Source organism: Vicugna pacos, chromosome 25, assembly GCF_048564905.1.
Source record: "Vicugna pacos chromosome 25, VicPac4, whole genome shotgun sequence".
Classification (NCBI taxonomy): domain Eukaryota; kingdom Metazoa; phylum Chordata; class Mammalia; order Artiodactyla; family Camelidae; genus Vicugna; species Vicugna pacos.
The window spans coordinates 35,005,937-35,294,294 of NC_133011.1; the positions used below are offsets into that span (position 1 = coordinate 35,005,937).

Consider the following 288,358-nt stretch of genomic DNA (forward strand, 5'->3'; position numbering starts at 1 on the left):
TACAGTGCTGTGAGGACTGCTGGGTTAATGCAGGCAAAGTGTCCAGAACAGCGCCTGGCACGGAGCAAGCCCTCTGTGAATGTCGGATACTATTTCCCAGAAAGCTGGTTTTTACTTCAAAAATTTATGTTAAGATTGTTTTAAAATGTAGGTTTTATTTTGTCAGGTATTTTGAAGCCAACTAATAAGAAGATAACTGCCTTTAAAAAGACAGCTTTGGGGGTGCGGATATAGCTCAGTGGGAGTGTATGTGCTTAGCAAGTGCAAGGTCCTGGGTTCAATCCCCAGTGCCTCCATTAAACAAAACAGACAAGCAAGCAAGCAAGCAAGCAAACAAGCAAACAAATAAATAAAAAGACAGTTTGTTACTCAGAGTCCCACCCAATAGGAGAGGTCACCCACAACACAGGACCACACGAGGCTGGGATGAGGGACCATGAGGCGGGGGGAGCACCGGGGTCAGTCAGGAGGCAGAGGGAGTGGAAAGAGAATGTGGGCAAGAGCTTTCATTGAGGGTTCTGTGGGACGGAAGAGGGAGGCAGCATGAGCAGGTCTGCCGCAGCCAGCCTGAATCGCTGCAGCAGTCCGCGGGTGCAGGGCTGAACCTGGTTATCTGGCATCCGGCCCTGGCTGATGAGGGCAGGGGAACCGTGGGAACAGCCCCACAGGGGAGGCGGCTGGGGTGTGGGTTCCGCACTGGTTAGTCTGCATATAAAAGGCACACTCACAGGCACTTCATTTATTATCTCTAGGAATTGATTAGCTTTGGGGCGGTGGGGGGGGATCTCTCCAGTGTCAGCAAGGCCCCAGATGTCCAAGTATGGGAAATACAGAAAATAAAAAAGCATGATTAATATACGCCTCAGATGTGTCCGGATAAAAGGGACAAATCCAGGCAAGCAGCCATGCTCATGTACCTACACCACAGTACCTAAGACTCTTAAGGCAGTTCCTTCCTCTCCTGCCTGAAGTTTTCATGCCCCCTTTCGAGATAACTCCTCTCAGAATCCTGGCTTTGCTTCTGACAACGGAGCTAGTGCTCACAACTGAGCGCGGGGCTGACTGCTGCTCTCAGGTGTTTTCTTCTGTTCCTGGTCTCCAGCCTTGTCTTCATGAGTTTATTTCTGCTCCTCTCTGTTTCTGCACAACAGTAAGAGTGTACTCTTAAAAACACAAACTTAATGGCGTTCCCCAGTTTAAAACGCTATCCCGTTGCTCTAAGGGAAGAGCCAACGTCTTGAATGTGGTCTCCAAAGCAGGCTGGGCGAGGGTCCTGTCTTCCTCAGCAGCAGCTGCCCCGACTCTTCCGCTCGCTGCCTGCTCTGCAGCTGCGCTGGTTTCCAGTTCCAGTTACTTTCCTCCACGCACCGCGCTCTCTCTACCTGGGTAACTGTCTATATTTTTGCCATCAACCCAAGAGATATTCTCACTACCTTGCTCTGCAGATTCACCTGGCAAGTCTTCATCTATCTTTCAAAACTCAGTCACTGTTTCAAGGAAATCTCTGTTGTTCATCCCAGACCAGATCAGACCATTAAAATTCATTGCCACAGCACTCTGTATTTTTGCTTTATCATAGTTTTAATTAGTTAAATTTAGAAAATTTTAATTTGGGTTTTTTAAATGTCTTTCTGTTGACTTATATATTACACGAGACCAGGATCAGTGTGTGTCTTATTTCATTTACCATCCCCAGTACACAATGCCTGGTGTATCTTTGGAAAATACCATAGACATTTATTTCAAATCCCATTTAAAAATATTGTAAGAATTATTGTTAAAATCAATTTCTTCTTCTCTTGTGACTCCGTAATAATCATCTTGAGTATGTCCTGGAGACTTGAAGGTTTTTTCATTTGTGAAATAATAATATTGAAAATTTGTACTTGATAGGATTATTATAAGAATTTAATAAAAGCATGCATATGAAAACATTATGTAAATGGCAATGCACTGTACAAATGTAATGGATATTATTACAAAGAGTTAATGAGATTTTTTTTAAAATTTGGTCTTAGCTCAAGTATTAAACTCTATGATTTACAGAAAATGTTCATTTCACTGTGATTTATTGAAGATAACTGACAGCTGATGTAAGTGCTGTATGACCGTTGGGCTTATGATACAAGAAGAATGTTTGTGCAGAGAGGATATGATATCCAAGTTCTCCCATCCCCTTCTGAGAGAGGAGACTGGGCTTGAAGAGTGTCTGATCAACAGCAGTCATCAGGAGGCGGATTCTCTAGGTGTGGATGTGGGATTTTAAGTATCTGTGTAAGGCAGCACAGGACACCAAAAGCCAGAAGAACAACCTGAATAAAAGTGTTTATTAAAAGACCTGGGTTTAACTATGTAAAGGACCACATACCTATGCTATGGCCAGAGAAGTGAGGAAAGAAGAATGTACGCTTCATCTTAGGCTAAGTTACTCTGCAGTAACAAAAGAATCTAAAATTTTTCTGGCATTCAAGGGCAAAATTGTATTTCTCATTCTTACTTATATCTATTGTGGATAGTCTTTGACTCTACTCCATGTCCTCTTCATTCTGGAACATACAAGGAAGGGCAACTTCTACTTGGGCTTTGCCATTCTTGTAGCAGATGGGACAAGAGCAATGGTGGAACCACATGATAACCATGTGCTTTGTTATGACTCAATGATACATGAGCAAAAGTGACAAGAACCACTCCTAGGCAGACATTTTAAGAGCCATCATTTGTAATTGGCTACAATCCTTCTTTAGAAACCACAAATAACTTGAACATACTCAACCACAAATAATAAATGAGAAAGTAGATTTAAGTTGACACATGATTACATTTGGAACAGGTAGTTAAGAGATGATATAGGACAAGTCGCTCGGATATCTCAGGATCTTTTTGTTTTCTTTTTTTTTGTTTTGTTTTGTTCTTCTTAACTATGTTTAAACCCAAGTGGCGCATGATGAGAGTATTATGTCTTTTTAATGGCTATATTTTATTTTTTAATTAAAAAAGACTTATTTTTATACAACTTTGAAAGGTAACTTTCCATTCACAGTTAGGACAAAATATTGGCTATATTCCCCATCCTTAAGCCTGTTTTGCACCCAACAGTTTGTACCTCCCACTCCCTTACACTTATATTGCTCCTCTCCCCTTCCCCACTGATAACAACTAGTTTGTTCTCTATATCTGTGAGTCTGCTTCTTTTTTGTTATATTCACTAGTTTTTTGTATTTTTAGATTCCACATGTAAGTGATATCATACAGTGTTTGTCTTTCTCTGCCTGACTTATTTTACTTAGTATAATGCCCTCCAAGTCCATCCATGTTGCTGCAAATGTCAAAATTTCATTCTTTTTAATGACTGAGTAGTATTCCATTGTATATATATAAACCACATCTTCTTTATCCATTCATCTGTTGATGGACACTTAGGTTGTTTCCATATCTTGGCAATTATAAATAATGCTGCTATGAATACTGGGGTACATGTATCTTTTTGAGTGAGTGTCTTTTTTTTTTTTATATATATATCCCCAGGAGTGGAACTACTGGGTCATATAGTAGTTCTATTTTTAGTTTTTTTGAGAACACTTCATATTGTTTTGCACAGTGGCTACACCAATTTACATTCCCACCAACAGTATACAAGAGTTCTCTTTTGTTCACATCCTCACCAACATTTGTTATTAGTGTTCAAAATGAAAGACAACCTACTGAATGGAAGAAAATACTTGCAAATGATATGACAGATAAGGGATTAATATTCAACATATATAAATAGCTCATACAACTCAACTTCAAAAAACAAATGACCTGATTAAAAAATGGGCAGAAGAACTGAACAGATATTTTTCCAAAGAGGAAATGCAGATGGCCAACAGGTACATAAAAAAATGTTCAACATCACTAATCACTGGGGAAATGCAAAAAAAAAACTGCAATGAGATACCACCTCACATCTGTCCGAATGGCTATCAACAGAAAGAACACAAATGTTGGAGAGAACTATGTTTTAAAAGCCAAGGACTTGATGCAGGAGGGAACAGACTGTCACAGGGTGCTCATCTTCAAGTATATGCTACACCTTCCACTGGTACTCCAGTCCAGGATACGAACTCCAATTCATCACTCCAGGGGCAGGCCCACACAGTCTAGCACACTTTCTTTCATGTTGCATATGCTAGGGGCACAATAAGTCTGAATAAGTGACTGAATTAATTAAGAAAACTGAGGCTGGAGATCTTTGGATAAAGCAAGACTGACTGAACAAGATCTGAAGGGAACTGGATCCTAGAAATGACCCAATGATCCCACCTAACTCAGATGCATGTTGGTTCTGCAGAACATATTAGATGAAGCCAGTAGGTTTGTCTGGGGGAATTTTTCTAACTAAATATAATTTTTATGTAATAGTGTGATAACTCTAAGAATGTCTCAGTGTATGAAATTTAATTTTCAGGATCAGGGAGAGCTTCCCCGAGTTTTCCTCAGCACATCAGCATTCCACAGCAGAGCCACACTTCCTGTTTACCTATCTCAGACCTTCCTTCTCAACAGATAACTTAAAAGTTGACAAGATGATGGATGTTAGAGCAAAGGAGCAATAACATTTTCTCTAAAACTTGTCTATATGTTTTCAAAATGGAGATGTTTTTGCTAAATAAAATCCTATAATATTCATTAAAACAGAAAACTTCTTTTCTTTCATATTTCGGAGGGCCAGTAAAGAACATTTCAGGGAAATGCTCTTGGTTCAGGTTGTGCTCATTAGACAGATAGCTGAGTGATTAAGAAGTCGTAATTTGGAAGAATATACTTGAGTTCAAATCTAAACTTTCCACTGTGGGAAATTGCGGAAGTTACTTAACCTATCATTTGCCTCGTCATATTTAAATCTAGGTGGTGTGTTGCTCACTGAGTATAGGAAATGAATGATTTATTGCAACTTAGCGTCAAGTCTGTCCCAACAATACTAAGTGCTCCTGAAATCGTAGCAAAAGGCAATAGTCTTTCAGGGACTTCTTATTAAGCGTGTGCATACACGCCCCTTCCTTCCACCCGAAGTCTCTCCCACTTCCCAAATTAGATGCCTTTTTTTCTTGTGTTGAGCTCCAGCCCTCACGACAGTACATCAGCAGATTCAGAAGTGAATGAAATTGTTCCCCATAAAATTCAGATGATATTGTCTAAACTATATGACAATTATGTTTAAAATATCCAAAGAGATAAAAGATGGACAACTGAATCTACTAGATGAGTGGGTACAGGATATTACTTTAAAAAAAGAAGAACAAAAGTTCAAATAAAAACAAAAACTTAAAAAAATGCAGTCATTGAAAGTAAACATAATAATAACACATGGGTTTAAAAAGCAGACTTGTAATACTGAATTAGAAGGTGGGTGTGAGCAAATCACCAACCAACAACTCACTAAGGTGTCAGAACGGAATATACAGGAAACGTGAGATGTTACCGTGGAAAGAAAAGACCAGAAATACGCCTAAGCTCTGACTCCTTTCCTCCTCTCCTTTCTCTTCTCCCTTCTCCTCATCTTCCTTCTTTGCCACCATCTATTATCCCTTAACTATTTTGGGTTGACCATTTATAGTTTGTGAAACATTTTAAAATGCACTGGATCTTCACAGCAAATCTTTGAGGTAATTGGATTTAGAATTATTTTTGTCGCCATTTGACAAATGAATTAACTGAGACGCTCGAGAAACAATGATTAAAAAGTCTTAGGACTGGAGCTGACTTTTTTTTTCTTCAATTAAGGTATAGTCAGTTACAATATGTCAATTTCTGGTGTACAGCATACTGTTTCAGTCATACATATGCATACACATATTCATTTTCATTATAGGTTACTACAAGACATTGAATATAGCTCCCTGCAGAGAACTCTGCAAATCTTAGTATGATTCTGATGCTAATGGGACTTGCTATGCTGTTCTATGAAGTACTCTGATGATGACCGTGATGATGCATGCTGGATATATCCTTTGGATTTTTACCCGTAGATGATCATAAATTCATGTCCCCGAGTCACCTCTGCAAGTTCTGTTGAGCCAACTATAGATTTATTATCTTTCTTGGTGCCTTTTAGAGGTCTGGTCTATCCCTCTCTACCCCCCAAAAATAGTCACGTCACATAATAATGGAGCCCTTGATGTCTTCACCTGATGGATTCTTTCTGCCCAGAGCGTCTTACCTTGACATCAGGAACTTCCTAGAACTTCTTGCTTTCTCGCTTTGTGATTCAAGTTTTGGATCACCACTTGACCTCACTTCTAAGACCCTCAGCACAACTTCTTTAACCTTGTCTGTTGCTTTTTTCTCCTCAGTCTGACTTCAGTTCATTCCTTAGCTTTGTGTCCAATATCATTTGGATTGAATTACATGCCAATACAGCTCTATCTAAAATCTCAGGATTTAAAATGATTATGGAGGCTTATATCCCAGCCCACTATCCTTTTCAGTATGTCTGTTAGATAGACAGATATGCTTTTGTTTAAACATCTCTGCACACAGGATGCCCATTACCTCATGAGGTGGCCTTTATTACGTTTTAATTATGCAGGACTAATTGATACAAGTTAGAAATATCTTTTCTCATGTTGCCTTCTGCCTGGAATGACCATCCTTGATTCTCTACCTTCTCCAAACTTGAGTCTTCAAGTTTTAGGTCCTGGCGCCTTCAAGCAGACTTAGGCATTTCTCCTTCTGTGATCTCCGTGCACTTGTGAAAGCCTTAATTAGAGCTCAGATCACATTGTGCTAGACTGTGAAATCATTTAGAGAAAAAGCCAAGTATTTTTCTCTTATTTGTCTAAATAACACCTAAAACAGTGCTGGAAATATAGTCCAGAGATCTTTGTTGAATGAATCAAGAATAAATGAATGACTAAATTGAATATATACACAAATGAAAAAAAATGTTTGTCTCTGAATGTGACTCTATATGAAAATTAGATTCCATATTTGGCAAATGTGATAGTCTCTCCTGAATAAATTTAACAGAAAAATATGCCAATGTACCATACTGAGTGTACCCTTTATGCATTAGGTTATAATGAGTAAGATGACCTCTAATTCTAAAATGATACCTTAAAAAGTACAAAGTGATGTACTTAAGGTTTGAAATATCAAAAAATGCCACCATAATCACCATCTGCACCATGAAACTACTGAGCTAGATTAAGTCTGACATTAACAAGAATTCGAACATGGCATTAACTAGTGAAATCATGGGTAAGACCCAGGAACTTCAGTTCCTAAAAGACCAACAGGGTAATATAAGTCCTAATAAGAGAAAGCCAGAAATATATTCTAATTCTGTTGAGTTAAACCATTTTAAGAGAAATTTGAAGACTTTTTTTTTCAACATTTTTTATTGATTTATAATCATTTAACAATGTTACATCAAATTCCAGTGTAGAGCACAATTTTTCAGTTATACATGAACATATATATATTCATTGTCACATTTTTTTCTCTGTAAGCTACCATAAGATCTTGTGTATATTTCCCTGTGCTATACAGTATAATCTTGTTTATCTATTCTACAATTTTGAAATCCCATCTATCCCTTCCCACCCTCCACCCCCTTGGCAACCACAAGTTTGTATTCTATGTCTATGAGTCTATTTCTGTTTTGTTTGTTTGTTTTTTTTGTTTGTTTTAGATTCCACATATGAGCAATCTCATATGGTATTTTTCTTTCTCTTTCTGGCTTACTTCACTTAGAATGACATTCTCCAGGAACATCCATTTTGCTGCAAATGGCGTTATGTTGTCAGTTTTTATGGCTGAGTAGTATTCCATTGTATAAATATACCACCTCTTCTTTATCCAGTCACCTGTTGATGGACATTTAGGCTGTTTCCATGTCTTGGCTATTGTAAATAGTGCTGCTATGAACATTGGGGTGCAGGTGTCACTTTGAAGTAGGGTTCCTTCTGGATATATGCCCAGGAGCGGGATTCCTGGGTCATATGGTAAGTCTATTCCTAGTCTTTTGAGGAATCTCCATACTGTTTTCCACAGTGGCTGTACCAAACTGCATTCCCACCAGCAGTGTAGGAGGGTTCCCTTTTCTCCACAGCCTTTCCAGCATTTGTCATTTGTGGACTTTTGAATGATGGCCATTCTGACTGGTGTGAGGTGATACCTCATTGTAGTTTTGATTTGCATTTCTCTGATAATCAGTGATATTGAGCATTTTTTCATGTGCTTATTGATCATTTGTATGTCTTCCTTAGAGAAATGCTTGTTTAGGTCTTTTGCCCATTTTTGGATTGGGTTGTTTGTTTCTTATTGAGTCGTATGAACTGCTTATATATTCTGGAGAACAAGCCTTTGTTGGTTTCATTTGCAAAAATTTTCTCCCATTCCGTAGGTTGTGTTTTTTTTTACTTATGGTTTCCTTTGCTGTGCAGAAGTTTGTAAGTTTCATTAGGTCCCATTTGTTTATTTTTGCTTTTAATTCTATTGCTTGAGTAGACTGTTTTAGGACAACATTTTTGAGATGTATGTCAGATGATGTTTTGCCTATATTTTCCTCTAGGAGGCTTATTGTATCTTGTCTTCTGTTTAAGTCTTTGATCCATTTTGAGTTTATTTTTGTGTATGGTGTAAGGGAGTGTTCTAGCTTCATTGCTTTACATGCTGCTGTCCAGTTTTCCCAACACCATTTGCTGAAGAGACTGTCTTTATTCCATTGTATATTCTTGCCTCCTTTGTCGAAGATGAGTTGACCAAAAGTTTGTGGGTTCACTTCTGGGCTCTCTATTCTGTTCTATTGGTCTATATGTCTGTTTTGGTACCAATACCATGCTGTCTTGATGACTGTAGCTCTATAGTATTGTCTGAAGTCTGGGAGAGTTATTATTCCTCCAGCCTCTTTCTTTCTCTTCAGTAATGCTTTGGCAATTCTAGGTCTTTGATGGTTCCATATAAATTTTATTATGATTTGTTCTAGTTCTGTGAAATATGTCCTGGGTAATTTGATAGGGATTGCATTAAATCTGTAGATTGCCTTGGGCAGTGTGACCATTTTAACCGTATTGATTCTTCCAATCCAAGAGCATGGGATATCCTTCCATTTTTTAAAGTCTTCTTTAATTTCCTTCATCAATGGTTCATAGCTTTCTGTGTATAATTCTTTCACCTCCTTGGTCAGATTTATTCCTAGGTATTTTATTACTTTAGGTGCTATTTTAAAGGGGATTTTTTCTTTACTTTCTTTTTCTGTTGATTCATCGTTAGTGTAAAGAAATGCAACTGATTTTTGAACATTAACCTTGTAACCTGCTACCTTGCTGAATTCTTCGATCAGCTCTAGTAGTTTTTGTGTGGACCTTTTAGGATTTTCTATATATAGTAACATGTTGTCAGCATAGAGTGACACTTTTACCTCTTCTTTTCCAATTTGGATCTCTTTTTACTTCTCTCTCTTGCCTGATTGCTGTGGCTAGGACTTCCAAGACTATGTTGAATAGGAGTGGTGATAGTGGGCATCCTTGTCTTGTCGCAGATTTTAGTGGGAAGCTTTTGAGTTTTTCACTGTTGAGTACTATGCTGGCTGTAGGTCTGTCATATGTAGCTTTTATTATGTTGAGATATGTTCCCTCTATACACACTTTGGTGAGGGTTTTTATCATAAATGGGTGTTGAATTTTATCAAATGCTTTTTCTGCATCTATTGAGATGATCATGTGGTTTTCGTCCTTTCTCTTGTTGATGTGATGTAAGACTTTTTTTTTTAAGTGAAAGCAAGGGTAAAGTTTGATTCTGTGAGACATGATGAGCAATGAGGTCCAGTGCTTAATAGACTACTGTTTGCAATTCACTGTAAAGAAAAATATCTTCATCATAAATGTTGTGATGATATTGTCATTGTTGTCATTATTATTACTAGTAGTTACTATAAAAACTACTTAGTATATGACACCAACTTCATGGATGAGGACTAAGAGGCTCAGAAAAGTTAACTTACATTCTTAAGATCTCACAGCTACTGAAAAGGATCAAAGCTAGCTCCAGAATAAATCATTTTTCTGAGTCACATTGCTTTCTTATATGTGTTACTATAAGAAGAATTGTACGAATTTTCTGTCTTATATTTCGGCTAGTATGGTCCAGGTTGGGTTTGGCTATGATTTTCTGGTGGCCAGGAAAGACAGGGTCTACTACACTCTTCCCTCCTCACTTGGTACAGTGTGGACATAAATCTCCTGTGTATCAATCAGACCATTCATTTATGCACAAAGAGTTGTAAAGTGTTTTACCACTAAGACAATACAGCTAAATTATCTCATATTTTCTCGCACAAGACCTCTGTTATATAGGGATTTTATTCACTTTTATGAGTCAAGAATATGAGTATATGGGAGTCTAAGTGATTCAGTCAGAAACAAATCTACTATGTCCTGGACTTTGACAACATCCTCCCCTTGTAAATTCACTAGCCATTCCATCCCCCCTTCTTTAAGGGCTTACAAAGTGTAAAGCATAATGCTAGGCATACTAGAAGAAAGAGAGAATAATTCAGAATGTCTGCCCTTATGGAGGGTTGTACTATCTTCTAGTGGCATTTTCACAAAGCATTTAAATTGGCTTGAACTTTACCAATTCAAGTGTGGGGACACTTCCTAATAAAATGACATAGTCCCAGAGTCAGTGCCATGGGATGGCTGCCTGTGTAGTCACACAGGACCCCAGACTTCAAGGAGTCTCTCATTGGTTTTAATGCTCTACTGTTCTGTCTTGAAATGGGTAATAATTTTTGAACAAGGGACTCTGCATTTTCATTTTGCACTGGCTCCACAGATTATGTAGCTTCTCTTGAATAGCCTTTAATCTGAACCTTGAATTCACAGGGAAGATGAAAGTCAGAAGGGCAAGAAGCCAGCAACACAGAGAACAAAACATCACAATGCGTCAGGTGGCTGACTGAGCGCCGTCTTTGCTCCCCAGCTCCAGAGAGATTAGTTCTGCAGACACTAAAGTTATTTTATGCCCCTTGTGTGTTATACATTTTAGTGTTCCTTGAAAAGGTAGCTTGATTATACAAAATCAATTTTCATAATTTTTCTACTATTGTGAAACTTCTCAAATGTAACAAAAATTTTTTAAAAAGTATACTGTGTCAACAATAAGGTGAATTATTATTTATGTGGAAACACACACACACACACATTTTGTAAAACCATTTCAAATTTAGTTTCAAACATCATGAAACTTTAGCCTTAAGTATTTAATCATGCCTTTTCTAGAAATAAGAGCAATTTTCTAGGTAGCCCCATTACTCTTGTAACCCCTGGAAACAGTAACAAAATTATTAGATTATTCCACTTATATTATTAGGTCACTTAATATTTAATCTGTATTCAAATATCCCACTTTTCCCAGAACAAGGCCCAGCTTTCTTTGATTACCTTTTTAATCATTTCCAAAACTTTTTGGTAGGACATTTTTTAATATTGTATTTTATGTTATGGATTCTATTTGCTTAGTAGTTCTGTATCCGTTGTTAATCTTTTAGTTATTCTTTTGAGTTTTAATATATACCTTTAACTCTTCAATTCTACCTTCAAGTAATAAAATTATATTTTATATATAGTGTGAAATCTTACAAAATTCTATTAACTTCTATATATGTAATAACTCTCCAAACTCATCATTATTTTTGCTTTAAACAGTTGATTAAAAACTTATAAATTAATAAAATTGTTTTATATTGATATACATATTTACTATTTATGATAGTTTAAAAGATTTTCTTGCATTATATTTCTTTTTATTTTATTTTACTTTAAAAATTTTTGAAGTATAATTGACCCACAGACTATGTTAGTTCCAGGTGCACAACATGGTAATTTGATATTTTTATATATTAAAAAATGATCACCATGATAAGTCTGGTTACCATCAATCACCATATTTATAATAGCCCACATTCACTGGTGTAAACTTGAGTTCCATTTGGTATCATTTCTGCCTAAACACTCTCCTTTAATATTTTTTGTAGTGCAAGTCGGCTGACAATAAATTCTCAAAGCTTTAGTTTAAAATTATACTTTCATCATGTCTGAAACCAAATAGGTTCACTATCATGTTTATTGCTATTATAATTATTTCTAGGTTCATTTATTATTTTATTCAGCACCTTTTTGCCTTCTGAATTGTACTGTTTCTGAAGAGAAGTCAGCAATGCTTTTGCTGTGCTCCTTTGTACATAATTTATTGTCTTCACTTTGAAATTCCAATCACTACTAAATATGTTCCCAAAGGTTAGTGATTCTTCCCATTTTTTCCCGGGGTTCTTTTTCTACCTTGTTTTCAGCTTGCATACTTCCTACTTCCATGTCTTCAGGTTTCCTGGTCCTCCACTATTATCTAAATACCCACTGAAGTGTATGTTACTATTATTTTCATTTTACAAGTTAGCCACAAGGCCTTGGAGAACTTGAGTAAATTTTCAAAGGTCCATATTGGTTAGAGGTACCAGTTAACTTCAAACCTAGATCTGCTGATAACTGTGTCACACTGCTTCTAATCTATCTGAAATGTTTTTGCCCATAACCTGGTAAATACTTTGAATGCAATAAATATAATTTTTTCAGTTTCTCTTTTTAATATGATGAAGAAGACTAAATGTATGCTTTTTAATATCCTTCATGAAAAAAAAAGACATTGCAATGGCCTTGTAGGAAGGTAAAAAGCAAGACAATTATACTCCAAAGTTTTTGTTCTTGTTTTTGTTTTCTTAAACAGGAGATTGCCATTCTGAGGGTTGAAAAATAAGAAATCATGAGATTCTGGGACAAATATGTCAAAATGAACTGTCTCCCTCACTCTCCCCTAGTACAGAACACAGAGGCCAAACAGCCAAGCATCAGCAATTGGAGCAGTTGTATATATCATAGTGAAGCTTTGGTCTGGATGCAGTATCTTAAGATGTACACCCTTTATGAGAATGTAGATCATTAAACTCAATCCTTAGTCTCCATTTTTCCTGAAGAGAAAAGAAGCGCCAGTAGTGAGAAATGATTTGAACATGGTTAAACAGATGACTTGTGGTCATAGATAAAAGTATAGACATGTATACCTACATATACAAATTACTGTACATATTTTATTCTCTGGTATGTCCTGTCTACCCTCATTTTTTAAAAGGTAGCCCATCATTTCCACATCCAATAAGACAATAAGCTCTTAAAAAGCAAGTATACAAATTTTAGCTGACTTTCTTCAATACTTAGTTTTTTGTACAATATTTGTATCCCTTGTTTTATTCTCCTTGTCTAGACAAATAAATATCAGCTATAAGGCTATATGTTAGTCAGCTGTTACTACAATAATGCTGCATAACAAGTCAGCCCAAAGCTCAATGGCTTAAAACAGCTATCCTATTATTACTCCTGCATGTGCAGGTTGGTGGGTGCAGTTGCTCTCATCAGGGCTCTGCTTCTCTCTGAAGGTCTGAAGGTTAGTTGGAGTAGCTCTGATCTATGCAACTTTCATCCCTCATCTGTGACTAGTGGGCTGTCCCAGAAATGTCTTTCTCATTGGAATGGCAGGAGGCAAGAGGGAAAGCAGAAACATGTAAGGTTTCTTAAGGCCCGGACTCACAGCTGGTGTAGTTATCTTCACCACGATATGGAAGCCAAAGCGAGCATGGCTAAACCATAGTCAAGTAGCAAGTACAAATGTCCTGCCCATTTGTGAGAGTGACTTAAAAATCTCATGCCCAGAGCATGGGCTTAGGGAGGAGGGGAGAATTCAGGCTAATAGTGCAATGTATCACCAGTCAAAATCCCCTTTAAATTCTAGGTTGGTACATACCCTTCCAGATCCTTAATTACATATGTTTTGTAAAAAATTATGAAGTATTTATTGTATGAATGTGTGTGTGTGTGTGTGTGTGTATGTATACACATACGTATAATATAGTTCACACTGTATGTATTTCTCCACTTGTGTTCATCACTCAAGAATACATCTTGGATGACTTTTTATATCAGCACACATAGCTATCTCATTACTTTTAACTGTTTCATAATATTATAAAGAATGAATACACATATTTACTCAGCCATTTCTCTATTGTTAGGCATTTAGATGAGTTTGCAATGCTCAGGATTATACATAGTGCTTTAATGAGGGTTCTTGTACATTCCTTCTTGTTTTTCTCTAGGGTAGCCAGCAGAAATGACTATTTTAGAGCATATTGTCTGTGAATTTCATATTGTAAGATAATTTTCAAAACTAATTCCAGTGTGGCTATATAAATCTACATTTCCTCCAGCAGTGAATACATACCTATTTGCATATGCCATCACTAACACTAATCAAACAGTTCGTATTGTTTTCTCTCAGATGAGCAAAAAGCCTGAATTTCTCAGTGAGTGATTTGAAATAATTTGTATTAAAACAATGGAATCACCACTGTCCACAAGGCACAATATGTAAAGCAAGGTAGTATAGTACTAGACACAGACACAGCACTTCCACGAGGCCCTCACACACTGGCCCCACTCTTGTCTTCTATCGTTGTCTAGAGCACACTGTAAATCGCCTTGCCTCATGTCAACATGTACCTTGTTTGATACAATTTCACTGGATCTATGCCCTGACTCCAACCCCTCCTTCTGTCTTATCCAGAAAGTTTGAGACAATTGCTTCATTTCTCCCATTGTTAGTGTCTCAAATAAGAACTTCTCCCCAATAGTAAAACCTCATCATGCCCCACTCCTAAAGTCAAAAGCAATATAAGATCATTCATCTTTCTCTTTTAAGGCAAAAAGAAAAGAAAAATCAGGCTCTAAAAATGATTTGATTCCTTATGTTTAATATCATGGGTACAGAAATTAATGACATCCTGGGTTCTAAGATCTATAATGAATTGTGGGAGGATAAGAGACATAAGCAGGAATGAAGAAGGTGGTCTGGTGGAGAGACACTTGAGTAGCTTCCAGGATAAACTGAACCCACACTCCCCTCTTCCCCACTTGCACACTGTGCACTAGTTAGTGCTGTAAAATCGGGAAAAACATGTGAACTTTCTTACCTTATTTCTTTACCTGAAGAACAAAAAATGCTCTGAAAAATTGTGAGCAGGTATTTAATGCGTGTGCATGAGCAGGTAAATGGCTTCTGAAAGGGACCGTATTACTGCACATACGCACACAGTGTGAAAACCATCAGAATTAATTATTTTCATCAACGCGGGATAACTCGGTCCTACCTCATTTCCAAAAGAGGAAACTTAGGGCTGGATTTAATATGTACGGGCTATCATTTTTACTAATATTGGAATCATTCAGAAAAATTAAAGATAAAAGTTTACTTGGTCCAAAAAAAGCTTTGGACACCCCTGAGGGAGTAAGAAATTGGATCACGCTGTCATCACAACAGCCCAGCAGTTTCAGAGAAATGTTAAGTCAATGTTAAGTCAGTGAAACTCTCAAGAGTTTCGCAGTCAGCCACACATGCGCCATTTGACGGGCTGAGGAGAACAATGGCCTGCATTAAAAGTGAGTAGAATTATACACAGAAAACTATAAACCATTGATGAAGGAAATTAAAGAAGACTTTAAAAAATGGAAAGATATTCCATGCTCTTGGATTGGAAGAATCAATATTGTTAAAATGGTCACACTGCCCAAGGCAATCTACAGATTTAATGCAATTCCTATCAAATTACCCAGGACATATTTCACAGAACTAGAACAAATCATAATAAAATTTATATGGAACCATCAAAGACCTAGAATTGCCAAAGCATTACTGAAGAGAAAGAAAGAGGCTGGAGGAATAATAACTCTCCCAGACTTCAGACAATACTATAGAGCTACAGTCATCAAGACAGCATGGTATTGGTACCAAAACAGACATATAGACCAATGGAACAGAATAGAGAGCCCAGAAGTGAACCCACAAACTTTTGGTCAACTCATCTTCGACAAAGGAGGCAAGAATATACAATGGAATAAAGACAGTCTCTTCAGCAAATGGTGTTGGGAAAACTGGACAGCAGCATGTAAAACAATGAAGCTAGAACACTCCCTTACACCATACACAAAAATCAACTCAAAATAGATTAAAGACTTAAACATAAGACAAGATACAATAAGCCTCCTAGAGGAAAACATAGGCAAAACATTATCTGACATACATTTCAAAAATTTTCTCCTAGAAGAAATAAAAGCAAGAATAAACAAATGGGACCTAATGAAACTTACAAGCTTCTGCACAGCAAAGGAAACCAGAAGTAAAACAAGAAGAAAACCTACAGAATGGGAGAAAATTTTTGCAAGTGAAACAGACAAAGGCTTGATCTCCAGAATATATAAGCAGCTCATACGATTCAATAAGAAAAAAATAAACAACCCAATCCAAAAATGGGCAGAAGACCTAAACAAGCAATTCTCTAAGGAAGACATACAAATGATCAAAAAGCACATGAAAAAATGCTCAATATCACTGATTATCAGAGAAATGCAAATCAAAACTACAATGAGGTATCACCTCACACCAGTCAGAATGGCCATCATTCAAAAATCCACAAATGACAAATGCTGGAGAGGCTGTGGAGAAAGGGGAACCCTCCTACACTGCTGGTGGGAATGCAGTTTGGTACAGCCACTGTGGAAAACAGTGTGGAGATTCCTCAAAAGACTAGGAATAGACTTACCATATGACCCAGGAATCCCACTCTTGGGCTTGTACCCAGAAGGAAATCTACTTCAGGATGACACCTGCACCCCAATGTTCATAGCAGCACTATTTACAATAGCCAAAACATGGAAACAGCCTAAATGTCCATCAACAGGTGACTGGATAAAGAAGAGGTGGTATATTTATACAATGGAATACTACTCAGCCATAAAAACCGACAACATAATGCCATTTGCAGCAACATGGATGCTCCTAGAGAATGTCATTCTAAGTGAAGTAAGCCAGAAAGAGAAAGAAAAATACCATATGAGATCACTCATATGTGGAATCTAAAAAACAAAAACAAACAAAAATAAAGCATAAATACAGGACAGAAATAGACTCATGGACAGAGAATACAGACTTGTGGTTACCAGGGGGGTAGAGGGTGGGAAGGGATAGACTGGGATTTCAAAACTGTAGAATAGATAAACGAGATTACACTGTATAGCACAGGGAAATATACACAAAATGTTATGATAAATCACAGAGAAAAAAATGTGACAATGAGTGTGTGTATGTCCATGAATGACTGAAAAATTGTGCTGAACACTGCAATTTGACACAACATTGTAAAATGATTATAAATCAATAAAAAAGATACATTAAAAAAATAAAAGAAAGTACAGAGAATAAGAAAAAAAAAGTGAGTAGAATTTTTGGAACTAAAACCCATAAAGAGGATTGTGGGCAGGAAGGCACAGGGTGCTTCCCCCTCACTCAGCACTTTCCAGAGCTCTACCAGCATGCCACCTCTCATCACAAAGGGTGGTCCGAGCGGAAGGATAAAGGAACATCCAGGGAGTTTTGATGTCGTGGCTCTTCACCCCATGAAGGGGATGGGTTGGGCGGAGGATGATTCTTCTTTGGTGGAACTAAGAGCCTGGGTTGGCAGGTCTGGTTGTAGACCATCCGAGACAGGTGGAATTGCAGACTTTGAAAGCATCACATTGCCCTGAGTAGAAACACGTGAGGGAGGAAGTTTGAGACGCCAAAAATCAAGAGTGTGGGGAAATGGAGAGAACTAGTTCTAAAAGTCAGGGGGGAAATGTGTTTGCTAGCTGGGAAAGATAGAAGAAGGGAAAAAAGCACAATATAATCGTGGTGGTGGGCGGGGAGGGTGGTGTGCTGACCAAGTGTGAATATGGAAATTGGAATTGCTTTTATAAGCCAGTGGCATAGGTATTCATAAGTGAATTGGTCTATTTTGAAAAAAAAGGAAACCAGATCAGAACTTTTATAATCACCCTGTTCCTAATCTCAGTCGTTTTCATCTTCCATCACTGCCTGCCTTCATCCTTCCCAGCCCCTCGACACACCTTCTTAAATCCCATGCACTCCAACTTCTCTAACCAGTCGCACCTTATCCTAATAAGGCACATGCTTCTGTACTTTTTCTCCTTTGTATTCTCTTCCCCTTCTTCATGGAGTACCTCATTATCTTTCTCTTGCTTGTAAAACTCTTACTCATCATCCAAGTGTTGGTTAAATACAACCGCCCCGTGAAGCCATCCACGCCTTTTTCAGGCAAAGCTGGTTCCAGTTGCTTCTGTGTTCCTGCTACAAGTCAGGCAGCCCTGTGCGGTGGGTTCAGAAAACCCAATCTTCCGTTAAAGACTCTCACCTAGAAAACTGAGACAGACTTCAAACCTCTCTACAGTCTCCTTCAGTCACCACCAGCACCTGTCCCTTCCCTGAGACAGACAACTGCCAGAAAAATCTTCCTAAAATGTACCTTCCTTCACACTGCACTTCCAATATGTATGATCACAACCTTTTGGGTGAGAATAACATTCAGAGAGTTTCACGAGGCTTTTTACAAATCTGGGGCTCAGAGAAGTTAAATGATTTGACCAAGGTCAGAGAGCTCATCAACGGCAGAGAGGATATTTTAACTCAGATATCCACTTCTAAAGGTGACTGCCCCTTTCTGCCACACGGTGAGGGGCAGGGCCTGCTTCCTGGGCTGCGTGCCTCTGAAGGGCGACGCACGGGGTAATTTTGGAAAGAAATGTTATATAAGCAACCTAACATATTTCTTATGCACAATATGTCTCTGCAGCCTGAGCTTATTTTAAATCAGCCGTGGGGATGTGTATTGGTGAACACATATTCGAGCTAACAGATGGGAGTGGGCACCTTTGTCACTCCTAAATATAGCACTTTGACCAACTGTGGAGGAAACGCAAGTGTTGAAAAGTACAGCTTATACTTCTTCCCCATTCCTGTATTTACAACTTGCTCTTTGCCTTTAACACACTATCTTTTCCTCTCAATCTCTCTCTCTTGGCCTGTCTCTCTGTCCCCTCACACACACACACACACACACACACACACTCACTCACTCACTCACAAACAAGTTTGCTTGTCTCTGGAAGAGGGATAAATACAGAAGAAGCATTTTATAATCCAGGCACAAGCACACTTCCTAGGGGTAACATGGTTCCAACTTGGTTCTTGTTTCCATCCTTTACTCTTGAACCTGAACCTGAAGGTTCCACCTTCAAGGCGGGGCCTCTTCCAGGGCATTTCTATGTGGACTTTTCACAAGGAATCCAGTGCCTGGAAACGAGCCACTCGTGCTATTTGCTCCTATGAACTTTGTGCCACCTCTTCAGCAGCGCAGACTATACACCTGGGTGCATACACAATGATGTACTGGTTCATGGGTTTCACTCGCCATCTAGAGTGTGAACTTCCCCAAATAAGACACTGTTTCAATTGTCACCTGGCTTCCTAGTCTACGTTACAGGGTCTGGCAATCAGGCACACTCAAAACACATGACGAAAGAAAATTCTCGGCATGGTGTGGCTGGTTGTTCTTTGCCTGAGGGTGGATGTGAAGGCTCCCTCCAAAGACCTGAAGGTAGTCACATGTAAGATGAGTTAGACCTCCTGGGTAGAGGTAGAGCTGAGATCAAAGCCAAGAGGTTCCAGGCAGCCTAAGTCCCTGCTAACATAAGGAAGAGCTTTCCAATAAAAGATACTTCAAAAAGAAGTTAAACATTGTCTAAGGAAAAGAACACATCACTGGGTATTTCAAGCAGAAGTAGAATGACACCTTGTCTGGGATGCTTTGAGCAGAATCAAGCATCAAACACAGTAAATTTAGATAATCTTTAAAGGTCCAGTCATCTTTCTGCCTCCGGAAACAGACACACACACACACACACACACACACACACACAAAACATATCCTAGAAAGAAAGTACTAAACATATCACCGCTGGCTTTACTTTTTCTGTTGCTCTAAGTGCCCAGTTTATCATGTCTTAGGACTTTGCATCTAGTCTTCATAGATAATCCACTCTTTGTTCTTAACCCCAAATCACATTTTAAATTCAAGATGTTTTTTAAAAGCAAAATATCCTGGTTTTATTTGTTATTTTATAGTTCTAATCACAAATTTAATTAAGCAGTTATTTCTTGATATTTTAAAAATATCTGTTCCTACTAAACATACATGAGAGTCAGGACTAGCATGTCTCCTTGTCCCAGTACACTGTCTTATATAGAACAGCTATGCAATAAGTATTTATCGAATGAATGGGTGAATAAATCAATGTTCAAAGACACTTCTCTTTCTGTAACTAGATTATGTTTTTTCTTTTTTTTTTCATTTGGATGTTTTGCTGTTTGTCTTCAAAGGAATTTCAAATGCCTTCCAGCAAAGCCATGTCCCAGAAGCTTCTTGAAATTGGCAAATGAGTCTTCTTTGATACTGTCCAGAGAGCTCGCCAGTAGTTTTGGGCAGATAGGGATTTCAGAACACAGTGGCTCCTGGTGGCTCACTCTCTAGGGAAGGGAAAACGAGGTTTGGAGGGAATCACAACATTAACGAAGAAGCAGGAACCGGACAGCCAGCAGCAGAATTTCCCTTATAAGCATGGACTAAAGCAGCTTTTTGGGGTTGTCTTATTGTCTCAGCAGATTTAAATTTGGCCTCCAGGCAGAGACAGCCCCATGAGGTCTGGAGGGAAGAAAGACAAACCCTTTGTTAAGTTTCCTCTTGTGTTTTTCTCTTTCTTTTCCTCCCTCTTTTGTGAAGAAGTCAGTTTTATTTTGGGCATGAGAAAAAAGTAGCTTTCCTGCTGCCCTACCTCCCCGACCCAGGACTTGACTGGAGTCAGAAGAATAAGCTGGTTCAAACAGAATCGCACAGCCAAGCTGATCTTCCTCCTGGGTGACAAGACAGTGCAAATGAAAACACCAGGTGTCCCCGAGGCCCAGCTGAGGAGGGCACAGCTGAGAAAGTGAAAGAGTTGAAGAGTGTTCTGTCGCCTCCCCCATCACAAGGATCTAATGTTGACCTCCCTGTGTACCCCGGGTGATGCAGAGCAGAGCAGGGTCAGCACGGTGTGGACCACGGTGCAGGAAGCTTGTTCCTAAATGGTCAGACAGTAAACCGTTTATACTTTGGGGGCCATGTGGTCTCTGGGACCCCACGACTCAGCTCTACCACCGTAGCATGAAACCAGCCTTAGACATCACATAAACAAGTTGGAGTGCTGGAGTTCCAACAGAACATCATTTCTGAAGGCAGGATGTGGCCCATGGGCTAGGTTTGCTGACCTCGGCTAATGTGTCCTATGAATTTGCAGAGCCCACGCTTTCTGTGCTTCAGGTATCTTACTTATAAAACAGGAATAATTCTTGATTCCTTAAAAAAAAGCATGTACAAAACATACACCGATACTATTTATATTTAAATGACTTAATCTTCATTGTAGCCTGGAAAGATTGATATGATCCTTACTGCATAGATATGGAAACTTATAAAAGACTTTCCACCCAGACATTGAGCAGGTGAGTGGCAGAACTGGAAAACAAATTTGATTTTAAACTAATGGGATGCCAAAACACATGAGTATCTGCTGTGATGATCAAATGAGAAACCTTATTTCAAACACTTTTGGTAAGTTTCTTTGGGATTCTTTACGTCTTTTTAAATTTATACTTTCCATGTATTTTCTTATTTTCTTTTCTTCTTGTGAAGCAGCATATATATATATATTATATATATAATATTATATAAAATGTATATATACACAATAAAACCACCTTGCACAGGGCTAAGCCTGACTGCATGCACACACACGGCACTACTAGGGAGTGGGCTCACAGAAGCAGGATGAGCACTAGGCTGGCTTGAGACAAGAGGCATGGGGCTGAATTGTGAAACACCAAGAGCTAAGTAATTCCCCAGGGAGGCGCAGGCACAGTGGGCTGAGAACATTCACACAATGAGCAAACCAACGCTGGGGTCTCCTGGGAGTGAAGAGGAGAGAGTACTGTGAGCCTGGGAGGCCGCACAGGTGAGGACACTAAGTCAAACACGCTTCAATCATTGCAGCTGATACGGTGTCAGTACAAAGTGGAGATGCGACATGAAGGAAGGAGTCCCCAGGGAGGAGAAGAAAATCAAAGCCAAGAAAACACAGCGACTCAAGTCAGGTATGATCTAGGTATCATGTTTAAGGATTAAAGTGAGAATAATTCACCTGTGGTTATATGGGCAAGGGTCTGGTTTTAGAAGAGACTGGGATTTTTTCCGGAGATTTTTAAAAATTGTAAACTACACAGCATGGATTGAAAACTCTGAAAGAGTATGCAGTGTAGTACAATCAGCTGAGTTCCAACCCAGACATTTACTACATACGTGACTGAAGCGCTCTAAGCCTCAGGTTTCTCTTTTACTGCAAAGAGATCATAATAATTCTCTAACAGGGCCTTGTTCATGATTCAATAAATGTTGGTTGTTACTAACTACTATTATCCAAGAGATGTGTGCATGTAGGTGACCAGTAGGTGCCATGGAATACTGACAATATGGCAGGCAGAAATCTGATCACAACTGGAGATTGTCCATCCCCTTGGGAAGAATGGAGCCAAAGAATTCCTATCCAAAGTTCTGCTAATCACGGGGCAGGAGTCTTCAAATCACAGTTGCCTTGTTTGGGTCCAGAGGAAGGATGAAACTCACTACTATGACCAATAATTGCAAAGGGGTAGGGAATGGAGCTAAACCTGACTCCCGGACGTCTGCCAACGTGTTAGACTGCTCTGCTACGGTAAAAGGCAAGAGGAAATGAAACTGCATTATTCCATCTACTGAGAGTCAGAAGTTGGGCTCCATGTTTTCACCGATACCACCTGATTTAACCTGGAAGACAACACTGCAGTCAGAGAAGCAAACTGACTTGCCCAGACTACACAAAAATCAGTGTTAAGATTTGAATGTATGCCTAATTCTAAACTCATGCCTCTTCTCCAAACCATATTATCTACTTTATTTTATATTTGGGATATACATGTAATTTTTTTTCTTGTTGTTGATTTCCCATCTAGGATATTAGTTCCACAGAGACTTGATTTCCACAAATATTTGCTAACTATGTAAATAAATAGGCAGGGCACTTCATCAAAATTACTTTGAAGAAAGAAAGAATGAACCACCTGCTTTGTATCATTTAGTTTTCATAGAACCTTGTGTTTGGTGTAAGATTCTCCTTTAAAGGTGAAGCAGCTGAGGCTGCAAAAAGCCATCTAACTTACTTAAGTACAAAGTGCCAACAGGCTGAGTGGCTGGGACTCAGCGTCTGCTCACCACCCTCCCTTTCTTCACATAGCGTGTCTCCTGCCGTGCAGGGTCTCAGCGCTACGGCCTTCCTGTTTCTGTACCAAGGGGGAGCATCCAGACCCCTGCAGATGAGGTTGAGGGGAGAGGAGTGCCCCTTCCGATGTCTGCAACGATACTTTATGATCTTAGATACCATCGACTGCTAGATCCGCTGGCTCATGTCCTCTTGGATGCATTTCTTCAAAGGGGGAACCCGGATTGCCAGAGATGTTCTTATTAATGGAAAAATTCTCACTCAAGCATCAAGTGCTAATGGCTTCAGGTCATCTGAAACCCAAAGGCAGTGTCTACTGACATCCTGAGAAAATAGTTCATTTATACTGCAGACTGGTGATGTCTCCTTCTCGCTAAGATGACAGTAGCCCCAGATACTAGCCCCAGGGAACAGATACTCACGGAGCTGTTCACTCATTCAAAAAGTATTCAGAGGTATCACTGTATTTTGTGTGTGTCAGGAGTAATGTGGTATGTGACTATGGGCACAATGTTGGGACCTCAGCGCAAGCACCAGGTTTTTATTTGGATTTCATTTGGAGAATTCAGGGGACTACTAACACAGCTGGTCTGCAGCAGAAACCCCCCACGTTCATCAGAACACGGTGGACTCTGGGTTCCTTTATCCATCCATTCAATGCTGATTAAGTACATGTGGCACCAAGAAGCAGGAGGATGCAGTGGTTGAGAATGTGGTCTCTGGAGCACACTGCCTAGATTAACGTCCCTTCTCTGTCACTGCATAGCAATATAACCTTGGGCAATTGTCTTAGCCACTCTGAGCCTTTTTTCGTCCTCTATAAAATGAGGGTTAAAAAAGAAGAGTTACGATAATTCTATGAGTTAAGGCATAAGAAGTACTTACAAGCTTTCAGTAAAGGTTATTAGCTATTACTGTTTACTGATTGTGGAGCTGGTCACTGAGAGGTGAAAAAAAATGTAAAAATTCAAGTACGTGCAGATTGGCAGTAAAACGTAAGGCAGCATAAAATAACAGTCTCATTCACCCAAAAGCCTTTTCATTTATCACCAGATCCCAGCAAATGTCTGCCAGCAAGTGAAGAAATGATCCCGAGCCCCGCATTTCCTCCCCCTCCCCCTACTGCTACATTACATGACTTTGGAGTCCTAGTGAATACATAATTTGATGCATTTTTTTTTCACTCACAATTAGGACTCTGTATAGTTTCAGGTCATTAACTGTTTCTGTCTTCTCATGGGTTCAAGGTCAACAAGTACACAAAAATGAATTAATTTTGATCCTTGACACATTACGACACTCTCTTCATTTGTCCATTCAAGAGCCCCCTTTCTCTACTCTCTGTTAATAATAAGAACAATTGAAAGTTTTATGCCCAACTTAAAACCCAACAAAAAATGTAAATCCCTTTATGTGGTCCCCTCCATCCTCTGCACCCTCTGTTCCCACCTGAGTCAACACTATTCCATATCTTGCATTCATCATTCCTTTGCTTTGCATTTTAAACATTTTTTCACATCTACATTTGGGTATTAGGATTTTTCTAACATTATTAAAAAGATCTCATGTATGTATTATTTCGGAACCTATCTTTCAGTTGAAAATTATGCAGTTAAGTTTCATTCACATTATTGAATGAGGGGGTGATTTGTCCATTTTAGGAGTTTTAACACTGGATTTAATGTACGTTAACTCATTTTTCCATTCTATCAATGAGAATTTGAGAAATTTCCATGGTTTTTGTATTTTTTAGACACTCCATGGATGCACAATCTTCCTAACCACTGGAAGTTTTACTTTCAACTTTTACTACTTGAATGGGAGAGGAATGATGTCTCACCATCTTTACTGTCTTTCCCTGAATACTAACCCAGAGGAAGATATCCTCATATGTTTATATGTATCTTCTGGCCAATAACCATACATTGAGTAATTTTCTCAGAATCACAGAGCCACAGGGCTGGTATTCAAACCTGAATCATTCAGATTTTAAAACCAGGCCGCTTCCTGCAGGATGCTGTAATGATGACAGCCCTGGAAACAGACACCATTAGTATTGATGTAGCTGTCGGCTCTGAGAGTTCTTTGAATTTCTTGTAAATTTTTTAATGTAGACATTTGGAGCTCATTTCATTGACAGGAGATCTTCGCTCTCATAATGAGATATTTATAAACCATCCTCCAAGCTAGATTCTTTGGAAAGAGAAAATGGATCTTTGAATAACTTCATGGGGAAAAAAGGAGGAAAAAAATCAAACTTCCTTCTGCATAATCATAGAATTTCAGAGTTGGAGGAAAACTAGAAATAAGTGCAGCCTCTCCTAGCTCTCTGCTCTGCTACTTTTATTTTACAGCCAAGAAAACTGGGAACTACACCTCAGCATGACTTCCTCAGGGTTCCAATTTGCTGGTGGAAGAGCCATGACCAAGACCCAGCAAGCAGAGGTATCCTTTATTGTGTGGCCAGCCACAGTGGCTTCAAACCACACTCAGCTCATTTACTCATAATTCTGTAGGCTATCAGCTTAGGCTGGGCCCCGCAGGGTGTTTTTCCTGCTGGACTCATTCAGAGGAACTTCTGCGGTCTTAGTCAGCTAATGGGTTGGCCGGTCTAGGGATCCTAAGCTGGGATGGCTTCTTTGTTCTGTGATGTCACCTCCTTATTTGGACCAGCCTGGGCTTCTCTTGGTGGTGACAGAGTCCCTGGTAGTAGAGAAGCAAACCCCCACTCCATAAGCACATTTCAAACCTCTGCTGTTTCACATTTGTTAATGTGCTGTTGGTCAGATCACATCACACGGTCAAGGCCAAGTTTAATAGGTGGAGAGATAGACTTTAACTCTTGATGAAAGACAGCATAATCACATTTTCCCCCCACAATGCAAACCAATCTTTTTAATGAACTGACTTTATTTCTTGGAGCAGATTTACCTGTATAGAAAAACTGAACAGAAGGTACAGAGTTCCCATGCACTCACTCTCCCCCACCCTCTGCCCGCAGCTTCCCCTATTATTTACATTGTGTGCTTGTCTGGCACACTTGTTACATTTGAGGAACTCATATTGCTGTTAATAAAGTGCATTGTTCACACAGGGGTTCTTTCACTGTGTTGTATAGTCCCTTGGGTTTTGTCAAGTGCATAATGTCCTGTATCTACCGTTACAGAACCACACTGACTAGTTCACTGCCCTAAAAGTCCCCCGTGCCACCTATCTATTCCTCTTTCCTGTCCCTCACCCGCAACCCAGCAACCACTGACCTTCTTCCTATCTCCGTAGCTCTGCCTTGTCCAGGTGTCATACATATAGTTGGAATTGCACTGTATGTGTAATTCAGATCGGCTTCTTTCACTTAACAATGAATGAGCTTTTAAGGTTTCTCCCTCATTCTTCATGGGTGAATAGCTCACTTCTTTCTATTGCTAAATAATAATTTCATGGACTAGATGTACCATAGATTGTTTATCCATTCACTCGCTGAAGGACATCTTGATTGTATCCAGTTTTTGGCAATTATGAATAATATTCATTATAAACATTCCTGTACAGGTTTGTGTGTGGACATAACTTTTCAACTACTTTGGGCAAATAGCCCAGGAGCCTGACTGCTGGATTGTACAGTATGAAAGAAACTGCCAAACTGTCCTACAGAGGCTGTACTGTTCTGCATTCCCCCAGCAACAAATGAGAGTTCGTTCCCATTGCTCCACATCCTCACCAGCACCAGGTGTTATCAGTGTTTTAGATTTTAGCCTTTTTTGTTGGTGTGTGGTGATATCTTGTTGTTTTAATGTATAATTTCTTAATAACATATGGTGTTGAGCATCTTTTCATGTTTATTCGGGACGAGTTTCAATCTATACATCAAGTTGGGAAGAAATGGTGTCAGTATTTTAAAAGTGTATTCATAAAGGAATGGGAGGAATTTGTAGTCTTTTTTTTGCAACTTACAACACAGATACACGTTTAATGTGCTTTCAATAACAATATAACTCTGCTTTCAGTAAAAACAGCTATAAGCGTTTTGTATGAAGAAAATTTACCTAGCATGTATTATTTGTCAGGTCTGAGCCAGGAAGTGGCACATCTTATTTTACATAATCTTCCCTCAAACGCATAATGTTAGGCATTAAGATCCTCACTTCAAAGCAAAATAAGTCAGGTTTCAATAGAGGTGCTGTTCCCAGCACTGTTGGCTTGCCTAGCCCCTCCTGCCCTTTCCCTGTTCTGATCCCTGTCTTCAGGCCACATTCCCCAAGCAGCTGCCTCAGCTATCTTCCAGGTTTGGCCAACAGGAGGCACCAGACATACCGAAAGGGAGGAGAAAGAAAAGCAAGGACATTTCTCTCTGCCCCTTTCTGCCTCGGGCTGTGTGTCTAAAGCTGCTGCCTCTGATATGAAGCTTCCTCTCTCAGAAGATCCACTGCTCTCTCCTTTGGTTATTGTGTAGATTCTGGTAACAGTACCTCCTTCCTCTGTCCCAACAAGAAGTAACAAAAGCTTCCTCTCCTGCTGGTACCTCAGTTGCCTCATCCTCTACTGCGTGGGCCCCTCCACCTCTTTCATCCCCTGTGAATCTGATTCCCTGTACAAAACTCGTCTATATTATTTATGGCTAATAGTTTATCTTCTTTGGTTGGACTCTGATTCATACAGCAGCTTTCCCAAATTTCCATAGGTTTTTAGAGGTAAAAATAAAATACAGGTCCAGATTGAATTCCCAAGCCTCCCATTCCATGCTGCCTCTCATGTGAAATATTTATGTGTAATACAGAATAAAACTTCTAAAAAATAATTGATGTCCCTGGAAATATTGGAGCAGCTACTGCTTCTATAAAATGAGAACAATATCATCTGAAATGGGAATAAATATCACTTCAACCATTTAAAGACAAATTCAAGGAAAGCCCTTGGGAAATAAAACAAAAAGTCAAAGAGATGGATACTTGGAGAGGAAATATTTACAGATTACTATCTGGAAAGAAGACTTTATAAATAATGTAATGTACATACAGCTTCTAGTAAAGATGAGGTGGTCTGGCCAATCTACTGTGCTCACAAGTAATTCTTATAAAATCTGGACAAAAGATTAAAACAACAGCAACAACAACCTTTTTTGAAAGTGACCAAAGAGGGAAGAAATTGGAGAAATTTCAACTATACCAAGAGAGATGTGACATTGTATATCTTTTTTTTTTTTTTGCATGAGGTTACTCCTCAGTCTACACGTATCTATTTGAGCAGTGGAAATTTATAATCTTACTGGCTTGTGGTGTCAAAGGAAGGAGTTAAAGTTTGGAAAAACAGAGAGGTGTTTAGAGGGGGAGCTGAAAGGGAAGGAGCTATAGAAGGCAGAAGTGCTAAAACCCCATGTATGAACTCTGGCTTGAAACTATGTATCAGAGGTCTTGGGAGGTGTCAAGGGAGCCAGTGAAGAACAGAAGCCAGAATTGGAAAGAACTGGAAGAGGTCTCAGCTGATGTTTAGAGAGAGAGAGAGACCACTGAACTAGCAACTGCGTGGGTGGAATTTACAGGAACTATCCTGTGTGAAATAAGCCTAACACAGAAGAGTACAGTCTTTATTCCATTCATGTGAAGTTCAAGAACAGGCATAACTAATCTACAGTGAACAAAAATCAGAAAAGGGGCTGCCTACTTGCAGGAGTGGGAATTGACTGGGAGGAGACATCATGGGAATTTTTTGTATCTTGAGACAGGGATGGGTTGTATGGGCATATGCAACTGTTAAGAATATACACTTAAGATGTATGCATGCCAAAGTGAGAAGGTTTCATCAAAAATTTTATAAGCTGATATTATGCACCATAATATAACATTACATTTTAATGCCTACTCAGTTTAGATACCATGCTAAGGAAATATTACCAAAGTTATCCAACTCAAATTAAATATTACCAAAAATTATCCAACTTGAATACTGGGGAAAAAAGATAACTTTTCAAAGTTAGTGAATTATGAACCCCTAAAATAATCTAGGCACTAACAGGTTTATAGGATCCAGTGTTATAAATATTTGAATCCCATATTGCATACTTTTTCTAGAATGAAAAAAAAAAAGATGAAAAGTTCCACTATACATTTTACAAGGCCTGCAAAACTCCAATGTCCACATGGGAATAAAATGGCAAAAAAAGAAATATAAGTCAAAGTAAGTTACAAATTCGAATTCATAAATTCCAATAAAAAATCAGAGGCCTTCATGACCGAGTCTATGTGAACTCAGAAATGCTACTAAATTGTAATAAATTAAAACAATGAGAAACATGTCAGAGAAATTATAAAGGGTTAGTTTACTTAGGTTTTATTTTGACAAAATGCAATTACATCTATAAATACAGTTTAATGTCATTAAATTTGATAAAATTTGTGTTGTCATTACTCTGATGCAATAACCAGAAATTTTAAGTATTAGAACTCGGAATGTGCTAGTTATTGATATTAGTATCATTTTCCTAAAGCCATAACATCCTAGGATTCTACTTTTTATTCACTCCATGTTTGTTTGCTGAAAGTTATCACCAAGGGAAGGACATTTCTTTTTGCAAAACACTTTGGAGCGTTTTGACTTTTTTTTCCAATGCCCTTTTAATCTTTTGATATTAAAACATGTATCTTTAATTTTTATCTGATTGAAATATGACAAACATTTTTCACTTGTTTTGTGGCTATATTTGACTATTATTTCTAAAATAACCCCTCTCCCACCTTCACACTCGGTCCCTTTACTCTGATTCTATTTGCTTTTGTAGATCTTTCTAACATTCATCACTAACTGGTACGTTGTTTTATTTTTATTTTATAATTTGTTTAGCATTTCTATCTCTCAGTGGAGTATAATTGCTATGAGGTGCTGGGAACTCACTTACTTAGTTTCACTATTATATCCTGATGGATAAAATAATTCCTGATATATAATAGTTGATTCATTAATATTTATTGAGTGAATTAATGATTTGGGCATTCTACCAATCTTTTATTAACTTCTAAATGTCTACATCTTCTTTGATACGTGCAATTTTATTTTGTAATCTGTTTATATTCATATCGTATTTATCAAATGACTAGAATATTTGACAATCACTAGAGACAGTGATAGGAATGACAGAAATGGGTGTTAAATGAAGAGGGATGTTTGGGTGGGGATTAATATAATTCATCAGATCACTAAAGTATTTGCTCTTCTTTTTGGTTCTTTCTAGGCAGTATCAAATGCTGACTCATATTATGAATACTTGGTAATGAGTGTCCCTGCATTAATAACACAACTCAGCAATATGTTAAAAGCAGTAAAAGACCAAGCTTAAATACAATTTAAATTCCAAAAATATAAGGAAGAGTCCATATTAGAAAATATATCAATGTATTTCATCTCCTTAAAATATTATGGAAGAAAACCAAAATATTCTCATCTAACTAGATAGTCAGGAAACATACTTGAGTTAAATAAAGAAATTAGTTAGTTCAAGGATGACAAGAATCAATATTATAAAGACCTTCTTCCTCCTTAAATTGATCTCTGCATCCAAAGCAATCCTAATCAAATCCCAACGGGATTTTTTCATGGAGTCTGAAAAGTGTATTAACATTCATATGGAAGAGAAATTGTTTAAGAATAGCAGAGACTATTAAGAGGTACAAAGTTCCAGTCATAAAATAAATAAGTCATGGGGATGTAATGTACAGCATGGTGACTACAGTCAATAATATTGAATTCCAAGTTTGAAAGTTACTAAGAAAGTAAATCTTAAAATTTTTCATCACAAGAAAACAATATTTGTAACTCTGTATGGGGACATGGTAAATAGACTTATTGTGGTGATCATTTTGTAAATTATACAAACATTGGATCATTTTGTTGTACACCTGAAACTAATATACTGTATGTCAATTATACTTCAATAAAAAAACAGAAGCCGCTAGCTAATATTTCAATAAAAATGAGAGTAGTTTGATCAGAAATAAAAAATATTTTAAAGTGTAAGTAATTAAAGGATAGTAATGTAAATGCAAACTGCATACAAACTGATCATTAGAACAGACAAGAGAGTCCATTAATAAATCTTCTTGCATTTGGAAATTCAGTTAAGGGTTCACGTCGAAGAGGGAACCATCTGCTATACAACCCTAAGAGGTGTAGCCCATTCTGATGGCTATGTGAATGGTGCCCCCTAGTGAGGTGGACCATGCATTACCTGCACGGTCATGCAAAAAAAGCTGTCTTTCACATCCGTAGGGAAGGAGTGAAGTAGTCCTCCAGTGGTTTAGGATCATTTAGTCATATGTTTTAAGAACAAATGAAGTTAATCAGTGCTTCACACATCAATACAAATAAATAAATGATTTAAAAACACAGCCTTAAAAAAGAACTTCAAAAAGTTTAAAAGAAATTATATGAGATATAATTATAATGTTAACATGAGGACACAAAAAGCAAAATCAATACAGGAAAAAATTGAAAAATTCAACAGAATCAAACTTAACTTCATTTCTGTGAAAAATGATCTCATAAACATATTAAAAGGCAAGTAAAATGCTGAGGAAAAATGTATGCTGCAATATATCAAATTGTCCAAAATATGTACAGAACCTCTTCAAATAAATCTGAAAAACATACGACTTTTAAAAGTTCTACAATTTAAATATTCTTTCAAAGAAAATACAAATTGTAAATAAAAATTTAAAAGATACTTAACCTAACTACTAGTTAGGATAATTTAAATCATAAGCTACTTTGTTTTACAAATATAAATATAAATACAAAATATAAATCATATAAAGTATGATCTCTGTTCTTACTTTAGTAGATGAAGGAGTGTCAGAGAAGAGGCGCATTCATTATCTCTAAATCATTTAAAGGTCTTTTTATGAGAAGTTATTCCCAAGCAACTTCTATAATTTGCAATATATAAACCTGTAAAACAATATGAATTAAATTATGTAATTACTATATGAAGTACTTTTAAATTAATTTAATTTTCTTTGCTACTTTAGATTTTGATATTTTTCTTGCTGTCTTCAGCGAATTATATTTTATATCAACTTAGTCCTTCATCAGTAGTTTCTCTACCTTTCACTAAGCTGAGTCTGCCTCAGTGCAGACAGGGGACCAACATTGCCCTGAGCTGGGATTTCTGGTTACTCCGGAAGTGCGGGGCACGTGCCCACGTCTCCTCCCCGGGTGTCCTAACGATGGCGCCTCCACCCCCTTGGCTTTGTGCAATGCACCATCCCATCCAGTGCTAAGAAGAAGACTTACGAATTAGGCAGCTGCGAAAAGAACTTTAAATTGCTCTTCATGTTTATTTTACAAATCTGTTTCAAGCTCTTCTGCGTTATGTATATCATGTTTAAAGGAAAATGTACGCTTGCTGTTTATACTGAGTATCTCACACACCGGCTTCAAGTACCTCCAACACTTGCAGTATCTGCCTTTTACATACCATGTGGTTCTTGACATGAAGTAAAATAGCAGCACTTTACTTTGTAAGTAACTGATGCTGTTGTCCTGTGCGGCCTGCGTGCTATGAACCTTCAGTTTATGGCTGTTCTTCAGATCAATCCATATCTGTTTTCCTCCTCAAATTTGCAAAGATTTCAAAGGGGAGGAAAACCAAAGAGAAAGTATGCTGAAAGGGCTGTGTTTACTTAAATATTAACATTCTGCTGCAGATGTGTGTGGAGCTGGCTGCTGGCTGCTTGAAACTTGATGGTACTTTGTGAATCCTGTCCAAACTGCTCTACAATTTAGTATCAGATTTTCTTTATGGTGCCTCTTGCCTCAGTCACCAAACTGCAGACAGGATGAACATGATTTCTAGGATGAGGATCCTAGCTGAACCACATCTTTTCCCTCAGATCAAATATACAATCTGTCAATAGTGTCTTATTCTGCTTGGTTTTGTCCATTTATTGTTTACCTTATAATATAGGACAATAAAAGAAGAAGAAAGAGGTTGAAGCCACAAAGGCCAGATAGGAGAGAGGGAGTGTGAATCATATTTTTACAAAAAAATCTAAGTAAACTTCAGAAACCAAGGAAACTGGGTTTGTGAAGTTTTTAGCCAGTTTTTTAATAATTTCAAAAGATCAAATGGAAAGATAATACTATCACACTGCTTGCTACACAGCCCCACATCTGCATGTCTCCACTCAGTGTCACATGCTCACACACAGACACCAACACCTACTGCCACCTTAAGTACCACAAATAATCCCACCCCAGACGCACAGCCACATATTCCCTCTTTGCTCACCACTGTGACATTGTGATTTATAATATATATTTGGGCTTTGTTCCCATCCCCGTTTCTGGCACAGAACTCTTAAAACGCTTGGGATTTCCTAAGTGACGAGAGCAAGAAAGGTATCTCTTATGGTGTCAATGGACGACTTTTGGACCCACCTAAGGATGCGGAGAACTAAGTGTGTGATTGGAAGGTTGCAACTTTCAGTCCCACACACCGACCTCTGAGGAGGGGAGAGGAGCGGGAGGCTCAGTCAGCCTCCAATGGCCAATGATTTAATGAGTCATGCCTATGTAATGAAGACTCCACAAAAACCCGAGAGGACTGAGTTCAGAGAGCGTCCAGCTTGGTGAACACGTCGGCGTGCTGGGAGACACACAGACATCTGGAGAGGACATGGAAGCTCTACACCCTTCCCCTGCACTGTGCCCGATGCATCTCTTCTATCTGGCTGTCCCTGGGTTATATTCTTCTGTAAGACACCAGTGATCTGGTACATAAAACGGTTCTCTGAGTTCTGTGAGACACTCTAGCAAATTAATTGAACCCAAGGAGGGGTTTACGGGAACCTCTGATTTACAGTCTGTCCGTCAGAAGCACAGGTGACAACCTGGGCTTGTGACCAGAGTCTAAAGTTGGGGACTGAGAAGGGAGCAGTCTTGAGTCCTTTCCTGTGGAATCTGATGCTGTCTCTGGGTAGTGTCAGATGGACTTGAACTGTAGGACACTCAGCTGTGTTGCACAAAATTGCCCCTTGTTGGGGAAACCCTCACGTTGGAATTAGATCCAGGAACCCTCAAGTAACCACCAACACGTACACGTGTCTTCACAAATCCGCCAAGCCACACATACACAAACTTTCACACACACACACACACAAATCACTTAATACACACACAGACCACTCACTGTTTTCAATCAAAGTGATTCTGTAATAAAAGCATTTCCAAAGTAAAAGCATCGTCCAGCAGAAGTTACTCTCATCAGGCAAAGGCCAAAAGGAAGACAGCAATGTTACCTTGGCAAAAGCGATAGTCAGAAGGAAAGAACTGAGTACAAGGGACACTTTTCTTGCTTTCAGCTTTTCCTAAATCCTAACCAGTCCCCAGCCCATGTCTTTTGGATTTAATGACAGGGCAGGGTGCTCCCATCAGGCTGTAATCACACTGCCCTGCATGTTTTCTCCACCCCTGCAAGAAACAGAGGTATTCTCACTCCTGAGCTACTGATGTTCAAACTTCTAAGTCTGTAATATCAGAGGCTAATCAAGAAACTGTGTGGTCTGAATACAGTTTGCACTCTTAACTGCAGCGCTGTACTACCCCCTCAAGCAAAACGCTTATACTCACACCCTTCTTCCTTAAATCTTAACTTGACTCAGAATTTAGGTTTCTGAGACTTGGTAAATGTCACTGTTTGTGACAGTCCTAAAAACTCACTCCTTTTCCCTCCTTGGAATCTGCAGCTCTGGATAGAGGTGCCAGATAATATATAAAATACACACCTAAATTTGAATTTTAGATAAGCAATTAATTAACTAAAAGTATGAACCCCAAAACAGATGGGACATCCTTATTTTTTAAAAAATTGTTTTTCATTTAAAATTCAAATTTAGCTGGGCAGACTGTACTTTTAAATGTTCTCACATCCTTTTTTTAAAAACTGAAGTTTAATTGATTTATAATATTCTGCTAGTTTCAGGTATACAACATAGTGATTCAGGAGTTTTATAGGTTATATTCCATTATAGGTATTATAAGATAATAAGCCCCGTGCCATACAGTATATCCTTGTTGCTTATCTATTTTATATACAGTAGTTTGTATCTGTTCATTCCATACCCCTAATTTGTCCCCCTTCCCTCTCCCCTTTGGTAATCACAAGTTTGTTTCCTATATCTGTGAGTCTTATTTCTGTTCTGCATACACATTCATTTGTATTATTTTTTAGATTCCACATATAAGTGATATCATGTAGTATTGCTCTTTCTCTGACTTATTCACTAAGCCTAATATTTTCCAGGTCAACCCACATTGCTGCAAATGGCGATATTTCATTCTTTTTTGATGGCTGGGTAGTCTTCCATTTCATATATATATATCTCACATCTTCTTAATCTAATCATCTGTTTGTTGATGGGCACTTGGGTTGCTTCCATGTCTTGGCTATTGTGAACAGTGCTGCTATGAACACGGGGGTGCATGTATCTTTTCAAATTAATGTTTTCATTTATTTTTCTGGATATATACTCAGGAGTGGAATTGCTGGAGCACATGGTAGTTATATTTTCAGTTTTTTAAGAAACCTCCATACTGTTTTCCATAATAGCTGCACCAATTTACATTCCTATCACCAGTGTGTGAGGATTTCCTTTTGTCTACATCCTCTTCAACATGTGTTATTTGTAGACTTTTTGATGATAGCCATTCTGACAGGTGTGAGGTGATGCCTCATTTTGATTCTGATTGCATTTCTCTAATATTTAACAATGTTGAGCATCTTTTCATGTGCCTGTTAGCCATCTGTATTCTTTGGAAAAGTGTCTGTTAAGTCTTGGCAGACTGTATTTTTAATTGCTAAATCTCACAACTCTAATTCTGAATGAGAAGCAGGGCAAAAGAGAAAATGGCAACAAAAGTTAAATTTAATTTTTTTAATTACAATTAAGTATAAAACATAAAAACAGTCAATGAGAAGAACATAATTAAAACAGGATGGAAATATAACTGGGAAGCACATTCAGCACCCAGATCCTGGTTTCTAAGATCTCTAAGACCCTTCCCTAAGGAAAGGAACAAGGGTGCCTTGAGGAAATGACTGACTGTGACTGGGGCAGGAAATATGCAAGATGAGCCTTCGACACCTTATACTGCAAAAAAGTAAGAGATGTTAAAACAAAACAAACTGAAACAAAAAGCCCCCAGTGGCCAAATCTCTAACAACCTGAGCACCAAAATGAAGCAGCTTTAGATTATAAGGCAAAGTGGAAAATAAATATCCATGAGTCCACACTGATACAACTATATGACTAAATAAATAAAGATGAAGAATCAAACCTTCCATGAGAATTGCAAATAATTTATACAGGCTCTACTCTCTCAAGGAGGCTGAGCCTAACCTCCCCCCAGCCCGCCTTAAGTGTGGGCGGCACGCTGTGACTCCCTTCCAGAGGACACAGTATGGAAGGAGGAAAAGTAAAGAGTAACTTTGCAGTGGAGAAGCCTGTGAAATGCTCCCTCAGCCAGGCGGGCAAGTTCACGTCAGCACTGATGAGCGGAGTTGGTAGCAGGTTCTCCTGATGTCATCCAACGAGAATGGCACTTTACCGCTGTAGTGAGCGTTCCTTCCCAAACTCATAATCCCAGTCTAATGGTGAAAACAGAACAAAACAAAACAAACAAAAACGCCCCCAAAACCCACAGCAGACATATCCCAACAGAGTAGCAGTCTACAGAATACCTAACCAGAACTCCTCAAAGCTGCCACAGGTGTCTAAAGCAAGGAAAATCCGAGAAACTGTCACAATAACCTGGAGATGCCTAAGGAGACATGACAAGTACATATAATGAGATCTCCTGGATGAGATCCTGAAACAGAAAAAGGACATCAGGTAAAAAGGAAGGAAATATGAGTAAAATGTAGACATATAATGAAAATGTGTCACTATCAGTAATGGTAACAATATCATCAGTATTATCCAAAGTGCCATAAATAGGGGAGCTGAGCGTGGGGTATATGGAAATTCTGTATTATTTTCACAATTTTCTATAACTAACCTAAAAATAAAGTTTATTTAAAAAATTAAACCAAAGCAGGTAGTCAAGGAAGAGCTAATAACAGAAATTCTTCACCTTCAAAAGTGATTTTTAGGATAACTAACTGCCACCCTAACAACACACTCTACCTGTCTGGGAGGGAGCTTTGTGTGAGACTTTGCCCAAAGAAATCCCGGGTCTGCACTTGCCAACACCAGAGCTGTGACCTGCCCACAGGGAACACCAGCTACTGACATTTCCCCTCGTGTCACGAACAAATACGGTATGGACTGTGGGTGGGTTTTATTGTTATTGTGATATAATTTTGTTCAGGGAACAAGGAATGTTGAAATATTAGCCTCCTCTTCGTGGAATTCCAGTAGATGCTAAACAAACAAAGCTTAACAAGGAGCAATCACAGCGCCTCTCTGTTGCGAGACACACAAATGCTTAAACCACGACAAGGAGCTCTCATAGAGTCTGATTCGAGGCTTATAGTATGGGCTTGTGATCCCACCTTCTATTTCTATGAATCTAAGATTGGTGGAGAGTGCCATCCTGTTGGCCAGCAGATGAAGGAAGGGAGCAGAAGAGAGAATGAAAGCAACGTGACTATGCTTTATGGAGATCGAGGCTTTAATTCGACCAGCTACCTGGCTGCCTCCAGGGAGGGAGGTCCTGAGAAATCCCGGAGACAGAGGAGGCAGAGGCAGAGGCTCTGCTCTTGCTCTTTGAGATCCAGTAGCCCTCCCCATTGCTAAATGCGATCTGGTGAGTTTCAGATTTTGATCAAACCAGTTAGAAATTTCTTCTCCCCTGGGGGTGACCTATGAGGAAGTGGGCAGAGGCAAGCCTAGGTAGGAAAAAGCCTAGAAATTCTTCTTTTCCTGTCGTAAATTAGGGGAAAACAAACTGTGTTTCCAAATAATTTAAAAGTTCCTCTGAATTGGGATTATTTATTTTTAGTTGAAAAGACTCTGTGCTATTTTCCTGGATAACTAAACGATCTCAGATACAGACAGGGTTCTAAGCATTTCTGCTGGGTGGGGGACGCTTAACATTTGGGCCTTAGATATTTGAGTGGGAAGTCACAAGACAGTATATGGGGACTGGTGGGACCACATGCAACAAAGCCAGACATCTTGGCAAAGAATCAGTCTAAAGGGAAGCACACACCAAATATCAATAACACCATGTTAGGACATTTCTCATCACCATATGGAACACTGGATGAACATACTGTAATCTTATTGGTCCCATACTTGGGCACACACTCATTTTATTACTTTAGTCCTTTTCTGTATAATGAGAGGATCACATTTGGTGATACCTTTCAGCTCTAAATAAAGCATTCCATAAGAAGCTTGTAATTTACAACTGTATGGATCAAGTGCCAAAGGTGTTTACAGTGAGGGGCGGATCTAATTTAGATGGGGTCGGTTACCAGCTCCACCTGTGTAACTCAAGTCCACAGTCAAGTCCACTGCCAAGCGGATCACCATGTAGCAGGTGAGGGATGAACACTGGAGCCCCAGCTGACCAGGGCACCACGGGAATGCAGCCAGTCTGCCTCTGAGACTGCATCACTCAGCAGGCCTCTGGCTAAAGGTAAGGTAGTAACTGACTCACATAAAATCGATGAACAACAAGTTTCTTCCGTAGAGCACAGGGAACTATATTCAATATCTTGTAGTAACTTATAATGAAGAAGAATACAAAAATGACTATATGTATGTATATGTATGACTGCAACGTTATACTGGACGCCAGAAATTGACACAACATTATAAACTGATTATACTACAATAAAAAAAGAGGCTGAATCAACGTGGCTTAAAACAACATGGGTTATTTTATGCGACAACAGTAAGTTCAGAGATTTGGCTCACAACTCAAATGCGTCATAAAATTTCCAGTCTTTTCTGATCTTTAAAAAATCTGCCTCCTTAGTCTGTTGGCAATGTCTCAACAGATTGTAAGACATGATCGTAAGATGGCTGTGACAGCTCCAAGGATTAGGACCTCGTGAAGCAATGCCTGTAATGGGAAGATATAAGCACACTCTCCTCTGGCACCTGCCTCTTTTAATTAGGAATGATGTCTTGCCTACACAGCCCGCTTCTGTCCCCAGGAGAAATCTCTTGTGTCTCACTGACGAGTAATGAATGCCCCAAAAATGAAGATGGAATTAAAAAATTAGAATATAATTATTTTGCAAGTCCTTATGAATAAACGGATCTAGCCAATAACCATCAGTGGCTGCAGACATCACCATATAAGAGGCCAATCAGACACAGTGTGCCTCCTGCTGGATGAAGGAGCCTCGCTTGAAAGGTTAAAACTGACCAAACCTCTGGACCCAATCACCAGTTTGCAGAAAACATAGAGAACAGTGGAACATGGTAAACAACACAAGAGAGATGCGATTAGTAAAATTCATACTCTGGAAAAGTCTATTAGAAAAATATCCAGATTTCTTCAACAAATAAAATTTCAAAAATTAAAAAAAAAATAAAGAGATGAGTAGAGGACTGTACAAGTTAAAATATCCCTGTCAGATGAAACAAGCAGTAGCAATGTGTGAACATCATTTGAATCCTGGTTCCAACAACCAACCTTTCTGATAAAAAAGATTATTGTCAATTTTAGACTCTATTTTAGGGGGTCATTTCTTTCAGGAAGAAAAAATGGGTGACCATCAGTGTTCGCCCAGGGTTGAAGGAGCCGTCTGACTGAAATAGTCAGAGAATGCCTATGTTGCCACACAGTAGGAAAAGTTACTTCCACACAGACATATTTTAAGGTTTATGATATGTTCACAGACACTTTGTTTATTTGCTTCCTGCCTTCCCCTTCCCACTGGGAGCAGTTTCAGAAGAGCCAACCATTACAGAAGCATTTTGGTCTAGAGCTATTCAAGGAAGCATTCAGCATCTCCTGCAAGAGTCTGTTCTCAGGAGACAGGCAGCGTGAACCCTATGGGACTCAGATACAAAGTGCAATAACACACCGTAACTTCTGGAATCCTTTCACAGTCCCCATCCCTCCATCGTGGCTGAGCTGAGCTATTTTCCTAATTAACAAACAGATGATCCAGATAACATTTTACATGTTATAAAGCCTTTTTATAAACATTTTTCATGTGGCTGAGGGGAGCAGGAAGTTGTACCTAACTGAATGTCTTCTAGGTGCAAGACACTTTATTAATACTTATTTCCTTAATCTATAAACAACCCTGGCCAGTAGATTTTCCTTCTTCATTTTGTAGATTGAACAAATTGAAGTTCTCAGAGATAATGAAAATAGACCAAAGTTTTATGCTAATTGAGTGGACTCTCTCAAACAGTAGCACGTGATGTTCAGATGATGAGCTGGGGGCATTACATACATTACTTTGTTATGAATCAAGTGGTGGCATCTACGTTGTTTGAAAGAAGAAGATACAATCAAAGAGGTTACACACAGTCCCATTACATAAACATTTTTGAGAAGTTGCCATGTCTGTGCCTGAGCGGAAGTCCCCATGGGAATATCGGTCTAGAATCCAGCTTCTCTTTTGTCTGGTCTATACATCCTCCCAGTGCGCCACAGCTACTTCTCAAGCATCTGCCCGTGACCTGCCACGCACTCCGCACTATGCTGGGTGCCAGAGGAGAAAGAGTAGCAGCATGAATCATGGTCTGTAACACCAAAACACACATGACACAAAGGTGCTTACACCCAGGACGGTGTAATCTAATTGAAATACAAAGATGCAGATAGAGCTCACCACCCCACCAAGAGCTAGCGATAACTAGAACCTAAGAGGAATGCATGAAGTGGATAGTAAGAGGAAGGAGCAAAATAGTGTGGTCTTTCCAACAGTCAGACGAAAATTCTGTTTTGTCTTCCATTGCCAGCTAGCTGCACACGGTGAGCAAGTCAACTAACCTTGTTGAACCTTGACTTCTTTGTTATGAAATGTGGATAATGACATCACCCAAGCAAGGCCGTATGTGTGCTCTACCTTTTGTCTCTACCCTTTGTGTTCCCTAAATCTACCTACACAATCTTATTTCTCTTAGCAGAATGGGAGCTACCTGGGGACAAGTGCTGCATCAGAGCCACTGATTGGAGTCTTGCTATTAATCAGCTCAGACACAGACATAGCAACTACTCAAAAATATTTATGGAATACAGGACAGAATTACTATCTGTATTTTTTTGTAAAATTTTACGCATCATTAGGTTTTTTTCCCCATATAAAATAGGCGAAACAGTAATGCAATAGACATGAAAATATTTTAACTGCAAATGGCATAACAATGTTAGGAGATGTTAGTTACTGAACAATTCTGCACTCAGAGGGTGACACACAAAGCACAAAGTATGAGGAACAATCTCACAAAAAAATACACAATCTTGCCAAATTATACTGAAAGACAACAGAGATCCTAGGCGGGAATGGGTTCTAAACGGGCTGGCTCTGGGGGAAGAAATCAAATACTTACCAGACATATTTAGTGCCAGGTTCAGTGGGTTCATTTTCATGGCTGGGAGTGGATCTTACGGTTTGCTTACTTTGTTGAAGCCAATGTTAGTCTGCACAAAATAAGTTCAACTGTCAGAACTTTACTGATCACTGTACAGGAAGGTATCCATAGGTTTAGGGAACTCAGAAAGCACGAATAGATCTATTAAAGAAAATCTGTCCCTGCATTGACCCTAGAGCTAAGTCAATCGAGTCCACCAATTTATCTACCAGAGATCTTCACCAAGACTTTGAGAGGTACTTTGATAAGTTCTTACATCTACATTTATTTCTTTGATTTTGTCAATAAACTGGCAGGTTCCTGGGTCAGAGTCAGATCCATTATTTAATTACAGGATATGTACCTCGTGTAGGTCCTCCATGCTCCAGTTCTTCTTCAGGGTGATGTGGTGAGGGCAGGTGCCATCCTCCATGTGCAGAGGGGTTGGTATCACAGGAGGAAAACCTCAAAATGGTGGAACATGAAGCTTATATAGGAGCTGCTGCATTTCTACCCTTCCTCAGACCCAGAGAAGAGGAGGAAAATCTTTGCTCTTTAATGTAAATAAGTCCTCTCTGGAGAAAGTAGAGAAGGGGCCCTACTTCAGAATGTGTTTAGCGCTGAGAGATATAAAAAAAGTTTTATTACCTTCGGAATGAGATTACATGTTTACATGTAAAGAGCAGGAATGTGATTCCAGATCCATCATCTTTACAATGAAAAGAGCAAATAGTTCTGAGGGAAAAAGGAAGCATTCTCTATCTTCATAGCATCCAATTTTTGTTGATCAGAAAGCCATAACCATACAAAAACATTAAAAATATCCACATTGTTTTGTTTGTTTATTTTTGACACACTGGTGAAGACAGCACAGATTTTTAAAAAGCGTTACAGTTGTTGCTCTCAACAAGCCAGGAAGTGCTGCCTCCAGCCCGGGCACTCTGAATTTAATGGAGAGGATATGATTCCTCAGGGGCCAAATGGTGGCCCCTAACAGCAAGCAAAGGATGGAAATAATTACTGTAATGAGCAGAAGAGACGACATAACATGGTGATTACCAATAGTTTGACCAGCAGAGGTCTTCTGTATTGACAAATTGATCTTTGTGTCCCTAGACAAAAATTAGTTAGCAGCCTACCAAAGTTTTAATATTTGGAATAAGCTAAACAGTTCTAGGTCTGGTGAACAGGCTTCTCATTTTGTCTCTTGGGATACACTGATTATATTTAGTGGCTAATAGTTTGGCCTAATGCCAATGACTTGGAAAGAATAAAAGTTAAAAATTGGTTACATAGAGATGGAGGGAAGATATATTTATATACACAAAATATACAAATATTTATTTGCCTGTGAATGTTCACCAAAGAAAAATCTTAGCCAAGAACAGTTTTAATCATCATAGGACAAATGAATCCATCTTGTGCACATCAGCCTCCTTCCTCAGCCACATCTGTCCTTATACGATGGGTTTATGGGCAAAATGGAAATGACAACAGCAGTGGAAGATATGCATGGGCTCAGCTACAAAGCTTCCTCTTGCCAAGGCTGATCTGGCTACAGGTTGAATGGCCAATATGCTAACATCAAAGACCAACATCATTCTCCAGAGGCGGCAGTCAGTCACCTTAGGGTGGTTGATTATACCTGACTGTGTCTATTATGCACAGGCCATAGTTTATTCTACTACTAACTCAGGGCACTGACTCTGCCCAAAATTCTGTGTCAGCCCACCTTCTTTGGACCTACAGTATTCTCTATTTATTATCATGTATTCCACATAGGATTCTTTATGGCCAGGGAACTCATTTTACAGAATATAAAGTGCAACAATGGCCTTTGCTCATGTAATTCACTTGTCTTTTGATGTTCCCCATCACCTGAAAGCAGAGGGCCTGAGAGAAAATTGAATGGCCTTTCTGGAGGCTCAATTACAGTGCCAGCTGAGAGGCAATAACTTACAGGCTGATGTAATGTCCTTAGGATGTACATATGCCCTAAATCAACCCACAATGTGCAGTGCTGTATCTCCCTCAGTCAGGACCTATGGGTCCAAAATCAAAAAGAGAAAACGGGAGTGGATCTTCTCACCACTAACTCTAAAGATTCGTTAGTGAACCTTTTTTCTTCTTCTTATCTCTACAACTTTGGAATCTGCTGGTTTGAAGATCTTTGTCCCTAAAAAAAGGAATGTTCTCATCAGGGAACAGAGCAATAGCCTATTGAACTGGAAAATGAGGGTGTCATTTGACCACTTTGTGCTCCTCAGGCCAGTGAACCAAGCAAAAGAATGGAATTATTGTCCTGGCTGGGGTGATTGGTCTTAACTATCTAAAATAAGAATAAGGAAGAGTTGGGTTGCTATACACAATAATGATAAAGAAGATTATACCTGGAGTGCAGAAAATCTCCTTGAATGCCTCTTAATATTTTCATCTCTTACGGTAAAAGTTAATGGAACTCTACACAGTCCAATACATGTAGGATTGCTGATAGCCCAGAGTCTTTAGAAACAAAGATTTGGCACCACTAATTAAGGAACCATGAACACTTAGGATGTTTGCTGAGGGCAAAGGAAATGTGGAGTAGTAGACACAGAAGGAAATTATAACCATAAGCTACAAATATGGGACTAGTTACAGGAATAAGCACTATAATAGTTGTGAGTATTTCTTCTTAATTTTAATGTAGATGCTTTTGTGAATATATTAACAAGTTTTTCCCTTTTCCCATCTGCTAATTGTAGATGTTAATGGTGGTTAACATTATATCTCAATAGTTCCATTAAATGCACTCTAACAGGTAATGTGACACAGTTAAAAAGGAATTAATATTACCCAAAGATGAATAAAATGATATACGAGACTTGATTTTTTTTAATGGAGAGGATTAGCATGTTTTTATTTATAGGAGGGATATCTGCATCTGTTAGATAAAAGTGTAATTTTACTAGTATCTTTATTTGGGTGTTAACTGGTCAACAGGTGTATATGCATAGCAAGTTAACAAGAATGGACTGTGGTGATTTTGTACTGTGTTAACTTGGCTAAGCTATAACTAACTTTCCCAGAATTCCCTTTCCTGAATTAATCAGAATTAGTATTGGCTACAAAAAAAGTGTGTGAGATTTGAGCGGTAGAACTGAAACACTAGCCTTTAAAATCTGAAGGTTGTACTCATAATTGCCAGAACTTGGAAATAACCAAGATGCTTTTCCTTAGAAGTATGGATAAACAAACTCTGATACATCCATATAGTGGAATATTATACAGCAATAAAAAGAAAGAAGTTCTCAAGCCATAGAAAGACATGGAAGAAACACTAATACATATCACTGAGTGAAAGAAGCCAACTTGAAAAGGTTGTATGTTTTTGGAAAAGGCAAAACTATAGAGACAATGAAAAAAAGATCAGTGGTTCACAGGGTGGAGGTATGGGAGGTATGGATAGGCAGAGTACAGAGAAGTTTTAAGGTGTTGAAACTATATTATATGATAATGTAATAGTGGATACATTACATTATGCATTTGTCAAAATCCATAGAACTATATAGTCGAGGAGTGAGCTCTGATGTAAACATGTACTTTAGTTATTAATGGTAATATTAGTTCATCAATTACTAAAATGTACCACACTAAGCGAGATATTAAAAATGGGGGAACTGTGGGGTGGGAAAGAGGGAATATATGAAAACTTTCTGTATTTTCTGTTCAATTTTTTTCTGTAAACCTAAAACTGCTTCAAAATTAAATTCTACTAATTTTTTTTAAAATACCTCCAAGTTGCAATTGCTTAGAAAAACTGAATGGCAAATATCCTTGCCTTCTCCTGCCCACACCCAGCAATCCTTCCTCACTTCTACCCGGCTGGCCAGCGGCAACCCCAGGCCCATCACCAGATGCTTAGCTGTGGACTCAGGGAGGAAGGAGCCATGCAAACGACCACCCATTGACTTCTGTTCTGCCCCTTGTGGTTATGCCCCATCTTCCCAGAAAGTATGGCTCATTCTCCCATGCCAGAGCTGGCTGATGTTCTGATTCTTTTCAGAATGCTACTTCACCAGCTTCTACAGTTGTGTAAGATCTAATTCCTGATATAAAGCCTTTATTCCACAATACGTACAATGCTTCTGCTTCCCTGTTTGAAGCTGACCTGAACAGGTTTAAAAATACCCATTACATTACATTCTAAAGACTGCTCAGTGAAAGAAGGGCCATCATGTTTATGATCACCAAGCAAAATTAAAAGACCATTGTGGAAAAGAGGGAGGAAGTTCCCAATGATCCATCCCCTGGTCACAGGCCTTCGATGTTTGTTTCCCATTTGTAGGCCTGTGCATAAAGACTTTATCTGGAATTGCAACGCACATTTAAAGTGAGTTGCTATTAAGCTTCTTGCAGCAGTGGTAACACACTCTTTTACAGGCCACTTAATTTGTATACCTTATCCAGGCACACATTTTGCATAATAAATAAATAGTAACTCACTTCTCTGCTTGATAAGTGAGGAGGCTTTGTATATTTTAAGCAAGTAGACCACATGTAATTCAGACTGCTTTTAATAGCTTATATTTTCCTCCCAACAGCTGCTCCAGGCAGTAGAGATAACTCTGAACTAGACCACAACTGTTTATGTAAAAATTCTGGCACCGGGTTTATTATCTGACATAATTACACCTTTGAAAGATGCAAATGTGAAACCTAAAACCCTGAACATCCTGTGAGACATGATCTAATTAACTGATTAGAATACTGTGTCTCTTGGCCATTGTTAGAGATATCATTTTAGGGTTAATCAGCCTGATGTGAGATGTGTGTGTCTGTGTGTGAACACGCGTGTGTACTTCTGTGTTCACACTGTGATGTTTCGGTGATGACATGATTTCTGTGAGCGGCCCCTGTACCAGTCTCCTAGGAGACAGGCAAAACTACAGCTCTGTTGTCTTTAACTCTTCCTGTCTATTTGAATAAGGAGCTTAGAGTCACTTTGAGAGAAAACTGACAATAGAATTCCCAACAGGCTGTTTTCATGGTTTGATCTAACAGGATCCTTAGCACACATAGGAGATCCTCATTATCTTACCCCGGTCTGCCTGTCTAGCCTTATTTCTGTCTGTTCTCTTTCTTTGTACCACATATTCCAGGAATTCCATGATATATTAGGTTCTCTGACTCTGCTGTGTTTTACTCACATTCTGGGGTGTGGTTTGTGCTGTAGTCTGAAATGATTTCTCCAACCCCTTCTTTGTTCTTTGTCTAGCTGTTCATTCCCCAAGATCATCACCTGACTCCTTCTGGACCTTTTTACATTTAAGTCGTACACGACAAATGCTGTTATTGATGCACATCTTGGGGATCACTTTAGAGCTATTTCTGTTTTTAATTTTTCTTCTAATGCCTCTCCCATTTCCATGCAGCTTCATTCCTTGACTTCCCATTCTCCCCCAACATGCATGTGACTCTGCAGAGCCACTGACGATGGACTGATCTTCTCAATCCACCATTACTCCCTGGACCCAGCTGTGTTGTTATTCACCCTGTTATTCTGAGTTAGGCACTCAGAGACTCTCCGCTATTGATGCACTCTCATTTGGGGAAAATGACTAACCAAGCCCTTTCTCCACTCCCTCCCTAACACGTGCTTTGACTCTTGGCATGAGATAGAGAAATCAGACAACACTAGCAGAAAAGAAATGGTCCAATTGAGCATCGTAAGTACAAGTTAATTTGTTGACTTTTTCTCACCCATCTGAAAAAGATTATGTCTTCATTCTCAGTGCAACCTCAATCAATGTAGAAAAGAAATAAGGCAGAAGATTTATATTCATTAATAAAAATGGCAACAGCAACAACTTCTAACATTTATTGAGCACTTAACCTTGAAATAGTTTTAAATGCTTGGTGTGTATTAACTCTTATAATCCTTGTTAAAAAATAACGATCAGTTACTCCCATTTCACAGGATGAGCGAATCAAGGCAGAGAGAACCAAAGTGAGCTTTACTTTAGGAATCAAGAAATTCACGGGAAGCTTATCTAAACTAAAGAGATATTTAAGGTTAGAAAGGCAGCATTAAATTCACAGTTTTCATAGTTTCCAAGTTAAGTGCTTTCTCTGACCCCATGATACAACTAAGTAATTAACTAGGTGATTCTTACTGATTTTTCAAGTCTGAGCTTGAATGAGATTTCCTGAGAGAGATTCCTCCCTAGTCGTTCCCCGCCCTCTGTACGCTACACTTTCCTACAGATGCCTGTTCTCTCTCTTCACAATGCTTAACATCTGTGCTAAGCAGCTGTTTCCTATGATTCATTTCATGCCTTCTAGTCCATCCCTGGGCTGGAAGGTCTTTAAGAGCAGACACCTGATGCTCACCATGAGACCGACCCCAGGGTCCAGTGCAGCATCTGTTACATGGATGCTATTATTAAATACTTGCTGAATACCAAAAATAATTATATGCACACATGTATTTCAACTCTGTTAGAAAAAAACTGACAGTTTTAAATGATCTATTACGTAAAAATTTGAGGATTTTTTTTGTTGATGCCAGATGTCAATGGTTGTGCTAAGAGTCTGAGATGAGAAGTTCTTTAATATGGGCATATGTTTGGAATTTCATGATGAAGCCTGAACTTTTCCTTCATTTAAGTTCAAAAGTTAGCAGTTAAGGTAGTTTCTATTCGGGTCCCCACTTACTCCATCTATATAAATAAGTAATTAATTATGTTCATTCATTCTTTTGTACATTTAACAGTATCTGTTAAGTGTTTTCTGTGTGTCAGGCACTGTTTCCAGCACTAAAGATTCAACAGTGAACAAAACAGACAACAAACAAAACAATACAAAACAAAACTACCTAGTTTCATGGAGCTTATATTCCAGTGGAATATAATAACACCACAATACATTATTACTATATCGTATATTCTATATACTGTAATAATATTTGCTTCCCGGAGTGATAGTGGGTTACCCATAATCTACAAAGAAGGTATCTGTCTCCAACATCTCACTGAATTTTGAAAGGACTGAACAAGAACAAGCAAACGAAAATCCCTGTATAAAAGAATATTTCTTATGCAACCCAGCTATTACCAGATTCATATAAAAATAATTCATTTCCTCTCACATTTAATGGGAATCTCCATTGCCCTCCCAGCACCTACAGGAATTTTTGTTTTGGTGGGAGTCGGGGAAAGCTTTATTGCTGGATTCACTGGGCACTAATTTTCAGCTTCTACTAAAGTTCTGTCATGAAGCTCACCTCAGGCAGCTCCTCCGACTTCTCAGCTGCTGTGCGTGAAATACAGTCCCTTACCTTCAATTCCAAGAAACCCTACTCATAACAGCTCATTATGTATTGTTGACTTTTACAAAACAGTAAGTAAGGTGGTTACAGTACACTAAAGCACAACAGAGCACGGGAATGGAAAAACTTCATTCTTAAATCCTTCAGTATTCTCACTCCACCACCAGACTGCCAATCCCACACTTCTACTGGAAGTGAGCACATGCACTGGGTCTCGTGCAAATACGCTCACTGCTGAGTCTACACGCTCATCATTCTTGGCTTGGGGTCTAGCTTCTTTCTACTTTGCTGAGCATTCTCTGTGTTTGACCTATTTCTTCCCCAGCACACTTACTCCCTGCAGAATGTAAGCTCCAAAAGGGCAAGGAGTATTTGTTCTGATTTATTCTGTAAAATTTTAAGACTTGGAGCAGAGATCTAAGCCAAATATGGCCCACCACATGTTTCTGTGTGACCTGTGAGCCAAGAGTTGTTTTTATATTGTAAGTGGTTAAAAAACTAATTCAAAAGAAGAACGCTCTGTGGCACATGAATATTATACAAAGATTAAAATTCCCAATACAGCTCGTGCGTGCGTGGTTGTTCTTGTCTGTCTTGCAGCCACGCTAGTCCATTCACAAACTGGCTGCTTTTACCCTGCAATGGCAGAGTGCCTGTGACAGAGACAGTGTTTACTATCTGTCCCTTTACAGAGAACATTTGCCATCCTCTGGAATAGAGTATTGCCTGTTATACGTAGGTATTCAAATAATATTTTCCGATCATTAAGTCTGAAAAGGTGCAAGCACTACTCAGTGGAATCTCTCTCCCTGTGTCCGTGAATAACCACTTGCTGTTCACTGAGTCTCAGCTCTGCAGCTAAAGTGCACAGGAAGAGTCTGGTCCATCCTGTCCACCTCAAGAAGCCCTGAGGGTCAAATGAAATCAAACTTCTAAATTTACATGGTAACTGGGAGTAGGGGAGGGGGGATAAGATATTAGAGAACATGTGAAGTGTTACATGTTTCCAAATATCTTTATAATTCAATGACAATGTCCAAAGAATTAAGTTCCACACCTAAACTTTTCTCTGGCCTTTTACTTTAAAATAATTATTTATTTAATACTTATCATATAATCATTACTAAACAGAAACAGAGAAGAAAGCTGGAGTTTTCATGAATAATGGGCCCCAGGCATCTAATGCATTGTCTGGAGAGTCAAGGGAGTAAAGAAAAAAAACAACAGAAACACGTTCGATGACTTGAACTGCTCTGTGAACCTTCCTGAGGCTCAGTCGTCTCACCTTTCAAAAGGTGAACTGAAATTTCCCTTCCTCTCACCATAGTGTTCTGAGGCTCAGGTGAGAAATCACACTGTCAAGGTCTACCTCTGTCCCCCATTACTTAGCAAAGAGTAGGTACACATTGATTAAATAAAGTTTCGTGATTCTGAAAGGCATTTTGATTGAGGTTCTAATTTGCCCAAAAACATATGCTGAAGACATGCATTGCTTGGATCCGGCCCCAAATGTCTCAGACTCATTTCTAGAAGGTAAAGTTCAAGAAGAGTATGATTAAATTTCACACACAAAAACAACTCGAAACCCCCAAACAGATGAAAGTGTCACCATGATTAACCAACAGAGCACATTTTCATCCTTTTATAATAAACCAGAATGAGTACATTGCATTCTCATCTGCAGAGTGAGCAGTCGGGATACTGCACATTAATGTGAGTTACAGTGTCTGAGGGCTGTTATTTCCAAAGGTGTATTAATAATCCTCACTCTGTCTCCAGGGAGACTGCCATGGAATGCCTCCAAGGTGCTTGTCTCAGAAATCTAGAGTCCAGAGCAGGTCTATATGAACAAAATAACAGACGAGCGAGGCAAGCTTTCAAATACTTAAGCCATCCACCTTGTAAACACACTTGCAAAGAAGACCTAGGTAAGTCAGGGCCTCTCAGACTTTGCTTTAGATTGGAAGGATTTGGGAGAACTTAGTAAGAGTGCAGGTGCCTTTTACAGATCACTGAAGGGAAGGTGCTATCTTCCTGAGAATCTTCCTACCTCTCTGATTGTTCCTTCTCTCTTTCACTGGCTTTTCTTTCACTCCATCTGTTAATTAATTCATTGTCTCACTCATCTACTGATTCAACAAATCATTTTCCATGACCAATACTAAATTCTGAGTATTTATTAAATAAAATAGACATGATCTTTGTCCTTGAGTTGTGTGTAGCATACAGGGCCTATCTGTTCAATTTTGAGTTTCTACTAATGGTTAATGGTTAACCTTTATTTCGACGTCCCTTCTTAGCTTTCTAAGGCCTGTTCCCACATGAAGACAGCTGAATTCAGAGAGGGGTTTGTTGTCTCCTTGGGATTCTTTCAACTTACTTTCAGTAATTTTTCTATGAATTAATTTATTATTTATTGCTTTAGTCCACAACTATTCATTGCACCCTCTTTGTGTGTACGTACTTACCTTATTCTAGGTAATAAAGATAACACATTGGATGTGTCCTTAAGGAACTGAAATTCTGGTAAGAAAGACTGAAAACAAATAATTCTGATACAGAGTGAAATGATCTATACAAAAATCAGCACAAAAGAAAACTTCTTTAGAAAGGAGAAATATTGGAGACAGTATGCCCTTTTCCACATAGAAGGAGAATGCTATTGGCTGAATTGTGATCCCCTGAAATTCATATGTTAAACCCTTAATCTCTAGTAGCTCATAATGTGATAATATTTGGAGATAAGTTCTTTGAAAGAATAATTAAGTTAAAATGCAGTCATTAGACTGGACCCTAATAATAGGTCCACTAATAAATACAGTGGGGGGGTTCTTATAAGAAATGATAAATGTGACTGGTGTCTTATACAAGGAAATTTGGACGCAGACATACATAGAAGGAAGACCATGTAAAGACACAGGGAGAAGACGGACATTTATAAACCAAGGCGAGAGGCCTTACAAGAAACCAACCCTACTGACACTGTGACCTTAGACGTCCAGCCTCCAGGGCTGCGGGAATATAAACTTCTGTTGTGAAGCCACCCATTTTGTAGTGCTTTTCGAGCAGACTTGTGGTGGGGGCGTGAAAAGACACTCACCTCCTCTCTTCTCCTAAACTATCCTGCCACTCTCGCTGTCATCGTTTTTGCTGTAAAACTCCTGCGCTTTTTTCCCCTTATTTTTATTCTGTTCAGGGTTACATTGTTCTTTTCTGCCTTATATAATCTTGACTTTCACTTGCTGCTACTTACCTGTATTTTGGAATCACCTGCAGAGTCGGGGAAGAAGTGGGGTCTCAGGATCCCATAAAGCTCTAATCGGGTCACACCCACTCAGGACAGTGAATGAATCCCTCCGCCGTTCGAGTGCCCCTGGCTGAGCTCGCACGTGGAGACAGTGCCTCAGTCGCCAGACGGTTGTGAGGAATGGATGCAAGACTTCAAACCTAAATGCCCAGTGGAGTATGCACGCAATATATTTGTATTCTAGTATGTATTGAATCTGAATGCCTTGAGGCAATTTATTCCAGTTTAATGAAACTGATTTATGGAGGAAAATGTTTATATTGAATCCAAATCTTATTTAGTTATCTTTTATTTGTTAATGCAAGTTTTGCTCTTGGAATTAGGGCACAATATCTCCCTGTAGAGCCAGAAAAGTAAATTAAATATATCTTTTTGCCCTCCTTGGCACTCAGTTTCTCTATTTTCCTTCTGGTTGTTTAGTTTGATGCTTCACTGGTTGGTAGAGAGACCAAGTCAATTTACTGGATCATAGGGGAGAAGGAAGGGAGAGCAGGAATGACCAACCAGGATTTGTCACAGGGTGACTGCTATATTAAAACTATATTTTTGAAGATCTGGAAGCATCTGTGGATAAAATCAAAGGCCTTGTACAGGGGAAAGTGGACACTAGAGAGTCAAGGAAGAGGAAGGTGAGAGATAGCAGGTGAGACACTGACGAGAGAACAGATAAAATTCCACAGATGTTTGTCAATATTACCATTGACTTTTTTTCTTTAAATACTCCAAAAAAATAGATAACTTTTCTTATCCCCAAAGTAACACCTATTTAAATACTGTAGTAAATTGAAATAAATAAATAGAATACATTTAAAATGTCCTATAATTCTACTATTCAGAGAGAATAACTATTAGCTTTTTGCAGCCTTTTTAGCATATATATCTAAATTTTGGGTTTAATTCACGAAATGCTATTGTAGTCTTTAGTCTCATTTGTAACCTACTTTTTTGTGCTTCAAAACTGATAAAAAATTGACTATCTTTACATGCACACACGTATTTAACTTCGTGTGGGGCACAGGAATTGGTGTATACTATCAGTGCCCCTGTAAATGGCACAGTCTTTCTAGAAGGTAATTTGTTAGAAGCATTAAGTGAATTAGCCCTTTGACATCAGTATGGTCTTGCTGATGCTTTAATTTGCATTTCTTTGATGGGAATTTAAAAGAGTATATTTCTCATATTTATATTGGCCATTTCCATTTACTGTTTCTTGAATGGAATATTCATATATTTTACTTATTTTTCTATTATATATTTAAAATTCCTCATTTCTTGATAAGATGGGTTTTACATATTAAATAGTCCAGTGTCTTTCATGTATTCTGGTAATTTGTAATTTACCTTTTTATTTTATAAAGTTGGATGATTATAGATTTCAATCCCTTCTTAGTTTGACGAATCAGTCTAGACTTCCTCTGTTACCAAAGAATCTAGGTTTGCAGGATTTTAAAAATTAAAAAAGAAGTAAGGAAGGAAGGAAGGAAAAAAGGAAGGAAAATAATGAATAGATTCCAAAGCAGATCGTGATCAACCATATTTTATATTATCATTTCTTGAAGCTTACACCTAAGATGTTCCAATCCAGACAGTTTTCATCAAGAGACGAGAAAAAGAGAAATTCCAATTCCAATTCCTAAAACCCAATATACACTTGAATGATTTGACTAACCTTTGAATTCACTAAGTGGGTTAATTGAATTATGTGGTTTCAACCAAAGGGAATTTCTATTCATTTGTCTCCAGAGGAGTTTGAATGTATTGAGCCCTTTTACCAGAGGTCAAATGGTGATAGCTTAAGGGATCAATTAGTGAGCCATCTAATTAGATTTGATTAATCAGCTCTGAACCATGACTTATTCTTGTATAAGTGATGCCTCTTCAGTGTATGAGCCTTGCTGACTAACTTGGCCACTGCTCATGGGCTGTATACAAAGAAAGGCTATCCCCATTTGTAGAGATCATGTCCCACGAAGGAGATGGAAGCAGCAGCAGCATGTACAATCTGTAATTCTCCCTTTCTGTAACATGCCTAAAATTCCTAGAAATACATCTGGGCACTCTTGTGTTGAGCATGAAAATATTAGCACTGAAAGCTTGTAATAGGTTGTGAATATTTTTCACTTCTGAGAGTGTCTAGGTGAAAGACCATGAGCACTGGCGTCTGATCAGTCCTGATTCAACTGACTCTGCCGCTTAGCCCCCATCCCATCACAGCTCACTGCCTTCCTGAGTCTTATCACCTACACACAAGCTCTACAAGTCCACTAAGCCTTCTCCTAGTTTTGTTTCCCTAAACAAGACTAAAGTTCAAATGTGCCCTTTAAAGGTGATGCCCACCGCTCAGGGGAAGTTTTGCCCACCCCCCAAGGGTTTACTGCACTCTCTACCCTCAGCGAACTTACAGGTGCTGGCAACGAGCCACTCAGCTTCAGGAAGACCACAGAGAAGCACTGACACCTGGCCTTTAGAGCTCTGATTTGAAGCCACCTACAATACAGAACCTTCTCTGATGGTTCCCATTTCCTTACATCTTCCTAGCAGTAAATTCAGACACCTGTCTTTATCTGGTACTCATTCTTTTCCCTGGCCCCACTTCTTCATTCCCTGTATGAACAGTCAGTTGCTAAATTCTATTGATTCAATCTTCTAAAATCACTGGAATCCACTTGTCCCCTTCATGTTTCTCAGGACTCCCTTAGTTACAGGTACTATTAAATTTATTCATATTCTGCAACAGCCTGTTTCTTCTTCTGCCTCAGTTTTTACCTCTACACATCCATTTTAATTTACTGACCACTCAGTGAGATTTCTTCTAAAATAAGCACCGTCACTAAAATCCTTTACGAGTCACCAATTACACTGACAGCAGCATCCTGATGGCCTCATGTAGGTGGAGGCCTACAGTGTGGTTCAATGAACTTGCTTTTCCTACAAATCCACCTTAATCTCTCACCGTGTATGAACTCACATGTCTTGCAGTCTTGTGTTCATCCAACAGTTCTAAGCTCTTACACAGGGTATCTGCTAATTTGTGCTGGTATTTTAGGAACCTCCTCCAGGAAACTTCCACCACTTCCCACCAGCTACATTATGTATCATTCCTCTGAGCTCCAATAACATGCTGTTTATACCTCTATTTTGTCCTGAAATGCAGTTATCAAAAAATGTGATAAAGTATTTTTGTTCCTATGTCTTCAGCTGCATATAGTGTCTGCTTATATTGTGTTCAAAACAATTCTATTGGATATATGAATCAATCAATGAATGAAATTTCGTTCCTTTTTTTCTTCCTCTATTTCTCAGTGGCCTTTAACTTACTCTTGTCTCAGGATGAGATCACGCTTAGGCTGCTGATTTAATCATGTGCCTTATCTCTCCCCCCAAATTATGAAATCCCAAGGAAAGGACTCATGTTTGAATTAAAAAAATTTTTTTAAATAACTTTTTCATTGAAATTATCATGGAAATAATACAGGGAGATCCTGTGTACACTTCACCCAGGTTCCCCTAAATGGTAATGTTTTGTAAAACCAATTTTTGTATTCTTTATAATTCTTGGCACAATACACGACTTGTGAAGGGACTATGGAAAGAGTTGTTGATTGATTCACAGGTTTATTGGATAGCTTCTGCACAGTCTCCTGACTTGAGGGTGTCCGTGAAAACAGAGTATCCAAGGAAAAATCCCAACAGCGAATAGAATTTCAAGTAGTGTGTTGGATTATCTACTTCATGTAGACTGAAAGATGGCCATAAATACAAATCCGCATTAATTCTAAGGCAGCTGATACGTGCAACCTGCTTGGCTACATTGGACCCTGTTCACCATGGAGGAGGAGAGATTTGTCTTCTGGAATAGACATGTACTTGAGACATAGATTTGTCTTTCCTGGTCTTAATGCTCTTCCAGCACTACTATCTGTGGACTTAGAGAATGCCTCATTCATGGTCATAATAGTCCACACAGCATTACTTCTAACGCTCATGGAATTAAGTGGTTTTTCTGCGTACCTCATCATTCAGAAGTACTGGTGTAATGGGGAGGTGGGTTGGCTTCCTGGGGACTCAGTTGTGATGTCAGTGTGGAGAGAGCATTCTAAAAGAAATGAGTTCTTTATTACAGAGTACAGTATATGCTTTAAAGTATTTTCAGTTCATATTATAAGGTGCTTTCTTCCTTATAGCTAAAATATAAAAGGGATGTATTGGAGTGGATCCTCTCATTATTATACCTAATAACCCCATCACAGAATTTAGGGTTCTCATCCTGGCAATGCTGTGCTCTGCTGGTTTGGGAGCCTTAGCTCAAAAGAGAGAAATGCTTCCATTAGGAGACACAACGATGATCCCAACGAATGGAAAGCTGAGGCTGACCTCTGACCATTTGGGGGCCTTTATGCCACTGAACCAAAAGGCAAAGAAAAAATTAAACTAAAGAATAAGGAGGGAAGCTATTATACTGACTACAGTGATTGATCCACATTATTAAGAGGAAACTGGGTAGCTGCTACACATCGAGGCAGGGATGGCTGTGTCAGGAAACCAGAGGATATTCTGGGATGATTAATATTTCCATTGCCGATAGTAGAGGTTAATAGAAAATTTCTATGACCAAAATAAGATGACCATAAAATATTCAGACCATTCAGGAAGAACTTTAATCAGATGAGTCCCTGGGTAAGGACAGTGGAAATCTGGAATGGGTAGCGGGAATAAGGGAGCCACAGACATCAACTACGGCCTCAGAGCCTCAGAGGCAACCGTAGAAATAGGAGCTTAGGCAGTTTACATGTTTTCTCTTTGTTTTTTGTGTACTCAATTATTTCTATATATTAACTATTTTTCTTACTCCTTATCCTTACAATTTTATACAAGTTTGTTGTAGATTAAATTTCATAGTATTACTTAGTACCAGAATATTTAATGGGACTGTGATTAATTTGAGTAGTAAATAATACAGTATATTAAAATAGTAATTAATTGAGTCAGCAATTAATATGATGACCATCAAGATTCACTTGGGGCAGAATATGAGAGCTTGGACATTTGTACAGAGGTTAGCACCCTCTTATAAAGTCAAAGCACAGCTGTTTTGCTTTCGTATGGAAGTTTAAATCTGTGTAGAGGGGTACTTATGAGCACTGAGTAACCCAAAGGGAAGACTCTGTAGATAATTAACTTGTTGTCTCTTAGCTCCAAAACCACTCTGCTTTGCCCTGCTTGTGATTCTGGGGACCAGACTCTGCAAACTGTATTTCTCCTTTGCCAGCTGTTCCATGTTAGGGTCTGTCAACAGCCAGTTCTAGACAAATACCACAAAGCTAGAAGGAAAACAAGTTTTCTGTTCTTCTCTGCAGCGGCAAGAGTATCTTTGTGCAGGGGTCCTGACACCTTCACCACAGTGGTGGGCTCCTCTTGAGGGTCAGCTGATGGGGTCCTCCGGGCAGATTCTTCATCAGGACACCGACAGCAGTTCTCAGCCGCCATTGCTCAGGGTCTAATACTCTTCATCTAGTTTCTTGTCACCACAGCACAGGACAGTGTGTTCCTGTGTCAGCCATGCCCTCTTGCCAGTAATCGTGCTATCACCTCAAGAAGCTAGAACTCTGAATCAAGACTGAGATGCAACTCTAGTGGAATATGGCCAAGGGTCAGGCTACTTGATATGACTCTAGTCAGGACAAAAGGAAGCCTCTGTTTCATTCAACTATGTAGGGCTACAGAACCAATGGAAATACAGAGCTGGATCCAAAGGTAATAAAAATTAAAAAAAAGAGAAATCATGCATATGTCCTTCTTTGAATTTAACAATGTAAAGAGGAATCAGAGATGGAAACTCCTAACAAAATCTCTTTAAAAAGTAGATATAACAACAGCCTACTCAAGAGTCACACACAGTGCTAGTGACACTTAGATGATAAGATGTAATTCATTTTCCTTGTGCTCAAGAAAATAATGCAACATTGTATAAGTCAGAATAAAACACATGATTACAACAGTATGAAAAGGAATATAATAGCATGTTGCAGAAAAGCAGATGTAGAATATATCATTTGTTGTAGACATCTGTTATTTTTGCCTGTCCAGTCTGCTTTTTTTCTTCTTTTGGTAATAGCACTCTGATTTCCTCTTAAGAATGCACACCTCCTCCATTCTCTGTCCACATCTGTTGAATGCACTCATCCAAGCTCCTCGTTGGACATGTGATACAAGTTGTGCCCATGAGAATTCATAGTAGCATTTGTCTGAGTTTCAGAAGAGAAGCTTTCTCTCTCTGTGCCCCTGTCTCTCTCTCTCCTCTCTTTTGTTGTAGTTAATAAAGTTCTAAGGACTACAGAAACTGCTGATGGCCACTTTCGCCACCACACACAGAGATCCCCTGTTCACAATGTGACTTTCACAATGGAAAGCTGAGAAATAGTTATAGAAAGAGAAAGAGACTATATCTTTGGAGCCCTTGGATCCAGCCATGGCAGAAATTACATTTATCCTCGAAATTTCCAGGTATGAAAGCTAATAAAGACTTTTTGCTGTTGTTGTTTATTCCACTTTCTGTTCAGCTTATTTATAACATTTTAATGAAGAAGTATTATGATCAATACATGATTCAAACAGCAAAGATACTGTCTTCAAATCTACTTGTATAACTTAGAAGCAAAAGAAAGAGATTATAAAAAGATACATGTCTGGGTCTCATTCATGTAGCCTGGCTTGAATGGAGAACACAGGTGTCTCTTCCAAGTTCCAAGCCTAAGCTTCAACAGACCTTGTGAATTTCTTTTCTCTCCACTGTTCCTCCGCCTTCACTGTAAGAACCAGCACAAGCTGGCCTTTAGGAGAGAGAAGACATCTGGAACAGAGCTGAGTAGTCTGGTTATCTCAGTTTAGACCTCAAGCTTTTGAGAAAGCCATCCCAAGATTAGAAAAGCCACTTAGTTGATCTGCAGCTGCCCGAAGATAGATGAGTGAGCTTTGCCAAGCTCAACCTAGATCTGTAAACTGCAATACTAACACATAGAAAAAAGAAATAAATGAAATTAAAAAGTGGCTATTATTCTAAGCCACTAAGTTCTGAGGTGTTTTGTTACATGGCAACAGCTACCTCATATACTCACTTATAGTTCCACAGTTTGTACAAGGGACACATCTGGGACTCATGTTCTAGCCCTCTGCCATCAGAGCCCATGGACTTTTCCAACTCACTACTGCCTTGCTTCTTCTCTACTGAGCCTTTTATTCATGGATTTTAATAAATATAGTCCTTCTGAGGAGCAGAGCACCCTGAGGTTTACTCTCATTTTCAATGGAGATTACCCAATTTCCTTTCAAATCATTTTCTTAACCTCATTGGCACTTGTCACCTGTGCTTAGCATATCAAATGGTTCTGAGTTACTTTTGCAGTTCAACCGTGCAGACCTGGGACTAACTTCTCTGAAATAAACACACCTCCAGGAGAGCTCATCTGTCAGGAGCGGTTTACTACAAGTTTCTGAAATACAAGGAGACATCCCTATTTAAAAACAGCAGGCATGCTGCATGCCCGTGTTCGAGAAACCCATGACTCAGAGGGCTGTTAGGCTCCTTAGCGTTCTTTGTAACTGCCTGTGATTCAGGAGGGGAAAGGATGAAGAAGAGCAGGGAATTAAAAGTTTTGGAGTTCTTCCATTGTGCTAGAAATATTGCATACACAATCTATTTAATCATTACAAAAACCTTATGAGGTATATATTATTCATACATTTTAAAAAGATAAACTAACAGTTTAATAGAAACTAAATACCTTATGTAAAATGCTCAGCTTGTACACAAGTGAAGCTGGAATTTGAACCACAGTGTTTTACATTGCACTGCAGTATAATAATCCTGTATCTGGTATGATCAAGTCTAAAAGACCAAGCAGTTCACACTCAGAGGAGATGTGTATTCCTCTCTGAGCCTAGCTGCTAACTAGTTTTGTGACCTGGGAGTAGCTCAGTATAGCAATTTTTCTCATCTAAGTATGGAAGCAACTGGCCCCCCAGTTTTTTAGGCTCAAAACTGGATTATCTCAATAATCTCAACAATAACTTCAAAAGATACACTTTTACATGAAAATCCAAATTTCAGGTAATTATTTATTCCCACTTTTAAAAAAGAGGTCAGTCATTTTTAGCTTTCCCTAATGGTGTATCACCATCATCATTCAAAACAATGTGGGATGGTTGTTCAGTGTTTCCCCAGCAGAGGTGATCAGAGGAAAAGGACAGCATAGAAACAAGATGTCTCTCTTCAAATGCATTTATCAGAAACATAATCTGAGTCCCTAGGAGCAAGGAATACCTGACACCTGCTAAAAGGCCAGCAGCTAATTTTAAGAGCACATTTGAGAAATTTTTGTTCCAATGAGATATTTTCTCAGACTTTCTTATTACTTAACATTGAAAAAGCCATGACATATGAGAAGAAATGATGAAACTATTTTTCTCCACGCATAGCTAGATGTCCGCAGACTGATCTTCAGTGGCATTTTAGCAGTGCTTTTTTCCTTTTCTGTATCTGATCTGCACTGCATTTGGAGCATGGATGGGCTCAGGCCTCCGACACCTAGGTCTAGAGCCAGGTCTCTTAGATCAGCTTCTGTGGCCTAAGGAAAAGTGAGTGTTTCCTACTCAGGAGGATAAGGCAGTCAGACCTGCTGAGAGGTGTTGTAGCTAATGAGGTAAGTACATATAAAAGACTTGGTGTAGAGCAGACCACACATGCTCAATTAAGTCTGCTTGCTTGTTTGTTTTTCCAGAGCAAAGAGTTAAGTGGAAATAATTTTGAATCTGAACTCTACCTTTTACTTCCCAGGACACACCCAGCAACTCATGCCTCTGAGAGAGTTGTCTTAATGTGCAATATGGGCTGTTAAATTCTCCTCTACAGTTTTTCTGAGGATTAGAAACAGTACTTATTATTGTTCTGACTTTTAGCACTTGGCTGGCCCAAAGTAGGTGCTTTAAAAAAATATATAGCTCTTATAATTAGATCCCCTAGTGTGACCATACCTTCATTTCTGAGTCTAGAAAGTCTTCCTGTAAAGAAACTTCACAAAGCAAATCAGTGTAGCATTTATTTTTAAATATAACAACAAAGCAGCATGCAGGGATGACTGCATTGCATTAGCCTTCAGAACAATTAAGCATAATGCTAAATCAGGGTAAACTACATCTCAGAATTGATCTGCAGCGTAATGAATAACACCTGCATCTCCAGGGGAACAATCCATACTCTTCTGTAAAGCATAACGCACTAGCGAGTGGATTCTCTCCTTCTCCCCATCTAATATTTCTTTGTTATTTGGTAAATATTTCTTATTTTAGACTCATGCCGGCGCTGGCAGGAATCTTGGCCATCTTACTGCCTAAGCACTTTATTTCATAAAGAGAGACTTCGAGTGGAGACACCAAGTAATCGCCACAGGGCTTCCCACACAGAAAGGAACAGAACTCAGCTCAGAATGTGGGCGGCGTGACTCTGAGCCATGTCCCTGCCATTGTGTCACAAGCTTCACTGAAAACTGAAATCTCAAGTCTGGAAGGGCGCCAAGGAAGTATTTGGCACTTTCTTCTATTCAATTCATGCCTGCCCTCTGGCTTACCAGCAGTGACCATTAAACCTTTTTTTTAACCTACCTTCAGTGACCAGAAATGTGCTACCTCTGAGAGCTAAACTTCCAGTATTAAGAGCAATGGGTGTGTGTTGGGATCAGAACGTTAACAGGGACAGGAGTAAGTGCATCTAGGTTCCTCATAATCCACTTCAGATGTCCAGATTTTAACCTCCTAACTCTCGCTGTTGGCAGATTTGATAAGAAATCTCAAAAGCAAATAGTTTTAGGTATGCAACATTTCTAAATTAGTTGAAGTCATGAAAAGTTTTATTTAAAAACAAATGGAGAATCAAAAATATAAAATATATAAATTCATCATAAATTCAAACTAAAGCTTTTTTTCAGTTTAAGAATATTAAAATGTCTTTGGTGAAGTTTGTTTTGCTACTTGAATTGTTAGGTTCATCATATTTCAATTAGAGTCATTGAGGATCTGATACATACCTGGCACACTGCTAAGGACTTTATAAATGGTATCTCATATAAATTATTTATCTCATCCAAAAGTGGAAGAAAACTGTTTTTAATTATTCTTCTTATATCTGGAAAGATATAATAGGCCAGAGGTTCTTAAACTTGAGCATGTATTAGAATCGCCAGGAGGGCCGTTCAAACACAGACTCTGCGGCCCTCCCCCCACAGTTCTGACTCAGTGGCGTGTGGGAGGGGCCAGATAATCTGACTTTCTAAGAAGATTCTGAGCGATGCTGATGCTGCTGTTCCTAGACCTACACTTTGAGAACCACCACTATAAGCCATAGCGCTCTTCACACTTAACAAAAAGTGAAAGAAAAGCTCCTCTAACTCAGTGTACCAGCTAGATAATGTCAAGCAAATTAATCTCCAGAAGCCCACTTCCATCATCTGTAAAACAGTTTCACTTTAAACTCGGTCCAGGTGGTTACCACACAGTGTCACTTCCAAGACAACTATTAAATATTTGTTATCTTCCCTCTCTTCTTCTGAAATCAGAAAAGACACTTTATGTCATGGAACGTGTATGTACAAAAGTCATCCGTTGTACCAGTATGAAGTACTGGCAAAAGCAAGGACTTGGAATCAGAGTTAGGGATACATACTGTTTCTACCTTTATTATCTTGGCCACATTACACATTGTTCTTAAGTACAGTGTCCCCTCCTATGAACTGGCTCAGTTAGCACTTCTGCTAGCTTCAGCCAACTGGGTCTTTCCATCTGAATGTCCCAGTGGCACCTCAAAGAAACTAGCTTCATTACCTCTCTCTACATACATCGTTTCTCCTAAAATCTTGGTTTTAGTTAGGTTGCCACGAAATCCATCAAGTTACCGAATCTCGAAATCTTGAGGGTAACAACTGGTTCTTTGTTCTTGCCAAATACGTCCAGCAAACCTTACGGATTTCTTTCTAAGCAATTTTCAATCAATTTATAATCTTTCCAAGTCTTAATTCAGCTTTTCGCCACCTCTCTCTGAGCCTACTGCAAGAGCCACCAGAGTTGGGTGCTGTCATTGTTCTAGGGACATGCAATGTTTGATCCTCCTTTTGTGTTCAGAGAGCCCTCTAAATCCATCAGCTGACACCCCTTCATTCACTGATTCCCATGAACGTCTCAGCCTCACCCAGGTGGTTATGGATGGCTGTGGCTTGTCTTTGCATCCTCATCTCTGAACGTGGAATGCCTGTCCTTTGTGTGCATCTTACGTCTCGTTGATTGAAGCTTGGCAAGATTTTCTGTTGAAGGGTAGAAGCTGCTGCAACCAGATGTTTTTTGCTTCCGTTGACTCATGGAGTTTTCTTTTTTTTTTCCCCCCTGAATTTTACTAGTTATGCTTGCATGCTTATTGAAGTTTGAAAAGTTTCTATCCCAGCAATTTTACAAGTAGACTTTCCTATTTTTACACCTGGCAGCACAGCAAGTGCTTGCAGTATCTTAGCAATAAATACGTAGATAAACAATCTAAAACAGTGCCCATCCCAGACTTTGCATTATTAACAGCAGGTTCATTTAGCAGCTTCTGCCTTGTGGGGTGTATTCCTCTACTGACTACACACAATGGAAGAAACAGCAAAAGGGATTAGAGCCTATTTGAAGCTACAAGAAACAGACCCCTGAATAAGTGAAGACAAGAAGAATGGACCCTGGGAGCCAAATGATTCTTCATATACGATGGAACCCTGCCGCTCAGGGATATCAGTGTCACAATCACACCCCAGGGTTTTGAGTGGCTTGATAGCATTACCATTTGGAACATGGTGACTCCATACTCACACATACTGTGCACACATTTCTAAGCCCAGGCTGACAATAACTTAATCAATGGCAACGTTTCTGGAAACAACAGGCTTTCCTTTGTGCTTTCATGTCCAAGTTAATGGGTTTGCTGTGTGGTTTCTTGATTATCAATTGATTGATCAATACCATTGCTAAAACAGATGGTCACATTTTATCTCTGCTGGATATGCCTAAAGTGTTTGTGATAGATTTTCAGTTCTTAAATTTCACCTTTCTTTAAAGGAGACATGGTTCTTCTAATGTAAGATGCAATATTATGGAAGGAAATCATATTTGGTGTCTAGATATGGATTCAACTGTTATATCTATGGCTTACAGCCATATATCTGGTGGCAACGTTCTTGGTTTCATTGAGCTTCAGTTTTCCCCATCTATAAATTGCTGATTTTAGAGAAGATTGAATAAACTAACTTATTTATATAAAGTTTGTACAGTGGTGCCGAATCTAGTGTATGCATAACAGCTCTCTTTTCAGCACCCCTGAGATATAAAAAATAAGCCAATGATTAAAATGAGCTTTACTAAGCAGCTACGGTACAATTTGATTCCTTTTTCCACCCCTGTACTTAACCAACCGATGTGGTCACATGGTTGGAGGTACAGAGATGCGTAATTCTGAGTAGTGGGTACAGTCCAGTGGAAGAATCAGACCACTACGATGCCTTGGGATTGGATGTGTAATATGCAAAAAGAACATGGTGCCGACCTTGCTGAGTCCACCCATGAAGCCACAGGAAACTTAGTGGTGAAGAACAAGTTAAATGTGGTTATTGAAGAAGAGGAGGAGAAAAGGGATCTCACGGGCAGAAAGGTGTGAGGATGGCATTCTGGGAAGGAGGACCTTGCGCTGGGCCCAGGCCAGAGGCTTATGTGTGTAAGAAGGCCATAAAGAAGGGTGAAGGGAGGAGAATGGGAGGAACTGAGGTGGCAGAGAGTTTAGGGCCTTGACGCATACATTCAGTGTGTGGAACTTATAATGGAAATTTTCTGGGTTTTGGCTCAGGAACATTCTTTCTCTCAGGGACAACTGCCTCTTCGTTTAGGAGTGTTCTCCGTACTTGCTCCACATGTAGCGTAATGAGAGCTGACCACCTCTCAGTAATCTCACTCGCTATACCTGTGGTTGGTTTGGAAGGTAAGACTGCATATGACCTAAATCTGGCCACTGAGACTTAGGTTGTCCCTGAGTCTTTGACTTGGAAGTGAGTCCTTTGAGGATGTAGCCTGGGCCTAGGGCATCGATTCCTCTGACACCACAGCATGGCTGACATGCAGCAGAGGGTCTCCGGGATCAGAGGTGCTGGGTGACACTGCTCACGTTCCTACGATAGTAAAGGAGCTCTTTGTTGGAGTTGTGGCAATAATACTTCCCTCACAGATCATATCATGGTGGGTATTGTCTGGGAAGCCCAGACTACATACATCCCTACGACCATCCCAGACATTCTGTAAACTGGCAAATATCCCTCAACAACAGCGAAGCTACCATGGGTGGAGAGGTGGGAGCAGTCTGCACCAGGAGTAGGCAATAAGGAGGTACATTATTTGCTGATAATTTAAAGTTCAATAATAAAATTAACGAAAAGTTAGTCTTTTTTATTATCACCATGTGCCAGTAATTCTAAATGATCTCAGTGATAAAATACTTCTCCTCCCTGAGGCAGACTATTCCCACGCACTCCCAGCCCTGTTATGTCAGTGTTATCTGCAACCAAGGGCTGTGACCAATAGAGGGGAAGGGTCTTAAGAAATATTAGTTGTCAAGTCTGAGCAGTAGACAAAATTATGACAGCATTAGCTAGTTGGGAATAGCTGGTTTGGAATAATGATGATGAATGTAGTTTTGGACATGCTGAATTTCAGGTAATTGTGAAATATGCAGAGAAATGTGCACATGGAGACTCGGAGAAAGAACAGTGCTGTGCCACTGCTACGGGAAACCGGCAGCAGATGAATCACTTTAACAGCGGGTTTCAGCTGTTGCTTCAGTACCCACTCTGTGTGGGACACTGTGCTACTGGTACCTTTAAACCTTTAAATACTTGTGTTCCTTACATGATACAGGTATACATTTTCCTTTTTTTAAAAACCTTTCTTTTCTTTTCTTTCTTATTTTTTTCCCATTCAGGAAAACTAAGGAAAGAGAGAGAAGGTTGAGAAGCGTTGTCTAAGGCTACTTGGCAAGAACAGGCCAGATTTTAATTACTATCTGCTTCTGCTTGTCTCACAGGCCTTTCTTCACAGGCAGATAGACCATGGACTGAATTTCTAAGGAAGGGCTGGGTTTTGAAATGAAAATGAGAGATGGGAATGAGTATAACAATCTAAGCTGAAAAATTAGCTGAGGAAAAGATAGAGATGGAATTAATAAACTTGGAAGAGTGAGAGGTCAGCCTGCCCTGAAGCAAGATTCATGTAACCATTCAGCATTTACAGATGAGGAATTACTATATACCAGTCCAGTGCCAGGCCCTGTCATTGCAAAAGTGGCAAAACTGTATTTCTGACCATGGAGAGATTATACTCTATGGGTGGACACAGAATCTCAGAGATCTCGTCACAACACTGCTGACGGGGATATGAAAGCAAACGTTTGTATGTGCTATGGGAACCCTCACAGGAGGTCACCTAAAGGTTTGTGGAAGGATGTTCTCATCGGATCTTAATAGTGGGTGGTGGGGGTAGGGGTGGGGTGGGGATTCATCTCCAGACAAGGGAGCAAGAGAAGCACTGAGAGGGGCAGAAGACCATGAGCAAAGGGTCAGGCACAGGAGGAAGAAGCAGCATGGGGTATATGATGGGAACAAAAAGTGGTTTGGTGTCACTGCAGCATTTAATGCAAGGTACAGGTAGTCAGGAAAATTAATGCTTAAAACCAAGGAAGGGAAATTGGCATTTAAGGAGCTCCTATTATGCACCTGTCAGAGCCAACCTCCCCCATCAGATTTAAGTAGTAATAATAGTTAATACTTTCTAAATGCTTAATATTTGCAAACTTGTATCCAGATTTGTCCTATGCTTCACTTGGAATTACAGCGGTGGATTCCCTTAAACTGCAATGTTCCTGAGGTACCAGGAGTGGCTGAATTATATTCCATTGAATGAATGGATATGTGTTAGCATAACAAGTACGTCCTGAGTGCTCACCCTATGCCAGATACGATTCTAAGTGACTTATGTAAATATGCTCCTTTAATATTTATAAAAGTCCTATGAGAAAGGCTTGCTATTATCCCTATTTTGCAGTGAGGATGCTTTGACCAAGAAGTAAAGACACTTGCCTATGGTCACTTATCTAAGAAGAATCTGAGTCATCTTTCGTGGACAAGAGTGTGGCCTACGGTCGATGCTCTTTACCTCTGCTCTCCTCACTCTCCTAGAGCAGTCTGCACCTACCTCTATCCATCACTTCTCAAGCTTGAGCTCCTGAGAGCAGGGGCTCAGCCGTTCCTATGGCACTACTGGTACCCAGCACAAGGCTTGACACCAGCTAAGTGTTCACAGGGGTTTGCATCAAGAGTATTGAAAGAAAAAATTGTCAAGGCTAAGTATGTGCATCTAAAAATGTCCCACAAAACTCTGAGCCCCACAGTCCTTCTTGGACCCCCTGGTAAAGCTTGCCAGCACTTTTGTGACTTAGAGCAATGGCCAGTCCCAAGATCAGCCCTGACAATCCTCTATCCTTAACCAATCAGAACTTCACACCTGGAATCCTTCTCATCCCCTGTTTGCTTTCACACCTAAGTGCTCTGCTTTCAACCCCAGAGACCTGACAAAACTCATTTCTTGAGTAACCCTCTCTCCCTTGATTGAAAAATCAACAGTTTTGTTTTTAGATATTTATTTTATTCTCTGATAGGAGAAAATGTTAAAAATTTTTAAAAAATGAATGTTTTTATCATTTTATTCTCACCACAAACATTTGGGACTATTGAAGCACAAAAAAATATACTTTGTTCAAAGCCCCACAGCTATAGTATGTGACAAGGCCAGGTCAGGATTTGTCAAGGGGTGAGAAGCCGGCTAATTACCAGAATCACCTGGGCATCTGTTGAAATGCGAGTGCTGGGACCACTGCAGACGTGCTAACCCGGTGTCCTTGGGTTTGAGTCTAGGGAGTCCACGTTCAGCAAGCCCCTCCGGCGGTCCTCATCAGTCTAAATTTGGTAAGCAATTCTTTAATCAGGTCTCAGTCTGACATGACTTCTTGGAACTCTGGTTCTCTGACCAGCCATGAACCTGGTCTCCTTTCTTTTATTCCTTGGGTCAAACGCTGTGCTTCTCAACACCCTGATGCACCTAAAGATCACCCTGGTATCTCGTTAAACTGCAGATCCTGAGGCAGGATGTTTCCGGTGGGGCTCAGGATGCTGGTTTCTGACTGTGGCGCAGGGGATGCTCAGGCCGTGGGCCACTGTGGCAGACATGGCGGCGTGCTGCTCAGATCTGCTTCAAGAAAGGGGGGCGCGCCCAGCTGTGAGGAATGCAGTTGACTGGCCGCTGCCGGTGTAGCTCCTGCAGGGTCCACCTCGACGGGCAAGCCGACGTCATGGTCTTCACAGAGCACTCCCCTCGGAATGACTAAGCGTGGTGCCATTTCCACCCTCAGGGAGACTCCTCTCACAGGCCGTCTCTGCCCTGGGCTCCCATGGGGGTGACTGGGGCTTTGCCAAGCGTGCCTTTCTCTCGGACGGTTCCCTGCTCTTTTGAGTCCCTGCCTTTTCCTTTCATAGGTGTTACCCTTCCGAGTCCTACACTCCACGTCAGCAGTTGCCTCTGGGAGACCCAGGAGACATATCCACAGGCCACACCTTGAGTACTAAGGAGATGGAGAGCCTGTGTCTTGGCGTCCAGACTCTGAAGCAGCTGGTAGTGCCAGCTGTTCTACACACAGTGGATTCTACTTTGTCCTTTTTCCTGAACGCAAGGTGCAAACCAAGATGAGCTTGGAACACAAACAAGAAGGAGCCGACCCTGCCTATACCACCACTCCCATCCCTCAGGGGCCCTCTGAAGCCTGCTCTGACCTTGGCCTATTCGCACCTTCCTGGAACCCAACCTCTTCATTCACGCCTTTCGCTGGGGGCTCACATTAGCAATGGAAGATTTTTGCAAACAAAATCTCACAATGAAACATAATAAATACATAGATTCATATGAAGTAGCTGCTAAAGTGGGAAGGGCCAGAGTCCAATCTGCTGATTACCCTCAGTCCTGAAGTTTGTCCTCAGGACCCCAGGCTCAATCAGGTACCGTTTGAAAAACAATCCTTTTCTTATGCTGCCTCTAAGAATAACAGGCTGGAACAATTTTTCATAGCCTCTTAATAGATACCTTGCTGGAAACTGCTGTTTAAGTCCAAACCACCAGTTTCCTCTCAATGAATTGGAAGGTAATGCAGTTTTAATTTTAAGTCCAATTATATCTAGGGAGATGAATGGTGCAGGGCAAATCCTTGCTGAGGGCCAAACGGGAGTGATAAATCATTCACTTACACGATCAGATTGCTTCCAAGCTCGTCTGGGCCTCTCAGAAACAGAAAAAAGAAAGTTAAAATCAGCCTCCTGGGTGAAAAATAAAATGGAAGGGGAGGCCAAGGTAGACTTTGCCTGTGTCAGTCAGGATATTTAAGTTATACGGCAGTTGAATAAAACCTCAGTGGCTTATCACAACAAAAGCCTTATTCTAGCTCATACCTCATGTCAGCCCAGCTCATCAAGGGCTCCTGTCCACTGTGGTTATTTAAGCATTCACTGTCAGAGCCTCCAATTTGCTACACACTGAGAGGAAAGGGGATGTGGTGAATGTGGTGTGAAGCTTCCATTTATAATTGATAGGCCACCACCAGCCACATGGCAAGGAAGACTTCCAAGACTGCGAAGAACGATGCCATACCCGTGCCCAGAAGGAGAAAAGGAAATAATAGGTCACCATCACCAATGCCTCCTTGCCTGCCACACTGCTTTTTGGTCTGTGCTAATGATATCCAAGTTCGGATGAGGCTGAGAGTAGAAGTAACAGACATTAACTGCCCTCTATCCACCAGGTTTTGGGTAGGTACTTTGGGGTTTAAAACTCTCAACAATATTAAGGGGTAGGTATGGTTTCCCATTTTATGCTTGCTATGGCCCAGAGAAGTCCAAGGCTTTTCCTAAGACCAGACAGCTGGTGAGCGGAATCAGGATGCTAACCCAGCAATGCCTGACCCCACAGGCATGTCCTTCTCATTGTTCAGTGCTACATACTCCACCTGGGGATGCCCACACTACAGTCAGTAAACCACAGTTCTTACAGTTGGAGGTACCATGAGGTTGGGCCTAGAAACAAAGCGAGGAAAGGAATAATCCAGCAAGATGAATAAGAAAAGCATTTCAGAAGACTGGATTGAAGGAGCTTAAGTGGGCACACCTACAATGGTAACAGTAGCCAATTATGGGTCCTACTATGTGTCTAGTAACACAGCATGTTCGGCATGCACTACCTCACTCCACCCTCTCTATAACCCCAGGAGGCAAATTCACATTTTAGTTCTGCCATCCGCTAGGGCTACGACCTGGGCGTACTTAACTCTTTGAAATGCATTTCCCCTCCCTATAAAATGGGAAATTGTAAAATATTTCCTGCTTATATTTATTTTGAGAGTAAAATTAAAATTAAAAAGGAAACGGGATGTTACACATAAACCCCGCTGAACATACTGGGTGCTCAGTAAAGACAGGTAGCTACCCTGCTAGCAACTGAACAGCAGGAGCTCTGGGGTAAAGGCAGCCTACATGCAAGCCCCAGCCGTTTCCCCTGGCCACTTGGGTAAGCGGCTCGACGGCTTTGGCCCTCCTGAGTTCAGGTGGAGTCCATTTGTAAAACAGAAGAGCAATCTCAGTGTGGGGGGGTGTTGTGAACACTGCATAGAACCCACAGTCTGAAATTTGATTTAGTTCTGGCTAATGAAACCCAAGGCAGCCCTCAACTTGCAGCTCCCGGAATCCACAGTCACCATAAACGTCTCCTTCATCCACTCGGGCGACCGTCTCATTACCCCTGCACCCCCTCTCACATTTGCCGGCTCCCCTTCCCTGAGGGCTGTGGACTGAACACAGCACAGACGCCCACTGGGCACAGACTCAGCACGGACACAGCAGGATCCAGATGGTGTTGGGAGGATGGGCCATTGGTGCCTGAATAATTGAGGGTGTGCGGTAATAAAACGGCAAGTGGCCTTTTTATTTTTTCCTCTGAATCCTGGTTCATTTTTCCCTCCAAGAAATGAAACAAGGCAATTGCCTTGTGTCCCCGGGTGATCTGGAGTCCCAGGATACAGGCGCCTCCTCTGCGTGATACACAGTTTCGTATTAAATTACCAGGAGCGGGAGAGACTTGCATGGGAGCTTGAGTCTGATGGACATGGGGCATGATTTATGTAGAGACGGAGTAATAGGCAGGGATTTTAAAATTTGATGGAGAGCTGCAGAAATTCAATAAAAGTGGGTCTAGGGAGGCAAGTTTTACTGTGTGTGAATGTTTTCATAAACACCTCTGAAGAGATAATACTATACAGGTGAGCTTAATAAAAAAGGATTTTCCTTTTCTTTCCTGTCAATCTGGCCCTTTCACAAACTCTCCAGTGAGAGAGAAACACGGGCTTCCTGGGACTGTTCCTCCTTAGTTATCTAGTTCCCTTTTTCAACCTTTCTAATCTTGCTCCTCTCGCCGTTCAGTTTGTATTGAATTTTTGCAAGAGGAAGGAATTTTGCTAGAAAGGATTTTACTAGAAAGAGCAAGTTAACCTGAATTTCTGACAAATGCGCAGCATTCAGATGCCTAACGAGTCACCAGAGGTCCAGGTCCCGCTCCCAGACGAACCCAGGTATCCCCAGTGAGGCAGGAGAAGGAGGTCAAGAGAAAAGCTCCGTGTTTTAGAGGAAGCAGCTACCCTGGAGGAAGTCTTCATCAATGCACTGGCTTTGCTGCCTGGAATAACTATTTTTAAACCCTGACTCAATTTCTTACGGTCTCTGTGATCTCTAACAAGTTGCTGAATTCCTCTGAGTCTGAATTTCATTTTTTTGGAACATGATATAATTTTTCTTCCCAGAATGGCTGGAGGAATAAATTATATGATGTACAAAAACTACTCTACTTAGGCACAATAGTTTCCTAAAAGTTCACAAGTTCAAGTCCTTTCCTTTTTTTCAGGGCCAGAAAGCATGCTGGAAGCAAGTGGGAGGAACACAGCCTTCGGCCCTAGGCTTGCTTTTGGACTCCAAGGTCTCACTTCTTTTTCATATGCCTCAATTAGTCAGAATTTTGGCAAAACAGAAGAGTGCTAGTCACCAACTCCTATAAACCTCCTAAGAAACCACACCATCCTCATTCTGTTATAGTGAATATTAAATGGACAGCTCTCTAATGTGTCCTGATACACAGAAGCAGTGAACGGATGGGAGCTGCTTCCTTTAGTGTTTTATTATCATTTCTGATATTTTATCAAATTATTGCCATTCTTGTCATCCATGTGGAGAAATCAGGGAAACAGAAGCATGAATCATTCACCTAAACTTTAACTCCAGGGAGAGAAAGAATTTGTTTAGAGAAGTATTCGGGATGTGAGACGTGTTTGTTCTTAGCACATTTTCGTGGAAAGAGACCAGTATTTAGAGTCAGGAAGATTCTGACTCCATTCTGACCTTGGTTCTGACATTTACCAGCTCTAAGATCTGACCTGAGTTAAATTATACCTAGCAGTACTGCTAGTTGACATTTACTGAGAAGTTCTTATTGCCGGACATTGATCTAAGTGGTTTGTATGTATAAGCAATTAATTTTCACAAAGCCCCTTTCAGATAAATGCTATTTTTATTTCCATTTCTTAGGTAATGAGAAGTTATGGTAACTCACTGTGCTCTGAGGCTTTCCCGCTCCAGAGGCTGTAAACCTGCCTTCTCAGCAACACAGTCTCTCAACTTTAATTTTCTTCCTGTGCAATGAAGGTTAGGCCCCCTTTACAGGGTTTGTTTCTGAGTACTAAATAATAATAATAATAATAATAACAACAACAACAATAATAATAACAACAATAATGATTAATAATAATAATAATAATTGTAAAGGCCCTGGTGCACTGGTTGTGGCATTCTGATTACATTTAGCCAGGGGCTCACAGTGTTAAGTTTCTTTGTTGTAGAGCAGCACTGATGAGCAGAAAAGCTGTCTGGCAGAAGGATTTCTTGTGGGTGGCAGAATTATGGGGAGGCTGAAAATCAGGCTCCTCAAAGGAACAGGAACCAGATGAATCCGAGGCCATACGGGATGGCGCAGGGGGGCACAGCTACCAGCACCGTCTCTCCTAGGCCCAGCCACTGTCAGGCCCCGCGGCTGGCCGCCGCCCCCGCTGCTGCTCCCTGCCGCCGCAGGGGACCTAACTTGCCCCCTGCCCTCCTGCCAGCCGCTCAGTAGCAGGTCCTGAGCGTGGGGCCTCTGACTGGCCAGTTCGGGTCCTGCAGCCCTGCACCCGCTTTGAGGAGGGGAGGGAAGGGTTTCCTCCCATTTGTCTTCCATCGTGAGGGTCACAGTTTTTTTCCTACAAACACTTAAATGATGGGAGGTTCCACCAAAACTGCGAACTGTTTGTTGATCCACCAAAACAGAAAAGCCAATTTCCACTGTCCTGTGGTGTCGATGCTCTCAGACACGATAATCACTACTGTGCCGGCCCCTCAAGGAAGCCTTTTTGGGGGTCTTTCTTGGTAAACTGCTCCTACACACTTCACCATCAGCCTACACTCAGCCTCCCGCCACTTAAGCCTTGAGATCTCTGTGTCCAGAGATCATCCATTAACTCTGTTTCTACCACTAAACTGTGAATTTCCTGGAAGCAAGAATCATCTCTATTTTCTTCTGTTTGCAATAAACAGTCAGTGCCTGGCTCGTAGTCAGCAGTGAATATTTATCAAACTAAACCGAGTGTCAGGGATAAGGAAGGACATGTGTAGCTTAATTTTAAAAAATTCACTTTAATAGTTTAATAATTCACCACAAAGATATCAGGTTTAGCCATTTGATATTGCCAATATTTGACTATTTTGACCTACACAAATGGCAATTTATATGGTTCAACTATAGGCAAACCTTGAAGATATCTGTGGGTTCGGTTCCAGACCAACACATTGAAGTGAATATGCCAATAAAATGAGTTACACTAACTTTTTGGCTTCCCAGTGCACATAAAAGTTCTGTTTACATTACACTGTAGTCTGTTAAGTGTGCAACAGCATTATATCTAAAAGAGTTAATGTACATAACTTAATTTTAAAATACTTTATTGCTAAAAATGCTATCATCTGAGCCCTCAGCAAGTCATAATCTTTTTGCTTGTGGAGGCTTTGAAATATTATGAGAATTACCAAAATATGACACAGAGACATGAAGTGAGCAAATGCTGTTCGTAAATGGTGCTAATAGACTTGCTCAACACAGGGCTGCCACAAAACTTCCATTTGTAAAAAGTGCAATATCCGTAAAGCACAATGAAACAAGATGTGGCTGTACAGATTTAATATTCAGAGTGTAGGTCACCCTGAGAAGCCGACACTGGAGCTCTGCTGCCATTACAGGAGGGACTGTCAAGAGGCATCTGCTTAGTTTGCCTCTCTGGGCTGAGGCAGTGGGGTTCAGGTTGAGTCCAGTGCCGGGCTGGCCTGAGCAGGAACGTTCTGGTGTAATTAAGGTGGATATCTGCAGTCTTAGAGACTCTCTAGCAATTTTTGCTCTATGTGCAGGGTGCACAACTCTGATATTTCTGTTCTCTAGTCACAGAGGGTGAGGTTAGCTATAGTCTATTGGTCACGTTTAGGGAGGGGTGTGCAAACAGAGCCAGGAGTGGGAGCCACACCCTGAGGGCTGGGTATTGTGGTGCCACAACGCCCACCGGGCGGTTCAAGCCTTCCTGCGCTGCGAGGGGACGCCAAAGAGGAAACAGAATCAGAGGAGTGAAGACTCACTCAAGACTGCACAGCTAGCAAAGGAAGAGCCAGAGTTGGGGCTGTTTCCTTAGACTCCAGAGCCCGACTTTGTACCAGCAGCCTTTCCAGGGGGAGGAAGTCCTAGTAGAAGCCACCAACACTGTGCTTTACCAAGCGCCTGGCGTCTCCTGGTGGCCATGGTTCTGGTGTCCCCTAGTGGAGGGACATTTCTGAGGAAGTTCTCAAATGCTGAGAAGCTTTGGAAATTGTGCCGTGCCACCATCATAACCCACAGGTCATGTGTCTCTTACTGTATTAGTTGAAGCAGCAACAGAGTTTATCAAACACAGGTCAAAACCAGCCACGATGTGCTTGCTCATTACGTAAAGCTTCCAGTGGCCCCTGGACCACCTGCCCAGGCCTTACGCTAGGTTCCACTGCCTATTTTGCCTGGATCACCTCAACAGCCTGCTTGAAGCCCCCAGTCCCCTGCGTGCATGTTGTGACCAGTGTGATTTTACAAAATGCAAAGCTAGAGAGACAGAGGGGAGGGAGAAAGAGAGAGAGAGAGCAAGAGCCCTTACTGGTCCTGCTTCTCTGGAGAACCTTGACTGATAGAGTATCTGTCTACATCTACGTAAGTCTGTTTATCTATCTATCTACCTGTCTGTCTATCTTTATTTATCTATATCTCTCTGTCCCTATCTACACCTATCATCATACATTTATATGGACTTACAGGCAGATGGATATCTGTACAAGTGGATGGATGCTCAATATATCTATAGATCTATCTTGATATTGATATAACTATATAGCTCTGCATCTCTACCCCTTTCCATATCTATATCCATATCCATATCCCTTTAGGGAAAAGAAGGTATTTTAGCAATTAATATCTCTTTTTCATAAAAAAAATCATGCAATAAAAAGAGTGTACGGTATGCAGTGTTTTGAAATACTTCCATCATGGTATGATTTTGTTGCCAAAAATAATGAAAACTGTGTCATCTGTAAAAAGTCTCATATCTTCACACTTTAACCCATTTAAAATATTCATTCTATAAAATAAAATCGCATGTATTAAAAGTGAAGTGTTCTGTGTCCTTTGACTTCCCCTTTAAAACTAGCCTGGTCTCTCTGGCACTTCCTGGACCCTCACTCTCTCCTGAGCAGTGCAGACTCACTTTTGTGGCTCCCTAATAATATCCCCACATTATTCTTCTGGGAACTCACAGAGGGGGTCAGGCTTGCTTTTGACTGTCCAGTCCTGGAGGCATGACTTTCCCTCCCTGGTCTCCACTGGGGATCTGACAAAATCTGTTATAATACAGCAGGCATCCCCTGGAGTCGGCAAGAGCTATGGACAGGAGGAGCATGCTAAGTGCTCTTAACACTGATTATTGACCTTTTCCCATGAGATCTCTCACACTGGGAGAGGTAGGGAGCATTCCAGACCCCCTGCTGCCTCATGCTTCCCAGATCCTGTAAGGCCTAATATTGATATTAATGTGCTGTTCAATTTTCCACATTTGCAGTAATTTCCCTGCCAGATCTACATAATGATATATGTTTGTGTTCCTACGTGCTGTTTCCATTAAGCAGGGCAGCAATGTCAAAAAACTGTGCTACATTATTCAATTTTTATTGAATAGCAGCATCTGTTCTGTGGCAAAGATTATTACAACTGTCAGCATTATCATAATAATCAAATAAGTGAGGTCTCTGCTTCAACGGGGTCACTTGACATTTGCACATGTCTATCTCTTTAATGTCACTTTGGAGAAGATGACTCAGTGTGTCCTGGCACCAAATTAATGGTTTAGAATCAACCTGGATCTTTTACGGAGTGGTAGAAGTGGCCCAGGGCTAGGTGAAGAGGACGGGGTTCCCTGCTGTTGGCAGGGAAAGTTCATTCTTTGTGATGTGCAACAAGTGTCAGACCTTCTGTGAGCCACCACGTTATTCTTTTTAAAAATGCAGTCCCATTTGCCTCAATAGTTACCAGTTCTACTGGGAGCTCCCAGGGGGATAAGTTTTGGGGCTGTTTGCTCTTATACACACATGGATGGAGTTCACTGCATTTGCTCCTATGTTAGTTGAGAAAATTTCAGTGTAACTACCCTTGAGAATTCTAGAAACTTCAATTCTCAGAGACACTCGATAACAAAGTTTTTAGCCTTGGGCAAGCAAGTTTATTTAATAGAAAGAGTGTGGGCTTTGGCACTCTGTCTACCATTTCCAAGCTGATTCCCCGTCTGGAAAACAGGATGATTCCTTCTACTCTGTGTAACAAGGAGGCCGCTATTCCATTTTGTTCAAATGTACAGGCTCTCACGACAGACGGCCTCAGTTCAACACTTACCAGGGAAATATTCTCAGACAAGTGACTTCACCCTTCTGCACTTAAGCGTCCTCATTTTTAAAACAAGGCAACAGTCATAGTGTCTATTGCACAGGGCTCTGGGGTAAATCGGTGGGGACTTAAAGGATACTGAACGGCATGACTTAAGTGCTGAGTTCATGGAAGAATAATATGAGTAATCAATATTAACATAATCCTTACAAATTTAAACATTTCAGTTTAATATCTCTTTATATATTTATGTATTGAGTACTTTTTAGCATTCACTGAGTTAGTGAAATTTGAGGTTATAAATTAAACCACAGATCCCACTCCTGAGAAGCTTAACCTTAGTGAGAGAAGTAACACATCAGGAATTATATGCCTTTTGGGGTAGTTTATGATAAATAATGATCAGGACACACTGGAGATACCTACTAGTGGGGAAAACAAGGATCTGGTGGCAGATGATCCTATAAAAGCACACTCTGGCCAAACTGTGAAGAACAGTGCACAGAGAGCTTCAGCTTTTGCTTATGTAGGCAGTGAGGAACCATATTTGTATAATTTATAAAAATAACAAAAAATGAGTTTTTGTTTATTTTTATATTGTTTTAAGTGTTCATTTCTTTCTCTTTCCATAAATATTTATTTAACACCCACAAAATACCAGGCATTGTGCTAGGTTGGCGATATTCACAAATCATTTAAAGTAATTTAGCAGCATATACTCAGTGTAGCAGATAAAATATGAATCAGTAAATAAATAGATACAGATTGTAATATGTACTACGAAAGAACCAAGAAGGGATTGAAAGTTGCAATACTAAATAGAGTGCTCAGGATTGGCTTTACCCAGGACATGCAGTTTAAGCTCGGCTCTGAAAGGTAAGAAGACTCCAGAAGAATCTGGAAGGTAGGAGGGGGTGTGTCTGGGGGCTGCCATGAAAAAGTTAAGTGGGTGAGAATCAGTGTGGTGTGGGGTGAGTGTAATGGCTTTCTGCTGTGGTTTGAACATTACTTATGTTTCTCTTTGAACATCACTCCTTTGGCATTTCAGATCTCAGAACCTAATGCCATGACACTAGAGATTGGGGCCTCAGTATCTGAATTGTAGGGACACACACATTCAATCACAGCAGTTTGGCACTGATGAGTTCCCATTTAAAAAAACATTAGTCAGCCCACATCAGTCCTCTACTCAAAAATCTTTAATGGTTCCCTGCTTTACTCAAAATAAATGTCAGATCAAGTCCCACAGGGCCCTCTGTCTGGTCACGGAGGTCTCCTAGTGGATTCTGAAACCCTGAGGGCTCCTGCCTTGGCCTTCCTCTGTCAGAAGTGCTCTTCCCAGTTCCCTGCTGGCCTGATCTCCTTCCCTGCCTTCGTCAAGCCTCTGCTCAAACCCCACCTTAAATTAGGCTCATGAGACCACTCCACTTACTATGGTAAGGTGCTGCACACTTGATGTCACTTACCCTGATCCATGTATTCATTCCAAAATGACATATAATCTACATGTGTCTCATGATTATCAATACAAATTGTCTACTTCCCCTGCTAGAATATAAATCCTGAGAGGAAAGGATCGCGTCTGTTTGGCTCACTGATTCATCCTGAGAACTTAGAACACTGCCTGGCACAGTAGGTGGTCAGGATTTATCTACTGACTAGATGAACAAATAAGCGAATAGACAGCAAGTTGTTGTTAAAGTTGCTGTTGTTGAAAGATGATTTTTTTAGATTCTGAATTGGGCAATATTTGAAAGAGAGTGACAAGAATATAATGGTCATCTAAGGGTCTGGACTACATTTTCCAAAGAAGTATTATTATTTTGGAAAGTAAGGATTTTTCTCCTGTTCCCCTTTCTGGAGCCCTTCTAGTCACAGTAACTATTTAAATTCCAAATACAAACTATGTATTAAAAACAATCCATTTCATTTACCATTTTGAACTGGGCTTAGGGAAAGGTGAAGTGCAGCTGCCTAATCAGAGAATCAGTGTGGGAGGGGACCACGGGAGGAAAGGGCCTTTAGGCCCCGACCGCTTTGGCATCTCATTATGCTTTAATTACACCGGGCGGCTTGTGGTTGGAGAAGCATCCCATACACTATGGGAACTTACACTACTGTGATTTTCCATTACACAGAGAGTTTTTGTGCAGGAGGGAGAAGAGAGTCGAGGAAGGAGGATACTTTCTACAACTGGAATAGGGCTGTGAAGATCCAGTTCCAGGGAGGGAAATGCACCTTGAAAAGACACGAGTTTTCTGTGGTGGTCACACTGCCATCCAACGTCCACCAAAGGACCCGGCCTGGTCAGAACTGGAAAGTGGTCAAACGCAGGAGAAAGTGCCTCTGGGGTGAAGAGGGGGACTGGGGCACTGGGGTAGAGCACGGGTCTTTTAGAGACAGGGACTAGCGTCAAATGCTGACGAGGCCATGTGCTACATGTGTGAGCAGGGGCGGGGAGTTAACCTCACTGAGCCTCAGACTCCCCGGCTATATGAGGATGTACTTCAGACAGAGCCGTGCGGCTTAACTGCCAGCATGTGCAGTGCACTGAGCCTAAGTAAGAACAAGCGTTAGGGTTCCTTCTCCTTCTTTATCAGCAAAATAAGACAACTGGACCATTTCTCTTCTTTTGACAGGCATTTATCACGCTGTCATGCTTTTGCCTTTTTTATACCCAGAGCATTAGTGAAATAGAAATCGCTTAATTTGTGTTTCAAACACTACACGCTAAAAAGAGCACGAATTCTGGTTCACAACACCTAGCTTAAATTCCATCTAGTTATGTGGCTGTGGGACTTTGAGAAGACACTCAACCTCTCTGAGCTATAGTTTCTTCATTTATAAACCAGAAATAACACTACTTATTGTGAGAATTAAATTTGGAGGAAAAAAATGCATATATATTCCTTAGTATGGTACCTACATATAACATACACTCAATACAAATTAGCTATTATTTGTATTAATATTGGCACACACACACAAAAGGATATTTACCAGTGAAATTTCTATTCTGTGAATCAGCAATCACGATTTCTCCAACAGTAAACAACTACAAAAAAATGAAATAACAACAACAAGCCCTGTAATAGAAGAACAACAGCCCTCTAAAGCTGGAAGGGTGACCATGCAAACTGTAATCATTTAAGGTAAGGCCAAGGACTGCTGTTTCCCCTATAACTGATGTGGAAAAACTTTTAAGAGAAAATGGAATGTTCAGAGTGATAAGGTTAAACCAAGAAACCTGATGAACTCAACTGAGTTGAAAGAGAGACATTTTTCCACACTGGAATATGTTGTTGCTAATCAGTAATTTACCTTTGCAGTGAATTTATCAGGGAACCTGGGTTAAAGAAACATTTGACTTTCCCAACATGAAGTTAATTATTGCTTGATAGGTTATGGGAAAGGTATAGAACAAATATAGAGATTTTAGAAAGCATTTTGAAAAAATCTAATGTTACCCAATAAAATTAATTTCTGAAAAGAATTATTTACAATAGTAAACAAATGAAATGTCTCCTAGCAATCTTAATAAATATATTTTGTTAGCTTACTTTTTTTCTTTTATTAAATTAAAAAACAGATTTTCGAACTTCAAAAGTGTCAAGATATTCTAGAGGTATTAAAATTAAATGTAGAAAGTGTTTTTAATGACATTGCAAAATATTTTGTATTTTAATATTAAATAGGAACCAAATCAGTTTACCATATGGATTACATAAAATTTCAACTATATAAAACTAGTCATAGGAAAAAGCCATAGCAGTAATTAGTTCTGAGAATTGATCTTGGCAGATTTATTTTACTTTATTGTTTCATTTTAATTTCTATAAGAAGATTGTATGCCATTTACGACCAGAAAATAGAATGCTATTTTAAAACAAGTCATCTCTAGAGGATGAAAAATAAAAGGACATACATTTTTCTCCCCATGAAATTAAAGGTGACATCAATTTCACTAGTCTAGTCCTTTGTAATCTAACTTTACCAACCACAAACCATTCACTGAAGTTGTTAACTCTTAGTTCCATCATGGTAGCAAAATTTCTCTGCCTGTCTGACTACCACATGAAAGAAGAAACAAGGTGTTTGCATCTGTCTTATCTTTTAATAATTGTATTTTAAATTATAGCTATTTGTCAAAAACTCTTGAACTTGTGGCTGTGGATCTGTAAGTTCCATGGCCTGTCTTCTCTGGAAAAGGCTGATGTAATTAGAAACGTTCTATTATCAATCATTCAACTAATGCGCTGGTACTCCAGCCCTCTCCCCCACTCTCCCTCTCTCTCTGGCCTTCTCTGTTGTCAATTATTCTGAATATTTAAGAAGATCAGACCAACCCTACCTCGTCTGAGCTATATGCTGCTGTTATCACTAATGGAATTTAACATTTTTCCTTAGAAGGAAGTTTCCTGGGGAGACTTCTTTGCCACTGCCAATTAAGGGGGGGCTAATTGTTACACTCTCAGTGGAATTAGCAACAGATTATAACAAATGTGGTTAAAAGTATTAGTTCCATTTGGAACAAAGCAATCTTTCTGACATTTGATGGGGGCTGTAGTTGGTTTTCACTCTTCAGATCAGCAGGACTAGTACATTCCAAAGTGTTACTTACATGCTGAAGTGTCTACAAGAGAGCGGTTCTCTCCTCTCCCAGCCCAGCAGGGAATTTCTGTAGCAAATGGAAAGATTAACAAGAGTTGAATATTGTTTCTATGTATTTGCACTTACTTTCTTGCCCATAAATATGGCATTTTGAGCATGTTCTTCATCTCTCCTATTCAGCCTGTCTGCCTGATCTCATAGGAATTCTGTCCCAGGGATTACTACGGGAGAGAATCTGAGAACTGCTCTGCCCACTTTTCCATCTGGAAATTCACAAGCAGACAGTTCCTCCCAGAGCTCGCCCCATCTCCTCTACCTGCTGACAAGTCTTACTTCACCTTCTTATGTGGTAATTGACTATATATGTGTCTTTCTCCTAAACTGTTCTGAGAATATTTGTGGTCCAGAAAAATGTCTTATTTTCCTTTGAGTAGATGACAAAAATCTGTCTTATAATATTTAGATTAATGGAAACTTACTCTATTTGTTTTGAATCAAATCAAATCTGAGCCTCCACTGACCTAGCCAGTGGCCTAGACAGGCTTCAATCTGTTGTATTACGGGGACTGCCCATCTTCCTGGGAGCTAAGGCCACAATGCTAAAATATGAAAGCGGGGGTGGTCTTGGGTTACTGTGGGCCCCTTCCTTGCCTTGGCTTCATCCATCGCAGTGCACGGTGATCAAGCTATCAGAGTGCTGGTGCAGAGACTCTCAGCACAGCTCTCAGAGGCCTCCGGTCTTTGTCAAGTCTTCACTGAATCTGGGAGTCATCCCACAAGGGACGAGCAGCAGGCAAGCGGGGCACAGGTCTCTCTGGTTCCTAAACCTCTCATCTGCCCTCACCTCCATTACCTCACCTCTCTCCCTCAAAGGGACTCCTCAGTGAGGGTCTCTTCCCCTCCCCCCGGATGAGCCATCACATCCTGATTATGATCCTGCAACCTTTCTTTTCAGCCTTGAAACACAAAAGCATGGACCCACTGGATGAAAGCTTTCTCACAAAGATGATCTTGCATTTAACTTTATAACACCTGAACTGGGTAAAGTGATCTACATCTGATAGATAAGGGAACTGACAGAGAATTAAGGTGACTTGACAAATATCATGGACGTCCTGGACCAGAACTGGTGATGGGATCCAAGCATCCCCTCTAACCTTCAGTCTCCCTTTACTATGTAGGCTGACTAAATGCCCTGGTTTGCAGAGGACTGCAGTTTCCCAGGACATGAGACTTTAGTGCTAACCCTGGAACAGCCCCAGCTGAATCAGGGCAATTCGGTCACTCTACTACTACATATACCATGGTTCCTATCTTGGGAGCCCCAAAGGGAGTCATAGAGTTTGTATAATACTTGAAGTATTAACAAAATCATTTTTACTCATTAACTTTGAGCCATTATTTCTACTTCTCCCCCATTTTCTTTTACCTCCTTCCCCTCTTTTCTTCAATTTGATATAAAATTTGATATCTTCCCATGTGTTTCCTACTGAGTAGTCCAGCAAGAAAGGCCTCCCTGTTTCTGATTCCACTGTCCCTTTTAACACATTTTTAAGAGGCATGTGTTTTCCCCTAGAAAGAAACTTTCAGACCTAGAAAATATTGCTGGAGAATTGTACCAAACATTTATGAAAAATAATACCAATATAACAAATTGCTGACAGAAATAGATGAATTGGACTTCATCAACATTAGAAATGTTTGCTTTATGAAAGACCCTGTGAAGAGCAGAGGAAGATGAGCTACAGAGTGGGAGGAAATATTTGCAAATCACATATTTGAAGAAGACTATTATCTAGAACACAGAGAAAATTCTTAAATCTGTTTTTTTTAAAAAGGGATAAATGAAAAAAATCCATTAATCCAAGTAGACAATAAGCACAAAACATAAACAGAATTTCACCAAAGTGGATATACAGAGGATAAATAAGAACATGAAAAGACTTTCAATACCATTTGCCGTTAGGGAAATGCAAAGTAAAATCACAATCAGATAGCACAACACACCTGTTAGAAAGGCTAAAATAAAATTAGTGACCATAACAGATGCTTTCACATTCACAAAAAATGTGGAAAAATTGGATCACTGATACACGGTTGGTGGGAATGCAGCTAAGTACAGCCTCTCCAAAAAACATTTCGGCAGTTTCCTTAAAAACTTATATTCATGCTAAACTTTGTACACAACTGCTTTTAGTAAGCTAATTTCTAACAGACTCAAACTGGGCAGAACCCAGAAGTCCTTATACAGTTAAACTGTAGTACATCCATACCATGGAGTGCTATTGAGCAATGAAAGGGAATAAAGCATTAATCAATGCAACACTCTGCTGAAGCTGCACAGAAGGATGCTGAATGAAAAAAGTCAATCTTAAAAGGTTCTATACTTTATGATTCTATGTATAGAACATTATTCAAATGAAAAAAACTATACAAATGGAAAAATAGATGAATGGTTGCCAGAGGTTAAGGAGCAGGTGGGGATGGAGGGAAGTAGATATGGCTAAAACAGGGCATCATGAGGAATCACTGTGGTGATGGACATGATGGAAATGCTATGTACCTTGACTGTATGGATGTCAGTAACCTCGCTGTGATATTGCACCATGTGGCTGAACCATATTGACTCCTTTTTGTCAGCTCCTTCTCTGGCCTGCAGTCCTACCCTCTTCCCTTTCTGTGTGATTGACTGAGTTTTAGCCTAACTGACAAAGAATGCGCCCAAGCCAGGTAAGTTCCTAGCAACTTTTACCCTTGCCTTCATCTGATTTGAAAACTGGAAGAATATAATTTGCTAATGCAGATGGTTAATGGTCCTCCAGGAGTAACAGTCATGAGACCCCCAAGGGGAAGGGAAAAAACAGTTTCTGTTGGTGTGGAGCTGCTCCTCCCTTAGAAGTCAGGTTCTGTCTTTAGCTTTGGCCCCTTTAAGTCCCCTCGTACCCACTTCTGCGGTGGTGAGTGCAGCTGAGAAGGCCTCCAATCATATTGCACCTGATCCTGCCTGTAAGGACCCACAGGAAACTGCACTATTGCACCTTATGAGGTTGCCTGCTTCATTTTTCAGTCTCAAAGTTCCTTCTCACTTTGGGGGATGTTATTCAGTATCCTCGCTGTCCAACACGTACTATAGTTTTGCAAAATGTTACCACTGGGTGAAGGGTGCATGCATTCACTCTGCATTGCTTCTTACAGGTAAACGTGAATTTGAAATTATCTCAAAATAAAAAGTCTAATTAAAAATGCACATGAAGATGTTTCTAACTGAGGTGAATCCTAAAGAAACGAAAAAAGAAACAAAAGAACAAATGGAAGAAAGAGAAAGAGAAAGAAAGAAAGAAAAGAAAGAAAGAAGAAAAGAAAGAAAGAAAGGAAGGAAGGAAGAAAGGAAGAAAATAAGCAAGCAGGCAGGCAAGAAAGAGAAGTAAAGAAAGAGAGAGAGGGAGAGAAGAGAAAAGAAGGAAGGAAGGAAGACAGAGAAGAAGGAAAGAAGGAAAAGAAATGTACATTGCCTTAAAGGCACAGTTCATATCAATGGTTTAAACAAAGGACATGTTTAAAATCAAAACACATCGAAGGATCAGGCTTAACATATGTTCAAGTAGGTGTCCTCCATACTTTTTATCTCTCATGCTTTCTCTGGGTCAGGAACTCAGAGAAGATACATGTATGGCTTATACCTGCCCCACAGTATCTAGTATTTCATCTGGGAAGACTCAAAAGCTAGAGGATGAGTCATCTAAAGGTGTCCTCACTCACATGCCTGGTGATTGATTCTGGCTGTTAGCTCATGGCTGGAACCCTCATTTTCAGCCTCTCTACGTGGTCCTTTAAGTCATCTGGTTTGAGCTTCCTCACAACATAGAGTTTGGGTTCTTACAGAACAGCATTCACAAAGGCCTGGGCCCCCAAAATGGAAGAACACAACTTCTACTGTATTCTGTCAGTAAATCAGTCACAGAGCCCAGATTCAAATGGAAGGGAATCATAACCCATTCGTTTAGAGGTGATCATCAGAGAACTCTGAGGTCATGTTTTAGAACTCCCACAGTCATTCCTCTGGCCACACATTATTTACGGTCCTTCCAAATGCAAAATAAACCGTCTCCCTACCAAGAACCTCCTAGTCCCATATCCTAATAGCCTCAGGCTTAAGTTCAAGGTGTGAGCTCATCCTACAAACCAAGTCTGGGACAGATGAAGCTTCTCAGGTACTGATCATCCAAGGATTTTAGGGCTGTATTTAAAACCACCCCAGGGAACACATCCAGATGAGAAGCCCCATGTTTCAAGGAACAGACAAATAGGGTTGAAATAATCTGGATGTTGTGCGGATCATTACATCACTATAAGGCATTTCACTGCAACAGCTCTGAGTTATGGGAAACTTGTAGCTAAATTACGAGAGAGTGTTCATGGAAAACAGGATTCACAAGATATGCAAAAATTTTCAGGCCCTTCTCATTGTAGTATTTGCATTTTTGGAACATGTTGCGTAGAGGAGAGTCATTTAATATTTAAAGGAGCTATTAAACATTTATATTTCAGGAAAGGATTTTTTTAATCTCCAAAACGAGAATGAGTTTTATGAATGACACAGAATTAAAATTTTTGTTCAACTAGTGGCACATCAACCGTGATGCTTTCAGAGCAGTACTCTTAAAATGATCCATGCTGCTGTAGGTTACATGGTTTCATACCACAGTTAACTTGGCTTCAATGAAGCGGGACCACATGTGATTCTAACCTATGTTTTATAGAACCTACCCTTCACATCACCAGCAACTTCTTTAGATTTCAGCCCAAGTTCCTCAGACCCAGAGATCTCCCTGACAGCTCTAACAGAAAAGGAAAGTCATAACTTCACATACCGTTCCTGTGTCATTTCACATATCATTGTGACACTGATAATAGAAATGACATAATAACTATAATATACAAGAATAATTTTATTACTGCTGGATGTTATACTAGGCATTAATGTAGAAGGAGCCTAGGAAGATAGAATCCAGATTGTAAAATGTCTTGATTGGATATGGTATGAAACAAATACAGTGAATTTCTTAGTACACCTCGTGTCCAGCAAAAGAATCTGCCGATGCGCTCTTTGGATGAGGGTCCAAAATCCTTGCGAAAGCAAGTGACTGATTAAGTGAGGGCTACATCAGGGTCAAAGCCTTAAAGCTTATATCCTATCACAGTAAGAAGTGGATAAGTAAGAATATTACCCTGAGACGACAGTAGTTTTAAGTACTCAGCTTTATCTAAGTGTAAGAGTAGGGTCTGAGACAAAGAAAAAGACAGTTTGAGTAAGCGATGTGAGACCTGCATTGTCTACCCGTCAAACTGAAGAAAGTCCATCCGAGGTTCCTAGGGAACGACGGTCTCTCGTATGGAATTCACAAGTGGTCCTGCATATCTGCTTATTTGGAACAGTAACAGTTTGTGTCTGCTGCCCACTGTGATCACTGATATCTCCATTCTATCTTAAAAGTCCAGCTTGGAGGACACTGTGAATGGTTGTGATCCCTCAAAGTCATATGCTGAAATCTGAACCCCCTAAATGATGGCGTTAGAACATGGGGCCTTTGTGAAGTGATGAGCGTGGAGCCCTATGAATGGGGTTAGCACCCTTATAGGAAGGGACAGGAGAGCCCTCCCTCCCTTCCGGTTTTTGCTTTCTGCCATGTGAAGACCTAAGGCATCTGCAAACCAGGAAGTGGGCCCTCGCCGGAACCTGGCCAGGCTGGGACGTGATCTCTGACTTCCAGCCTCCAGACTGTAAGAAATACACTTCTGTTTTTTTCTATCCCCCACCCCCAGTTAGTGAAATTTTGTTGTGGCAGCCCAGGCGCCAGGACAGATGGTAGATGTCATGGTCATCTTACTGAGTAGGGTCCCTAGAATCATATTTTTAAATTTTGGCAGGGTTGTTGTTTCCTTTTGTTCTCAAAGGGAATCGTAAGGACTAGATCCAATCCTTCCTTGGCTTTCTCAAATATCCTTACTCCTTTGATATTAAAGTTTGTATTGTTTACTAAGTTTAATAGCATCTGGAGGCCAGGGGTTGTGTTTTAGTCACTTTTGTGTACACAGCACTTGTTGTTGTGCGTATCTGAGTCAAAAATCAATAAATAGCTGTTGAGTGAATGGTTTTTGCTCTTCACTCCCTATGTGTGCTATGCGTGGTCATCTGATCAGGTACTAAATGTGTGCTGTTGGACCAGAACTTTCACAGCCGGAAGCAACACGTCCCCTTTAAGAGAGGGACATAATCGCTATGCAAAATCTGAATCCAGCTTTTTATTGCTTCTCTCACTGCAGAGGCAGCCCTTGCCTGCGATTTTCTTTCTAATGGTTTATTAATGCAGTCGCATCTGACAGTTTGAGTATTTTAATTTTGCTTGATTTGAATGCTACTTCTGACACTGTTGATTATAACATCTTCCTGGATCACTTTGAAATGTTATGTCAGTTTAGCTGAATCGATTTTGAGTGGGTTTCACTCATGTTTGCTCCACAACAATCACTCTTTGCAACGAGAAGCCTCCTCTGTCTTCCGCACTGACATGGTATGTGGGCTCTCATGTGAGGCCTGGCCTCTTGTGTCTCTCCACTCCTCCTCTCCAGATGGGGCTGTAGTCCTCTCAAGTAGCAGAAAATTAGTGGCTCAGAAAGAAAGCAATCTTTGGTGTCAGGCTTGAGGAATTCCAGTGCTGCAGCCATGTGACAAGTCACTCCACTTCTCAGCTTCTTGGGTTCCTCATCTCTAAGTGGAGATAATTATGTCTACATCACACTATGCCTGGAAAGATTTCCAGTGTATCCAGTAAACCATGTTAGTCTGTATGTCATCCTCCTAGAATGATGTTTAATGAGAATCCCTTGTAAAAAGTGTCACTTATGGATTCAGCATCACAGTGGCATTGCCCACGAAGCTGGGATGGAAATTAAGGGTGGCTCTTGACTTTGGGAACTTGACACTTTTTATTCCTGTTTTTCTTCATTCTGGCAGTATTTTTAAAGTATTATTTAAACATGTCTGCCTCCTGCACTAACTAGATTATAAATGTCTCCTGAGGTTGAGAGTTCTCAATTCTTTAGATTTGGATTTCTTTATAATTTAGGAATCTTATAATTATGATGCAAACTAGAATACTTACTGAAGAAAAAGCAATATTAATAATTGTTTCAGGATGGTAAGTCGGGAAGCAGCACTGTCCTCACCAAATTGATACAGTTACCTTACATATAAACCCTTGCACAAACCTATTCACATAGGAATCAGTTACTAAATTAATAATAAATCAAAATAAAAAATGTACAAATCAATGCCTCAAAACAAAAGCAGCAATTTCAAATTCAGACTTGTGTGCCACTGACCTATTTCTAATCTTCTATTTCCTACATGCGAGACTGGCATAAAGAGTTTACCTTCCCAAATAGATAGAGCATCTTTGGTTTTCGCCCTTTCTTAATAAGTATATCCTTGGGGCTGCTGAATTTGTTTGATTCTTTGTCCTAAATACTCTTAAAATCTGCTTCCCTTTTATCTTCCTCACTGATGCAACTTGAGCCCAGTTCCAATTAAGGATGTCATAAAAGCTTTCAAAGTAATATTTTTACTTCTACTCTTTTCCTGCTTATCCAAAAAACAAAAACAAAAACAAAAAAACACCCCACTATTCTTGTTTAATTAATTATAATGAATTAAGTAAAATTAATAATTTAAATTAATAAATTATTTCAAATATGATCATTTGACTTCCATATTGTAAAAGCCTTTGATATTCCCCCAGTGACTGTCTTATAAAATTCAGTCCCCAGGCTGTCAGTTACTGATCCAACCTCAATAGCAAGAATCCCCAGTCTGCTCCCTGCTCCCTGTACGTGGTCCCAGTTCCTCCTATTACTTCGTGCTTCCCTGAACAGTGATTTTTTTTAAACCATCACAATCTCTTCTGTCCTCCTGGAATCACCTTCCTGTCTTCTTTACTTGAAGAATTGATAATTTTTATTCCAACTGCAATTAACTTGATGCCTACTCTGTGAAAACACTCTGCCCCCCTTAGGAAGAATGGGGAATCACTTCCTTTAAGGTTCCAAAGCACTCTGTCACTATCTGTGTAAGTGCAGGGTAACTGTTTTCAAGGCCTGTGTCTGTATTGGAGTGTGAGCTTTGAGACAAGGACTCTGACTTATTACCCTCTGTTATTTCCAGCTTTTTGAAAATGTCTTGTAGGCACTGAATATCTTCTGTATGAGAAAATAAGAAAAATAAAGCAAGAATAGTAGAGTTCTTGGTTTCTGTAGATCTTTTCAAAATCCTGACACACAGAATTCTTGCTGCTGCTGAACGATGGTGTTATTATCTGTTAGCGCTAGTAACTTGTGCAAACTCCATCTGTTGAACACTGATTGTGCTCCCAACACTATGCTGGTACCTACGTGTTGAGTACCTTCTGTAAGACAATCACTCTGAGAGGTGAGGGGGTGATAGTAATGATTATAAAAATGCCATTTACAGGTACTTTACTATCTGCTAGGTATACTGTTCTAAATTAGGCTCTTTATAATTGGTTGATTTTTTAGAGAAGAGAAATAGGTTAAACAAATTACCCAGAGCCATACAACTACTAAGAGCTGAAACCAGAAATCAGCCCTGCAAAGTCCGAATCTAGTCGCAGTGTTCTCAACAGCTCTGTTTTCCTGAAGCCGGCCCAAGTCCCTTCTCACATGAAGCTGTCATGCATGTGAGGGAGAAAGAAATAGATGGTGTAAATACATAAGTAAGTAACAAGTAAGTAAGGCAAGCATTACTGAGGATTCAGTCATTCAGAGATTAAAAGTTACCTGCGAAGAACAACACAAGGTGACAGGACAGAGAGTAACGGGCAGTGATGGGCAGAGGCACACAGGCAACAGTGCAGGTGGGAGCAAAGTGGGTGGGCTGCCTACCTGCTGGAGGGCAGGGCAAGCCCGTGTGTCTCTCAGGCAAGTCTTGTGACTGTGACAGGTTTCAGGACCAGGGAGAAAGCCTGTGTGTCTCAAACACAGTGAGCAAGCTGGGGTGGGAGGGGAATCTCAGAAACAAGGTTGGCGTAGAGGCAAGAGGGAGACTTCCCTTGGTGAGTGTTTTTTATTCCAAGGGCAATGGAGAGACAGTAAGTAGACGGTTTAAAGAACGGTAACCTGGTTAACAGTTTTAAGGCATTCTGGCCAGAGAGGCCATTTAGGACGTCACTGGTCCAGGTCCAGGATTACCAGTGGTGGTGGTCTGACCTGGGTTTGGAGCAGTATGAATGCACATAAATATATGGAGGATACTTGAAGCTTCACATCTTGTGCTCACCAGAACTTCATGAGAAAGCATGGTTTTGTCCATAGTAGCTATGAGGAAACTGAGACTCTGAGTGATTTAGCATTTTAACCTAGGACTATCCCTAGTTACATGAGCTGAGCAGGGTTTTGAACCTAGATCACTGGCCTGGTTCCAAAGCCCATGCTTTGCCATTCTGACACATCTGGGAAAAGACAAGACTGTGCAGGGGTTCAGAAGACTCTGAGAAACCAGGGCTTTGGAGTCGTTTTTAGAGCACAGGATAAGTGGTCATCAAGGATCTTAGTGCTGGGGTTCAGCTACTCAATACTATAACAAATATCCAATGACTGCAAATAACCACCAACAACCAGTATCTGCAGTGAAGTCTTATAGATACCATGGTAGGGGTATTCTTCTGGGGTCCTGGACCCAATTTCAACATGGGAGGGTTTTTTTTTCCCATACCATCAAGCAATTTTCAGGCCCCAGCTGGATGTCCTACAATTCAAGTTAATTCTGACACCAACCACTTGGAGACAGCATAAGATTTTGCAGACTGAGGGCTCAATCTTAAAAGACTACCCCTCTGCACACCTCAGGCACCAAGCAGAAGCCCAGGCTGTCACCTGTGCTTCTGACCAAGTGGCTGTAAACCAGAGGTGCCGACAATCCCCTTTCTGGGTTTGATTAATTTGCCAGAGCAGGCCACAGAGTTCAGAGAAACAACTTACTTACCAGATTATCAGCTTATTATAAAAGGATACAATGCGGGAACAGCCGAATGGAAGAGACGCATACAGCAAGATTTGTGGGGAAAGGGGTGGAGCTTCCATGCCCTCTGGGAGTTCCTCATCCCCCGCAAAATCTTCATATGTTCACCAACCCGGAAGCTCCCCAAACTCAGTGTTTCATGGCTTTTTATACAGGCTTCATTGTATAAGTATATTTGATTAAATCATTGGCCTTTGGTGATTGATTCAACCTTCAGCCCTTCTCTCCTCTGAGGTCAGGGGATGGTACTGAAAAGTTCATCCCTCTAATCATGTGATTAGTTCTTCTGGCAGCCAAGCCTCATCCCTAGGTGTGGTCCAAAAGTTGCCTAATTAACATAAAAAAGATACCTTTATGGCTTTCCTCACTTGGGAAATGCCCAGGGTTTTAAGAGTTCTGTGCTAGAAATGGGGACGAAGACCAAATGTACATTTCTTATTATAAATCACAACATCACAGGTGTGTTGAGGGCAATGCAGGACACACAGAGGGATTAACTCAAATTTAAGGGTTCAGTAGCAACAACAGAATCTTATGGAAAGTTATTAATTAATATTAAGCAATTGTCTGTGTGAGAGGATGGGGAATTTACATGTCCCCTAGTCCACTCCATTTTGCACAGACTATCTCAACTGAACTTCCCCAGAGGTGTGTCCCTTGATTATTCCTGTTCTATGGAAAAGGAGTCTTAGAGAAGTTAAGTAACTCACCCAAGGTCATCCTGGGGAGTTGAATTCCCACCTATTTGAACCTCAAAGCCAGTACCCTTAAACACTCTGCAAACAATCCCTTGTGACTGAAATCCGGAGGCAAAGGTTATTTCTGAAAAGGCAACACTGCAGGTCACAGCAAAAGACAAACCCCGAGTGGTGCTGTCAGGCACACTTAGAAGTTTTGCCTTCCGTTCACGGGCAGACTTTAAGCTGGGAAATCACACAGCATGTTTCTCTGGTTTGTTTTTCCAGCTCAAGACCTAAGAAACAGCTGGAGAAGGCTGCATGAGCAGTTTTGGTTTCAGAGTGTTGGGAAGAAGTGAAGAAAGAGATCGAGAATCAGGAGAAGGCTTCCTTGACCTCTAACTGACACTGGATATGCAGATAATCTGGTCAGCATTCAGTTTGGTGGAAGCCTTGATTCTTAACCTTAGGAGTTCCGGGAAGCTGGACATATTTTTCTCTCCTTGAACCTTACTTTACTTATCTGCAAAATGAGGCTGGTAGAATACATGATGGCTCATTTCCCTTTAAATCACTAATTCCTTTACATAACAAAAACAAAACAGTAATTTAGAACTCAATAATTTCCTGAATAGATAAGATACAGTGTGATTTACTTTAAAATGTTCATACTGTAACTGTAATTAATAGCATAAAGCATGTCTTCAGATAAAATATTTAATCTCCTCATCTCAGTGATCCAAATCTACCACTTTTATTACATTTCACAATGGTAGCACCATCCATCTAGTTGTCCAATTCCAAGCCTTGCCAAATATCATCACATTTGATTAATGTTCAAACCATGAAGAGTTATTTCCTCAATGCATGTATCTTTGTATCCAAAGACTTATTATTTCTCACTTGAGTTACTACAGTACCATCTCCATCCAGTCTCTGCCTCTCACCTGGATCTCCCCAGTTCTCCCTCCACACATTTGTCAAACTAATAATTTCAAACAAATATCCAATACCATCTCATCTCTACTGAAAATCCTTCAATGATTCCCTATAGCTTTCTGGGGAAAAAAAAATTCCAGCTCCCTAACTTAATATGGGAAGCCCTTCAGAATTTGTATGATTTTGTTTGCATTACACCAAGTAACATCTTCTACCACTCTCTACTTCACAAATATCATTTGACACAGAAGTAACTTAAAATTCCCTGAAAATAGCATAAACATGCCTTCCAAGTAATTATTCCCTTCACCTAAAATATGCTTTCTTTCTCCCCTTTCCCATGAGTAGCCCTGATATTTCTACTTATTAGCCTAGATTTAGCCCAAATATTTTCTTTCTAAAACCTCCCCTTTCTTGATTGCCCCACTGCAAGATCTCTGGGCCCTCTTGTATGTCTATGACATTTCCGTGTTCTTACTTAGTACTTCTACCACAGAAGTTAACACATAATACTATTATCAATGTGCATGTTAGTCCTAAATAAACTTCATGATTTTTTTTTAAGAAAATGACTTACTCATCTCTGTACTTTAAGTCACTAGAACAATGCTTGGAACACAGTAGGTCTATGAAAACGTTTTGAATAAACGAGTTGCTAAAGTTGCATTCTTCTCATCAGTAAAGGAGGTCCATGAAATGCATTCAAGTCGTAACAGCTTGTTAATTGAAGTTGCAACCTGCACATGAAAACCATGGTGACACATAATGCATTAGCTATTTTTTTCATTCAAATTTCCACAATTTTAACAGCTGTTCTCTCCTGTTATATCTTAATGAACGAGATAATTCTGTGCTTTGTGTAGTTGCCTCAGAGGAAGGCACTGTATTCATGAAGTCAGTGATGTCCCAGTAAATAATGGATAGCAACATCACTGCCTGAAGAAACAAATAATTGAATTTTGGGTTAGTTGTGAAATGAAGAAAAGTAGTATTTATGATGACCAAATAATTTAACAAACAATACAAGTTCTCCAACTATAATTGTCATTCTGCTGTTTCATTGTCCACAAAAATGCCCATCTCAACACCTGGAATGTGAAAGTACAACCCCTGGCTATGAAAACCACTGCCTGGAATTTATTTCAGCTCTCTCATATTCCTATTTTGTCCTTTAAATTATTTTAAGTCATCAAGCCAATCAATGTCAACAGACTGAAAAAGATGCTATTTAATTTCATGAGCAATCACAACATTTTTATCTATGCAAAGTAAGATAATAAGGATAATTGGGTCTTATGGCTGAAGGTTCAAAGCAATTCCCTGTGAGTGGCAGGAAGGACATCCTCCCATCCTTCATCTCTACCTGGATGTACAGTGTAACACGGAAGGTTTGCAGCATTTCAAGGACAACGGGAACTTCAATCTCATTCCATAATAAAATGGGCATGTGGATATCAATGGGTACACTTAAAATGTTTTTGGCATATTTTGCAACTTGTTGTAAGACATTCTCTTTACATTCTAATAAAAGAAGAGAGAAGAACAAAACTGATGGGTGCTTCTCTGATAAGTATTGCATAAGTGTTTTAATCCACACAATTTTATGTGGTGGCTACTTCTATCTCTATTTCTCAGATGAAGAAATGATGCCCTAAGAAGTTACCTAAGTTCCCTCACCTCATTTTTTTTATAAATTGCAAGAAGAGTAGATTTTGTTTTGTTTTGTTTTTCCCCAGTGTTGAAATATATTTCTTATCAGGTGTGAAAGGACTGGCTCAGACAGGACAGGAATATTACACATATGTATTTCAGGACATTAAGTTAGGATATCTCAAAATTGTAGTTTTATTTTAACACATGTTTATTAGGAATCATACAGCAGGCACTAGGCTAGATGGATAAGGTAGACGGTCTCCTTATCCTCAAAAGGAAAACAGCATACATGTGTGGAGTAATACTTGCTAGGGTAGAGGGAAGATAGAGCGAGCACATACAGGGCACCTAATGTAGACTGGGAAATATGAGATACTTCAATGCAGTTAGAAGACAGAACTTGAAGCAACATCGTAGAGGGAAGATAAAACTGAGATGATATACTCGAAATAGATCACAGATTAAAGGTATAGATTCAGATTGGAAGCCAAGGTACAAAAATGGTGTGTGTTGGGTAAAGGACACAGTGGTGGATGAGAGGTGGGATATAGAGAAACAGAAAATGACGGGAATGTGTGTGGAACAACAAAACAGAGATTTCTTGGAGAAACACAATTTTAGGCTCCTGAAGAAGCTGTCTCCACCATACCAGTCCAGGCTTTTCACTTGTAGTTGTGTACAGATAATGGAATCAGTGTAGGAGACACAATAAAGGGCACTGAAATATCTTATAAGGGTGAACTTCTCTGAAACTAGTGGAATAAAGAATGACTTTTTACTTATTTTTCTGGTCATAAATCAGTAACAGTATAATAATGGTTATTCTATTTACTGAACAGTTACTGTGTACTAGTCTCTGTTCTCTACTAGTATTATTCACATCTAATCCTTCCAAGCAAGTATCTTCAGAAGATATTATTATCCCATTCCATACATCAGGAAATGAGGCTTGAAATATATAGGGGGATTTGCCTAAGGTCCTAAGGGTAGGAGATAGAAGAGCCAACATTAAAATATTTGCCTAATATTAGTTTATTCAACAAAATTTTTGTGTGTGTGAAGCCAACTGAGCTGTACAAGCGTATTCTCCTTTAATCCTCTCAACAAAACTCAGAAGTAATTAGTTGTCTCATCTTATAGATAAGGTAATTTTAGCTAAGAATTCTCAGAATCTTTGTCTGGATTGTGAAGATAGTTAGAAGCAATTCAATTCAATCTGAATTAATTAAAATAATACATGTTGAGTGACCATGATATGCCACGCTCTGTTAGGTGCTGAGTCGAGAGTGTTGAACAAAGTAGACATGGTGCTTGTTCTTTTGGATCCAACAGACGAGTCTGTGGACAGAAATAGTGAAAGGATCAAGATGGTCTAAGAGGCAAAGTCAGCTCATAGAGATCTTATAGCCAATTTAAGGATTCTGGATTTTATCCTTAAGTACGGTGGAAAGTCATTGCCTCATTTTAAGTTGATGATTTATATTTTCAGAAGACCACACTGACTATGGAGAGAGAACAGGCTTTAACAAGACCATGTAGTAGGTATTGAAAGGGAACCAGGGAAGGGGTTTTAATAGCTTGAATCTAGATGGTAGTGAAGATGGATGGGAGTGGGGCCAATATTGGGAGTAGAAGTTTTAGAACTTATTGGGCTTCAGAAATAACAGATAAAGAGGAATGAGGTGACTCTAAACCTTCCATTGTAGCCAAACTGGTACCAGGTCAGCTAGACTAAGTGATTATTTCTTGATGAGACTGGTTATAAGTGAATAACTACTATCTGTGGACCCAGTGGCCTTAGTTCCGGATACAACAGGAAGGAGCTGCTGTTCCTCACTGGCCATGGCCAAAAAGGCACTGTGATCCCAGGAAAATAAACAAGCTGAAAATGTAGTCACTTGCAAACTTCACAGCTTCATTGGAAGAGTGCTGATCTGATTTTCTGAGATGTCAATATGTTTCACTAACTATAAAACAGTTGAGTTTTAAAGACGTCTTCATTAAGATAAGTCAAGGTGCTGATATACCATAAGCAGATTGCAAGGATATCTTGCAAGTCCCTAGGAAATAAGACAGTGTTTGCATGGGGTGGTAATTTGGCAGGGTGCCAAGCCACACTACAGCAAGGGCTCTGTTAGCATTTCTTCTTGAAACCATATTTTCTGTGTTGACTATCTGGCAGTTTTGGATTGCCTCAGGCTGGTAATTGGCAACTGAGCTGTTAGACCAGATGGCATTTATTTATTTATTTTATAAAGGAAAGAGAGGAAAAAAGCATGATGCAAATTGGAAAGTCCATTTTTAGTTATAGAACAGAAAACATAAAGGAGAAAAGAAATTGATTCTAAGCAGTTCCAGATGTTGCATGCTTTTTTATTTGCAAAGTCACATCTAAAAGGAGAGTGCCATTAAAAACAGAAAACCAAAAAAAAGAGAGAAAGAAGAAAATTTTTAAAAAATCTACAGAATAATGTGTAATTGGGTTTATTTGTTAGAATTTATGTTTACAGTGAGTAAGTCCACTTTTTTAAGGAGAGAGAAAAAAATCACACAATTTACATATGAATAATTACTTTCATACTGTGTCTACATGAGGAACAGAACAGCCTCAGCTGCTAAAAGTTTCATAGTGTGTTTTAATCACCAAAGCCCTCTCCATACCACCTTGCTTGTTCCAGGAGCCCATCTGCGAGATTCTATTGTGTTTTGCCTTCTTCAGCTGTTTTCTTTTGTCCAAAACAAGACTTTAATTAGAATCTATTAACAGAGTGCCAAGAGCCTCTTCCATCAGCCTTTTATCTCACTTTAGATGGAGAAGAAACAAAGGGAAACTCTAACTCCTGTGATAAACTGTGTCTTGTCCTGAAACCATATGCTAAGATTTTTCAGGCCTTAAATTCTAATGTGTTGAGCCTCTTCTTTGGGCTTCTGAAGTTTAGACTAGTAAAATTCTAAAAAATCAGCACAAATGATTTTAGTGTACAGGTTTCAGGCAGGTGTGTGAAGTTGGAATTCTTGTCATATATGATCTGGGTTACTTGTCTTCATTGGATACACACCATCCAGACACCTCATTTGGTTGAGAGACAAAATACCGGGACAATTCCTAGTCGTCCTGGAGTAGGGCCTCAGGTGTGGTATTTCCAACAGGCTACCATGTAGTGCTAATGCTGATGGTTTGCCACAATCTGAAGCTCAGGGCTCCAACCGACCATTAAAGGTCTGTCTGTAGCAGGAATCAGTGTTTGAGTACATGGCAGCTGTGTGGCTCTGGAGAAGTTATTTCTCCTCTCCTGGTCTATTTCTTCGTCATCAAATGGATATATGCTTTTGCAGGGCTGTCATGTTGATCAAATTAGAAAATCAGCATTAAAAAACCTTTACAAATCAGGAAAAATGATTTTTATTCTTACTCTACTCTGCCATTTACAATCTATGAGACTTTGGATACTTAACACAGCTAAGCAAATGCTTTCTTACTTCTAAATGTGATTATTTTATTAGGAAGTTATGAGAATAAATTACACATCTAGATAACTGTAATATGTCTAACACAGTGCCTGAAATGTAAGGGACACAAAGGAAATAACAGATCCTCTTGCCATCCTGTTTTCCTGCTCTGGGCAAATCAATTTTCTCCATGCTCATGATTAGGAAACAACATAAATGTAACTGCTTATAAAAATATAGAGCTGAAAACTATTTTTCCACTATCATATGCTTTCTATATGCTGGGCACCAGTCTAGGCAAGGGAACAGAAAAATGAACGAAACAGATGGGACTCTGCACTCATAGGAAAGAAAGACAAGACACATGGATGCACAAGTAACACAGTTAAAACAGAACACCTGGCCTTGCCCGTCTCCCCAAACCAAATTTTACATGACAGAATCTGGGAATTAGTATAGCACACAAAAGACTCCTTAGATATGGAAAGAAAATGGGGGAAAATAAGCTGGCAAATTTAAGGTTTTCTTGGTTAAACTGGAAAATGCTGCAGCCCATCAGTGCTACTACATGCTAACACAAGCAAGGCAGAGAATAAAATCATTTCCCTCCGCTGCAGGAAGTGTTAACGTGGTGGGAATGACCCCGATACCTTTATCCCTCTGCCTCCCATAGGCTGATGCAAAAGCACAGATTTTACTACGCTGAGAATCTAGCCTTCCTCAGTTCTCGCACTCAGACTCAGCTCAAACCCAACTCTGGGCATCTTTTTGTAACCTGTGGTAGGAATAATGAGGACGTGTACCATGCAGAGAAGACCATGGAATACCAATTCAGCAGCAGGAGGAAATGAAAGCTCAGAACCTGCGTAAGTTTTGGTGAGACCATCAAACCTTACTCAGAGCACGGAATGGAGCGTCAGCTGATCTACCGAGAGCTTAAATGACAGGAGATGGAGATGAGAAACGGGCTAGAGACAATCATTGGTTAATTACTGCTCATGATGCTTATCTTGAAGTATCGTGAAAAGGTTACAGAACGTGCAGTTTATTTGATTAAGAATATCCAGAACTGCCTGATACATTTCCGGAATGCTTGCCTACATCACAAATGTTCAAAATGAGAAAAATAAATGTTTTCTCAAGTAACTGGCTTTTATTTTTGTGTCGGGGGGGTGTAGCTCAGTGGCAGAGTGCATTACTAGCATGCATGAGGTCCTGGGTTCAATCCCCAGTACTTCTATCAAAAATAAATAAAAACCTATATTTCTCTCCCCCAAAACAACAACAACAACACAAAAATGGCAATTGAGTTTTAGTAGATAATATCCACTAGAAACAAGAATGCTTTCTGCATTGATCTTGATCACAATTATAGTATTCTGAAAAGACTTGAGACAGATATGACCACCAGTACACATACAGAATCCTGGAACATTCTGGAGGAAGAAGTGAGAAATATGTTTAGTCTTTAGTACTGCCACTTAATGTGTGGTGCTTGAACTTTCTGATTGTCCTAATGATGTCTATTATATTAGGTTATTTTAAGATTGAACAGGAATGTGTTCTTGAAAGATTCCTCCCCAAATCCCAAAATAAAGTGAAACAAAATGTTTGGGAAATGTTAGATTTATAGTAATTATATAGTTCACTGGAAAATAAGATAATTAAACATACAAAAAAACCTAGTGCAGAAATTAAACACGAGAATTCTGTATACTACTAGTTTTTGTTTGTTTGTTTGTTTGTTTCTTACTTTTGTACACCTAAATTTATCTATAGGTAAGAAAAGTTGATACTAAAAATAAAAAAGAGTGGAATGTAAATGATATATAAACTTTTCTTTTTTAATCTCTTAAAAAGAAAAAGTTTTGAAGCTCTTCACTTGAGAAAAGAGATATATTGGAACAAACATAGTAAAGTCAACCTATAAGACAGACTCACTTAATGGGGAAATACACCAAGCTGCATACTGAATGCTTTTTAAAATTAGGCCTTAAAAAAAAAAGGAAGCAATCTGGCTAATTAGTGAACACTAAAGTTGTGGCAAAAATAGCCAAGTCCAAAATTGGCTTAAGGTCATGTGGTCCCTGAAAGATAAAGCTTCATCTAGATAATCATGAATATATGAAAATAAAACATTTTATGAAGTAATTTCAAAAATGGAAAGTCTCATTTTCAGTTTTTTTTAAATCACAGCATAAAAAAAATAGAAAGTTAGATGCTAACTCAAAAATTGACTGAATAAAACTCCATCTTTAACATTTTTGTTTTACTTAGTTATAACTGAGGTTCTGATATCAACATGCTGTGTGTTATTGGAAAAATCACCTAACTTTCCTGGACCTATTTCCACTTAAAGAAAATGGATTTGACGCATTCTGATAGAAATAATAATGCATTAGTCTACAACAAAACTTCACTTATTTGGAATCCTCAGAAAATAGTTTCCAAATGGTTGAAAATGTGTTCATTTCAGGACTAAAACTTGCCATTCAGCCAGTTTTTACTAGATTTGCTTTTACCATGCACATTGGTTGCACCTGTTTCTGCTTTCTTATGCAAATAATCCTAAATGCCAGTTCACCCTTCTTAATGAATTTCAACTGTCTTGAGTTCACGCTGTCTGTTTGTGATTCTAGATGGGAATCTTGTGGTCAGGTTTTTCTCTTTCTGCCTTTGCTCTTATTTCACCACTAGCTCCCAGCAGCCCTTCCTGCAACGGTTACTCTCCCTCTTCTAATCATCAAACACTTATTAAACTTTTGGGAAGATGACTTCATGGAGGGTGTGGAGGTGCAGTGTATTTTAAGTAAAAGGCACAAGTTTCACAAATGGGTTTACATAATACTACTTGAGCTCTTCAGAAAGCATTTTTTTCTTTTCGGGAATGTGGATCACAGTGGAGATGACTGGGTAACTGAGTGACTAAGCTCAGAGAAAGGATACTTGTTCCTACAATGTTACACACATCCTGAAAAAGTTTGTTCTCCTTTGAATATAGCCAACAACCACAAGATTAGATTAAGCATGCAGAGTTGGTCTTTGAACCCTCTGCTTATTCATATGGAATACTTTTGTTAACTTTTGAAAAACACTAAGATTTTCTCACCTTAGCTCTCTAGGATCATGAAAAAATAAAGTGTGATTGATCTTAAAGTATTGTGCCTCTCCCAATATCTGCATCTTTAAACAGAAGCATGAAGAAGGCAGAGGTAACAGACAAAATCAAAACCAAAGAAGAAGAAAAAAAAAAAAGGAAAGTGATGGGGGGTGATTTTTGCTGGACTATTTTTAGAAGTGGAACCTTAATTCCAGAAAGATCATGAGATGGAACCCCATCAAATCCATTTACATATCCATGAGAATGGTGGCCCTGTCAGAAGGGATGGATGTAAAAAACAATTCAGAATAGGATCAGACAATAAAAAGATAAGTTGTATCCTATTAAATGGTTTAAAACACACACACACACACACACATATTCAACACTGGCTTAATAATTAAAGTTGAATTCATGGGATGTGAGCTGTAAGATTCCATTTGGAGGACATGGCCTTAGAGTCATTTCCACATTCCTCCATATACATAAAGAAAGTGATAAAAATATCACTATCTGAAGTTCCAGGTCTCAGGTTTCCACAAAAATTATTAATATGTAATCCTGATTCATTTGGTAAATAAGTAATTCTAAATTTGCTTCATACAGAAATTTTTCATCCAGGCTCATAGATCTTACCACCTACATGACATCTCCAATGATGCTTAATACAGCTCCCAAACTTAACACACCCCACACATGGACTCCTACCTTTTCCTTTTCCTATGATTTTCACCATCTCATCCTGCCAGTGGCTGCAGCCAAGTATCTTGAGGTCACGCTCCATGTTCACCTCTAATCTGTCAGCAAATCCTTTTCCTTTCCTTTCTAATATGCCCAGAATCTGACCACTTCTCAACACCTCTACTGTTGACACCCTGGTCAACACCACCATTGCCATTCCCTAGCAGTTGCTGTCCGTGGTCCTGTAATCTGTCTCTCAGTGTTTGCCCTTGCACTCCCCATACATACTCAACCTCACCTCCATATAGCATCTGCAGTCCTCCTGCTAAATATTATATTACATCATGCTATATCAGGACATGCCTACTCTCAAAGCTCTGCACTGAGATTCCTTCTCATTCAGAATAACTGTCCAGGAGGACCTCCACAGCCCGGATCCTTTCCCCTCCCTGACCTCAGCCCCTCCTTTTCTCTTGTGGATGTCTGCTCCAGCCACAGAGGCCTTTGGTGGTCCTCTTACATGCCAGCCATGTTCCCTTCTCAGTATCTCTGCATTTGCTCTTTCTTCTGCCTCGCATGCTCCTTCTCCAGATTCCACAAGGCAAAATTCTTAATTTTCTCCAGGTGTTTTCCCAGTTGTCATCTTCTCCAGAAGTCTTTTGTGCCACGCTAGTAACTCAGGAACTCCTTGCCCAATGCCCCTTTCTCCATGGTAATGTCTCCTTCTGAAATATCACATTCATTTAATTATTTGTTTTTTGTTAGTCTCTCTGTCTTTGCACTCCCCTTGTATTTTCTGTTTCATGACATTAGGGATATTAATTTTTTTTTTAGACCCAGAATCTTAAGTGGCACCTGGCATACAGTAGGTATTGAAGGTTGCAGGAATGAACTGACACATGAGTGAGACATTTAACCACAGAAAATGACAGACTTAATTCTGAAAATAATGAAGTGAATTATAACTCATGGTGTTAATATTTTCATATTCAGTTTGAAAATAATCTGAGCTTTTTTGACACTTTAATCACTTATAACTTAGGAGAATTTGGCATATTAAAGAATGATTTGACATTGTAGAGTATCTAACAGATTAACTTCATTCCAATTTAAAATATGGAATTGAAAATTTGATTTTGCTTGTCATTTTAAGTTGAATAGTCTAAGAAAATTCTACTACATCTGTGAAAAGTATTAGAACATCTTACAGTTTTATTAGATTTACAGAAGTTGGTTAATTGTGTGAGAAGCTTACTAGATAATTGAAGTACTTAAAAATGAACACATTAAATTTGTAAAGCTTAAAACATGTAATGGACTTGAAATTGTAAACGCTAACTTAAACGTTTTGTTAATATTTTCTGAATTTATAAATAGAAAATAAAATAATTTATAAATTAAATTTGTAAATTCAAAAGCACAAGAAGAATAAGATTTTGAGTTTGCAGTATTAATACATTAAACATTAATTTTTAAAGGCAAAGTAAACTTTCAATTTTCTTTCTATGTATGATGGTGAAAATTCGGACATCAGTAGAATGATATTTCATTTTCTGGAGAATGGTGTTGCTGGAAGAGAATCGCAAATTGATTCTTAGGTCAAAAACCAACTGTGGCCCCATTTCTTTATTTTTGCTTCTGTTACCCTTGTCTGAGGAGACAGAACCAAAAGAAATGTTGTTAACACTGATGTCAAAGAGCATACTACTCATGCTTTCTTCTAGGAGTTTTATGATTTGAGGCCTTACGTTTAAGTCTTTAATCCATTTTGAGTTAATTTTTGTATATGGTATGAGAAAATGGTTTAGCTTTCATTCTTTCACATGTGGCTGTGCAGTTACTGAAGAGATTGTCTTTTTCCCATTGTATATGCTTGCCTTTTTTGTTGTAGGTAATTGGTCATACGTCCACTGATTTATTTCTGTGCTCTCTATCCTGCTCCACTGATCTATGTGTCTGTTTTTGTGCAGTACCATGCTGTCTTGATTACTATAGCTTTGTAGTATAGTTTGAGGTCAAGTAGCATGATACCTTCAGCTTTGTTCTTCTTTCTCAAAATTGCTTTGGCTGTTTAGAGTCTTTTGTGATTCTATACAAATTTTAGGATTATTTGTTTTAGTTCTGTGAAAAATACCACAGGGACTGTATTGACTCTGTACATTGCTTTGGATAGTATGGGCTTTCTAACAATATTAATTTTTCCAATATGTTAACACAAAATATCTTTCCATTTAGTTTTTGCACAGCAAAGGAAACCAACAAGAAAATGAAAAGGCAACCTACTGAATGGGAGAAGACATTTGTAAACAAAATGTCTGATAAATAGTTACTATCCTAAATACAAAAATAACTCATACAACTCAATATCAAAAACAAACAAGCAAGCAATCTGATTTTAAAATGAGCAGAGGACCTAAATAGGCATTTTGCTAAAAAAGACATACGAATGTCCAACAGGCACACGAAAAGATCCTCAACATCACTAACAGAGAAATGCAAATCAAAACCACAATGAGGTATCACCTCACACCCATCACAATGGCTATCATCAAAAAGTCAAGAAGCAGCAAGTGTTAGTGAGGATGTGGAGAAAAGGGAACCCTAGTACATTGTTAGTGGGCATGGAAATTTGTAGAGATACTATGAAAAATAGTAAAGAGATTCTTTAAAAGATTAAAAATAGAGCTACCATATGATCCAGCAATTCTGCTCCTAGGTATTTATCCGAAATAAAAAACACTAATTCAAAAAGATACATGTACCCCAGTTTTCAGAGCAGAATTATTTACAACAACCAAGACACTGAAGCAACCAAATGTCCATCAACAGATGAATGGATAAAGAATGTGTGGTATATATGGTGGAATATTACTCAGCCATAAAATGAATAAGATCTTGCCATTTGCAAGAATATGAGTGGACCTGGAGGGTATTATGCTTACTGAAATAAGCCATACAAAGGAAGACAAATACTATGTTTTCACTTTTATGTGGAATCTAAAAAAACAAAGCCAATGAACAATATAACAAAACAGAAACAGACTCACAGACACAGAGAACAAATTAATGGTTGCCACAGTGGAGAGGTACGGAGGGGAGGAGTGAAATAGATGAAGGGGCTTAAGAGGTATAAACTACCAGTTATAAAATAAATAAGTCACTGCAATGTACAGTACAGGGAATATAGTTAATATTTTATTATTACTTTGTATGGTGTACAATCTATAAAGATATTGGATCACTTTACACCTGAAATTAATATAATATTGTAAGTTCATACTTACTTCAAGTAAAAAATTGTGCAAGAAAACTAGTAATTATATATGATTATATATAGTAAATATATATAAAATTATATATAACCAGCACTGTGCCCCCATCATCCTTATTCATTTTTATTTTTAATAGAAGCATAGTTGACTTATAATATTGAGTTACTTATACACTATTTACTCTCAAGGACTTGAGAGTAAATTTACTTTTAAGGACCAGATTTGTTCAAATACATTGAGAAATTTCAGGGCTCCATAGAAACTACTTTCTTGAAGCCCACATCCTTTATTAGGAATACAATCATAACTTATTCATCAATGGCTCTTTTCTTTCTGATTGTCACATATTACCAAGAAGAAATATAAAGACATTTAGTCCAGTCTCCACTACTCTTTAGGAACAGAGTCCAAAGCAAGGGTCTTGCAAATTCCTTTCATTTTTATTTTGATTGACTCACAAGAGTAATGGTAAAGCAATAACAGTAGCTAAAATTGATGTTCTTGGTACTCTGCTAGAATCTTTGAGTCTATTATCTCATTTAAGAATTAAGGACAGAAGCTTGGATTAATTTAGAGAATGTGTATGACTCTTGCAAGATGTTTCAGAGAGTTTAAGTGGTAGGAGTAGAAGAGTAGTCGGTGGATTATTCCTTGGGAAAGAATGAAACTGGATCCAGGATCAGGTTCAGCTGATTTCTTACCATTTAAAAGGGTTCCTACAATTTCAGAATGCAGTGTGCTTTCACCCAGAGTATCTGATGGTATCCTGACAAAACCCCACTCCACTAGGTGTAACATACTAGATGCTACAGAAGTATGTTTCAATTGTATAGTAATCTGTCCAAAGCTGTTGAACTTGAAGTCAACTGCCTTCGCTCTCTTATTGCCTGGCACAATCCCCTCACACATTCTGCTCCAGCCACACCAGCTTTCTTGTTTCTCTTCATAAACATCACATTCTTTTCTGTCAGAGCTCTTGCACTGGCTTTTCCTTTCTTAGAATGCTTTTACCTCAGATCCAGCAAGGTTCCTTTTCACACATCATTTATATATTTTTCATCATCACTTTGTCTGGCTTTAGATTCCTCCACAGTACATATTACATATGATTGTACAGAATATTTGATATATTTCTTTGGTTTCTGTTTGCTTCTCATGAGGATAAGAACTTCATTAATTTTGTTTATTGTATTTCCAGCACCAAAACTAATTCATAATATTTGTTAAATGAAGAGACTGAATGATGCAGCAGTAAGTGGGGAAACCCTGCCTTGGATGCACATATGCTGACGTTGGCTCCAGAGCTCTCTCCACAGTATGGGCTACTGCTGACTCTCCCCTTCCTCCCAGTAGAACATCGTTCCTGGGCCTTACCATGACGTAAATAAATTCTCGGGGCTTTGGAGAATTTTTCTCACATCAGGCTTGTAAGATAAGTGCTCCTATTAATACAATTTAGCAGATTTTACTACTCAGGTTCAGAGAGGCTAAGTGACTTGGCTAAGGTCACACAGGGTTATCAATGCAGGGCTGCTTTGACCCAGGTTTGCTGATAGTCTCCATTGACAGATGGCCTGTGTGGAATCTCTGCGTGTTTCTACTGCCCATCAGATGCTAATTCAGTTTAAACAACAATGCTTGGCAAGAATACTTCCCAATGGTGCCATTGCAACTCTTTAATCTATGGTGTGATCACTGATCATGTTACCTTAATGTCACTAGCACTCCTTAAGTGACCATGGACTGAGTAGATGGCCAAACCTAGGAAGATGGAAATCCCATAGAGGAAAAAGAAAAGATGCTGAAACACTACTGACAGTCAGTCATTTTACTCATATAGCTTTTGTACAGTTTGCAAAGCAATCTTTAGGACATGATCTTCATTTGTTTCTCAGCTCCTTCACACAACCCTACAAGGAAGGTGAGATGGAGTGTTTGATATCCACCTTATAGATGATGAAACTGAGACTCAGAGAAGGGGTGGGGTGTGGATATAGGGCGTATTAGTCAACATAGGCTGCCGTAAGAAAGTAACATACACTGGGTGCTTTAAACCACAAAAATTCATTTCTCACAGTTCTGGTGGCAGGGAAATCCAAGAGCGATGTGCCAAGAGATGCATTACCCTGGTGAAGGCTCTCTTCTTAGCTTGGAGGTGGCCACCTTCTTGCTGTGTCCTCACATGGCAGAAAGATAGAGAGAGACTAAGCTCTCTGATGCCTCTCCTTCTTCTTCTAAGGGCACTAATCCCACCACGAGGGCCCTGCACTCATCTGACTCATTCCCTAGTTAGTTTCAAATATGGGAGGGAGGGAAAGATATTACATGTTTGGGCCCCCAAAGCTCATCAGCTAGCAAAAGGAGATTCAACTGAATGGGCCAGGCTTGGACGGGAAGAACTGCAGGATGCATTTAGAAAAGAAGCCAGAAAGAAGGCAAACTGTTCCTACAAGCAGTGTACAGTTTATGCAAAAGACAACTCTCCCAAACTATATGAGTCATTATGTTAATAATAATATAATAATAATAATAATAATAATAATAATAATAATAATAGCAATAATAGCAACGTAAAGATTATTACATTAGTTCAAATGACTTACAAATGGAATACTAGTGTATAAGATTTAGGCCAAGAGGCACAGTTTGACAGGTGGTGTGGGGAAGGTTACCAGAATACGGCTGTATGCTACGTGTTAGTCAGGTATCACAGCCTGTGTCGGTACTGTTGCTGGCTTGGAAGTTTTGGTGAGATCTATGAATAAATCTCAACAGTCGGATCTGCAGACACCAAATGGAGGAGAGAAAAAGGAAGCAAGGGCTGACAATAATGTACAACTTCTATTTTAAAATTTTCTCCATCAACTGGTCATCGGATTTCTTTATCTCTGTGCCTAGTGGAGTACGATTCAAAGACAACCGCATTAGACATACTGGTGACTCCTAGACCTAAGCTTTCATTCACATTTGACCATAATAGAGTCTCTTGTTGTTCATACCTGAGTTTGGAAGTAAATTCCCAACAATGATCACCTGGTTATTACAAATTAGGAGAAAAATTTAATTCTTAACTAAGAAACAAGCAGGAAAGTGAAATAGTTTTGTTTATCACTATGGAAAATAATTAGACCCTTTTCTTAATAGAACTTCTCTGTTACTTTATGGTGAACATAATTTCAAACTTCTAGAGCTGTGCTGTCCAATCTGGTAGACACATATGGCCACTGAGCATCGGAAATGAGGCCAGCCCGAATGGAGATATACTGTAAGCAAAAATGCACACTGGATTTCAAAGACTTACTATGATGAAATACTTAAATATTTAATTTTTTGGCAATCTGAAGGTAACTGGAGTTAAGCATTGTCACTGTTTCTCTCAGCTCCCAGACACTAAGCCTGTTTCTAAACTTGCTTTTCCTTTTTCTTCTTCTCATGGTAATGCTCTGTGAACTTGTGGAAGGCAGCAGTAATGTCTTTTATCTTTATATCCCAGCCAGTGTCAGATAGCCTGGAATATTACAGTGTTTCATAAAGTTTTCTTGATTATATCCTGTGGCAAAAAATACAATTAATTTCTACAGATTTACTAAGTACACAAAATCATACCCAGATCTTTTTCTACAAAATTTTGGAGTCATATATTATAAAATTTTAGTGTTTAAAAGGATTTTCAATCATTTCATCTCACAAGTCAGGACATGAAATCTCATAGAAGTAGCAGGAGAAAGTGGAACCTGTATAGATTATTCCTGTTATTAGTCTGATTAATTATATATTCTTACCGGTGCGAAAATAATGTTTATAGTAAAGAAAGAACTCATTTAGCTTTGTTAAAAGCTGACTGAGAGGGTGAATTCAAAGTGGCATGCCTGATTTCAGATTCTGACTGTCACTATTACTGTGTGTGATAATGGACTTACATCTCCAAAATCTGTGAAATGGGAATGATGATATGCAAATCATAAATACCTTACTGAGCTAGCTACACACCAAAAAGGCTGAGAACACCTGGCAGGAGTCACGTTTTTAACATACTGATCCTGTGCCCTCTCCCATCCCTCTGTCCTCATTCAGTTTCTCCTATGTCTCTCATTTCCTCCCTGACTCCTACTAATTGTCAGCCTTTCCCACACTAACAAAAAGTCATATGTGATACACTGAGGTTATTTAAAAAAAACCTCCCCAAATCATGTCTCATTTTGGTGAGTGATTATTAAATAGATGCTGGGATTCAAGCTCAAAAAAATATTCCGATATATAAATACAAAGAAAGGAAATTCAATATTGAGATCAATAAATTATGCTTTAAAAATGAAAAGGTGAAAAAAACTCATTTAATCTTGGCAAAATTTGTTTCTAAAAGATTTACATTCTTCACACAATAGTTGGGGATACACTGATTTCCAATTGTAATAAAAAAACAAAAATTAAGAAATGCATATAAAAAAGAAGAAATGGCTGTTGCTGTGTTTGAACTTGATCATCAAAGGGTATCATCAACCTAGAGACTAAAGTACAGATATGATTTGAGGGCATCTGATATCTCGTAGAGAACAAAAGAAGGAGCTGTATGGGTGTGTGTGTTTCAGTGTGTGTATCTGTGTGTGTGCACATGCACATGTATGCACGGGCATGTGTTTAGCATACTCATTCTCACTCTTTTTTTCCCCGTTTTTGGCAGTGTCTGGCTATACTACACACTTCCTAAGTAACTTCAAATGACTCTGTAATTTCATTAACCCATTCCCTTAATTAGTCTACGGAGGGCCTGTCATCTGGCCATACTCATCTGAATACGATCTTATTTTTCAAGGACACGTTGCTTAATCCAATTTCTGATGCAGCTATTTTTGCAAGGCCCTCACAACTCCTTAATTAACCGTATTTCTTTTCTCTTTGCTTTTTCTCCCCATGTCTCCTGCTGTCAAATACTGGTTCTGCAAATCTTCTCAGATTCTCAGTCCTTTTCTCTCCTCTTATCTTTGGTCACATCCTTCAAAGTCACCTTGCAAGTTTCTTCTCCTTTATGTAGGCTTTTTCTTTTCTTTTTTAATACTGAGAACTATTTATTGTGTTTACTTTGAGAACTCAGTACATTTATTATAGAAAATTTTAAACATACACAAACTAGAATTACCATGTACCTCACACAGCTTCATTATCAACTAGTAACTAACCATGTTTTATACGTACCTCCACGCATTCCCCATCTCATACTACTTTGAAGGGAACTGGAGATATAGCATTTTATCCTTAAAGGTCTTAATAGGCATTTCTAAAAGATATTTTTGTTTTGTTTTTATTGAGTTATGACTGACACATAAAAGAGCTGTGCATATTGAATGCATACAACTCAGTGAGTTTGGGGATAAGTATATGCCCAAGAAAGCATCACCAACGCCCATGAACCTACCCATCACTGCTCAAAGCTGGGTGAGTGAGAGAGCGCCAAGCTCAGGAGGGAGAGCAAGGAGGGGGAGAGTCATCTCAGCACAGAATGCAAGTTTCTCTTGGAAAAGAAAAACTCAAAACAAGCCAAATGTTTAACATACTGTTAAACCAGAAAACCAGGAGATTAAGAAATGCATAGCACTTTTAGTGGCAAGAAACCAGTTTTAATCTATTTTCTCAAGTTTGCTAAAATATTTGCATTTTCACTGGCATTTTATTTTTAATAGCTAACATTAATTTGTCCATTAGCAGGTGTTTTCTCTTTTTAGGACATGCAGCAAAAAAAAAAAAAAAAAAAAAAAAAAGAGAGAGAGAGAAAAGAAAGCACGTGAAAATAGTCTTTCTGACACTACAGTTGTGTTGCCTGAAGTTCTAAGGGGTCAAGGAAGTGTGAACCATACTCAGAACGGATCTACAGGAAGCATTCAGTAACACAGAGGAGTGAAATCACAGGCTCGCACGCTCAGTGTATAATTAGCTTTATAGCAACTGCCAGTGCTCCAGAGCAGTGTATGCTTACTTCCAAAACCAGCATGTGGAAGTCACAGTTGCTCTACATCTTCACCAACCCTGCTATGGTCAAGCTTTCTAGAATTTTAGCCATTCTGGCAGATATGCAGTGGTTTGTCATTGTTATTTCAATTTGCATTTTCCTGACAACCAATAATGTCAAATATTTTATTTTTAAAAATGAGCAGTGATTATTGACCATTAGCGTTTTGGTGACATGTTTGTTTGAAAGTTTTGGCCATTTTTAATTGGATTGTCTCCTAATTGAGTTGAAAGAATTCTTTATTTCTGAATAAGAATTCTTTGCTAGATAAATGAACTGAGAATATATTCTTACATTCTTCAGATTGTCATTCATTCCCTGACCATTGCTTAAAATGAGCTGAAGTTTTCAATTTTGTGTGAAGTCAAATTCATTCATTTTTATATGGCTTATGAATTGTTGTTCTATCTAAGAAAATGTTGCTTGCCACAAGATTGCAGAGATTTTCTCCACTGTCTGCATCTAGAAGTTTTATAATTGTATTTTTTATATTTAAGTATATGGTCCATTTCAAGATAATTTTTCCATAAGTTGTGAATTAAGACTTGAAAAAGTTACTTCTCCTGGGGATACACGGCTGCTGAACAAACGTTTACTTAAAAGACTATTGTTTCCCCTATCAAATTCTCACGGCACTTTTGTCAAAAATCAGTTGACATGTATGTGTTGACTTATTTCTGGAACTTCTATTCCATTGATCTACATGCATAAGACATTAGACTGAAAACTATAAAACATTGCTGAAAGTAAGCAAGCTCTAAGCACATGGAAAACATATCATGCTTTTGGACTAGAAGACTAAAGTTGTTAAAATGTTAATTCTCAACTTAATACGGGTTTGGAGTCAATGCAATATCAGTCAAGACTATCCATGTGTTTTATGAAATTTGATATGCTGATTTTAAAATGTATGTAGAAATACAAAGAACACAGATTAATAAAACAGTTTTGAAAGAGAAGAAAAGAGTCGGAGGACTCTACCTGGTTTGAAGACTTACAGCTAAGTTATAATGATAGTGTTGTGTCACCAATAATGCAGTCTACTGCAGCACGTATGGTGTCACAGGGGAAAAGAATCGGAACTGAGCTCTCTCAAGTTATGTGCTTCCAGTATTGCAGGAATGGTTCTCAAAATGCCCCCATAGTCCCAGTGAACATGAGAAAGAAACTATCACCAAGGAGAATGAGGGAATGAGCTGCTGTGCAGAGATGGCTTGCAGCACTGAACTGAATCAAGGGCAAAGATGGAAAATATTCTGACTGAACAGCTGAGTGAAAGGCAGTTATTCAGTTTGCAGTATTGCATCTGCAATACCAGAAGGAGCTGAGGAGGCCCATGCATAGCACCCCAAAGAATTCTACAACATTTCCACACTGCTGGACCCCATTTTTCCACTTTCCGGAGATATAAGGACACTTAATGTATCGTGGGAGGGAAAACCAAAGCCACCTGAATAATAATGCAACAGAATTTGAGAAGTAAGATATCAGTGAATGGCAGAGTTGGAATGTGACACCAACTTCTTAGAGCCAAAGGTATTTTCATGCCTTTACATCATGATTTTCTTGGTATTCATCCGTAAGACAGGACAGTGTGCTACATATCCTGTTTTCCATATTATAACATTAACCTAACAACCTCCGTTAGGGCACACATCTGTGAATCTTACATGACCCGTGTAAGACTTCATGTATTACAGATAAAGAATCTCTTCATTATTGTAAAAGAGGGAACATACCTTTCTCTATGCATAAGTGGCATGGGCATGTGATTATTTATAATCTAATACTTCTAAGAGAGATTTATTTACACGCAAGCAGCGATGGTGGCACAATTATTCTTATATAATAAAGACATAGCACAGTGCCTGGCACATGGTAGAAAATAAAGGATCGATACACTGATAGATTGATTACATGACTCATAATGTCTATTCCATTAAAAATATACGTTTGTCATCATATACAACAAATGTAAATTTTGTGCAGTAAATTATTTCCTAAGTAAAAATTTTAAAAATGTGTATATGTTCGTGAATCTCCTTCAGTCTTAAACCAGAACTGATGCCAAACAGACAGGCTGTCCTCAGAATTTTTTTGCGTCTGACCCAAAATAAAACTATTAAACCATTCTCTTGGGAATGGCAGTTCTCACAAGACTGGAGTCCAATTTTATAGCCTCAACAGGCTAAAATAAGCTCTGGATGAAATTCTAGAGGCTTACCAGAAGGAACCTAGTTTCAGAGTCAGGCTCAACCAATACAAAATCTGAAGAAAAGGAAAATCAATCAATCAATCAATCAATCAATCAATCAATCTGTAGAACAGGCAATTTCTGAAATAATTGACATAGAATGAAGCTGTGAATTGAGGCAGGCATCATTCAGAGAAATGGTGTATAGTTGAAAAAGAAACAAATTTGCTTCTGGCAGAACTGTGGTGATCCTAGAGGCTGGGGTCATGGTCTCAATGAAGTAGAAAGATGCTACATTTCTGCAGCCCAGTGGAGCAACCAGGAGCTAGTGTTCTGGGAGACGGCTTCTGCGGAAAAGCAATCTGGGAAACCAGGCAGTAGGTGACAGTAATCTCCATCAAGATGATGAAAGAAATCACCTTGTCCTTTTTGTGACTGGTACCAGATTTGGTTAATGAGGGAGGAGGAGAGCTGGCTAAATGAATGAGCAGTGAGTCAAGGAAGGGAAACCAAAGGCCGCTTTTCTCCATAAGCGATGTGTTTGTTTTATATTACTTCCCAAGGTATGATCATAAATATTTTCCTTTATTTATTTTCAATTATCTGTAAGCCTTATGAGAGCAATGACTATGTTTTTTAACCTGTGCCAGGTATTACTAAGGATTTGCCCTTGTTTAAAATCATGGAAACGTGGACTTAAAAGAATGACAAAGATGAATGGACCTGCAGGTACCCGTGGCACCAGCTTCATGAAATCATATTGTTCTGTTTCATAGGTAAGGGAAGTGAGGACTAAAGAGTATAATGAAGAGTCTCACACTGCACAGCTAGTGAGTGAAAAAGGAAGTATAAAAGTCCATTTTCTTTCATTTGTACTTCTCTGCCATCACTCCCACCCTCGCCCCACTCACATCCCCCCACCCCACCACCACAGAGGGAGGCAGGACACTCATTACTGTGGCACCTTTCCTCAGGCAGAGTGGCTGACATTTAACAAGCTCTCTCAATAAGTGTTAAATATTATTGTTTTTAAAGTTTTAGGTGCTGTTTTTATTATCGGAGCCATTTTAATACTCTTCGAAGGGTTTTTAGTGATGATGTGCTGAAATATCTGTAACAACCTGTCTTCTGTATTTGTTTGCTAGGCCTGACATAACAAAGCACCACAGACTGGGTGGGTTAGACAACAGGAATTAAATTTCCGACAGTTCCAAAGACTAGACTTCTGAGATCAAGATGTCAGCAGGGTTGGTTTCCTCTGAGGCCTCACTCTTTAGCTTGTAGATGGCTGTCTTTTTGCTGTGTCTTAACATGACCTTTCCTTTGTATGAGTCTGGGTCCTAATTCCCTCTTCTTGTAAGGACACCAGTAATGTTGGATTAGGGGCCATCCTAGTGACTTCATTTTAACTCAGTTACCTCTGTAAAGGCCCTATCTTCAAATATAGTCATATTCTGGGTTAAGACTTCAAGCTATAAATTTTCCATAATCCACAATTTTAAAAAAGCTATGACTTACTGCATTTTCTGATTTCTGTGGGAGTAAATAATACCTCTATGACCAATTTTAAGTTTCCAACATGACGTAACTAAACAGTCAGAGAGATGTGCACATTTGACACTTTTGAGCCAGTGTAAGCTAGCTCCAGCAGCACATCACTGATATTCAATCACTTTGCCCTGCTCTCTGACTGATACTCCACTGCTATGAAAGCATTATTTTTAACTGAATCTCACTTCCAAATTCTGTATGAGCTGGAAAAAGCATCATTCAAGAGGTCTGTATTAAGGTGAGGGATCCTGGAAACTGGCTTAAGGTGAAAGGTGATATTTATTCAAGGGACTTGGAGCAACAGAACCACAAGCATAATGGGAATTGTGATTATATTGGGGAACTTAGGTCACCAGAGAGTAGGGAGGGTTACATTGTCCTGAACGGTGAGGTCATGTGTCAAATGTGAATCCCTCCCTCATTTTTGTAAAGATCCTTTGAAGGCCAACAATAAGAAAAGAAACTACTCAATCAAAATAAAAATCAGCAAAGTATTGAATAAACACATGAGCAAGGAAGACATAGATGGTAAATAATCAGAGGAGAATATGCTTGTCTTAATTAGCCATTGGAGGAATGCAACTTAAAACCAAAATAAGATACTGCTGCATACCTATGAGAATGGCAAACAAAAGTAAAACTAAATTTTTAAAGTAACAATTCCAAGTGCTGGTAAGGATGTGAAGCAACTGGAATTCTCATGCATGACTGGTGGGAATGCAAAATGGTAGCTCCACTTTGGAAAATAGTTTGGAAGTTTCCTATTAACATGAGCATACGCTTTTCCTATGACCAGCAATTCTACTTCTAGGTATTTACTCAAGATAAATAAAAACTTATATTCCTACAAAATCTTGTACAACATTTCTATAGCAACTCTCTTCTTAGCTGCCAAAGCTATAAACAGCCCAATGGTCCTTTAATGGGTGAATGGGTAAGTAAACTGGATATGTATACAACTGAATACTAAGCAACCATAGAAAGAATAAGCTATTGATGCATGGATAAATCTCAAAGATGTGTTGCTGAGTTAAACAAACCAGTATCAAAGGTTACGTGCTGTATGATTCTTCTTTAGAGGACATTATGGGACAGGCGAACTATAGTGAAATCTTAGACGACCAAATCCAATCTTAGACGACCTGATTTATTATTTCTAAAAGATAATATTAACAATCTTATCAGTGGGTAGAGAGTTTAATACTCTAGAAATTATTAAATAATAATGAATTTGGGGGTTTCTTATTGATGATTCCATCTTTTGGATGATTTTTGATTTTGACACTTGTCCATAGGAAGTGACACCACATCCCCTCAATTGTTTTAATAATATATTTTTATATTTTGCCAGTTCCATCTGTCAGCTAAGAAAGAAGAGCGAACAGGGCAAAGACATAACAATCTCTAGAAAATATAAACTAAATGTTAGTGAAAGAAAGCTTCTCAGTGGTTTCCTGAGGACAGGAGCGGACTGATAAGAAAGGGGTGTGAGTGGACTGTTGGGGATGATGGAGGCATGTTCATTATTTTGATTATTCCTATGCTTTCATATTATACATGGGTGAAAACTTGTCAAAATAACACCTTATATATGTGTAGTTTGTTCTGTGTAAATTGTACATGGTGAGTCTGTTAAAAATATACTTATGAGGATACAAAGAAAAAAAATCTGAAAGGGGAGGGTTAGATAATTCAGATACTTACAAAAGAGAATTAAATAAAATAAAAACCTTACATCTTATTCTATAGAGGATATGGGCCTTTTAAAGATTTTTAAGTAGGGAAGTGACATAGTCCCATTACTCTAAGAAGACCACCAGACAGCAGTGTGGAGGCAGGGCTGGAGAGGGCGGAACCAAGGACCCACACATCAGGCCCATTTGTGCTGCTTGGTTATTTGGTCCTTGTTACCATGAGTTCCCAGAAAGAAAAAAATGTTACAAAAATTGCAGCAGACCTGAGTTATGAATATGAATGCATGCTCCACAGGCTAGCTCTTTGTTGCATGTCTAATGAGCAGATCAAGGCTCCTTTAGGGGAAGAAAGGGCGCCAGGTGCAGGTGGAAAGCTGGAGTAGTGAAGGGGGCAGCTCTGCTCCAGTTCCTTGCCTCAGTAAATGCCCTCTCCCACTAAATACTGGGCCTGAATATGCTGCACTGTCTCTTGCTTCATAAAGCATTACTGAAGAACAGTCAACTGCTTAACCCTAAAAAGGAAACAAAATATTACATATTCAACTTTGGAAAAACAGTCTTTGGAAAGTTTTTAGTTTCAGGTCTTTCAGGTGAACAATTTTGATTACTTGGAAGAAATACACATTTTGAAAATCAAAATATGAAGAATCTTTAGTTAGGTCTTTGTAATCTTCCCTAATGAAAAGTACATTTCATCCACGCACAAATCCACACATGTGCTCAGAGTTTTGTACCTACTCTAGTCTTTGCCAGAAATGTTTTTTGCTTCTTAACCCACATTTCTTCTACAAAATTCCACCTTGATTAGTAAGATGAACTTGTCTTTATTTTCTACCATTGATATGAGTTGTACATCTATCTATTATTAAATTAATAAATATTTATTGGGCATGTACTACTTGCTTAATACTTTTCCAACCACAAGGCAGAGTACTGAAAAAAAGAGAGAAAAATCCTGCCCTCATGGAGCTTAATATCACCTTAGGGAGAGAGAGAAGATAAAAACAATAATAACTAGCATGTCTAATGTGTTGGATAGTGATCAGCACATGCAAAAAAAACAAAACAGAGGACTGTTTATAATTCAGACCGAAAAAAGGTGAATAACAAGATTGGCCAACTAGAAGCGGCCAAGATGGAAACTGGTATCAAAGCCAAATGACAGACTCACATACTATGAAAGCGCTACCATTTCCTACCTTTGTGAATTCGAGCAAGTTATTCCCCTTCTTTCTGAAAGAGTAGGAGACTAACTAACCGAATGGTGTCCCTGATGCTAAAGCTGTTTGCCGACCTAAAATTCTTGCAACTTGTTTTACTCTTTTCTCTGACAATCCCCCACCTTTGCTTCACTTGCTCAACTATTTTTGTGCTAAACAGCCCCCAACTTATCCATTACACTCTCTCCTCCCTATGCATTCTCTACCCAGAATAGCTTATCCTTTAACCTGGACGCTGTGCTCCAGGAAGGGGGTCACAGGCTGACAGCCTCAGAAGAATGAACAGACCCTCCAGAGTCTCTCTGTGATGTCAGGCGGATCCATCAAGACTAAGAAGAATACAACACCCCCCAAAATGCTCTGTTTCTGTTGCCTTTCTGTTCTGCCCAGCTTTCCTGTAAAACCTCGACACCAACCCCAAAACGGATTCACAGTCTCTCAGGCATTAGCTTGCTGTGACTTCGCTTTGCCTGGCAAAGCAATAAAGCTGTTCTTTCTAATCTTCCCAAAACTCTACCTCTGGGTCTCAATTCGGTCATTGGGGTACAGAAGCTGATTTTTCAGCAACATTTTTATCCTATTTTCCTCAGCAATAACATTTAAATATTTAAATTTACTGATAATAAAAACAGTGAAAATAGATATCATTTATTCAGCCCTGATTTTGTACATCAGGCATATATAATCCTCAAAACAACACTTTGATATACATTTCATTTTGTTCACCCCTTTCTTGGATAAGAAAATGTGGCTTAAAAAGGGTTAAGTATCCTTCCTAAGGGTATGTAGCCCCCAAGCAGCAGAGCTGAAATTATGTCCATTTCAGACAACATCCACACAGTAAAGGGGACATCTACAGTGTCCCTCTTCCATGTCCTCACCTGAATTGCACATCGCTGCCTCTGACCGGCTTCTCAGGGGGCACATGTTGCCTTCTAGCTATGTAAGCTCCTTGACCACAGTGCTCTCTTCTAGGTCCCAGCCTACATTAATATGATCATGTCATGTAGATGAGAACTCAGAGCGACACAGGGAGAAGTCTGGTAGAATCTGAGTGAAGAGAAATCCAGGCAAGCTCCTCCCTAAGGCTACTCTGTTAACCACACTGGCTAACCCATTATACATTCTTTCTAGAAAATAACCATATTAAAATATTTTCATATACTTGTTGCAGGGATGTATCATTCTTAGAAAAAAATGAAGCATGAAATCCAGTGAACAAAATTAAGAAAACATCTAAGATTATTTCTATGGCAATAACTGAAATAAAGCAGACAAAAAGTTAAAGATAAGCACTGTCGTATAGTAGCTATATGCACACAGATATTATGTGCTTATGTACATGTGCATGTTGGTGTGAGAAGCAAAGACACTTTTGATTAAATATTAACCCTGAGGGAGGGTATAGCTCAAGCAGTAGAGAGCATGCTTAGCATGCATGAGGTCCTGGGTTCAATCCCCAGTACCTCCTCTAAGAATAAATAAATGAAAAAACCTAATTACCTCCTCCACCAAGAAAATAAAAATAACAACAACAATAACAAAAAATGTTATCCCCATCTTCTAGCCATTTGCCTTGGGAAAAAACATCCTTTGCTTCTGACCTTTGGTATCTACATTTGTCAAATTAGAGTCAGTAATGTCCATTTTCCAGGCTGGAATAGATTAAATGACAGCATATACGTGGAAAGAATTATTGCACTTGCTAACCTTTAGTAGGGGATTAATATGTGCTCTTTCTTTTTTATGTCAAATGAGGACAGGGTCTAAAACATTCAGTTTTAATTTGAATGAGTTATTTTACATATTATGGATAATTGCATATTCTGCCATGTGTTGGACCAGAGTAAGTTAACAAATCAAAATTCCTCTCTTTACTGACAAGATATTTCCACATTTCACCACCACATTCACTCATGTTCCAAACCAGGCAAACTGCTACCACTGCAGGTTAAAATCAGTAAGTCCTGAAAGCAGGCAGAGTAGGAAGCAGAAGATAAAGGCTGCTGGCACTAATGCACAGCTACTATGTCCCAGGCATTTTCTAATAGTTTTACATTAAATCTCCACAAAGTTCTCGCCAGATAGTCAGTCACTCGCCAAAGCTGCAAAGCTGGTAAGTGGCAGAGCCTGCAATACAGACAGACGGCTACTGGACATACAGTGTGCCACCCGTCAGCCCTGAAACATCTGTGTGCCTCCTGCAAGCACTCACTCACCAAATCGTTCATGCGTTCCCCAGACAGGTGTTTGCGGATTCATAGATAAACGTAAAACGACCTCCTCTGTCAACTAAGTCACAGTCTATTTGGAATAGAATACAATTTCCTCATCTGTAAAATGGGGAAAAAATATACCCTGCCAATCTTACAAGGCTGTTGTGGGAGTTAAATGTCCATATTTGAAGGACTTCCTGGGTTGCAAATTACTCAAGTAGCAGGGAACCATTACCGTTGCAAATGAAATTCTTGGGCCAGACCCTGAGATTTGTGTATTTGCCATGAAAAAAAAAAAAAAAAAACCCCAAAACAAAAAACAATGTCTTTGCCAAAGCCCAAAGGAGCTCGGAGCTTTCTAAACAAAAGAAGGGAAGGACGGGTCCATCAATCATCTCCCCTCACCACAGGAAGACACCACTCAGAATGCCAACATCGCACAGATCTGTCATCTTAGCCCATGTATTTTTTAATTACTTTGCTAATTAGCAGGCAAACTAAAATTAGAGGCAGCTTCATTTTTTCTCTTTTTTCTATTTCCCACATTTCTTTCCTGCATTTTAATTGCATCCTACAGCTGCCAGACATCTCCAGCGGGGACTAGAGGTGCTCCAGAACTCTAGGACTGGGGCTGGGTTTGAGGACCCTGCAGGCTAGAAGCTAAATAGAAGTCCATAGCTAAATAGAAGTTCATAATATTCTGCCCCTGGCACCCCAAATGTCATGCCCTTCTCACCTGTAAAATACATTCGTTCATCCCACACCCTTCAAAGTCTTAACTATTTCAATATCAACTCTAAAGTCCAAAGCCCAAAGTCCTAACTAAGTATCACCTAAACCAGAGAAGGGTGAGACTTGAGGTACAATTCATTCTGAGAGGTTACAGGGGACGTCTTTGCCTGTACCCGATCTTAGTGGGAAAGCTTCAAGTTTCTCACCATTAAGTATGGTATTAGGTAATGGTTTTTTGCAGATAGTCTTTACCAAATATAGGAAGTTCCCTCCACTATTCCTAGTTTACTGAGAGTTTTTATCATGCACAGATGTTGGATTTCGTCAGCTTCTTTTTCTGCACCTATTGATATCTTACGATTTTTCTTTTTTAGTCTGTTGACGTGATGGATGGCATTCTTTGATTTTTAATGTTGAATAAGCCTTGCATACATGGAGCGAGACTGCTGGATCATATGGGAAGTCTATTTTTAGTTTTTTAAGGAGCTTCTATACTGTCCTCCATACTGGCTGCACCAATTTACATTGCCACCAACAGTGTAGGAAGGTTCCTTTTTCTCCACGCCCTCTCCAGCATTTATCGTTTGAAGACTTTTTAGTGATGGCCCTTCTGACTGTTGTGAGGTGATATCTCGTTGTAGTTTCGATTTCCAGTTCACCCTTTCTTCCCATATGTAGCCCTTTGGGAGGCTACATGTTTATTAGGAACCCCCTTCCTGGTGGACACTGCCATCCAACTTGTATCTTTCCAGACCTGTTAGAATACTGAGTCATTTTAGTTTTTCAGCCTTTCCCCTAATTCTGTTCTACTTTTTAACGTCTCAGCCATTGTTAATGAATCAGTAAATTTCTTGTGTGGAAAATTGGCATACATACTCAATTATCTTTCTATGTTTCCCTTATTTATAGAATTTTTCCCCTTAAAGTCCCGCAAGCTTGGCAGCTCTGTGGTGGTTTCAAACACATAAGCTTTTTAAAGAAAATTATCCAGGTTTTCAAATTATTCTCCTTGGGGAATATTAATTTTATACAATCTAGTTCTCCATAGACAGAAGCAGAATCCTTTGCCTCTTTTATTTAAATTCCTGTTTTAATTGTCACATAGTTCTCTTCTGCCTTGGTGGAACTTTAAAATCCTGTAGTTGGGTTGGATTGCCAAGATGGCGGAGAAGAACATAGTGCTCACCCTCGCCCATGAATACAGCGAAACTACATCTACACACAGAACAAATCTCACAGAAACCTACTGAACTTTGGCAGGATATCTCTTACAATGGGAAATACAAGGAAATCCTTACAAAACCGGTTTCCACTGTATAGCACAGAGAACTACATTCAACACTTGTAGTGACCTATGATGCAACAGAATATGAAAAGGAATATATGTATGTGTATGTATGAATGAAACATTATGCTGTGCGCCAGAAATTGACACAACATTGTAAACTGACTATACGTCAATTAAAAAAAAAAAACCTGTGGTTGCAAATAAAAAATCTCCTCATATCTGACATAAATTCTGGCATATGTCCAGATGTCCAGTGTCCATAAAGGCTACTATTTTTCAGATGATTTAAAGAAAGTTCTGAAAGTATGTCCATTCCTTTAGAAATAGATTAAAAAAGTATCCTTCTGTTAATATTTGGAATTGATGAGAGTCACAGCTAAAATTTTCTGGAATTAGTATTTATGCTTTATGCTTTGGTGCTATTTTGTCTACCTTCTTGAAGAATTTTAATTAAAACCAATACTCCTCTTTCCAATATAATTGACAATATTTTTCATTGCATTGCAGTCTTCTATTTATTAAGAGATAGTGTCGTGGTAATAATTATTTTCTACTGAGCAACTGTTTTTCTTAAAATGGAATTGCAGAATGTCATATTTCTCTCTTTGAAAGGATCACCAGTGAAGTCAGAATGAAATTAGCTGCCGAACAGTAGCAAGTTTACAGGAAACTTTGAATATATTTTGTGGACTAGACTACCTATTTTATTTTTTCTATCATTATTTTTGTCCTAATTTCTTCACTTATGTTTAAAATTTCTGTTGAATAATACGAAGATTATTTTGCTTGTTAATTTTGTTTCTTTGGTTCCTTTTTGGTTAGCTACCTTAAAACCTTTAAAAAAATGTTGATAAAGTAGTATAAGGGTGATAAAATGAATAAAAAGAAAATGTTTTTATCTCCAAAGTTCAATAGTAAATTGCAAAGAATGAAATATTGTCTTTCACAGATTATGAATAAAGCTAGACAAGAAGAAAGTACTTTAAACAAAATAGGTGCTGAATATGGAATTCTCTCTTATACTTTAACATATTTTTTATGTACAGTCTCTTTGGGGTTTTTACATTAGGTGTTTGATGGATGATAAATGAATTAATCAATATTTATTGAGCAATAATACATAAATTGAGAGGGAAGCGAAATTAGTCACACTAAACTCACTACTACTTTGGGACACAGAGACAAAAACATATTTAATATACAGTAAATTAACATAATTTTCCTCTAATTGATATGAATTAATTACCTTTTAAGTACTGACACATGTAGAAATCTGAAGCACTAAAAATGTTTGCCCTATTTTTAAACAGGCAGATCTGACTGGACCATTTCCTCCAGCACATAACTTTGTTTGAGATGACTCAAAAAGACCTCTTGTTCTCAGGTCAGGATTAGAGTGGAACAAGCATATTTGTACTCACACAGACTTGGATTTCAGTGCTTAAAAAAAAAAGTCATGTCTGTGAACTTGAAAGCTTATTTAACTTTTTAAGCTTCAGTTTCCTCAATGAAAAATTCACAAATAAACTAAAATCATAATTTTAATTTTTAGAAGCTAGATGGATCAGTGGACAGTGAGAGTTTACAAGGGGAGGGCAAGAATGAGGTAGACTTCCTGACAACTAGCTTTTAATACCGTGCAGCTTCCCAGAGTTGGGGAAAGACTGGGCAGCAGAGCTGTGGCTGCTGCCCAGAGGAGGGGGTATTTGATCTGCAGGTCACCAAAGTGAAGAGTAACCCTGGTCAGAAACAGAGGAAAGGAAGTGAAGTTCCTGAAGACAGGAAAAATCTTAGCACAAGTCCTTTCATTAACTGGTTGATTAATGCAGAAAACCACGGTAACCAGTCACTACTGTCCTTTAATTAATTAATTACTTTTTGAGATGGAATGCACAGATTTTAAGTTATTTGCTGATTTCAACAATTGTATACACTGATGCATCACTACCCAAAATATGACACACAACGAAAGTCTCCTCCTGACCCTTTCTAGTCAGTTAACCCTACGTCCCCAGTTAAATATTTTCTGATTATCTAGCACCAGATTGATTTTGTAGGCACTTGAACTTCACAAAAGAGGAATCATACATTAATTTTTTGTGTCTGGCTTCTTAAATTCAACATAACGCTTTTGAGATTCATGCTTATTGTGCATATTTCAGTTGTGCCCATTCCTTTTTATTAGTGAGTAGTTTTCCTCTTTATTAATATGACACATACTTTTTTTATTCATTGTGTGTTGGGGGACATTTATTATTTTATTGGTTATTGACTATTTTAAATAATACTGCTATGAATATTCTTTTGTGCAAGTCTTTTGTGCACATATATTTTCATTTATCTGGAGTGATATTTTAAACCCTACCTCAGTTCACGTAGAGAAATCAATTCAAAATACATCATAACCTAAACTGCAAGGTCAGAACCAAAACATTTCTAGATGAAAACAGTGCACTTTTCTTAGGTTGGGGTCGGTGATACCATGTTAGGACATTAAAGAAACCCTATACATTAAATATATAAGTTTGCTATTATTAAAATAAAATTTTACTATGGTATATAATCTAAATATATTGAACCACTATGCTGTACAGCTGAAACTGTTATAATATTATAAGTCAACTATACTTCAATTTTAAAAAATAAAAATAAATAAAACTTCTGGTTTTCAAAAATTACTGTTAAGAAAATTAATAGGATGGCACTAACATATATATGTGTGTATGTGTATATATATATATATGAAGTCTCCTACAAGTTAACCATAATAAGGTAATAAAAATGGGCAAAAGTTTGAATAAACACTACACAAGGAAGATAAATGAATGGCCAATAAGTACATGAAAAGGTGCTGAACGTCACTGAGTCATCAGGGAAATGCCAACTAATACTACAATGAGACGTTTTTTGCCATCCACTGGAAGAGCTAAAATTAAAAAAGATACCACACTAAATGGTGAGGATGATGCGAAGCTGACAGAAACGTGCACAAACACCTTGGCAAAATGTTTGGCAAAGAGTTAACCATATATCTGTTCTATGACCCAGTCATTCTACTCAATTTTAAAAAATAATAAACATTAGTTGAATATTTCCTAAATGTGAGACAATGAGAAAATTCTGTTTTGTGTGTATTACTCCATTTTATCCTCTCAATAATACATTCAGAAAAAAAAAAAACCTGTAGTTTTGTAGTTGCTTAATGCCTTGGGTGATTAAATTGTATGGCTAAGATCACAGTGACTAAGCCACTGAAAAATTTAGTTTTCCTGCAGTAGGCAAAAATACACAGAATTTAGTCAGATCTGTTGGTTTGGGGCCCCAGTTCCAAGTCTCTTTTACTAGACTAGCTGTTTGACCTCTCAGACTCTCGCTAACCCAGGTGGGAAGCAGGCAGAGCTGTGACTTCATGGTTGGCTAGAAAGAGTAAACGGGAGAGCTCGTGTGAAGGGATGAGCAGAGAGCTTGTACCGAGGATTAACACGTGTACACTCCTTTCCTTTTCCCCTTCTCCTTAAACATATTCCAGTGCTTAGATATTTTCACTCTGAGATATCACACTCAAGGACCTACAGTTTTGAGAAAATGTGTTTTCAATCTACTGCTGTAAAGCTGTATCCAATTTTCTTAAGAAGCGGTAGTCTGAGAAAATGCAGGGTCTTATTCATATGCGGGGGCCCTACGGCTCACTGAACCTTTGAATTTATGTTCTAGATTCTGTGCTTTCTGACGTGCCACCAGATTATAGGAGGCAGTGCAACCCGCAAGAAAGGCCTAAATTGCCCTGTTACAGTGATAAAGGGAATTTCAGCCACAAATCCTTCTGTGGTGAGAAAGAAAAACCTTCTGGCTAAACAAAGCCTTTGGTGAGGTGCAGCTGTTAAGGACCTCTCACACACTATTGACATGTCTGCTCTTCTGGAAACGCGGCTATAATATGCGCAGTTCATTCTCTTGCCCAGTGTAGAGCAGAACTTGCTCCCTGACGGCTAGGTTGCCACAGTGCCTTTCGTGTCTTCCCTCCTACAGCTCTAATGCAGGGGCCCGGTGAGAAGGGACTGGGGCATCTACCTGAGCAGAGAGCTTGGGCCGAGCCAGAGGAAGAAGGAGGTAAGCACCATGCACTTGCCCCTTACTCTGTTCTTATCACTGTACTAAGCACCTGCAGTCCTTCCTAATTTAATCACCATTATATAACTAGAGATTGGCATTATTATGTCTATTTTACAGGTAAGGAAATGTCCCAAGATCATGCAGCTAGTAACTGGTAAGTGGGCTTTTAACCTTATATCTAATTGCAAAGCTCTCATAGTTTGGCCTCTAAACAAAAGTTGGTCTGGTGAGGATGATTTGGTGGTGTTGATGGTGAAAGTATGATGGTGGTGTTATGATGATGATGATTACAGGGGTGGTGAGATGAAGTGAATGAACAGTACATCCAGAGTAGGGTTATGATTTAGGAGAGAATAGTTATTATGCATTCAGTGAATAAACAGTTCTAAGCACCTGCTAACTATGGATACTAAGCTAACTGACACACTTTTCCTATCTTCAATTAGTTTATGATTATCTAATGGAGAAAACAAATACATTTAGACAACTAAATACTTTTCAAATATTAGTGTTCAGTGCTATATAAGTATTTCAATACAATGAATATATTGTCTGACTTTCGTGGGCTGTGCACGGTGCTGGGTCCTGAGAAAGCAGAAAGGAGGTGCTCGTGACACAGTGGGAAAAATAGAGTGGAGGCAAGGGTACCATGTGGGGAAAGGGAGGGCTCCCAACCGCGTGCTGTGAGCTACACAGTCCCAGGAAGAGTCCACACGGGAGGCAGCAGAGGGGGGACTTTATTTGCCAGGAAAAAATAGCATGAAAACACGTCAAAGTATCCCAGATCAAAGAAATGACAAGTAAAAAGTTAAGGAAACATGAAATAGCATGACTTGTTTCAGTAATATCTAAAAACTCAGTGTGCCGGCCCCAGGCATAAGGGAAAAGTCAAGAAAATTAAGCCTTGAAAGCTAACCAGGGTCTCTGCCACAAGGGCCTCTTCTACCATGTTTCTGAAGGTGAATTTAATCTTACAAGACCATTGTCAGGTCATTGCAGGCTTTTAAGAACAAGGCACACATGGGATGATCTGTCATGTCTGCATGACACTCTCCAAGCACAGGCCTGGTATTATGACTCCTCCACACACTGGTATGGGAGAACTCCTAGCCAGGGAAGAGATCCTGACCACTGGTGCCAGGATTCCCCACGCCTAACAGCTCTGGCAGAAAATATGGATAGTAGCTCACTTAGTCATTCAATAAACTAAATACATACATATATTTACAAATACACCTATATATAAAATTATGTGTTTTCTATGCAGTAAATTAGTATATGTTTAACTTTCTGGGGTTTATGTTCCAGAGCAGGGAGATGGGTGCAAACACAAAATAGTTAACTTCTTTTAAATGCCCAGGCACTATCCTCGTGCCTTAGTTTTAAAGTGTCTTCATATGGAATTCAAAAATATAACCCAGTGTGTGAAAACATCTGAGAATATGAATTTTTATGTGAAACATGCTTCATTTGAATCCTAGGCCCAAAATGACTCAATTGAAATATGACTTAAAGAGATTTAACTCAACCTCTCTAAGCCTTAGTTTCTTCACTTGCAAAACACAGATTAAAATAGTTCATGCTTGTGAGGCTGTAGAAAACAATGCGTTCAAAGCACTGAGTACCTATCAGACACACAGTAAATAATCATGTTAGCCGTTATCATTACTTTCTTGTTGCTGGACTACTGGCAGCTTATTCTAATTGTTCTTATCCCCAGTATATTTCCCTATATTTGAAATCTACAGCTCACCTACAATTATCCTTCCAAAGAACCCACAATGTAGACTGTTCTTGCTCTCAAAGCTTCAGTGGTTCCCCTTTAACTATGGAATAAACACAGTCCAAATCTCAATGTTTTTTCACTTTTATGCACTGTACACTGTGCATAAAAATGAATAAACTAGTGATATATAAATCCATGCCAAGTTTCCTGAGCCTATCTTGTTGTTCAGCTCAGCCTTTCTGTTTCAAACTTTCCCCTTGTTCTAGCTGTTTCTTGAAATCCTATCCTACTTTTCTTGTCTTCCCATCTCCAACTAAATGTACCTCACTTCTCATAAATTATCATGGCATCATGTACATTTATGAGATGTAAATGATATTTGTTATATATATATATTCTTGCATTATTGCTTTCATGAGTTTATGTTATTTGAATTAATGATGATAATACTGCATATGATCTGTGAGTATCTATACTACGCTATACTTTTTGCCAAAGTTCGTAAACCCAAAACTCTCTCTCCTTCACAGCACCTCCCTGAGACAAGTACTACGGGCTCCACGTACTTAAGTTGACCGTGAGGTTCGGGGATTTGAGGTAACATTCTAAGATCACACAGTAAGGGGAATAGCAGGTTTCAAGCCCATGCTTGACTTTAAAACTCATTCCATTATACCAACTTGCTTTAAATGTACCTTCCCCTCCTGCTAGATTATAAATCCTTCAAAATCAGGGGACATACTCTATCCCACTCTGCATATCCTCCAAGCCCTAGACCTGAGTCTATTTTTCAGCACGGAGCTAGCCACTGTGCTCTGCATTTGCACGTTACTTCAAACACTGCTGTCACTAACTCTCTGAGACACATGTTATTATCATTGCTATTTGAACTCAAATGTGGCAACTAAGATAAACAGGGTTACAATAATTAGGAAACCTGTTGTAAATGACACAGAAGATAAGTGGCAAAGGCTGGGTTTGAAGAAAAACAGGAAACTCAGTGAGAACCAGCTGTGTGCTGGGCACTAGCTTAGGCAGGTGAATGCTAAGAAACCATCACAGTGCCCTGCAGCAAGGCTCTCTGGGTCCAGGAACTCGGGAAGTGTGTGAGGAGAGCCACGAAAAATAATTTTAAAGGCAAAAAGAAGTGTCTGAGCTCCAACCAGCAAATCCCCTGTCTTAGTGATGGCTGTGTCAGATTAGGCCCATACATTCTGACAGTTCCACTCAATTTTATCCAATTTTCTCTTGAAGTTTGAAATGCACAAGATTACATAGGGGATGCTATGAAAAATGTCTATTTTTACATTTAATTTGCACTTACCAAGCTGAGAATTTTTAGGAGACCTAGCTTTGCCTCATGGAAAATCCTCTCTAAGTCGTTTTAGGCCTTTTATTCTTAGGAACCATCTGGTGAGAAACCTGGGTTCTTAGTTGGAAACTTTTCATTTATCCTGTTTCTTTTCTTTATGTCATCTTTCTTTCCTTCTTTTTTTTTTTATGGTCCCAGACAAACTTCCTTTCCTCACTCCCTTCATCTATCTAGCAATGACTTTTCCCTCTTTATGGGTGGATGTGACTGTATTTCTGAACACTAGCAGAGAACTGATGAGTATTAAAAGAACGCTCTGTTAAGAAAACCTATGGACTTTAGAGCCAAATAGACTGTAATTCAAATGTCAACTCCACCACTTTACAGAAAATTACGTAAGCTCCATAACATGCTCTGACATAATCTGTTAACCTATACAATGAGAGTACTAGAATTTATACTCACAGTAGTATCTCTTACAAGTGAAGATACTATAGTGAAGAACCACAGTGTCATGAACAAGAGACAATCAGTATGTGGAAGACGTTCTGATCCTTATGATTTAATTGTTATCACCACACTATTTATAAATCCGTGGAACTGCTAGATGATGCCACGTATTTTTTTTTACATTTTTATTGATTCATAATCATTTTACAGTGTTGTGTCAAATTCCAGTGTTCAGTACAATTTTTCAGTCATACATGGACATATACACACTCATTGTCACATTTTTTTCTCTGTGATTTATCATAACATTTTGTGTATATTTCCCTGTGCTATACAGTGTAATCTCGTTTATCTGTTCTACAATTTTGATGCCACGTATTTTGGAGCAAGGAATACAATTCAAAGCTGCTGCTACCGGTGCTGCGAGCACCACAGAAGGAAGACGTCTTCATACACAAATGTATGTCTTCCTGACCTGTAGTGTTTGTCTCTCAGTGTTCTTCTGGGATAATGGATCAAGAATTAAGAGAATCAATCTTTCTGTCTCCTAGATGAGAATCACTGCCCTCTGGCTTTATAATTTATCAGATAGCACTTAGCAATGACCACAGAACAATCCACTTTCTGAATACCTCCCTGCTCACATCCCCTGGTCTAAATATAATGTGAGGTAAGAGTAATTTTATTTAATTAAAAAAGGTACAGTCACCTTAATTAATCTGCTTTCTTCCTTATCGGTACTTGGGAAGTGCATATCTGAATGTCAGCACTTCGAGGAGCTCTTAGTCCCTCCCTCGGGCTCCCAGCAGCTATCTTCCCTTCTGCAGGAACTGTCAACGTCTCTCCACCATGTAATGGGAACTTGTATTTAGTCCCTTCTTATGTCTAACAAGTCCTTCCCCTCAGACTCTGGAGGACGTCCAACAGAGTCTCCTCTGTTTTCACTTTTCCTGATTTCATAGCAACAAACCTATTCCTCTCTGCCAGTGACACAGAAGCACATTTCCTTCTTAAAAAATAAGGAAAACACAATTTTCTACCATTAAAATTATTTTCTAGTAGAAACAATTTAATCTAATAAGTTTCCATGCAGTCTACATCAAAGATCCATATCCTTCCTATTAAATTGACTGACCTTACTGCTCACAAAATTATAACCCTGACTAATGGCATGCTCCTTCCTGTTCTCCATCATCTGGTGTTAATGGTGCTATGTCCAAACAGCTTGTTTTTAAGTCTCACATAACTTATCAGGCCCTGATAGCAGCAGCGACAGTTTCAGCTCATCCTGCTACCTCTACATAATTCAATAAGGTCACATTTATCAGACATTCACTATGTGCCAGGCTCTGTGACATGAGGAGAGACAAAGCACTGTATTAAACAACTAAACACTCAGATACCACATGTCATGGTCTCTGGATTTTTTTAAAGGAGAAAAAAATGTATACTAAAGGTTTTAATAAAGCAAGCATTCAATTCATCTAAGGAAGGTTATAAAGGCTTCACAGCTGGTTGATGAAGCCAAGCCTCAAAGACTATGTAGGAATTTTCTAGGTGGGTAAGGGAGTCAGGTAGAACAGCAGAACAAACCCAGTGAAGGTCATCAGATACATAAAGACATAGAGGGAGAAAATATTAAGATACATCCCAGAAGTGCTATGGACTTCAGTAACCGGAGAGTAAGGCTGGGGCATGAGATGCAAACGGCTAAGCTGGGCGAGGGCCATCTATGAGGGTCTATGAGGACACAGATTGCAGCTCAGACCTCACTCTGTTGATATGCTCATCAAAGTAGTTAAAACTGGGGGGTCACATGGTTACATTTGCTTTTAGAAAATTTCACTTATCCACATAACGCAGGATAAAGTGGAGGCAGAGACACCACATGGGAGACCTCCATGACAGCTCAAGCTGGGAAGGTAAGGGCCTAAGTCAGGGAGGTGGTGAATGTTCACAAATGAGGACAGAAACTTTGAAAGCAAATACATGGACTTGAATTACTGCTCAGTTCTTAGAAAAGTGCACTTTAGCTGGAATCCATCTTGTCTCAGGGTCTCATCTATAATCTGTGGATAATATTGTGAGACACAAATGATATAAATCATTCATGTCTGGTTCACAGTAAATGTTCAATAATATTATTATTTTATTAATATTATAACTATTAAGATATTTGCATTGGTAACAGGAAAACAAGGGACAGTTACTAGATATACTCAAGATACAGAAGCAACAAAGTGAGTGAGAGACAGAGAGATCTGAACAACACTAAGTTTCACTGGTAAGATAACAATAACATTAACAATTCTTATTTATGGGCAGCCACTGATCTGACCACTTCATGTCCAACGGCTTGTTTAATTTTCACAATTCTGAGGCAGAAAATAGTACTGTAATCAGTTTTATAGATGAAGAAATGACAGCACAGAAAGATAAACTAACTTGTCCAGAAACGTACAGTGAGGAAGTGGCATTGCTCGAAACAAACCCAAGCAGTGTGCTCCTGGAGTCCCTGCGTCTGACCGCGTGTCTGAGAGCTGCTGTGGGTTCCTGGAGGGAGTCATTAGTCACGGATGGCCCCTGCTCCTGTGCTGTTTCATACACAGGACCTGAAACCCAGAGCAACTGTGGCACATTCAGCTCCATATTTCCCAGGGCTTATCACTATTTTTCAGTATATGGTGGGTGAGTCACTCCTATACCCTCAACTGAACAAAAAATGAATTGAAAAACACTGAAGGAAGAAAAGATTACTAACTCCACAAAGCAAAAATACAAACATTTTATTAGGAGCATTGACCGATAAGAAGCCAATGGTTTCCTAGTCCAAATGTCACTCTATTCTTTGTATTAGGTAGTTACCCCATAGAGGAATTCTTAATGTATACCAACTTGTGAACATAGCAAAGGTCATTTCATATAATCCTCATTAAAACTCACTGAAAAATATTACATTATCTTACTAATCAGAGAAAATCAGAGAACAGCAATCCAAAAATCCAGATGGACTTTCCAAGAGTCTAACAATAATAATTATAATGATAATAATACTTTTAGTATGACATCATTCATTTTGAAAGCAGCTTCCCCATATCTTATTTATTCTAAGAGTCACAAACACCTCATCATACATAGGGCCAAAGAAAATTTGGGAAATAGAGGGGAAAAAAGCTAATCATAAGCAACTACCCTAACATGACAGTGGTGATAATAAAGAATCTCTAAATTTTTAAATTCATGTACATTTATTATTTTGATTTATTTTTATTTAACATTATGTAATGGACTTTCTTCTTGGTACTATATAAAACTTAATTTTAAGTATGATTCTAGTTATAATTTTCCAGCCATATTTCACTCTGCTAGGTGCTTTACACATATTATCAATTCATTCTTAACAAATACTATTAAATAGGTAATGTTCTTCTTGTTTTACAAATCAGAAAATTAGGTTTCAGAGAGATCGAATAACTTGTTCAGGATAACTCAATAATTTTGTGGTATAAAAAATTTCCTCCTAATGTTAATTTTCTTATGTACTTCATTTTTTGCTACTATATGTAACACTGAAATAATCTTCATATGAGTTCTTTTTTCTTCTTTTGTATTAATTTCTTAAGTTCGTTAACAAAGATCAATACCACCAGATCAACATATATACTTATTAAGTCTATTGACATAGGATGAAGAGTAAAATGCTCCAAAGTAACCCCAAGAATTTACACTTTTATCCGCCTTTCATTTCACAGAACTATTGCTAGGTAAGTTTGAAACATGCCACCACACTGTTTTTCTAATTTTCATTCCTTTGAGCACATTTTTTTTCACGTGCAACAAAGAATTTGTATTTTCTCTTGTGTGCATTAACCTTTTACCACTTGCTTTTTGGAGTCCTAATGTTATTCTTAAGTATTTGTAGACAATTTGTACATATTTACAGTGTAAAAGTTATGCATGCACATGTGTGCGTGCACGTGTGCATACATGAGAGAGAACAGTTTGGTGAACCCCTTCAGAGGATTCATTTCCTGCTCACAGCACCTGGTTTGCCTTCAGGAATGGTGATCCCTCCACACGAGGTCCATGTGATGTGGATGCCACCAGCACCAGGGCCTGCATCCTCCTAGCAATAGCAATAGGGTAAGATCTGTGAACCACGTTCAAGATTGGGCGACAGGAGATCTGCTCATAAATTTTGATGGAACCACTGGGAAAAAAGTCTTCTGGAACACCAAAGCCAGTACAAACAATCTTAAAATTTATGGTGCCATTTTTCCTTCAGGGAAAGCTTTCCTGGGAATAAAGTCACCATTGAGGAGGTAAAATAAAAACAGAGAAAGAGACAGCACTGGAAGTCCCTGATTCTGCTAAGACTGAAACAAATCCTAAATGTGATCTTCTTGGCCCTCTGAGGCTCTGATTTATGTCAGTTGAGTGGAGTTCTGTCACTTGCTATCAAACACTGTACATCGGAGTCTATCTGCCAGCTTCCCATTCACAGACCTCATTGGTTCTGGGAGAACTGTTTGTCTAAACCAGGCTTCTCACTGGATCCTGTCTACTTACTCTTCCTCTTTCCATTTTCTTTGTCAAGGACCTGCATGTTGGTTATAAAGCCCATCCTGAGTGTCCTGAGAGAAGAGCTCTCAGATGATCACAATCCCCATCCCTGCTGACTTCTTAAATTTCTTCTTTCAGGCTGCCCTCCCTGGCACTCCACCTTTTTTGATCTGAATCGTATGACTCTGCTTAGAAAATCTCACAGGTGGTGCCTGAATGTCAAAATTGCAAATTCTTTAAAGTTCCTTGCTGTGTATTATTGACCATTTTCCCTGAGCCACAGCTGTAACCCAGCTGCAGTCATGTTCTAAGCATGGAATTCCATATTGATGGCGAGGACAGAATCTCACGTTGTCACCATTAGCTTTAACTCCCAAGCAGGTAGAAGGTACTCAAAAATATTTTTTGACTGAATGATTACATAGATTAATTTTACTCATATTCTTGCATGTTTCAATCATCTTAAAGTGGAAAACATCTTTTCTTTTTTTTTTACATCTGACACATTCATATGATGCTTTGGCACCAGGTATCTTTGGTGCCAAACTTTATTGATGTGAATTTTATTAAAATGTATTATTCACTGCCTATGTTCATGGCTTGCATCACTAAAACTACTGATGCAATTTAAACTTCCTAATAAATAAGATTCATATTATAAGGTCAAAGTGATCACGATAGCCAGAATTAGCAAACAAATAAATGATTCCATCCAATTATAGTTTCAAGCAGGTGGAAGGCAAACAACCAAGAAGCTGAAGAAAATACATTTTCCCTCAGAAACATCCCTTAGAATGAACAGATGCTGGTTCTGGAATAGATATGTCTTTCTGACCAAGTCCTGTTGGAAATTAAACACAGTCTAGAATTAACCTAATATTCTCAGCCTTAATCACACTGTCCTCTTCTGATGTCATTCTCTGGTTCCTTCAGGGAAGCTTAGTTGTACCCAGGCACATGTAATTCCTTCTTAACCCTTTTTATCTGTAGACTTTCCTATCTCAAATCTTGGTAATTGACAGCAGAACTTTTTTTTGTAAAATGAGGAAAAAATGGGTTTTCCCCTCTGTATTTCCTTCATTAGCATTTCTGGTAAGCACCTTTAAAAGAAGATAACTTTGTGTCCATCTCTCACTTCCCCTTCTCTCCCGTTTGCTAAGCAGCCAAGCTCCTTCCCCCTTCTGTCTACTTGGCTCCAGACATAGGAGATTAACTTCTTGGTTAATTTGGGGGGCAATTATTTCCTAATTATTTTCTTTCCAAGTAGTTTGATTCATATTTTAAAATGGTGGTGTCGAAAGAATGTATGATTTCAATCTAAAAACTTTGGATTCAAAGTCAAGCTCAACTTTTACGATTAATTTATTTACTAATCTCTAAATATCTCTTCATTTGGAAAAAAGACTTTACAATACTAAAATTATATAACGATGTCATTTCTATCCTTCAGACTGAACGTGAACATCATGCAGCCAGAGGCCCTGGTTGTGTATCTGGTGCTCCAGATACGCTCGCTCAGTCGTGACCAGTGTTCCATGTATTTGTTACACCATTTTGTAAATATGGGTACTGCCATGAATGATGTGAGGACAGAAATTCATTGAACAGGGTTTACCTAATTTCACTTATTCTTGAATAGTACTGGGAGTAGTTGATACATAAAAGCCACATAATCTCTCTTACTTCCTTTATTAAAGACACTGGTTCTCTCCAGGCTGCCTCAGTTCACTCATATACACTTTACACATATACACACCTTGCCTGTAAATGTATTATAATTATAGATTATAGACTAATTATGTGTGCCTGAAGATTACATACTGGTTATACATAAAAGTTATTAAGGGAAATCTAGAAAAGGCAATGTGAGCAATTGCTATAAAATTATAAGTGGATTCTGTTTTATTTTATGATTATTTGTATCATATGAAATAGCAAGTTGCCAAATATCAAACCAGAAGGGTGTTGTGAGTCTGTTATCAATGTCCTTCTAACACTGTTGAGCCTTCGTAATGCCAAAAGCGCAGTTTGTTACAGTTTCAAGGACAGCGGCCTTAGGGGCAGAGCTAAGTCCAGAACCCGGGCCTACGATACGGGGAGTACAAACTGCCATGAGATATGCCTGTTTTGGAGTTTGGAGATAAATGATGACCAGAGAGCTCAGGGGTAATCATGAATTACTTGATAAAAGTGTTAGGTTTCTAATCACCACTGTCATCATCCTACAAACATACACACACATAATAAATAATCAGAGTTATAGCATCCACGCTTGTCCTGCCCAAGCACCGCCATCACTATTTTACATGTTATCTCATCACAACCTCCCCTCAGTTTTGTAAGGGTCATTATATGAGGCGCAATATTCTCACTTTAGAGATGAGGGACCAAGAGATGGAGAGACTTTGAGCCCTAGTCATACAATCATTAGGACAAAGACAACGGATGTCAATTGCTCGTTCTCCCTCAGTTTCATTCCCCTTAGCCTTAAACATCCACAACAATGCATATTTTTATTTCCTTTCTTCCAGTCTCTGGAAGAGGAACGACATCACCTGTTCAAACCCTGAACACCTCCGTGGACTGCTCCTTTGAATCCCCCGCTCCCTTTTTCTTTCCTTCATCTCCAACTGCCCTCCTTCTCTGGTGACATTCTCTCGGCTTACAAACGTTAAGATTTCACTCACATTGAAAAACACGCTTTCATGCTGCCTCTCCATAAATCTGCTCACCTCGCTTGTTCCTAGTCAACATCAACATCACAAAAGAGGGGCCCTGTTCACTTTCTCCACTTTGCCTGCTAAGCACACGTTAGTTTATGATGCTGTGGAAGCCCCTCCCTGTAACCCCTGGCATCTCAGTGGACTGACTTGCTAATGTCTCCACGTGCTGTCCCCTGGCTCACTGTGTTTCAGTGCCACCCTCTGTGGTACCCAGGTCTGTGTTTTTGTAAGGATCCACTCTCTTCATACACAGGTTGTACGTGTCTCCTGATATTCCTCCACCCCTTAACTCCTGATTTGCCCTGCTGGATGCTGCATTTTTTTTTGCACCATTTTATTCTCAGCCCCTAATATACTTTCTGGCAGACAATAAGTGCCTGATAATGGTTGAATGAATGGAGACTGAAGTGAAAAAACGCATTCTGAAGGCGATAATTTGCTTTCATTTTCATTTTTTATGCTCTGAAATGACATCTGTTTACTGACTTATGTCTTTTCTGTCTCCTGACAATAGAATGCAACCTCTGTGAGGAGAGAAACTTGTGACTTTTTCATACTTTCTGCCTCAATGTCCAGCGTAATACCTGCCAGGCAGTGGGTGCTTAGTAAACATGTGTTTAACTAACACGTGAACGCGTATATGTGCCCTGCAGAAAGTGAAAACCAACCAACAAACAGAAAGCAATGTGCAAAGATGACAAAGCCGTTGGAGAACAGTGGGAAGAGCGGTCAAAGAGGAAGAAGAAAGAGGACAGAGTGGCAGCCTCTGCTGAGGAGCAACACGTCTTTGACGACGTGTGAGTGTGACTCGCAGTCATGCAGTGATGTGTTAGATTGTGCACTGTGTTTGTATACAGTACTGTGTGTTCGTCTGCATGTGTGTAAGACAACTATCACGTGTCAGACTGTGTCTGGTGGTTTGCAGCTGTGCTAAGGTTAATGCTGGTTAGTTTCTGCTCCCGAGGTATGGGGAATGGAAGTGGTTTAGCATCTAGTATGGGCAAGGAACAACAGCAGGAGACAAACATCAATGTCTGTTTGCATTTCACATCAGTATTTTAAGTTCGTAATCATGTAAAGGAATCAAGCCTTTAAACACTTTTTTTTATGGGAGCTGATAGAAATAGCCCAATAAATCACAAGTTTATAAACTTTCAGTGTGTGGTGTAGTCTTAGGGGTCATCCACAGATTTTTTTGACTCCTTAACTGTGAAAGGAGTTGGTAAAATCGATGTGAATCATTATCAGCAGTAGCTGTTCCAGCCTATTCAATATCTGTTACATGAAGATGATGATGGAAGAGAGAAAGAGAACCTTCCAGTGTTCCATTTGATAAAATGGAAACCAATGGAGCAGTGTTCTAACAGCTAGATCTTTGCTACTATCATAAGTACATGTCAGCAATGATGCCTCTTAAAGTCTGAACAAGACAGTAAAAGGACAGGAGGTAAGTCAGCCAGGAAGGATAGGTTTGTTCAGATTTCTCATTAACCTTGTTTCACAACAGGCATTTAAATGTTAAAGGCCCCTCATCTGCACCACCCTTTTGTGCAGATCCTCCTGACAGACTGCTCCATGGGTAAGAACAGAAGTGGCCACAGAGCTTAGTAGCCAAGACCTTGAGCTTTGACCTAAATTCCTGGATTCAAATGTTGGTTCTGCTACTTACTAGCTGTGTGATTGGTGACAAATTATCCAGATTCTCTCCGAGCCTACTTCCCTGGGGATAAAGAGCATTTGTAACTCACAGGTCTGCAGTAAGGATAGATTAGCACTAAGTTTTTGAAACAATGGATGAGATAAATGTGTAGACCACATTGCTTTGCACATAGTAAAATACTTATGTATTTCTTTTAATTATTTATAAAATTGTTCACGTCATTATATTATTTATACTTATAATTTAGGTTGGAGGGCATCTTTTTTTTTTTCATTTTTTGGATGAGAAAACTCTGGTTCAAGGGACTGAACTGCTTCCTAATAATTATTCAGGGTCTATCTTAAATCTTTGCCTTTAAACAGCTGGACTAAACTTGAACAATGGTCCAATATGCAAAAATCCATACAAGCCCAATGTTCTTAGTGTTTCCTTCTCACACAAGCATCCTGTGAAGCTTTCTTCCTCTATCTGGGCACCTTCTTCTTCTGAAATGCTCAGTGTTTCAGATTCTGCTGACTTCGGGTTTAGGCTCCCTGCTTCAGATCTGTGTCTCCCTAAACTAGCTCTTCATGTTTGACACTCTAGACAGCCTTTGTGGCCACTCTGCTCACCTGTCCTCAAGAAGGGATCCTCCGTCATCCTTTGTTTCAAGCCCTTCAGCTCCTCTCCAGCTCCACTGCATTTCCTGGCTGAATGCTACTGCTAGACACCAACCTAGTCCAAAACACAGCTTTCCTTGGGGAGAAAGCCTGGACTCCGAACTGGACGGACTCTTTATACTCCACTTTGACTGAACACGAACTTCATTGTAAGCTGTGTTTTGTTTTGTCTTCTACTGCCCATCTGTCCTCAGACACCCTGATCCATGGACTTAGTTCTGGTCTTCCACGCAACAACTGCACTGCAGACACGATGCTTCATTTTGTCCCCTCTCCTCAAATATGACTCACATTTCACCTGGATTCTGTGTCTCCAGCCACAAGTGAAGTATCTTGTTTCATCCTGTGCACACCCACTTGCTAGAGATCTTCAACCTCACAGTTAGTAAATGGTGTGCTAAGACTTGAGCCTTTTTATTTTTCCATTCCATCCTTTTGCAATTCTCTATTGACCATCCCAGAACACACTGTAGAACATGTAGAACCACAGGAGGAGGCTGGTGGATCAGACAGAAAACACAAGAGTAAGGCAAGCATGCCATCAGCTGATGAATTACATCATATCAAGAGCAAGGATGCTTTCAAATATGTGTGCAGGGACTGAAAATGGAGACAGATTCATATTCATTCCCCCTCTTTCTCTTTCATCTGAGTAAATCTAGAAGCCAAGGCTTTGACTTTCAGTTTGTTTGTTTGTTTTGTTTTTTCCCAGTCTGACCTTCTCAGGCTGGCCAGACGGTAGGAGATGGGGATGTGACAGTGTCACCCAAAATGTGTCCTCCGGGGGAACACCACACATCCTGAGGGGCCACCACATTCCCCATCTCAGTGTAGCAGGTGACAGGGCTTAGCAACACATTAGAGGAGAGGCACTCCGGATTGTGAAAGATGTTTGCTATCCCTTATTTTCCTTTCTCCCTTCACTGGTTAAATCTAAGGGACATCTCTATTCAGAGCCTGCTATTATTTCGCCTTGACTACTGCGTGACCTTCACTTTTAGGAGCCGACTCAGAGGAAGGATTCTGAAATGACATTAGAGTTTCTTGGTCTTCCACCCTCTCCTGCCTCATTACGCGATGCTGTGGAATTTATCTTTGGTTATCTTTTTCCAAATCATAAAGCCTTCTGTATCAATCCAGCCAGACAACCTGGGGGTGACAGAGGAGCTGGCATGATTCACTATGGGAAACACTCTGGGAAGCATCCTCCATTTGTCGTTCCCACATCAACCATGACCCTTAAGCCAAGCCTCACTTAGAAAGGAGAGGAAGCAATCAAGCGTCCCCTAAATACATTTAGAACTTGTCTATTTCCTGATGATGGTGAAAGAAGGATAGATTTGAAAGTACCACAGTTCCATTACCTGCCAAGGACAAGGGTAAATACCTTCTAATCCAAGGAGCAAACTTAAAGCAAGGCTGCTTTTGTTCTAAGAGCCCTGTTGCACTCCCACCTCCTGGAATCTCCAAGAAAAGTACACACAGCAAAGTAAGAATGAGAGAGAGGGAGGGGACAAGGTTAAATAGTTTTGATATACTTAGTTGGTTGTTTCAACACATGCTAGCATCTGTTATTCAAGGGGAAGACATTTGCAAAGGTAGCCCACTCCTCTTCACTTCTGGCCTGGAATGCAAAGCTGTAAGAAACTGTAATGGATAATCATTTTGTTCCACCTCCTCAGTTGTGTGGTTTTAGGTCCAAAGCAGTTAAATAATTTGCCTAAAGCCACTCAGAGAATTAGCACAAAGAAACAGTGTTGTATCATAAAAGAGGGCTTTGATGCTAGACCAACAAAGTGTATGATCCTGATTCTTTCATTGGATGAGAGTGATCATAAGCAAGTTTTGTAACCTTTTGAAGCTTCAATTCATTCTATTTTTAAAGTGGAGATGAAAATATCTACCTCACTGTATAATCCTGAGAATTTCAAAAAGAGGGAATTACAAACATAAAAAATATAGTTACTATAGCAATGCCTGGCACACAGTAGTTTTACTGTAATCCCATCCTTACAATGGAATTCATCATCCATCCTTACGATGCCCAGTGAATGATGATTTACAGCATCCTCTCCTCCCCGTGATCTCTGTAATCCAGCTGCACTGTATGTAGCAGCTCTGGATGCTCATATATGCCTGTTGAGCTGCACCCCCATAGGCCTACAAGGCCTGTACTTCCCAGCTTCTGAAGCAAGGTCCTGGAGTGATACCCCGCCATGTGCCAGGTGCGAGCAGGACATAGCGGCAGTCTTAGCTCCTGGAGGCAGGGGAGGTTACCAGTTATAGGGGGAATTAAGTCAGGATGGCTCATCGGTTACCAGGGAAACCAGCAGAGAGGCATACCCCTCACTGCCCCCTTGAAAAGCATAGTGGAGTTCTGGTCTAAAGCTAGAACAATCATTAGCTGGGGCCTGAGGCAAGTACGCAGGAAGGTCAGTCACGTGAGCAAGCACAGGTGAGGCAGGCACCGGTGACGTACAGGGGACGTACAGAGAGACCATACACAGCCCAGTTCAACGCCAGACAGTGAAGAAATCACTCCTTTCCTGACAGGGGTGCAGAGGTCTCCTTTCATTCCTGCAGATGTTCTTAGCAGTTGGAGGAGGCAAGTGCACAGGGGCACTCGTAGAAAGTACCTGGAAGGGTCCAGGAAAGCACTGTGGCACCATCTGGACCTCACTCCCATTGCTGAAGTGGCTAGTCCATGGCTGGTGAGAACACATGCATTATCAATAGCATGGATTTCTCTATTACTTGAAAAATGATTAGTCAGCCAGCACACACCTGGGCTCAAGTGAGCAAGAAGCTCCAATCCCTTAAGGACATGACTAACCCACCACAGCCCCAAGCACCTAGTGATGCTTCTCACATGGGCCCTCCTGCAAACTCACCAGCTGACACTCACCCTTCAGGCTCAGATCCAGTTCTGGGACTCCTGGCATCCAGCTATCTCTCCATTCCCCTCCTCCCCTGCGTCTTAAACTTTAGAACCAAGCCCCTCCCCTTTAAAAACTCTGTTTTCTTCTTATCTTCCATAATAGCCTTGGGTGTCTGCTCCAGCAGAATTTTTATTATATGCAAAATCTGGAGCCCAAATCATTTCAAACACAAAAGCTGGTCTCCTTCTCTATTTTTCAAGGTCAGAGAGGATTTTTCTTCAGAAATACAATGGTCAGGTATCTGATCTCAGAACGAGAGGGTGTTTTGAATAATCCAGAAAAGATTCAAACCTCCCCCAGAAAGGGCAAAGAAAAAGTTGCATTTTTATGTCAAAAGAAGTTTGAAAGTCCACTTTCCATTGCAAGTCTGAATAGAATTGCAAAAGCAATGGAAATTGATAAACACTTGTGGAATTAAGATGATTTTAAACAAAAGAGACAGCTGTACCACAGGAGAGTGATTCTTCATGAAATTTTAAGCATCACAAAGGCACAGCGTCGACTTCTCAACTATTCCTTCATATTTTTCCTGTCTAAATGTTAATCAATTTGAAAATAATAAAAGTAATTTAAAGTTCAGCACTTCCTTGCCAAAGCATAGCCTGTAGAAGGTATTTTCCTGACCATCCTCACTCCTAAGCTTCACTGATACACCGATCTTTCACTAAGATGTCAGAATAACTAGTAAGCATCTCTACACTTGACAAAGATATCAGTAGATAAGGAGGGAAAAAAATCACTGAAATTGACACCAAATGGACCTGGTTTTAAAACCTGACTTGAATACATGTTAAATTTGTGACCTTCTGAAGTGAATGCAGTCTCTTTCTGCCTCAGTTTACTCACATGTAAATTGGGAATGTAATTAACCTTGCTGGTTTTGTTGTGAATATCAAATCCAAAATGACTCATAAAGCACTATTATACACACACAGGCACACACACACTTAAACTGCCACTGTGAAATTTGCCAAAAATAGTGCTAAACCAAGACAAACTATTTCAGTATTCATTTCCTTTAATTTTAAGTTGATCTGTGACCAGTTCAATTTATTAACTATACCCCATTTTTCATATGTTGAAAGGTTTAATTAACATTTGTTCTCTTTTTAGTGTTATTCTTGAATTTCATTACTTGCAATGTATTTTCCAAACACCAAATCAGCTTCCATTTTTGTGTCTTTTTGTTTTAACACCTTTATTGTGGTATGATTCCTGTAAACTACACATATTTCAGATGTACAATTTGGTGAATTCTGATAGATACATGCACACCAATGAAACCACTACCAGAATCAAGATAGCTGACATTTCCAGTGTCTTTTTAATCTACCACATTTCTGGTCTTAGTCCATTAAGTACTAAGTTTCAGTGCATTTAAGAGCATGAACTTTACATCAATATGAGTTTAAGTTCATTTCTACCACTTATCATTTGTGTAAATTCAGGCATGATTAACTTCTCTAAACCTCAGTTTCCACACATTTAAAATTTGTCTAGTAATATCTACCATCTGTTCACTGAAAGTTAAACAAATTAACATACATGTATACATGTGCCTGTGTTTGATACATGAAAGTTGAGTACTTTAAAGCATTTTATTGTGTACAAGTATATAAGATGCATAGATACTAGATACTAAACATAAATGTCACTAAAGTTAACTTATCACTATTGATACATCAATTATAAATGTGCTTTGTTTAATTTTTTTCCAGAACCCCAAATCACAGCACAGCATGGTGACGCACTACATGAAATAAGAACATGTGTCCTTCCATCTCTCAAAACATTTCTAAACCATCTTTTTTCCCTCCCATAAGCAGTTCACCATATGCACATTCATGTCTGGAAGATTGGCAAAGGAAAAATCGTCTATGCCTTCAAAGCCATCCAATTCCCCAGCCTGATCCAGAAATCTAAGTGAAAGGACAGTGACAAATCTCTGAGATAACAGCAGCAGGCGGGTTCCTGGAGGTGAGGAATCTGTTATCTGATGTAAACTGCTCATCCATGTGAGGCGAGTGAACTCTTTAAGGGGTACCATTTAGTTCATGGGCAAAGATAATTTACTGAACACTACCCAGCGCCCGAGGCTGCAGAATTCGTTCCACCCTGCTAAGCAGACTGCTCCGAAGTACTTGTTTATTCCCCCCTGTTCACCCAAGGCTGGAGCTAACTCATTAATAAGAAATGACAAATGACTCGTCCACACTCTCGACACTGTACAACTCTAATGATGACTGCTCCATATTTCCAGTGCATAAGTCTTTGTTTGGGCGAAGTTTTTGTTTTATTTTTGCTTTTTTAAATCTATGTTTTCAGACGGGACTAGCATCCTCCTGGCAGTGAGGAGGGAAGGTCAGTGTTGAACTCCTCAAACTCGGATTTGCTCCTGGCTTGGCTACTCTTTTTCAGTGTGACCTCAAGACAACATCTTCATGACTTCAGGAAATGAAAGACATGTTACACAACACACAGCATGTGCTGTCAACACGGAGTGAAAAAGCAAAATAAGACATACTACAGGCTCAGTGCATTGGGACTCAAATGCAACCCCATGAGGGGCTTACAGTCAGTCCCAATGAGGACTCCTAAGGCTTTGGTAATATTATAATTCTGGACTTGAGTGGTATTACATTAGTTTTCAAGCTATAAAAATTTATTAAGTTGTCTTTTATGTTGTGTGTAAATTTTGCACTATTTTTCATAAGGAAGAGGTTCAAATTAATTTTTTTAAAGAGTAATTTTCAGAATGCTAAGCATTGTTCAGCTCTGTAAGTGTTGAATAAATATTTAAAATGCAAAGAGCACAGGGTTAAGATCAGTGACCCTTGGATTGACAATGAAATGTTTACCTCTGGGTTTTGCTATGGTCTGCTTATATTCCCTCTATTTATGCATGCAGCCATGTCACTCCTTACCTCCAGGGTCAGGAACTAAAGAGGACAGCAGGCATCTTTTGTGTTCTGAAAGGGCCTGCCTATTACTCAATTTTCAATTGTTACTAATGGAAGTGAAGATGAGGCCCTAGAACTCTGAATCATTACAGCAAGTACCTATCCACCACATCCTCCAATAGTGACAACCTCAAGTGTGCCTGTTTTCCTTGGGATCATCAGAACCAAACTCTAAGTTTTTGTTGCTTGTTTTCTGAGCCACTAAAATAAACTAGGAAAACTCAGACCATCGCTCACCTGTCATCTCTCAATCTAATCTTTGTATTTTTGTGAGAGCAATGAGGCCGATCTTGGCACTCCCTCTCTCTTCTCAGATTATTTTGCTTTATAGTATGTGGCATCATATAATGCAGTATGTATTTTACTAATTTGTTTATCTTGTACCACTAGGATGCAGGCTTTGTGAGATCAGGAACTTATTTTTATTTCTTATTCTTTTGTTTTTCTTTGATATGTACATAGAATATAATAGATACTCAATAAATAATGTGTTAAATGAGTGAATGAATGAAATGTAAAGGAACAGAAAGCTGTTATGGCTATATGAACACCAGGGAAAATGGACTGCAAGGCAAAAAATCATTCCTAAATCTCAAGGGGATCAATAAATAATTTAAGAAAAAATACTAAGTTTATGTGAAACATAAAAAAGTGTGAATTTGCCTGTATGCAATGATATAGTTTCAAATGGTATAAAGTGAAACTTGACACAAATACAAGAAGACTTTGATAAATCCAAAATTATAAGAAAAGTTTTAACATCCCCTCTCACTAACAGATCAAGCAGACAAAAATAATAATATGGAAGATTAAAACAACAAAATTAATAGGACTGATTTAATTAAGACTGCCAGACTTAGCAAGAGAAGAAAAACATAAAATGCCTTCTTAAATTTGAATTCAGATACACAACAAATATTCTGCAACATAAAAATGTGTGTACCAAAAATTCAAATTTAACCTGGCATCCTGCATTTTATCTGGAAATCCTATACCTAACGACAACATATAAAACATCTAACAGTTGCACAATACACATTCTTTTTAAGCACATAAATTAGCAAAAACTGACTACGTATTAGCCATTTATGTAGTCTCCAAAATAACTGGTAACTTACAGAATACATTTTATGAGCATATGTAATTTTGGTAAAAATCCATAATACATGAATAAATTTAAAAGTATATGTATTAATAACTCATTCATCAAAGAATCAATTATGAAATAAATTTTAAAATATTGAGAATTCAACTATAACATATCACATTAAAAACTTTAGAGTTATAGCTAAGCAGTATGTTGAAGAAAATATACAGTGTAGTTTTCATATTAGAAAAGGCAGTTTTAAATTAATGATCTATGTCTCTGGTCTGCGGAATTTATGTAAAGAATAGTAGAACAAACCAGAAACAGCCAGGTAGAATGAAACAATGAGGATAAAAATCAAGATTAATAAAACATAAATAAAACAAATTTGGAGAATAGGCAAATCCAAAAATTGTTTCTTTTAAAAGACAAAATAAACAATAGATATTAGAATTTTAGAAGGAGATAGAAGTACAGATACTACAGACATGATATACTTAATAAGAGAACGTTACAAAATTATGTCAAAATTTGGAAAACTTACATGAAATCGACAACTGTTTAGAAACGCATATCTCAATAAAACTGATCCAAGAAGAAAAATAACATGTGAACAGTCTCATAACATTAAAAATATAGACCACTTTCAAAGACTTGACCTAAGGGAGGCTTTGCTGCCTTTGCTTCAAGTGTGCCATGGTTATATGCAATTGGCATCCCCACCAGCTAGAACTGAGAAAGATGATGGAGGAGAAAGCCAGGGGGATGTACAAGGCCAGGCCTGATAGCAAAATGGTCCATTTCTATTTACATCCTGTTAGCTAAAACCCAGTACCTGGCCACGTGTAACTGAAAGGGAGGCTGGAAAGTGGAAATTTAGCTGTGTATCTGGGATGAAGTTTATATTTTTATATACAGCTAGAAGTTTCACCAATACCTCATTCATATACTAACAGAAAAAAGGCATATTATTAACTCAATAGATACAGTAAAAGAATTTAATAAAAGTCAACAATCACTGATTGAAAACAAAATAAAACAAAAAAATAAGGCAAAGCAAAATTCTGGCTATTTTAGGAACAGAATTCCATTTCATCATTCTGATGAAAATATCTACAAAATTAAATACACCCATTATATTTAATGGTAAATTACTGAACACACTCCCTGTAAGATCAGAAAACAGGCATGGATGCACATCATACCCACGTGGATTTATCGTTCCACTGGATATCGTATCAAGTTTTATAGGGAAGTAGAAGCAAGTATAATGAATATGAAATAAAAAGAGAAACCCATCTCTCATTCCTAAATAATGGCATAATTCTTAAAATAATATAATCCACAGATATACAACTAGAATTAATAGAGAGATTGTCTTCTTATTGCATAAAAAATTAATAATACAAAAATTAATCACATCTCACTAGGAAAATATTTTAATATATAATTTTAAATAGTATCTTTTATATAATATTAAAATATACATAATTTTGGGATAAATATAATGAAAGGTTTGTATAGTTATCAAGAGAATTATAAAAACATTATTAAATAAAAGGAAACCTTGATATAAAGAGAAATTATAGTATTCCTGGATTGGAAAATTTAATATCATAATTAATCTTTCCTAAGTCAGGTCATAATTTCAAAAAATTATGCAAACAGTTCCTGACAGAATATTTTGGAAGTTGGCAATATGACTACAAAAATCTTTATAGAAAGGCAGAGAGTCAAGGATAATAAAGACATTTTTGTAGAAGATAAAGAATACGAGAACTTGCTTTACCATATAATAAATACTATTATAAGCATAGATTAATTAAGACATTATGTCTTCACCATAAAGTAGAGATAAAGATTTACAGGAAAGAATAAAAGCAAGGGTAAAGATCCCTGACTGTTTGTAAGCTTCACTATGGAACAGCTGGCATATCAGATTAGTAGAAGTAAGAATATTCGTACAAATTGTTCTGGGAGGGTTGGTATTCCATGTTACAATAAAATAAATTCAGAACCATACTTGATGCCATGATGTAAAATTATTAATTCTATGTGAATTAACTACCTAAAGATGAGAACAAAATTATTCAATTTGTAGAAAGTAATATAGAAGCTTTTTTACCTCAGGCTGGAAAGAAACTTTTCAATCAAAACAAAGAACATTCTAAAAGGAAAGGAAAATATTAGTAATCCCCATAACAATAAATCAGATACACCTGCTCATCCAAAAACATCAAAAGAGAAAACAGAGGTGCAAACTGTGAGAGGATAGTTTTATAAAATATAAATCTGAATTTACATTTCAGATTTCACATGTACTTAAAATTTATAAACAATGATTTCAATTCTATTAGAAAAAAATCAGCCTGGTAGATTAACAGATAAACACCTTCAACAGACCTTTCACATAGGAAGTGTACCTGTGTGCACAGAATAGCTGCCAAATGTGTGAAAAGACGGTCAACCTCATTGATGTTCAAGGAAATGAATGATGAAATCCACTGAGATACCCGTAACCACTGAGATCCCAGACTGGTGAAGTGACAAAGCACAGAGTCTGACAGTATTATGTTTTGGCAGATGGAAAATGGTGGTGAGAGTGTAAACTGGCACAAGAACTTCTGAAAGCAGTTTGCCCTTGTCCCGTAGAGTCAGAGTTATGCATACCGGGTGGGTGTGCTGGCCTAAGACAGGGGCATACATGCAAGAAGGTATGGTGAGTATTGAGCAAGGCCCTGCAGGTGTCTCCCACTGATTCTTCAGAAAGACCCGGGGGCAGGAAATGAGAGATGAATGATGCATCTTTAAGAAGTGGTGTTGCCAAAACAAAGCAGGTCAACTATCAAGAGACTTTATCAGAGCCATTTTCTGAGTTAATAGGTGAGATCAAGAGTTTGTGCAGCATTGCACAAGGTGTTCAATGTACCTGTGACCCCACCATTTCCCTCTTAAGAAGCCATAGAGAAACTTGCATAAAAGCTCCAGCAGCCATGTACAAGATGCTTTAAGCTGTACTTTTCTGAGTAGTGCACAGTGATGGATTAATAATGGCCTATAAAGCAATAAAAAAGGATGGATGCAAGCACACTAAAAGCATGAATGATTAGTAGGAGCACAAGGTTAAGCAAACAAAGAATGTTGTAAAATAACACACGGAATATGCTGTCATTTATGAAAAGTTTAAAAACATTAAAAACCAAGTAAGATATTGCTTATGAATACAAAGCAAGGGCATGATAAACACACATCTTGGGACAGTGGTTATTTCTGAGGAGGAAAAGGTGACTGAATTTTAGAGATGCTTAAACAGGACTTTAAAGCCAATGGTTACATTGTTTTTCAACTGAATGGCTTGTTTCATAGTAATTTTCTAAATCTTAAATGCATTTTACACATTTTCCTTTTTGTCCCTCTGGTAATTAATAAAAATATAATTAACAGAAAAATTACAAAATTTGTACTTACGTTTATGTGTTATGTTGTCCTGTTTTCTTTTCCTGGTCTACTGTGGACCTGAATTCATTCATTTATATAAACCCTTTAACTCATTTTTAACACTTTATACCACTGCAATATATTCTGTTTTCTTCCTGGTTTTAGAGTTTATGGAGTATTTTAGATAGACAAACCAGTCTTGGTTACAAAATGATGATCCCGGGAATGCACTTGACAATGAATATGCTTGGTTTAGCCCACACAGTGCTTAAAAATTGAATGGGGATGCCATCAGGATGGACATCCACCCTACCCAGCCAGGTACCCCCACATACCCTATTGTCTTGCTCTAGTCGGCTTCTTTACTTTATTGGTGGTTACAAACATTTGTGATTGTGACTCTAAACAAACATGGGGACTGAGAGGCAGTAACTTAGTGCTGTAAAAAGAAAAGTCTCTTTGACTTAAAAGGAAGGGCTTCAATTTAGCATGTCCCACACTGACATGACTTCAGGCACAAACTATGTCCTTACTTCTCTCCTACAGCTCTGAAAATATGATTCAAAGAGTTAAGCATGCCTTATAATTTCTCTTGAAGCCGGTGAGATCCAGCATGGGAGTCTGAAGGAAAGAGGTGTACCAAACAAGCTGAGGCAGCAGGAATGGGGGCAGAAATGAGAGATTCAGACGATGTGACTAAGGGCTTTGGGCTGCCTCTCTGGAATTGGCAATGAGGCATGAGTGTGTGTGGTTTATGTGTGTCCACATCTCTCAGAGTTGGCAGAGCCACCTGAAAACACATTATAGAACTCATAATGGAAACTGGGGCAAGGTTTGCTAGTGAGCAATTTGTTGCATATTAGTCGCATTTGGACAATATCCTCTGAGGAAATCACATATTGGCCTGACACTTGTCAATGAAGAGAGGAACTGACAGCTACTTCTAACTCCTCATTATCATCGCTCTAATGGTTCCATTAAAGAGGAGGGGAAAACACAGCATCATTATTCAGTGCGTGCCAGACAGTCACGACCTGAGAACCTGCCATCTATCAGCTGCACTAGGGCTCTAGTGGGAATAAACGAGAGTCAGCTCCTGCCCTCAAGGAGCACATGATGAAATGAGAAAGACACATGCTTACTCCCAATTGTACCTATGTGAGGGAAGTACTAATAGAGGTTGGTAAACAGTGTCTCATGATCACACGGAACGCAACCATTTTCGTCTGGAAACTGATTCAAATTCTTTGCAGAACCTGTCAGTGTAAAGGGAGAGAGGGGAGGAGAGAGAGATCTTTCAAAGGTGATGTAAGAGCAAATAGTTAAACGACACATTGAGCCTGACAGAGTAGAGAAGGAGGGGGACTCTTCCTGGCAAAAGAAATAGAGGAGCAGATATAGAATAAGGAATGTAGATGGTAAGTTTGGGGACCAGAGGATTTAAGTAGGTATGAGTGTGTGGGTGGATAGTGTAAGAGGAAGGAGGCAGATATTACATTTTAAAAATGCCTGAAAGAAAACACAGAGACAATTTTAACATGATATATGTTGGTTTTCCAATGTCTTTCTGTGAAAGGTTAAAATTCACTTACCACCTTTAAATACTGTATTTAGGAAGAGCTAAATTTGACTGAGAATGTCAAGCCTTTTTTTAGTTTTAATTTAAAAGCTAATACTTTGAGTATGCCAAAGCACAGTGTCTACACATTTAAACCATTTCAACTTTGAAAATGTCATGACCAAAATACTAAAGTATGGACTGTAGCACCATTACTGTTGGTAAACTAAACTACAGAGGCCAGTTCGTTTTACAAAGGACCAGCCGAATAGTTCAAAAGAACTGTCATTTATCCATCTTGCACTTTGCTAGCATCCTTAAGGGACCATCAACAAGTACCCTTTTTGCTGGTAATAGATATGCAACACTGAGTTTAAATTGTTACAGATGTTTCGATATTTTCATTCTTTCCCATTCTCTGACTCACTCACATCTTCCTTTTACCCCATGGTGGGCAGATAACTACATGTGAGAGCTGAATTTAAATTCTGGATCCACTACATAGTAGCTGTGTAGACAGGAGATAGCACTTAATTTCACTGAGACTCAGTTTTCACATCTGTAGCATGGTAATGGTACCCATGCTAGATGATTTTCAAGGCTGTGCAAGAGATCAAGATGTAGCAAGCATTAAAGTGTCTTTTATGGTCATAAAAACAAATATGAAAGTAGGTCACAATATAGGTTACATATCATGACCATTGTCATATTCAGAACCTTTCCCTCTTGCTTGGCTTTTGTTTTTCATGCCCTGAGAAATAAGTCTCATTATAGAGTTAACAATTATTTGTGCCTAATTGAATACCTTTCCCTTATGTGTGCATTTAAACAGGTGTATCCTGAGTCCCCTCACAGCCACTCTGAGATATAAACAGACTAGGTACTGTAATGAACAATTTTAAGGGAGAGGCAACATCATATTTTAGTTTAGAGCAAGTATTGTGGAACTTGGCATCTTGGGTTCAAATCCCAGCTTTTTCACTACTAACTGCATAACCTTGGAAAAGATCTTTAACCTTGCCTTGTGTCAGGCACCTCATTGATAAAATGGGGTTACTACTACTACTTTTTTCATGGAGATTTTATGGATTTTAAAATAATTAATGCATGTAAAGTGATCAGAACAGTGCTTGGCAATTAATACACTCAGTAAATGTTAGCTATTCATTTTCTGTAATGATCAAGCCATTATTTTGTCAAGGCCACTGCTGAGAATTTCAGGTTCGGTAATTCTGGGTGATGCTCAGTCATCTGCATTACAAATTTTTTTTTCTGGTGACTCTGCTGTAGGTGCCACTTAGCTTGCACTTTGACAAATAACCGTTAGTTATCACCAGTGAGCAGAGCTTAACGGAGGGACTCTGCCCTGGCTCCTGTAAACTTCACTCACTTCTTTCATTTACTGCACGTTGACTACATGCCAGATACTGTGTCAAGCTCTGGGGTACGTCTGCTCTTGAATTTGCCTTTGTACGCATGTGTGCTCCTTCCCAGATGCAACTCAGTGGCTTGTCCTGGGTTTCTGGGGCTGAAGTTGTTGCCTCAGAATCCTTACGCTCAGTGTTAACTGAAGACCTTGGACAAAGAATGTCCTTTATTGAGTTCTGCTGATGTTTCGCTTTCTTCCTATTTGTTCTACAGTGCTGGCTGCCCACTTGCCTCACTCAGGCCAGAAACAACTTTGGACTGACTCCACAGATCTCTCTTTAATCCGAGCATCTGCTCTACCCTGCCTTTATTCTCTTGGATCACTGGATTATTTTGTGTACAACATTCTGCACCTTATGGCATTAAGAGAGATATTTTTAAATCCTTTTGATCAGAAGAGTAATTTCCTGCTTGGTGTACAAACTTAAAACATAGTCTCCACCGTATGGCCTCATGACATGTTCCTACTAAACTGTATGAGACATCCTGTAAAGGCAGCTCGGTGTAATTGATATTTATGAGTCCATAATGACAGCTCTGTGGGCTAAAACAACAAGCTGCCTTAGGGAGGGTTCTTCCAGAGCAGGTCCTGCAACAGGGATTTCAGAGGAAGTGGTTATTATGTAGAAGGACTTAGAAACTTCTAGCAGGAAAGCGGGCGGTGAGACAAAGAAGGCTGTAAGTCAGTACAGAGTGTAGCAGTGAGAGGCTGCTGCTGTGGAAACAGGGGCTCAGTCCCTCTGCCAGCCTCTGGGAGACAGCATGAAAATGTTCCTCCGCATTTTTTCCCACTAAAGGGAGAGGAGGCTGCAGTATTTATATAGCAACTCCCCATTCATGATGACTCAGAGCTACTCCTGCAGGGGCCATCTTCTTGTTATGGTGACTTTAACGCTGTTTAAGTATGTAGTTCCGATCCAAAAAAAGGCTTGTGGCAGAGAGCTGCAGGTACTAGGAGTAGGAAGTCATAGCTGTGTAGAGGAACACTGACTGTTGAGATACGATTGAAAACAGCGTCTGTTACATAAGCGTGTAATATTGGGTTGTGTGCTTCTCAAGGTAAGTCATTTAAATATACGTACTGAGTAATCAGAATAAATTCGTATGTGTATTTGTGTGTATACTGATTGCAGCCCTACTCTGTGCCAGGCACTGAGATCCACACAGAGGATACAAAAGTGGGTAAGATGTGTTGTCGCCACAAAGGACATTGGAGCCTGATGGGATTCAGAACACAATACCTCAAAATACGGTACTTTGGCACACTGAGTATTTTAAGCTGAAGTAGTCTGCGAAAACAGCAGAAGCAGTCTGCCTTCCACTCAGACCTTTCCGCTCCCTGCTCCTCTGAAGCAGGTCATGAAATCCTTGACTGAGAGGTGTCCTCTCTACAGCTGAAGAAAACGAGCATCCTCACCTCCAAAGACAAGCAGACACTGAGAAGAATCCCACCAGGACTCACTAAGTCTCCATTGGTTTACTACACTTAACTCATATTCTTTGACTTGTCGTATTTTCCCACCACTATCTTCTCTTCATCAAACAGAGCATAACAACATTCAGGTTTAACTATTTTGGGGGTGTCTTCATTTCCTTAAGAAGGCTCCTGTGTCAGGTGAAAATTTATACTAAATAAATTTGTGTGCTTTTTTCCTGTTAATATGTCTTTGTCAGTTTAATTTTCAAACCAAGCCAGGGATCCTAAGAGGATCAAGGAAAACAACTTCTTCCCCTACAGACTTAACAAGGAATGCCATCATGGAGAACTATAAGTAATGACAGAACTGAAATGCTGACACAGACACACACACACACACACACCTCAGCAACCTAGTCTTCTGATCTAATGAGATGATCTATGAATAAATGATATTAAGTCTAAACAGTGATTTGCCAGACAAAGGAACAGAAAGGTGGAAAAGAACACAGCAGACTGAGGAAATGATGGTCATCAAACTACAGAGGGGTGAAAGGGTCTGCTGAGTGTCTGGAGAAGAAGGAAAAGTTTAATGTGATAGGAATCTACGAAGCAGCATTTGCAGCAAATAATAACATGAGCATAAGTGGAGCTGGGAAGCATGGGGGAAGGAATGTCAATTGATGTGGACAGAAATTTATGTTAAGGGCACTTTAGTTAGGGCAGTTCTGTCCCAAGCAAAAGTATTTGCCACGTACTGGTTCTGTAAAGAGGTCAAGAGATGACTGTGGTAATGATAACAATGACTGTATGCATACATCCAAACACAATTGTGTGTATTATGCACAATCTTTATATACTAATTATACCTCAATAAAGCTGGAAAAAAAACACTGGGTGAGCAACTAAGGACACATGAATATGGGATGGGTATTAGATAATATGGAATTATTGTTCATTTTCTTAAGTGTAATAATTGTATTATGGGTATTTAGGAAGATGTCTTTATTCTTAGGAGATATCTGTTGACTTATTTAGGAGTGAAATGCCATGATGTCGGTAATGTACTTTCAAAATAGTTCAGCAAAATAAATCTTATTTTAAAAATTGATGATTTAAAGTAAGAAGACATACTTAAAAAGATCTCTTTGGTTGTAGGTGAGGATTCGACCTGAGAGGAGAGGGACTGAAGCAGAGGCATCGGGAAGGCTGAGACAGTCCAGAGGGAAGGCACAAGCAGCTCACTGATAATGGGGAGCAATGAAAGGGCCCCCACAATGGAGCTTAAGCAGAATAGATTTCGCTGGAGGAATAGATTTCGCTGGAAGACTGCATATGAGGGGCTGAGTTCACTGAAAAGATGTTTCCATGCTGCTAATATACTTTCTGTTTTCTGATAAAACACTGAGTCATTTCTCTACAGCCTGGCTCTTTTTCTCCCACCCTCCCTCCTCATATTCATTCTAGCATCATTCCATAGCAGAGTTTGGCATGTGCAGAAACTGAACCTTTAAATACGAGCTCCTAGAGAAATAACACATTCATTCATAATCTTCTCATTCTAGGCAGAGTGAGTTTCAACTGCTGAAGAGCAGAAGGGAAAGTTGGGGTATCCGGTGGGACTGTGTCTCTGCTTTGTAAAATAAATCTTCAATCTTTCTCTTTCCCCATTTACGCCTCTGCTTCTCTAGCTCTAAGTAGGTTCTAGCAGCCTCAAAGGGGTGTTGGAATAATGAATGTATTTTCTTGTGGATAGCTTTGAATTCTCAGATGAAAGGTGCTGTGTCACCAAAAATTATAATTATAATCAAAGCACTCAACCTTTCATCCTCACATGCCTTTGAGGTTTAGAGCCCTTGTGTGGATTCCAAATAAAGTTAGAAAATGCCTCTAAAATGCCAAAAAGTTTCTAAAAGCAAAACATGGAGAAAAGAGTTTCGGTCTTGCTGTAAAAACAAGGCTTAAAATAAGAGTATTTCCTAAAATCCCCATACACTCAACTCTTTTATCTTTAGTATCCTAATAGAGGAAAAACATGGGGATAGAAATGCCTGGGCTTTTTTTAAAAAAAAAAAACATATTTCATTTTACAGAATGGATTTGTTTAAATTATACATTTGTATACAAAAAATAAGGTATGATAACCATGACAAGATTAAAATCCATAATTATATTAAGATCTCCACTTTGTGAGTAAGATATCCTTATAGAACTCCATTCTGGGTAGGGAAATTAGAGCTTCCTGCGGCATCAATTAAACTATAGAAGGCATTATTAACATTTTGAAAAAAGCTCATAGTTACTACAGAAAGGGGTACCTGCATTGGAATCCTACTTTAATCACTTCATAGCTGTGGGAAAAGAGAGAATTGATTTTCTCTTGCACTCAGGTTTCTAAATTCTAAAGTGTGAAAAAAATTCTGCTAATAACTGTGAGGAGATGGCCAGATTTGGATCCTCACACACTATTTCTGCACGTTCTTTAGAGGGTTTATGCAAAGAAAACAAAACACTGAGAAAAAAATCATACTTTTCACTGCTATAAAGTTTGGCCTCATTAAACCATGTGGGACCCTAATAAAACTGCAAATGAAATTTTTATTAAAGGACCCAAAATACCAGAATTCTATCCAATCAATCTCATGAAAAAAAAGAGGCAGATAAGCAAAAAAGACATACTGTATTAATAGTTACCATTTGTAAGTCTGTGACCCCCGACTCCCCTGACAGCTCTAGTAATTGTAGCTCACCCTGTCCTCTTAAGCTTGAAGAGCATGACTAGCATGGAACAAAAGCAGTTGAAGTCTTGCTCTGAGGTTTCTTCCATTTAGTTCAGACAGTGGGAACTTTTAACTCTGATGAAAGGAAATATATACACACATGCATCAGAAAACAGAAGTTCAGGAAAGACAGAAAGTTGCTGCCTTCTGAGATCTTATCAGGCCAGGACAGCTGTCCTGTGGCCAGGGGCTGGGGGATGGGGAGAGCTGTATGAGAGCTCAAAGTAAAAATGTCTGCCCTCTGTTCAGATTCATTCTTAGGCCCCATCACTCTGACAGCCATGAAGAAAAGAGAGGGGGAAGGACTCTTCCCCTGTATGCTATGACATGTATTCCTTTTAAACATTATATTTGTACAAAAAGTGGCCCAATATGTCTTTTTTTGGGGGGGTAATTGGGTTTTTATTTATTTATTTTAATAGAGGCACTGGGGATTGAACCCAAGACACTGTGCATGCTAGGCATGCACTCTACCACTAAACTATACCCTCCCCTCCCATATGTCTTTTTTAACTTGAGGTGGAGGTTTGATATTTTGGCCTTCTATTGTGCAATTTTAAAAAAGGGGTAAATTTTGGGCACTTCTCATCTACTCTATCTCCTCTGTCAAGTGGCCAATAGCCTTGAGCACACTAGACAGAAACAAGTTAGTACAAAACTTGGCATTCTCCCAAGTTCAAAACATAATTTTTCCTAGAGTTCTTGTCATCCATATGACTAATGAAAAAAAAAAAGATCAAAATCTAAGTGCAGCAAGGTAAAGAAAATGCTTATTTTATCTTAAATCTTAGTGGGAGAGATTCCTTATGGTATACACTTGATATAACTAAATGTTCTACTGAAAAATTTTCCCTTTTTACCATCTTCTGCTCTGCATGTTCACAGGTTGATTTTACGACACCAGACACATGGATATTAAATACTACAAACAAATATAACACAAGAGAGGAAAATTAAACATGTTATTCACCTTAAAGTGGCATTTATACCCCTTAATAGGTAGCCAAATATTGCTTCATCTTGATCTTGATCCATAACAATAGAAGTACTTCCTCAGTACTTCTCTGAGTAAGTGGATGGTAGAATCATCAAACATAGAGGGAAAACCTTATTATTCAGGATAAACTAACAGAAACACAGAACATTAAATAAGGAAACCCTAGCCAAGTTATTTCACTCCTTGGGATGGACTGTCTGATGTCTAAGATGAGGAACTATGTTTCCTGATTCTCCTTCTCTGTAGACACAGCAGCAGTCTAATGTAGAATTGGCCAAAAGAGGAATGTACTCATGTTTTGGAAGAAGAAAAAAAAAAAAAGCGGACATCGTTACTCTCCAAGGTGAGAAAGATAAGACATAGGGGAAGAAAAACACAGATGTGCCCGATGGCTCCCAGCTGACTGCTGTTTTCCTCTACTCCATATCCAACTTGTCTTCCTAACAGCTGCACCTGCTGAAACTAACAGTCCCAGGGCAACTATGGGGCACTTGGCTGCAGGCTTGCAGAGGCAGTGAGTCCTCTTCCTGTGCCACCAATGATAAGAACACTGCACTTCTGGAAACTTCATTCTGGGAAGAAGTTTATAAGATTGTTTAAAATGTAGATGACCCTAAAAAGTTTAAGGAAGAAATGATTCCAATCCTTCATGATGTCTTCCAGAAAACAGAAGCAGAAGGAACACTTCCTACTTATTTGATGAAGACAGGATTACTCTAATACTAAAACTAGATAATGACAATACAAGCAATGAAAATTGTAGACTAATATCACTAGTGAACATAGATTAAACACCCTCAACTAATGATAGCAAATTTAATAAAACAATGAATTAAAAGAATCACGCACTGTGACTATGTGGGATTTGTTCTAAGTATGTGAGAACAGTTTAACATTTGAAAACCAATTAACACAATCCGTCACATCAACAAGAAAAACCATGATCATACCAATAAATTCAGAAAGAGTATTTGACATAATCCAATGCCTAGTTATGATAAAAACTCTCAACAACCTAGAAATACAAATTTCTCAATCTGGTAAGAAACATATATGAAAAAACAATAGCTAACAGTGGAAGAGGTCACTGAGAGGAAGTGACTACTGGCTGATCCATGAGCTACAGCTGGGCAACTGGAGGTGGCTCCTCCTCTCCCCAGTCCTTGGAATGAACACTTTGCCCACTGTTCCCACAGTGGTGGCCATTTTTAAGGACACTCTTGAGAGAGCAATGTGTTGTTGAGACGATCTGCATGGTATACGTGGCTGAACTCTGTCAAGGCCTCAGTATGAACTTTGAAGATTCTGGAGGGCAGGTTTAGAGGTCTACTCACCTTGCAGCCGCCCAAGACCAGCCTAGTAAGTACGTTTCCTTGCTTATTAAATCTGTCACCTACCAATCGGGAGTGGTCTGCCTCTTTCTTTGGTCTTTCCTTGCCTTCTGTGTACAGGGGCCAGTTTGTGAACCAACACTGACACCATTCTTAATGGTGAGAAACTAGATAATCCTCCCTTAAAATGGGGATCAAGGCGATGATGTCCCTTCTCATAGCTCCTATTTGATATCAAAAAGGAAGTCCTATCTAGTGCAATAATCAGACAGTAGAAGGAAATAAAAGGTATACAAACTGGGAAGGAAGAAATAAAACTTTCTTTTTTCACAGATGATATAATTGTCTATGTAGAAAATATCAGAGTCAACAACAGCAGCAACAAAAACTCCTGGAACTAATAAGCATAAATAGCAAGGTTACCGGACTCAAGGTTAATATAATAAATGTAGATTCTGTTCGCATATATTACCAATGAATAATTAGTATGTAAAATTTTAAAAAATATATAATTTACAATGCACAAAATAAAGAAAGAAGAAATGGGGGAAGTACTTAGATAAAACCAGGATCCAGGAATACCAGGGCATCTGAATGCTCAAATCCTCTCCCGCTGAGAGCAGGACTGGTTCCACTGTCAGTTCTGGCAATTGCTGGGTCCTAATTTCACGAACCAGATGCAAGGTGGTACGTTCTTAGAGGCTATAAGTGCATAAAATGCTAGGGACTTGCCTTTGAGAGAAGAAAGGAAAAGTTTCAATAAATCACAAAGTAGACTACGGATTACAGTTCCCCTTTAACTCCTACCGATGGGCTCAAATCCTAGTTATAACTTTACACAACTGTGATTCAGAAATTAGTCAGGATCTCATTATACCATGGAAACTTGATCATTTTCAGTTGACTTATCCAGTAGACAAAAAGAGAGAGAAAATTTCTCCTTTGTATTTTCTTCAACTATTCTTCCAAAAGAAATGGAATTATCACATGACAATGTACCTAAATATGAGGAAATCTATTTTCTGGTGAAGTACAGTGGCCACAGCAGTAGATCTGATTTCTTAATTCCTAATTTATGCTATTTGATAAGTTCAATATTGTCCGATAAGGTCAATAGACCATTAGTTTGTTCCACTACCGTACATCTCCTTAAACATTTTCCCGGACTTCTGCTCATCCTCTAAAATTATCCCTTCTAAATGCATACTTCAATCTTTTTTATTATCAGACTTTGTCTTTTAATCTAGTGCCATTGTTTTATTTGCATATATTTTAAAACTCTAATTATAGATCATTTTCTTCTAACTGTTAAACCCCAAATCAGAAACTGTAACCTAATCAAAATTGGACTAGGTGTTTTCATATTGTTTTTCATCTTAGGGACATGCTGTTCTTATCAAATGTCATTCTTTTATTGTTTCTTATCATTACTATCAGTCTTATTGGGTGTTAATTTATTCTTCTCATTTTCCAAAGCACTAAAGGGATGCATAAAAGTCTGTGGATTTAGGCCACTTGCATGGACAAATTGAGTTTTTTCTTTATTATAGTACATCTTGATATAGGCCAATAAGCATGATCTCTTGATGCCTTGTTTTTATTTGAGTCCACAACACATAAGGATTAAAGAAGTTATGCGGCATTTATAGGACTTCTGTAGTCAGTTCAGGTAACTGTACAGTAGGACGTTAGAAAATATTTACTCTTTGAGCCTCAAAAACAAGTAGCTTAAAAGTTTATTACAATATCTAAGAAATATTATAAGCCTGCCTCATGCTTTTTAGTGATGCAGATAAAGGATTGGTAAGGCTGAAATAAAGTTATTTTTATAAGCTGTCAGGTTTGGCAGTTAATAAAACATATTTTTCAGAGTAAGAATTCAATTTGGATTTTAAAATGTATTTTAAATGTATAACTGTATCTGTTTCCAAGAAGATTTGTTGTAATTAATACAAAGATATAAACCTTTAGGGAGATCACATTACCAGTTGTAGGAATCTGGTCCAAGACCTTATTGTTTCTGAGCCTGTGACCACTAAATGTAAGTTGGCTAATGAATTAAAATGAATTGCCTTTTTATGGATCTAGAATGTATGTATACATATATGTATTTATCTGATCTACCTTTTTCATGTCTATTTATCTAATCATCTGTCAGTATTTATCTATATAATCACTACATTCTCTCTGGCATAACATCAAGGGTCTCAATAAACGTAGCCATTCTTCATCTAACCTAGGGGTGGTTCATTTGGAGGAAGGACACAGTAATAACACATGAAAGAACAGATGTATAGTCACATCAAGTCCTGGAGTACCCAATACGTTAGCAAGAAAAGTCTTTAAAAGCTAATTCTCTGTTCAGTTATTCCTTCATTCTTATTTTCCTGGTTAATTGCTGATTTTTCTATCACATCTCATGACCAAAACAACATCCTCTGAGAAGTTTTCTCTTACCACTCCCTTTGAAGCAAGTGCCCTTTCCACTGTATTCTATTAATCTGTTCTTATTTCTTTATTCTTTATCAGTCCCTGCTCACACACAGTAGGACGAAATCATCTGCTCTATGCTAGTAATAAACCACCTAACAGCACATCTATTGCTCTTAGTCTTTTATATACTCATTTTATGTCATTCAAGTTATATATATATATACACACACACACACACACATATATATATAACAATAACTTGGTTTCAGATAGTTTTTTAAGTGTTGGCAATAGAAAATAAATCAGACAAGGATACCGTCCTTATGTAGTTAGAGTACATTAGAAAAATCAATCACATAATCACACAGTGATGTTTAGTTGAGTCTTGAAAGACAAGTAGGTGTGTGCTTATTGGAGAGAGAAGATAAATGGTCCTCATAGACAGAGCAGCAGAAGCAAAAAAATCAAGGGATAAAACACCTGGCCACTCTTTTTTGCATCCTTAGAGTCATCTGCAATGCCTACAGTACTGGAGGTAATTGCATTTTTAAATGAATAAATGAAGGCAAGAATGATACACTCAGAGTGCCAAGATTTTGTAAAACCTCAACGAATTAAATAAATTCCACATATCAATTAGAACTGATTTGAGAGTGAAGAGACATGAGAAATTTTAATTGGGGCATTAAAAATACCAGCTGGTGAGTTTACAGAAGATCCTAAACACTGCTGTAAGGATTGGCAACTGCACATTTCATTTATTTCAATTCCTTGAGATGCATAAATTCTTTTTGCCCTATTGTCTCCCTGTGATGGAGTTTCCACTCATCAATTAATAGAACAGATAAAGAAATGCTAATAATACAAGCCTAAGGGGGACTTTAAAATTCTGTTTCCCCAAGGAGTTCTCAGCAGGCAACCTCCATTGACTACCTTTTTATTTCCTCAAGTGTGTGTCTTGCCTTTCAAGTATCACTCAGGTTGATGTCTCCTGATCTCATGCTCTGTCTCACCCCAAACACAACCCTTCCCAAACTCCTCCCATGTTCCTCTTCTTTCACTCTTTTGCTCTGTTTCCTATTCTCCAAATTCACATGTGACTTCTCTAATTACAGTGTAACTAGCCAGAGAGGGAGCCTTTGTAACCGAGATTCCTGGCAGTGGAGCCTTCACATTCTAGTCCTAGGAAGTCTCAGCCCCACTGGCTTGGGGACCCAGTCTGTCCCTCTCCCACCTTATTCCATTTGTTTATTCTAAAGCCCTGGCCTTGTTACTGGCATAGCACATTTAATTTCTAATAATATATGGTCCTCTGTCTATGAGGACCATCTGGTATTACCAGAGAGATTATTCTTGAAATAGTGGCTAAGAATATGATTACTTGTTTTAAATCCTGATTCCCCCACTTAGTGAGTTACCATGGGTAAATTTTCTTATCTATAGAATGGAGATAGAGTATAATCTACTTTTTGGACACTTAGGAGGGCTAAATGCAGTATTATCTGTAGAGCTATTCAAGGAGTCCCACTTCAAATACCTCATTATCACCTTAAAGCCTCCCTAACAGTTATTAACTTCCTTTTCTCCCTTATGATAAGAAATAAAGATGGAATATAATCACTTGTGACTTTTAACTACTGTTCTTAAAGTTGTAACAAGGTCTTTGTGTTTTTTTTTCTCAGAAAGATACCATTTCAAAAATTTTAACTAACAGACCTGAGAACTGTTTTGGAATTTAGGTTTTGTTTTTTTTCCCCCTAACCGTAGGAAGGAAAAGGTAGGAGGGATATATTTAAATTAGGAACGGCTCAATTCCTACACTAATCTTCTTGGGACTCTTACATTTGGGATGTGGTATATGTTGAATTGCCTGCTCCTATGATTCCAGCAGGGGCTAGGAAAACAGAAATGAGCTCCCAAACCTTTACATCAGGCTTGTCTTGCTTTCAGTCTTTCATCAAGGCAACCTTTAAAGGCCCTGAACTATTAAGTGGTAGTACCTTCTGGTCTAAGCAACAGAAATATGTTTTATATAATGATAATGGTGATGCTGATGCTGATAAACATATTAATACAGAACTTCTTTTCATTTCTAAGTATCAGCTTATCTATCTAGTATCTCAAGAATCTGGATACTGTGAAGTGGGTATAAACACAAATACCTCACCCAGATGAATCCCTTCTATACCTAGGGGCATCACCCTCTTAGTGGTACAGCAATATGTACCACTGCTAACACGGTAGAGGTTCCTGAAGTTCTATTTGTGGGCTGGGGATCCCAAAGAAAATACCAACTTATAACAAAATTTTATTTCTTTGGCCACTAGACATCACCCGAATTTAGTTTCAGCCTGAGTGTAACTATAAATCCAGCTGACAAAATGTAATTATAATCACACAGCTTGAATTTATGTTTAAAATACAATCATATGATTCCTCAAGGACCTGCAGGCAAGCAAAACAATACTTCTTTTCTCTACTGTTAGCTACACCTCATCTGGATTGGGGTATGCTGTAAAATTTAACCCTGCCTCTTTAGCTAAGTATTCTCTTCTTTCTCTCACCTCTGCTTTTCCTTTGTCTTTTAAATTTGGCCCTGAGAAGGTAGGAAGTAGCATTAAAGGCTGCTAGTATTTCACACATTCATAGAGTCAGGGTTACATTCTCAAGGAGTTTGGTTATGGTCCTCCATTCCAGGGGGTACCACATATATAGACTATGTATAATTTACCATGGAATCATACAAGGTGAGGCTCTGGATTGTTCCGTAGGACAAGAGTTCACTTCCCTATTTTAATTTTTTTTTAAAGCCTCTAATTTGAACTTTATTCCTGGGAACAGAAAGGAAGGAAGGTTATCATTAGATGAACCTAACACTTCTATATGAACCAGGATTGGATTGGTCCCAATAGATACCTAATAAGAATCAATTATTTTTATTTACTTAATCATTCACATAGTCATCCAAACATTTACTGAAGTTTGTGGTGCTCAATACAGAAACCAGAAAGGAATAAAATAGACATACAGTCTGTCTTCACAGAGCCTACAGTTTACTGCTAGAGCCTGATATTAATCAGGCATACAAAACTTTGTAATAATAAAATATATGTTATAAGTTGTTTTAAAGATCGAAGGTTGACAGTGCATACCAGGAATCAGATCTGGTCTGTAGGCATCATGGAAGGCCTCCCAGAAGAATTTAAGAGTTAAGTTGAGATATGAAGATAAGTGAAAGCTGATAAATTCAGAAAGAAGGGCAGAGGGAATTGCATGGCTAGCTTGTAAAAACTGAAGTCAGCCTGACAAAACACAGTGAGCAAAGAGGAATATATATAAGCAGATGAGGCTAGAAAAGTCCACATTACTCAAAAGGCCAAACTAAGGATTGTGACCATTGCTCTAAAGAGCAGTGGGGAGCCCCTGAAAGTTTCTAAGGAAATAAACGTCACAACTATGTTTGCATTTAAAATAAAAATCACTCTGCCTCTGTTGCTGAGAATGAATTAAAGAGAATATAAGACTGGATCTTGGGGAAAGTTAGGAAGCTATTTCAGTAGTTAACAAAAGAGACATGAGAAGGAAATGGTCATTGGGAAGGGTCAAGATCTAGCATGGATCCTAGATTTCTCTGGGTTTTAAGGAGAAATTACTAATTCTCTCTCTCTCCCCCCATTTCCGTATCTTTTTCTTTCTTGCCCAGCACACATCTCTTATAAACTATTTTCCAAGCTCACACTGACTCTCTTTCTTTGTGGAGTATACTCTCAACACCGCTCACCTCTACTAGCTATACTTGTCATATAATCTTGCTGGTCACAGTTACTGGAGGTAGATACCTCTCTCAAGTTGAACCTTAAAGATTACTTTTCTGAAATATTTGGACTTCTGATTCAGAAGGATGAAGTTTTGAAGTCTGCTTAAATTGAAGTTTTTTGGACTTTATAGTCAGTATCTCTTTTTATGACACTCTGATTATTTTTTCAAAAGAAGCTTTTCAAAATATGTGAAGATAAATGAATTGTATTTTTGAAATATTGAAAATGAACTTTCCCATGAACATAATACTTCAGTTGCCACACTAAAGATTGACTATTATTCCTATTTTTTGAAGAAAATAAAAGTTGCCCATGTAGGGTTGTTCAAATGTGTTTAATATCATCTTTGGTCACCGAGTTGGCCTCTCTCTCTGTTTTGTTTTGTTCCATTTGGTTGGATTTTATTTTGGACTATGATGTTAAAATACTGAGTAATATATAAAAACAGTGATACATAAATTTAAACGTCTGAAAGAGTTTTATATTAATCAAGTAGAAATCCATTTTACTGCAAATAAAATTTGGAATATTTTGAGTCCCAAAATGTAATTTTAAGGTATGATCATCATTCTTCACAAAATAACTGATGCTCAGACATCCTATAAATCTTTCACGTACATAACTACCTTTGTAACACTGGCCTTAAATGTATTCCCTGCCAAACTGAAATGATAGTAGACATTTTATATTCCAGTTCTATATGTTTAAGCCTTTTGAATTTCAAAATTGTTTTCTCACAGTGTGTTTATATCCATAAACATTAAAGTTATTTCATTGTTATATACATTATAATTACCAAGAGTATATGGTACAATAATATTGGTAAAATTAACCATGGTAAAACTAACAACAATAAAACTAAAGGACAGATAAAGAAAGGTATTAGGAAACATCATTTTGTGATCTGAAATTCTAAGTTTCCCAATAGCCACATAGGGATATGTGTGTGTGTGTGTGTGTAAAATATTCAGAATTATTCATTTTCAATTTTCAAGTTTCTGCTAAGCTCAGTGAATTGTATATGGTCATAATAGGGCAGTGATTTTCTTTTTCTTTCTTTTTTTTTGGTAGCTGTAGCATCTCTTTTGGTCAAAATCTTCTTTAAAACAGTATTAAAATGGATAAAGGTGGCTTTACTTAGGTTTAAGCAGAATGGGTGTCCCTAAGCCTTAATCTCTTGACTCTTATATCTCATTGAAACTTTGGGTAACCAATAGATTCCTGAAGAATTATTTTGAAGAAATCATTACAGAGAGAACAATATGGCAGGAAACAGCCTCTACAATGGAAATATGAAACTTAACTGTGCAATCTATTACTCTTGAACAAGTCATATCTGAAGCTCACTATTTTCATTTGCAAAATGAAGATGATGATAATTCAACAGAATGAATATTGGTATGGTGCTTGGCAAGTAGCTAGTGCTAGCAACGTGCCAACAAGTCTGTCTCTAGATGCCTGTAATCATACATCACAAACTGGCTTCTGCAGGAAGCACACTCTAAAATGGAGATTAGCATGCTTTATGTTTATGGTGGAGTACAACTGGGGTTGATGCCTATGTAAAGGGTAAGAAAGAAGCAGGACAAAACAAACAGGAAAGTTGAGCTTCTATGAGGTTCTAACAATGGCACACTGTCTAACCTTACCAGGAGCTTGGGGATAAAATGGCTCAGCAAACATGTCCCCCACCAAGCCAAAAAGGCTGGGTATTTTATACCCATGCCACCAATCCAATGACACAGGACACTCCAGATAGGGTGTGACCACCTCCCTGGGACTTTTAAATCCTTTTTCTACTGTCTTCTCGGGCAATCCAGATATTTAAATTTCATGTAACATGAGCCATTGTTTTACAAATGCTTCTAAGAACCAGCCTAGTATCAGGTGTGAACAATCTCTGAGGGTCTTTGCCAGAGCATTAAAACTTCTCTTAGAATGCTCCAAAACGAAAACAAAAACAAACAAACAAAACACAAAAAACCACCAAAAAACACAAAACCTCCGTTATCCAATATTGCTTCCTAGTTGCCTCTAACTACCCTCAGAGTCTACATACCTTCTCTGAATATGCCTTCTAGCTGCTGCCGATTCAGGCTGGCCAAATCTTACAGCTCCTTGGGGGTGCAGGCCCTTTATTCTAGTATCACACTCAGTATGATCTTGGCTGCATTATTCAGTGGCTTAAGACTACGTAGAGACTTAGTGTCCTATAGGGAAAGAGGGGCACCTCCTGGATAAACAATTGTATTGAAGGACACAACATCTTAATTTCTTAAAAACTAGTGGGATACTCACTCTTAATAGGACATGGTGGGCCACTTCAGATGATTCATATACTTCAGCTGAATCTGAGAATTCAAGATCATCAGATCCATATGTCCGCATCTCAAATGCTAAGAGCTTCCCTCTTTCTCAGTCAGGGTGCTGATTTGGATTGGTAATAAAACATTCTTTGGCACTTGGCTGTCTGATAATTACCATTCTTGTACTCTTCTTAGGCTATCCCTTAACTTCCAGGGCAGGAGATAAGAGCCTATTTCATGGTACAAAGGAGACCCTATGGCTTTCACACATGGCTTTCAGCCTCTGCCTCCCTTTTTTGTTTGTTTTTCCCTCTGGACCATCAACTGAGTCTCAAAACAGCCATCCAGTTCTATTTTCCTTATAATTCTCATGTGGCTGAAGCAGTGTATCAAGTAGAACATATGTTCCCACAGATACAATATCCCAGTTCACTAGCAGTGAGTTTAAGCAATTGGACCACCAGAGTCTGCAATGACAACGTGCTCCACCTACCACCTCCAATGAGGATGGCGTCCTCACTGCCAGCCGAGTGATGAGGGATCCGTCTACAAGACACCACTTTGTCGCCTGTGGCCTCAGACTCCCAGCACGAAGCTTCCGTAGCTTTCTACTCTTGGAGGCAGAGCTAATAACGCAGCACATTTATTAGGTAGCTTCTGCTTTGCTTGCTTTTGTAACTTAAGGACAACTTTTTCAGTCTTCTTTTCAGGGCGATCAAATTAAAAAAGATTAAGAGAAGAAAGCACATGAACCCTTCCAGCGGACAAATCCAGCCAGCCAGACAGGAGGGCGGATGAACAGGGTCAAGGCCTCCCACGTCAGATCTGCTCCATCTTGGAAAGGAGGCCGTCACAGATCCTGGTCAGTTCATGGTTTTCTTTAGTCTTTTGCTCAACCTTCTCCTCCGGGGAGCGGATGCACATCTGCCCTTCCTCAGGCTCACGGGGAAGGTCACGGCCTCCCCGGGGCGGCCCCGGTCCTGGCCGCCCGCTCCTGGTGCCGCCGGAGCTTCCCCCGCACTCGGCCTGCGGCGCTGGGTGAGCCCGGCCTCCCTCTCGGCGTCCAGGACCGAACCTCCGGGGACTGTTCACCGCGAGCCGCCTTCCGTCACCTCCTCCTGTTTCTCAATCTGCCAGAACAGGACCCAGAAAGAGTCCTCCGCGGAGCGCAGCCCGGCGGCGGCAGGGGGTCCTTTTCCTTTCAGAACCTTCTGGATTGCGGCTTTGGCAAGTTCCCACGGTGTCTGGGCCTCCTCCGTTCCCCCGCGTCCACGCTGTCCCCGCGGCGCTGCGACTCGTCCCGGTGACCCCGGGGCTCCTCGGAGAACACGCGCCCTCTCATCGCCTCGGGCGGACCTCCTGAGGGGGGTGCCTCCGGCCCGAGCGGGCTTGTCCAGCCTTTGGCGCGGGGACGGTGGCCTGGGGGCGACTCCTCACACCGGGACACCCCGCGCAGCCCGAACCTTCCCGTCGGCCCCGCGCCGGAAGTTCCCCTCCCCCCCACCCCGCGCCCTCAGCGCCCGGAGCCGCAGGGGAGACGCGCCCGCCCCGCTGAGGTAAGTCCCGCGCCCTCCCGCCGCCCGAGCCGCTCAGCGTTCGGTCGGCCGCGCGTCCCGCCCACGTGGTCAGACGGGCCCAGCCCGGCCTCGCCCGCCTCCTCGGGCCCTTTCCTGCCAGGGAGCTTTGGCCCGCCCTCCGCCCCGGTTGCTCCGTCGGTGGCGACGGCGGCATCGGAGGGAAGTCGCGGCCTCCCGGCCCGCTCCCCGCACGGCCGGCCGCTGGGCCACGGCCTGTGCCTTCCGAGGACCCGGGGTCGGGCCCCCAGCCTCCCGGCGGCTCCTCCGGGGCGGGAGCCAGGCCTGCGCTCGGCCAGGGTCCTGGGCCGACTCCCGGCAGGAGGGTCTTTTCTGGAAGGAAGGAGGACGAACGAAGGTTTCCCTCCGAGGCTTGCTCAGCCCGGCCAGACTCGGCCCTGGAGATGGCCCTGGGCTTTCGGGTCCCGCAGGGGTCCCGGGAGGGCTTGAGGGACCCAGGCGGCCAGAGGCCAGTCTCACGTCCGCTGCAGGGGAGTTGGCGCTGGCCATTGCTTGTTTCTGGAGAATTCCATCTTTCCTGCGGGCGTCCGCCTGTGGAAGGAAGGGGGAGGGAGCGATCTGGGCCGGGGGATGAGTTGAGCTGTGAGCCTGAGAGCAGGCTCCGCGTCTCCACAGGCAGGGCGGGAGCAGAACCGGCTCAGCGCCGTCGTCTGGAGTGAGCCCGACACGGCCCGACACGTCAGGGTCCCTAACCGCCGTCATGGTGAGCCGGCGGCGGTGAGGCGCCACAGAGGGGAGCGTGCGTGGGGTGCTCATTAGCAGCTGAAGCAGCCCCTTGAAGAACCTGGTGGATGGAGTGTGTTGCTATGACAGGTTCTTCCCCGAAGGGGTACGTGTGTGGCACGTGACCGCGCCTGCCGCGTCGTGGCTCAGGGGTAACTAAACTTGTCCCTGGGCAGTATGCAGACTCACATTCTAACATGTCTTATGAGACTGTAACGTGCAAATTAGGTTACACTTGGTAATAGTCACTCCCAAAATCAAAACTCTAAACCAGCCACGTTTTATTTTTCAGTAAGGTAACTTATCCACGGGTCACCAGAAGATCTTTATTTACTTAGGAAATGTGGCTAACAGAACAGCCACCACCTTGAATGCTGTTGGTTCCCAGAGGGAAAGAGAGTTCTGCAAGTTCTCAAGCCAGAAGTCAAATACTCTGGGCAGGAATCCTCAGATGTCACTTATGTTAACCAATATTAGTCAGAGGTTGTCTCATAGAGCCAGAAAATGCAAATCCTGTTATGTGTTCAGGAGAGGAGAGTGAGCAGCCTAGTGACTGCCACGGAAACCTCCCTTACCAGATCTCCATGTTTGCCTCTAACCTCATTGCTTCTAACGCCATTAATGGCTTCCAAATGCCAGTTATCTTCATATTTTTGTGAATGTTTCTTTCTCTCTCTTTCCAATATGTATTTGTGCTCTTCCTCTGCTTTTGCCAAGAAATGGTTTTTGAATAGGCCAAAGAAAAGATTATATTGTTATAAACTAGACTCTCTTTTCATTGGTGCTCTCATTTAAACTCTGGGATGAGTAATAACGTGTCAAAATATCGCAGTGAGGAACACTGTATATCTTCTTTCATCCTAAAGCACCACTTTTCCTCTAGAGTATTCACATTTCATACATCCTATATGGCTTATCTTCAACTTAAGTTAGTGTTTCTTTTTTTTTTAATTTCTAGAACACACTTTAATCATTCCACCTTTCAACTTGAAGCAATTATTTTGTATACCATTAATTAGGAATTATTAAATACTAAGCAAATAGGTGAAGTCTCAGAATGTTTCATGTATTTTAATTTATTCTTATTCTATTTGAGGTCTTAAAGGTGTGATTTATCTTATAATTACCTTTTCTGATAATTCAGTGAGAAATAGAGAAGATCATCTGTTGCATAGAGAAAACATCATTAGAATAAGCCAAGATTTTCTAAGTCCTTCTCCAGGCTTAATTAATCTTGCTTGATAATATCACCTACCTTCAATTTCCCCATCTGTAAAGTAAGATTTCATAGAAAATCTCTAAGGAATAGCCCACAATTAAAATGAAGTGAGCCAAAAACTAGATTACCAATTCTCTGAGACCAGAAATTCCTATGTAGAACACTTTCTAAATAATGTCATTGTTTGCTTCTAATCCATTAAAGACTTAAAAAAAAAAATCACTGTTCTGTTCTCTGGTGTGGAAAGATTGTGGGGATAGGAGACAAATACAGTATCTAAGTTACAGATTATAAAAATAAACAATACACTCCAATACTTGGAAATAAATCATCCTTTTAAATTATCATAGGATAAAAGCGTGTAGGAACAATCCAGATCCTGACATTAGATACTCTCCTGGGATAGGGGAAACTGAGTCTCAAAAAGATAGAGCCATAAGATAAATTATACTTGTGTGGATAGCAAATCCACTCTGACCTTTAAAATTGAATAAACATCACACACACATGAATAAACAAAGTAGCATTTTCAACACCTTGATTATCTATAGTTTCAGTAAACAGACTTGTAACTCGATAAATGTCTGTTACTCACTAAAGAAATAATTGGGATATCTGGTCAGATAGTACTGCCAAAAATGGATATTGAAGTTAAATATAGATTTCTTGAGATTATCAGAATTTTTTTCTCCTTATTTTTATTAATGTGGGAAATTACCCTGATGATTCCCTTTATTACTATATTAACTTAATAGAATAAATGCAACTTGATTGTGGTTTATTATCTTTTTTGTGTATCTCTGAATTGAGACTGTTAATGTTTTATTAAAGAGAATGTCATTTGGATTTATAGAAAAGATTGGCCTGTAAATTTTCACATTGTAATGTCCTTGTCATATTTTGGTATCAGTATAGTGTTGCATCATAAAGTGAACTTGGTTATGTTCCACTTTTCTCAAAGAGTTTAAGATTGGACTTTTGGTTAACTACTTCCACGTGAACTCTGTTGCTTCGTGGTGCCGTCATCCTCACTTCTGTCAGTGCACCCAGCACTGTTAGCTCTGGCCGGCAGGGGGAGGCTCCCTGCGCAGTTCTCAGTGACTCTGTGGCCTCTCTCACCAGCACCTTCTGTGTAAGATATCCTAAGGGAGTGTCCCCAAGTCCATGCTGGTGTCTTGGCCTTGGCCAGACATTGCAGGGGACTCCAAAGGGTCTGCTGATGGGGGCTGTCAGCTTAACTTCACCCTCACTGTTGAATAACTAGTTCTCTCTTGAAGGGCTGTCCTAGCTGCATAGTTCCATGACTGACCCACAGTTTCTCCAGCCATGAAGTGGAAACATGATAGCTGAAGTATGCAAAGATAGATAGCATGTAATCACACGTCAGTTGACCCTTGAACAACACTGTAAAGATTAGGGGCGCCCACCCTATGTGCAGTGGAAAATCCGAGCATAACTTATAGTAGGCCCTCTGTGTACGTGGTCCATTCCTGCAGGTTCTGCACCCGTAGATTCACCCAGCTGCAGGTCACGTAGTGCTACAGCATTGAATAAAATCTGCGTATAAGTGGACCTGCTCAGTTCAACCTGGTGTCGTTCAGGGGTCAACTGTGATTGGAATCAGGATGGGGACTGAGGAGTTTGATGTCAAGTGAAAAAAGTACCCAAGTAGTGGGCATACGTAGTTCAGGAAGACAGGGGATGTTAAGGGCTGGTGTTTCCTGATGGCCCGGCAGGAAGTAAACACCAGCACCAGGTAACAGGTTACCTCTCAGTAGGGAACAAGGGTCGATCTGGGCTTTCCAATAGGCTTGAGGTGGGAGCAGGACTTCAGCCACATGGTAAACTCCAGATTTACATCGGAACTTGTGGACAGGCCAGTACACAGGGTACAATGTCAGCCTCATCTCTAGAATCATGAAATGTCTGCAGAAAAGAGGAAAAAGCCCAACGTAGTTGTAAGAAGTGGTACAAACTTTGTGGGTAAAGGGGAATAAGAAATCCAGTCCTGAAAACTGGTAAATGGTAACATCTTTTTTTTTTTAACATTTTTATTGATTTATAACCATTTTACAATGTTGTGTCAAATTCCAGTGTTCAGCACAATATTTCAGTCATTCATGGACATATACACACTCATTGTCACATTTTTTTCTCTGTGATTTATCATAACATTTTGTGTATATTTCCCTGTGCTATACAGTGTAATCTTGTTTATCTATTCTAAAATTTTGACATCCCAGTCTATCCCTTCCCACCCTCCACCCCCCGGGTAACCACAAGTCTGTATTCTCTGTGAGTCTATTTCTGTCCTGTATTTATGCTTTGTTTTTGTTTGTTTGTTTTTGTTTTTGTTTTTTAGATTCCACATATGAGCGATCTCATATGGTATTTTTTCTTTCTCTTTCTGGCTTACTTCACTTAGAATGACATTCTCCAGGAGCATCCATGTTGCTGCAAATGGCATTATGTTGTCGGTTTTTATAGCTGAGTAGTATTCCGTTGTATAAATATACCACCTCTTCTTTATCCAGTCACCTGTTGATGGAAATTTAGGCTGTTTCCATGTTTTGGCTATTGTAAATAGTACTGCTATGAACATCGGGGTGCAGGTGTCATCCCGAAGTAGATTTCCTTCTGGATACAAGCCCAGGAGTGGGATTCCTGGGTCATATGGTAAGTCTATTCCTAGTCTTTTGAGGAATCTCCACACTGTTTTCCATAGTGGCTGCACCAAACTGCATTCCCACCAGCAGTGTAGGAGGGTTCCCCTTTCTCCACAGCCCTCCAGCATTTGTCATTTTTGGATTTTTGAATGACGGCCATTCTGACTGGTGTGAGGTGATACCTCATTGTAGTTTTGATTTGCATTTCTCTGATAATTAGTGATATTGAACATTTTTTCATGTGCTTTTTGATCATTTGTATGTCTTCCTTAGAGAATTGCTTGTTTAGGTCTTCTGCCCATTTTTGGATTGGGTTGTTTATTTTTTTCTTATTGAGTCGTATGAGCTGCTTATATATTTTGGAGATCAAGCCTTTGTCGGTTTCACTTGCAAAAATTTTCTCCCATTCCGTAGGTTTTCTTCTTGTTTTATTTCTGGTTTCCTTTGCTCTGCAGAAGCTTGTAAGTTTCATTAGGTCCCATTTGTTTATTCTTGCTTTTATTTCTTCTAGGAGAAACTTTTTGAAATGTATGTCAGATAATGTTTTGCCTATGTTTTCCTCTAGGAGGTTTATTGTATCTTGTCTTATGTTTAAGTCTTTAATCTATTTTGAGTTGATCTTTGTGTATGGTGTAAGGGTGTGTTCTAGCTTCATTGTTTTACATGCTGCTGTCCAGTTTTCCCAACACCATTCGCTGAAGAGACTGTCTTTATTCCATTGTATATTCTTGCCTCCTTTGTCGAAGATTAGTTGACCAAAGGTTTGTGGGTTCATTTCTGGGCTCTCTATTCTGTTCCATTGGTCCATATGTCTGTTTTGGTACCAATACCATGCTGTCTTGATGACTGTAGCTCTATAGTATTGTCTGAAGTCTGGGAGAGTTATTCCTCCAGCCTTTCTTTCTCTTCAGTAATGCTTTAGCAATTCTAGGTCTTTGATGGTTCCATATAAATTTTATTATGATTTGTTCTAGTTCTGTGAAATATGTCCTGGGTAATTGGATAGGGATTGCATTAAATCTGTAGATTGCCTTGGGCAGTGTAACCATTTTAACAATATTGATTCTTCCAATCCAAGAGCATGGAATATCTTTCCATTTTTTAAAGTCTTCTTTAATTTCCTTCATCAATGGTTTATAGTTTTCTGTGTATAATTCTTTCACCTCCTTGGTTAGATTTATTCCCAGATATTTTATTACTTTGGGTGCTATTTTAAAGGGGATTGTTTCTTTACTTTCTTTTTCTGTTGATTTATCGTTAGTGTAAAGAAATGCAACGGATTTTTGAATGTTAATTTTGTAACCTGCTACCTTGCTGAATTCTTCGATCAGCTCTAGTAGCTTTTGTGTGGACCTTTTAGGGTTTTCTATATATAGTAACATGTCGTCAGCATATAATGACACTTTAACCTCTTCTTTTCCAATTTGGATCCCTTTTATTTCTTTCTCTTGCCTGATTGCTGTGGCTAGGACTTCCAGGACTATGTTGAATAGGAGTGGTGATAGTGGGCATCCTTGTCTTGTCCCAGATTTTAGTGGGAAGCTTTTGAGTTTTTCACCGTTGAGAACTATGCTGGCTATAGGTTTGTCATATATAGCTTTTATTATGTTGAGATATGTTCCCTCTATACCCACTTTGGCGAGAGTTTTTATCATAAATGGGTGTTGAATTTTATCAAATGCTTTTTCTGCATCGATTGAGATGATCATGTGGTTTTTGTCCTTTCTCTTGTTGATGTGATGTATTACATTGATTGATTTGCGTATGTTGAACCAGCGTTGTGTCCCTGGGATGAACCCCACTTGGTCATGATGTATAATCTTTTTTATGTGTTGTTGGATTCTATTTGCTAAAATTTTGGTGAGGATTTTGGCGTCTATGTTCATCAGTGATATTGACCTATAATTCTCTTTTTTTGTAGTGTCTTTGCCTGGTTTTGGTATCAGGGTAATGGTGGCTTCATAGAATGAGTTTGGGAGTATTCCCTCCTTTTCAATCGTCTGGAAGAGTTTGAGAAGGACTGGTATGAGTTCTTCTTTGTATGTTTGGTAGAATTCCCCGGTGAAGCCATCCAGTCCTGGACTTTTATTTGTAGGGAGGTTTTTAATTGCTATTTCTATTTCCTTTCTAGTGATTGGATTGTTCAAGTGATCAGTTTCTTCTTGATTCAGTTTTGGTAGACAGTATGTTTCCAGAAACTTGTCCATCTCCTCTAGGTTATCCAGTTTGGTTCCATATAGTTTTTCATAATATTCTCATATGATATTCTGTATTTCTATTTTGTTTGTTGTAATTTCTCCATTTTCCTTTCTTATTTTGCTAATTTGTGCTCTCTTTTTTCTTCTTTGTGAGTTTGGCCAGAGGTTTGTTGATTTTATTTACTTTTTCAAAAAACCAGCTTTTGGTTTGGTTGATTTTTTCTGTGGTCTTGTTAATCTCTATTGTATTTAATTCCTCTGTGATCTTTATTATTTCCTTCCTTCTGCTGCTTTTTGGGGCTTTTTGTTCTTCTTTTTCTAATTGATTCAGGTGGTGGGTTAACTTGTTTATTTGAGATTGTTCTTCTTTTTTGAGGAAGGCCTGTATTGCTATAAACTTCCCTCTTAGCACTGCCTTTGCTGTGTCCCATAGGTTTTGAGTGGTTGTGCTTTCATTATCATTTGTCTCAAGGTATTTTTTAATTTCAGCTTTGATTTCCTCATTGATCCATTGTTTTTTCAATAACATATTGTTTAATCTCCATGCTTTTCTTTTTTTCTCCTTTGTTTCTCTGTTGTTGATTTCCAGTTTCATGGCATTGTGGTCAGTAAAGATGCTTGAGATAATTTCTATCTTCTTAAATTTGCTGAGGTTTCTTTTGTGTCCAAGTACATGATCGATCCTGGAAAATGTTCCATGTGCACTTGAAAAGAATGTATATTCTATTTTGGGGGGTTGTAATGCTCTGAAAATATCCACCAAATCTAGTTTTTCTATTGTAGTATTTAATTTCTCTGTTGCCTTGTTTATTTTCTGTCTGGAAGATCTGTCTAGTGATGTTAATGCAGTGTTAAAATCTCCAACTATGATTGTATTCCCATCAATATCCCCCTATATCTCTGTTAGTAATTCTTGTATGTACTTAGGTGCTCCTATATTGGGTGCATATATATTAACGAGTGTAATATCTTCATCTTGTATCACTCCTTTAATCATTATAAAATGTCCCTCTTTATCTTTCTTTATGGCCTTTGTTTTAAAGTCTATTTTGTCTGAAATCAGTACTGCAACACCTGCTTTTTTGGCTTTTCCATTTGCATGGAATATCCTTTTCCATCCTTTCACTCTCAATCTATATATGTCCTTCTCCCTAAAGTGGGTCTCTTATATGCAGCATATTGAAGGTTCTTGCTTTATTATCCAGTCTGCCACTCTGTGTCTTTTGACTGGAGCATTTAGTGCATTAACATTTACAGTAATTAATGATAGATGTGTGTTTATTGCCATTTTGAACTTACCTTTGCAGTTGAATTGGTATATCCTCTTTGTTCCTTTCTTCTTCCTTTTGTGGTTTGGTAATTTTCCTTTGTATTATCATGGATTTTATTTAATTTTTGTGACTCCCTTGTAAATTTTTGACTTGTGGTTACCCTTTTTTGTAAATCTATTAACCTATTACTATAACTGTTTTTATTAAACTGATAATAACATGATCTCAAACCCATCCTACTGTTAAAAAATTTAAAAAAGAAAGAAAAAAAATTCTATATTTCCCTGCCTCCCTCTCCCATTCTCAGTGATTTGTATGTCTTCTTTTATAATTTCGTGTTTTCTTTATTTGTAATTCATGAGTTATCACCTTTCCAGTTGTGAGTTTCTCATTTCTGTAGCATCCTGCTGCTTTTCTGTTTAGAATAGCCCTTTCAATATTTCTTTTAGCATGGGTTTAGTGTTGCTAAACTCCTGCAGCTTTTTTTTGTCTGTGAAACTCTTTATTTCTCCTTCTATCCTAAAGGATAGCCTTGCTGGATAAAGTATCCTAGGCTGCATCTTTTTTTCATTCAGGGCTTTGAATATATCTTGCCACTCCCTTCTGGCCTGTAGTGTTTGTGTAGAGAAATCAGCTGAGAGCTTTATGGGGGTCCCCTTGTAACTTACTCTTTGCTTTTCTCTTGCTGCCTTTAGAATCATTTCTTTATCCTTGACTCTGGCCATCTTGATTATGATACGTCTTGGTGTGGGTCTATTTGGGTTCTTCCTGTTTGGGACCCTCTGAGCTTCCTGTACTTGTATATCTGATTCCTTCTTTAAGTTTGGGAAGTTTTCAGTCATGATTTCTTCAAAAACCTTTTCAATCCCCTTTGATCCTTCTTCCCCTTCTGGGACCCCTATTATGCGAAGATTGGGACGAAGATTATGCTATTATCATTATTTTTTATTTGCTTATCTTGTAGTTCTTCTGAATGGGTGCTTTCTATTGCCCTGTCTTCTAGATCACTAATTCGTTCCTCTGCATTATCTAGTCGGCTTTGCACAGCTATTAGATCATTTCTCATCTCTGTCAATGAGTTTACTCATTCTACTTGGCTCTTCTTTATAGCTTCAATTTCATTTTTGACATATTTTATATCTCTAAACACTATCTCTTTTAATTCCTTCAGCAATTTGATCACTCCTTTTTTGAAATCTTGATCTAGTAGGCTATCGATGTCTATTTCATTGATCTTTCTTTCAGGGGATTTCTCTTGTTCTTTTAATTGGGAAAGGTTTCTCTGCTTCTTCATCTTGCTCATACCTCTCTGGCACTGTGGTTTATGGAATATCCGTTGTCTATTTTGGATCTTAAGGATTTTATCTATCTAATGCCTATTTAGGAATAGAACTTAGGAACAAAAAGAAAAAAATAAGAGAGAGAGAAAATTTTAAAAGAAGGGAGAAAGGGTTTGAAAACAGTGTATAATGAATAATAGAAGAGCGAGTTGAAGCAGAGTATTAATCGGGTTGAGACGTCCTTTTAAAACCTTTAAAAAAAGGGGGGGGGAGATGAATAGATGTATTTGAAACCTGTGTCTAATCAATAACAGGACATCAAAACCCAAGAGAAATAGAAATGAATTAAGAAGTAAAAATTATGAGAGTAATAGAAAATAGAACAGGTAAAAACAGATTTAAAAAAAAAGAGGGGGGGTTTCTCAGTGTTCTACTGGAGTCTGTGTGCTTTTAATGTGAAGTCTTTCTGTCTTCGTCCTGTTTTGGAAGCTCAGCTTGTTGTTTTCAGAGGCCCTCTGTTGGCGCCCTCTTCTGTGCTGCTCCCAGCACCTGTCGGCAAGCAGATCGTGCCTCCTCCTAACACGGGGTCAGGTGCAGCTCTCCTCTGCTGTGGGCGGGCGGGTCACTGCCCCTCCGGATGCCGCAGTCAGATGTTGCAGACTGGCCAGGCAGGAGGGCAGGTCGTGCCCCTTCCCAGCACCTCGGTCAGGGGTTGTGTTCCTGCCCGACAGGCGGGGGGCCGCTCTCCCTCTACCTGCGCCGCCGGTAGCTCCGCTGCTCTGTGCGGCTGCGCGCTCCGCCCTGGTCAGCGCTCCACAGGTGGGCTCGGGGAAGACCGAGAGACGGCCTTGTCTCTGCTCCGAGCCAAAACCCAGCTCCTTGTTTGTCTTTGTGGAGCAAGTTCTCTGAGGGACCAGGATGGAAGGATCCTATCTGCCCCCGGCTGTAGGCCCGTCTCAGTCTGGCCTTTGAGGCTGCTAAGCCCTTCGGTGCGGATGCAGGTTTCGCCCCCGCCCCCGCCTGGGTGCTCAGCGCCGGAGGATATGGCAGCTGTGCCTGAGCCCCGCCTCTCTTCCCCCGAAAAGTTTCCGCGGGTTTTCAGAGATGGGGGTATGCACCCTTCCCCCGAGAGCACATCAACCTTGCTGTTTTATGGAGGGCCCAGGTTGTTCTGTCCTGTACACCCACAGCCACCGCACCCAGCCCCTTGCAGTCCCCCGGGGCTGCCTCCGTGCAGCCGCCCCCGTCCTCCGACTGGCTTGTGCAGCCTGGCCCTGCCCGCCGCTGCCGGCCCGCGTCTCAGGCTGGGTGTCGGGGGACGCTCTGTGCCCGTTTAACTTAGTTCTGTCAGACAAGGACTGCTCAGTACAGATCCGCGCCTCGTGGGCTCCCCCTCCGTCCCGCTGGCTTCTCAGTTGGAGAGGGGAGACCCAGCGATTGAGCGCCAGTCCTCCTTTGCCGCTCCCTCCCCGCGGGACCCGTCCCGCGCTGCTTTGCCTTTTGTTCTTTCTTTTTTCCTTTTCTCCTACCAGATTTTTGGCATCTTTATCTTTTGAAGAGGGCGATGTTCTGTCGGAGTTCCGCAGGTGCTCTGGTTGGCTGAGTGGGTCTGTAGATGTGGGTCTTGGTGTATTTGTGGGAGAGGGTGACTTACGAGCGTCCTTCTACTCCGCCATCTTTTTTCTGCCCATCGTTTTTTTTTTTTTTCACTCCTTTTACCTAAATTAACTCCTTTTGAGATAACTGTTTTCCATCTAAGGCCAAACATGCTTGTATCACTTCTTGAAAGAGACCCATATTTTCAGGAGCCATATCCCAGTGAGTTCCTTCCTCCTTTCCCTTTCCTCCTCCTCCTTCCTTCCTTTCACTCTTATTTCATTCTTTTCCTTCTTCCTTTGTTTCTTTTGTCTTTTTTCCTTCTTTTTTTCTTTGCATAGGTTCCCGGTGCATCTTTTTCCATTGCTGTTGAAATATTTTCATTAAAAATAAACCAGTTTTAAAATACTAAAAGTCAATTTTATATAAATGGAAGAGAAAAGGGGAAAAAAGAGGAAGAGAGAGAGAGATGATAATTTTGCTTGTCTTATTTGACAGAGTGTTTTTGGACAGTGAATTGACAAGAGACTAGTTTCCTCTAGGGCTCAAAAAGGTGCTATTTTTTTTCTTCACTGAAAGTGGTTAGAATTCTGATTTACAATCTGAAGAAAATAAAATGACTTCTTTATGTATAGCAATTTGTCTTCCATGCTTTTCCTCCTTATGTTCTTTTTTACTAGAATTCTCTTTTCAGCTTTTCTTGACATCCCAGGCTCATACAGTCTCACTGAAATACACCTTAAAACTTTCTAGCAACATTCTTTTACAGATGAGGAAACTAGAGGCCATCAGATGACTTTCCCATAGCTGTGGAGCTGGTGGGGAGAAGATCTGCTTACTATCAGCTTAACCCACCACACAGGTCATCTCTGTCATGTTTTTATATTATTTTATGTTCTTATCTCCTTATTTCCTCCAGCTAGTAATTAGAGCCAAGACCCCTAGATCTGTGTTAAATTTAGTCTTTTTCTTAGTCTTATTCTTTCATTATTATGTTTTTTTTCTTTTCCTTCTTTTCCCTTCCCTCTTTCTTAATCCCTTGACATTTCATTTTATTTCACTTGTTTTTTTAACCCCTCTTTTTCTCTCTCCATTCTTCCTTTTTCATTTCTCCCAATCTGTTTCCTTCCTGATTACAGCAACATGCTGCACTTATGGGCAGAGCCGTTTCCTTGACGAGCTCAGAGCACTGTACATGCATTACCTTATTATTAATCCCTCCTATCATTTCTGTAAGGCCCATTCATTACCTCTCGTTTACAGATGGGAACAAAAGACGCAGGAAGATTAATCGAGCTACTCAAGGATAAACAATGAATCAGTGCCAGAGCCGTAAACAAACCGCGCTCCCATCGACTTCCCCCATATCAACTCTGGTCATGTTTCTCCTTTTCTTTCTAAACCTAGCCTCATTAAGTAGCGTTAACTCATCCCTGAAGTACTTTGAAGCAGTCTGCCACAATCGGCTGCGTTCTGGGACATTGGGACAAGGATGATGCTTTAGTCTTGTCTCTGATATTGCTTGTGGGAACATGGCCTTGTCTCTTCGCATTTGAGTCCCATTTTCTCCCTGTGTGTAATGAGAAATAACGAATTGTACTAGGACAGTGTTTCCCAAATTTGACACATAAGATGGTTTTATCAGTATAGGAGTTGATTTTAGGTGGTACTGAGACAGAGCATTAAATAAATCATGACGGTATAATCATCATTCATTTTTCTTAAATTCTCCTGATGACTTCAAGGAGAACAGTTTATGTTATACTCTTACAGCGTTTGCTAATTAAACATTTAAAGAGAAATCCAGCACTTTTGGTAGCCACAGTATCTTGCTGTAATTTGAAAGAAATAATTAATTTTTATCATCAACTTGTATTAATGGTGAGTAAAACAGATTTTTTTTCATTAAAAATGTTGAAGCAAAGCTTTTTAAAATATTTTTATTAAGGTATAATTGACATACAACATTATGTTAGTTTCAAGGGTACAACATAATGATTTTATATTTGCATTTATTGGGAGAAATGATCACCACAGTAGGTCTAGCTAACATCCGTCACCATACATACAGATTTTTTTTTCTTGTGATGGGAACTTTTAAGATTTATTCCCTTAGCAACTGTAAAATATGCAACACAGTGTTATTAAGTATAGTTGCCACACAAAGCTCCTTTTTAAATATAGATTTCTGCACATTTGCAAAAATATCAGTGACAATGAAAACAGAGCAAGTAATCATTTGGTTGGTGTATAGATACAGAAAAACATCTTGTAGATAAAGTTGATATGGCTGAATTTGGAGAAGGACAGGACTAAAAACATGTTTCTTTTTCTACAGCATTTATGTGAATCAGAAGTGGTAGTCAGGATTGATTATTGTTCTCAGTTCTTTAATCCTTTTTGCTGCCGTGTGAACCTCATGGTGCTTCCAAGTGGGATGTATGTTCTCCTCTCATTGATTTTGGGCTTATCCAAGTGACTTACTTTTACTAATGGAGTATTCACCAACATGGTTTGGCTTGGGATCCCTGCCCATTAGCCTTTCTACCATGAGAAGAACATGACAAACATTCTTGATGTTCCCAGAGTGATGACGCTCTGTGGTGCTGATCTGACCCTGAATCAAAGCCTGTGTTTTAGCCTCCCAGGCCCAGTCCAGAAAAGACCAGCCCAGACATATGGATTGGTCTTGGACATTTCCCCAGATAAGAGAAGCTTCAGGGAAAGGAAGAAAACAAGCAAAAACTAAAACAAACAAGAAAAAACATGTTGCTGCTTTCTTTATCTCTGGCCTTTTTCCCCAGGATACAGGCAGCTCCTGATGTTGCTTGTCTATTAAGCAGGCTGCAGTCCTAGTCAGAGTATTAGTTCTCTTAAAATGCCTCTGCAAGACACTGTCTTCTTACCACTGCCCTGATGTTTTCCTGTCAAACATTGATGGAGCCCCAAGGAAGGCCAGTTGGGTGAGATATATGTCTAGTGGAAGTAATCTGGACCAAGTTGGCTCCCATCCAAGTTGGGAACATGGCCCTAAACCCTGGAAACTTGGCAGCCCAAAGCCAACATGTTTCCCTTCTCAGTGTGTCCCTGCCCACAGGATCTCATTTCATTACCAACAGCACATTAGATTCAAGAAGTCACCTCTGCATCCCTGTTCTCTGTTTACAAGTTTTGTGATTGCAGTTGAGTTGCTTAAACATTTTAGGGCTTGGTATCTTCATTTGAAAAGGTAGATAATTCCTGTCAAAAATGTTACATTGATTGAACAAGCCATTAGTTATAAAACAATTAGCAATGTGCATGACTCATGGTCAGCACCCAATAACTGACATTCATGGTAATGATTTATTTAACCTCTTCTCCTGCAGCCCTGAAAATGTACCCTGAGCTTAAATCACATGGAGTGTCTCCTAACACCCTAGGGCAGGGCATAAGTTTAGTATATTTACAATTTAGATTATTTTCTATGTATTTTTCAGTTTTCTTATCTATTTATTTTACTAAATTCTCCTTTGATTTAAATTGTTTTCATTAAGATTCCTGAACTTTCTGCATATAGAGTCATATCAAATGCAAATGAAGTTATATTTATCCCTTATTTTATAATATGTATATTAGAAATTTTGGTTTTTATTTCATGGTATTAGTTAGACCTTCCAAGGTAATTTTGAATAAAGTGGTAATAGTATGTATTTTCTTGAGTTTTGACAGTAATCAAAGACTAACATTTCTCTATTTAATCCTGTTTACTGTTACTTTTTGTACATAACTGTCATACTTAGATACACTTTTTACCTTCTTACTACTTACATAATTTATAAGGCTTTTAAACTTAAGGTAGGCATTAATATTTATGTTTTCCTTTGTTATGTTGAATAATTCTTTTACTATACTGCTAGATATGATTTGACAGTATTCCATTATTAATTTTTTACATCTAAGATCATAAATAAAATTGGTTGTGGGCCTACTCTTTTTTTATCATTCAACAGATAACTTATTGAACACATATTAAGTGTTAGGTATTTTGCTAAATATTAGTAATTCATAGGAAAAACAAAACATACACTTTCTCTGCCATTATGGAGCTTACAGTTCAACACACAGGATTTAAATGTGATAAATGCTAAAATTATAATCACTCTTGAGGATATTAATGATGGAAGTAGCTAACCATGTTTAAGCAACTAATTCAAGGTTCCACAAAAATGTTACTGAACTTAAGACTTGAAGAATACTTTGGAGAGAGTGAGATAAAAGAGGAGAGGAGGGAAGGTCAGTGTAGCTGGACACATCCGAGTTGGTTTGTTTAAGGCAAGACAAGCACACAAGTAGCAGTTACCAAAGCTGGCCACTCTGAAAGGGACATGAGGATCATAGTGATGAGGGTGGTGCTGCAGAACAGGCCAGAGGTTTAGGAACAGATGTGATTCTACTGAAAAACTTGACCATGTTGTTGATTTTAACTTGGTTCAAAAGTTTAATCTTGAATTAAGGTTTACTTAATTCAAAGGACACTAAATATTTTTGAACGAAGTAATTTGAGTCGGCAGTCAATAAAAGGTCTGACTCCCAGAATAGAGGTATGCTCTGAAGGTGCAGCTTTCTGATCCAGTGGCTCTAGATGATGGTTTCTACCATCATCTCTTGGAATGACTTTAGGGGACAGTGTGAAATTTAGTTGCCTTCTCAGCATCTCAAAATCTATAAGCCCAAAACAAGGACTTCACCAACTTTCTCTCAAATATGCTTCCTTTTTCTAGTTCAACCAGTGACATCATCATTTAACCGTTCACCCGCTTCTACTACTCCATCTCAGTTATCCAAGCAGTATTCAAGTTCTGGTTTTTCCTTGGAAATTCCCCTCACACATAATCTCTTATCCCTTCTCTTGTTACTCCGGTTAAGTTGGTCATCAGTCTTCACTACACTTTTTCAAAAGCCAAATAACTGGTCTCCCAGCTGCCAATCTTCCTCAAATCCAACCTGTGTATTTCAAATCTGCAAACTTTTAAATACAGTTTGTCATTGAAAAAACACAAAAATGGCAATTGATTTAAAATATTTAAGTATCATATATTTAAGGTAATGAAGTAACCATAGATTCTTCATTTGACATAAAATCTCTGCGAAAATCATACCATGCCGGATTGTTGTAAAATTAGATTATCCTGATTTATCCTTAATCCTTAACCCTAGCACATATGTAATCCTCAAAAACTTATGGCTATTTTATTCCCAGTCTTTCTTTTGTCTTCCAGTTACTATTTTTTGACAAAACTAGAATCATTCAAGGATTCTTGAATTAGCAGAAGGAACTGATGTGATTCAGTATTTCTAAGGATCCAGCATGTGGCTCTATGGCATTTAAATTCCTTTAAATGGGGCCTTTAGTGTGACCCTTTCCCTACCATCATATTCCTGAGATTCCACGTGGAGAAATACCTCAACACATACATCCTAGATCTGAGCAGTTTGTTTCCTGTAAGCTGTCTTCCTAACTCTTTAAGAATAAAGGATGAGGAAGTTTTAACGTGACACATTAAGCAGCTTTACACTCTCAACAGTGCTTATTTTAAAGTGTTTTATTATAATTGGCATACTCACCTACAGTCTAAACACTCTAGCTGGGGCTGCTGGAAAGCTAACTGGCTACTAAATTAACACGCCATGTTTCTGCTCAGGTGTGCCAGTAACAAGAGCATTATAGCTAAACGGCAAATGCCAGTGAGAATTAAATCTTTCCTAGCCATTTTTTTTTCTTTGCTTGAATTATCTACTAAAAATACTAGAGAAAGAAAAGAAATTTAGGGAAAAATAAAGCTCTCTGCCTTATTTTAAGAACCACTTATGGAATTTAATGGTCCCACTTGAATAGGTAAATATTGCAGCAAAGTGTTCATGTAGCTGTCATCTACAACAACAATAAAATGTCCTTCCATTATTATTAGAGTTTCTCTGATAGCCTTCATAAGGAGATGTGATTGCAACTGTGTCAGCCCACAGAAAGGTATCACAGCCCTCAGGTTACTTCTCTTCTATGACATTTATCACTTCAGCTGCCATTTAGCACCACACTGATTAACTTACTCCTACTGGGCTGTGGTGTTGGAAGAATACAGTCGCACCTCATACAGCCTTTTGAGAAGTAGTGCTGATGTGGTACATATGCAAAGGAAGATGCCGTTTTAAAATAAGGTGATGGATATCTAGAAGGAATATTATAATGAAACTTATTTAAGATCAACTAACTCTTTCCTCCATTCTCAACCCAACCACCAGAATTGCAGGAAACACAATCCTACATGTATCTGGGAGGGGAGAGCTTATTTAAATAATCCTTTGTTTTCTCTTTCATGCATATAACTTCATCCCAATTGATGTTCCTCAAAATTCAACACTTGGGTCCTTTAATCTTCCAGTGTACACTAAAAGAAAGACAATAATAATGATGTAATAATAATCCAAACCTTACTTACCATTATAAAAGTAGGATGGTTGTTAATATTTATTGTTAAATAACTGTTATTCGTTTGATCAGTACTATTTTGTAAAGCAGGACTATTGTTTTACCCACCGTGGAATCACCAGTGTCCAACACAGTAACTGTAAAAAATAGATGTTAAAAATATTTGTTAAAATTTAACTATAATTATCTCTCTCTTAAGATAAGTAGTTATTAAAATAACTGTCCATGGTAGCAAATGCCAGATTCCAACTTCTTTGCAATCCTGCATCTTTAAAAATTCCCTTTTATTCTGACGGGAGGTAATAACCACTTCTTTGTCACAGGCTCATTTATACCATAAATGTATTAGAAAATTAATTTCATAAAAGAGAGAAAATGATTAAGCTCCAATAAATGTCCAGCACACCTGGGAAAATGTGAATTATTGAAAATGGAGTCTGCATTGAATCTCGAAAACCTGCAACAAACTGCTTATTACTGTGGTTTCATTGAATTTCTGTGATTAAAAAGGAGAGGAGCTTAATGTGAAGGCTTTTCCATTAAGAAAAAATTCTCTGTCACACACACACGCATACACACATGAGATCTTGCCTGAAGCACAAAATCATCACTTTCATTTCCTGTGTTGGAATTGCAGTGGTGCCAGAAAATAAGTCCGTGAGGTAGCTGTGTGCACTCTAGTTTGGGCAGCATTCCTTCACTGACCCTGGGGCCCTTAGACCTAGTAGAGCACACTAAATATTTAAATTATATATCCAACTTAAAAAAGAAAAGACGCTGGAGAGGTATTTGGAACAACTTTGAGGGGACCATGTAAAACATGGACTAAATAAAAGGGTAACATTGTAACTTCTGTGAAGCTCAGGAGGCTTCCCTGCCACACATCATCCTCCAGAATGTGATAAATACCCCAATTCACACTGTTGTGAGCTCTCTGCATACACAGTTTAGCCATCATTGTAACCTTTTCCTGCCATCTCCAATGTTTGGAATAAAGTAATATTCAAAAAATACTTCTTCAAGAAAAGAAAATACATTTTTTTAAAGATACAAAAAGGGGAGAGAGAGAAGCATTTTCATGTATAAAGTACTCATACTAGACTAAAATGGTTTACATTTTTTTTTATTAATTCCTGTTCTCTAAAATAGAATTGCTATTCTTAGAACACATATGTGGACACGTATGTGACTTAGTGAGATAACTTGATTTAAGTGTCGGAGTAGAAACTCAAACCCTGGTTGGCTGTGAATATGAAATCATTGTGCCATGTTGCATTAATGAATATATTAGCTGTTTCTAGTTGCAGAATAGTTTTAATTTTTAAAAAAAATTCAGTAAGATCATTATGATTTAAAACAAATAAGTCAGTGGATGGAAATAAACCATACAGAAATCTGGTACATGCAGTGTATAAAGCATATCTTGAGATTCATGAGTGTCAAGATTCTTCATCCACCATTTAAAGTCTCTGGAAAGGCTTTTACCCATCATTCTGTGTTTAGAAAATTGGACTCCCTTATATTGACTTGAAGTCCTTATATTGGTCTGTTGTCACTTTAAGCCTTTTATGTTCACCTGAATCATTTCTCTTTTACATGGCAGTCCTTCAGAGGCGATAAAGCTAAGTCATAGATCATATTTGGGAAATCTGCTGATTAAAAGTTCTCCTGTGGCTAGTGATCTTGTTCTGCTGTTAAAACAATATTTTCATTCAGTTGAGCACTCCTCCTACACGTGGACCATGCATTCTGGAAAGAGGGTCCTGATTGATTTAAGGCAGTCAGCACTTTCTTCAATATTTAAATTACTGGGTCAGCAAGGAAGGTTAGCACAGGGTTAAATAAAAATTATCCAGAGTTAATCTGATGCATAGGTCAGAGCTGAGCTTCACAGCCTAAATGTCTGAATGTGGTCTAGCATTTTTAATGACCCTATGCTGTATTTCCTTTGTTTATGAAATGGGAATAATTATAGACATGTCTTTACATACTTGTAGAGGAGAATAAATGAAATCTTGTTAGTTAAGTGCTTAGAATAATGCCTGACACCTAGGTAGTGCTTATTAAAATGCAGCCATCATTATTACTGTTATTAGGGTCTGATTTGTGAGCTACATGGTCAACTCAGAGTAAATATTAGAACTCTTGCTTCCTATGCTATAACAAAAGCACGCTGTCTTTCGCTGGCTCGGAACATAGTATTATTTGATGCTGGCACTCATGATTGCAATGACTGATATAATATTTAAATACTGCTGTTAAAGACAAATAGTAAGCAAATGGTTTGGCTAAGATTTTGAGATTTTTGATCCCACCTTTTCTGATAATGCATTCATTATTAATTTAATTATATGATATATAGACCCATAATTGTGGTTACAAAGAACAGAGAAAGCCTTTCATGCTAATACAAGCAAAGATCCTAAGAGAGTGTCATTCACTGTCCAGATCTGGAGAGCATGTTCTCAGGATGAAAGTTGAGAAGGTTGGGCACAGTGTAGTTTAACACGAGGGCCAAGGACGCATCCTCTTCCCAGACACGAGTTGTTATATACACCTGATTTAAATGAGCATTGTAGGCAATTTCCTATAGTGTTACTACTGAATTCATGGGAGATGTGTATGTGTGTGCATGCATTTCTAGAAGTATTTGGCAAATTTGTTGATACCTTTTGAAACTGGTGTTTTTTGAATTGCTTTCCTTCTTAGGTCAGGAATTTGGAGCATATTTACGCTGCAGATCTCTATAAACAATACTTTAATAAACCCCAGCTGAAATTTTATAAATCATGTTAATATTAAAGAAAAAGAAGCAGAAAATGAATATAAAGTATATACTTACATCCCCAAAGAAAGAGGTGTGTGGCTCACCCACAGTTCCATAGACCTTTATCCTCTTTGACATGGTATTTCTTTGTCTGCTGAAAACATGTATCAGAAAAAAACTATGTCTAAATTGTTAACAGTGGATACTGTGAAGTGAACTGTTCCTATGATAATATAAGCAAATTGAAATGTTCTTCATGCTAATATAATCATTTTCATCACAGATACTTTTTATTGATTGCTTATTCTGTGCCAGGTATGCTGTAATAGGCCCTGCACCCTTGATATCTCATTTAATTCTCATTATAGTCTCTGCAGTGTGGGTATAATTATGCTTTATCTCATCTAAACTTAATAGGAAACTGACATTCAGAGAGGGTTAAGTAATTTGTGCTAAGTCATAAAACACAAAATAAGTGTGATAGATTAAATTTTTGGCCCTCTTCTTTTTAAGAGCTAGAGTATATCTGGGGTGTATTTATCCCCCTCGAATCTGGGTGGGCTCTGTCTATGTTTTGAATAATGAAATACAGAGGAAGTGATGCTGCCAGTATCAGTGTTAGAGACCAGTGCCTTTAATTTCCTGTCTCTTGTAAACTTGCCCTTTGGAATACTCACTCTTGGGTAATTTGCTGTTGGGAAGGACAGCTCTAGATTAAGTCTGTCTAACCTGAGGCCACCCTGTTGTGAGAAAGTCAAGCTATGATAAAGTCCTGGAGGATGAAAGAGCAAAAAGAAAGAGAGCGAGAACAGGATCATCAAGGTACTAGATATGTGAGACAAGAAGCCATCATGGGAGAGGGTTCTCTACCTCAGATGTCCTATGTGATCCCATGTCCTCACTGATCCTTTGTGAATCAGAGGTAGTCAGCCTAGCTGATCTCTTTTTGAATACCTGAACTACAACATCATGAGGAAAATTAAAGTTTATTTTAAGCCACTAAGTTTTGAGGATTTAAAAAAATAATATAGTATTAGTATTAGACAGTGGAACATAATTTGGTCTTTGGAACCAGGATAACTACCTTAAAGAACTGGTATTGGCTTTGGGTCTGGTTAGTACACTGACTCTGGGTTGGGCTTGAGGACACTATTGATGAGGGCTTTGAAGGGCAACAGGAAGGTCATTGGAGGGTGGAGAAAAGATGAACTGTGTTTTGTAGTGGTGGAAAGTTCAGCAAAATTGTCACCTGTGGAGATATATATATAAATATATCTATATATATATAAATATATATATAAATATATAAATATATATATGTATATAGGAACTGGTTAATCTGGGTTAAGAGATGATTTTTTTAGGTAGAACATTGAAAGTGCTAACTGGTTCCTTTTAGATGTATATGAAAAGGTGTGGATAGAGCTAGATAAGCTAAGGAAGAACCTGTTTGAGTTTGTAGTGTAATTTATAGGGACTATAAATGACTCAGAATTTTCCTCATTTGAAACATAAGACTGTTTCTTATCCACCATCTTTCCAACCAGCAGTTGGTTTCAAAGTAAAATATGGCCCAAGGGACACAATCAAATTTAGAGTATTGCCACTAATTCAGTGTGTGGACTCATGGTAAAATTCAAATCAAGGATGTATTGTAAAACCGGTTGAGACCTCAGAAAGATTTAAGGAGTTATTTCAAAGACCCTTAAATTGAACAAGTGGATCTCTAAGGATTTTATAGACCCACTTATATGACTTGTAGACAGTAGGGCCCTCATGAATATTAAGAGTTTTATCTCATGGTACCTTTACAAGTTTTTCAAAGTTTCAAAATATAAATATGGATGTGGCTAATAAAGTGAAATATGATTTGGTATACTGGAATCCCATAAAATTTTTAAAGAAATTATACCAGCTTTGATCCAAAGGGAGGTAGAAAAATAATTAATTAAAGTAAGTCTCTAGCTCCCTAAATATGGGCAAGAATCTGGCTGAAAAAACTGCTTAGCTACAAACAGACACTACTTTTTATAGAGAAAACGGTGTCTCAGAGGGAAGCGCCCAGGGCTCAAAAGGTACAGGCTTCAGTTGCAGGGAGTCATTTCCTAATTAAAAAGCTAGAAACATGCACAACCTGGATTCAGACTTACTGCGGATCACAGGCAAATGAATAATTTCTGTTTTATCTTATTTGAAGAGAACTGTCTATTACAGTTTCCCTATGCCTGGCTCACCACTGACTGTTTTGTGTGTGTTGAGGGGCTGGGGATTGTACATCATAGGTCTCTTTAATCCACAGGTTTTAAGCTTAAGAGGAACCACAGTCAAGGCAGTCCCTCCAAGTCTGAATCTAATCTAGATGATGAGATCTTGGACTTCCAGCTTGAGCCCAAAGCAGTAGCAGGATGAGACATTTGATTGTCTTGGGAAGTTGTGTTTTGTTTGGGAAAGCAGACAACCATTCTGTGACCAGAGGGTACATAGACACTGTGTTGGTTTGAGAGGGCTGCCATAACAAAGTACCAAACACTGGGTGGCTTAAGAAATAGAAATGTATCGTCTCACAGTTCTGAAAGTTAGATGTCCAAGATCAAGGTGTTTCCAGGATTGATTTCTTCTGTGTACCATGAGAAGGAATCCTTTTCTGCACCTTTCTCCAAGCTTCTGGTGATTTTCTGATAATCTGGAATTCCTTGGCTTGGAGAAACATTCCCCCCAGTCTCTACCTTCATGTTCACGTAACATATTGAGTGAAGTGAGCACAATTATACATATCATTCGATGGGACACAAAAACTTCCAGCCAAAGGATCAGAGAGCTAAACTGGAGAAAGTGAAATGATCATTAGCAAAGCATAAGAAAAATATTCTGAGGGTGCTTATGGTGGAAGAAGTATATCAAGACACTACAGGGATGGTGTTGAGGTGGTTGCAGAATTGTCATGAGATCATGGAAGCTTGTTGAAATAGTGTGTAATTAATGAAGACACTACTATAGAGGTCAGGGAGGAGAGTGATAGTATTATTTTTGCTTTAGGGTGGAAGATTTAATAAAATTATTACGCCTTATGATGTAAATCAAAACCCAAAATCTCTGATAATTTCTAACAAGAATTTGATTAAATCAATATTCAAATATAATTTTTAGAGTCAAATTAATTATACTAGAAGAGGGAAGATAAGTGTTTCACATTAGGGACAATTTTGTTCCTAGATTTTAGCCACAGACATATAGTGGAGTAACTGTTTCATCTTAGATGTCAATTTAACATGCCCTTGCCTTTGTCTGGATCTCTACTGCTAACCTTTCTCATCCTTCTAATTCTTTACCTTTCATTTTGTTTCTGACACCAAATTGTTTTGGATTACCAAATAAGAAAATCGAAGTAAATAAAATAACACTTTATATTCATAGGGGTGAAAAATGAACAGGGTTCGAGTATAGAATCTATGAGTTATCACCAGCCTTTTCTACCTGCACAGCTTTGACTGGTCTCTTAACACCTATGGACTTCAGATCTGCTTCTATAAAAGGGGATAATAACATCTGCCAGACTTAACCCACAAGATGCTGCACAGAATAAATAAGAACTGGTAGAAAAAACTTCTTGAAATTTGTAGAACAAATATTTATTTTTGCAGACTATATATATATGTATTTATCTGCAATACAAAATTATGTGTATTACAAAGTAAATTAACAATATAAACTATTCTGTGGGAATTTTATTATTTTTAAAGTACAGATTACTAGCTCCTGAGATTAATTAGTAATAAATAAAAATTTCACATTAACTTCAAACTTCTTATTAATAAATTAAAGTAGATCTCTGTGTACTTGTAGATGGCAATACTTTATCTTTGAATGAGTTTTCTTCTTGAATAAAATAAAAGCATATCCATATATTCTATAATTTCTAGATATCAATAATTCCTTCTGGCATCTTTTTAAGCTTAACTTTAGCCAGTTGAGACCCATTTTGGACATCTGGCCTCTGAAAGTCTAAGATAATCAATGTGTGTTGCGTTAAGCCATTAAGTTTGTTGTAATTTATTTCAGCAGACCCTTTACCAATGACTGAATCCCTGTGCCAGATACCATTAATACAATTAATTTCTGTTCTTATGAAGATCATTTGGCTTATAAGGCTTTTTATTTACTTTTGGTGATATTTCAAATAGAAACTGTCTAGAGTATAAACAGGAGATCATATTTTGAGGTATATTTTGAATAAATTCTCTCTGACTTCTGAGCACTTTGACCATTTAAAATGTATCTTGCATAAACTATGTATTATAGATCAGCAATGACATATAATCACTAACATTTAATTTGTATCCATAATTTCAGTTTAATCAATTGAAAAAAAGCCATAATATTACCCTTGGATTTATTGCTGCTATTACAAGGCTAGAGTAAAACTGAGCAATAAATTTCCTAAAAGGAGGCAATTCTCGACAAGGCACTAAATTTTGATAAACATGTTACAAATTAGAATGTGGTTATATGTTAAATAACTAATTTTACAACCAAAATGAGTTACTAATGCCTACATTTTTCATTAAACTAATAGGTAGTCAAGTATGTCTGTACATTGATTCTGAAACAGAATATTGATATCTTCATGTTTAATAAAACACTTGATTGTTTTTGTCTCAGGCACTGGTTGCACAGAAATATTAATGATTTAGAAAAAGCTGCTGAAAGTTTCTCAGATTTGTCATTAATAACTGAACATTGTGTAGTGGTTTATAAAGAACTTTTAAACACATTATGTGAGTTGACCCTCTCTATGATCTTCCCTGTAGAAAAGGAAATTCAGCTTTAGGTAATCATACAGTTTTCCTCAAGTCATAGAGCTTGTTGATGCAAGGCCATGATTTGAACTGAGTTATTTTTGATTACAAAGTAATCAAGCCTCCCTTAAACCACAACATTTCTCTAACTTCAGTCATTCACATGTCACCTTCAGAATTTTTTCTTTGCCTGCATGCCTCTTAATTATGGTTTTAGAAAATAAACCCATTAATTCTGTTTTTGAGTTGGCTTGGCTGAGTACAGTGTTTCTAGGGCTCCCATTAACACTTCGATCATAACATCATCCAGCCTTATTTTATTATATTTAATTGTCAGTCTCCCTTTAGATGTGAAGGACCTGCAGACAAGAACCTTGCCTACCTTACCCTGTTATTTCTATCATCTGCCACATAGTATGTGCTTATTATTTATTTTAAGACTCTTTTAGGGAAGTTTTAGATTCACAACAAAATGGAGAGGAAGTTACAGAGAATTTCCATATGGCCCCTGCTCCCACGTGTGCATAGCGTCCCTCAGTATAAACATCCCCACCCAAGTGCTACATTCATTATAACTGATGAACTGCTTGAATACATCTTACTCACCCAAAGTCCATAGTTTACATTAGAGTCACTCTTGAACCCTAATGTACTGTTAATGAGTTTGGATAAATGTATGATGACATGTATTGACCATTATTACATCATACAGAGTAGTTACACTGCCCTAAAAATCCTCTGTGCTCTACCACTTTATACCCTCACTCCCAAACCATGGCACCACTGATCTTTTTATTGTCTCCATAATTTTGCCACTTTCAGAATGTCATATACTTGAAATCATACAATATGTAACTTTTTAGATAAGCTTCTTTCATTTAGTAATATGCTTTTACATTTATTCCATATCTTTTCATGGCTTGAGATTAATTCTATTAAATTAAATGTTTTTTTAAAGATGTGTATCATATATATATAATGGGTTGATATCTATAATAGAATAATTTAAAATATAGATACTAAACAGTATTACTATCAATATACTTTGCTTAAAGACTTGCTCCATTGTTGTTTGTTTGTTTGCAGGGAGTTTATTTCTTTTAGAAAAGGAAAATTATAATATGTAAGAGAGATTAGCACTGAACTCAGACCTTCATTAGCACTGTATGAATTATACTATTTAATGGCAAGTTTCCTACCACCTAGGTTTATCTTGTGAACTATGTTTATCCCACATTTTGGGAAATCTGTAATTCACAATGCTGCCTCTCATTGCCTGATGCATACTTACTCCAAGATTTATATGTGGCATAAATATGAGAAAAACAAAAAGGAACTGTCTGTTTTAGTCCATTTGTGCATTTTTTTTTTTCATTCAGTGGATATTTTTTCAGAATATTCAAGGGGATATTACAGATTCTCTGTTACAGAGGTTGGGAAATTTTGGTCCATGGGCTAAATCCAGCCTGCCATCTGTTTTTGTAAATAAAGTTTTACAGGGACTCAGTCATTCCCATTCATTTACATATTGTCTGTGATTGCTTTCAATTTGCTCCAGTGGCAAATTGAGTAGTTGCAACAGATACCATATGGTCTGTGATCCTAAAATATTATTTCCTGGCCCTTTCACAAAATGTTTGCTGACCCCTGCTAGAAAAGAAGCCAAAAATAATGACATTTTTCCTTGTTCAAGAGACAGGCATACAAATAATTGTATATACATGTAAATAGACATTCAGAAGTGAAATTGTAGAGGGGTGTAACAGGAGAGATTAGGGAAAGATTAATGTCAATTTAAGGCATAGGGAAATGTTTGATGAAAGAAGTTGTATTTAGCTGGGTCTTGAAATGTGTGAAGAGTTGCAACATGAGTGGAAAGGAGGGCATAGGAACCCAAAGTGGAAGATACCTCTCTCAAGAGTGATTTTTATCAGCAAGTGATCAAGAAACAATGGGTTAGTAGATAACCATTTACATTTTTCAAGTAATGAGAAACTGGAGAGAAACAAATTCTGATTTGTTTCTTTGTTTGTGTATGTATATATGTGTGTATATATGTATATATTTATTGCTGCTGTTCAGTGATGTCAGCAGCCTTGTGATTCATTTGGCTTTCCAAAAATCTCATGTTATGCTTCATGTATAATAAGACAGGAATAAGAGGTGAAGGAATGACATCAGGAAAATGTGTCACTCTTACTGTAAAGGAAACAGTGTCCCCTAAGTATCCCTGTTACCTTATGCTTATGACTCATTGGAGAGATATGCTTCATGAAACTAACTCTATCTGCAAGAGAGGTCAGGAAAAGAATTCTTGGCTCATAAAAATGTATTACCCATCTCTATGGAGGAAGCTGTCAAGTGTTGCTAAATGGGGGTTGGATTAGAAAATCAAGAGTGTCTGCTACAGACTCTATGATGCAAGGGAAATATTTGAGCATGAGGACTACATCCATGGGGAAGCAGTAGATTCCAGCTTGGATAGTATGCGTACGCTGAAATGGGAACTGGGATCAGCAAAATGTGCTGCTTCTGAAATCATTGTATCTGACAGTTAACCTTCCTCCTGTGACGTAGGGAGTCCTTCCTGCTGGGTATTCGTTATCGTCCTTATTATCATCACAGTCATTAGTTCATTCATTCGTCATATTGCTGCTCTGTAATAGGAACTGTACTTGGAACTTGGTTCTAAGTGACATTCAGGCAAGGATCCATATTTTGGGAGTCTGAAGTTTTTACAATTTGAACACCCTTCACTAAGAGAAAGAACAGTGCAACAAATAGAGACAAAATTGGGTATTTAGAATAAGGGTTGGAATCTCAGAAAGGTACAGATGTTTGAATAACCAATATCAAACATTGAGACACACAAACATCAAACACTACTAAAATAACATTATTCCAATTAATTATCTACTTAAGAGATCTGTATTGTGTATTCAGTTGTTTATGATACTGCAGTGGAGAATGTATTTCCAGTGTCAGGCACTGTAAAACATACTTATATTGTGCTGGAACACCTGACTCTATACCATGGTGTCAAGGAATTTGCAGATAATATGGGAGGAGTATTCCTGAAAGTTGTTCCTTCCTAGGGTGACTAGCAATAACTTCCTTTGCACAAAGTAACTGCATATCACAAAAAACAATTCCACTAAACTATACTCAGCTTCCTCTTCCTGGATTCCCCAAATACCCCCAGCCACTCCAGTACCAACCAACTCAAAAGGACATGTGAGGTAAGGAAGCTGGAGAGCAAAGAGACAGTAGTTTTAAACAAAACGGAAGTTAAAAATTCTTACTTTATCAAATCTTACAAAAGAATAAAACCACGTTAACATGTTGTTAAAACCCCTCCCAACACTTTAGAAAGAGCCCCTGCAAGTGAGGGACCCTGACATTTAAACTGCATTAGTTTCATGGGAAAGCTCCCTCTGGTAATCATACATCTTCAAAATAACATTGAAAAATATGTAATATTTAAAGGTGAGAAAACAGGTCAAATCCTTATAACTATTATGAAATGGAGTCAAAGTTTGAACTTAATTTTGAGTCCTTTTTTTCTTCTAAGAAACAAGAAAGCCATATTGATAATAGTGGTTGATAAAGTCCCCTGACCTGCCGTATTCATATCCATAGTCCTGAGCTTTCATATGAATTTCATGGAAGAACAGAATGTCAAATGGAAAAACAAAGAAGAAAAGCTCTGATATTACCAGGACACACAATTTCTGGGTGGTCCTCTGTGAAGTGGAAAAATCCCTCCTTAGTAAAGTTTGTGTGGTTGTTCTCCTTAAATAATCATTTCCCAACTTTATATTAAATTGGTGAGAATTTGTCAAGAATATACTTAAGTATGATCCGTTGCCTTAATAACTCAGTGATGATGATAATTGGGAAAAAACTCAGAAGAGACAGAAAGAGTTTGTTCTTTCTCAGTTGAATGGAGCCCAGAGGCTTATATAACTTTAATGTACTTCAAGGAGAATTTTGACTGAGATTAAGACCTACTTCAGAGATGGATTTTGGCATATTTTGGCTGAGGGTTGAAAGTGCTTTATCTTGTTCAATTTCTTTCTCAACTTATCAAAGGTAGGCTGGGTGGAAACTTCTTTACTTAGAGTGTACTGTTTTCAGTTCATCCCTGTACTTTTTCAAAATTAATTTTGTTTTAAAATTAATTGAGACAACCACACCTTCAGGCTGCCTCTGCATTGGAAATTAAGATTTCTAGAAAAACATTCTCCACAGCTCTGTTCTTCTTGTTTGTTTTCCATGAATCTAATAAACACATGCTGAGCATCACCCTTGAGCTGGACATTGTTCCCTGTATTGAGTACACAGAAATGGGTAACACAAAATTTCTATCCTTGAGGAATTGTCTTCTAATAAATGTGTTCATGTGGGGAATGTGGAGATATAAGAGCAAATAAAATGGTTCTTTTCTGGGTCACTGATGTGTTAATTTTAATTAAGTATAAATATTCAATCACCTAATCTGTGATTCAAATAAGAGACTTGTTACTTACTACTTCCTTTTTGAACCTCTCTCTCTCCATGTCTGTCTGTCTAGGGGAGGGATTGTTCCATTTTCTTCTGGATGTCCTCCTTCCTCTCTGGACACTCCTCGGAACCTTCCTGAGGTTCTACTCTTTTGCCTCTAATATTGGTAATTCTGAGTTCTATTTATGCCTCTCTCTTGACCATTAAATTAAGAGAACTTTTCATTCATATGTGTTAATTTGCATTGGAATTATAAAGGATCTCAAAGCTCCATCTCTAGTCAACATCATATCCTCATGCCCACCATGTTTATTAATATCTCTGCTGGGACATTCCTAGGACACTTAAAACTCAGCAAAGTGAACTTATAAATGTCCCTCCATCTCTTAAATTAACTTTCCTAATAAATTGCATTTCTAATTCCCTATCCCCTCTCAGTTCTTTATATTCAATTGATAAATCTTAGATTCTACCTCCTAAATAACCTGCAACTCTGTCTACTCTGTCCATCCCGCTGCCACTCCCCCATGGCCACCACACTGTAATATTACAGTGCCCTCAAACTGTCCTCTCTTCTGCTGCTTGGCCTCCTCTAATTCATTTCCCTGCCACAGCCAGGGATATTTTTAAGAACAAAATGGATCATGTCATATCTTTGAGTAACATAAATGACTTCCTGTTGCCCCAGGAAAAAAATCCAAACTATATAAGTGGACCAGAAGATCTGGCCTCTTTATACATCTCCTAGTGCCCACATTCCTTCGCATCCTCAGCAAGGCTGGCACATACTCAGTGCCTTTAGCAGGACTGCTCATCCTCTTGCCTCCAGTTGATGCAGTCTTTTACCAAAGGTGGGAAGGTTGGCAGCTGTGGGGTGGAGGCTCCTCTGGCCCACATTTGTTCTGCTAACTGCTACTTGCTTAGCTGTAACTCATTCTGAAAGACTAACCCAGGATCCTCTCATTGACATCCACTTCTTGGTGTCTTCACCACTCATCAAAACAAGGGTGACCATCTATCTAGGTTTCCCAGGGACAGTCCTGTTTAATCCTATTTTTCTGGCATAACAAAGCATCTCCTGTTCTCTTAAAAGTGTCTCCATTTTGGTAATACATTTTATGATCATCTTAGTCACAAACTGTAGCATTTATTGTGATTATCTTTTTCATTCAGAATTGTGTTTTTCACTGGAACTTAAGCTTTAGGATAGGAAGGATGCTCACTTACTCTGTCTTTTGTCCTCCAAAACTAGACAGGTGCAGGTATATAGTAGTTAATTATGTCTATGTAGGACAAGGCCACTCCAGTCTGTCCCCTGCGAGGAAGATCATTCCCATCACAGCTATGGGAATGTTACCTCTTCTGGTGCAGCTCTCCACCCGCACTGCTAGATACAATTGGCTAGGCTTAAAATTGCCATGGCGAACATTCCTGATCTACCCTGCTTAGTCAGGTGCTTGGCCGGTCACAGTGTTCCTAGGGCTCCCCTTCACACCCCATCATAACATCATCTAGCTTTGTTTCTGCTGTATTACCTGTCTCCCTTCAGATCTTAAGTACCTGCAGACAAGAACCTTGTCTGCCTTGCTTTATTTCTCTGACTGTTGCCTACCGCACAGTATGTGCTTAATAAACATATATTTTATTAGGAATTTCAATTTAGGTTCTTAACAAAATTGAGGGTAAAGTACACAGGTTTCCCATTCAACTCCTGAGCCCACACATGCATAACCTCCCCTATTATCAGTATCCCCCAACAGAGTAGCACATTTGTTTAACTGATTAACATTAATACATCAAAATCACCCCAAGTTCATGGTTCAGTATTAGAGTTCACTCTTGGTATTGTGCTTTCTGTTTGTTCGGACCAATGCATCAGTTAGTATGATGTTGTACAGAGTACTTTCACTGCCTTAGAAATGATCTGTGTCCTGACTGTTCATCCTTCCTATGCCTGCAACAGAATATCTGAAACACATTGTGAATAATGATGTCATAGAAAAATACTATTGTGATTGGAAATGATTTATTGGCTGGAGAAGTAGGTTTTCACCATTTTGAAGTCATGAGACTAGTTGAGAATATGAGTTATGGGTACTTTTATCTTAAAGAAGCATATTAATACAAAATGTTGAAAATAACGTTTGCAGATGTCATACCTCTCTGGACCCCTTGTTAGCCCAAGGCCACCATTTTACTCAGAATGAAGCAGCTTAGTGCCTGGTCACTCTTACAGTATTTTTGGTCCTGGCCTCAGTTCTCTAGGTGAGCCACTTTACTCTAGTTTTTTTCCCTTTAGAAAATAATGAACTTACAGAAGATGCATAGGACTTTGACAAAAAAATACCAGTTAATGAAACAACAGTGTAAACTTTTTGTCCTAGAAATAATGTGTCACTTTAAAAAAGTGTCACATCTAGGATTATTTCTTGTGGAACCTTAAAAGTCATGTCCTCTTTACATGGGGCAAGGCATACATAACTGACAGCAAAAATGACCCTGTGATTAGGGTTGTCTTGAATTATAAGAAGCAGGAAAGTTTCGCCCAGACACACCTTTTTTTACCAAAATACTATCCTGGCTGCAAACCAAGAAAGACCTTAGGAGTTTATTGAATGGGACCCCTCCAGAAACTTAGTTTGTGGAGCATTCTGAGGCCTCAAGAAAGATGAAGAAACAGGGAGGCCATCTTTGGGATCAGAGATGTCCTTCTCAGTACTGTGGTCAGACAGAGCAGCAGCTGGGGCCTGGAGATATTGCAGGCTCCCCCTCAAAGTCAGTAACAGCATGATCAGGAGCCTGGCAGGACAGGCTAAAAATGAATGTAGATTTCTCACAAATCAGCACCAGCATTTGCCTTTCTGTCCTGCCCTCCCCAGGAGCTCATGTCAGGGGAATCTGGGTAGGATCCTTTGGAGTAAGACACCAGTGACTTAGAATTCTGACTGTACTCTTTGTTAGTCATGTCACTTTGCTTACATTATTTTTCCTCTTTGAGCATCACTTCCCTTTTCTGTATAAGGAGCATAATAAATTGTAAGGAGTTAGAAGATGAGAAATAATGCATTAATAAAGGGAGCATAGTAGATGCTCACTAAATGAGAGCTATTTACATTAACACTGCCTCATAATGGAGAGTAAACAGAGGTATAAATCTGTACCTTGGTTTTATTTTGAACCAGCTCGAAAGCCATCTCTCCAAACCATTCCCAAAGCCCTGTCTTCTTCCAGGCAGTGAGTCCTTCCCTTCTTTTTGCCTTTATACTACTTTGCACATACTTGTATTTATTGATCAAAACTCTATTAAGTCCTAACAATGTCAGATATGAGGCATACAAAATAGACCTTGCTTCTAAGTAGCTAGGAGGCAAAAGCAGGAACTCAGTGACTCTGTAATTACAGAAGTACACATCACACAACAGTGCAGCAAGACGTACATCATTACCTTTATTTGGAGATGAGGCCCTGAGACTCCACATGGTTAAGCAGTTTGCCAAAGGCACACTCTGGTAGTTAACAGGTGGATCACAACTCAAAGCCAGGTCTGTGTGAGTGCAGGCCCCATGTGCTTTCCGTGATAGTGGTATCTTCTGCTTACTGAACTCTGATCTGCATCTTCCAAAATGTATGTCTTCTTCCCACACTCTACTCCCTTTTATTACTTAATGTGATTTATATTTACTGCACACTTTCTCTGTTCTAAACTCTTTTTAAAATACTTTTTATGTTAGTTTTCTCTTGCTGCTACAACGAATTACCACAAAATTAGGGCTTTAGGCAGTATGGATTTATTATCTCATGATCTGGAGGTCAGAAATCCAAAATTGTCTCACTAGGCTGAATTCTAGGTATCAAGAAGATTGCATTCTTTCTGGATGCTCCAGGAGAGAATTCATTCCCTTTTCCATCTTGAAGAGCTGCCTGTGTTCTGTGGCTTCTGGTCCCATTGTCCATCTTCAAGGCTGTGTTAGTAACATCTTCCTAATTCTCTTTCTGACCTCTGCTTTCATCATTGCACATCCTCTTTTGACTCTGAAATTACTTCCTCCTTATGACCCTTGTGACCACATTTGGCACACTCAAAAAATCCAGGATACCTTCCTGTCTTAAAATTCTTAACTGAATCACATTTGCGAAGTCCCTTTTGCTATGTACAGTAACATATCCACAGGCTCCAGGAATTAAGATGTGGCCGTCTTTGGGGAGCTGTTATTCAGTCCAACACACATGTATAGCTCATCCAGTCCTCACACCAGCCCTATTAGGTGTGTGTGTTTGTTTTCTCCATTTTACATATCAGGTACAGAGTTATCAGTGAATATTCTGTGGTCATCACGACTTCAATCTGCAAGAGCACGATCCAGCCTGATTACTCTGATTCTAAAGTCTGGGCTCTTAATCATTTTACTTTAATGCTCTGCAATTAGTGCCCCATATGCTTGTCTTTTTCACCAAACTCCAAGCTTCTTAAGGAGAGGGACCATGCCTTACGCCTATGCTTTATGGTAAGGATGCATTTCTTAACCAGTAGACAATGTAGGGTAAAAAAAATGAGAACCAAAAAGAGGAGGGAAACAACCAAAAATAACACCCAAACAAAATTCTGTGATTTTACTTTGTTTCAGAAAAGGGTGATGAGCCTGAAACTTTCCCGGAAATGAGACCAGATGGAAATCTGTCCATTGACTGCCTCAGCAACTTTCCACACACATTTTGGCTTAATATGGTCAAATGAACCAAAAAGACATGGATCGGTAATGCGTGAGTCTCAGAAGCAACCACACAATAACTCTTTAGAAATTCTTTTTGGGCCTACACTCAACCAAAGGAGATTGGCAGGCAGCTCCTCCATCTACCTGTAGAAGGAACACTCTCAGCTGGTGGCCCCTGTGTGCTGCAGTCTGCACCCCCCACCCCATTTCTCAGTGATCAGTTTTTTAACAGTGTCTTGTAGAACTTTCCCTCAACTGCACACACACCTTCCTATGTTCTTGAATGTGGAAATCTCCCATAATAGGTGTTTTTGACACCTTTCCTTTTGTTTGTGCAGTGTCGTGATTAAAAGGTATTGCCCCTTGGTCCCTGATCTGACCTAGAAGAGTGACTTTCATTTGTCTGCACCATCCCTTTCTTTTTTTATCCAAATAAAATCTAACAAGAAATCTCAATGCATGAAATACTTACCAATTCTTTTGTTGAAGTGGGGGAAGGAAGCCTGAAATCTGCTATATTCTTTGACTCCTACTAGAGTGACTGCCATATCTCACTAAACATACTCCTTCCTCTAGATTGCATCGTGAAATCTTGCTTTTCCAAAGAGTAGAGTTTGAGAACCACTAGCAGGAATCCAACAGCAATCTGATGTTAACCACTTTGTTATTGATTTACTTAACTTCAGAATTTTAGCAGCAGCAACTCAGATATCTAGTTCTATAAGAAAATCCAGTACAAAATTCAGATTTTCTACATGGTGGCTGCTCCTCTCTACAATTCCAGCACCCTCCGATCTCTGCCTGTTCCGTGTGCTTCCCCAGCTCTCAGGCATATACTGCCCTGCACGGTCTCAAGGGCTGAATACAGTTAAATGTGTAAGAGGCAGTTCCAATGTTTATGTTCGGAAGTGGGGGCTGGTACAACCTGGGGACAGTTCTGCTCTCTCTTCCCTGGCCACTTGCTACCCTGAATAGCTTCATCAAATTTCTGACTAGCTCATTCGATGGTGCTTATCGTCAAGAACACGTCAGGGGTGACAGGGTTGGCTCTGATTCAATGAAGGTTTGGGGGAAATCATAGTACATGGCAGCTTACATCTACAGATGAGTTCAACAATGTTCTTTCAGGTTTGAGCAGCTGGGAGAGTGTGAGACACTTGATTCTTCTCCATCACTCCAAGCCACTTACTTGGGTCACACCAAGAAGTCCTGGAAGACTCCATCTTCTCCAGGATGTTGATCAGGTAGGAGGGCTGAGAAGTTGAAATTCTTTAATTGATTGTTTGATTTGAAGTTTGGATGAAGAGATGTTGAGGGTTATTTTGTGTTATTTTTTGCACTGACAATAAATTTTGGCCAAATAATACACGGCTTTTGCAGGAATGTTTTGCACTGAAGTGGAGAATAGCTGTCAGTGTGGTCTCTGGCCATGAAATATTCAGGAAAACAAAAGGGCAAAATGGTAAAATGATTTTAATTCAGGCAGTTGCTATCTCACCATATAATAGAGCCTATGAAATAATTCCTAAAAATATGACATAGGCTGATTTTCAGTGTTTTAATTCATTTTACGTACACTGCTAGACAGTAGACATTATGGACATAAAAAATTGAAAAAAAACCCCAAAAAACCACATTCTTAGAAAAAAGACCAGTTTCTTGAAGGAGTTAAGGTATAAACCCAAATAATGAAAATCTGATAAAATGTAGAGTCATCATTTTATATATCTCTATGTATAGATAAATATATGTAATTGAAGTATAGTCACTTTACAATGTTGTGTCAATTTCTGGTGTACAGCACAGTGCTTCAGTCATATATGAACATACATATATTCATTTTCATATTCTTTTTCACCATAAGTTACTACAAGATACTGAATATAGTTCCCTTTGCTGTAGAGTCATCATTTTTAAACAACTCAAGAGAGATGTAAGGAATCATTTTGTAAATATAGAAACTAAATCCCACTATTTGAGTGCTTTGTCCAAGATATTATAGGTCATTTATGCATTAATGGTGTTATCAGAAGACTAAATTTCAACTCTCAAAGGTTCTTTTTTGTTATTCAACTATATTAGGCAGAGTACTTTTGTCTGTATCAGAGAGTCATGTTAAATAAATGTGACACGAAATGAGCAAATATATTAGCTTGTGCAACTGAAATGAAAGTCATAAATAGTTTTAGGCATGGCTTAATCCAGGTGTGCAAAGGATGGAATTTGGAGATTGTGTCTTCATCCTTAGGCAAGAGCTTTCCTAATTGGTGGCAAAGGATGCCACAGTATGTTCTAGAAGGATCCTTCTTACAATAAAAGTTCAGAGGACCAGAAAATGTTTGTTTTATAGTGCCAGAAAATGTCCAGGGATACTTGTGATTGGCCCAGGTAAGGCTATGGGGCCAGAAAAAAAATACTGTATTCCGACTAATTTAGATTATGTGTCCAACCCTGTGGTGGGGTTATGGAGCCAATCAGTTGAAAGTCTTAAACAGGAGTTAGCCCAATTCTCTGAAGGAAAAAGATCTGAGAAGACTATTATAAGCCCTTGGCTTAGAAAGCAAAGTAAGCAAACAAACAAACAAAAAAAGAAGTGCCTCACAGATTAATATTTTGTTAACTATACATTAGCCTAAACGGAACTTGAGATCATTTATACCGACTGTCTTAATGAAGGAAGATGCTGATGACTTGTAGATGGATTTGTCTGAGCTCTCAATTCTGGCTAGTGGCAGAGCATAGACCACAGCTTCAGTCTTCAGAATTGTTCCACTGCACTTTGCCGTTTCTCTAGGCATCATTGTCATTGTTTGTCTGAGGAATGTCACAGGATATCTGAAATTTAAGGTGACTTTCATATTTAGCAAGCAGAACCCGTTTTTCCTTCCTTACCTTGATGTGCTTGCACACACCAACTATCCAAGCTGAAAAAGAGAATGGCATCGTAAAATTCCCCTTCAAATGAAGCCATTTCATATTTTTATTGTAAAATAACCTCATTTCTGCCACTGTTGGAAACTGAAACTAAATTATGTGTATGCATGTGTCTTTAATCACTGGAATCACAAAAGAAAATGATCTACTAACCTTTGAGAAATTCTTCCAGTGAGGAGCAATTATCTTTCTTATTTGTTTGATTTCACTTTAGAGAAAATGATGGCTCTTACAAACTATTAGAGCCAGTGGGAAGTTTCTTATCCTGGAGTGAGACTGAACGTGAATTCATTCTACATCTGCATTTATCAGGACTACCTTTAGCTTGTATTCTCTGGTTATTCTTGCCGACTGGTAAAAAGGGCTATCTTTTCTCCATGTATTGCTTCTTGGTGAACTATTTCTTCCTGTGATTGGCAAGACTCAAATCCCAATGCTTCAAACCCTAACCCTGATAGTAATAACATCTCACACATATGTTGCATAACAGTTGACATATATTAACTCATTTAGTCTTCCTATGAAGTAAGTTCTTTTATTATGTCCCATGGTATAGATTATGAAGACTGAAACACATAGGATCCAATAACTTGTCCAGAATCACAAAACTAGTAAGTGACAGAGCTAGGGATTTAAATGCTGACAGCAGTGTTAGTGTCTTTCTCCTAATCACCATGACATACTGTTTTGAATGGCTGTAAGACTGCATCTAAGAAATGTAGTTAGGAGCAAGAATCGGTTGCATTTGGACAGCATTTCTCATTGGACAAAGTTTTAATTACCTGCTGCCTCTGTCAGGAAAAGATTACTTGGGGAAACAGAATAGTAAAGTGATTTAAGAGTCCTGACTCTAGAGTCAGACGTGTCTGCATTAGAATCCCACGCTTGTAATTTATCAGAGAGATCTGGAGTGAGCCTCCACTTCTGAAAAATGCCAAAGATCCTAATGACAATAATACTTCTAGTAGGTGTATCCGTTGTTGGAGTTTCTAAATGCAGTTTTCCTTCCCCTGTGGTAAAATTTCTCATAGGATGCCATACTGTTGGGAAATCAACTTCTCATCCCCATTTCCCTAGCAACTATAGTCTGGACTGTACAAAGTCTGAACAAAATCTAGAGCTGGCCAGTTTAGTTATGGTGCTACATCTGATACTTGTGACAGCACTGACAGATAGATATTAATGCCCCCATTGTACTGATGAGTAAAATAATGTCTAGGGAATCTCAGTGATGTATATTCCAAGCTTTGCTTCTGAGAAGTGAGAATTGTAGGACTCATATCCATACTTGCCTGCCTCCAGTGGCTGCTCTTTTCATCATTTCGTATTTCCTCAGTTTCCTTATTGGAGTTACATGTGGGACATTTAAGGTATTAACTTACAATGCTGAGCCTGCAGAGGGGAGGGGCATCTTGACTTCTCTTAGAAAAGATTAGATGCTTGATCCTGATTCATGTACTAGGTATCTATTTAGAGTAAATATTGCAACTAGTGTTATTATGATTTTTGTAATTATGATGATACTGTAACTGTTTGTGTATCTCTCCTACCACTAAAATGTACATTTTTTAAGGACATGGCTATTTCTTATTCACTTTATCACCAGCAAACAGCAAAATGTGCAGCCTGCAATACATATTTATTGAATCCACTGATCATTATTCATCCTATCTAAAAAAATAAGAATAAAGATTGTTTTAAAGAGGGAAAGCACCTTTAAATGAGGGAGAGTAAGAGATAGCCAGATTCTGTCAGTGTAAACACGAGTTGCTAGAACTTGTTCTTCTTCCATAACTGAAACTGTATATCCAAATGTTGTCATAAGGACCAGATCAGAAGACACTTAATAAAGTGCTGCAAACTGGATGTTCAGTAAATGTTGCTATTGAAAAGTATCAAAAATCCTATATTTAGGTTGTTAGAGAAATGGGAGTTCAGAAAAGTGATCTCTGTGATCTCATTTTTTTCATATTTGTTATTAACTTGTGAATCTTAAAGATTGATGTAAAGGGTGTCTGCCTAGTATTAGACAATTCAACATAAATAAAACATTTTGGATTTATTATTTAAAATGCTTGATTAACAACAGGCATTTGCCTCCTCCCTTTTGGGACCCCTATAAAATTATGGTAAAACTCAATTTTTGAAAAGTTGTATCTCATAAGGTCCAAAGTAATATGCGAGTAGATAATAATATACAAGTAATTCCACCAAATTTTTTAAAAGGTAAAGTTGGAGAGGAAGTTATAGCATAGAGATGTCTTAGGGGTAGTCTCTTAAAATATGAAGCAGTTCTCCTTAAATCACTCAAGAGGAAAACCGACTAACCTGGAATATGAAGTGATTTTGGAACATATGGCTGCAAAGTCGGGTAGGGAGTAGTGGTTATCAGCTGTGATTTTCTGTACAGATTGCTTCAACTCCCAGTTCCCCAGACCCACTCTTGACAGTCAGCCTGCATTTCAGCAGTTTCACCTGCATCCTCAAGAATGACACTGGAGATGCTTTTCTTGAAAAGTTGAAATGATTTAGTGAAAGTACCCTGAGATGCTTCTGTGTGGAGCGTCACAAAGAAAGAGGGTCTAGCAGTCTGATAACTTTAAGCCATCAGGAGTAAAGTCCTGCTCTGTCATATAGCATCCCAGGATCAAGTGTCCCATCTCTGTCAGGGTCCAGTAACACACCAAGCACTGTTTCTAAAAAGGCATAACGTTCTCTTGCTGTTGGCAGACTGGCCTTCCTTCAGAATGCCAAGGACTGCACTGTGATTTCTCCTCTGGGATTTGCCGTAAACCTCATACTGTCTCTTTTACTGTGTTTTCCACACTACCAGGGTGAGACACATTCTATTCATTAGAAGAGAGTCTGTAAGTCTCTATTTCACCAGAATTGGTAAAGATAACATACAAATACCCAGCTGGACACTGCTGAGTGTTCTGTATATGTCAGAATTAAATATGCCTTTTGGAACAACTCCAGGGGAGAGAAGCAGGCTTCACCTTTTGTGGGTAGGATTATTAAAGAACTGTGGACACATCTTAAAGCCATCACATTAGAATGTAAAACCTAAAATGATGCTTCATATACCTGGACTTGGGGTGTAGGTATTTCTATTGCAAAGAAGAGCATTACTAGGAGACACTCTACCTCACATTGTGTGGATTTACCTTAGCTTTAGTGTACTGTGAAAAACAAATAATAGACTTGGTTGAAAAGTGCTTGTCAAGGGTTCACAGAAAACCTTTCCTTTACTCTAATGGCTTGTACACCAAAAATAAATCTGTTGCTGTTATCTCTGTAACTTTGTGTTTGTAGGTCCTAGATTTACTACTACAGATTCTATCAATGAAATTTAAGGGAAACTAAAATAATATAAAGAGACATATAAAATCTTAAAACTCCTAAGTGCCTTTCACTAACTGATATACTATCTTAGGCAAGCTATCTCAAAGTGTACACCAAAGATGGTAATATGTATCAAAATGGGTTGAGAAATTTCATTTTAAATTGTTCAATATTAAATTCTATAGCAAAGATAACCATTTTATTTTGTTTTATTGAAGTATAGTCAGTTACTATGTGTCAATTTCTGATGTACAGTGTAATGTCCCAGTCATGCATATATATATATACATATAGTCATTTTCATATTCTTTTTCAAAAGGTTAAAGATTATTATAAGATATTGAATTAAAGATTATTATAAAATTAAAGATTATTATAAAAGATAAAGATTAAAGATTATTATAAGATATTGAATATAGTTCCTTGTGCTTTACAGAAGAAATTCATTTTTTTATCTATTATTATATATAGTGGTTAACCTTTGCAAATCTCAAACTCCCAGATTTATCCCTTCCTATCCCTTTTCCCCTGGTAACCATAAGAGATAACTACTTTAAAATTTAGTTTTTAAGTGAAAGACTTCTCAGGTTATAATATGTTAATTACACTTTGAATTTTCATGAACACAATATAGATTCTAGATTTTACAAAATATATTTGACTCTGGAACCTTATTTTTGTGGAACACTTACTTTAAAAGTTTTAGGAATTCTGGTTTGAGTATGAGACCACCCTGAATTTGAAAACAGTTTACAAGCTGGCTGATCAGTCTTACTTTGGATGGATGCCTTTTCTCAGGCTTGCCCTGTGCGGATACCAGTGGCCCCACAACAGTAGTTGTTGAACTCCGTGCTTTTCATTTGCTCCAATTATGGGCTGGTCTCTGGAGACATTTTAGTGTGCAACCATAACTTACATTTTTTAAGTAAATGGCCCATGAATTTAAGTTTTTCAGAATACCTGGTTGCAGAATAGCCTTACTAGAGATAATTCAGAGTTACATAAATTAGCATGACAGAGTAAAAGGAGCAGAAAGGAAGCTGCAATTGGAGTTAGAAGACATAGAGTTAGAGACCCATTTCTGCTCTTTATTAGTTTATGATCGCTTCCTTTGACTTTCTCAGCCTAAATTTTCTTTCCTGGAAAACGGGCTCATTAATCTCCACCCGGCCTAGTTCATCAGAATCAACGGAGATAATGCAGAAAAACTGTGAATTGTCAGGTGTTCAGTATGTGTCCAAAGTTAAGCCTATTGGGACTATGCATTAAACAGTTCTTTGCAGTGAGGCAGCATTATTAATAGAATAAGATGTGAAACACAGCTCATACGTGGATACAGAACCTCATTTCCCACGTGCACCAGACACCCATGGTGAATAATTTCTTTAGCAATGTATCTAGCTTAAAGTATTGAAAGATGTGTTGATGGATTTTGTGGAATAAGTCAAGAATTAGATTCTATCCACTGGGGCCGAAGGCAAGGCAGAATTTGATATCAGCCTCCCCTTTTGTTTGGATCAAGGGATAATGAGTATCTCTATGGAGAACAGTGAAGAAATCACACACCATTCAATAACTGCCAATTCTGTACAGATGCCTGTCTCTCAGAAATGACAGCTACAAAAAGAAAGGAAGTAGTGCTGTATATTCTGACTTTTTTTCCCCAGAAGACATCTGAAGCAGGGCATAGATTTCTGAGAGAAAAAAATGTATATATATATGAGGGGGGAAGGGAGAGAGAGAGAGAGAGAGGGAGAGATGGATATAGATACAGATGTAGATGTAGAAAAATCTGACATAAATGAAGAAATTAAGGATTCTTATAAGGTAAAAAAATATAATATGATCTAAATTTAGAGAAACCTAAGTTTGAATCTCAAATCTACTATTAATAAGCACTGTGACCTTGGATAAATTATTTAACTTTTTGAATCTAAGTTTCCTTGGGTGTAAAATTGGTTAACATTGTATTAACAGCTCATAGTGTTGTTTTGAAGATTAAATGAGATAATACACATGAATTGCCAGGCACCAAGTCTAACCTGCAGAAAACCTGAGATCACTGTTAGCAATAGTAGTGGATGTATTTATGATATTGGGGACACTGATGATTAAAACGGTATTGTTTGCCTTCAAAGAAATTTCAGACTAGGGTAGGAGGACAGGCCATGAAATGTATCATAAAGTGTGATGTGGTGTAATACATACATGAAGTGCTGTGGTGTATGGTGGATAGGGAAACAGTGATTCTGCATGGAAGCTTGGAGAAGCTTCTTAGTGAAGGTAACAGTGCAGATGCACATTAAAGGAAGAGGCAGATGTCAGCCAGTGTCTCTATGAATTAGTCTCATTTCAAATGTAGTATCTTGTAAAGAACAGGAAATATGGATTAAGGCAGCTACTTGGGGAGTATTTGTTTTCATTCACTCTAAAGATGCTCATTGAGTCAAACGCTATGGTAGCCAGAGGGGATGTTACCATGTATAGAATGTGATTCATGACCTACCAGGGACTCACGATCTAGGGAGGGAAATAGGCTGATATCCGTGGCGGGATAGGAGTAGGAGGATCATAGAATTTATCATCTTAATCATATATTTTTTAGTATGTAAGTGGGTCATTATAAATAGTTCTACCAAGGCAAAAAGCATATACAAGTTCATCTTCAACAAACCAGAACTTTGTATAAAGCTAGGCAAATGATACGAGATCTCTACAAGTACTATGGGAACTCAGACAGTGAGGGGATCAACTAGTGTGGACACTGACTCTGAAAATGTTTGTACCACATTTAAGAGTTCACTAGGCAGAAAAGAGCAGATGGGAGCCAGCATATGAAATGGCACAAAGATATGAAATTGAATGGCTTGTGTCAGTATCTGCAAGTAGCTTCATGTGACTGGAGCATAGTGTAAATGAAGGGGTGTGGGAAGACATCATTATAAGATACTTAGCAAAAAAAATGTCTTCAAGAACTAAAGTGAACATTACCAATAATACAGAATCAGTGAAGGCAGGGAGGGGCTCTCCTTGACTCCTGAAATAAGTCACACAGATGGCTGACTACACTTCCCAACCTCATCTCCGAGTCTTGGCTTGACAGATCAGTACTTACTGCTACAGGGTATTGAGTAAAATATAAGGTCGACACATTTGTATCCCATGGCATTTTGCAGGTTCTGAAAGAGCCCACAGGCTCACTTTGCGTTTCCTTACCAGAAGTAATACAGTTGCATGAGACAGTTGGCTCCCCACGACACTCACATTTTCACCTAGTTGCGGTGACATGGCACAGACTTACCTCATATTGCTTCTTGACAGTTGTAAAGATATTGATATCTCCTCTGAGAACTGAGAATGAAACATCTGTCAGCAATATACAGGGGTCCAGATAAGAGAACTGGAGAGAGAAGTTTATCAAAGAAAAAACAAAAACAAAAACAGAAGCAACAACTAAGAAACCAAAAAAGGATAGGAGAATCAATTTCTAAAGAACTTCTGCTTTTCTCTTCTCCCTAGGGGCTTCCCTAACTCTTAGTAAAATTCAAAAGCAGGTTGATTCAGTCTTTATATTTAGAGAATCTCCATATAGACCCAAAGTTGAGAACCAGGTTCACACCTTAGCTACAGGGAGAAATGATAATATTATTTAACCTATTGGAAATTTAGCATCCTCATGTAAATTGGAGCTACTTATGTGTATGTTATGGATTTGATTTGTAGGTTATCTGAAATAGCATATATAAAGCAGTTAGCAAAATATGTGATACGTATCAAACGTTTTTTTGATCCTCTTCATTCTGCTGTGTTCCACAATGTGTCGCTTATGCCTGAACATCTGCCTTTAGGAACGCAGTGCCCTCATGACTCCTCGTGAATACTCTCTTAGTCAGAACCCACTTTATTACCTCTTACAAGACAAACGTGGAGATGATTAAATGCTGCATGAAATAAAAATTCACACTGGCCTATTATTCAGAAGTTCTAGGTTTAGGTCTTGGATCTGCTGCTAAATAATTACCTATTTGCCATAGGTGAGTCATCCCATCTTTCTGATTCTCAGGGCCCTCATTTATCAAATGAGGGTATTAAATTAGAACAATATTCCCTAAGAGGTTTGTCAAAAAAATATTGAGTGGGTGTTTTCTCTCTATTTAGTGAAGGTATCATTAGTTGTATGTTTTTTAAAATATGTAAAATAGATTTTTCTTTTGTTAAATACTTTTGGAGAATATTAGCTCAAAGAGGTTGATTTTTTGCAGAACTTAGAAAAGGCTTTAAAATACACTGATGTATCCTTTCACTCTTCAGGAGAAAATCTATTATGTGGCATTCCCCACTGTATCTGATCATGTAGTTCTCTTTTTACCCCTTAAAAATGTTTTATGACACTTGGCTCCACTGGTGAACACTGGATGGGCAATCTCCAAAGAATGACCTTAAAGATATCTGTGATATGGGAAGACCTCTGTACCTGCATCATGAATTTTTGTTCAGAATTGTCGCTGATGATTAACAGTGTTTATTGAACTTCGTTGAAGTTTCGTTTATTCTTGGGGTTCGAGTCTTCCTACTACATCATGCCACTGACTCTTGAGATCTGCTTTATAGAAAGGTATTTGTAACGGAAGCAAGTAGAGTCAAAACTCCAATTTGGTCCAGCATGGGGACACAGATGGTATTTTGGTAGAAACATGGAGTCTTAAGCTTTCTAACCATATTCATATTAATTAATCTCCTGAGCATTTTCCCTCTTCTATCTTACAGAATTGTGAGAATTAAATGGGATGTAGCCTGTCATTGATAGTGTAGGTCATGCTGCACTTACCAAACAATTCCAAATCTAAGTACAGTTAATCCTCATTATTTGCAGAATTTGCCTATTTGCTAAAATTTATCCATAACTCAAAGTCAGTACTCATGGTGCTTTAAAGATCATTTGTGAACATGTGTGGAACAGAAAAAGAAAGAAAGTAGATTGCCAATGCACATGTTTCCAACTGAAATTGAACAAGGCAATGCTCTGCCTTCTTGTTTCTCTCTCAATATAGGTAGTGTCGTTTTTACTGTCTATTTAGTGTCACATTTTTCACATTTTTGGTGGGTTTTTTTTTTTTGTTGGTAACTTCTCTGTTTATAACGACCACCAAGCACAGTGCTATAACGTTGTCTAGTGTCCCTAAGTGCAAGATGGCTATGATGTGCCTTAGGGAGAATATATTTGTGTAAGATAAGCTTTGTTTAAGCTTGAGTTATGATGCTGTTGGCTATGAGTTCAGTGCTAACAAATCAACATTATTAAATACAGTACCTTTAAACAGAAACACACATCAAACAAGGTTATGTATTGATCAGTTGACAAAAATGTTGTGACTAGAGGCTCACAGGCACCTAAGCCTATATTTCCCCAAGAGGCAGTGGTTCAGTATTCACTAATTCAGTGTTTGCAGTGACTTTTTAGAACATAATTATCATGAATAATGGAAATGGATTTTATCTTCAATAGAGATTATTTCTTGCTCACACTTCATGTTTATCTTAAGAAGGCTGGGCCACTACTCTGTGTATCCTTTCAATATGGGGCATTCCCCAATGTATCTGATATAAAAAATGCTACAGGTCTCATCACAGAGGGAAAAAGAAATGTAGAGTGTTGAATTGTTAATTGAAATATTCAATGAGGAAACTGGCTAATCCCAAACTCAAGGAGATCTGGAGGTGCAATCCAACCAGATGCCCCAAATGGCTGATAATTACAAATATTTAACAATCCACACTATTATTTATTGGGCCTGGGCCACTGCGGAGTATCTATCTAATTTGCTAACTTGCTGCTTTTAAAAAATTTATTTATTTTTTTAATTTAGTTTTAATTTAATTTTATTTTATTTTATTTAAGTTTAGTGTTAATCCCATGCTGTGTTTCAGTAAGAAAAATATAGATTCTGTAACTGTGGCTTCAGACAGTTATCCGCTAGTACAGATTAGCTTCAGGTTACATATGCTGAACAAATGAAGCTGAGTGAGCAAAGGAGGGGAGAGGGCTTGCCCAGCGGAAGGGAAAATACAAGAAGAAATGAAGATACATGCAGGTTTTCCATTTCCCCTTCAAGGCTAACGGGCTTCAGAGGGAAAGAAAAGTAGGCCAGGATGAGCAGCCACTGATGGTTGAACTGTTACCAGTACTGTGCTTTTCAGCAACACTGCAGCAGTTTGAAACACTTTTTATGGCAGAACCATACAATGAACTCCCCACCTTCAACCACCTCAAGCTATCAGAATGTCTACCCTATGCTGAAGACATAGCACAAGCTGTTGTCTCAGAGAAGTGAGTAGGGCCTGGGAAAGAAGAGTCAAGAAGGTCCGGAAAGAATCTTGGGCTGACTACATGCTCAAGCCTTGGAGCAGTCCTAGATTCCCTCTGTCTGTCTTTTGCCCCACGTCTGATCCAAAGAGATACTACCACAAACAGACAGGAAGATAGCCAGCTAGCCAGCTAGCTAGAGAGAGATAAAATGAAATGTATGTATGTTTATGGTATGAATGTTATGAAAGGTTGTGAAATAAATGAGTTAATATTACAGATGATCATATCTTTGCATTCAAAATACTTTTATTCTTGTTTAATGAATTTATTTTTTCTTGAAATATTGAAATGCAAAAATTAGTTATATGAAGTGTATAAAGCATATGATTTATTTTTCTAGTAAATTGAGTTCCCAGTAAAAATAAAGGAAATTCACTGTATTTTAGAGGATGACAGTTTTAATTAGGGACAGAAAAGGAGATAGAGAAGGATGAAGAGGTGAAATAGAATTATATCCTATATATATAGCATTTCAATGCATAAAATAGAATTGTAAGCATATTTTTAATGTATTACCCAAAACACCAGCATAAGCTGCTAGGCAGTGATAAAGTCATGAGCAAATTGAGGCCCCATGTAATCTATTATTATTCTACAATTTCTTCATCACTCTTGAACTCAATTTAACCTATTTTTCATACTTTACTTTTCAAATGAGACTCCTAGTTGTTTATGCTCTTTTTATTGGTGTTTTCCTGCATCTATAATTGTACTGCGAAGTGGAATTTTGGTTTGGGATGAACAGACCATTAAGAGCTCCTTCTGAATGTCTTATAGGTAGCTTCATGAGTGTGCTGTTGGGGTTGTCATCATTGAAGACATCTCTGTTTCCTCTTTGGGAATCCCTTTGGCATTGCTTTATGAGCCATAGGGAAAAAAGAGAGTCTGCTAGTTCTATTCATATCTTGTTTTGAGCCCAACTGATGGATGTCAACTTGATCACCCTATGGCTGTGTAAATAGTTCAACAATCCGAGGCTGTTCATGGAGAGAAAATCATCTCTTGGTGTGGGGTAGTAGCATGCCACAGCATGAATCGTGCCCCTGAACCTCATCTTCTGCTGGGGAGTCTCCCTCTTTTGATCCAGATCGCTCTTTGTTGGCCTCCATGGGGTACTATGTGGTAGGGCAACGTTCTTCCTAAAGATTCCGACCATATGGGTATGTGATTATTTTTTATTGCTTGATAATATGTGACTGAAAGATAAAGTTCTGAAGTAAGAAATTTCCAGTGGGGACATAGAAAAGGATATTTTTAAGTTTTAAAGAGTAGGAACCATAGGAGTTTGAAAGATTATAACATTTTTGGTGTCCAGCTGCCCATGATGAGAAGTTAGATTGAGGAAGGGTGAAAAAAAGAGAGAGAGAGAGAGAGAGAGAGAGAGAAACAATGTTGAGTCCAATTTTTGATCACATTGCTCAATTTTTATATCTCATGTAGAAATGTTGGGACTCTGATAGTCCCATTACAATAATACATTTCAGCAGATATGATATGAACATCACTTGATTATACCTTCCTCATATAAAACACATAAGATGGGGTCTCCATCACTGGGATCTCACATTAACTCCCAGGAAATTTGCTCCAGTCTTTTACTAAGAAATTGCCCCATGACAGAGCTGAATCCTCATACCTCATTCTTCAGTTCACACCTTCTCTTTAGTCCCTAAGATTTGGGGTGTTTGGATGTTTCCATTTTGTGATGGGAAAGGAAGGATGAAAACTTAAAGGCTGCTATCATTTGAGACATGCAGTCCTGAAAGTGAGAGTTATGGCATGTACTGGAAGGTTCCCCTGCCGTGTTGATGATGAACACACCAGAGAAAGGGCTAGACATCAGAGGTACCAAATATAAGCTTGGCAGCAAGTGCCCACAATTTGTGTCAAAGATACAGTGATCCCATGTCTCTTGCCTTAGACTGTCCAGGTTCCAGTGAAGTGACAGACATTGACAAGGTCTTTTCAATTGAGGGCCTCCAGAAAACAGTGTGTACATCTAGACTTTGATGTTGCGCACACTTTATCTCCATGGCATGATAGTAAGTTCCCCACCCACCCCACTAAAACAGCATGAAGGGGGAGACCTCTAAAAAGGATGGTATCCTTTTGTAAGTATATAATAAAGTGCCCTAGTGAGTCTCTCTAATTCTTGAGGAGCTGCCTGATTCCTTTATCACATTCTAGCTTAGGTATTGGGCTGGAATCAAATGCTTCTCTAAGTCCTCTGGTTTTCCAGTCTATCACTTCACATACAGGGCAAACAGAGGGGAAGGAAACAAAAAATATATTGAGCGTCTATAGTAAACCCTTCTCACCTAATGCCTTGTAATTACTTTCCAAGAAAATTACCTAAGTTGGTAGAGTAGAGGAGTTTAATCAGAGGTTCAAGAATTCCTGTCTCCTTTCAGTGGATGCTTCAGTTTAGAAGCATTGTGTCACAGTGGTCAAGAACGCATGCTGGCACTACCTTTTACTAGCTGAGCGATCTTCATTTTCTCTGTAATCACTTTCCTCATTTGTGAAAAGGGGTGATTGTATTAACCTGTCTAATAGAATGGTTACATGGTTTAAATGAGTAAATGTATGTAGAGTAGTTAGGACTGTACCTAGTAAGTAGTAAACACAAAAAGTTTTGCTAGTATTACTACTTGATTCCATTTGAAGGATAGAGAAACTTAGTCTCAACAAGGAGTTGCAACTAGCCTGAGATCATAGCCTTTGTAGTAAGTGGATGAGTCAAGGTTCAGAGCTGGGTCTAACAGACTGCTGGCCACTACCAAACTGAAAAGAAGGAAAATAGAAAAACAAACAAAATCAAAACCAGCTGCTTTCCTCCTCCCTGGTAGCTAAATTGTGGCTTGAAACCATGCCAGCAGTAAAACACTGACGCTCATAAGCACAATCCAATTTAAACTTATTAGCACAATTAGTTGTCTATTACTTCAATAGGAAGTGATTATTAAACCCATAATTAATGAGACAGAACACCCTCTATTTATAATCTAAAGACATCTATGGTACCCAAAGTTAGAAGAGCATCTGGCTGCCTTCTGTAAATGAAAGCATCCCCAAGCCATTACAAATGCAGGGTCTTCATGGACAGCCACTAACCTCAATAGGAATGGTGAATGGACACTATAGTTCCTGGCACATTAATAGCTGGCCCCTGCCTTGACCAGCTACTGTATTGTTTTCAGATTCCACCAATCATGTTTTCTATAAAAAAGGTCCTAGGAGTGAAGAGATACTGAAATAAAAAGAATGTGAATAGTATCAAAGCTAACCCTTATTGAATATCTTTGTTATTTTATATGTTGTTTTATAGCATTTATTTCAAGTAGCAACCTACTGTGGATAATATTTTTAATTATCCCAATTTTATGAATACAGAAAATTAGACAGGTGAAATAACTGTCCTGTGGCCAATCATAGTAAGTGACAGCTGGCAATATAACCCATGGATAACTGACAATAAAACGCATCCTTTAACCAGTCCTCTCTATGGCTTCTGAGAACTAAGCTTCTAGATGTTACAGTATGTTGATAGCCAGTTTGAATATACCTGTGAATGCAGCCAAAATGAAGCTGCTGAGTCTCAAAATAAGGAATGACTTATTCATTGCTTAATTGATTAATTAAACAAATATTTATTAAGTGCCAAATATACATCAGATACCATTCCAGGTAGTGCATGTAAAAGCAATGAATAAGACAGACAGAGCCTTGCTGTCCTGGAGCTGACTCCAGCTGGAGGGAGACTGACAATGAACAAGTACAGTAAAAAATATTTTAGATGCTGATAGTCTTTGAAAGTAAATTTGATGTTGTGTTATATAGTTAATGCAGATGACCTTGGGTTGGGTGCCCAGAGAAGGTGGCATTTAAGTTTATAGAACTGAATGGCAAGAAGGAGCCAGAGGAGATGGGGGAGGATAATTACAGGGAAAGGAAAGTGCTAGTAACAGGAATTGACAAAGAACGGAAGGCCAAGAGCTCAGATTCCGTGTCTGAATCAAAGATCCTGCATGTTGACGATAGGAAGACAGTCACCATACAGGAAGCGAAGGACACCGAGACCTTGTATCCTGCCTCCACAAGTTCAACTCTTCCAAATGAAAACTGAGAAAAACCTTATATCAAATAGAAGAAATTTGCTTTTGTCTATTTTATAAAGATGTTGTATTTTTAATGGTTGTTTTTTTAAAATGGGCTTATCCTGTTCTTATTCTACATTTATGTGTGTGTGTGTCTGGAGAGTAAAGTGTGCTTACCTTTGTAGTTCCTAGGTTTTTAGAGCGCAGTGAACCACATCTAGACCTAACAGAGACGATTGCTCTTCACCCAGAATCCCCAGACATTTAGTTGGCTATGGTGACTGGAATGGATGTTGGGCCATCTCTTTTAAGGAAGGATGATACAGTGTTGTGTTTAGGAGGAAAGATGCAAATGAATATTTGGTGAACAAAAGTCTGTACTGTAACAGAGATCGACAGCTTTTGACAAAAACTCATTTATTCTTCTGGACACACAACTAGACTACATTGCTGCCCTTCCCTTGCATTCAGGCATGGCTTCATGACCAAATTCTAGCTAACAGTAGTGATGGGATCTCTCCCTAGAACCCTCGTGCATGCTCTTCTCTGCAGCAGCTGGCTGTAATGGAGACAGCCCCAAGGGTGACCTCAGGAGCACCCTGCCCTGCTGGCCTGTTGTCACCTTCATGGCACTTTTATATGAGCAAAAATAAACTTCTGTTGTTGTTGGGTTTTTTTTTTTCGCGTTATACATTTTGATATGTATTTTACATACAAAAATGTGGAGAGGAGTTATTTATGACGTGTTAGCTTACTAGTGAATAAGTGATAACGAAGTGAAGAAAACTGAGAATTGCTCAGGAAATAGAAACAACAGTGAAAGTGGAGGTGGGTGGACACAGCAGCACAACACATACGGTCCCCCGTGTTAAAGGGTGTGTTCTCCTCAGGAGGGGAGCCTGACCCTCTCAGAGGTCCCTCCAGAGATGCCTCAGAGAAGGTGGTTGGAGAGAGTTTAAAGGAGTGTTGGTTGGTCTTTCCCACGTGGTAATACAAGTTTGGGGCTCGAGCAAAGGAGAACAATATTTACAAAGGTATGTAGCACAGCAGTGTGTGCTTCATCAGATGTGCATGACATTCCTCATTCCAGAAATACGAGTGGAGGCAGGGTAGAATGGAGAAGAGCCTTTGGAGGAAGGTTGAGGTGTGATTGTCACAGGATGCCTTATGAAGCAAGCAATCAAAACTGCCCTGCATACGTTTCAAAAGGTGTGTGTGGTTTTCAAGCAAATAGAAAGGCATGGTCAGCCTGAGATAGAAATCTGGCAACTCACAGTTCCAGTAGATGCGGGCGAATTTACGGATCTCTGCCATCAGGTGTCTGCTCCTCATGAATAGGCATGCAGAACCCCTAACATAAATATCCAGCAAAGAGACAAAACATGAAGAGACACGTGAAATATTTTCATCCTTTTTTAGCTGTCACTGAGCTATGTAACTTTGTCAAAGTCACGACAGCACCCCAGACCTCAGATTTCTTATAACAGAAGGGGTTGTTGCCTACACAGGAGGCACGTGTCCTCTTCTCTTTGTTCCTCGACTCCAGCTCAGTACGTCATGCAGCTCAGGGTCACAAGGGGAGTGTACTGAATGAGTGAGTGGTGAAAAAATAAATGAATCAGTGCATCTGCTAAAGATCAGACCCTTAAGAAAATCTCAATTTAAAACCCATACACAAAACGGAAAATCTTCTTTGAAATTGCCACTGACTGTCATGAGGCACCTGATGATTAAGGAGAAAGGCAGATAAAATAGGAAAAGTAATTTAGAATATGATAATACACAATAAATATAACCATATCTAAAGCAATCTGGGGCAAGAGTAATCTTGCTGGGATTCAATTGAACTGTACAGAGCTGCTGCCAGCATTATGAAAGTGCATAGTTACATCTTTTCATTAAACAAACCCTGTCTATACCAACTCTGCCACTCCCCGTATTATAAGTGAGGTCCTGAAGAGGCTGGGGGGAAAGTGGATGGAACAGGAAGCGTCAGTCTTGAGGCAGAGCCCAGCGTGTGCTTGAATAAAACCTTCCTGTTGCTGCCTTTTTGCTCACAATGATGTCTCCCTTTCTCCTTTGTTTTCTAGCCTGTGAGAGCCTCTTGTCTGGGATTGGCTATTAACTGTCTTCCAATTACACTTTTCTACAGTTTGTTCTTCCTGCCTGAATGTTAAATTTTTCTTTATGAATTTAGAATATATAAATAAAAACCTAGGAGTGTCTGAATCAGTAACCTGATTTTGTAAATTTCCATTTGTTATTTTGATTCACCTTTAAGATTCAGAACTACTAGTTTAGCTGAGTGCATGGCACACACCGACATGCCACCTGCTGTGTGCACATACGCATACATGTGTGAATGGATGTGTCAGTAAGTTGGGTAGAGGCTGTAATCGTGTGTGTGATAACTCTCATAACCTGGCCTCAAGTACTTATTCCTTGTACGTTATGCTCCAGGCATACTGGACAGCCAGATGCTCTACACATGGGCATCTACACAGGGAAGGTGCAACTGTAGGACGGCAAAGGACAGCATCAGTAGTTGTGAAGGAGCTGATTACAAGATCTTCCTCTTTCCTCTTTCTTAGTATCGGTCTACCTAATGAAGGGCCTTTAGAGGTGACTGGCCTTCCCCACTGCCCCATCACAGTTGCCCTTCCACTTCACATACGAGCCTGTCCCTCACCCACCCACTTAATAGACTGCATTGCTCTGGGGTGTAGACACCTCCAGAGCACATTGGATTGGTTGAGATATAGTCCTTGAACAAAGACTTTGTTGTCAGCTTGGTTCTGTAGCTTACCGCCTGGATGATCTTAACACATTTGATGTGTTATTTCCCTCCAGCTTTATTGAGATATAATTGACATGTAACATCATCTAAGTCTAAGGTGAACAAAGTGTTGATTTGAGACACTAATAGATCACAGGATGATTACTGCTGTAGCGTTAGGTAACACCTCTATCACCTCACGTAATTACCATTTCTTTTTTGTGGTGAGAACATTTGAGATCTACTTTCTCAGCAACTTTCAAGGATATAATACAGTATTGTTAACTATAATCGCCATGCTGTACACTAGACTCAGAACTTACTTATCTTAGAATTGAAAGTCTGTACCCTTTGACCAACATCTTCCCATTTCCTCCACCCACATGTCTTTGACTTACGTCATTTAGCATAATACCCTGAAGGTCCATCCCTGTTGTTGCAAATGATAGGATATCCTTTCTCATGGATAAAAAATATTCCATTTTACATATATCATATCTTCTTTATCTGTTAATCCATTGCTGTGCACTTAGATTGTTTCCATATCTTGGCTATTGTGAATAATGCTGCAGTTAACATGGGAGTACATATATCTCATTGATATCTTGTTAATTCTCGGAATGATAATGATAAATACAATCAATACATTTTATAAAAAATTTTCTTAGTGTTAGAAATAAGATCAACAAAAATTTTAAAAAATTGTTGCAAAGAACTATGGGTATTGATTGATTAAATACTTTAAACAAAATATTTGTTACAATGAAATTCTAAGAATTTGAATAGAAATATAAATTTTAGGAGAAAAATAAATCTAATATTCTACACTACTTAAAGGAGCTTATTTATTGGTTGCTCTAAATGGATTTTCATGGGTTTCAAATTATTTTGGTGTTTAGCTTTCATTTGACTCATTTCTAAAATGAAACAATTTAATTTTAAAATACCAATATTTATTGGATCCTTTGCAAGTACTTTAACACAAAATAAAAGTTTGTATAATTTAACTTAAAATATGTGAGAGTGTACATACTTTCCCAAAACTCATTTTAGCATTTATACCATCAACAGGAAAAGAAAGTGAAGAAAAAATAGACCCCACTGCTCTGCCTGTCCGCTGTCCCCTGTTTTGTCTTCTCAGATTTAAAGGCGGCTCACTTACTGTCTGCTTCCTCCCCTAGACCTGTGCTGTTCCACAGAAGACGCCAGCTGCATGTGGCTCCTTAGTGTAAGTTAATTACATAAAATTAAAACTTAATTGCCCGGTTGTAGTAGCCACATTTTAAACGATCAGTAGCTGCGTGTGGTGAGGGACTGTGGTGTCGGCAGCACAGCAGACAGAAGACATTTCCAGCATCACGGAAAGTTCTGCCAGGCATGCTGCTCTGGAGAGAATCTGTATTGCAGACTTTTCTTTTGCTATAATAGACCTTTCTCTAGGATTGATGGGCTCATTTACCTTTTTTTCCCCAATGTCTGGCCCAATTGCACTTTGACTAAATGAAGTTAGTGACTCCCAACAACACATTTACTAACAAATCACCATCATATAAACTTCATAAAACCTTTGCAATAATAAGGACTTTGGAAGTGATTTAAATATGACTTTTAATAATATATATTTGTATCATAAAATGTCAAAAGTAAATTGTTCACTTGCAATTCCTTTATTGTACTTGGGGTAAATGAAGAACATACTATATTGCATATTTTCTAAGTCCAGGTGATAAACAAAACACTTCAAGCATGGTCTCACCTAATACATATAACGTTTCATAAGGAGGATGTACTTGAGAGGTAAGGAATATCAGAAAGGTTAAGTACTTTGCCCAAAGTCACGGAGGTAGAATTTAAACTTAGGTCTATCTAATAGCAGAAGCTATTTTTCAAACTTCATGTGAAAATGCCGCCAGTGTAGAAACGACAACTTGCATAAGTCATTTAGAGAATTAGTGACCAGAATAGAAATCCAATCTGTGCCTGATTTCCAGATGGGCTCCCCACACCCTGTCTCTCCCTTCAGTACAGGGAGGTATGTAGGCTGCTTAAGAACAGGATTTGGAGGCAGGATGCCTGGCTGCAGATCTAGACTCTGCCACCCAATAATCATTGCAACCTCAGGCCTTTCTTTTGTGAGAACTGGAACTCTGATACTGACACAATATTGTGTCAGTTCATAAACTTGACACAGCACACAAGCAGAATTCAGATTCCCCTGATGATACTTGTACTCATTTGTATGTATATGCATGTACTTAATACTATACAATTTTATCACTTAGAAGTTTGTGGATCTACCGTTAGAGTTAAGATACTGAACAGTTCCATCACCATAATCATGTCTTATTTTGCCCTTTAATAAACCATTTTGAAGCTTTTCTTTTCATCCTCTTCATGTGTACTTTCACAGAAAATTAAAAATGTTTTTTTATGATATCTAGTTTTCCATTTTTTTCCTTTGGTGGATTGTACTTTTGGTGTCAAGTCTAAGAACCTGCTGCTTAACCATACTTCCTGAATATTTTTCTTTTTTTTCTCAATAAGTTTAATTTTATGTTTTAGGTTTAAATCTGTGATCCATTTTGAGGTAATTTTTGAATAAATCATGAAGTTTAGGATGAATTCCATTTATCCCCCCTCTGGATGTCCAGTTGCTGAAGCACCATTTGTTGAAAATGCTATCCTTCCTCTGTTGAATTGATTTTGCTCCTCTGTCAAAAATCAGTTCAACATATTTAAATGATTTTATTTCTGTGTCCTCTGTTTTGTTCTATGATCTGTGTGTTCATGTCCCCACTAATTCCATACTGTATTGATTATGGTAGCTACATAGTAAGTCTTAATGCTGAAAACAATGATATGTACTTCAGCAAGCTGCAGGATACAAGATCAGTGCATAGAATTTAATCACAATTCTATATGCCAATATACATGAAGAAACTGATATTCATCTTACTGTATGATTTACAGTTGATCCAGAGAAAATGAAAATATATATGTTCTGCCCCCTTGAGATATAGGTAAATCTTTTGTAAAAGCCTCTTGACAGTTTTACAAGCAAGGAATGACTTTTTCAAGGACCTGGGAGCCATACTTTTGAAATGTAATCATCAAAGAAGATATCACTTCTGTCCCATAGTCTCTGCTAGAGGGTGATGGCCTAAGTTTGACGGATGCCAATCAGCCAACACAGATGGTCTAATCATAGATACAAGTATCTGGAAGATCAGGAAATAGCTTAATGTGTTCAGCACATCATTAATTAACCTCCCTCTTAATGCCCCCCAGTACTTTGTTAGCTTACTCCAGCCCTTAAAAATTCTCCTGCCCTTTGTTTCAACACGTTTGAGTTCAGACTTAGTTCTGGTCTCTCCTATTGCAATAGCCTTGAATAAAGTCTTCCTTGACTCTTTAACTTTGCCCAGTGCAATTTTTGATTTGATACTATTCATTCATTTTTGCCCCAATCCTAGTCTCATGACGATTTAACAAATCAGTATTAAGTAGTTGGGTCCTAGGAGTCAAATTAGGGTAGGAAAACAAAAACAGATAGAGAAGTAATAAAGAAAGAATTAGACAAAGTATTCATAAGGAAACCAATGAAGCAACAGCTATAGCAATGAGCTGTAAATAATTTCTAAAGAGCAGAAGCCAAGACAGAAATGAAGAATTATGACAGATTAGAAACCAATAAGAAGGGTCTATAAGATGGTTCAATAAAATAATCTCTACATTTAGAAAATAGATATTTTAAAAAGCAAATTAAAAAATTGGCTTATCTTTGATACAGATATTTTTCCTAATATTTCTTCCCTCCTACATTGATCTCATAAACTGTTGAATGATTGTGGCTAAGTATGCTACAGCAATCGTGTAGGACGTGAGAGTGTTGGAATTTCTTGAAAGTATAGGATCAAGGGAGAAAGGCAACTTGTGAAAATTCTTGGCTGGACAGAATAATATTACTGTCTCATATAGAAGCACTGGTATTTGCTGCGCTATGTAGCATCACTGATACGCTATTCTCTACTCACTCCTTTGTTGTTGTTATCAGACAATAATTTCCACAAAGAAATTTTGATTTCAAGCTGAAACAATGGTTTTTTTTTATCAGCAATGAAAAAGTTAATATTGTCTCCTTATTCCTATAATTAATTCAGCTCTGGTTCTGTAAAATATGTAAAATTCTGTTAATGTTAGTCAATTTTCCTTTCTTTTCTGTGTAAAATTACAAGGGAACCTTAAAATTGAGACTTTAAATGATCCTAAGATATGATGCACATGTTGCATATGTTGTGTATATAGATACACACACACACACAGAAGTGGGGCAGATGTCTCACAGGAAACATGATTTTAGGAAATCTGAAATAGAAACTCTTCTCTTTATGGCTAACTTTGAGAGCCAATATAATGCTGGGGAAAAGATGAAACCATGGGGCTTCTATGATTGGTAAAATGTTACTGCTGGAAGTGGAAATATGACCCATAAATACTTAAAAGCCTTGGGGATATCATGATTGGGGACACATAAGATGTTTATTATTTTCTGCTTGCCTTTCTATTTACCTGTCTTGCTCCATAATTAATCTTTCTTAATTTATTTTATGCAAATTAATCTATAATGAAAATTCATTCATTCAGTGTAAACAGAGTGCCTAGAATAAACTTAATACCTTACTTGCAATTGAGGATAAAGTAAAATAAGCCACAGTATCTGCTTTCAAGGAATTTAACATTCAGTTGGGGAAGTCTGATAAAGAATCAGACTATGGGGTATTTACCATTATCCCTTACAGGATCTGAGGCCCTGGGAGCTAAAATAACTTGTCCAAAATATCAACAAAAAGAAGCAGAGCTTTGATTTTAACCTAGGTCTTCTTACCTCAAATTTGTAGACCAGGCCACATTTAAGTATTTTGGTATTTGTTTTGTGTGATTGAGGTTGTGGAATGTGCATATGTTTTGTACCTATTTATACCAAAATTAGGAAACTAAGTTTGGAAGTTATTTGTGAAAGTTTACATTTAAATGCAAATTAAGAATTTAAATGAACTTAAGTTGTATTGATATTTAGAGCACAATGATTGTTGCTAATGAATTGCATTCAGTCGTAGATGGCTGAAGAGGTTATTGGGAAGAAACAGAAAGTGTAGATTTGTCTGATATATATTAATTGCCTACATAATACTTGCACCATGGGAAGTGTTATGGGTAAACAGATATCAACATCAGGTATTCAAGATGGTGACTCCCAAGTGAAAGAGTTGCATGAAGATGGATTGCTAAAGGTCAGCAATAATTTATCAAGAGCTGGAGCTAGTGCACAGCATAGGGATGGTGATGGCAGCTCCGGAGTAAGATTCACCAAAGTTGTGTTCATTTCCAACATTTTTTCTTGGTTTATGGAGTTTTTCTTCAAAGAGAAAAATTAAAAAAGAACTTTTGCCTTCTTCCTTAGCGTCTTTAATCCAAGTTTCCCCTGTATTCAAGGGCCGTATCACTTTTAATACTCACTAGGATACTTTCCTGAGGATTAAAGCTGATAGGAAGCTCTCCTTTCATGGAAGAATTCCTGTGTGTATACTCAGAATCAGAATTTAATATTTATTCATTCTTTCTTAATAAACTCACTTATTCAGTAAACATTGTTAAACATGCCTGTTCCATGCCAGAAAAGAACTAAAAAAAAAAAAAAGGAAGCAAGAAAGTAGATCCCCAATAAAAAGGAGAGTATGAACAAAGCCCTGGGGACACTGGGTGTATGGATTGTGAGCTGGGAAAACAGAGCAGGAGGATGGGTCTACTCTTGAAGAAAAACCGAGAAAGGCTTCAGAGAAAACATAATTCTTCTGAAAGAAACCAGAACATTTATTTCAGGCAATTATGAATGTTTATTATATAGAAATTAAAAAATAAGGCAAATTGGGAATATCCAGAAGGCTTCATGGGGGTAAATAGGTGGTGGGTAAATATTAGCTACAATTAGCCTTGGTTCTGAGTTACAGAACATTCAACATAAGAATGATTCAAACAGTGTAGAGGTTTGTTCCTTGATCTGTTACACGTAAGCAGTCCGGTATAGCAGACATAGCAGTCCACTGCAGGGGCTCCGTGGTTATCAGGGACTCAGGATCCTCCGTATCACTGACCCGTTATTCTCCATGCACAGTTTCCAGCTCCTAGGCCAACATGCCTGTTCCATCCTAACCATCAAATATGGATTCTAGCCAGCAGGAGGACTAAAGGTCAGGAGAAGGCACAGAGAATGTGTTTGTTTATTGTGTGTGTTTGTTTATTGTGTATGTTTGTATGTCTGTGGGGTTCCAGTTCCAAGCAATGAATTAAGTCCTCATAATTTAAGAATAAGAAAAACTAACTGAGTAAACTGATCTTATATGGTAGGAAAAGGTTGGATTTTATGTGTATTTTCATCTAGATATATGAACACATCCAGTTAATAGATTAAGTACTGGCGGTGAAGCAGAAGGATGTATCAAAGGTGAGTCATGATTTCTACTTGAGGTAGCCAACTGTGTTAATAGCAGAGCTTTTAGAAAACTGAACTTGGTGGAAATGATCATGCGTTTTATTTTGTACATGCTAGTTTGAGATGACTTTCAAACATCTAAGAGAAAATTTTAGGTGACCAGGAGCTAGAGAAGCAGAGGTAAAGATGGAAATGCAAGTGCTGTTGACATAAATAAAGATTTGAACTGTGTTGATATATGACATAGGTGAACCTATAAAGTAAGAAGAGAAGAGAGCCTAACTGGGGACTTGACTGCCCACTCCCAATCCACAGCACAAAGCTATTGCACTTGTACCTTCATATTCAGCTGTAATCATGAGAAGTATCTCAGCGGGGTGAAAGGACAGAGTTATGCATCTCAGGATGCTGACTTCTGACTCCTCGTCACCCAGGGAATGGTGTCGTAGGTGCTTAGTCGTTGTTGCTTAGCTTATTAACTTGGTTCACTTCAGCACATACTTACGGATGGTTTGTCATAGGCACAGTACTGTGCTTTACCAGAATAGCAAATCGTTAACACCTGACACTAAGAACTCATAATCCAGAGTGGGGAGTTCCCCAGAATCCGCCCAGAGATAAATCTCAAGGTAATCCCCAAATACTTTGAAACTGGATGTAGCATGTATAGATGTGAAGTTGTTTTTTGTTTTGGTGTGGTAGGCAGTTGGAATAAACCTCTGTAATAATCTCAACAGATACCCAAAGATATCTGTGACTCACCAAACGTTCAGAATGACTGACTTAGCTGTGGAGTTGTATGTGAGAACAGAGCCCCTTGAGAGTGGAGATAGAGGCACCTGGAGAGACTTCAGTGCTGGGCAGGAAAAGGCCGCCTGCAGGAGTTGGCATCTGCCTAACCAGGGGGAAGTCGGACAGGGAGCAAAATGACTCTCAAGGGAACAGCTAAAGCAAAGACACTGATACAGCACCATATCTGTGGTGAGCTACAGCGCTTCCTTTTACCAGGACATACATCAAAATGAAAAAGGTAGACAGCTCATCAGGAGATGAGGGCAGAGGGAGGACCTTGCATGTTGAATATATTGAGGCCAATGGACTTAAGGGTCAGATATAAATCAGTAATGTAGTCCTCTCGTATGAAGAACAGGCTGAATGAGGTGAGGCTGGATTAGGGTTAGTTGGGGTATGGTAATAAAATAGGGCTTCTGGCACTATCACCACCCACAGGGGGATCTTCTGAGTCAAAAGTGCCCATTCGGTTGATTCCAGTCCAAGCAAGTCTGAAGGCAACCATTGAACCACCTGCACATACTGCTCTCTCTGGTTTTAAGTTTTAATTTAAATCGACTTAGAACATTTAGTCAGACTATGGGAATTTATTGAATGAATGAAGTTTGTGTGGGAGACTCTTATTCAGACACATATTTAAATGCCTCCAGCAACTTAATCTTCTCACCAAACACAAAGTGATTCAAGGCCAGAAATTGTTTTCTCCAACCTTTCCCGCCTGTCGGTTGTCACGTGATCACAACACATATTTCTAAAATGACACATTTCCTCCTAAGTGAAAACAAACCAAGAGTAAGGCTCAAGGAAAGCAGTTCTCTGAAAATTGCATACTGAAGGATCAAATTGTCCTTTTCTCATGCAAATGAAGTCCTGAAGGAGCAGCAGAGCATTACTCCATAAATCATTTTGTGTTCTTGTGCAAACTTAATGCAATTCCAAATATGATGCCACGGGCGTGTCTAATTGAGCACTAAGGGAATGCCACAGCTGGCTGAGCTTGCCTACTTGAAGACTGAACTCCCTCCGTCCGAGTACGTAAGCTGTGCTGCCTGCCACGTACTTGCTTAGTTTTTAACCAGAATTCTCTCCCACTAGACTCTGAACTACTTGAAGGCAGGAATGAGGACAGTAGTCAAAATAATAAAGTAACTAATTTTAAATGATGATAGTTAGTATTTATTTATGATACAGTATATGTCACACACTTTGAATTCATTACCTGTTCAAATTGTTGACACAATAACCATTTGAGGTTGATACAGTTATCTTCATATTCAAATGAAGAAACTGAAGTTTGAAGAATTTTTATGCCTGAATCTCAGCCTAATGGGTAGTAAGATATAAAGGTATGTTTGGATCAAAGTCATTTGTCTTCAGATCATACAAAATTGTTTTCCCTGCCAGAATCAGACACTGTGTTTCAGTATCAATGATAACCCTCACCACCTCTGCAAATGGATAAGACAGCTCTTACTGTTTACACTTGACACATTAAGAGGGATGTTAAGTAACTTGATTCACATCTCTTACCTAGTAGTAGGGCTGGGCTCCATTTGAAAATAAAATTGTTTGTCTTGTTTTTATTTTTTAATTTAAGGACTACCTCATGTCCAGTAGTTGGTATGATACTTGTTATAAAGCAGGACAGTGGTATTTACATTATTAGCACATTAAAGAAGACTTTGTCAGTGTTCTCACAACTTGGAAGTTTACTTCTCCTGTCGAAGACCCCAAATGTGCATAAATATCCCTCCTAACTTATGGAAGAAAATGAAATTCAAGGACTTTATCGGCTCCCATCTGTAAACCTTCACACTTGTATACAGTATCCCATCTCCTTTAGACTGCACATTACTAGACAGTTAATTGTCTTCTTTCTCTCCTATTTCATCTATTTGCTTTATTTTATCTTTCCTAATAATATATAAAAATGTGAGTTTTTCTTCATTACTGCAAATATAGACATATTTGGAACATTTCCAGTGAAATCCGTGCAGAGAAACTGTGCAATAGTAGTGTGAAACGTGGTGTAAACTTTCTGAATGATTTTTCTACTTCTATTTCATAAGAAAACTTCCAAGTGTATTCTCTGTCTTTGTAATTGTATAACCTCAATCCATAATCTCTCTTGAGCCTAAGCCAACTGGGTCTTTGTATTTGAAACTATCATTATTCATGTTATCTGATACTGCTACCTGCCAAACCCAGTATTAAATTCTTAGCCATCCTATTACTTGACACTTAGCAGTGTTTGACCTATTGCTAAGCCTTTCCTCTTTGAAGTTCTTTCTTTCTGTGGCTTCAAGGATCCTCTTCCTTTGGGTTCATCTACTTTTTCCTGCTTACTTATTTTCAGTATCTTTTTCTGGATCTTTCTCAGTTTCCTCATGTCTTAAAACACTGTATTCCCTCAGAACTCAACCCTTTGATCTTATCTCTTCTCTCTCCATATTTTCTCCCTGTGGAAGTCTATCCAGTGTAATGGCTTTGAATACTATCTACTCAGTGATGACCATTAAAGGCATATCTCCAGCTTGAATTTCTCTGCTGGACTCCAGGTCCATATTTCTAATCAGCTGTATTATTTTCCTAGACTGCCACGGCAAATTGCCATAAACTGGGTGGCTTTAAGCAATAAACATTCTCCAGTGACTCTGGAGACCATAAGTCTAAATCAGCATCAGCAGGGCTGTACTTCCTCTGGAGTTTCCATAGGAGGATGCTGCTTTGCTCCTTCCAGTTTCTAGTGGATTCAGATGTTCCTTGGATTGTGGCTGTACACCTCCGATCTCTGCCTCCACCTTCACATGGCCTTCTTCTCTGTCTCTCTATTGCAAATCACTTTCTGTTTTCTCTTATAAGGATGCATATAATTGGATTTGGTGCCTACCCAGATAATGCAGGATGATCTCGTCTCAAGATCCATAACTTGATTAAAAATACAGAAACTTTTTCAGAAATAAAGCCACATTCATAGTTTCTGAGAGGTGAACATATTTTTAGGGGCCCACTTTTTAGTCTGCTACAGTCTGTCCCGTGATCCCCACAAATTCATGTCTATCTCACTCACATGCAGAATACAACACCCCATCCTAGCATCCAAAAGTCTAAATTCATTAGAGTATCAGCTCTAAGTCCAAAGTCTCACCTAGGTATCATATGTACTATACTTAGAACCTGCGGAGTGCTAAGTTGTTAAACGCCAATTTGAGATTTTAATATAGTCACTCTGCTAGCTGCTCATAACTCTTTAAAGGAGTCTGAAATGAGCTATTGTTTGATCATCCCACTTTATAGATGAGGAAACTGAGGCATGGGGGGACGATTCTGCATCATGCCTCACTGATAATGCACAAGTTTATACAGATAATAAGGGAGAGCTAGAAATCAAATGCAGGCAGTCTGGCCCCAGCATTTGCACTTTTAAGACTATTTGCTGCTGTCTTGCACAGAAGGAATGTGGCAGCCAGAATGCCAAATGACCATTCAAACCTTCTCTAATTGCAGAATTTTCAACTATATAAATTAAAAAGCAGCCACCAACAGGATTTTACAAGAAAAACATTTTATTTTTATGTTTTATAAAAAACATTTTATATTTTAATAATCTTTTTTATTTGGTTGTCTGGTTGTTTTGAATTAAGAAACAATATGAGGCATGAAGGCTTACCTATAGTTAATCATCAGTTTCCTCAATTGCCTCAAAAATCCTAATATGTGAAAAACAATTCTCATATAATCATAATTTCTGATCCTGTCTTGTCTCTTAGGTCCTCAAGAATAGCTTTGAAAATTTAAGTCTACCAAATACATTCTTAAGAAAGTGGACAGAGAGGTCAGCATATGATCTAAATTCATTTAGATGAAACCTAGCATTATTGAAAAAGCAGTGATGACTTACTATTACTGAACTTACAAAATTTCAAGATTCCTAGAAGTCATTGATACTCTTAGATGAAAAAATGAGTCTCAGGGAAGAAAAAAAGAGTTACTTTAGGTCTAACAACTAGCTAAGCAGAATGTCAAGGACTTGAACCCTGTCCTCTCCCTCAAATCCATTGATAGGGATACCCTTTTAAAGTGAGTTTACTTCTCAGAGTCACACATTCTTTATTTATATAAAGGTTATAATAATGCTTTCTTTATTGAATTATTGAACGATCTGTTGAGATTAAGTACATAACTGCAAAATAATAAAGTTTGCTCATAAACACTGATTGGTTTGATTTAAAGCAGCCTGGTTGTAAAGGAGCAGGCCCATTAAAACTGGCTTCCGTAACTATGCTGTCTGTAATGAGAACCAAAGGAAGAAATCAAAAGCAAGTGATAGACTCACGCGAAGCGACGGTGACATATAATCGCTGAAAAAGTGTGACAGTGGGAATATAACACTGAGAAGTTAGACTCATGCAAAGACAGGCTTGTCTAAAGGCTAGAAAAAAAGGGGCAGGTCTCGTGAAGTCAAGAGAGCTGTTCGTGTCACCAGACTGTGTTTAACAAAGCAAGTATCTATGTGATGTTTAACACCACAGCGACTTACCATTAGGAATAAACTGGGAACAACAAATGCAAAACTGTGAAAGGGCCTGAGGGAATCAGTAGCAGGAGTGAAATATACAAGTCAGTTGTCAGAGCTGGGTCTCCAGTGCAGGTGGATGACACAGTACGCCATCTGAAGAGGCATTCTTCAAAATCTATTTTCTGCATAATATCTACGTAATATCGCATGCTCTTTAGATTTGAAATTAATTTTGCCATCACTGCTATCAGCACATAATGACGTCTTTCTCTAAAATATACTGATGTCAGCAGTGATACAACCTAATTCTGCCCCTGAGCCATCATCCAGTGCCTCTTTCCTATTCTTTTATCATCTGTGTGTTTTACTCTCTGCCCAGAGAATGTCTAACTGCTGTGCTTATTGTGTCTTCCGAAAGATGTAAGCTCAAGATAATAAGAGCTGTCTCCCAGGAACCCACAATAACAGTCATTTCTTTAATCACAATTGATTGGAATGTCATTGCCAAAACTCACAAAGATGTTTATGATGATGATGATTCAAAGTAATTGACCCCTCTGGATAAATGGCAAGGTAACAAAATTACAAGTGTCACCCCAGCTACTCTCTGTGCTGCCTCTGGGCCAGCCTCTCCTCAGCTGCCAGAGAGAAGGAACTAAGATGCCAATCGAGTTGTCCCTTTAGGCTCAAACTCCCCTAAGGACACTCTGCAGATTTCTAATGAAGAGCTACCTCCTTAATCTAGCACTCAGGCTTATTCATGATCTGTTTTGTTTTTCTTCTATAACTTTCTTTGTCACTTCATCTTCCCTCAGTTACCTACAGAAACTCTTCACTGTAGTTTCCCACATTCTTGGCATTGGGCCCTTCCTTTTGCATGGATTTGTGACCTGCCCAGCAGGCCTCTTTCCTCAGTCTGATTTCTTCTTGCTCATGCTGAAAGGTCAACGTCAAGCACCAGGATTTTCTTGTCCTTCTTCAGCTCCTCAGAGTGATTCCAGAGACTAGCTCAGTCAGTGATAAACACGAGATGTTCAGTGTATGTATGGTGAATGAGACAGTAGGTGAATGAACCAATGAAATAAATCAGCAATACATTGACATACAATGTAAGGTGAAGCCAGGATGCAAGAGAGTATTGGATGTTTCTACCTTAGCTTTTTTAACAGAATGAAAAGAAAGGAAGTGATACAGTTGGAAAATATTTTTGACTCAAGAATACCTTTTTGTGTTATCCTCTCACGGGAGCTGATTGATTCAGGTTTTCAAACTAACATTACTTGATGACAAAGAGAAGAAAGGCACTGGTGGAATTAAGTTTATGTTCATTTTACATCCTTCAACAAATCCAGCAGTTTGTAAGGCATATTTGCTAATAATAAAAGCTCCTAGAATTTTTATCGTTCTTATGACTCCAACCTTGGGAAGTATCAGGTATATGGGATAAACGTTGGTTGGGTAAGGAAATTAATGAATGATTGAACAAATTATATTTCTGAGAGACACGTTAAGATTCTGGTAAAAGTAATACTAGATCATTTGTTGTGAATGAAAATGCAGTAGTTCACTTGTCAGTATACACGAGTTCTGTTCGTAGCTCTGCCATTCTCTATCTGTGACCTTGACAACTGCCAGAAGTCTCTCTCCTTAATTTCTATGATCCTCAGCCTTAATCTTGAAACAACTTCTGTTCCTTAAAAGTTATTTCTTAAGGAACATTCATTCTGTTTCTTTCTTATTTCATGCAGTCTCTCTGACAGAATCTCATTACTAGCCTCTTTATTCTAATACTTTTTAAAATTTATATCTTCAGCTTAGACTCTATGGCCATAATTCATCAAATATTTTTTAGTGCTTTTCATATGCTAGACACTGTCCTCTAAATATTCCACACATTGGAGATGTTCAAAATTGAACAAATAATCTTTAACCAAAAAAAAGTTTCTTACACATATATTTAGAGAGTATCCCAGATAGTGATAATGTGACCCAACTGTCCAAGTGAGAAATTTTTGATTCTTTCCAAATTTCCATCTTTCTCCTCTGACATTCAGTGCATGCCACTCTAATGCTACTCTTTAAATATTGTGCAAAGCCACCCCTCTTCCCTAGATTTACTGCTACTGATCTGAATTAAACCTCTATTCACTCCTCAGGATTGCTGTAACAACTGTCTTTATCACATCACTCTAAAGTCCACCTTCCATACAGTTGCCATGATGTTCTTAAGAAAAGATAAAAATGACACATGCACTCATGAACCACATATAATTATTTCACCTTGTTGCTTAAGATCTGTAAGTATCTTCCTACTGCTTTCAGGGTAAAGAGCCAACTTCTGAGCACAGCCCTCTATATTCTTCTTCAGTGGCAGCTCCTGCTGCTCCTCAGTTCAACCTGCAGAGGCAACTCAAAAGTGTTTCAATATGCCATGTTTTATACTCCTGTAGGTTTGCATGTACTCTCACCTCTGATTCAGTTGTTCTTCTCCCTCTCATCTTCCTGGTTAATTCCGGCTTATCTTCAAGATTATGGAAGGAAACAGTAAGTATCTATAGAACTGAATCAATTTAGAATGTGGTATGGCAGGAAGGACAAAGATCCTTATGATAACATCCCTGTTCTGCTCTTCCATTGTAATACTAAGAATTGAAGAAGTTATGTAACCTGTCTATTTCAATCTCCTTATCTATAAAACAATGTTTTCAGTGTAAGGAACGGCAACCTGCTTTCTTCATAAAAGTCCTAAGCTTTAATGAGAGCTGAATGACTCATTGGATCTCATCACATGTTCAACAAACAAGTGCATGGGCTAATTCTGAAGCACAGAAATGCCATCCTGTACAACTGAAAATGTAAGGTCAATGACTAGTTTTCATTCTTATTTTACAGTTCTTGAGAGCTCTCACAATATATTTTCCAGGAGAAGGAAAATAAAGAACTGCACACATTTTTTTCTACGTGAATGTTGTTAAGGAAAGGATATATACAACAGACAAAGGTTATTGATAGGTGATTAAGTAATTAAATTGCCATTACTTTCTAGCATGAAATTTAGACTAGAAAATAAGATGTACAATTAAAGTCCAGTTTCTACGTTTTGAATAACTCACCTTCTATGACTTAAAATCTGTTCATAACAATACCATATTGTCTGCTATTGGGGAAAACATTTTAGTTTAGACAGCACACACAAAGGAAGACATAAACAGTTTCAGTGTTATCTTCCTAAAGGCTGCTCTGGACCGCCTCTGTTACTTAAGTATTGTGGATAAAGCTCTCCTCTGTTTCCTAGTGTTGACTGACAGAAAATAAAGGACTCCAGTTGTGATGAAAAATTACCAGGCAAATTGTAGTCTCCATACAAATGCAATTCCTTTTATGTTAAAAGCCCATGAATGGAGGAAATGCTGCTTTTGTGTAAAACACATCGATTACAAAAAGCCTTTGGTAACTGCTCCTCTAGTTAAACTAAATTTGACTTTGAGAATTAACAGCATTTGCTTTCAATGCATGCTTGGGGAGTAAAGTTTGAGTGACCCTTCCAGTGAGGGTGAAAGAAATCAGGTGTCAGAAGATTGAAATGGAATAAAGATGAGTTGGCCTGAAGTAGTTCGTCTATGCATCAGGAAAAAAAAAATTCAGTGGCTTGAGTTCTACCAAAAAGTAACTGGACTGTACACCCATTCATTTATTTATTCATTATTTGTTTTCTTTGCCAGCCTTTTTAAAAGATCCAGAAATAAAATTTATGGAAAGGTATTGAAAACTTAAGAACAATCCTAACCCTTACTAAAGGTACCATTTTAGTTGTGAAAGCCATTTAGCATCTAAGCATCTTAGTTTTTTTATATGACAAACATAGAAAAAAAATCTATTAATGGAAAAAATCCAATTTTTATGGAAGACTTCAGGCCTCTCATCCTGCCTAAGAGAAATTTTTAAAAAATCATAACCAAGATTGAAAGAAAAGGACACAAATTTCTGGACTCCTTGGTCTGAGACTTCTTGATTTAGTAGGCATAGAGTTTAAAGTTCCCTTTTCTCTTATCTGTACATTAAAATATGCTCTTTAAAGTGTCTTTTCTGTAATGATATCAGTGGGATAAGAAAAATCCAAGGCCTCCTTCCCTTTAGAAGGGAGTTCCCTTAGACATCTGATGAATGGCCAAGTGAGAGTCAAGCTAAGCTAAAATGAAGCAGTACTTCTGATTTTAGGGGGAAAAAATGTTTGGTATAATTTTCCTATTTTAATGTATTGCCTCTTCTTGCTATTGGTGTTGTGGTAGTTCTAGTTCCATTTTTATTGTGTAATTTTAAAATAAAAACAATACATGTGAGAACAAAAAAACTGTTTAATAACTATAATGAAAATTATAATTGTGGGCTACCTTTACATAAAATATGTCTGTTAGAAAAAGCTCTTGGTAATAGCTCCTCTAATTAGACAAAATCTACCTTTGTGAATTAACCACATTTGCTCTTTTAAGGGCTTCTTGTTGAAGAGTTTTAATGATCCTTCTTATGGTGGGGCAAAACTAGATATCACAAGACTGAAAATAAATAAAGGTACTTTTTATTGAAAGTAGTCAGCTCAACTATGCATCATGAACATATACTGGAATTGTTTGAGTTCTACGAAAAGTGGCCACAGTTGTACACAATCCTGAGTGTGGGCTCAGCCTGACACACAAGTAGACTAGCTGCACTCAAAGCATGATCTGTGGACCTCCCAACATCTCCAGCACTCTTTCAGGGGGTCCAGCAGGTGAAAACTACTTTCATAACAATATTAAGATGTTAATTACTTTTTACTCTGTTGACATTTGCAATTATGTTCACACAAGAGCAATGACAGTAAAACAACTGGTGCCTCAGCATGAATCAAGACACCAAAAGTTACTAGCAGTCATTATATTTGATGAAGTGGTAGCAGTAAAAACATTAATTCAATTAAATCTTAAGTCATGAATATATAGCTTTTCAATAGTTTGTGTGACAAAATAGAAAGTGTGCATAAAGTGCTTCTGAAATCTGATGGGTGTATCCCAAAAAAAATACTGGTGAGGTTGTTTGCATTAAGAGCTACATAAGCTGTTTTCAGTGTTTTGTTTTTGTTTTATTTGGAATATCATTTTTACTTAAAGCAATAACCAAGGGAAATTATGGTTATCAGGCTTGTGTTTGTATATTGACAGTCATTTTCTTGAAAATGAGTAGAATGAGACTCTCACTTCAAGGAAACAACTAACAGTATCTGTGGTCATATATTTGGGTGGTCAAGTGAAACTTAGAAGTTTAGAAAATAAAATTCTTCCTAATATAATGTTTTCTGATGAGGATGGGGTGATATTAACAATATGATTTGCAGAGAAAGAATCTGCTCTGGGTATTTAAAGCATAGAGGGATTTATTGCAGGGTACTAAATGGATTACAAAGTCATTTTTAGTTAAACAAAAAAAAACCTGATTTCTAGATTCAGCCTTCAGAATAGCTCCTTAAGCTACACTTGAGAACAGGGCCACCGAGAGATCTGCCATCTATCCTATGATCTGAAGATCTGCCAAATTGAGACATTGTCACTGTAGCTGCCTGCTCAGGATCCACATCCACACCGCAATCCAGAGTCTGTTGCTGACAGGGCTAGAACTGGGCTGCACCTGCTGTGATTTGCCTAAGCAGGATGGAAGCCTCACGCTCTGCATCTCAACATTATAAGCAAACTGGGTCAACAGTTTTGGTTATTGCAGATGTTTTAAACGACTCTGTGAACTTTGAACATCCAGTCCTCCTCAAAGGCAATCTCTGTTTCTCCACATAGACTTGGTGATTTCTTTCATACTCCAGGCACCCATCGTTCTTTGTCAGTGAGCTGCCTTCAGTTCCAGGCAGCTATGTCACTGGTCTCTGGAGTTACTACTTTCTCTATGTCAAAGAAATGGATATTTTTTCTTCAAGAGGAGGTAATCCTGCAGGTATCTTGGGCTTCTGAAGAAGGACCAGTAAGTTATCCAATAATTAGCCAGTATCCTTCTTAAATGGTGTTCCAGAAAATATCAAACTGAAAATAATCTAGATTTTTGTCCTTGAAAATAGCATATTCTGGTAGCATCAATCAATAGCTTTATGATCCTTGAGTTTTCCTCATAGAGCAGTTTAAAAGGCATGTCAAAAAAATTAGTAAATAAATAAAAGTCTTGTCATACCTAAGCTTTAGTAGTCTCATACAAAGAAAAAAAGGCTGTTACTTTGCAGTAAACTCTATAGGGAATTCTTTATATCAGTTTATATACAGTGTTAAAATTGTATAATTATAACCAGCTTTCTACCTACTCTCCCCTGTAATTGTTTTTCTTTTCCTTTAAGGATCATTATAATTTATCTTTGAGCATTCTGACTATGCAGAAAGACCACATTCTATTTTGAAAAGAAAAAAATAACACATAGTGATCAAGTGCCAAAGACGCTGTGACTGAAAGAAAAGTCAAAATAAGAGTAGTCCGTTTAACGTGTACCTGCAGGTCAAAAAGATCACAGTCATTTCATCAAAGGCCTCTCTTCTGATCAGCAGGAAATTGGAATCTTCTGACACTCCGAGGATAGAGTGATGTCAGAGGGACTGTGAGGAAATTGAGCTGTTGGGCGAATGTTGTTAATTTACAGGAATCCCAGAGGATTCCATTCTAATGTATCTTATTCTGCGTTTGGGATAGAGAATCAGATGGAGGAACCCGGCAGCCTAAAGGAGGTGGTGCTCACTAAGGATGGGAGCCCTAAATGAGGAAAGAAACTCACTGGTCTTATTCTAAGAGTAAGATTGTTTAAGGGTGAAACCGCTCCATATCCTTCATCTTTTAAAGCAGAAACCAAGCTAGGAAAGCTTATCAGCAGCCAGGGGTTGGGGGCAGGTATACTCTCTGATGCCCATTTCAGATGTGGCTGAGGAATCAGATAATGGGAAATGAGTAATTTCCCCAATAATGACTATAGGCCCCAAAGAGCAATAGAAAAGGGGTCTACTCTCAGACAGTAAGTGAATTACAACCCTGGTCAAGGAATTTTCCCTATCTGCAAAGTAGATAGAAGAGAGATCCGATTTTCTGTAGAGTAACATTCGATTTGTGTTTCGCATACCTGTCCTTCCAGATGAAATGACTACCCTGCTCCTGTTCCCTTACCTCCTTTTGGGGTTCCATTATGGAGATAACTGGTCCCTTTAGTTTGCCGGTCTTCAAACTACAAGGGGTCACAACCATACCTAATATAAAGATTGCCTCCTAGTAGGGAGGCTTGATGTCATAAATGTTGTATCTGGTGACCTCTATTGATGAATGGGTGATGGGTGACTGTATTTTGCGTGTGGGAAGATTGAGCCAGATAGTTGTTGACCAGAATAGCAGCTATGTCTAGTATGTTGTTAAGCTGGAGCATATGAAAACCCAGAGGCCTTTTTACGCTGTGTTTTTTACATTGCACACTGAAAATAGTACCTTTTGGATTTTCTCTTTGCTCGAATCTCTCTGGGCCTCGCCCTGATTCTGCTTGATTCTAGTAGTTGGGCCAAAAGAGGGGAAATAGAAAGAACTTTCAGTGTAAAAAGATGAAAGGCAGCTTTCATTCATCCGAGCAGGTGCCGTTTGCAATACGGTGGCCCATAGCAGAACATCCTCCTTTATCAGACATTATCAGCTCATACCCAACTTCTACATCCCTTGAGGTGAAGAGGACTTGAGCTCCATCTAGAGGCCGGACTCAAGAATTTACATATAGGGAATTGTGCAGAAAAGGAGTCACCATTAGTTAGGATTGACAAGCTAGAATTTGATCCTAACTTTCCTCTAAAGAACAGTCCAGTTGTGTCTATTGAAAAAGAAGTGCAGAATTTAATAGAATTAATTCCAAGAAAATTGCTTTTAACCTTGTCTTGCATGTACTAAACACTCAAAAATATTATGTATTATTGTTGTTACCCTTGAAATTACAAACTTGATACCTGGAACCAAAATTAGGCTTCTGGTAGGTAGGTATTGCACTGTTGCCCTGATACATATATATTAGAAAGTGACAAGCCACCGCATGATAATCAAATCTTAATTTAAAGAAGTCCTATCACCAAAATCAGCATCAAACTCATCAAGGTCAAGTACTCAAAGAGATTGCTGTTTGGAATCAGATTGTGTGGCTTCTTAAGAGACATAAGCAAGTGCTAATCATCATGTAATCACCTTGAATTTGTATTGTAAACACTTATAGCTATCAATTTTAAAGAGTTTCAAACCTTGTGAAGCTTTAAATGATACTCACATAATTTCTTCATTGCAGTGCATTTTAATGAAAATGGAAAAACACCCTTGGAATTCTTGGAATTGAACTATTTGCTGATTCTGTTATGTTACTATTTCGGAATATGTTTGAAATGGGCATATTTTTATAGCTAATCATAAGAGAAGGGTTTCAATGACCCTAAGTGCTAATTTTTATGTCAGGATTTCTTTTTTTAGGCTAGCAAAAGTCAGAAATAAAAACCATGATACACCAGAAATGAGCTTCAGCTCCTTTGAAGGTCGTACCTCAAAATTTTTGAGACACGTGGAGTTTAGAATGTCTATCAAAGGGAATTTACCCAACATTGGTGGTTAGGTGTGTGGGGAGAAGCTAGAGGATGTATAATAGATGAAAACTGATGGTCTGCAATCCATTTCTACTCATTTTTTCCTCTCTGTGTTTAGACAATTCACAATGCATTATTAAAAAGGAAATAACTATTAAAATATTTCCTCAGACTAAAAAACATTGACCTTTGAGAAAAAAATGTGTTATAAGATAAACTGAAGCATATTAAATATTTTAAGAGTTTATTTGAACAAAAATCAGTTCTAATTGGGCAACATCCAATCTAGCAGACTGAAAAGAGCTCTGAGGAGCTGTACAAAATGAAAGACTTTTATGGACAGAAGGGAGCAGCAACAAGAAGTTCTATTAGGCAGAAAAGCAGATTGGTTATGGTACTATTACTTTCCTTTAGGGAATGTCAGGGGCCTATTGGGCAGAATACCTAACTAGTGATTAGGTGATTCCCAACTGATTGATTTAAGATTCCATCTCTAAGGGAGCCAAAACTAATTAAGCTAAGTCTTGGTTTGGTGACATGGGACAAAGGGTAAGTGACTCCGTTTTGGGTCTGTTGTCTTGTTTTTAACAATTGTGAATACTGTATGTACCACTTAATAACACGTGGCACTGTGCAAATCCTACATATACCTTGCCAAATTTTGGCATTCTCATCAGCAAAATAATAATAATTCTAATTTTTATATGGTTGTTGGTGATAATAGTATGAGGGATCATGAATTATTCAGAGCACAAGATCTGAGGCATAGCGGCAATTCAACCACATTTTACTTAAATATACTCTTGGATGAGGAAATGTTACTAGGACCACTGATCTGATGAGAACCTCATGTGGGGACATGTATGGCACAATTAAACTTGTTTCATGGAAAGAATCAAGCTGCTGTCAGAAAAAGGAATCTAGAGACACACAAATGGATACATATAAAATTGGTGACAGCTGAATAAGGTCAATGGATTGTATCAGTGTCAATTTCTTGGTTGTTTCATTGTACTATAGTCATGCAAGGTGTTATCATTGGGGGACACGTAGTGAACGGTACATGAGCTCTCTCTGTATTATTATAACTGCATACAAATCTAAATCATCTTAAAATAAAATTTTACAAAAAGGGAATCTCAGAATTGCAATACTACTGCACTAGCTTCTCATCAATCTAGAAATAGAAGGCCAGGGACAAGAACTGTGAATAATAGAGGGTGAACCGTCACCAGGTGCATGATGGTTCCATTAATGAAATTATAGAGGACAAAAAAAGGTGGATAATTTGTGGATGACTTTGAAGTTTGTCAACACTTCTAGAGAAAACATCAAGAGGGCGTTTGTTTTTTGACAGAGAGGTGGACTCCTGTGAATTTTAAAAGATCTGGATGTGAAACCTTATGGCCTCAACCCAGGAGATACCAAAAGCTGTAATTTAGTGAGAAGATTCATTCAGTCACTCTGTCACCTGTGTTCAGTCCCCTTGATTGCTGGCCTTGTTTTTATGTATTCATTGCTATTTTGTGGATTCTCAGTACCCACAAGCCATTCATTCTTTTATATGTTATTTTCTTAAAAAACAAAGAGAAGCATCTGAGTATATGCTATGTTGGTTGTGTGCAACTCATGCAGGCACCAAGGTCGATAGGACATGTCCCTGCCTTAAAGAGCTCCCAAAAGGAGAAGTGGAGAAATAAATTAACAGCTGCTACATGGTGGTTAAGTATTAGGAAACACCTGTTACTTCATTTGTGTTGTATTCACCCATCTGGTTTTTAATCATTTTTTTTAAAAAGACCATGCAATAAATATGCATAGTTCAAAATTCAAATTGTACTGGAATGATGGGGGAAAAAATGGCAGTCACAGGCCCCCTCTACTTCATCTTCAAATTGTTTCACCAAGGAACCATTTTTAGTACTCAGGACTGTTAACTCTAGTATTTCGTGCTATATTTCTAACCAATAAACATTCTATTATTTCTTTATGTTTTCATTTCCTATATTATTATAATCATATAATTATACTACTCAGCATAGGCATGTGATATTTTATGCTTCCATGTCCCTTCTTGTACAACTTTTGGGTTTTTTTTCTGGAGTTAGTAATTGCCTCGTATCTCTTCTGGGGTTTTTCTTTCATCTCATTTGTAGAAAACCCCTTTGCTTCTGTGTGTCCTGGAGCCTCTGCAGGATCCCACACCTTCCTCTTGTTTTAGTCTGTCATTATGGTAGAGGACAAACCTATAGTAGATTCCAACCATAGGTGAAAATGTAGTAAATTTGGGAATCCCTTTTAATTTTCTTCTTAGTATTTTTTAATCCCTCCCCCTCTTTCTCCCTTTGGTAACCATAAGTTTGTTTTCTATGTCTGTGAGTCTTTCTGTTTTGTAAATAAGTTCATTTGTATCTTTTTTTTTTTTTTTAGATTCCACATATAAGTGATATCGTATGATATTTGGCTTTCTCTGTCTCACTTAACTTCACTTAGTATGATAATCTCTAGGTCCATCCATGTTGCTGCAAATGGCATTATTTCATTCTTTTTTTTAAAATCACTGAATAATATTCTGTTGTATATATATACCATACCTTCTGTATCTGTTCCAGCCTGTCAGTAGACATTTAGGTTGCTTCCATCCATGTCTTGGCTATTACAAATAGTGCTGCTATGAACATTGGAGTGCATGCATCTTTTCAAATTAGAGTTTTCTCTGGATATATGCCCAGCAGTGGGATTGCTGGTTCATAGGGTAAGTCTCTTTTTAGTTTTTTAAGGAATTTGCATACCATTCTCCGTAGTGGCTGCACCAATTTACACTCCCACCAACAGTGTAGGAGGGTTCCTTCCCTTTTCTCCACATCCTGTCCAGAATTTATTGTTTGTAGACTTTTTAATGATGGCCATTCTGACTGGAGTGAAATGATACCATTATAGTTTTGATTAGCCTTTATATTAATTGATAGTTTTTCTGAATATGGAATTCTGGTTTCTTTACAGTTGCATTATACAGAAATGTCTACCTTTCATCTTCAGAGTCATTTTCAATTCTATTTGTCTTCAAAGGCCAATACTTCTTTTTTCCTTTAATTTTGGTTATGATATTTAGTAGTGTTTATTTTGAGGAAGAGGGAAAATAAACATATTTATTCAATAAGAAATTTATAATTAACCAAATTACTTTTCTTTCCATTTCTTCCTTTCTCCCACCTTTTCTTCCCTCCCCTGTCCTTTGCGCCCTTTGGAGACCTAGACCTCTGCATTTGTGATGGGTCTGGGAAGATTAAAGTGAGACATATAAAGAAAGAAGACATAGTGTGAGAAACCCTAGAATTTTCTCTTCTCTCTCCCCTTTTTTATTAGTGGAATGGGACAATCCATAAAGCCCAGGTCAGAGTGTAGACTTGAGGGGAGAGAGATCAAGGAAACTATTTCTTCTGCCTCATAAAGCTGGAATTCAGGAAGCATCTTTATAATTCATAAACCACCTGAAAACTTCACAGATGGCAGTTTTATAGATGGATTTATTGAGGTATAATTTACATACTATAAATTTTACCCTTTTATTGTACATTTCTATGGTATTTGACAAACACTCTTTTATTGTACAGTTTTGGGAGATTTGACAAATGCATAGAGTTGTATAACCACCACCAAAATCAAGATCCAAATGATTCCATCCTCCTTCTCACTATTCTTTGTGGTCATCCCATCACCTCAGCCCCGCCTCTTATTTTCATAAACAATTTTCTTTTATGTAGAAAATTCTCCTCAGTTGATGTATGTTATTCTGTTCCATACTCAAAAATAGAAAGATCCAGGATGACGTGATGATGATAATAATGATGATTATTTTTAAGGTCTTTGAAATTAATGAGGAACCTATTTAGTGTTTAAACCATGATGTATCACAATCAGAACCTCTCTTTAATTTTTAAAAATTTAATAATTATAAATTCTTTCTTTAAAACATTTATTGAGTTACAGTCAATTTACAATGTTGTGTCAAATTCCAGTGTAATTATAAATTCTGTATGCTGTCAAACACTGGAGTGAAAAGTCATCCAGGAGCTTTAAGTTAGAAAATAATTGTCTAAAATAACTAAAAGTTTGATTAAAAATGTTATTTTTATGTGAAGTTATTTTTATAGAAAGTAAGGTTGAAAAGGAGAAAAAGGAAAATGTGGACTATAATGTTTAACAGCTTGATGTCATTTTAAGAATTTCGAGTCTTTGCTGGGAAAGTCACTGGGAAATAAAAAAGGGACCATGGAATTTGTGACTTAGTTTAGAGACATTCATTTCAAAATAATCAGTAAGTTAGCCATTGGCAGAGGAGTAGAAGTGTTATGAAAACCACTCCTTTTACAATACCAGGTCTGTATTATTATCCCCCTTTCACGGGAAAGAAACTAAAACTATGAAACCAAATAACTTCAGTTCTCTTCAGTCAATTCCAGTCTGTTCTCAAACCCAAAATTCCCCAATTTTTCATGATAAATGTATAATGTTTCTAAATCTAATAGTCTCGTCTCTGCCTTCTACCCTTGACCATCCCCTCCTTAAAATCCCTCCCATCAGGGATTCTGCAGCCTCACTCTCACCTTAGTGCCTTTCCTCCTCACCCCGTGCTCTCTTTACTCAGACCTCCTATTCAACCTGGCTTCTCAATGTTGACGTATCTTTGGATTTTGTCCTGGAGCCCACCCCGCTTTCCGCCTTTGTTATACTCTTTCCTAAGGTGATTTTATCAACCCGATTTTTTGTGCTATCTATGCATTAATGACTTCAAACTTTTCAAGCTTAGGTTCATAGTCTTTCCTGAGCCCCTAGCCCATACATCTAAACTGTTAATTTGGCTTTTCTATTTGCATGTCTAAAGTGAATATATTCCAAAGAGAGCTCTTGATTGCCCATTCATTATACCTGATTCTTTCCTAGTCTTTACCCGTTTGTCTGAGTTTCATTATAAACTATTCAGTTGCTCAAGCAAAAATCATAGGCGTCATCTTAATATTTCTTTTCCTTCTCATCACCCCCATGCATTTTATTTCCAATTCCATTAATTTAGTTTCAAAATATAGTCAATTCATGACTTATTTTTCTTTTCATAGCTTTTACCTTGGCCCAAGGCAGAGTTATCCTTAGCCTGGATCATTACATAGCTTCTAATTGGTCTCCTTAGATTTCAAGCTTTTTTCTCCCCAGACCTTTTCCCACAAAGCAACAGTCATTCAAAATGTGAATTATATCATTTCATTTTCCTGCTTAACACTCTTCAATATCTCCCCATTAAATCTGGACTAAAACTCAAACATATAATCATGGTCAGTAAGGATGAATGGTCTGACCCCTAACAATTTGTCTCACATTTGCACTCACAGTTCTCTCTGCACAAGGCTGACTCATTTTATATGGCAGCTCAGAGAGGACTGTGGTGACAACCCTAGTTAAAATAGTCAACCTCAGTTAATCTCTATGTTACAATCCTGTTTAATTCTACGATTACACTTAGAAAAACTCTAATGATGTTTTTCTTTGCTTGCTTGTTCATTGTCTGTTCCACTAAAGTGTCAGTTCTGTGAAGATAGGATCATCGCTATTTTAACCACTTAAACCCCAGGATACAAGTACCTAATAGGTGTTCAATAAATATTTCAGTGAGTTAATGCATATAAAATTCTCAAACCAGTGCCTGACACATGGCAAGCACTAAATAAATAAATACCAGCCATTGATGTTATTTGTGTCAGTATAATTGAATGAACAAATGAAATAAATGACTGTTTTCAGTTTCTTCATTTGAATGTGAAAGGCATGAATTAAATAATCTTTGACATCCCAAATGTATACTAAATCATACTTTAAAATCACATGGTAAGAGTTTTCAAACACGTGTCCATTTTCCATCTGCTTCCTGTAATAAATGTTAATTTATGGCAGCTCACTAGCTATAAGATACACAGTGAATGATAGTTTAAAAAATAACTCACGTACCTCAATCTTATTAATTACTGAGACCCATGTTCCTAAACTTAAAGATGGATAGATGAGTTGATAAGCCTCGAGTCACTGGGTTGCTGTAACATTTAGATAGGAGAGCGTGTTGTGTTTGCTGTGGATGCAGACTTAGTTGAATGTAGAAATCTCACAAGTGCTGGACCATGGAGAGCCTTCCTGCTCTCTGTAGAACTTGGGAAATGCTAGTCTCCCACTGGTAGGAAAAGAATAGACTAAGCTTTTTGCACTGCGAATATGTCTTCCTGTAGTCGGGAAATGATATGAGAGTCAGATGATGAGTTTTGGGTTACCGGAGAAAAGTGAAAAAATATTTTTCATATATTTTAATATAGAATATCTATCTAAGTGTTGAGTGATTCCCATTAGTAATTATTTAGTAAGACATTGGAGAGACGAATGGGAGGAGAGTAGGGGAGACAGATCTGTTACGGAGTTATTCCTGAAAAACCGCTCTCCGTGAATTAATAGTTGTCAAATGATTTAAAATTAGTGAACATGCTTAAGTTAGTTTGTTTTTCTGATCTGTAGTTTCTTTGTGAAATGGCGTCGATAAAATCTAAAATGTGAGCGTGTCTAGCACTGTTGCTGACGAATGATGCTTAATAATTGATGGTGTGTTTTTCTTTTCTTTTCTTTCCATTGGCTCACATCTAGACCGAGTGTCTGTTCAACAGATGCCCTTGTCATAAGTGATAAAATCTAACAAAATGCACACACATACACACAAGGGAGATAGTCTGAGAAATAATCCCTTCTGGTTTAGAGATGACAAGATTCTATTGATTTCTTCCCTTCTGACCTTCTCTGTAACAACGTATTCACAAGACAAGGAACCGTATATATGTATGTATGTGTGTGTGTATATATATGTATTTTTTTTTCTGATTGGAGGACAAAGAGCCCCTCAAGATAAACCATTCAAACGCAGGTCTTCCAGACTCTTTTTGAAGTTCAAACATGCTCAAGTTTAATTGCATCATTGGCAAGCAGGATCCACGTAGCACAAAAAACTTCTAAAATTATGGAAATATTTTTGCCTATTAATCAGTAAAGAAGGTTGTGTTTCTGCTTTCATACAAAATGACATAGTTATTGAGCTCCTTAAATGTAACTTCTCCCCATATTTATCTTTATAGCTTTTATATCTAAAGCAGAGTTTGACATATAATTGGATACAACAGATGTTTATTGAATTAAATATGAAAGTGCCTGAATGGAATATTTTTACACAGATTTTTTTTAAACTTAAAATCCAGAACCTCATAATGGAGCATTTTTAGTGTTCAGGGTGTTAGACCAGGCATTGCAAGGGATGCAAGGATTAATGAGAGCACTTCTTTTCCCCAGCAGCCTGTAGTTAGTTACAGAAGTGCTTACCTAAAATGAGTCCTGGTATAAAAATTCCCTGTGATTACTGCTATGATAAAAGTAAAGTTATACAAGAGCACACTGAAAGGAAATATTAAATGCAGCTGGAAAGAGTTTGAAAAGTATACATGGAGAAAATGGGAGTTGAATCAGTCCCTGCTTAATTTTTTCAAATGGATTTTGATAGCAGGAACAAGCAAAAGAAGATAATGGGAAGATTTGCGGTATTTTAGGAAGTGGTGGGAAATCTGAAGGCTCTTAGCAGAGCGTATTGTACAGAAGTGAAAGGGAGGGATCTAGCAGAGGAGACTGTGGGAAAGAATACCAAGGACACTAGTGCTAGACAAGCAAGGCAGCTGTGGCTTTTGAACAGTACGGATACAGTGTGTGCCGTGCCTGGGAAGGAGAGAGCCCCCCCGGGGCAGTGTTCTTCAAGGGACCCTGTTCACATGGTACCACCAAAATCCTGACTGTGAGTTGGCTGTCACCCAGAACAGGATCCCTTTTATAGAGACACTCTCATTTAGCCTTCTTCACACTGTATGGAGCTCACAGCTGGGGTCTATTGAGCACACAGGACATGTCCTATAATGATAAGCACATAGTTATCTGGAAATCTTGTCATTAAATAATGCTATCAAGGATGTGTTTGATTTCTCCACCTCAAGGAGGTAATAACATAATGACTCTGACAAAAGGAACAGTGGTAGATAAACATGTTCCTGTAGATCTCAGGAGTTACCATGTGTGCCCAAAGCCCTGTCCCAAGTTCTCTGCACTTGAACTTCTTGCTTAAGTTCCTACTTAACAATCACAGATGTTTCTATTGTCATTTAAGAAGCATCTGAAGTTAAAGGTTTTTTTACATGCCAAATCTTTTTTTCAGTGAGTTTTCACATTTTTACCTTATGTTTTTGTACATCAAAGTGATAGGTAAAATGTATAGAAATTGCCAAAAACTGACAAAAGCAGAAACACAGTCACCTATGATCAAATCATTGAGACAATGAAGGAAACAATTTCACTTTCAGAGTTTCTTCTAAAACATTATCTTTACTGAATGGAGCTCATATTTTATAATTATTATTTCATCCTGCACTATTTCTGTTAACATTCAATCGCAAACATTTCCCATAATGTTAAAAATTATATAAAGATGTTTCTAATGGTTATATACTGACTCCACTTTTCTGATTTTCCCTAAGATAAATTATTAACAGAGGAGCTGTTGATACATTTGCATGAAGTTCAGTAAAATGTCTTTGTATACAATGCCAAAGTTCTTTTTAGTTTCTGATACAATTGACTTATGATGATATTGCTTTATTTTTTCTTTTCTGTATATCTATGACTACTTTAATACGAGGTTAGTAGAGTCCTTTTTGAGCACTTATTTTATTCCAAAAATAAACAGCTAACAACTATGAATAGTAATTCTTATAAATTAATAATTGTATAAAATGGGCAAAGAATTTAAAGAGATCATTTACAGATAAGAAAAAATGTCTCTATTAGATAGAAATACATTATCAGTACTTAGTGGTAATGATGTAAAAGTACAAAAAATCAAACAGCTTCTCTTTTTCACTCACTAAATTAAAAAAATTTTCAAAATATACTTTTTTACCGTAGGTTTTAATTTTCTTTTTTAATTTTCTTTTTGCTGCTATAAGCAAGCTTTATGTGTTTTTCCTTAAATACATTTATATTTTTATAGGACTATGCTATAATTTTTAGATATATTTATTCTTTATATTTTGACTACCAATAATAGCAGCACAGTTAATACCTTTTAACCACGTACTGTATACTTTTCTGAATATAATATTTTTAGAATTAAATATTCTTTGCTCCTTAGAATGAGTTAAAATCTCATATAACAACTATAAGTTTCTAAATTTTGGGTAAAATTTAAATATTTAAACTTTGCAATGCTCTTTATTGGGTTTTTGCAGTTTAGAGCAACTATGTACTCATTGTAGCTTATAAATTTTATCAATATCATAAAGTCCTTTTATTCTATTTTATTTTAAATTTTATTTTGATACCAATAAAATTTCACATATGTTACGTGCACAGACACACCATATTGTCCTTTCTTATGTTTTGCAGTTATGTTTTATCTTGTGTGTTTACAAAGTGTATGCATTTGAATTTTGTTTTGGCATGCAAGTCTTTTTTTTATTAATTGAATCATTTATATTTGTTTCCATGACTCTCATTCTTGGTTTCCTCCTTCAAATTATTTTCCAAATACTTACTGTTATTGTTACTGTTCTATAATCCATTGGCTTTGTTCCACTGTTTAAGTGCTGTTTGCTTTCAACCTATTGACTAAGAACTAAAATGCACCATTTTATTTGTTTGGCTGATATCCACTTTACATTTTCTAGTATATTTGATCCACTAGTTTCTGATTATCAGTTTCAGAAAGAAAGAAGGTCCTTTTGAATAACATAATGAATTTATCAAAAATTTACTTTGATAAATTTTCCTTTCTTCCATGTATTTTTCTCATTAAATAAGCAAGCTTTTCAGCTGTTGGTATTTATTAATAAAATACTTTATTACGTTATATGATTTATTTATATTTCATAACTATTTTCTGTATTAGCATATAAGTACATTTATGTAAAATTATTTCATTACACATTTTATGCTACTTTTATAAGTTATTTCCCCTTTCTTGAAGAGTTTAACATCTTAGTAACTAGAATATGTATATGTACATACATACATATATATACGCACACAGATACACATATGTATACATACACACACACACATATATCCATGTATAGAATACACACACACACATGACTTTTTGAGGGAAAGCACGTGAATGTGTGTGCTGCTTGAGGAAATCTGCAGTGTATCCCACGTCAGCAGTTGTGCCTGAAGTTAGCGATGTGTGCTGCAGACGTGGGGAGCGCACTTCTGGAACCCCTGTTTATTTGAAAATATTTCATTGGCATGTTACTGGCCGCTTCTCAGAGGTCATATTTAGGAGGCTCACACATTGCTAGTTGGTATCTTATTGTCTTGTGATGCTGAGTGTTAAAAAAGTGCTGGTAAAAGCCAGGTTGTCTGCCCCCTTTCCTCCTCCCCGTTGTTAACTTGTGCATCATTTCCAGGACAATGTTAATTTTTAATTCAAACATTTTACATAATCATATCTAAGTCTGTGTTCATTTTGTTTATGTTTGTTTGAGATATGTTTATTCTTTCAGTTTTAGGTCTTTATAATCATGTATCTGGTTTTAAGTTTATGGAGACATAATTTATATTAAAAATAATCCTTTTAAGTATATACAGTTTTCTGAGTTTGACAAATATAAACACCCATTTAACACCACTGTAATTAAATTCCCATTACTCAAGTTACTTTATTCTTCTTTCTAGTCAAATTGTACACAAATTTGACTCCTTCACTGAAGCTTAATTCTACCTGTTCTTGAACTTCATATGTATGGACGTCAAATATATACCCTTTTATATCTGGCTTCTCTCACTTACCATACTGCTTTTGTGGTTTACCTATGCCACTGTGTGTGGCAATACTTTTGTTCTTTTTACTGACTAGCAGTGTTCTACTGTATTTATCTTTTTACTCATTGATGGACTTTTGGATTGTTTTCCATTTCTAATATGAATAAAACCACTATGCATATCTGTGTACAAGTCTCTATGTGGGCATGCATATTCATTTATCTTAGGTAAGTACATAAAGTTCAAGTGCTGGATTATAGTATAAATGTTTGCTTGACTTTATAAGAAACTGCCAAGTTGTTTCGCTAAAGCGGTGCACCATTTCCCAGGCCCGCCAACAATGCATGAGAGTCACAGCTGCCCCATGTACACATCAGCATTTGGTGTTTATTTTAATTTTAGCCATTCAGTGGTTGCGAACTGGTATCTCAATGTGATTTTAATGCGCATTCCATAGCAGCTGTGTTGTATACAGGCTTCTAAGATAGCGTGTAAAAAGCCTCATCCTCTTTTGCTCACCGTTCATGCGTTACAGTGCCCTCCCTGTGAGTGTGGGCTCCCTTTAGGACTTGTTTCTAGTTGATAGAATACAGCAAAGGTTATATGATGCCACTTCTGAGAAGAGGTTACAAGAGATTGTGATTCTCATCTTTCTAGCAGACACTCTTCTGGCTCTGATGAAGCAAGCTGCCATGATGGAGGGGTACACACAGCAGGGAACCTGGTCCCCCAGCCCACGGGGAACTGAATGCCGCCAGAACCCTTTGATCTTGGAGGAATATCTTTTCCCACTTGAGTCTTGAGATGAGACTCTAGCTCTGGCCAGTACTTTGCACTCTTGTAAGGTACCCTGAAGCAGAGGAACGAGTCCAGCTGCGCCCAGCTTACTCATCCATATTAAAGTTTGTTTTTTAGCTTTCAAGTTTGGGAGTACTTTGTTACACAGAAATATATAACTAACATGGGTGATCTTTTTTCATTTAATTCTTCCAGTATATTCAGAACAGCTTTTTAAAAGTCTATGCTAAATTCAACACCTGTTCATCTCAGGATTGCTTCCCACTCCCTGCTTTTCCCAGTAAATGATTACACTTTCACTTTTCTTTGGCTCTTCAGTGATATTTGATTGTATGTAGGATATCATGATTGATACACTGTAGGTTCTCTGGGTTTTCATTATCCTCTGCAGGCTTTGATATTCCAGTGCTGCTCAAACTCAAGTATCTCTGTCCCTCCCTCAGCCCTCCTACTTCTCTCTGATGAACTTGTGTGTTCTTGCCCAGCACGTCTTCACTCAGCCCTCAAGACAAAGACTCATGGGGAGTCAGACATGGGCTCTAGTCTTCCTGCAACAACTCCTTTGCCCCAGGTGTTCTGTCTTGCAAATTCTAACCACTACAGCTGCCCCAGACTCATTTCTGCCTCCTCACGCGAGGGAAATATGCTTGTCTTGGATGAGAGCTTACTGTAGCATAGTTGAGAAATCATCCCAGGTGGAGGGAGGGCTGGACTAGGCATAGAGCGTCACCTCATGAGATTTCCTACTCTGGAAAATCACAGCTGTCTTCCAGCGAATATAAACTCTTGCCTCATGTATTCTCCCTCCCTCTCACCCTGCTCACTTTATAGTTGTTTACAGCAGAAGAGACCGTCTGGTACCAGTTACTCTGGCAAAACCTGATAGAGTTTTATTCTATGAGCATCAGTCAGTGTTCCTGTTTTGTTTACTTGGCTATCTTTATGCCAAACCCTGATTCTTTTGTTAATGTCTCGGATTCTCTCTCATAGCCTTTTCAATTCTTTAGCAATTTTTACTTTTGTGTTTAGGGAAAAAACTGGAAGCTTGACTTCTTATTCTGGTAAGTTTTCTACAGGTTTCGGCATGCAATTTTTTTTTTTCTTCTATCGACTTCAAGTCAGTAATATTTCCCCTGGCTGTGATGCTTATATGCCTTTCATGATTTTAAATAATTTTATTTTAATAGCTACTTTCTCTGTTTTCATTGAAACGATGTCGTTTTCATTTCTACTGAGAATGCCACTTAGCTTTTAAAATCAATTTCTGTATATATTTTCATCTTTTGCAGAAAAAAACGTTGAGTTTCAGAGTGCTTCACTTCTATAGAACTGTAGTTCTGAAGAAGTATATATTCCTAGATTTGGTGATTTTTACTTAGTCTGAAACTTTCAAAGTAGGTTTTGGCTATTAACATGGGATTAGGCACCATTCTTTTTATGATTGAATTGTATAGACGTTTTGTTAATGTGAAATAGAAGTTTAAAATTGCATCAGGGTCTGAAAGTCGAAAGATACTTGGAGTCACAGTCATTCTCTGCAGTCTTCTGCTTTTCCTTTGCTGTATTTAATGAAGTCAGTCATTCATGCCCCCCGAGATGAGTTAAAAATGTCTGCTTTCTTCTGAGTGTTCACTTCCCTTGTTTTCTGTGTGTTGTCCTTCAGTCTCATCCCACTTCCCTCCTCTGTCTCCCCCCCCCCACCAAGCATGATCCCTGAACCTTGCCTTAGGTAGGTAGGAGCTAATTTGTCCTTCAAACGTTTTACCTCTCCCTTTTCCTCTGAGTGGGAGTTGTAGAATAGTTTGTCCTGGGGCCCTTGCACTTACTTCTTTGGCATATTGTCCTTTCTCAGAAAAGATAAGTTGGAATAAGTTGTTAGAACTTCCTCCCATGCAATGTAATCACCCACTTAGTTTAAAAATCAGTGGTAGTTTTTACTGCTTTGTTAAAATTTCCAAGATGTAAGTACAGATATGACCATATACACACACTTTATTCCCATCCTTTTAGCCCTTTTTTGCCATCAGAAGTGAAATTAGAATGGGAGAAGGAAACATAGATCGCTGAGTTCATTGTCATCTTACCCAGGAAGTGAAAGAAACTACGTGTAAACTTGGTGTTCTGTGCATTAACATGAAAGCTCATCATCCAACCTAGTGAAGGATCAAGAAAACCACTACAGAGTGAATCCAAGAAGTAGAGCTGTTCTACTGGACTGTACAGGCTCCTGCAGCATCCCTGGGGGCATACTCCAGTACTGGATGTAAAGCTGGCACGTATCTGTGCAGAGGGAAAGTGCCAGCAGGTAACCGTATTCGAGCAGCCATTTATGTGAGGCCAAGTTATAGTTCTGACAGCCCAATTATGACAAGTGACATATTTACAAGGTGTCAATCTGTCAAATAAATGGAGACTAAATTGGCTCTGGAATAATATCTTGTAATTCTTTCTGCCGTTTTATTTGACTGATGTGCTTCATTTTGACCTTTTTTTCCTTCACATACTTTAGCTGTCTTGTGGGTCCAGGAATTGGTAGATGCATCCGTAGTCCAGGGCTAAGGGGGAAACGACTTGCATTTACTGTCCACTTATGATCAGACTCGGTGCTAGTTTAATTACAGGAATGACTTCTGTTAGTCATCGTAACATCTAATGAGGTTGGTGTTATTCCAGCTTGAAAAATCACAAGCTCATAGCATTCAGCAACCAGTGCAAAGTTCTATAGCTCTAAGGGGAAGAACATACATATTTTATGACTCCTTTCTTTGACACATCATTCTACCTTATTGCAAGTATTTAATAGTTTCTTCCCTTCACTCCACTGCAGTCATTGATCACATGCCTTTGTTCCCTAATAGAACTCTCTGAGAGCAGAGTCTGTGTTTTACCTCTTCATTTCTTGCTTAGAACCTTAGCTCAGTGGGAGTCAGCAAGCATTAATTTGATTCTAAAACTCATAGAATAACAACATGGCTAAATATACTTGGAGATTGAGACTTAAGTTATAGGCTGGTTTCTACCTCGGATTGTTTTGTGATTCCTTAATTTACAGGATGAGTCTAATACTTGACCTATAGAACATTGTTCAGGATTATGAAATACAGCACAACACAACACAATAAGGAGAAAACACCAGTGTACAGTATACAGATAAGCTCCAGCAATGGCTCCTTCAACAGTCAGCACCCCTAAACCTCACATGAAGACACATCCATGCACATGGTAAAATACAATATAAATTGAGAGTCATGGAAGCAGGGTTTTAATGCTGGTAGGGTCAACATTTTCAAAATTTATATATTTTATTGTCTGTATTCAGCATAACATGTGTTAACATTTCCTTGTTTTTCAACCTTATATATTATGCATCAGGCTTCAGTTGAGATGCTTATACATCAGTCTTTGTTTCAAAAATGCTTTTGCTGAAATCTTCCGGTTTCTGAGAAAGAGAATTATGAAACTAAGGATAGGAGCCTATTTATGTTGCTAATATGGTTTCCAGACAGGTTGGTAGGAGTTGCTCTTTCACTGACAAAGAATACCAGTGCTAACGTAAGATGTCCTTCCAAAAATCTCTCTCCTTTCGAGAAATAACGTGATCACTCACAAGACTGAATCTTTAAGTATGGGTTAGTCTTTTGTATATCTTACTGATTGAATTGGGGTTTTTTTCTGTTCTTTGATCTAATCTTCATAGTGACCTTTCTGATACCTTGACAACTGAGCTAAGTAAAATGTTTATAATACGCAATATTTACCTCTAAAAACCACTGGAGTTTTTTAAATAGCAAAAGCTGAGACAGCTGACTTTGACACTTTGTAAATAAACTATTTTTATGCTTATTTGTTTTTGCTTGGATAGCTATTAAGTTTTAATGAATTGTTATAAACAAAAATATTTGGTTAATTAATTCAAAAATATGTATGAGACATTTGCAAAGTACGTAATAATATATTAGACATGCTAGTCCTCTATAATGAATAGGAAAGCTGTGAAATATGAATGCTTCACAGTTATGTGGAACATACAGGCAACATGCAGATAGACTAGAGGATTTTGGAAGGGGATTGGGCCAATCAAGTGCTTTGGTTCCCATCTTTTAGGGAGGCCTGATTGCTCACTTCAAGCTCAAAGAGACTTTGTAGATAGAAATAAATATCTGATCCTTGCAGTTGGAAGGCTTTGTGCATGAGAGTCAAACTACTGCTTATGAAATCTTCAAAGTCGGAGAGGAACCAGCTGATGGATCAGCCAGCAGAGTTGTATCTGTCTGGAGATCCACCTTCGTTCCCAGAGTGTGTTCCTTATGGGATTTGTTAGAATTCACCATGGGCTATGCATTAGGGAGCCAACAGGGTCAGTCATCTGTGTCCTGTCCAACAGAACTACTGAGTAAATCAAAGAAGCTTTATAAAGATGAATGTCAGTTTCCTGTGGACGCTGGAAGGATTTGCAAGGGGTCCCTCGGAGTGGCGATGCACATACCCAAGGCAGAGGAGCTTTATATCACAGAGAGAAAGAGCGATTTACAGCAACTGCCAGGAGAAAAAGCCTTCGCATCTTCCTAGAAAGTACAAACCGATCATCCAGGGAGAACTTGCTCTTCCTCTTTCCCCTCCCATTTACCCATGCTTCAACCTCATGAGCATCAGTTAGAGCAGTGAGAGAGAGAGAGAAGGAAGAAAGGTACTGTCTCCCTTCCACTGTCAGCTGCACAGGGCAGAGCTGTCAGATCAACGACTAGAGATGTGGAGAATATTGATGTTTAAAACCAGTCCAGAGTTTTGCTTCTTGCAAAGAGTTGGTCATTCTAATTGTACTTAGAGTAAGAGTGAGTGAGTGAGTAGAAAAGTCATAAAGTCTGTTGATTTATTTTTTTCAGTTAAACCAAGAAAAAAAGCTTTCCTTTCTGAATGAATTTTAAAGAGATAGTAGAAAGGAAATAAAAGTGCTTTTGACTTTATTACAGTAATGTTTCTGAAAAACATACCACTTATGTATGAAGCTGTGACAACCATGGTTAAAATAATGATGGAGGAATTCCACACATTAAGAGAACATGTTGAAAGGGCATCTAATATGGAAGTGAGTAGTCAAGCAGCATCTAAACATGAAGGATAGTAGTACTCACTACGTAGTGGCAGTAAGCTGTAGTGAGAGGGGGAGACACTGGTCCTGGTAGTGTGACCACCACGTGTCAAACTCCAGAATTGTGGAAGTGGGAGAGGAAGTATCTTCCTATATCTTCTTTATGGATAGTGTGCTCTGTTTAGTGATGTTTTATGTTCACTTGCTTTGTGTCATGCTTTATCGAAATTGTAGAGAAAGAGAGAAGTGACTTGATAAAATCCCACAGCCCATGATAGGGCCGACGCTAAATGTTAGGTCTCCCACATTTTTCTTCAGAACATAATTATTAAACACGTGTGCCCCTTCTCTGAATGAATAATGAGATGTTCTTTTTAAGTTAACATTTTTAGTACTTTAAAAAGGAATTTTAGTTTTCTCATAGTAATATAGTTGTTCTAAAATGTACCCCGGTTTGATTTAATCAGGCCAGGTAAGACAAGCAGACATGGAGGAAAAAATTTTTGCACTTACGAATTCCTAGAAATAAGAGTCCTGGCCCACTATGCAGGGCTGTACCCTGGTCAGTAAATAGGCAAAGAAATGACTGGCAAATTTTGGCAAGAACCTTTATTGTGGTTTCCATGGCGAAGAATGGTCAAGGTAGGTTAAGCAGGGTTGGGTTGACTAGTTTGAATAATCTCAGTGGGCTTTGGCGCATAGGACTATCCTGAGTTGCCTGATTTCTGGCCCTGGTGTGCAAGGGATGACATGCTCAACAGAGGAGTTCATTGTCCTTGACCCCATTTTAAGTTTATCAGATAAAGTATAGGATGTAAATCTGCTACTCAGCCCCGTTTAAAAATATTAGCTGGCAAGGCGTACTTTGCTAGTTCACAGTTCTGAAAAAGCTCATCTCTTCTTGACCTATTGAACAGAAGTGATTTGAATAAACTTTGGCATTATGCCTATTTTAGCTTTCATTGAAGATAAACTCTTCAGTGAGTTATAATTAACACATCACCTTGTCTTCCCTCCCCCAAATACAATAAAAAGAATATATTTTCCTCAATATCTTGTGTAACATCTACATTTTCTTTTTAGTATCTATGTATTTTCAAGATGCAATTCATCATACATTTCTAATTAACATCTAATTTTGGATTAATTTCCTCTTTCTTCCTTTGGGCTTTTCTAATGAGACAATAAGTTACATTTGCAAAGGGCCCATATTAACCATTGTTGCTTGATTGTAACACCTTGTGGGTAGTTATCATATAATTGTCTTCTTTTAAATTATTATTTCTATTTGTTAGATATTGCTTGCTGCTCATTCTACTTGTGAAATATGTCACAATCTCTTTCACCAAAGGAAGCAAATTTTTGTTGTATTATTCATCAAATTTCCCTGTAGAGCTTTTATGGAAGTTTTGGTAAAAAAGTAAGTTAACATTTGTAGAAGCTGCTGGAATTAGTGGCTAAGCATCCTGTGAGTTACATATAATTGGAAGTCAAAGGTCAGGGTTCAAGTCTCTGTTTTACACCTGCTAACTCTGAACCACCAGGTGACTTGTCATTAAATTTTCCTCCTCAGTTCCTCCTTATGTTTTAAAAGGAAGAATAAAATCCACACATAGAATGATGTAAAGATCAGAAGAAACATCGAAATTGAAATAAAGCTTTGTAAAGTACAAAGAAATATACACATAAATGATCATGGTGATTTTTCTCTCCAGTGTGAATAGTGCTAATGAAATAAAAGCAGACTCTGTCCACATTTTGTTTCAATTCTGTAAATGTTTATTATGTTCCCTTCTTAGTGCAAATCCCTATAGTGGGAAGTATGGGAGATTCAGAATTTAAACAAATGAACCAAACAAAACTCTTTCTCAAACTCACAAAGTAGTAGAAGCAACTACAATGCACTGCTTCTTTCAATAAGCAAGAACTTATTTGGGGGCAGGTACAGTGTAGAGGTAGGGGCAGATGTATGATGGAATGTGTAGGAGGATGTTTGCTGTGTCTCTGCCGTTGACTACAAGGGCAAACTAACTCAAAAGAGAAGTTAAGTGAGGCATGGCATTCTTTAGCAGTGGCTCTCTGCCTGGGCAACACATTGGAATAAAATGAGAAGCTTTTAGATTTGGATACCCAGGTTGCACTACAGATGAATTAAATCAGAGTACCTGGAGTGCTTTTTGATATTCTCCAGGTGATTCCAATGTGCAGGCAAAGTTGAGAACCATTGCCCCAAACACCCTTGGATTAACTGTGATTCACATACTCCCTCCAGAGCTTAGTGAATGTTGCCTAATTTAGCTTCAGTTCACCCCACTGACACTTCACCTGGCCACGGAGGTCCCATGTCATCAAGATTGGGGTGGGCAGAAAGCAGTTCTTTGCTTGGGTGGGGTTCTGGCTTCTTTCCTCATTGGTTTATGATCATGTTGTCCCCACACGAGAGAACCACTTTCCGAGAACTGTGTCCTGTTCTCTTACACACTGGAGGACGCAAGACCCAAAGAAGAGAAGAGAAGGGGCTGACTACTCCAGACAGCGTTAGCACAAGGAGGAAGGGAGGCGGGGATCAGACAGGAGGGCTGCAATATGGTGATTTATAAGAAAAATACATGTTTGGGCATTCATATGACCAAAAGAGAAATATATTTGGACTTTGTCATTGGTTCCTGGCTCTCAGCTCCCAAAACCCTTGTAATTTTTCAAGTGTTGAAAGTGATAAAGATATCTTTTCTTATGTTAATGAGGTGACTTTTGGAAGACACCTATGGATGGGGCCGTTGCCAGGGGAACCAACCTTGTGATCAGAGAATTGCAACTTTTATTCCGTCCCCCCACTTCTCCCTGGGGAAGAGAAAACGGGCTGGAGATAGAATTCAGTCACCAATGGCCAATGATTAAATGAGTCATGACTATGTACTGAAGCCTCTATAAAAACCCGAAAGTATGGGGTTTGGAGAGTTTCCAGGCTGGTGTACAAGTGGAGGTTCTGGGACAGTGGTGCACCTGGAGAGGGCATGGAAACTTCACACCCTTTCTCCATACTTTGCCGATGCAGCTCTTCCATCTGGTTGTTCCTGAGTTACATCTTTTTATAATAAACTGGTAATCCAGTAAATAAAATGCTGTCTTGAGTTATGTGAGCTGCTCTAGCAAATTAATCAAACCCCCGGAGGGGGTGGTTGGAACCTCTGATTTATAGCCAGTTGGTCAGAAATAGTGGTAACAACCTAGACTTACAGCTGGAGTCTGGAGTCCAAGGAGGGAACTGTTGAAACCTCCAGACTGTAGCTGGTGGGGCAGAAGTATAGGTAACAACTTAGGCTTACAACTGGCATCTGAGTGGGGTTGGGGGGCAGTGTTATCAGACTGAATTCTTGACCAATGGGATCTGTGCTATCTTAACCTGTGCTATCTTTGAGTAGATAGTGTCAGAATTAAGCTGAATTATGGGACACCCAGCTGGTGTCCTGAGAACTGTTTGTTGGTATGGGGAACCCTCCTCCTCTGCCACACAAATACATAAACATTGGAATTGGAACTGAGTCCAGGAACCCAAAAAAAGTAAAACTCAACTGAATTTGATGAATCACTGAAAACCATCCAAAAGGCTTGGACAAAAATGCAATGTTACAAGACAGGAATGGGAAATTCTAAAGAACATGGTTGAAGGCAGTGGCTGAAAATAAAATAATTTTGTAATGAAACGTTGCCAAGTTTTAACTCTTTGAAAAACTGGTTGCACTGAAACTCTCAGTGTCTATCCTACTGAAGTTCAGGGTCTAGATGAGGAAGCAAGTCGTGAATAAATAAACACTGCAAAGTTTAAGAGGAGTTGTGCTAGAAATGCCTGGAATCTAATGGAACATAAAATATGGATTCAGCTAGGGGACATGGTTCAGAAAGTCTTTGATGAAATTGTATCCCTTAAAAGACGAATGAATATTAAGCAGAATAAGAAAACCAGTCCTTTGAGAAAGAGATGAAGGGAGACTGAGAAAAAGCCTGAGACATTTAATGAGGTAAATGCAGAACAATAAGGCTGAAGGGTAATTAGAGAAGGATTATCTAAATAGCCTGGGAACAATAATACTTCAAGAATCCTTTAGGTTCTGGGATAATATAGAAGTAAAGATATTAAAATGTTTGCTGTCATGATCAAACATTTAATTTAAACGTTATTGAGGTTGATATTGATAAAACTTCTTATAGATGAGAAAAACTAAGTCTTAGGAGGGTTGAATTAACTAGCCTAAGATCAATTATTATAGAATTGGGATTTGATTCTGTATATCTTTCTCTCTCTTACAAAATTGTAGTTTAAATTCTTGGAACTATGGAGAACGTGTTAAACTGAAGGAACTATTCTTAAGGCAGAAGTTCCTAAATTATTTAATTAGGGTAAATTTATGATTTCGACTTCGCAGTTAAGACGATGATCATTATGTCTACCAGTCATTAGCTGCTCTGGACTGATGGTGTTGTTCCAGTTAAGAGCCTTCTTATCCCTGTGGTTTCCCCTGTGAGCTGACACTCTTCTCCCATCCCGACATGAGGCTCTGCCAGGTCACCTGGCCAATGGGATGTTAGCAAATGGGACATAAGCAGAGTCTTGAAACATGGGAATGCATCTTTGCTCCCACGTGTGTATCACTGGGTTTGCTCTCTTTTGCATCTCTGCAGCTGCCATCCTTCAGGAGGGATTTGAACGACGTATTTGGGGAAATTCAAAATGACTACACTGTTTTTTGTTGTTGTTGCTCCTCTCATCAAAAGATAGATACTCAGGAAGCATAATTAATGCCCAGTCAAGTAATTTACCACTCCTGAAAGTGGACACTTTATAACATTTGCCAAGATGGATTTTGAATTTTCTGCTGACCACGATCTGCTGTGTCCCTATTCTTCCCTTTTTTGAGAAGAAATGGTAAGTGCAGTTACCCCATTTCTGCCTCACCATTTTATCTTTAGTGTGGAAAGGAAGAAAACTTTATTTTCAGTTCCCAGTTCTGTGGAGCTATATCGTTCTGATGTATATGACAGGACCCTGGAATTTGGGACTAAATTCCAATGAACAGTGTGGCTGTGATACCTTTTATTAAGACCTCTGAATGTATTAAGGAAATGTCTAGCTAACCTTCTCATCTAGAAAAAACTGTATCTTAATGGCATGACTGAATTAGACTTAGAGATCTTGGGATGAAGTTTTTTGTTGTTGTTGTTTATTGAAGTACAGTCAGTTACAGTGTGTCAGTCTCTGGTGTACAGCACAATGTCCCAGTCATGCATGTATGTACATCTGTTCATTTTCATAGGAATGAAGTTTTAGTTTTAATGTTTTTACTTTTATTTTTGTTGGTTTGGTTACCCTGACAAGTAGTATTTAAGATAGTGCAATTAAAATTGTAAAAATTATGTTGGTATGTAAGTGATGGTCGAAGTCACAGATAGAATACTTAGTTTTAGGATGGAGGCAGCACCTTATCTTCTGACCTAGCGCGGGAGGGGGCAAGGAAGGGCGGAAATCGTAAACAATGAAGATAGATAGGAAGGAGATAAAGTAAACCTGTCTCTCATATCAATATCTGTTCTCAGAAGGAGAGAGAATATCGTCATCTAAGCAGTGTGGAGTGACTTGGGACAGGGTTCATGAGGAGTGGCTAAAAGGTCACATTTTTAGTGGAGGGTTTACCTCAAGATGAAATTCAAATGTTACTGTTAGAGCCACCTAGCCCATTCAGATTAGTCTCTTCTGCAGGAATGAACATAGAACAGAAAGAAGTAACAGAGAAGAGAAATTGAATGGCAGGAAATGATTTTCACATATGCAGAATTTAGACTGTGTCTTTTCACTGATTGTATCTTTAAGAATTTTTTATCTTTCAAAGAAAAAGAAAAAACATCTTTCTTGACTGTAATGCAGAAATTGAAGAAATAAACAAAACTCCTTCCTGGCAAGTTGACTTGAGGATTAAACTAGATAATATATAAGAGATCACCTAGAGAAGTTCTTGGCATGTAGTAAATACATAGCGAACTTCAGGGAGCTAATTTCTTTTCCTCTTCCTCCTTTTATTTCTTTCTTCTATCTTTACCTTCGCCGCATATCTCTACCTGCTTTCCTTCCTTCCTTGCTCCCTTCTTCCCTTCCTTCCAACATGCTTTTCTCTAAATTGGCTTTTTTCATCTTCTCTCCTGTATCTACACTCAAGAATATATCGTTGCTTTATTTTTTCAATATTTTGATGGTCTGTACCATAATTACATTTTTTAAACTTCGATTATATTATCATTCTGACTGTGCAAACTTCCCTTCACCTCACTCTGCACTGTTTGACCTTTTTCAGCTAACACTAAGTTATCAAATCACAGTATCTGTGAATGTAGAAATGGTTTCTAAAGAAATGATATTTCACTTGAATGAAGTATTAGGAACACTAAGGCAAATTATAAGTAGACTTAATTTTCTTATGCTTACATGTTTTAATCACCAACTTCCTTTTTTCAAGGGCATTTTTAAGTCTTCACTTTATTCACATCTAATCATTTTCCAGATTTTAGCACCACAGATTGGGTTGAAGGTTTCAGTGACTAATCAGGAAAGTTAGATCACTGTTGTGTACTAGAAAACAAAGAGAATTTTAATCAAATTGCTAAGAGATGTTATTAGGGGAGAGGATCCTGTATAAGATGAGATTTATGTTACCTCCATAGTGCAATCTGAGTTCTTTTGATGAAGATAAATGAATAACTTCATCATCTCAATGTGTAGTCTCTTTAACCAGCACACTGTCTGCTCTATGATTTGTGATGGTTTTACACAGGAAAAACTAACTGAGATATATCATGGCTGTCAAATACCAGTATTCCTGTGGGCTTTCTGAACAGACAATTGTACCACTTTCATTATTTTTGTGTTATAGATAATGGATAATAAACCAGCTTATAGTACCCAAAGGAGAGTTTCTTGGACCGTAGAAAAGTCTTCAAACACATTGTGTACACATTAAACTTTTCTTGCCCTCTGAAGATGCTTTTGAATCAAACAGAAATTGCTTTACTTTCAAAATCAAGAATCAATTTTCTGGAGTCCCCTTGTTGAAAAGGATACTTTTATCTGTGATCCCATCTGATTCTTGAGGAATCTGATAGCCCATTTTTCAAAGTTTTGTTGGGAGTGCTCCAGGATTCACTTGGGGCTCATTTTATAACCCAGATTGTCTCCCACTGCCCTTCTTTCTTCCTCATTTCAGACTCCATGTATGCAGTCATTTGTTCTCTTTGTCTCCTAGTCAGTATGCCCCCATCTACTCTTTGGGGTTTCTTTAGCCCAGAATCTGGCTTCAAAGTAGGATATGATATCTCTTGTCTGTTCCTCTGTCTGTTTTATAGGAAGGCAAATATTTACTTGATCATTCATTTTGGTTGTACACAGTTCATTCATGTGTACACTTATCAAATGAGAGACCTTTTTAAATATATCTACTGAATTTAAGACACTATTCTTGGCCTCTCTGGTTTCTGTATAAATAAAATATAATGCTTATAACCCATTCTCTCCTATAGTTTATAAGCTTTTGTAGTATTTGCCTCATTGTGTTGCACATTTATTGTCATTAAAGAGGAAAGGGGGAAAAGTGAAATATATATACAAATATGGCACACTTGAGGAAGCTATACAAGCTTAAGAAATCATATACAAGTATACTCTGGCAATATTTCAGTTTTGGTTCCAGACCACCATGATAAAGCAAATATTGCAATAAAGCAAGTCACACAAATGTTTTGGTTTCCCAGTGCATACAAAAGTTATGTTTACTCTATAATGTAGTCTGTTAAGTGCACAGTAGCATTATGTCTGAAAAAAAATGTATATATATCTTAATTTAAAAATATTTTATTGCTAAAAAAAAAAGCTAACCATCATCTGAGCCTTCAGTGAGTGGTAGTAGTAACATTAGAGATTGCTGATCACAGATCACCATACCAAATATAAAAGCAATAAAAAGTTCAAAATATTGGGAAAATTACCAAATTGTGACACAGAGATACAAGGTGAGCAAATGCTGTTGAGAAAATAGCATCAGTAGACTTGCTCCACACAGGGTTGCCACAAACCTTCAGTCTGTGAAAAGTGCATTATCTGCAAAGCAAAATAAAGCAGTCAATAAAATGAGGTATATCTGTAAAGGACTCCGAGTCCAAGGGTCTGTTCTATAGTTTCTGGTTCCTTTTTTGGAGAGTTCCTGAAACCTCTGTATCTGTACTCCATTCCCCATCATACAGCAGTGGTGATTTCATCCAACAGATCTCTTTTGACCTCGGACTTCAGCTGCCCTGCAAATTCATGCTGACACCTTCTTCTTAGAAAATTTCACATTGCCAATTGTGGAAAGAATGAAATTATTATTTGTAACTAGTGGGCCATGCAGTCTTATGCTCATCCTATATATTGATAAGGAGTTTTATAAATAAATGAGATACTCTTTAAAAAGCAAATCTTATGATTCATCCATTTGAAGAACATTTCACTGATGACCAAGTCACAAGTGTTCAACTTTCTGCAAATACAAAAATTATAAATATATTATAAAAATTAAAATAATAAAATTTATGGCAGGGGAATGGGGGTGATTTTGCTAATTCTGGTAATTTTTGCACAGATTTCATTGAGTAGATTTTATTTTGTTTTTTATTGAAATATTTTAAAAATATTTAATTGGTAGAGTTAAAGGACTATAAAGTGATACAGTCTTATGAATGCACTAATATTGAGAGGATACTACTTCATTGCCAAAACCCTAAAGCCAACATTTAATATGCAGTTTTTCAATTTATATCAACTCCTTTTGAATCCTTTAAACATAATTTCAATCTCTGTCAGTACTTTTAAAGGGTTCTTTCACAGATACATAAAGTTGATGCTAGTTTATTAAGCTTAGATTTGGAAAATTTAGATTAGATTTGGAAAACTGTAACACTGCTTGCTTTATGCTATGATTTTTTAAATATTTTAATTATTTCATTAAAATTTCATATTTGTGGTTAATGCCTGACATAATGATGTCATTATGACAATTCACCCTGGGCATCCTTCCTTCCTGCTGTATTGCAGTGTTTTACTTAACATATTGGATCGTTCAGTAAATTGCTACCAAGTTGATGTATCCCAATCATTGTTCCTTGTTAAGTACCAAAATTTCAGAATTTTATTACTCTTTGGACTATTTAGGTTACTTTCAATTCTTTTTAATGTATTTTCTTTTCCTTTAAAATTCAACTACTTTAAGTAGAATTTCACCAGTTTCACTGAAGTCATATTAACTTAATTTTGTCAGCTTATTATTTATACTTTTTGTATTTCAAATAGCCTTTAGTGATAAGATTGCTTCAGTCTCTGTGAATAATCCTAAATTCTTTAAGTGTTTAATTTTGCTAATCTTCAGGTGGTTTTTACTGTTGATTCATCAATTACTCAATTCTGCATCAAGTTTAATCCTGAATTCTTAGCTATTAGTAACTGAAATATTAATCTTCCAATTTTTTTTCAAAATTCTTCCCAAACATCATATTGATGGTGAAAGTATTTCAGATTAAGATTCTATTCTCATCCTGATATTTTGGTTACTGCTTAAATATACTTTTTTAGCTATTAAATATTAAAGAAAAGGAAAAGATAATAACAAGCTTACTTATGACTCTTGGCTTTGAATAGATCATCCATTGCTTAAATTTCTTATATGAAGACAAAATAAAAACAAATCAAGAACTTTCCCCAAAACAAAACCAATCAAAAGTTGCTAAAATCATCCTGATCAAGAGTAATTTCTTATAAAACTTCATAAATATTTAACATTAATAAGTGTTTAATAAATAAATAATTTGGTAAAATAAGTAATTGGTCATTGAACAAATGGCCATAATTGCCACTCAGACAATTCAGACTTTTTGGTGATTTGAACCATAGCTGATGCAAAATAGTGGTAACTGCTGCTGCATGCACTTGTAGCTTCAGGTGTCTTCTCTACTTTCTCTCTTCCTTCATCTCTTTCCCACCCTTCTTCTTTCTAACGTCCTTATCCACTATTGGTTAAAATGAAGATAGTTTTCCCTCTTTACTAATACTCCCACATACATGGAGTTTGCTTAAAACGCTACTGTGATGTACTGTAAAGCTAAGAGGCAAGTTAATCAGTCATCAATTATTATAAAACTCAGAACCGAAAAGAATTCCAGTAAGTCACTTGGTCCAGCTTTTCACCACAAACAGGAAGCATATGAACCCCCCGCCACACACACGTGCAAAGATTAACACTATATACTTTAATCACTGAGGCATAAGAAAGTTGTATAAACTTTCCAAGTTCATTAAACTATAAAGCAAAGCTCCCATTTGTGTAAACAGTCTCGTTAAAGACAGTAGGGGAAAAATTAGGTTGTAAGTTGTAACTGTAACCATGTAAGAACGAGATAAATGAATCAGCAAAGATTATAGTAGTATAGTGAAATTTTAAGTGAACCTTTTGATTTTTGCCCTGGGTTTTGAATATTCTATAATGTTATTATAAACTTACAAAAAATAAAGTGTAACGAATTAACTAGGTGAAAGTACCCTATGAATTATTTAAGGCACAGATCAAATGCAAGTTCCTCTCAGAAAGTTAAGGAAAAGAATTGTTGGGGAGTACATCCATGAAAGGGGTCAGACGAATGAAGAAGACAAGTCTTCGTTCCTGAAAGGTGTGCTTGGACCAGGTTGATCTGAACATTCTGTATGAGTTTTCTTTCAGGGGTAATGACCCCCACCTTCCCACAATACCCTAACACTCCTTATATGCAAATGTGAGAACACCTTTATCAGTGAAGTCACCCTCCCAAAGTATGGGAAGCTAAACAATCTGGCTATAGGAATTACCTATGGATGCCTGATGCTCAGTATGTGGAAGTCTAGGGACCAGCGGAGTTTTACACAGTGGGGAGGAAGACAGCCACACTAAGGGAAACTGACTGAGCACAGCACCCTGGCTGAGAGTGAAGGTGACCCAAGCAATCCTGATAAGAACCAGGGTCATTACTGGAAATTCCTACTCCTTGCATCATGGGGAATTTCAGTTATGAGAGAGAAAAGATTAACGAGTTTTTTTCATTCTCGTAGTGCCTTAATGAAATCCTTGAGTAGCTCCCGTAGCCAAGTCCCCTGATTTGACATATATGTGCAATAGTTCTATCACCACAAATCTCCAGTACTAGTTTGTAAATGCAGAATAAGGGCCATGTCTGTGTTTTATTGTCAGTGCCTCATGTATTATCAGGATAGAGTAAGTGAGCACTTACTGCTTGTTGAATAAATGCACATTAGGCCCTTTTTTAACTTCTGCAGTTAGAAAAATGTAATTCAAATTTCATCAACCAAAATTTTCCATAGCTATTTTATTCAGACTTGTGTTTTCCAGTCTTACTTAATACATTAATATAATTCAAGTTTTATTACATTGTATAACCAATTATGTTTAGATGATGAATGTGATGGTACCTTGACTGCTTCTCATCTAAAATAGTCCACTCTCCTTAATAGGGAGTTCTGCATCAATAATGTCTTTTTAATGCCAGATAAAATATATATTTATGCAATTTCTGCCACAGAAAAATTTTTAAGCTTTTTCCTATTAATATAAAATTAGATAATAAAAGCCCCTTATTTAAGACCCATGAGTTACAGATAGCAGCCCATTCAGTGATCGAGGCCCATAGCTTTCAGAAATTTAATTAAAAATAAGTGGACATCACTGGTTCCAACTCTTAGCTCCATATTTTTTAACATGAGTTAATTAAATCACTAGGTTATCTTGGGAATTATATCATTTTAAAAACAATGTTAAGCTTGTCGTCTACAAGCTTTTCCCCAAGTTCAGCTAACTTCTTTAGAAGTCCAAAGTTTTGTATAAATTACTAGTAAATTAGCCAAAAACAATCTGTGAGATATAAGAATATACCATAATTCTATAAAAATTAAAAATTGAACTGCCATGTAGTTCAGCAGTTATACTTCTGGATATTTACCCAAAGAAAACAAAAACACTAATTCCAAAAGCTGTACACCTCACAGTGAAAAAAAAAATGTGACAATGAATATATGTATGTTCATGTATAACTGAAAAATTGTGCTCCACACTGGAATTTGACACAACACTGTAAAATGACTATAACTCAATAAAAAAAGTTTAAAAAATAAAAACAAAAAGCTATACACACTCCAGTGTTCATTGTAGCATTATTACCAATGACCAAGATGTGAATACAACCTAAGTGCCCATCAGTAGATGAATGGATAAAGAAGATGCGCTGTATATGTACAATGGACTGTTACTTAGCCTTGAAGAAATGAAATCTTACCATTTATGACAACATGGATAGATCTACAGGGTATTATGCCATGTGAAATAAGTAAGACAGACAAATACTGCATGATTTCAGTTACATGTGGAATATAAAGGACCAAAACTAATGAAAACACCTGAGATGAAGAGAGCAAATAGGTGGTTGCCAGACGTTGTGAGGTGTGGGGAGGGTAGGTGAAGTAGGTATAAGAGATTAAGAAATATAAACCTTCAGTTACATAATATATTAGGCATGGGGATATAATAGACAGCACAGGGGGTATGGTTAATAACACTGTAATAGCTTTTTATGGGGATAGTTACTACACTTATGATGGTGATAATTTCATAGTGTATACAGTTGTCAAATTATTACGTAGTACACCTAAAACTAACATAATATTGTGTGTTAACTCTATTTCAATAAAAAAACAATACATTGAAAAAAACAAAAAAGATTATTCTAAAACTTTAAAAAAATTTTCTGAATAATTTGGAGAAATTATTTTCCAGATGCGTGCATGTATGTGACATTCATTTAATTTGACTGACTCATTCTTTTATCCATTCATTGATTCACTCATTCACCCATACACTAATTCACTAATGCAGCAAGTACTGACAGTGTGCATGACACTGCTAAATTATGGATGCAGGTCAATGAAGGAGACACTGCGTAATAAATAGAGTAATGGAGGAGACAGGAAGACAAGGAAAGAGAATATTTTAAGAATGTGATAAATAATACTGTTCTGACAGCAGAGATGCTATGGAAGGGTCAAAGAGGCTGCCCCCAGTGTCTGGGAAGAGACAAGAGATCTGGGAAGAAGTGACAGCTAAGAGAATTTTGAGGAATGAGTAGGCATCATCCCAAAGAAGAAAAGTGGTTTACTTTATCTCTGCAGTTCACTTAGACACTGCTCATTTGTGATTACATTTTCTTATAGTTTCAAAAATCCTGAGGAAAAAAAGTCTCATGGATTTTTCTGTAAACTGACTCACTGGTTGCCTGAAATATCTCAGTCGAGTTTTTAATTATGGGGAAGACACAGCTTGAGTGAAAGAAGATAAAACTTATGTTGATTTATGATGGGGACAAAAAGTATATGTGCACATTCTTCCAAATCTACATTTAATATTGTTCCATCATTTTAATATATGCTGAATGATTCACTCTACCTCGGTATTCTATATTCTACCTTCTTTATTTATTTATACATTTATTAAATATTTGCTGAGATTTTACAACTTGCCAGTTGATATTTTTTCATAAAGATAGTGTGACAATAGCAAATTAGAGAAGGAGAAAGAATATTAGTGTCAGAAATAATGATGGAAATCAGATTTGCCACTCTGTGTCATTTAATTTACATACATTATCTCATTTGTTTTTTTAGAAGTATTTTATTTACAAAAATCTACATGTGAAAAGTTAAGTTCAATGTCACCCAAGTTTTAAATACCCAAGTTGAGACATGAACTCAGGATTTTGTCTCCATATTTCAAGAAATAGCTGTCAACTGTGGTGGCTGGAGAAGACTTCATGGGTGAAATAGGACTTCAAAGACTCAGGACCAGTTGTCTGGGGTTTAAAAAGATGAATCTGAGAAGAATTAGACTTTCACAAAAGGGGAATCATCTGTGCAGTGTGAGTCCATGTCAGAAATGTATGTTTTATATCCAGGGAAGAATGAATTACACGGTTTTGACTTGAACAGCTCTATCAGGTAGACAAGCGACAAATAATCAAAAACAAATGTAGACTGAAAAAACTCAAATATCAGAGTAAGAACTATATTCTCTATCCTGTAGGTGCAAAAGGAAGCCACGGAAGCCCGGGGCGTGAGCAGAGAAGTGAAACTTGTGGCGAAAGTTGAAATTTTTTAACACTGAGCTCATTCCTACTCACTGCGTTGAAGCTCTCTTGGCTCATTCGGTCTTTCTTTTCCTTTCTTCCTTCCTTCCTTCCTTCTTTCCTTCCTTTCCTTCCTTCCTTCCTTCCTTCCTTCCTTCCTTCCTTCCTTCCTTCCTTCCTTCCTTCCTTCCTTCCTTCCTTTCTTCCTTTCTTTCTTTCTTTCTTTCTTTCTTTCTTTCTTTCTTTCTTTCTTTCTTTCTTTCTTTCTTTCTTTCTTTCTTTCTTTCTTTTTCTTCCTTTCTTTCTTCCTTTCTTTTCTTTCTTTCTTTCTTTTCTGTATCTCTGTGAGCTGAATGCTCTGACTTTTTGAGTAGATGCTCGTGCAGGGGTGGGTGTTTAGAGGATTTTGCATGGTTATTGTTGCTATGGTGACTGCCTCCTTGATATTCACTTGTTCCTCACATCTGCTGGTGTTTAGTTTGTGACCATTGGGGAGAAGCATCTCTGTGGTGCTAGCAGGAGAAGAGTGGCTCTCTAGCCACACTCAGAGAAAGCAGTATTTACACAACCCATAGGAAAGCGTTTCATGGTATCTTTTTTCCCTCTTTTCACACAAACTGGGATCTGTCATCAATGGATGATGTCAATGATTTGGGATAAAAGATGGAAATGTAAAGAAAATGGAAAAATGAGAGGGATTAGTGACATCTGTGTGAAGAATTCCTGATCTGAGTTCATGTGACTTTCTCAGTGGTATATCTGTAGTGAGAGCTCTTTTATTCTTCAGAGCTTTTCTAAGGCCATTGTTTATTGATTGCATTTCTGATATTCAGAGCTGGGTTAGGGGGTCTGCAGGGGATCTAGGTCTTGATAATAGTAAAATCAGTAAGAAATCAACCAGTTCTAATGATGAGTCTTCATAACACAGAGACCTGCAGTAAAATTACCTAGTTCAGAAGGGTAAGGTGATAATAACCCACCCAGGCCAGAGGCATTAGTTTTGGAGGAACAGATGATAAGGACGAATTCCCAGACAAGGACTTGCAGACACTCAAGCTTTTCCATGGAAGACAGGATCCAGTGTAGAGAATTATTTACTAGATAAAACATTGCTGGTAGTCTTGACAGGCCTTTAGATATAAGAGGCTTCTAGAACCTGAAAAAGGAGAGTCCAGATTTTAAGCAATGAATTTGTGATAGTACCAACTTTCTGTCCCACTGTACCGTGGAATAGAAACTAGAGTCAAGGAAGAAACACAGTCGTGTGAACTGACCACAGATTTTGGGACTGAGGAAGTTGGTAGATGTCTGATCCTGAGAACAGCAATAGGACTTTGTGTTTCTGAGAAACACTGCGCTGAAATCCCAAGAATTTTAGTAGCACCAGCCAAACTGCTAGCAGAAAGGCGTGGCCAGTGTAATACTGAAACTAGCGATGGTAGTTGAGTAAGCAAGGGCTAGAAATATTCCACATTTAAAACTAACTCAGACTAGTGGTGTCTCCTCAGGGGACCAAGAGTGTATCTTCCTCATACCTTTGTACCTCCAGCTTGTGTAACAGTGTCTGCTATGCAGTAAAAACATGGTTGGGTGAATGGATAAGGAACACATGAATGATTACCTCGCATTAGATGACAGGGCAGGGAGGAAAGTGGGAGATATTGATGAAGGTGGGGCCTTACTCAGTGAGTAAGCAAGAGAAATTAAGCACTATATTGTCAAGATTTTAAGAGAAATCACTACCTATTTTCTGACAAAATATTGTTTCATAATTATCTGGAAATGTTTACAAGGAAATTGCCAAAAGAGAGCTATTGTGAAAAGCCCGTATGATGAGAGCACTGTAAGTACAGGCTCTAGTCTAGGAAAGCTGGGGTAAGCGGCAGCAGCATCCTGTGGAGATGGGGGGCAGAGTGGCGTGGCAGGCACGACCCCTCCATGCGTCCGCAGCCCCCTGTCTGTCTGGGGGCGGGGGGCTCGGTCATATACCGACTAAGAGCACAGGCTCTAGAATCAGTCTGACTTGGGTCAGAGTTCCCCTGTGACACGCATTGCTGTTTAAACTTGGGAAAGTAGTTTACGCTCTGTATTTCAGCTTTCATGGCCCCGTAGTGAAGATGATATTTGTATCAAATACTTAAGGTTCTCATGAGAATTAAAATAACAGTAGTATCTGGAGTTTATTGATTGCTCACTAAATGCTAGGCATGTTCTCTCCCTCTCCGTGTCTCTTCTGTTCACAACAGATGCTTGGAGGCAGGCTCTGTTCTTAGCCACCCAAACGTTGGCACAGGACTCATCCAAAGCCCATAGTGAGTAAGTGGCATAAATGAGATGCGGACCCCCGTCATGGAGCTACAGGGCCAGTTATCTTAACTGCGTCTCCTTTTTCCTCTCCGAGAATTTAATACATGTAAAGTAGTTGGTGTACAGTCAGTGTCAGCTGTCCATATCTCTGTAAATTTTAGCTGTAATCTTGGTGATCAACTTGATCTAGAAATAGTAAGGTTAAATGCTAGTGCTGCTGCTGCTACTGCTGTCACTACTACTGAAAATAATCACGTCTGCTACCATTTGCCTCCTCTGTGCCAGGCACTGTGCCATGCATTTTGCTTGTACTATCCCATTTTGTTATATAGTAGCTGGTGTAGTATACTATCTCCTTTAAATAGCAGCAATGAAAATGCAAAAAATAACGTGGATAACAGCAATAACAAGGGCTTAGCTAATACTTCTGTTACAGTATTTTGTATGATATTAACAGATTTAATTCTCCCAATGACCCTGAAGGTAGGCACTTTTACTGTCCACAGTTTACAAATGAAAAACTGAGACACAGAAAGGTTAAGTGACTTGACCAAGGTCACACAGCTAGTAAATGGCAGAATGGGTTTTGTGTACAATCAGTGTGGATCAGAGTGCATACTCGTAGTCATCATCTGGAGCCGAGAAGGAACTGAACTCTGGGCAGGCTAATCAACATGCCCAGAGATGCAGCAGGTCAGGGCTTCCCTGAGTCAGTGATTGAATGTGTTTAAAACTAGCGCCTACCATTTACTAAATGAGGAAACTCATTTAGTGAATGGATTCATTCCTAACCTCAACTGAGCACGTTGTCCTGAACTGCAAAATGCAGATAAGATCACACCCTGGTCCCTTCACTGCCTGTCTATTCTGTGATACTCTGTGAGCGCTGACGGTGGGCCGTGCACTGGACTCGCTGCAGCAGCTCTTGCGGCCACCAGGACAGTGCAGCCCCTGCCCCACTCACTCGCCTCACAGACGTTCTGCAAGTGGTACCGAAGCAATGAGAGCCTTGAACGGCTGTGCGCAGGCTGCTCTGGAAGACACAGCAGGGGAATGGACCTATTTAGGGGCCCAGGAAAGACCAATCTGAAGAAGAAATTTTGATGAGAACCCTTCAGAATGAGATCTTTGTATATAAATGAAATAAGGGCCCGTGTGTTAAAACTTAACTTTGGGAAAACAAATAAGACTTCTCTATAAATGTAAAGAAGTGCAGTTGCCAAAGACAGTATTTTTCTGGCTGAATACAGTGAGGAGATAATAAAATGCAAAGATTGGAACATCTATCCTCCTGCCATTTTTAAATTAGTTAAATAATTACCTTAGAAAATAATCTATTTCAATGGGTTTATTTTATTATTGAAATAATATGGTTGCTTAATGCAGTTACTGTAGCCAGGTCATATAACTCACTGTGATTCCTAATTCAATTGAGTTTACTGTCTTACTTGTACAGGGACATATTTGTAGGCTTTTAAAAGTTTCTCTGTTCTATTTTTTGCCACCTTCGTCCTTCTTCATCATCATTATTATTACATTCTTCTTCTTCTTATTAGGCAAGGAAGTAGCATGAGATCTCTAGCCATATATGCAGAATGGATGGAAGGAGTCAAGGTTAGGTTTTACACAGGCAAAGAAGATGGAAACATTGGACAATCTCAGTATGAGGAAGAGAGGATCTTGTTGGAGGAAAAGTGGAAACAGAGCAGGGCACCTCTTGAGTTATGCTCAGTGTAAATCATGGCCTCATTAGACATAAAATGGAGAAACAGTTGCGCAGAATAAGGCAGAGCCTAGGGTGGCTCTCAGAATTTGAAACTTAATAACTCTGAACCAAATTGTATTTTCCTTTAAACTTCTGATTCCTTCCTTTATTTATAAACTCCTATAATCCTTTATCTTCATCTTTGTAGCACATGTAACTTTTCACAGACATATACTCACACACATATGCCACGTACTTTGACTTTTAGACTGTGCAAACCCCCAGGGCAGAACATCTGTTTGTTTTTCTCTGCCCTTCTCTCCAAAACTCAGACCCAGCAGTGCTCCTCACAAAAAAGACATGGCACGAACATTTTAAAAGCACTATCCACTATGCTCAGTATCTTTCATCCTTTATTTCTTTTTAACATTGGGACAGTTCTAATACATAGAATAATCACCTTGTTTTTGAAAGGGATTATCTTAGAAGAGTAATCATTAGGTACCTTATCCAAAGTCATAGTCAATAATAGTAGAGGAAGGATTTGAACCTCGAATTTTCTGAGTTCAAATACCCTGTCCTCTCTACTCCAGCAAGATGTTTTCCCTTGTTTCCCCAGAGTAAGTATCTTAAATATATATATATGAATAAATAATTGCATGGAACCTACAATTGGAAGTTTCTATTTTATGCTATGTTTTTAAACGTACTGTGGGTCACATTTCATGCTGTTTTTAATCTGTCATCCTCATCTCCATCTCTGGAGAGTACATGAAAATTGGACCCCACGTGTGTTTTCTACTTCCGGTCAGTGCCGTTCTATCATGTTATCTCATCTTCCATTTTTTTTAAAAGACGTGCAAATGATGTTCTCTCACTTATTTCTCATTCTTTCCTTGGACGATATATTGCCTCCATGGTCATGCATCCCCCTGGGAGTGTGAGGGGGTCTCAGTAATTACCTTGGAAATCTCATATATAGTAACAATAATAGTGTAACACAAGTCACAGTCTACTGAAGTAGCACAAATCTTATTACAAGTTTCTGTGTAGCAGCCAATAAGGTTATTGTTTTAGAACTGCAAGTCCTTCCTAAGAGAAATACGGCTTATGTACAAATGATCAAAGGAGTATTTATGGAGCTGAAGTAAATGAACACAAAATTGGATATATATTGAATATGTTGACCTTTGAATGACAAAGCAAGACCACATAGTGACTAAACCACATGGGGACGGGAAAATTACCTAAAAAGGTTGCAAAGCCACAATCAATCAAATGGCATATGCCAGGAAATATACAGATCCTGTTAGAAAAAAATTGATAGTTCTCAATAAAACTCCATCTGGTTTGCCGGAACCCATTCTAGGTCATTTTTATTCATCCCGTCCCAAAGCTACAAAATTTGATAAGGCTTGTGTCAGAACTTCAGGGAGGGATTTGTGGGCTGTGAGGAAGGGCTCCTGCGTAGATGCTGGTGGCCACAAAATGTAATAAAAATTCCCATTAAACTACTGTTCTGTTTACTGACATTCTGTCCATCTGTTTCTCACTGAGAACAACAGCTTCCTAGGTCTGTTAAAACCATAAGAAGGGAGAATTTTTTTTTCTTTTAAAATGTTGTACCTTCAGCACCAGGGTCAGAAACTCATCAAATGCAAGTGTATTGGAGTTGACGTTTAGAAAACTCAGACATGTCTCCTAGATACCGTGTAGCCAGACTCAAGAGAAATTTCAGTTCCAGACTCACTTCTTAGAGAGGCTTAACAAACATAATAAAGTTGAAAATTTTTCTTGTAAGTCACTCTGAACACCAAAACAAATTTCCTTGACAGTCTCCATTGTACATTTTCTGGATCTTTCTTGGATAGATGCTTGCACGGTTTCTGCACAGATGTATTTAAATGTTGTACAGCAGATCTCTGGAACGTACTCATGTTGTGGCATGGAGACGTTGTGCCCGTTGAGGACAAACATGATATGTAGATTTATTTTCCAAGTGTAGATTTACAGTAGCTTGATAAGTAAATTCATAGAATTGCTAGAAGGGCAGTATCATGTCATGAAAAGGGTATAGTTTTATGCCATCTTAAGAAGTTTTAACTTCTAGTTTTGCCACTTTCTACTCATACGATCCTAGGAAAGCTATGTAGTTCTGTAAATCAGATTTTGTGTAAGATGCCTTCTAACAATTATATCCCATACTGCGATAAAGAAGTTAATCGATGTTAAAAAGTATTTAAGTATTCAACTACATATCTAACATAATAGAAACAGACATTTAGCAAACACTTGGATTTTTTTTTATTTCATGTTTTAGCTCTAACTTTTGTTTTAGTTAGGGTACAGATATGTATGTCTTTGTAACACCAAATGTTGAGATCACACTAATCTAATGTGGTATAGTAATGAATGGGTTTTGCATACAAGCCAACAAGAGTATGAATTCTAAATCCTTAATTTATTATCTATGTGAGCTTAGGAAAGATAGTCAAATACTTTTGGGCCTGTCATTTCTGATTTGCAAAGAGATGGTACTAAAACCAGTCTTAATCCACTGTGATGAAGACTCAGGTTTGTATGCTCCCTGAGAGCAGCATCTTTGCTCTTCACACTGATGTAACCTCACACGAGGTAGGTCTTCAAATACTTACCAATTTGTGGAATGATTAAATGAAACAACATGTAAGCATCAACTGACACATGATATCCATACATGCTAGTTTCTCCCTGGGCCCAAAAAGGAAAATTTCCGTAAGTTAACTTAAACAATGAATTGTCTTAATGAGTAGGGTAAAGGGAGTTTGTCTTTTTCAGCAAACTAAACTGGCGTGGATGATCTAACCACACCAGCCAACTTTGTAATTTGTATTAATCTAAACCATCTGTTTGCCATCTACACACACCCTCTCATTTTCAAACACGCTTTTCTCTACTCCCTAGCACCCTTGCCTGATTAATTTTTTACCATAGCATTTATTGCTTTCTACCATACTTAAATAATTTATTTCTCTCTCCCTATCTCTCTTCTTCTCACTAGACTGTATGAAGATAGGGCATTTTGCTTTATTTATTAATTTATTTTCTACTGCTTTATCCCCAGCAACTAGAATGCAGTAGGTGCTCAGTAAATGTTTGCTGAAAGAAAGAATTAGACGAAGAATATCAATATTGTTTTAAAAGACCATTCCAGATCTTTTCACATTTTTTCTAATGTATGCTTTTGACCATCAGGATTAGAAAGCACTGCAAACATATGTTATCGCTGTCACCCAGTGCCCAAGGCGGGTGACTAGTGTTCTTCCCTTCGGGATGTGACTACAGATCCTCCATAGCTCATCCAGTGCCCTAGGCAGCTCTTCCAATCGATTAGGGTCCCCACTTACGATGGAAACTCAGCACCTCCCAAAGCCTGCTCTCTATCCTTCCTTTGTACTTTTTCATTCATACCACTGTTTTACTTCTGTTAATGTATTTATTTCTTAGAAGTTAGAGTATTAGGTCAGTTTACATAACCTAACGTTGGCAGAGGGCCATGAAAGGACGGTGTGATGGTTTGCATATCAGCTGTAACTGTGCCGCCACCTAGCTTTCAGGCTTAGAGGAAACCGAAAGGTTTCATACCTCATCAGGTGTGACAAAGCATTCTAAGATACTGAGGAGCTTGCAAACTGACATGGCACTTGCATGAAGTCTAATGAGACAAAACAAAAACTATGAGAAGATAACTTGTTACAAATATAATAGAAAAGCATTAATAAAAGAATTACTAAAATTTAAAAAGACAAAGAACCTAATTTTGACCTTTACCTCATTTCAAAAACAAACACTGAAGTTCAGGGAGGTTAAGTGAACTCATAGACTTTAGTACTTGAGTTGGACAAGAGCTCACAGATACTTCCTTCCACCTTTTCATATGCTTCATGAATTTATTTCTTGATTTTTCCCCTTGGATTTAAACTCTATGTTCATGACGTGCTTACAAGGATTTACTAAGTTTATGCAGAACTGAGAAGAACAAATTAATGGTGTTAAAAATGCTATTGCATTTACTAATTATATTGCTATGTGTTGGATAGGAGGAGGAATGTGTGAGTATTCCAAATGAAAAGAAAGTGATACTGTGAAACTAAGTATGCAATTGGGGATTTGCTCAATTTCAATCTTCAGCTGATGTTGGTGTTAGTACATTCTGGTTCAGATTAATCAGCTCTTGCACAGTTGCTGCAAGAAGGAGTCACACCGCTGGGTTTAATGGAGAGATAATGACTTGCATTTGGGGTGGCGATTCTGAAATCAAATATGAAAAGAGACTTTGTTTGTCCTTTGCAGTTTTGCCCCAGTGTGGGGCCATAGATCATCACAATTATTTTTTTTGGCAGGGGTGGGGTGGGGGGAGGTGGTCTCTGTTGGTTTAATCAGCATTCTATAGTATCAGGCAACTAACTGTTTTCGGCATTACTTCTCATTTGCTCTGAAACAAGCTTTTGGTTTTTTTTAAGGTGCTGTATTTTCTAGAATTCCTTGAAAGGCATCATTCTGAGAATCTAATGCATTTTATCAAGCATAAATACAACTGTGCACACGTGGTAAGGGGTGGCCTCTGCCCTGGAGATTGACAGGACCGCAGACACAGGTGGGGCTATACTGCAGTGTGGAGGGAGCAGCAGAGGAGAGCAGGGCAGTGTGCCCGATCAGCACTGAGAGTCGGGGACAGGCACGTGCCAAGTCCTTGAGATGTGTTTGTAAGAACAAAAAATTCCTTGCTGTAGTAGGTAGTTGTGTTATGTGCAGACATAACAGAATCAACAGAAAACTGGAACTTAGGGTAAATGCTATAACCCAAGTCACAGATTGTTATCACTTGGCAGGGCTGGATCCTGTACTGTGATTGTCCCTTCACCGTTTATGTGTCTTCCTTGTGAAACTGAAAATACAAGCATTGTCTGTTACTTTTCTCCAAATTAGGACAATATCCAATAGACAGTAGAGATCTTATGAATGTCTGTGTGATAAACGAAGGAGTGAATGCGTCAACAACTTCCCCAGGTAGTACCCTGCGAGGTCACGTTGGCCCCCTTGAAAACCTCTTATATGTCCATTTACACTTTCTTGCCAATAACCCAGTCAGAGACAGAAAAGTACAACATCCACTTCCTTTTATGCATTTTCCCCCAGGCCCTATTTTGCTGCAGGTGGATTGAGTTTATATCTAGATGAAAGTATTACTTAATAAATTCAGCAAGTATTTATTGATTATCTACAGTGTGTTGAGAACCATGATAGGCAATATAGACATAACAGAAACTGCTGATGTATTCGATGAGAAAGATGAACTAGGAAGATACCTCGGTAAAATGATGCTTGTGTCAGAAACAGTAAGTAACCAGTATCCTTCAGATGAGGAGGACAGAACATCAGAGAAGGGAGCGCAACCAGTATTCAGAATTCCTTCCGATCTTTTCAGTTCACTTGTGCCTTGTTCTCTCTGCTTGTCTTTACACTTTCTCTAGCTTTATTCCATGTCTGGACAAAGATTTCTGCCTCTGGATAAGTCCCCAAATCACTTTTCCTTTTTCAAATGTATCTTGATTTGTTTACCTGGTTCCTGACCTTAACTGTCTAGAGCACTAGTGATGGGAATGCAAAATGGAGAAAATAACATAATGAATTTCCACATCCTCATCACACAGTCCCGACAGTCATGACCGTTTTGTCAGTCTTGCTTTCTCCGTCCCCTCCCCATTTCCCCCACTCCACCCCCAGAATATTCTAGAGGCAAATCATGAGTATCATAGTATTTATTTCACTTGGGAACACTATCGTATGTACCACTGTCAGCAAGAACTTTTTCCCTCTTTTGTTTTTATCATTTTATCATTTCAGATTTGTGGTACAAGTTCTTATAACAAAAATTAGGAACTGAGGAAGTTTATATCAGCTCACAGTTGGCAGTACTCAAAATCACTTCTTTTGATCCAGTGTTTAGGTAAATCCTTTTTTTCTTTTGGGTGAGATTTTTTTCCTAGGAGGTTGACCTCAGTCTCTCATAGAAATGCTTTATTGGACTGACCCATTATTCCATATTTTTGACTCATTTACTGAATCCTAGAAGAAATATATCTCACATTCACAAACTGGGAATTCTGTGTCATAAGAGTTAAATGGAGTGGCATATTAATTAGGGCTTTGTGTTTAAAAACAGTATTGGGAAGGGGTAAACCCATGATTTCTTGAATGTAACATTGGGTGAATGGAATCTTGTCATCAGTTGTGATACGCTGAGCATTTACATGTAATAAAGACCACACTTTTACCTGGCAGGCAGAGCCGAGCTGAGAGGGTTGTCCTTTGGGGGGAAATGTAAAGGAATCATCGATGACTGCTCTCTACCCAGTGGTTCTGACCATGGCAAGCAAGTGGCGGTCTGATGTGGCATAAATATTAGATGCTGACAAGTAACTCTGACATTTTGGTCAGACCCAGCAACTTGGCAGAGATGAATGCCAGCGTTTGGTGACAGACAGCTCGAATCTGACAGTGTGCTTCACTGCATGGACTTTCATCCATCACAGAGTATTTTTAAAAATCACAGAACACAAAACACCCAACATTCAAAATTGGGTGACAGGAGATGGGATCTGAGAGAAAGGCAAATCAGAGGCAGCGACAAAGACAGAGAGCCTGAATTGCAAAACAGTGACTCTTCGTTTTATTTTAAGATTCCCATTTTTCAACATTCTCCGCTCCATAATTTAGAAGTGCATTCTGCTGATATTTGTATTAAAATCACAAAAACACAGAGTGTTGGGGAAGTAAGTGGTTGAAGTTGTTCCTGAGCCTCCTACTTGATCATCAAATAGTTAAGATGATCTAAGTATTTTTGTAAATGTTTATTTACATATAGTAAATATGTATGTAACTGTATAATAAATAAAATATATGTCATATGAAGTATATAGTTTATCTATATTATTGACAAATATGTATATAAATATATATCCAAAATATGTAAATATCCCATACAACTCAATAGTAAAAAGATAAACAATCTGATTAAAACATGGGAAGAGAAACTTAATAGACATTTTTCTAAAGGAGACATACAGATAGCCAGCAGGTACATGAAAAGGTGTCCATCATGACTGATCATCAGGGAAATGCAAATCAAAGCCATGCTGGGATGTCACCTAATACTCGTTAGCATGGCTGTCAGCAAGAAGATGAGAAATAACAAGTGTTGGCGAGCCTGTGGAGAAAAGAGAGCCTTTGTGCACTTTGGGTGGGAATATAAATTTGTGCAGCCACTATGCAAAGCACTATGGATGTTCCTCAAAAAATTAAAAATAGAACTACCATAAGATCCAGCAATTCTACTTCTGGATGTATCTCTGGAGGGAAAAAATTCATGATCTCAAAGAGATATCTGCACCCCTGTGTTCATTGCAGCATTATTTACAGTAGCCCAGACATAGAAACAACCTAAGCGTCTGTTGATATATGAATGAATACTGAAATAAATATATGAATATTATTCAATCATAAAGAAGGAAATCTTGTCATCTGTGACAGCATGGATAGACTTTAAGAACATTATGCTAAATGAACTAAATAGTTCAGAGAAAGACAAATACTTAATGATATTTATGTGTGGAATCTTAAAAAAACAAAAAAGAACTCATAGAAACAGAGAACAGATCAGTAATTGCCAGAGGTGGGGGGGTGGGAGGGTAGGAAACCCGTGAAGGTAGTCAAAAGTTACAAAAAAAAAAAAAGATTTGATCTAGGCATTTTTCATTAAATATATATGGTATTTACACCATATAAGATAATTGGCTCTCCTAATAGCACAATCTGCTAATAGTACAGTTTAATAAAAGTCAGTCATGATACAGTGAGATTTTGAATTAGCCCTATTCTTCAATAAAAAAAAATTGAAAAAAAAGTCCTAGTTTGTGCGTTAGATCTGCAAATTATTAAATGTGTGAATTAACCTTCCTAACCTTCAGTTTTCTCACTTGTTCATTCATATATCAAATATTTATTGAACACCCCTAATGTGATAATCACTCTTCTTGTCCCTAAAATACAGTGGTAAACATTCGAGAAAGATGGCCCCTACCCTAGTACGATTCCAGTAGCATCATACAAAAAATGAACAAGTTAGAAAATAGTCAAGGTATATTTGTGTTATTGACTGCAGAAAATAAAATAAGATCATTTGCAAGTGATTAGGCCATGTTCAGGGGTTGAGGAGTCTCATTTAGATGGGACGGATGGGGAGGACTCTGACGTGGTGATACTTTTGCTTAAACTTTAATGATGAGAAGTGCCAATCATGAGAAGACCAGAAAGAAGAAAATTTCAAACAGAGAGAATAGCAAGAGACAATTTCTTTAGAGACTGTGGAGTCTTGGAGAAGTAAAGTGAAGGCCAGTTTGGACATAAATCCCTGTCAGAATACCAAACTACCAAAATAAGTTTCCTGGAATCACTAAGTTCAGGAATGTGAAAGTGTTTTTCCCATGTGCAATGCGTGATCCTTCAAAGAACTCCTTTAAGGCATATGTGGAAAAATATAATTAGCGTCTGAATTTATTATCTACTAACCAGTTGCATCCTAAGTAGTTGTAGCCCAAAATAAAATGTACAGCCCTGAGCCCTTTTACGAGGGCCCTCCTTTAACCAGTTACAAGGGAGGTCCTGGTGTCGGGTCTTGTTCAGATGCAGGCACTTTCAGGAGTTGCTGTCAGGTATATAAAGGGGGAAGGAGACACACTGCTTTGTCCATTTGAAGATTTCTTATTCAGTGTTGATAAGCATTTGATTTTTGTTGTTATTGTTGCAGGTAT

General features: G+C 38.5%; 3 long non-coding RNA genes across 8 annotated transcripts; 1 reads left to right on the top strand and 2 right to left on the bottom strand.

The window, feature by feature from the left end:
- Positions 1-41,836: 41,836 nt before the first annotated feature.
- Positions 41,837-169,244, bottom strand: LOC140689325 (uncharacterized). The gene is made up of 4 exons (XR_012064252.1): positions 168,763-169,244; positions 82,319-82,375; positions 42,222-42,322; positions 41,837-41,927 (listed from the first exon to the last, which is right to left on the bottom strand). It is a non-coding gene; the product is annotated as an uncharacterized lncRNA (long non-coding RNA).
- On the top strand, positions 51,005-58,246 carry LOC140689169 (uncharacterized). The gene is made up of 3 exons (XR_012064047.1): positions 51,005-51,094; positions 52,443-52,656; positions 57,831-58,246. It is a non-coding gene; the product is annotated as an uncharacterized lncRNA (long non-coding RNA).
- Positions 169,245-182,697: 13,453 nt separating the features above from the next.
- On the bottom strand, positions 182,698-199,982 carry LOC140689170 (uncharacterized). 6 transcript variants are annotated; one of them, XR_012064052.1, is made up of 5 exons: positions 199,880-199,982; positions 193,120-193,377; positions 190,630-190,705; positions 187,798-187,924; positions 186,053-186,326 (listed from the first exon to the last, which is right to left on the bottom strand). It is a non-coding gene; the product is annotated as an uncharacterized lncRNA (long non-coding RNA). The 6 variants fall into 6 exon arrangements; XR_012064051.1 differs by lacking the exon at positions 199,880-199,982 and adding an exon at positions 195,957-195,997; XR_012064049.1 differs by lacking the exons at positions 186,053-186,326; positions 193,120-193,377 and adding an exon at positions 182,698-182,888 and having other exon boundaries at positions 190,630-190,708.
- Positions 199,983-288,358: the final 88,376 nt, after the last annotated feature.